General features: G+C 39.0%; 1 protein-coding gene, 1 long non-coding RNA gene and 1 other non-coding gene across 5 annotated transcripts in view; all 3 read left to right on the top strand.

The window, feature by feature from the left end:
- The first annotated feature begins 34,192 nt into the window (after positions 1-34,192).
- LOC125121645 (U6 spliceosomal RNA) lies at positions 34,193-34,299 on the top strand. Its single transcript, XR_007133532.1, has one exon. It is a non-coding gene; the product is annotated as a U6 spliceosomal RNA (small nuclear RNA).
- An 83,777-nt stretch (positions 34,300-118,076) lies between these two features.
- On the top strand, positions 118,077-232,624 carry ATG5 (autophagy related 5). 3 transcript variants are annotated; one of them, XM_047761764.1, is made up of 8 exons: positions 118,077-118,216; positions 122,350-122,514; positions 130,623-130,750; positions 142,365-142,443; positions 160,362-160,524; positions 183,466-183,560; positions 214,695-214,812; positions 231,852-232,624. In XM_047761764.1, exons 2-8 carry the CDS (start codon positions 122,407-122,409, stop codon positions 231,986-231,988), a joined length of 828 nt encoding a protein of 275 aa, XP_047617720.1. In that variant the 5' UTR covers positions 118,077-118,216; positions 122,350-122,406; the 3' UTR covers positions 231,989-232,624. The 3 variants fall into 3 exon arrangements, with proteins under 3 accessions (XP_047617720.1, XP_047617727.1, XP_047617735.1); XM_047761771.1 differs by lacking the exon at positions 231,852-232,624 and adding an exon at positions 231,655-231,829; XM_047761779.1 differs by lacking the exons at positions 118,077-118,216; positions 130,623-130,750.
- A 48,225-nt stretch (positions 232,625-280,849) lies between these two features.
- Positions 280,850-288,358, top strand: part of LOC125121041 (uncharacterized) — an 11,675-nt gene continuing 4,166 nt past the window's right edge. The window contains exon 1 of the long non-coding RNA XR_007133382.1: positions 280,850-280,944. This is a non-coding gene — a long non-coding RNA (uncharacterized LOC125121041). The remainder of the gene's footprint in view (positions 280,945-288,358) is intronic.

Genomic DNA, 288,358 nt, shown 5'->3' with positions numbered 1-288,358 from the left:
TCCATTCTCCATGTGCTTTGGCGGAAGCTGCTTCTGGCCCTGGTAATCAGTCATGACCGGTGACCCATTGTCCTCACCAGTAAGTGACCTAGGCACATGCCTGGTCTTCTCTCTCTTGCTGATGTTACCACACTGATTTAGGTCTCTCCAATCTTCTAAAGTGTTGGTACTTTGCCCTCCTGATGTGATGCAATTCTGGCCACCGAGATATAAGTGACATCTGAAGGAATCAGGAGAAGGTCTTTCCCTTAAAAGACAGTTTACAGAAAGCAATGATTCTTCCCTGCAGGCCAGTGTCATGTTTGCATGTGATGAATGTGACAGCCATCCTGGAATCAGGAGTGGCACTAGCCTAAGGAGAACAGATGAAGGAGAAAGCAGGGCAGAAACATGAGAGCAACTTGAGTCTTCAAGGACACGGTTGAACAGCTGAATTAACCAATCCTAGACCAGCCTTAGCTCTGGAGTTCTTGTTACATTACATCATAAATGTCCTGTTCTTTAAGCCATTTTGGCTGGAGTGTTATCTATTACCTGCAGTTGAGCACCATCACTGATAAAGGGCTGATATATTTCTTAAGTGTATAATTAAGGCTGGGAAAAAGATATTGGAGCAAGATAAGGAAAAGGGCAGGACAAGGAGGAGAACGCTCATGAAGTGGAAAGAGAGCTAGAAAATCTAAGGCTTTATGATTTCACAGAAGAAACAGAAGCTTTTATAGAATGTCTACAAAGTGCCAGGGATAAGAAGATAAGTAGGATAAAATACTAACATTTTAAAGGACAGGGAGATATAAATCAATGCGGTAATGTCAGCAAGGCGGAAACGGATGGAAGTAATTTGAAGAATCTGTCGTGTACATCTTTGTTTCAGAAAACATCATCTTTTGTGTAATAGACACTGTGAAGGCATATTAGCGGCAACAATTTTTTATCTTCTGGTCAATTTTGCATATAGTAAATATAATTCAATCAATACTGAAGGGAACTGAATTTAAAAATGATTTCTTTAGCCCCATCACAATTTCTGTCTGCATAAGTAACTACTCTGAACGATTTCCTTCTTCCAAGATATATAAGATATATAAGCCATATATAAGCACTTGGGGAAATACATTTCTACCCACTGAAAGAAAGCACTTTGAGGCAAATCTCTCCTTAGGAACTAGAGATGGTACACATGAAGGGATAGAAAACCACGCCTAGCTCTGGAGAATTACAGCCCAATTGAGAAGCACCTTATGGTTGAGAAGTTGTTAAAGACTTACCACCACTTGATGTATGTTGGCATCGAGACTTATTTTTACTAATTGGCCCACTGACCCTAACCCACAATCCTTGTCCTTCTACTCACAAATAAGTCAAGAGGAGCAGCAACTGAGTAAAGACCACTAGCACTGTAACAGGGAAAGACAAATCTGACTCCATATTGGAACTGTTTCTTTTAGTTTTTTTTTTTTTTTTTTTGGTCTTTTCGCCATTTCTTGGGCCACTCCCACGGCATGTGGAGGTTCCCAGGCTAGGGGTCTAATCAGAGCTGTAGCCACCAGCCGACGCCACAGTCACAGCAACACAGGATCCGAGCCGCGTCTGCAACCTACACCACAGCTCACGGCAATGCCAGATCGTTAACCCACTGAGCAAGGCCAGGGATCGAACCCTCAACCTCATGGTTCCTAGTCAGATTTGTTAACCACTGTGCCACAATGGGAACTCCTGTTTCTTTTACTTTAACCTTTGTATTCTGTTGCTCTTGCTGCAAGTTAATCATCCCATTGCTGTAGGATGTGACCTACAGCTCAAAGCCTATGTGATGGCTCATCTCTGAGATTCCTGCCTCCCATGTCGAACTTCAAGCTAAAATACCTTTGTTTAGCTCACAGGACACATCCTTACCAGGTTACCTGGGACAAGCTACAGGAAAGAAGAAATTAATACATACCCTCTAGAGTCTGGCCAGAACCAGAAAATACCTGCAACACTTAGCACCTTTTTTTTTGTCTCTTCACCTCCCCCTCTTTGTGCTAGAAAAGAAACGAGCATCTGAATTCAGGCAAGACAGTTCTTTGGGACACTAGTCCACCATCTTCTTAGTCTGCTGGCTTCCTGAATAAAGTCACTATTCCTTGCCCCAACAACCTGTCTCTTGATTTATTAGCCTCTTGGGCGGCAAGCAATAAAAGCTTGGACTTGATAACAGGCCTTTGAAAATGGATTCTAACCACTGCAGTCTTATAAATTATAAAAGTAACAAGAAACATACAGAAAGTCTGGCACTTTTAATATTTTTCGTTTTTGGAGAAAACTCTATGTACCCATTGGATGAATCTAGAGATGCAGTGATAAACTCGACTACGTTTGCTTCCTCAGCTTTATATTGCTGGAGGTGGGTGGAGCTCCAACACAGAGTTCTTCCTTCCTGCTAGACACTTACATATTATGCAATTAAAAGCTAGCCAGGGTGCTGTTGTTATGTATCTTTCTTATGATCCAATCCCTGCGCCTAGTTATAGAATCCTGTTGCCTGCAAGTAACAAATTCCAGCTCACAGAAGTCTAATCAAAAAAGAAATTTATCACTGCACACAAAACAAGAGCAGTGGATTGAGGTGGTTTCATCAGTTTGTTCACATGCTGCTGAATTCAGTGGCTGCTCCAGTGGTGGTGATCACGTGTAGATACGATAATTCCAGGGGAAGAAAAGACCAGCTCTTCCTGAGTATCTCTGAGAAGTAAGGAAGTCTTCCCTAGAAGCCATCCAGCTGACTTCTACACCACACAGTCACTAGACCCACCCCCTTGAGGCTGGGGCCTGAAGGACCCACGTGCAGAATGCACACTGAACACGCTGGGGTTCTCCTAGGAAAGAGGAGTCGGGAGGGAGTAGCCATGAATGTTGGTGTCTCATCTCACCCTGTCTTACATGTTCCCCACACTTACCACACTGTTGGTAGAAGTGGAGGCGATATATATACTCATGACTGAATTTGAGTTATCAAAGCAGAAATGTTCACAATTTTGGCTCCATGGCATGTTGAACCCAGGCAGCCACTTGCCCTCCTGATCTGGGGATAAACTGACAAGACGTAGCCGGCCATCCAGGGGTCAGCTCTGCCCACTTGGGTCCGTGATCTCAGAGGAAGATTAGCTTTTTAGTGGCCAGAGAAAGGGGATAACCCTCACAGCCAGGCCAGGCAAGGTCTTTGCTTCATCTCAGGAACCAGGAACTGCCGAGTGTTGTGCTACAGTCAATAACCTCTGACATCCCTTGGTCACTGCCTGAGTTTCTTTCTTTCCTGACCCAGATCCAGGCAGTGCTCAGCACCTGCTCACAGGGGCCATGACTTTGAAGTTGGCTCCAGGACCCAGTTGGAAGGTAAAGAAAGGCCCTAGGGTGTGTGAGTTGAGACGGCTTCACAAGCCAGACTCAGCTTGAGGACAGCTTCTCACCCATCACTCAGTCCATCCTGCCAGCATTTTCTAGTTCCCCTCTAGCATCAGAGAACTTCTACTCCAGGCAGAAGCATTGCACAAGTTTGCCTTTCTTTTCTTTTCTTTTCTTTCTTTCTTTTGTCTTTTTAGGGCCACACCATGGCATATGGAAGTTCCCAGGCTAGGGGTGGAATCAGAGTTGCAGCTCCTGGCCTACGCCAAGCCACAGCAAGGCAGGATCTGAGCCACATCTGCGACCTACACTACAGCTCACGGCAATGCTGGATCCTTAATCCACTGAGCGAGGCCAGGGATCAAACCCTCATCCTCATGGATACTAGTCAGATTCATATCACTGAGCCACAATGGGAACTCCTGCACAAGTTTGACTCTTGAAGCACAACCGTCACAAAACATTACATGGAAATATACACCTAGAATTGTGCTGGAGGGGCCCCGGGGCCCTATGTTAACTTTTAAATAATATCTAGTTTGCATTCTCTTGGCGAGTACCTTTACATCTCCTACCATGCTTCACACATCAAAGGATACAAAGGTGAAGAAACCCACACCCAGCCCTCAGAATATTAAGGTCTAGAAGTAGGGGCTCATCACATGGGCAGCAATATTTTAATTGTGAATCAGAGTCGAAGATGGAGCCAGACATGGGTGATTCCTCCAGCTTAAAAGGAAACATTAGCCAGTGTTTGCAACGGGAAAGGCCAATTGGAAAGTTCATTTTTTCTTTTCCAAAGGGTAAATTTCAGTTTAACTCCTGATGAGTAGGCTGTAGGTGGCTCTAAGAAAGGCCTGGGACAGCTCCCTGGTGAGAAATGTAAGATTTACAAATGGAAGTGGAATTTCCTTTCTGAATAGTCACTACTGGTCTCTTATTAAGCATAATATCTCTGGGGTTTAAAAAATGAGACAGAATAAAATGAAATCCCCCCAAAACTGTCATACCAGTCTGGAGTTTCAGCAGAGGATAATTTATTAATTTGCTAATTTATAATCTGTACTTTCCTTTTTCAGTACAGGTATTATGCTGCCAGAAGTGAGTTTCAATGTTAAGTACTTAATTTTACTCAAACTCATAAGCAAGTGGAATACTGGCCCGCTCATTCAGTTATTTTCTGATTTCCATTTTATTCAGCTTGCTTTTAAACATCAGACTGCCCTTCTCCTTGGAGATCAAGTTAGTAGAAAATTAACAATGGCAAGACGGTTTACCCTTTCTTGTTTTTAAGAGCCACATGGTACTTCTACAGAAATCCAAACTTTGTGAGGCTTTTGAGGCCCTCTTTGAAAAAACAGAAAACAGAACATCTTACTTTTATAGGTATAGCACTAGGGCCCTTCCCCCCCCGAGGTATTAGAGTTGCCCTTGAAACTTCAGCTTCGTTTCCATCCTATGAACCTCACGCCTCAGGATTCCCTGGTCTGGTCTGCTCCATCAAACTGTTCCTCATGCATTTTAATACGTGTAGTTCAACATAAAGCAATTTCTATGAGTTCTTCTAATTGTTCTTGCTTCAGAGACAATGTACCCGTAAAACAAAGAGACACCAACTGTTAAGTTTAGGCTTTAACTCTAGGGTATAAATTGGTGCTCTACTGCCATCTATTGTCCACTCAAAGAATTGTGTTCTAAGTTGGTGGTGTGACTTGAAAGCGAACAAAAAGCGCCTTCAAGAGAGCTTAAAACACCACATATTAGAACCACTCTTCTGCATGAAGGCAGTGGTCGTAAGGTTACATAAGTTTCCTGGCCACAAAGAAAAAGAGAACCTTTTAATTTACTCACCAACAGCACTGAATAGTATGAGCAGTATTTCCTTGCCACAACCGCTAAATGGTAGGGAGCTATGGTTTACTGAGCAACTTCTATCCTGCTACTATTAGACACTGTATCAAATTATAGACACACCATCAGATAACCCCAGACTGGAAAGGCCCCTGACGATCCCCTCCCTTCAGGTTTGAAGAGACATTGGCTCTGAGAAACCACCAGGCTGCCAGGGCTCTGGGCCTGCCAGTCACCCATGTGCTGGATGTCAGGTTTCTCTGCTGAGGCTCATAAAGAGGCATCTAATGACAGTGTGACAGCAGAGCCATGCAAATCTCTCCTACTGCCAGGATAATGTACTTCCCTCAGAAAACCAAGGATTTTGGATTTTCAGAATGGGTTTTTCCTTTCAGAAGCAATGTTGTATTCAAATTTGTATTTTTCTCACATGAATGAGAGATGAAACATAGCAATGACATACACGTAGATTTCAGAGTCTTACCAGTCTAGCCATCAGGCATGGATCTTGGGCTAAGTCCTTACTCTGCCTCAGTACCCTTATCTGTCAAATGGGGATTATCATCAGATAGGCATGAAGAATTAAATTAGATAATGCTCATAAAACACTTAGCTTAGCATTGCCACATAATAAATGCTCAATAAGCATTGGTTATTTTAATTATGCCATAGACATTTGCTGGATGATAACTTACTAGTCATCATGTGGACGGTATTTTGAGCTAGCTTATTTATCAGGCTCAGTCGTGAAATGATATAGAAATGAGAATACCTGAGTTGGAAGCTACCTCAGAGATAATTTAATGCCCCAACCATCTCATTTTGCAACAAGGTCACTGAGGACCAGAGATATTCATTGTCCTAGGTCATAGGGCTAATTATTGGCAGTTGAGGCTAGAGAACCCACCTGACTCCTAGTTTAGAGATTGATTTCAAATTCTCTGCAGACAGGTTTTACAATCACAAAATCCCCAGTCGGGTGGAAAAGTGAATAAATTCTCTATGCTCATTTGAGTTTTGTAAATCCAAAACAACCTCATAGTTTTAGCCATGAATACTACATCATTAATATGCGTCAACAAATGGTAATAGTTTTTAATACAGACACTCTGCCATCTAGTGGTTGCACAAGAGCATTAACCTAATCATCCTTTTCAGTAGTGTTTTTGTAAAAAGGAACACTCCCTGGTTCAGTTGGTTTCTATTGCTCCTACCTACCTCCACCTTTCTGGACCCCTTGATTTTTATTTTTTAAGAAAAAAAGATTTACTGCTAGGCACTGCCAAGCAAACTGGCAGATGTCGCTAACAAATGGTAAAACATTCTCTGACTCATTATTTCCGTAAAAACAAACTTTTTCAGTTATCATTTCTGAAACAGAATATAAACACAATATAAATGACCCAAAAATACAGTGGCCATCAAAGCCCCGTGCACTCTGTGTCTCTAAGCTTGATATTTTAAACGGCAGCTGGAAGCTGGGAACCATCTCCCAGGGTGCTATGTGGGGCAGAGTTCCCCTCATAGCTGACATCTGGGGATGCAGATCATCTGCTTTCCAACAAAGGCTGGGGACATCTGCCCTAATGATTCCACTTTGTGAAATCTAAGCTTTGGGCACTCCTGAGTCCGTGAAATGTAACCAAGCTATCTCAGGACCTAAATGTTGGTCATGTGGGATCTCTTTCCATGATTAACAAACTAGGAAGCCCCTTCTCCCCCTAGAACCAGACTTGGCTCCACGAGGTTTGGCTTCATTAGTGTTGGTCCCAGAGGAAGGAAGGATCTTGATCTGAGCAAGAGCAAAGAAGACCAGGCGTCACAACCACCTGGGGAATCACTGCTCACAACTTTGGGAGACCTGAGGACCCACAGTCTGTGTCTCGAGGATGGAATTTGGTTTTTCAGGAGTCTTGTGTTTCACACATGACTGTATATGCTCTCACTGAGAGTTGCTGAAGATCCTGGCTTTTTCCACCTAACTTTTCTTTACAATAATCAAGTTGTACAAGTTTAGTTTTTAGTTGTCAAAATATAAAAAAATTTTTCATTGTTTGCTGATATTTTCCTTTTAAGGCTACCTCAAACTCCTATAATCTAATGACAGAGAAAATGTAGTTCTCCTTTGGATGGCATATATTATCCCCACAGAGAGACTAATGACTTTACTATGCTCATAAAAAGCAAATAAATAATGCAAGAGAGAGTATGCTAAATTGCTACCTTTTGCAACACAAAACAAAGCTAATGGTGATGATATAACCATGGATCAGGCAAGGAGCCAGAAGCGTGGAAGAACACAGCTGCATGTACAAGGGTAGAATACCAATCCGAATCCCCAAGGGTGGCTCTAGGGTGTGATCCCTGAGCTCTCCTGTCCCCTCACCCCACCTCCCATCACTGGCCAGGGGCTCTGTGCCATCACCCCTGAGCTTGCTTAGAGAGACACTAAAGATGCAGCCACACAGACCTCTTTGTTGGACATGTTGCAGGGACTCTGAGAAGGGTGTAAACCACCCTTTGAGGGGGGCCACACCCATGCCATGCAGAAGTCCCTGGGCCAGGAATCAAACCCATGCCAGAGCAGAGCCCTAAGCCACAGCAGTGACAATGCTTAATATGCTGAGCTACCAGGGAACTCTGGCCACCATCTTATTTCATATTTTCTCTATAGGGACTGAAAGAATTTTCTGTCGTTCTTAAAGAGGCAAAAAACCTTTTGCTTTTTCTCACCAGCTGTCTTTCAGAGAATGTGGACCTGATCATGAATAAACATTAGTAATTATATAGAACTCTATGAACATATACTCTGTAAAGGAACTGTCTCTCTGGCCTTATCACACCATTATTCCTTTAGTTTTTGGATCTTCACTTACTTACATTGTTAATTGAAGATAAACTACTGTAAAGACTTTGGAGGAGAAAGTGATGGGGCAGCAGTTATAAACACTTAACATGCTTTCCCCTCACCTGTATGACATCCATCTATCCTTATCCATTCTGACCATCAATATCCTAGTTCCTAACTTCATTATCTCTTCAATTTAGAGAGCCCTCCAGCTATTCTCTGCTACCTGGTCTCTCCTGCATCCTCTGACCCATTCTAAATAGACTGATCTTCCTGGTGCATGCTCTAGTTTGAAAACCATTAGATGGTCCAGCACTGTGTACAAAAGAGTCTTCATTTCATCGCCTAGTATCCAAGTTCTTCCCTCTTCTGGACCCAGCTTACCTTTTCAAATATAACTTCCCTACACTCCCAATGTTACAGGCAATTTTGGTATCTTTTAGCTTTACTATAATCATGGGTGGTTCTTTCTCTCATCAGAGAGAGTAAGTTTCTTCGGACTCATGGGTATAATTCTCTCTGTTTCTGCCATGGCATCTGAGCACATCTGTCACATCACAGATGTTCAGTAAGGGTTTCCCGGGTGAGTGACTACAAAGCCCCTTTGCAAAGATGGTTTGACTCATAACTACAGCAGCTGCTTGCAGAGCCTGTTAGTTGATGACTCTTTCAAATAACATCAATATAAAGCTTTGGTCCAAAAGCATCTCTTTCTAACCGTGACTGTTGCATGCTAGGCTGGTCTGCCTGTTGTTATTTTCCAGAAGTCTACGGTAATGTCATACACTTTGAAGTTGACTTTATAGCACCTATAATGGGCATCATCTGCTCCCTTTGTCTATCTTTGCCCAACCTAGCTCACTAGTCCAAAACGACTCTAGTGCCAACAACAATTGGTAAGAGTTCATGAAACTCTGGGGGGTCTCTAAAGAACCTGGCATGAACGTCTCTCCTTAGTTAATCCTTCCAGGCACTCAAGCATTCTCTTCCTTAATCCCCAGCTTTGACAATACTTGCACTGCTATAAACTGTATTACTTTATAGCATTTCTAGAAGCAATAAAGTTTCAAGAGAAATTGTGTAACTTGTTCCTTGTATCAAAAATGTTTAGGACTTCTCTTGTGGTGCAGCAGTTGGGGATCTGGTGTTGTCACTGCAGTGGCTTGGGTGGTTGCTGTGGCATGGGTTCGATCCCTGGCCCGGGAGTTTCCATGTGCTGTGGCCAAAAAGAAAAAAAAAAAGTGTTAGGAGCATTTACTGTATTTCCTGAACTCACAAATATTTTTCTTACAAATCAGATACTCTCAAAATTCTCACCACTATAATTCAGAGATTTAAAGGCCCTAATGAATATATTCTTACTATATGATGGCCTATAAATCTATACACCTAGAAGAGAGAATGGAATCTTTAAATCTTTTTTGTAAGACATTGAAACATTCCCACACACAATCTGGTGCTTGTAGTAAATTCTCTTTGATGATTATATAAAACTAAAACAATCATTTTGAAATATGAGGATGAGTCTCTCTCTCGCTTTTTTTTTTTTTCTTTTTTTAGGGCACCTGCGGCATATGGAAGTTCCCAGGCTAGGGGTCTAATCTGAGCTACAGCTGCCAGCCTACACCACAGCCACAGCAACTTGGGATCCGAGCTGTGTCTTTGACACTACCACTCACAGCAATGCTGGATTCTTAATCCACTGAGTGAGGCTAGGGATCGAACCCGCAACCAACCTCATGGTTCCTAGTCAGATTCGTTTCTGCTATGCCATGTCAAGAACTTTTTTTTTTTTTACTTTTTTCAAGATAGTTTTATGGAGGTTAGTTTTTACATTAATTTTCATAACTGTCAACTTCGTCATGTTCAACTTACTCAATTCCAAATACCTGGTGGTTGTTTGATGATTAATGTAGCATGCACAGTAATTAGTACATAATTGCCTGAATTACACCTTTGGTTTCCCCCATCCACCTGCACCAGGTGGGGAAATGCCACAAGGGCCTCCTAGATACACCCTTTGGTAGCGACTAGGATTGTCATCATTTACTTAATGAATGAGTTCAATTAGTGTCTTTAACTGGTGCTAATGTTACAAAAGAAAACTCTAATTAAAAATCATCTCTAACAAGAAGTAATAATGAGAAACACATGGTCGACACATCAGGAATACAGATTTGCTGACAGAAGATGATGGGAAGCTGGATCTGAGAATAGACTGAAATGCATCACCTTGGCTCTCATGAATAGAAATCTCTTAGGTGTAAGATATAAGAAGAGATGTTCATTGTGTCCTGACCCTCCAGTCGGCTTAATAAAGTTGTCCTTACAGAGATGCTAGTCACAAGCTCCAGATTCTCCACCCTGAGGGAGAACCCACCCAACACCACTCTAAACTCTCCGCCTCTTTCCAAACTCAGCCTTTCAGCTGTGCTCAAGGAAATCTGTTTGCCTTTCCCTTATGTACAATTTGCTTAATTATTTATACGTATTTGTTTGGGCTTCCTACTAATTCTTTCCCCTTTCCTCTTTGCCATCTTTGGCTATCAAATTCTATTAAATCTAATTACAAAAGTCACTTCCCCTGTAATGTCACTGATTGTGATGAATCTTGCGCTTCCTTACTCCTTATTTTCCATTACTTAGAGGAAATACTAATTTACCAAAGGGGTGTGTCCCAAAATTTTTTTAAACAGTAACTGATTTATTATTATGTAAGTTACAATGTTTATAAGCTGTGGTTTGATTCCCAAAGAAGCCCTCAAAGTCATCAGCCTCATGTTGCTGAGATAGTACCTCACAGCAAAGAAAAGAAAAAAAAAAAAAAGGAAAAAAGAATGCCAGTATGAATTACAAGGTTGTTTCAGTATTGGTTTAAGAAAGCAATACAACAACATGAGAAATAGTCTTTTTTTCTTGAGGGCAGATTATTCTCTTCTTGAAATAGGGATTTCTGAGAGAAAGCAAGTTCAACTGAGGAAAGATAATAATTAGGGATTTTTTTTTCAGAGATTATAGAGGGTTTTTGTTATCACCAGATCTAGATTATTATTAACTTAATATCACAACGTGTAGTGTTCCCTCTCCCTCACATGTACCACTAGCTTTACTCCTGGGCTTCGCAGCCATCAACCCTAGGACCATGATTCATAGTAGAACGAAAGGTGACCCAAAGAACGGAAAGAAAGAGAAGGAGAGGAGAGGAGGAGGGAGAAAGGGGAGAGACCTTTCTCTGCCAAGACTAGAAAGGAAGAGGAAGAAAGTATTCAAAATAAGGTGGGGCTATGCTTGGGAGGAAAGAAAATACTCACATGTGGAAATAATAGAGCTGGGGAAAGGTAGGCAAGGGCAGAAGAGGCAGGTCTGGCATGAACACAGTTCTCTGAGGGAAAACCCACCTGCCACACACCCCTTGGGCTGAGCACTGAGTTATGAGGCTCAGGATAGGCTTTTGTGCACAACAGCTCTTTCTACATAAAGGACTAAAGCACCTGCAAAGTCCAGGTGAGTGATAGTAACTGGTTTTGAATTTCTCGGTTGAACATTATGAAGTATCATTTTTGTAGGTCAAAACCCAGTCAAACGTGGAAATTTCCTACGGTTTGTAACTAGTATTATTTAAGTGTTCAATTAGGTCTTCTGTGAACATGTATTATCTCTTATGTCAATTACAGGCTTTTTGGCAGTTAATCATGTCTTCTGTCCCTATAACCTGAACTCAGTAGGTATAATATAAATGCCCCCCCCCCGCCTTTTTAAACTCAGGGATGATAGAAAACAAGTTTTTTCTTGTGGTGCTGAGAAGAGAAGTCAGGTTTCCAACACAGAAAGAGAACTGAGTCACTAAACCACAACAGATTCTGTCCCAAGAAAATATTTATTTTGTTTAATAAGGTTTTAAATTAGGGCGTGTTATCTCGTCAGGTATAATGAAGACTTGTGAGTCAACAAGCTTTACAAGAGAGAGCTTGTACACAAGAGAGCTTTACATTCCACTCAAGATGAAGGGAGGAACTTTCTCACTGTTTGGCTGTGAAATCAGACACGAGCTAACAGAAAGGAAGGACTATCTTCATTTCCTTTACTTAAAAACACGGGATAAACAATGAGATTCTGCTGTATAGCACAGGGAACTATATCTGATCACTTGTGATGGAACTAATGGAGGATTATGTGAAAAAAAAATGTATATGGAGGTATGGTTGGGTCACTTTGCTGTGCAGCAGAAATTGACAGAACACTGTAAATCAACTATAATAAAAAATTTCAAAAATATCTTCAGACTGCTTCTGTAATAAAAATGTTTAAATATTGCTCATACTTTGAAAAGGAAATAAACTTTTTTTATAAACAAGGAAATGGTGGGACAGAAATCAAAATCCTTCATAAAAATGAGCAATTTATAAATTCGAACAGTAGATAGGCAAATTTTATTAAAAATTTTCATTTGGCATATTGTTTTAATGGATGGAAAAGACTATTGGCATTTCCCCAACCTAAGCAATTGCTTTTCACTAATATAATGATAATGATAGTAATAACAATATTAGAAAAAAGTAATTTACAATCTGTTTCCTTTTTTTTTTTTTTTTGTATTTTCTAGGGCCGCACCCTTGGCATATGGAAGTTCCCAGGCTAGGGGTCTAATGGGAGCTGTAGCTCCCAGCCTATGCTACAACCACAGCAACGCCAGATTGGAGCCGCTTCTGTGACCTACAGCACAGCTCACGGCAATGCCAGATCCTTAACCCACTGAGCAAGCCCAGGGATCAAACCCACATCCTCATGTTTCCTAGTCGGATTCATTAACCACTGAGCCATGAAAGGAACTCCAATCTGTAATTCTTTTTTCCCTTTAAAGCAACATAACCTTAGTGTTCCCTCTATTTAGGAAACAGTTGAAGTATTTTTCCCCTTTTACCAAATTTAATAGTTAAAATTCATGTCATTAGACTTCAAATAAGAAAAAACATCAAAGTATTTCAGTTGTTATTAATTTATATAACACATTTTTGAAAACAGAAAAGATTTGACATGAATCTTTTGAATCAATCCTAAGAATTACTCATTTTATTCTTTAATTTTCCCTTCAAATACTTTATGTCTACTCATTAATAGCAAATGAAAATATTCCTCAACCTAACTAAACACTTGGATTGCCCACTTAAAATGAAAGCAAGTTACTGAGAAAGAAAAACACATGTGGGTTTACCATTTACCTGGTTATAGGACCAGCCATGGACAAGGGGTGGAATCTGGTACTGGTCCTGTTTCTCCTCCTCCTCAGCCTCTCTGCATTTTCTCGCTTCCTTTCTTTCTTGCTACAGATCCCACGATTTTCCTGTGCTATTTTTTTTTTTTTTTTAATTTGGTCTTTTGAGGGCTGTACCTGCACCCACGGCATATGGAGTTTCCCAGGCTAGGGGTCGAGTCAGAGCTGTAGCCACCCGCCTACACCACAGCAATACAGGATCCGAGCTGCGTCTGCGACCTACATCACAGCTCATGGCAACGCCGGATCCTTAGTCCACTGAGCAAGGTCAGGGGCAGGGGACCTCATGGTTCTTAGTCGGATTTGTTTCCGATGCGCCCCAATGGGAAATCCTTCCTGTGCTTTCATATCAAGTGTTAAACAGAAAGGAGACCTAATAAAGGTGAATAGTAGGAAAGAACTATTCACTTACTGTGTGCACCGGGATGACTAGGGTTCCTCTGAAATTCATGTTTACGTGGAACCTCAGAACATGACCTCATTTGACACAGGGCCTTTGCAGACATAATTAGTTAAATTAGGATGATGTCATACTGGATTTAGGTAGACCCTAATCCAATGACTGATGACTTTATAAGAAGAAGGAAATTTGGATACAGAGATACAGACTCACATGGAGACAGAGGATCAAAGGCCTTGTGATGCTGGAGGCAGAGACTGGATGATGTAGCTGCTCGCCAAGGAACACCAAGGATGGCTTTGCCATGACCATAACTAGGAGGAGTAAAGGAAGGCTCTTCTCTGCAGAGGCAGGATAGACCTGCCGTCACCTTGGTTTCTTATTTGTAGCCTCCAGAATGGTGAGAAAATAAATTTCTGTTGTTCTAAGGCACCAGGTTTGTGATAATTTGTTATGGCTGCCAGAGGAAACTAAGTCACGGCTACTCTGCTAAGGTGAAGGCGCATTTTTAAAAAGATTTCTGGGAGAGGGCAAGGTTTAATGCAAAGAGATGAAACAACACATGTTTCTGGAATGAATAATAATTCAGAGGAGAAGACATTTTTAGGGAAGTGAGGCTTCTGAGTACCTTTTAAATAAAGCTTGCCATGTAGCAGCCTGCTCCATGGAGCTGTGGGCCTGGACTAGTAGGAGTGGAGCACTTTACTGAGCCTTAGGGAGGAAAGAAAAAGAAATGAAAGGGATGCATGCACTTTTTGCTATCCGGGCCACTCCAAAGACACCAAAAGTCCTGAGATAAAAAATGTTGCCTCGGGTAACCAGAAACCCTGCAAATTAGACCAAGAACAACAGAAGCACTAAGAGCGAATCTCTAATAAACAGCACTGTGTATCTCTATACCGTCTGCTCCTTTAAATCCCAGCAAAATTACAACATATAGCAAGTTAATGCCAGGTGGCTGAAAGAAATTAAATGTAAAAACATCAAATCACAAAGAAGATTAGAAGCTCATAAGAGGGCATGTTAGAAGATAATACAAGATTCAAAGCAGGGAGTTCCCTTGTGGTGTAGCACATTAATTATCTGGCATTGTCACTGCAACTGCCCGGGTTGCTGCTATGACGTGGGTTCAATCCCTGGCCTGGGAACTTCCGCACGCTGTGGGCATGGCCAAAAAAGCAAAGAAGCAAAAAAGAAAAATATTGGTAATTTCACTGTGCAAAATTTAAAATTGTATTTTTTTAAGTGAAAGGCAATAACAAGCCAAGAAAATATTTTCAACACAAACATCCAAAAATTGGTTTAGAGCCATATTATCCAAAAGAAATAAGAAATCATACAAATATATTAGAAAAATATTAACAAATCCAATAAAATGAACAAGGGAAATAAATAATTTTCAAAAGAAGAAATGGTTAATGAATATATTCCCCAAATTCATTAGTAATTAAAATATGAAAGTGAAAGTAACAATAAATACAATTTTAAAAGTAATAATGCTCAATGCTTTTACATACTACTGGGGGTATATTAACTGTCACAGCCATTTATTAAGCAACTTATTAGTACTTATCAAGAGCCTTAGAAATATTAATATACCTGTACTCTGGGATTCTACTTCTAGGAAAGGTTTATAAGGACATAATCAAAGAAGCATCAGGAGTTCCCTGGTTGCCCAGTGGGTTAAGGATCTGGTCTTGTCACTACTATGGCTCAGGTCAATGCTGAGGTGCAGGTCTGACCCCTGGCTTGGGATCTTTTGTATGCTGTAGACGTAGTCAAAGAAAATCGATAAATAAAAAATAAAGGTATTCAAAGCTTTTTTTACCATGATGTTATGGTAGTATTATTTATGATAAAATCTGCAGATACCTCAACCAATTTAGGTAATGATTAAGTTATGGAACATCCATATTATAGAATGCCATTTATCCTTTAAGACATAGATGCAAACTTATGATATAATGTGAGTTGAAAAGTAGAATAAAAAACTGTATATCAGGAGTTTCCTTTGTGGCTCAGCGGTTAACGAATCTGACTAGGAATCATGAGGTTGTGGGTTCGATCTCTGGCCTTGCTCAGTGGGTTAAGGATCTGGCGTTGCTGTGAGCTGCGGTGTAGGTGGCAGGTGCGGCTCAGACTCCCTATTGCTGAGGCTGTGCTGTAGACTGGCGACTGCAGCTCCAATTAGACCCCTAGCCTAGGAGCCTCCATGTACCATAGGTATGGCCCTTAAAAAAAAAAAAAAAATTGTATGTCAACTATGTTAAATATCCAAGAGCTTGTGAAAAGGACATACACTAAACTCTTAAGAGTGGTCATTTCTGGCTAGCCAGCTTATGAGTAATTTATGTTTTTATCTGTGTTTTCCAAAGTATCACATATTCTAATAATAAAAATATTTAATTTAAAAAGTTTTAAAACTCCCACTAGCTCCCCCAGGGAAGTTTAAATAAGGGTTTTGAGTGGCAGCAGCAGAAGGTAAAACCCAGATGATGAGACAGACCTTTTTACATAATCTCATAAAATATTAATGCACAGATTTTACCTGCCAGTCTCAATTTCTATTTCCCAGTTTCTTAGGCTAATAATTCCCAACTAGAATTTGGATACCTCAAGTTATTGTCAATTATCTCAGGTGAGTCACAAATTTTTTCTTGGATAGTTTCCAAGACACCGTTTGTTTTTAAAATTTGCAAGGAAAAAAATGCTTGCAGGGAAACTCACCCTGTTTAAGGTAATCAGCAACTCTTCTGATGTTTGTCAGAGAGTTGAAATATGGCAATGGTGGCAGCTAGACTGAGGTGGGGGACAGGACAGCACAGAAGGTGACAAGAGGATGATTTTATTTCATTTCCTACTGTGCATAATTCCAAAATCATTTGTTGTTCTACTTCCCATAGGGGACATGGTACAAATAACCACACAGTATCCTGATTTCACTGTTTCCTTTTCCAGGGCTCTCTATTTTTTCATTCCTCCTGTAGCTCTTTTTTGTTAGTTACACACATTTTATAGAGCAAATCAGTAAATCCATTAAATGAAACCAGGGGAGACTTTCTTTCACCCTGATCCTGGATGAAATCTTATGATTTAGTATTCTATAGTTTTCCTTCCCATCAGGGGTTGGCGAACTATGCTCTGCAGGCCACATCAGGCCCATGGCCTGTTCCTGTAAATAAAGTTTTATGGAAACAACCACACTATAGTTGTAACCCAGAGGTATCTATGGCTGCTTTAGTGCTACGATGGCAGAACTGAGCAGCTACAACAATAAGGATGGTCAACAGTGTCTAAAACATTCACTATCTGGCCCTTCATTTGTTGGTCATTGCCTAATTTTAATTTTTTTATTGAAATATAGTTGATTTACCATGTGTGTTAGTTTCAGGTATAAAGTGATTCAGTTTTTTCTACATTTTTTTACATATGCTTGTACTATAGGTTATTATAAAACAATGAGTATAGTTCCCTGTGCTATATAGTAGGTCCTTCTTGATCATCAATTTTATATATATAGTACTATAGATATTTTAATCCCAATATCCTAATTTATCCCTCTTTCCCCTTCTCTTTAGTGTCATAAATTTGTTTTCTATGTCTGTGAGTCTATTTCTATTTGTAAATACGTTAGTTTATTTATAACCTTTTTTTTTTAGATTTCATGTATAACTAATAGCATATGTGTGTCTTTCTCTATATAATTTATTTCACTTAGGGTGAGAATCTCCATGTCTACCCAGGTTGCTGCAAATGGCATTATTTCATTCTTTTTTTATGTCTGAGTAATATTCCATTATGTATACTAAATCTTCTTTATTCTTTCATTTATCATTGGACACTTAGGTTGCTTCCGTGTCTTGACTATTGTAAATAATGCTGCAATGAACACTTTTGGAGTACATGTATCTTTTCAAATTATGGTTTTCTCTGGATAGAAGTCCAAGAGTGGGATTGCAGGATCATATGGTAATTCTATTTTTAGTTTTTTTAAGGAACCTCCATACTGTTCTCATCAAAACTATTTTGATGACTATTACTCAGGCATAAGAATGAAATAATCCCATTTGCAGCAACCTGGATGAATATGGAGATTATCATTCTAAGTGAAGTAAGCTAGACAGAGAAAGATATATTCCATTTGATTATGGCCATTCTAACTTGCATGAGGTAATACTTCATTGCAGTTCTGATTTGCATTTCTCTAATAATTAATGATGTTAAGTATCTTTTCATGTGCCTTTGGGCCACTGTTAGTCCCTGTTTAAGGTCATAAACTCCTAATGGCTTCCTTGGTCTTCTTTTTGTACCTTTATAACCTTCACTGAGGAGGAATAAGCTTCTAAAACTCTAATAAATATTATTAGATAATCATAATACAACATGGGCTCAAGTTTACCCAGGTCTGGGTAAATTCAAAGACAGGACAAAATTCACTCACAATCCTAGATGTAGATACAAATAAGCACAATTATTTGATTTACTTAATTTTCTTGATTATGGTTGCAGCTGTTCTCTAAGATGCCCCCGTGACCTTCTCCTGGTATTTGTGCCTTTGGGTTGTTCCTGCTGACACACAAATGATGATGTCTCATTTCTAAGAATCACTTTTCTGTGTGTCTATCTCTTTATCTCTCCCTCCATTTCTCTCTTTCTCTCCCCACCACCAATCTGTCTCTCTTATAACTTACTCCTATTATCCCATGGAGAGGCCCACATGGCAAGAAACTGGGACCTCAAACTAACAGCCAGTGAGGAACTGAGGCCTCCTCATTCCAGCCATATAAGTAATCTTGGAAGGATATCTTTCAGCTCCAGTCTTTCATATGACTGTAGCCCTGGCTGACAGCTGGACTGCCACCTAAGAGAGACCTTGAGATGCAACCACTCAGCTCAGCTGCTCCCAAATCCCTAATCTGCTCAAACTGTGAGATGATAACCATTTGGTTTTTTCAATCGTGAAATTTGGGGGTAATTTCATGATGAATACATAGTAGATGATGAATACACTTTCTCCACTTTCATGTCCCCATTTCTAGCTTTGAGAAGCCATCTGCACAAGACTGCCGGACACAAGACGTGGTCCTTGAAATGGATCATGAATTGGATCTATCTCAGGCCACAATTTAATACCATGGGTTTCAAAGCATTTAGAGAGTTGCCTTTATGCCATTAAAAACTCTAGGTTTACCTCCACCATTAGAGCAGCTCTTCATTATTTCTCTCTACTCTACAATGGCGCTAAAGATTGAAATGACTGAGATAAGGTGTAGGCCCTGGAAACAAGACCATATTCATATCAGGAGGACTGAAACCCCACCGCAACACAACCACCAGGCCCCCTGAGTGTTGGGGAAACCTGAGCTCAAACTTTTCAGACCAAGATTCAAACAGCTGTCAGGTTCCTTTCTACTTTTATCGGGAAAAGGTGAATGGCATCAACAATATTCACATTTGTGTACTATTTTGGCACTTGAAAAGCAGTGATTTTATGTAACATTGCGTCTTTAATCCTGACAGCAACCCTAACTTGTAGGTTTAGAGTAAGAGTTATCTTACTTTAATATTGCACAGCACAGAGAAATATCTTCTGTGCTGTACAATAACTCTAAATGGAGTGCTACCTATAGAAGTATGAAATCACTATGTTGTACACCCGAAACTAATACGATAGTGTAAATTGACTATACTTCAATAAAAAACAATCACGTTACTTTAAGATGAGAGAAAATATTAAAAGAGATTAAGATTTAAGAGAGAGAATATTAGTATCAGAATAGAAAACAGCCCCTGATTATTTCTGCGAAATATTAGGATGCTTTGCAGAGAATGTATAAAGACCAGAAGTAAAATGGAGGGGCCACAGAGGCCAAATCGGGGGTCAAGCAGGGACAGGTTGAGACGTACCTGGTAGCACGCCATTTCCAGGATTCTACCAGAGAACCCCAGTGTCTTCACTGGTTCAATACCCAGGGTACACTCACCAGCATAACTTCTAGGTTTGGATTAGAGAATCACACCCCGTACCCTCCATTGTTCACACCCTCCAAGAACCTATTGGTTACCTTGGAAACATATCTCCCTCCCTGAAGAGCAGGTGCTTATCTTTGTACCCTGGTAGCTTGTGGTACAGTGAGTTCACGTGGAAGGCCCTCAGTAAATGTCTGAGAAAGGAAAGGAGGGAGGAAAAGAGGAAGGAAGTAATGAAAGGATCTGAAGTATAAGACAATGTTCTTGTTTTCTTCAGCCTACAAAACCTCCTGTATTATGAAGTATTTTAAACAAACCTGTATAATTTCTCTCAATGCACTCCCTTTTATTGCAAATTTCCGAAATGGACAAAAAGCAGGCAGAAAACATGAATGGAAATACAAAGGAGGGGGAAAAAGCTCCTCTTTGAATTAATAGTGACTCATCTCCTAAGAAATCTAGGTTATGAGGTACAATTAAGAGGTTATTAGAATATTTCACTCTCAAAGAGCTTCAGGAGACAAGAGGCATAAAGAAGTTAGTGATGGTTTTGTCACGCTGAAATGAACCTTCTGGTCCCTTAAGAACATAATAATTATTTATAGCAATGTTACCCATAAAACAGGGCCCGTCCCACAAGCACCTGTAACCGAATTGATGACTCAGCAGTGTAAAGAAACCCCTCCGTGTCAACACAATCTTGTGGGTGGCACATTCATCATGTCATTTGTACCCACTGATAACATCTGGCTCTGTGAGTCCAGAGTGGCCCCACATCAGCTCTCAGCCCTGACAGACTCCCAGGGACCAGCCAAGCCTGGGTACAGTGGGTGCTGCATGCTACAGAAATGTTCCTTGTGCGCCTGAGCACCTGCACAGAACAAGCTCTGACAAAACCTTTGAAGTGCTCAAAACAAAAATACAACCGACTACAAAGCAATGTGGCCATTTCTGCATAAGTTCCACCCTCCACCCCCACCCTTGTGTAACTGTCCCACTTACGGGGTAGAAAGATCAAGTGAATGAAATAGAACCCAGTGCCCTTTTTGCAGTTTGGTGTGTTTACTTAACCAAAGTAGGCAATTCATTCACCTGGGTCTATAATCCTCTTGTCTTAAATTTCACTTTTGACATAATTATGAAGATGGTTTGGAGTTTCAATGTTTCAATTTAGAAAGAAAATATCTGAGCTGGATGAAATATTAAAGTGTCCACCTACGAATGCATTGATATATCACTTAGGAAGGCTACAGACTCTTTTGAGGAGTTTATTCCAAGGCAGGCGTTAGGAGAGTAAATGGCAGAGAGCTGGATGGGCATTTTTTTAGGAGGCTGTGTAACTCATCTCCAGAGATGGCCCCCACAATTCCCCCCACCTCTCTGTACTTCTTGCTGCTTTTACATTGAGGGGTGCAGTGATTTCTCCCTTTGAGCAGCCAGGTAAGAGATTCAGCAACCCTCGGGAAGAGGCCCATGGAGGGAGGACATGGGGGAGAACCTTGGACTCAACCAATGGCCAGAAGTGAGGACCTGGACATATGGCTCCAGGAGAACAGTCCCTGCCAGAGCCTGGCTGTCTCAGCCGAGTTGTCAGGCGTGTGGCTGAGGGAGCTATCTGAGAAGTCCCAGTCTCAGCAAACATCATAGAGAGCAGAGACAAGCTGACCCCACATTGCCCTGTTCAAATTCCAAACACCAGAAGCAATACAATGATTGTTATTTTAGGTTGCTAAATTTGGGTATAGACACTATGCAGCAACAGATAACCAAAACAGGCTAAGGTCAAATAGCCTTCTGCTAAAACCCCCTTTTTTTTTTTTAATGTACATTTGGTGATTTCTTAGAGAAACCATCCACAGACAACTCAGTTGCACTAAGACTTTATTAGGTGGAAGCTGGAATCCAAATAGAAATACTTTACAAGGGACAGAAAGATTCGGGGAGGGTTTTTTTTTTTTTTTAAGAAAAAATAATATATATACATTTTGTAATTTTTACCTAGAGCATACATAGAATCAACTCAGCAGTACCACACACTTAAGATAATTGTAGTTTAATAGTAATAACCACCTCTCATGGGGTGATTGCTATATCCCAAGCACTGTGCTAAGTGCTTTACATCTATTATTTCATTAAATCCCTACAACAAACCTGTGAGATAGGTGTTATTATATGCATTTTATACAGATGAGGAAACTGAGGCTCAAAGAGATTAAGCAATTTGCCGACAGTCACCCAGCGAGGAAGTTGTGGAGTTGGGGTTTGAATCTGGCCAGCTGGACATGAAAGCCATTTAACTACTTAATGTACCATACAGCCTCCACCTTTAATAGTAAAATGGTCTCATTATTTGGGTACTTTTGTGTTCAGAGAGGAATGTGTCCCATAGTAATAATACTTAAAAATAAAAGCTATAGTTGGTCTTAAAATAAGTATTTTGCATGTAATTGGCATCCTTTCACAACGACGGTATTTGGTTAGATTCATACTATATCATTCTGGTAAAATATAGGAAAATTTCTCATATACACTATGGATATCTGTCCTTTTGCTAGTATCTTACATGTCCTAGAACAGTACTTGTTACATAAAAGGGGAAGTGCAGCCCCGCCATTTGATTCTGATGATGTATCCCAATCGGCCCTTCTCTGAACTGTAAAATTTGATTTGCTCTTTACTTTGGCTGGCCTTGCCCATCCCAACCTATTTTTCCTTTCTTCCAAAAACACACACTCTCTCCCACACAAGTATATGCTTGCCTTTCATTTCCCAGGGGGTGCATACTGAATAACCCTGATTAGCAAGGCCAAAGATGACAGTATATTCCACACAGAGCCAGAAAATAGAAGGAAATTAAAGGAAGTAATTTTGTCAAAGGGCAAGTTTTCTAGATTATCAATTCTGCCAGCCCTAACAAAACAGTTTTCTATTTCAAAGAGTTGAAACCACTTTAAAAATCCCCCCAAAGAGCTATTCTAAAATCAAGTGGATGGTTAGTTTTGGTTGGTTTTAGAACCTCAAGGAACAACTCCCTTTCACAAAAGATCAAGGGAAAGGACATTCTTATTTATCTGATAAAAAGTTGGCAGAAAAGCCACCACACCTCAGAACACCTGATCTGTTACTTCCACAAAGAAACTTCACAGCTCCTCAGCTTTACCAAACTGCACTAGAAGTTAGGATGAGGCTTTCATGTGGAAAAGATAATGGACAGAAGGACTGGTATGCTTGTTTTAGGACAAAGATTTGTATATACTGGTGTCCTCGGAGTAAAAGGAGAATCTGACTTGGTATCAGAGGACCTTGATTAAAATGCCATCTCTGCTACATCTAACTGTATTCCTTTCAGGAAGACAGTCTGGTTTTTAGACTTTTCACCTGTAAAATAAGGATGATGATACTACATGCCACAGTGTTGTTATAAGATTTAAATGAGATGGTACTTGTGAAAACATTTTACAAACTGCAAAGTTCATTACAAATTTTAATTATTGTAAGGTCTCCTACCTTATAGGAACATTTTACTATATATATAAATTACATGAGAGTACTACTTTCAACTTTCCAAAGAAAATATATTATTATGCATTGTATTGGTTGTTTACATCAGGCACCAGAAGAGTAAAGACATTTCTTTTTTTCTTTTTTCTTTTTTTTTTTTAGGGCCGCACCTGTGGGATATGGAGGTTCTCAGGCTAGGGGTCCAATCAGAGCTGTAGCCGCCGGCCTATGCCACAGTCACAGCAGTGTGAGATCTGAGCCATGTCTGTGACCTGCATAGCTCATGGCAATGCCGGATCCTTAACCCACTGAGCAAGACCAGGGATGGAACCTGAGTCCTCATGGATGCTAGTCAGGTTCGTTAACTGCTGAGCCACAATGGAAACTCTGACATTTCTTTTTCAGATCTAATCAATTTATAATATCCTATGTGCCATTCAATAGATACACTCATTAATTCATTCAACAAAAAACTTTTGGAGTTCCCGTTGTGGTGCAGCGGAAACAAATCTGACTAGGAACCATGAGTTTTCAGGTTCAATCCCTGGTATCACTCAGTGGGTTAAGGATCCGGCATTGCTGTGAGCTGTGGTGTAGGTTGCAGATGAGGCTCGGATCCTGCATTGCTGTGGCTGTGGCATAGGCCAGGCAGCTGTAGCTCTGATTAGACCCCTAGCTTGAGAACTTCCATATGCCAGAGGTGCAGCCCTAAAAAAAAACAAAAACAAAAGCAAAACTTTTAAGTGACTTACCACAATGACTAAAATACTCTCAGGGAGCTTACATTTTGAATGAACGAGATATAAAACAAGCACAAAATAATCTGATATCAATTATTATCCCAGTTATTGATAAGTTCTACAGAAAAAAAATGAACTGGAATAGCAGGATAAAGTGATGACATCAGAGCATCAAAATATATTAAGCAAAGACTAATAGATCTAAAGGGAAAATTGAGAACAATACAATAATAGTAGGGAACTACAACACCCTACTTTCAACAGTGGATAGATCATCCTGAAGTAAACACTCAACTGAAACTAGACTTTACACCAAATGAGCCTAACAGACATATACAGAATATTCTACCTGATAATAGCAGAATAACAGCAGATAACCTTCTCAAGTACATACAGAACATTCTCCAGGATAAGGGAAAGATCACGAAATAAGCATTAGCAAGTATAAGAAAACTGAATTCATACTAAGTATCTTTTCCAACCTCAACAGTATGAAACTAGAAATCAACAACAGGATAAAAACTAGAAAATTCACAAACTTGTGGAAATTAAACAACACAATCCTAAACAATCAATGGGTCAAATATAAATTCAAAAGCAGAAATCAAACAATATCAAAACAAACAAAAATGGAAACAGGAGTTAGCCTTTCATAGCTCGGTGGTTAATGAACCTGACTAGCAGCCATGAGGATGTGTGCTTGTTCCCTGGCCTCCTTTAGTGGGTTAAGGATCTGGCGTTGCCATGAGCTGTGTAGGTTGCAGACACAGCTCAGACCTGGCATTTTGGTGGCTGTGGTGAAGGCCAGCAGCTCCAGCTCCAGTTCGACCCCTAGCCTGGGAACCTCCTATGCCACAGTGTGGCCCTAAAAAGACGGAAGGCAAAAAAAAAAAAAAAAAAAAAAAGGGAAAGAAAAGAAAAGAAAGGAAACACAACATAAAGAAGCTTCTAGGATGTAGCAAAAGCAGTTCTAAGAGAAGTTTATAGCAATAAATGCTTATATTAAGAGAAAGGAAAGACCAGAAATAAACAACCTAACTTTACACTTAAGGAACTAAAAGAAGAAGAACGAATTACATCTAAAGTTAGCAGAAGTAAGGTAAAAAATATTAGAGCAGAAATAAATAGAGACAATAGCAAAAAATATCAATGAAATTAAGAGCTTGTTTTCTGAAGATAAAAAAAATTGATAAGTCTTTAGCTAGACTAAGGAAAAGAGGGGAGGCCTCAAATAAATAAAAGCAGAAATGAAACAGAAGGCTTTACAACTGACACCATAGAAATACAAAGGATCATAAGAGATTACTATGAACGATTATATGCCGAAAAATTGAATACTCTAGAAGAAATTGATAAATTCCTAAAAACATGTAACTTATCAAGACTGAATTATAAAGAAATAGAAAATTTGAACAGACCAATAGTAAGTGAGGAAATTAAAACAGTAATCAAAATCTCCCAACAAAGAAAAGCCAATAACCAAATAGTTTCACTAGTGAAACCTACCAAACACTTAAAGGAGGATTACACCAATCCTTTTCAAATTCTTCCCAAAAAATAGAAGAGAAAGGAACACCCTCAAACTCATTTCATAAGACCAGCATTACCTCAATGCCAAAGCCAGATAAGAAGACTACAAGAAAACTACAGGCCAATATCCATGATGAATATTGATGCAAAAGCTCTCAACAAAATGCCAGCAAACTGAATTCAATAGTGCATTAAATGGATCAGATACCATGATCAAATAGGATTTATCCCTGGAATGCAAGGATTGTTCAACATATACAAATCAATATAAATTCGATAGACCACATTAATAGAATGGAAGATAAAAATCATATGATCATCTCAACAAATTCTGAAAAAACATTTGCTAGAATTCAATATCCATTCAATACAAAAACTCTTAACAAATTGGGTATAAAAGGAACACACCTCAACATAATAAAGGCCATAATTGAAAAACCCACAACTAACATTACACTCAACGTGAAAAGTTGAAAGCTTTCCTGATAAGACCTGGAATAAGACAAAGGTGTCCACTCTCACTAGTCCTATTCAAAATAGTAACGGAAGTCCTAGCTAGAGAAATTAGGCAAGAATAAGAAATACGAGGCATCCAAATTGGAAAAGAAGAAGTAAAAGTGTTTGTTTGCAGATGATATGATCTTATAGATAAAAAAATCCTGAAGACCTCATCAAAAAGTTGTCAGAACTAATGAATTCAGTAAAGTTGCAGGATACAAAGTTAACATATAAAAATCAGTTGTGTTTCTATACACTAACAATGGACTACTGGAAAAATAAATGTTTTTCTGAGTTCTGTGAGCTACTCAAACAAATTAATCAAACCCAAGGAAGGGGTAACTGACACCTCCAATCTATAGCTGGTTGGTCAGAAGCACAGGTAACAACCTGGGTTTTCAACTGGCATATAGGGAAGGGCAGTCTTGTAGGACTGAGCCTTTAACTTCTGGGACCTGATGTTATATCCAAGTAGGCAGTGTCAGAATTGAGGTGAATAGCAGGACACCCAGGTGGTAAAGGAAAGTTGCTTGGTGGCATGAGAAAACCCACCACTCCCATCAGAATTGGGTACGGAACTATATACAGCAAACGCACTTTTGGGTATACCTCTGAAAAAAATTGAAATCACTATTTCAAAGACATGCCTGTATCCCCATGTTTGTTGTATTATTATTCATAATAGCCTAGACATGAAAACAACCTAAGTGTCCATCCACAGACAAATGGAAAAAATTAAATATATATGTATTTGTATTTTCATATATATATATATATAAAATAGAATGTTATTCCACCATAAAGAAGCAAGTCCCTTTTTTGCAATGACATGGATGAAATCTGAAAGACTTATGCTAAGTAAAACAAGTCAGAAAGAGAAAGACAAATACTGTGTGTTCTTACTTATATGTGGCATTTTAAAATGTTCAACTCAAAGAATAGAATGGTGGTTGCCAGGGGCTGAGGGGTAGGGGAAATAAAGAGATGTTGTTCAAAGTGTACTCTTCTTTCAGCTATGAATAAGTTCGGGGGAGCTAATGTACAGTATGGTGACTGTACAGACAGTCTCCAACTTATAATGATAGTGTGAAAGCAATATGCATTTAGTAGACACGGTCCTTCGAGTTTTAAATTTTGATCTTTAGTGATAGGTGGTATGATCCTCTCTTCTAAGGCTAGACTGCAGCCACCAGTAAGTCCTGCAGTCATGAGGCTTAACAACTGATATACTTACAACCAGTCTCTACCCACACAACTGTTCTGTCCTTCACTTTCCGTATAGCAATCAATAAATTATGAGTCATTCAATACTTTATTACAAAATAGGCTTTGTGTTAGATGATTTTGCCCAACTGTAGGCTAATATGTTCCTAGCAAACTGAGAATTGAGGCTGGGTCACCTACATGGAAACTGAAATCTCCAAGAGCCATGTTAGGAATGGTGCCAGCCAGAGAGATAGTGATCTCTGTGCTAAAATCTTCACTGAATGAGAGGGGAGTGAGCAGAAGGACTGGCAAGGATGGCGTTTACCTCCAAGGGGCTAAAAAGGGAGGCAAAACAATGGTGTGAAAAGAACAGAGGAGGAAGGAAAACCCCTCCCCCACTGGGTGAGAGGCAGACTGTGAGACATCAATCATCCAATATGGGAGAGGGGTCCAGGAGAGGTAACTGGGGAGGGGGGATGGAGTATTTGCTCCGAAGGGCACCTCGGAGAGAGTTTGGGGGGATTTTCCTGAGGATGCAATCCAAATTGCAGTGGAAAGACTTGGGGAGAAGTTCAGAGAGTCTGGAGAGAAAAGCCCAATGACAAAGCAGACTTCTGGTAACAACTGAAGCTGATAGCATGTAGGCCCCGGCAGGTTTGTCCTGATGGCTCAAGGGCAGGTAGATAATCAGTTCTCACTAGAGCTTCTGTGGGGGCTGGTCCTCTGGGCCACAAGCAGTGGGGATGGGGGATGAGCAGGTGGTGCTGTGAACTGTGGCCCATGAGGAGGACAGGGAGCTCTTTGGGCTTCCACATGCTCCTTACACACGTGGCCAATGAGTAAAGAGAAACAATTCTGGCTTTGCACTGTCGTAAAAAAGTCCTGTGTCATCCTTAGATTGCTATTAAAAGGTACACTGTTAACCACTTTTGTGTTTTTACTTGAAAGCTGAGGAAGAGCCAGCTGGCTGACTAATTATCCTTCAGAGAGAACACCAAGTAGGAGAAAACACACATGATATTGTGCTTCATATTATGTGTTCCTAGGAAAGTTGTTTGGTCATGGAATTTTATAACCCAAATATTAGATATAGCTTGATAGGTAAAGGAAGTTATTTTGCAAAGTGGAGAATCCTTTGACGTGCAAATGGTTCTGGCTCGCTTTGTCTATGTAATTTTGATTTTTGTATATTAGGCTATTTTAAATCTCAACATATGAAGGAGTGAGGTGAAGGAGGATGAGAAAGGAGAAGGATGAGGAGGAAGGCAGAAAAGAAAGCTAAAGTGAATGAAATCTTTCAGTATTTTAAAAACAGTACCCCAGTAGTTCAACCAGAATGTGCTTCAGTATACTTCTTATATTAACATAAATAAGCCTTTATATTATGCTTAATCTATAACACAAATAAAAATGCTTCTGCCTCAGAGTTTTATACGAAAATTGCTTAACAAATGAATTTTTACCCCACAGAATTAATCAAAAAATAGATAAATAAATAAAAGGGGAGTTCCTGTCGTGGCGCAGTGGAAACGAACCTGACTAGGAACTATGAGGTTGCAGGTTCCATCGCTAGCCTTGCTCAGTGGGTTAAGGATCCAGCTTTGCCATGAGCTGTGGTGTAGGTCGCAGACACAGCTCGGATCCCACATTGCTGTGGCTCTGGCATAGGCTGGCAGCAATAGCTCTGATTAGACCCCTAGCCTGGGAACCTCCATGTACCACTGGTGTGGCCCTGAAAGGACAAAAAGACAAAAAAAAAAGAAGAAGCTAAATGACTGAACTGTGGCTAAGAGTTACCTTAGCAAACTGTACCTGCTATGAAAAAGTCTTGCTCGTAGAAACAGTCAACTGTATCACTTACTCTGATGATTCAAGCTTCTTTTAGTCTACAGGTGGTATTAATCCTTTGATTATTTCAACCCAGACTATGATTCTCTAAGATCAAGTCATTATTTTCCACAGTTTCATTAAGAAGTCAATGTGTTCTTTCCATACACCAAGAACACCATCAGGGCAGCAAATGACCCAATGGTGTCCTGGTGGCCCCCAAGTGTCTGTTGAACTTATTTACAGGACAATTCACTTTAGAGTATGCTAGTCACCCTCTACCTCTGAAGGCCTTAAAAAAATACCTGCTCTTCATGTCCTTACCACTGCAACATCACTATTCTAACATGAAGCTGCTGAAAAAAGTGGTAAGGTGAGTCACATTAGTTTTAGGTACCTGATCTCCATGCTAGTTGATGGCATTACCACATTCTTATCTTGCTATTGACTCAGTCCAGTTACTTGCAAAGAACTCCCTGAGGGCAGGGACCATCTTTCAGCAACCCCAGTAGTTTATGGAATAAACAGTATATGAAGACATGTATGAATTGTCCTAAGTTAGAGTGCAGAAGAAGGACTGAAATATATGCTTTTTATTCCTGAAAAGAACAAACAACTACCTACTAGATTCTTGACAATGCTGCCACATTGAGAATTTCATTTGCTAATATTTCCAAATAACATATAATATACTCTCATAACAAGGAATTGGTGCCTCTAAGGGAATTCTAAGTTTCCATATAATTTTTTTGTTTGTTTTTTTGTCTTTTTGCTATTTCTTGGGCCGCTCCAGCGGCATATGGAGCTTCCCAGGCTAGGGGTCTAATCAGAGCTGTAGCCTCTGGCCTACGCCAGAGCCACAGCAATGTGGGATCCGAGCCGCATCTGCAACCTACACCACAGCTCATGGCAACGCCAGATCCTTAACCCACTGAGCAAGGCCAGGGATCGAACCCGCAACCTCATGGTTCCTAGTCGGATTCGTTAACCACTGCGCCACGATGGGAACTCCTCCATATAATTTTTTAAAAAAGGAAAATGGGATGGAGGAGAAGTGGAACAGGTCAGAGTAGCAAGACAAAAGGAGAATGCTTATTTTGGAAAAAAAAATTATTTTTAAAGGGGTACTACAATTTTGAATTTCATAAAAATACAATTGGAAACACTAATAAGAATAATGTTGACAGAATAGCTAATTAAGGGCCAAACCATGAAGATAGTAACATAAAATCTGACTTCTTTAAAATATTAAATATGAGATGTCAATTTTCTTAAGTCATGAAAACAGTGTTACAACATCTGGAAATAGGAAAAATGGGTATTATACTAAAATAAGAAAAATCTTATAGTTTTTTTAAAATTTGGATTTAGTCAAGTTATTATATTTCATAGTCTAGAAGTAGACATAATCTACTCAATCGGGGATGATATTCAAAATATTTAAGACTCAGTCAGATGCCAGCTAATTAAAACAGACACCAAATCAATCCAAATGGAAGCTGACCAGGATATTATACTGGTGGGCATCTACCATATATCAGTTCTGCATATAATGGAATAATTTGTACCTATTAACCTTTTTTTTGAGAAATAAGTAATCACATGGAACATTATCACTATATATATTTTTTTTAATTGTTCAGAAGTTTAATTTGATAAAGTTGCCCATTTGTTAATCTAAGGCATTCATTTGGATGATTGGTTACTTGATTAGTCTAATAATGTTCAATGATATCCCTTAATAAAGTAATTTATGAATGTAAGATATTATTCTAACTTGAATACCTTACATATTCTAACAATTGAGCTAATAGCAGCAAGAAGAAAGCATACTGTTTAATACCAGGGAAACAAAGATTAACTTCTATTCTAAAGTCATCCTTCATGCCCCAAATCAAAAACATCAGACATCTTGGGAAAACATAAGGGGCCTTCTCAAATTTGGTAAATTCATTCTCAAGGAATCATAATATATTTTAAGTGATAAATGAAGGACATTTTAATATACACATATGTATACAAACATATTTACTCTCATATACAGACAGAATAATTCTAATTTTTTTCAAATATAAAAAATACTATGCATAAGGGGGAAAGCAGGTGAAAACCTACCATAATGCTGAAAATAATTCAATGATTATCTCCAAAGAATGAAATTTTTTCACTTTTCTGCATTTATACAACTTAAAAAATAAGTACATACTATGAACAATTGCATGCCAATAAATATGACAACATAGAAGAAATGGATAACTTTCTAGAAACATAAAGCCCATCAAAACTGAATCAAGAAGAAATATATAATTTGAACAGACCAAGCACTAGAAATGAAGTTGAATATATAAGAAAAAAAAAAAAAACTCCCTACAAACAAGAGTCCAGGACCAGATGGCTTCAAAGGTGAATTCCACCAAACATACAAAGAACTTATACTTATCCTTCTTAAACTTTTCCAAAAGATTGAAGAAGAAACACTCCCAAAGACATTCTATGAAGCCACATTCTATGAATACCAAAACCAAAGACACTATGAAAAAAGAAAATTATAAGCCAGTATCTTCAATGAATATAGATGCAAAAATTCTATCAAACCAAATCCAACAACACATAAAAAGGATCATACACCATGTTCAAGTGGGATTCATCCCAAGCTCACAGGATGGTTCAACATATACAAAATCAACATAATACAAAAGTTAAAAACCACACAATCAAAAAGTCAAAAACCACACGATCATCTCAATAGATGTGGAAAAAGCATTTGACAAAATCCAACATCCATTCATGATACAAATGCTTACCAAAGTAGGTATAGGGAACATATCTCAACACAATAAAAGCCTTATATGATAAACCCACAGCCAAATAGTACTCAACAAAGAAATGCTAAAAGCTTTCTTGGTAAAATCTGGAACAAGGATGCCCACTCTTACCACTTTTATTAAACATAGTGTTGGAAGTCCTATACATAGCAATCAGACCAAAACAAAAAAACAAAAAAAACAAAAGCAACAACAAAAAAGCTATCCAAATTGGAAGAGAAGAAGTGGAATTGTTACTATATGTTGATGATATGATACTATATATAGAAAACCCTAAGGACTCTACACAAAAACCACTCTAACTGATCAACAGATTCAGCAAAGTAGCAGGATACAAGATTAACATTCGGGTTGCATTTCTCTATATTAAAAATGAAATATTAGAAAAGGAATATAAAAAAACTTTTAAAATCACACTCGAAAAAATTAAATACCTAGGAATAAACCTAATCAGGGAGGTGAAAGACTTAAACGTTGAGAACTTTACTATAAAACATTAATAATAGAAATTAAAGAGGATTCAAAGAAATGGAAAGATATCCCATGCTCCTGGGTTGGAAGAATTTTAATATTGTTAAAATGGCCATACTACCCAAAGCAATCTACAGATTTAATACAATCTCTATCAAATTACCCAAAACTTTTCTAAAGAACTAGAGCAAATAATCGAAACATTTCTATGGAAACATAAAAGACCCAGAATTGCCAAAGCAATCCCAAGGTGGGGCGGGAGTGAAAGGAAGTAGGAGTCAAAATTCTCCCAGACTTCAGACAATATGACAAAGCCACAGTAATCAAGACAGAGTGGTACTGGTACAAAAACAATCATATGGATCAATGGAACAGAATAGAGAGCCCAGAAATAAACCCAGACATCTATGGTCAATTAATCTTCAACAAAGGAGGCAAGAATATAAAAAGGGGAAAAGATGGTCTCTTCAGCAAGTGGTACTGGCAAAACTGGAGAGCTCCACATAAATCAATGACAGCAGAACACATTCTCACACCATGCAGAAGAATAAACTCAATATGGCTTAAGAGTCTTAAACATAAGACATGACACTATAAAACTTCCAGAAGAAAACATTGGCAAAACATTCTCTGACATAAACTGTACAAATGTTTTCTTACATCAGTCTCCAAAGGCAATGGAAATTAAAACAAAAATAAACCAATGGAAACTAATCAAACTTAAAAGATTTTGCACAGCAAAGGAAACCATAAAAAACAAACAAACTGAAAATACAACCTACAGAATCGAAGAAAATAGTTGCAAATGATGCAAGTGACAAGAGCTTAGCTCCAAAATATACAAACAACTCATACAACTCAACAACAAAAAATAACCCAATTAGAAGACCTAAACAGGCATTTCTCCAAAGACGACATACAGATGGTCAGCAGGCATGAAAAGATGTTCAGCATCACTAATTATTAGAAAAATGCAAGTCAAAACTACAATAAGGTACCACCTCACACCAGTCAGAATGGTCATCATTAATAAGTCTACAAATAAGAAATGCTAGAGGCATTGTGGAGAAAATGGAACCCTCCTTCACTGTTAGAGGGAATGTAAATTGGTACAACCACTATGGAAAACAGTATGGAGGTTCCTTGGAAAACTAAATATAGAACTACCATATGATCCAGCAATCCTACTCCTAGGCATATATCTGGACAAAATTATAATTCAAAAAGATACATGCAACCCTATGTTCATTGCAGCACTTTTCACAATAGACAAGGTAAGGAGACAACCTAAATATCCATCAACAAATGAATGGATAAACAAGATGTGATGTGTGTGTGTGTATAGGAATGCTATATATATATAGCTATATATATATATAAAATGGAATATTATATATATATAATGGAATATTAGCCGTAAAAAAGAATGAAATAATGTCATTTGCAGCAATGTGGATGCAACTATAGATGAAGTGAGGTAGGTCAGAAAGAGAAGGATAAGTATCATATGGTACCAGTTATACGTGGAAACTAAAATATGGCACAAATGAACCTATGTATAAAACAAACAGACTCACAGACATAGAGAACAGACTTGTGATTGCCGAGGGGGAGGGAGTGGGATGGAAGTGAAGTTTGAGGTTAGTAGATGCAAACTATTACATTTAGAATGGATAAGCAAAGAGATCCTACTGTATAGCACAGGAAACGATATCCAATCTTCTGGAATAGACCATGATGGAAGATAACATATGAAAAGGAATATGTGTGTATGTGTGTGTGTATATATATATATATGTAACCTTGCTGTACTGTACAGCAGAATTGGCACAAATCAACTATATTTTAACTTTAAAAATATAAAAAGTAGTGCTCGCTTCAGCAGCACATATACTAAAATTGGAATGATGCAGAAAAGATTAGTATGGCCCCTGCACAAAGCTGACATGCAAATTCGTGAAGACTTCCATATTTTTAGAATCCAGAAATAAACCCAGACAGCTATGGTCAATTAATCTTTGACAAAGGAGGCAAGAACATAAAATGGGAAAAATAGTCTTTTCAGCAAATATTGCTGGGAAACCTGGACAGCTGCATGCAAACCAATGAATCTAGAACATACCCTCACACCATGCAACAAAATAAATTCAAAATGGCTTAAAGACTTAAATATAAGACAAGACACCATCAAACTCCTGGAAGAGAATATAGGCAAAACATTCTCTGACATCAACCTTACAAATGTTTTCTCAGGTCAGTCTCACAAGGCAAGAGAGATAAAAGAAAAAATAAACCAATGGGATGTAATAAATTCATTGAGTAATTAAAAAATAAAATAAAATAAGAAAATAAAAAATAAATAAACCAATGGGAGCTAATCAAACTGACAAGCTTTTGCACTGCAAAGGAAACCATAAAAAAAAACCCAAAAAGATAACTTACAGAATGGGAGAAAATAGTTTCAAATGATGCAATTGACAAGGGCTTAATCTCTAGAATATACAAACAATTTATACAACTCAACAGTAAAAAAGCCAACCCAATCGAAAAATGGGCAAAAGACCTGAATAGACATTTCTCCAAGGAAGATATACAGGTGGCCAGCAAGCACATGAAAAAATGCTCAACATCCCTGATTATTAGAGAACTGCAAGTCAACAATACCAAGAGATACCACCTCACACCAGTCAGAATGGCCATCTTTAATAAGTCCACAAATAACAAGTGCTGGTGAGGGTGTGGAGAAAAGGGGACCCTCCTGCACTGTTGGTGGGAATGTAAGCTGGTACAACCATTATGGAGTACAGTATGGAGGTACATCAGAAAACTAAGTATACAACTACCATATGACCCAGCAATCCCACTCTTGGGCATATCCAGACAAAACTTTCCTTAAAAAAGACACATGCACCTGCATGTTCATGGCAGCTCTATTCATGATAGCCAAGACATAGAAACAACCCAAATGTCCATTGACAGATGATTGGATTAGGAAGATGTGCTATAATATACACAATGGAATACTACTCAGCCATAAAAAAGAATGAAATAATGCCACTTGCGGCAACATGGGTGGAACTAGAGACTCTCACACTGAGTGAAGTAAGTCAGAAAGATATCAAATACCATATGATATCACATATCTGGAATCTAATATATGGCACAAATGAACCTTTCCACAGAAAAGAAAATCATGGACTTGGAGAATAGATGTGTGGTTGTCAAGGGGGAGGAGGAGGGAGTGGGATGGATTGGGAGCTTGGGATTAATAGATGCAGACTATTGGCTTTGGAATGGATCAGCAATGAGATCCTGCTGTGTAACACTGGGAACTATGTCACTAATGATGGAACATGATAATGTGAGAAAAAAGAATGTATGCATGTATGTGTAACTGGGGCACCATTCTGTACAGTGGAAAATTGACAGAACACTGTAAACCAGCTATAATGGAAAAAATAAAATCATTATTATATAAAATAAATAAATAAATAATAGTAGAAAAATGTAAACAGTAATGTCCTGGTGTGGGGGGCAAAATATGCACAGTTATTTTTAACAGGAAAAAAAAAAAGGTTTAAAGAGACTAGAAATAAAAATATCTCAGTCACCAAAGTTGACTACATGCCCCTAGCAAAAATAGGAGAATTTGAAAATTACAATCCAAAGTCCTCCTTGTCTTTTTTTCACCATCAAACACATAAAATGCATCATTTATACTTACTACCTGTATTTCCTCAGCATCTATTCGCAACTTAACTCCTTACTTGCTAGCTTCCAGCCCTAGGACTCTATGGAAACCCAATTCTTATGTGTTTCCAATGATATGCTAATCACTGCATTCAAAGTCTTTGCTCAGTCTTCATTCTTCTAGACATCACTCAACATTTTTTTTTTGTCCTTTTTTTTTTAGGACCGCACCCACAGCAGATGGAGTTTCCCAGGCTATGGGTCTAATCAGAGCTGTAGCTGCCGGCCTACGCCAGAGCCACAGCAACACCAGATCCGAGCCACATCTGCGACATACACTGAACTTGTTTAAGACATGGTAGGTCCTAGTTCTGTAGCCTATTCTGCTGATAAGCTCTGATTTTCAGGATCTCACCCTGCTTCCACTTCCTGCCTCCATACTGCATTTCTCAAGGCTCTCTGGCCTCTTCCTCTTCATCGTCATTCACCTCACCCATGTGTTTAGCCCAGTGCCCATCCTGCATCATCCTGCAGGATCCCATCTAAATGGTGAGTATAGAGGGATGAATAGTGGAAATACGGTATACTCTATAGTCAGACACCACTCAGCCATGTGTCACTCAACAAAATGAGATCCTCCCGTAACAGGAAACAATTAGGGATGAGGGCGTCAAAGCCATGGTTCCTGCCCTAAAGAGTTTACCAAATGCTGAGGCAGTCAAACATGCAAAACGGGTTGTGGGGCCATAAAAGAAGTATGTATGTATAGACTTTAAAACAGCTGTATTTGCTAATCAGGGGATGTTTTTGCCTGCCTTGGGATTTTTTTTGTCATAAATCCAGCTGAGCTGGATGCTGTCTTTTGAGTTACTAGAGTAGCATTTCTGTGTTCAACTTCTCCAGTATGACTACCTTATCATTTTAAACTTGGAAAGGCTAATGTTTTTTTTTGTTTGTTTTTTGTCTTTTTTGTTGTTGTTGCTATTTCTTGGGCCGCTCCCGCGGCATATGGAGGTTCCCAGGCTAGGGGTTGAATCGGAGCTGTAGCCACCGGCCTACGCCAGAGCCACAGCAACGCGGGATCCGAGCCGCGTCTGCAACCTACACCACAGCTCACGGCAACACCGGATCGTTAACCCACTGAGCAAGGGCAGGGACCGAACCCGCAACCTCATGGTTCCTAGTCGGATTCGTTAACCACTGTGCCGCGACGGGAACTCCGGAAAGGCTAATGTTAATTCCTCTATCTCTTTATCTTTCTCATGGTAATATGCCTACTATATACGTAGATTAAATGTCTACTGACTCTGTAATTATGAACTGAAGTCATTGCCAAACTCATATTAAGACGACAGTTAACAGGTTAGAAAATAGCTATAAGCTGATGGTGAGGCTGTTCAGGCTGAATCAAAAGTGGAGTTTGAAAAAGAAATTTAGAATTAAATTTGGGTTGTTGATGGTAAAGAGCTAAGATACCCACTTCACCCCTGCACCAATGATGGAAGATAAAGCAGCAGAGAAAGGTAAGAGCCTGTGGTTATCTTTACAGAAATTAGACTTTGAAGACATACATGCCCTGTGTCTAGGGTGGTGGTCCATGGGTCAAACAGAGCAATACTGTCCACACTCTGCTATTGTAGGTTTCTTTCTGACATACCGGGCTAGGACTAGAGTAAAGCAAGAGGGTCCTCTATGGGGCAAACTGTAGGGAAGTTCTCTCAGGCCACATGCTTGACCCTTAAATTGACCTTAAGGTCAGGCATCTCCTCATCACTCTTCTAGATGCCTCACTTGACTCACCCTAGTCTCAGCTTTGCTGCCATGTTCTCTCCCTCACTCTTCAATATCTCAGTTGCCAATTCGCAGCCCTCTTTAAAAACTCTTCATTTAAAAAAATTAAAAGCAGATTTAAAAAATGTAAATCTCACTATTGCTTTATTCTGTTTAGGTAAAACAGGCTTAAAGTAAAACAATTTAAGAAACATAGTATAACTAGAATCTTACATTAAAAAAAAACTCATAGAAGAAGAGATCAGATTTGTTGCCTCTAGAGGTTGGGGGTATGGGGTGGGGGAACTGAATGAAGGGGGTCGAAGGGTATGAACTTCCAGTTACAAATAAGTCCTGGGGATGGAATAGAGAACGTGAGGATGACAGTTAACATGCTGTATGGCATTTAGGAAAATTGCTAAGAGTAGATCCTAAAAGTTCTCATCAAAAAGAGAGATACATTTTCGTTCTTTTCCTTTTTTTCCATCGAGATGAGATGACGGACATGACCTAAACTTATTGTGGTAATCATTTTGTAACCTAAGTAAGTCGTCATGCTGTGCTGTATGTCAATTATATCTCAATAAAAACTGGAAGAAAAAAACTCCACGGAAACAAATTGGAAATTCAAATCCCCATCATGCCACACCTGGAGATAACCGCTATAAAGATGATTTTCTCAGTGCACATACACACACATCTTTTTCACAAAAAAGAGATTAAACACACCATTCTTATTTTATTTGCTTAAAAGTGTGTCATGAGTATCTTCTACGTCCATAAACATAAACATGTTAACGTGTCCAACGAATACCATTCTTTGTTTACGATGATTGAAGGGCTTTTAAGATGGTTCCAGTTTTTTGTTCTTCTATCTCACTCTGAGATAAACATTCGTTTATTCAGATATTTATAACTTTCTTTTCGTTCTCAAATTTCAGCTGAAGCCCCACTTTTGAGAACAATGGGTAGCACATGCTGGAGAAAGGTAACAGAAAACCCTGTGCCAGACTCAAACACAGCAGAACCAGTCTAGCAACTATCAACCCCCGTTTTTTCCTCAGGCTTAAAGAAAACAAGACTAGAAATGTGAGGGGCATGAAGAGCACCATCCAAGTAGAGTCCACGCCTGGGTGTCCTTCCCTCCCTCATGGGGTAGGGGTGAGGGCGGAGAGAAAGTGCTTCTCTCCCTACTGAGCAAAGCAAGTGAGGGAAGCCCCACGAAAATCAAAAAGGGAAATTAGCAATGACTCCAAGGAAGAAAGACAGTGCTTCCTCCCCATGTCTTTATTACATTATGGAATTTGGGCCCTGAAGCTGCCATGGGTCCAGGTATAGGCATTCTTGGAAGAGTCCGGTCAGAATGGCCTGGAATTCAGGGCACATACAGGGCATAGAGAACAGTGCTGGCTTCTAGCCAAGAACTCTGAAAGCTGAGGGACTGGAGTCACTCTCAACAGTGAGATCAAGGAAGGGCACAGCAGAGGGAAGTCTCCAGTTGGTTTGTAGTTTTCCTTGGAAGAGATGGGCACTGCAAAGTTGCCAGGCTGGTGCTGTCTTGATTGGTCCCCCAAGAGGCCTGCTACTCAGGCAAAGGGAGCCTGACAATTGGAGGCTGTGGGGTGGACTCCAGGAAGAGTTCAGAAAAAGGATGCTAAGAGGAAAGTGACATCATTCCCACATCAAGGAATGTTGCAGGGTCAAAGCACCAGTCGGAGCCTCCAAAGAACCCACAGAAGCACTGCAAGAGAGGAATGCCCAGCATCTGAATACCTGCCATATACAGATGCCAAGAGAGGACAGTATAACCGGACCAGCTCAGTAGACAGTCTTTTGCCCCTCTTCCTCCAACTGCTCCTCCCTGAGCCCAATCTTGAGAGCAGAGCTGGAGAAAGAGCCCTGGGGATTACTCCTATGTAATGACATTTTCAAAATCATTTTTTGAAGTTCCTATTGTGGCTCAATGGTAAAGAACCCAACTAGTATCCATGAGGATGTGGGTTCAATCCCTGGCCTCACTCAGCGGGTTAAGGATCCAGCGTTGCCGTGAGCAGTGGTGTAAGTTGCAGACATGGTTCAGATCCCGCATTACTGTGTCTGTGGCGTAGGCCAGCAGCTGCAGCTTCAATTTGAACCCTAGCCTGGGAACTTCCAAATGCTGTGGGTGAAGCCCTAAAAAGGAAAAAAAAAAATCATTTTTTATGTAGAATTATATCATCTACTAGTTTTATGCAAAAATGGCTATTTTCTGAGAACAATTAAATATATTTAAATATAGAAATAAATATCTGAATGAGATATTTGATGATATTTAACCTGAAAAAGAAACTGAAATAATGAGATGGTCTTTCATATTCTATTAATTTTTTTAATGGCTGCACCGACAGCATATGCAAGTTTCCAGGTCAGGAATTGAATCCCAGCCACAGCTTGGCTGTGGCAACACTGAATCCTTTAACCCACTGCACCAGGCCAGGGATTGAACCCCATACCTCCACAGTGACCTGAGCCAAGGTACTCAGATTTGTAACCCACTGCACCACAGCAGGAATTCTGATATTCTATTAATTTTAACATTGCATATTAAGGGCAATCATAGCTGAAAACCTAGACTCATACAGTTGTAGAAACAAGTAGAATCAGAGCTTTTGTTATATGTTGGTGATATTCCAATGAAACTGGAAAGAAAAACAAAAAAGAGCTCTGATGTCTTGGTTGGCCAAATTAAAGTTAAGTTTATGTGAAAAAAGTTCAGGTTTCTTCAAAATTCTGCCAGTTGAATTCATTTGCATTCTTTCTTTTGACTTCAAGTCTCTGAGGTCATCTTTGGCCAGGTCTGTGTGTTCTGATATTGGTTCTATCAGAAAGGAAGAGAGTCTAAGCCCACTTTTAATTTTTAAGTCCCATGGGCTGAAAAATACCTTTCAAAAGGCTTTGTTAGTGTTTCCGGGTGATCTTTGCCTACAGAGAAAGTGAGGAAGGTGTGCCTCAACACTGCTGCCCGTCCTGAAAAGTCCATGTAATTGTGCGCCTCCAAACTCTTCTTCCAGAAGGCTAGCATAGAGCTTACAGCTTATCTCCTCCTGTTTTCCTCTGCTCTGGTAGCAGCCTCCTTCACTGTGCTTCAGGATTCTGAGTATCGAGGTTCACACGATGGATGGATAAAGCCAGAAGTGTACAAGTTAAGCCAAGACAAACTTTTACTGCTTCCAATCAACTTGCTCTGAGAGTAGGCTTTCCTTATCTGTCAAAACAAAGTGCAGCTTTTGGAAGTTCCTGTTGTGATGCAGCAGAAATCAATCCGACTAGGAACCATGAGGTTGAGGGTTCGATCCCTGGCCTCGCTCAGTGGGTTAAAGATCCAGCGATGCCTTGAGCTGTGGTGTAGGTCATAGATGTGGCTTGGATCCCAAGTTGCTGTGGCTGTGGTGCAGGCCAGCGGCTGTAGCTCTGATTCAACCCCTCATTTGGAAACTTCCATATGCCATGGGTGCAGCCCTAAAAAGCAAAAAATAAAAAAATAAAAAATGAAAAAAGTGGTACTTTTGAAGAAGGTCAATTAAGCCCTTCCAACTTGTCTTCTAGAACTAATGGCCCTCAGTGGAGTAGAGAAAAACATTCTATCTTGCTCCCAGTTCTTGGCAAAATGACTTCTCAAAGGGGAGGAAATTCCATGCTCTGGGTCTGGGGGTGGGATGGGGGCATAGACAGCAGTAGACAAATGCTTCTTTGGCTAGGCCCCAGGTGGTAATCCATACCAACACAGAAACCAATGAGCCAGCATGGTTTGTGGAGTTTCTTCCTCATCAAAGGAGCAAGCCAAGCGTGTTGCTTTGCATCAAAAGACTTCCACTGGAGCACAGAAGGTCAAGATTCACTTCCATTTCAATCATTGTTTTAAAAAGTAACTTCTGAAACTTTGGGGATATTTCCAAGACGATGGACGTCTTTGTAATATCCAAAAGAGGCTCACAAACCAGAAATTCTTATTAGATGAACGAGCACACACAGGATGGAGGAAAACCAGGAGCTGGTTGTACTAAGAGGTGTCACAATTTCATTCAGTTGGATGCTAAAAGAAATGGAAAAGTGCCAATTTCCCCAAAATCTGCTTTAAAAATTAGAAGAAATATTAGCAGTTCTGGAGTTAACATACTATGGTAGAGACTGGTACAATTCTCTTCCTCTGCTACAAGCCCCAAAGCAGCCTATAAATCTTTTGACCACATAGCTTTACCATGAGTGAGTGCGGCTTCTTTTACCAGCAGTGCAATATGAACTTTCACAGCGCTTAAAGACAGAGCTTTTGTGATGAAGTGAATCCACATTCTGGTAAAGTCAAACTCTTTAAAATATACTATCTTCATGAAGAAGATCTGCTTTAGTTTGCAGTGAGCATCTTTTTATTTTTGCTGGCCTAGAATTTCATCTGTTTTTCTTCCACTTGTAGCACATTGATTACTCTTGGCGGAATCACCCTCATCCTACTTTGTGTGCTTCTGCTGGGACTGATCCAATGCCCAGTCCTGGAGATTGGCACAATCACAGTGGCCAGGAGCAGAGAATGTACTGATTTCACAAGCATGGACATGTAGCCCAAACCAGGCCAATGAGACACTACCCCAAATCTTTCGTTGGAACAAGTGGGAAAGAGGAGTTCTCTTTTTGGCAGGAGGTGATGTAAGCCGATAGCCGAGGGGCAACTTTGCAACAGTGAGTGGGAGCATGAAGCTTACCTGATAAAGTTACCCCCACAGAGGAAAGCAGAGTCAGGAGACAATGACATGGCTTGAGCCTCTAGATCCAGCTGTTCCTACAGATAGGACCACCTTGGACTTTTCCTGTGTGTGAACCAGTAAAGTCCTTTTTAAATTTAGAATTTCAGTTGGATTTCTGAAAAAGCCATGAGTGGCACACACAAAAAAGTCCAGACAGATCTAAGGCTTTATATGTCTACTGGTAAGAACAAGAAGCACTGAAATGTGGAGCCTCATTAAATTCAAAGTTGAAGATGAAAATTAGAAATTTTGTCTTGTTTTCTTTGCATTAACATTTCCCAACTTGCGTTAGGTCAATGCAAACAAAGACAGATGCCCCTAATCCTGAGAGGGGGAGAGTGTGTTCTTTAGCTCCTGTCAGCATCAACCTCCTGTAGACATCAAACCCAGCAGCAATCCACAGAGCTTCAGTTAACAACCCACAACAGCCTGTGCCACACTGCACATGTGCAGGATAAAGCAATATTGTAATAACATACTTTTTTGTTCTAATCAAGTCAAACTTTAAAGTAACAGGAAGGACTTTAGGTGGTGTAGTGAGGAAATCCAAGAAGCTACTGTCTTACCATTCCAAACACACAGAAAATCTGGATAGATTATGATATTTAAAATACATATAATCACACATAAAAAGGAAAGATAATTTTACAGTGCCAAAAAGAAGAGGAGACTCAAACCATCAGCAAAGCAGTGTGAAGCTGTCTGGAAGCTGAGAGGAAGAGTACTGGGGCCCAAAATAACATTCCCTAGAGCTGGGTCTCTGAGGTCAGTACCAGCATGGACATGGGGAGGGAGCCTCATGACTTATGGTAAGGAAAGTGAAACTGGGCCTCCCACATAGGTATGAGCGCTGGGAAAGCTGTCGTCTCTGTGAACAAGGACTAGAAGAATTTCACCTTCAGGCCTGGAGACAAGATGCAGAGAGAGGTGTTGCCATCATAGCCGACTAGCAGCCATGAGGACGCAGGTTTGATCCCTGGCCCTCCTTCAGTGGGTTAAGGATCTGGCGTTGCCATGAGTTGTCATATAGGTCACAGACGTGGCTCAGATCCGGTGTTGCTGTGGCTGTGGTGAAGGCCAGTGGCTACAGTTCTGATTCAACCCGTAGCCTGGAAACCTCCATATGTTGTGGATGAGGCCCTTAAAAAAAGACAAGAAAGCAATCAAGCAAAGAGAATTTGGGGTTAAAAAATCACCCCAAAACAATTTATACCCCAAGACCCTAAGCCTAGGTAGACAGAAATATATGGTGACAGAAGCTTTCAGGCAAGAATCTAAACTAATATTAAGACTGCCAAGTCCTAAACAGGAGGATTTGTGGAGGTTCCTAAGAAAACCAAATATAGAACTACCATATGATCTAGCAATCCCACTCCTGGGCATATATCCAGACAAAGCTACAATTCAAAAAGATGCATGCATCCCTATGTTCACAGCAGCACTATTTATAATAGCCAAGACATGGAAATAACTTAAATGCCCATCAACAGATGAATGGATTAAGATGTGGTATATATACACAATGGAATACTACTCAGCCATAAAAAGATTGAAATAATGCTGTTTGCAGCCATATGGGTAGAGAGTCTCATATTAAGTGAAGCAAGTCAGAAAAAGACAAATACCACATGATATCACTTATACGTGGAATCTAAAATATGGCACAGATGAACCTATCTACAGAACAGAAAGACTCATAGACACAGAGAACAAACTTGCGGCTGCCAAGGGAGAGGGGGAGGGAGTGGGGGTGGACTGGGAGTTTGGGGTTAGTAGATGCAAACTATTACATTTAGAAAGGATAAGCAACAAGGTCCCACCATATAGCACAGGGAAATGTATCCAGTATCTTGAGCTAGAGCATGATAGAAGATAGTATGAGAAAAAGAATGTGTGTATATATATATGACTGGGTCACTTTGCTGTACACAACAGAAATTGGCACAACATTGTAAATCAACTACACTTTAATAAAGAAAATAAATTTATCATCCAAAAAAAAAAATGCCAGGTCCTGATGAAAGCAGTAGGCAGATGTTAAGTTGCCTCCTGGGTACCCTCCCGCAGGCCAGGGCATAGGTAGGGCGTCCATGGAAATCAACTCCTGCTACAGACAAGCTCACCTCAGAAACATTTCCCAGTCAAAAGTAAGTCAATATTAAACATTATTTTAGTCAAAAGTAAGTGAATATTAAACATTTTTTTTATTTTCTGTGTACATGATTATACAGTTTCAGGTATATAATGTAATGATTTGATATTTGTATATATTGCTAAATGCTCAGCATAAGAAGTCTAGTTAACATCCATTACCATAAATAGCTACAAAATTTTTTCTCTGGAACATTTTGTTATGGCCCAAAGTACCCTGCGACAGTTCTAAAAGCCAATTTCCTCCAGGAACCCAGCAGAAAACAAATTTCAAACTGATCCTATTACTTCAATATTAAGTCAACATACACCAACACTTTCTAATTTGTAGGCATTACTTATTAACCACATTTTATCTTTCATCTTTTTTACCCAGTTCTCAAGATTAAAAATCAATCTCCCAGGGAATTTCAACAACTAGCATTTTTTAATGATGAATGCATTTCCTGATTTACTCTCCCACCCTTTCAGCCAAGATATCAATAAAGATCTATGTGACTGAAATTCATATGTTCAGATACAATCATTCCTTTTATGAAGTTAACTCTTCTGTTTCTAGATTTCTAAAGAAACAGTTCATCTACCTCAACCTTACTTTTTATTTTTTTATTTTTTATTTTTGGCTTTTTAGGGGCATATCAGCCCAAGCTAGGGGTCAAATTGGAGCTGCAGCTGCTGGCCTATACCACAGCCATGGGAACGCTGGATCTGAGCCTTGTCTTTGACCTACATCACAGCTCAGAGCAACACTGGATCTTTAACCCACTGAGCAAGGCCAGAGCTCGAACCCGCACATTCATGGATACAGTTGGGTTCATTACCGCTGAGCCACAATGGGAACTCCCTCAATCTTAACTTTTAATACCAAATTGATTAAATAGTATTAGCTGCAGAACTCATAGTTTTAGCACAGAAATGTATACCTGTCAAAATGCCAATTCTTAAGCTTAGTTCTCTTTTCACGCATATGCATGAAACAATGTAGTATGATGGAAAGATCACCAGACCAGTGATAAACCCTGCAATCCTCTTAGTAGCAATGTAACCTTGCAGCAAGTCACATGACTTCCCAAGGCTTCAGTCTCCAGGTGTATAAAGCAGAGATAAGGTCAGCAAGCCTCCATACCTCACAGCTTGTTGTGAAAAGCACTGATGGAGGAACTTGAGGGAATCATGGAAAGATCCCAGATGTGGGAGAAATCTGGGCAAGAGTTCCCTCTGATGGTATTCCTCTGTGCCCTGAGGCAAGTTTACAGAGATACTTCCTATCTAGATTCTGTAACCTCTAAAATCCTTCCCACACTCGACATGCCATCATGTGTTACCCTGGAACTACCATCTCTCCAGATTTCTGTTTTGCATATTGTTTTTAAGCTAGCATATTTAACCTTTCCTAGATCACCTAAGTTATTGGGTCCTATAATTTTATGCATAGAGCCTTCATCATCAGAAATTCTATTCCCCACAGAATCAAATCCATTTCAAACTGTACTTATGAACCACACGTCATACTGGTTATGACCACTGCTTTAAAAAAATGCCAAATAGAACAGAAAATATTGGAGCACATCATACTTAGTAAGGATAAGCATTGTTCATAAAAATTCGTTGTATGTGTGTGTTTTCCTAGGTTTTAATGTAAAATGTGTTTCTCACTGTTGATCATGATCAGAGTTGGAAAGCATTAGCTCTACACAGTGGAGAAAATCCTGTCATGTCATCCTCTGGCTTACGACCCTTTATTGGTGTTCTACTGCCAAGGACAAAGCCTCTTATCTTCATTATGTACACGAGGACTTGCACAGCTCTTTCTCTCAGAGTCACTTTATTCCATGCAACTCCTTGCTTTCTGTGTCCCAACTACAAAGGGATCTTTTCAGTTCTTCTGGTTTGGTTTAAAACCTGCCACTTGTCAGACAATATCCTAGGTGCATAAGGTAGCAGAGACCAACTCCCTGCCCCCTTAGCACTTAGGTTCCTTGTCTTGAATGCGGTGTGCTCCTTTCAACACGCTGCCCTCACTCTCTATCCCCACCCTGCACCTTCATCCCACACACCATCAAGTAACTTAATGATCACTCCTTCTTCAGGCCACAGATAAGGGCTCAGGTGTCATTTCCTCAAGGTCGCTTCCCCGACACATCACCCACTATTCATTCATTGAATGATCCTGAGCGACTCTCATAGACTCATTCACAAGAGAAGGATATTACTAGTCATAGAAAATATGATTGAAGAATTCACAGACTCTAACTTCCTATTCAAAGAAAGCAGAAAGGAAGTTCTATCCCATGGTAGATAACACACACCACATACACATAAAATCCAAAGCACTCACCAGTTCTTTCTTAAGAGTCACTTGCTACAAGTGAATCCAACTCTTATTCGCTCTGCAGGTTGAAAAGGGGTTAAGAGGATGTTCGCATTTTAGATTTAATATTAAGGAAAAAATAACTCTTTATACCTCTTACCTGAAAACTCAATTATGACCAGGAGGTCATTAAATAATCTAGGAGCTTGAAGAAGGAAAGGTAGTGTCTGAAGGCACTGCCCGAGTGAGAGCATAGCACTGGGTCACTGACCAACATATCAACTCGCTGACAAGACAGATAGCTCCTCAAAGCACCACACACTTGCCTAATTCTGATCACCTTGCTTTCTTGGCTCTAAAATGCTCTTCTCTCACCTTCCTCAACCTGGTAAAAATCCTGAGATTTAACTCACATGTCTCTTTGTAAAACCTTTGACTTTCCCTCAAAGGACTAATCACCCTCTCCTACATCCCCATAAACACTGTGGGTGGTATAATTTTCATATAGCTTTATGGATGGTTGGTCAGTGTCTGTCTATCCCACTAGATTATGAGTTCTATGTAGGCAGGAATTGTATCACATTCGTTTTTCTGTTTCTATTCTCACTCTGCACAGTGCCTGGAACTCACCAGGGTTTATTCTGTGTTCTATAAATATTCAACAACTATTGGGGAATTTCCTTCGTGGCTCAGCAGTTAATGAATCTGACTAGAATCCATGAGGATGCAGGTTTGACCCCTGGCCTCGCTCAGTGGGTTAAGGATCCAGCGTTGCCGTGAGCTGTGGTGTGGGTGACAGAATCGGCTTGGATCCCACATTGCTGTGGCTGTGGCGTAGTCCGATGGCTGTAGATCCGATTTGACCCCTAGCCTGGGAAGCTCCATGTGCCACAGGTGCAGCCCTAAAAAAAAAAAAAAAAAATCAACAACTATTTATAAGAGTTTACATTAAAGGGTTCTGATAAAGTCATTCAGTTTCTTACAACACCAAGGCAAAACTTTTCATGACTACCTGAAAATATTCTGCCTTACTTGTGATCAAACTTCTGCTCCTGTTGCACCTGTTTCTATTCCTAGCCTTCTGAAATATTTTTTCCATTCATTTCTAGGGTCCAATAAAGTAAAATAAGAGATGTAGAAAACACAAACACAATTACACTAATATAAAATAATGAGGAGTTCTCTTGTGGCATAGTAGGTTAAGGATCTGGTGTTGTCACTGCAGTAGCTTGGGTTGCTGCTGTGGCGCACGTTTGATCCCTGGCCCAGGAACTGTGCACACCACAGGTGCAGTCAAAAAATGTTTTTATTTTAGGAGTTCCCGTCGTGGCGCAGTGGTTAACGAATCCGACTAGGAACCATGAGGTTGCGGGTTCGGCCCCTGCCCTTGCTCAGTGGGTTAATGATCCAGCGTTGCCGTGAGCTGTGGTGTAGGTTGCAGACGCGGCTTGGATCCTGCGTTGCTGTGGCTCTGGCGTAGGCCGGTGGCTACAGCTCCGATTCAACCCCTAGCCTGGGAACCTCCATATGCCGCAGGAGCAGCCCAAGAAATAGCAACAACAACAACAAAAGAAAAAAAATTTTTTATTTTAAAAAATAGAAAAAGGAGTTCTGCTATGGTGCAATGGGATCAGTGGTGTCTTGGGAGCACTGGGAGGCAGGTTTGATTCTTGGCCTGGCACAGTGGTTACGGATCCAGTGTTGCCCCAGCTGTGGCCTAGGTCGTAACTGTGGCTTGGATCTGATCCCTGGCCCAGGAACTCCATATGCTTCAGGGTGGCCGGAAAAAAAAAAAAAAAAAAAGAAAGAAAGAAAGAAAGAAAAGAAAAGAAAAGGAAAAGGGCATTGCCTCAAGATTTGGCAATGTTTGTTTTTATACGTGCAGGCAATATATTTAATTAATGTTGCATCTTAAAGGACAGATCTGGAAAACCCAAACTAATGTTATCACACAGAAAAAATTCTTTTCAAACCATGAGAGAGTAGTTAAAGCCTACATCCCTGGGTCTACATGGTTTTTAAAGACTTTACCATCTCTATATTATACATCCAAAAAGAAGTTCAAATGGATGCTCAAAGGAAGTTCAAGACTGTCTAACAGAAACATAAATGTAACTTTTTAAGTTCTTGATATTTAATGAATGTGATACATCAAGGACACCAAGTTAGTACTAAGGTAGTAGTGAGTTATTTTTTTGATCTAGAAAATTAGAAGAGTAAACTAAAGCACGAGACAAATTGTAATGTAGACAATTAAGGGGTGAAAACTGAAATTCCTTTTAAGCATATTGTGAAAACTGACTACAATGTTTGAGCTACTGACTCATGTCAGGATTTTCTACATACTAAATTATCAAAGTGCTGACCAGAAGATTTTTCTGAGGTGAAGAGGCTTTGACAAGAATTGGCAAGGTGACTCACTTCTTCAGTTATTTTGTTAAATGCATAGACTCCAGCTGGAATTAAATTTAATATTTTAAAGTATTAATATATAGTTCTTGCATGCTTATCCTACAGGAAGTAAACTGGCTCTCTAGGAAAACTTACTGGAAAAGTTTAGAATTATAGTTATTAGAACCTAGGTTCCAAAAAAAAAAAAACCTAAGACTAATCTAGTCTTTATTTACTCAACAAATCTTTATGGGAAATGTTGGATGTATCACATATCATAGGTGCTAAGGAAAAGGGATGGCACTAGCTTTTAAGAAGGTTATGATCTGATGGAGAGAAGCAGACATTTAAACAAATAAATGTAAGAAAGCTTTATAGGAGTTATGACAGAGGGATTTAGAACATATGACAAAAAGAGGATAAATTTTGCTTGGTAGAAACCAAGACTTCATAGAAAAGGTAGCACTCTAAAATAACATTCCAACAACTAAGAAGTAGAAAATGAATAAATAAGAGTTCAGGATGGCTTAGGAGTTCCTGCCGTGGTACAGTGGATTAGGAATCAGACTGCAGCAGTTTGGGTCACTGCAGGGGCATGGGTTCAATCCCTGCCCTGGTGCAGTGGATTAAAAGATCTGATGTTGCTGCAGCTGCAGCACAGGTCTCAGCTGTTACTTGGATTCAGTCCACGGCCCAGGAATTTCCATATGCTATGGGTATAGACATTTAAAAAAAAAGAGTTCAGGATGGCTTTTAAAAAGTCACCCAACAGAAGACTCTGAATATCTAGAGATATTTTAGTGTTCAAAAGAATATACATCCAAAGAAAATAGTAAAGATCAGAGAGGAAATAAATAAAAATAAAAATTAGAGAATAGAAAAATCAAGAGCTGATTTTTCAAAAAGATAAAATCAACAAACCTGTGGCCAGGCTCACCAAGGAGAAAAGAGAGAGGATCCAAATAAATGAAATAAGAAATGAAACAGGATAAATCGCAACTGATACTATAGAAATATAAAAAATCATAAGAGAATACTGTCAACAGTTGTATGCCAACAAATTGGACAACCTAAAAGAAATAGAAAACTTTTCTAGAAATATACAGCCTGCCAAAACTGAGTCAGGAAGAAACATAATTTGAACAGACTGATCACTAGAAGTGAAATAAAATTAGTAATTAGAAAAACAAACTGCCTGTAAAAAAAAGTCCAGCAATGGACGTCTTCACTGGGAAATCCTATCCAACATAACAAAGAAGAACTAATACCTATCAAAATACTCCAAAAGATTGAAGAGGAGGCAGTATTTCCAAAGTCATTCTATCAGGCCACCATCACCAGATACCAAAACCAGAACGATACTACAAAAAAAAAAAAAGAAAGAAAGAAAACTATAATTTTATTTTTATTAGACTATTATCTTTGATAAATACAGATGCAAAAATCATCATCGAAATATTAGCAAATGAAATCTAACAATACATGAAAAGGATCAAATGCCATGATCAAATTGGATTAATTGCAGGGTCACAAGGATGGTTCAACATATGCAAATCAACCAATGTGATACATGACACTAACAGAAAGACAAAACCCCCAAGACCGCCTCAACAGCTGCAGAAAAAGCATTTGACAAAATTCAATATCCATTCATGATAAAAACTCTCACCAAAGTGGGTATAGAGAGAACATATCTCAACATAATAAGGGCTATTTATGACAAACCCACAGCCAACATCATATTCAATAGTAAAAAGCTGAAAGCCTTCCTGCTATATTCAGGAACAAGACAAGGATGCCCACTCTCATCACTTCTATTGGAATTCCTAGCCATAGCAGTCAGACAAAAAAAAAAAAAAAAAAAAAAGGAGAAGAAATAAAAGGTATCCAAAATGTAAGAGAAGAGGTAAAACTTGTCATTATATGCCAATGACATGATACTCTATATACGGAACACTAAAGTTTCCTCCCAAAATGATCATAACTTGGAGTGCAGTGGTGCAGTGGAAATGAATCCAACTAGGAACCATGAGGTTGCGGGTTCAATCCCTGGCCTTGCTAAGTGGGTTAAGGATTTGGCATTGCCATGCGCTGTGGTGTAAGTTGCAGACGCAGCTTGGATCTGGCGTTACTATGGTTCTGGTGTAGGCTGGTGGCAATAGCTCCGATTAGACCCCTAGCTTGGGAATCTCCATATGCCACTGGTGTGGCCCTAAAAAAAGACAAAAGACAACAAACAAACAAACAAACAAAAAACTATCATAACTAATAAATGAATTCAGCAAAGTTGTAGGATACAAAATTAACATAAACTCTTGCATTTCTATACACTAAAAATGAGCTATCAGAAGGAGAAATAAAGAAAACAACCCCATTTACAGCTGCATCAAAAAGAATAAAATACCCAGGAATAAACCGAACTAAGGAGGGAAAAGACCTTAATTCAGAAAACTATAAAACCCTGATGAAGGAAATCAAAGGTGGTTCAGAGAAATGCAATGATATCTCATACTCTTGGATTGGAAGAATTGTTACTAAAGTGGCCATACTACTCAAAGCAATCTGCAAATACAATACAATCCCTATCAAAATACCCATGATATTTTTCACAGAACTAGAACAAATAATACTAAAATATATATGGAATCACAAAAGACCCATAATCTCCAAAACAATCCTAAGGAAAAAGAACAAAGCCAGAGGCATAACCTTACCAGACTTCAGACTATACTACAAAGCTACAGTAATCAAAATGGTGTGATACTGGCACAAAAATAGACATATATCAATGGAACGGGATTGAGGCATTCTCGTTGAGGCTCAGCAGTAACAAACCCAACTAGTATCCATGAGGATGCAGGTTCAATCTCTGGCTTCACTCAGTGGATCAAGGATCTGCTGTTGCTGTGAACTACGGTGTAGGTCGCAGACAGGGCTTGGATCCCAAACTGCTGTGGCTGTGGCATAGGCTGGCAGTTGGAGTTCCAATTCAACCCTTAGCCTGGGAACTTCCATATGCCACAAGTATGGCCCTAAAAAGAAAAAAAAAAAAAGGAACAGAACTGAGAGCCCAGGAAAAAACCCACACACCTATGGTCAATGGTCAATTAGCCTATGACAAAAAAGGTAAGAATATACAATGGAGAAAAGAGTCTCTTTGATAAGCAGTTCTGGGAAAGCTGGATAGCTACATGTAAATCAATAAAATTAGAACATTTCCTCATGCCCTATACAAAAATAAACTCAAAATGGTTTGAAGACATAAATATAAAACACAATGCATAAAAACCCCTAGAAGAGGACAAAGGCAAAACATCCTCAGACATAAATTGTAGCAGTATTTTCTTAGCTTAGTCTCCTAAGGTGAAAGAAATAAAAGTAAAAATATACAAATCAACCTAATAAAACATAAAAGCTTTTTCACAGCAAAAGAAACCATAAACAAGAATGAAAAGACAACCCACAGACTGGTAGAAAATATTTGCAATGTTACAACCAACAAGGGGTTAATACTCACAATAAACAAAAGCTAATACAACCCAATATTGAAAAAACCAAACAACCCAATCAAAAAATGGGCAGAAGATCTAAATAGAATTTTTTCCAAAGAAGACATACAGATGGAGAAAAGGCACATGGAAAGATGATCAGCATTGCTAATTACTAGAGAAATATAAATCAAAACCACAATGAAGTATCATCTCACACCTGTCAGAGTGGCTATCAGCAAGAAGTTTACAAATAATCAAGGCTGGAGAGGGTGTGGAGAAAAGGCAATCCTTGTACACTGTTGGTGGGAATGTAAAGTAATGCAGCCGCTATGGAAAATAGTATGGAAGTTTCTTAAAACAAAACAAAACAAAACAAAAATAGAGCTACCATATTAGCCATCAACCCCACTCGTGGGTATACATCCAGAAAAAAAAAAAAAAGAAAACTCTAATTCGAAAAGATACATGCTCTTCAATGTTAATAGTAGCACTATTCGCTATAGCCAAGACATGGAAGCATCCCAGTGTCCATCAGCAGATGACTGGCTTAAGATAAATATATAATGTGCTATACAGAGTAAATATACATCACATTATATATATAATGAAATATTACATGCATATGATATATAATAGAATATTACTTAGCCATAAGTATGAAATATTATCATTTGTAGCAACATGGATGGGCCTAGAGAACATTATACTTAATGAGTAAGTCAAAGATATATACTACATGATATCATATATATGTAGAATCTGAAAAAATAATACAAATGCATCTATAAACAAAAAGATTCACAGATATAGCATACAAATTTATGGGGGAAAGGCAAATTAGGAGTATGAGATTAACAGACACAAACTATAGTACATAAAATAGATAAGCAGTAAGGATTTACTACATAGCATAAAGAATTACATTCGGTATCTTGTAACAAGATTCCTATAATTCCTATAATGGAATATAATTAGAAAAGAAATAACTGAATCACTAAGCTATACAGCTGAAACCAACACAATACTGTAAATCAGCTGCATTTCAATAAAAAAGAGCATACTTTCTATATATTTTACAGGAGAAGATTTTTGCCATCAATTGCTGAAATGGCTTCTGAATTCACTGGTCGTTGGTTTGTTGAATTTTTGTTGTTATTATTCTGTTTCCTCTGCTTAGTATGTTCATGTCTATTAGGCCAGAGATCCTTGAAAGAAGGCAAGATGGGCAAGGGTTCAATCTATATACTGTACTTTGAAACTCCGTGGGGAAAAAAAATGAAAGCTCACTGATACTTGGTATTTTGGCGCTTACTGATAAACTGTGGTACATCTCACGATGAAACTCATTGCTAGAGAATGTAGGGCCTTATAAATTTGATTTAGAGACAGTAAGTACTCAAAGGCTCCACTGATGCACAGATATAGCAATTCAAATTCCCACATTTATACTAGCAAAGGATAAAAACATAGGATTTCCTGGAACTATACAGGGAGTGGGTGAGTATTGCAATTCATCCCTAGTTAATCCTTGCATAGAAACATTCCAAATGTAGAGATTATCATTCATTGGTCAGGGAGTGGGTGGTGATATGCCCCACTGATTTCATAGAGGCAGGTATGAAAATAACCTCCCACTGACCCCAAACCTTCTCATTCTTGGGCATAATGCCTACTCCTGCACTTTGTGTTCCTTGATCACACCCTCTCCTTTATCAGACATGAGGGGCCTAAAGCTGAGGATTATAGGATTATGTTTCAGGCCATGATCTGAACTGAGCTCATTAAAGTACCTAACCCTTCCAGCTCCTAAACTCTGAACTTGATGTTTGTCTTATATGAAGTAATTCCTGAAACAATGATTTCAAGTCCTTTTTGAATCTATAGTCACATACATATTAAAAGTAATCAGGATAAAAGCCTTTTTGGAAAAATATAGTTCTTAATACCATGACTTCATGTAACACCACAGCAACTTCAGTGTGGATGTCTTTGCATACCATGATGTAATCAATCAAAATTCAGGCAGTGGGTGTTACCCTGAGGTCTTGATTTTCTGGCAGAACAGGGTATCAACAAGTCCATAGTCTGCACATTTAGTGAGAAGAAATATTAAACTTGACCTTTCTACTTATCCATGCTAAGAGTAGCATGCCTGAGATTTTAGGTTCTGGTTTTTCTGACTCTAGTGCTAAAGTTGTCAATGAGAAAAAAATGGGCCCTTCTTGAAATGCTAGAAATGCAATTACATATTCTGGCAAAAGTGGTAGAATTCTCCTTTGCTAGAGGCTGGTAAAGTCACATACACAGATGCTAATACTATAATTACTTGATGTAAAATATGGAAGAACTATGATATGCTCTTTGTTTCCTACTGAATTTATGAATTTATTCACTGTTCACTCTGAATCAGGGCTCATAATTCTGTCTGGAAAGGACACTAAGAAGCTAATAAAAGGTTGACACCCTTTCGCTATAAATATAGAAATGTGAGATGAAATTTACTAAATTAAAATTTATAGCTGAGCTAGAGAGAAAGAGAGGGAGAGAGGGAGAGGGAGAAAGAGAAAGAAGGAAAGAAAGAAATATGCTGGAATCAGAAATAAAGAACTCAAAGCAAAAAGCACTAAGTGTACAAGCTGGCACTAGAGCATCCTGGCAGGGATAGCAGATCCAGAGATAAGTCTAACATCTGGAGATTAGGGTTTTCGTGACTCAGAGGAGATAAGAGACATAGCCCTGGGATTATGGAAAGCGGAAAGATGGAAATAAGAATAAGACATGGTCATCAAACTGAATCCATGGGAGGGATATCTCCTTCACGAAAATGGAAGCAGGAACACCCCGCAATGGCCCAGGGAAATAATAAGGAATTCTGCCATGTGGCCAGGGCTCAGGATAGGGAAAAAGGTCTCCCGCGAAAAACAAAATGCCAAGGGGTTCCCGTTGTGGCTCAGCGGTAATGACCCTGACTAGTACCCATGAGGATGCAGGCCTGACCCCTAGCCTTGCTCAATGAGTTGAGAATCTGGCATTGCCATGAGCCATAATGTAGGTTGCACATGCAGCTTGGATCCTGTATAGCTGTGGCTGTGGCATAGGCTGGCAGCTGCAGTTCCAATTGGCCCCCTTGCCTAGGAATTTTCATATGCCGTAGGTGCGGCCCTAAAAGGAAAAAAAAAACAAAAAAACCCCAAAATGCTAAGGTTTGAATTTATAGTATCTATGTAATGCAGTAATCACAAGCTGAGGAATTAATATAAAAACTAGTCTTGAATAGATGAGAATCCTGCAGGTAGGGCAGAAGCAAAGCCACCATTTAAAGAGAATAAACAAAATCCTGTATCTTTGAAAATGTATCATCTCACATCTAAATTATTCATGGGTCCAAGGAGAAATCATATTTAGAATTATGAAACAGAACTGAACAACAATGAAAATACTATATATCGAATTAAAAGTATTCAGGTAAATCGGTATTTGGAAGATAATTTAGAGCCTATATATCATATATATATATGAAAAAAGACCAAGAATTAATGAGCTAAGTGCTCACCTAACATGTTAGGAAAAGAACAGCACAAACTCACACAAATGAGAAGGGATACAAAGATAAGATCAGAAATTAATGAAACAGGAAACAGTTGAGAGGAAAAGGAAAACTAAAAAACATTAGGAATAATGACAGAAACCTAACTGCAGAAACAGAGATGGTTTTCTAAATCATAAAAATATTATGCCAATATATTTGAAATTTTAAATAGAATGGACACTTTTCTAAAAGTATATAAATTACCAAAATTGATTCAAGATGAAATAAATGAACTGATTAAAGTCCTGTTAAGGAAACTGAAACAGTATTCCAAAATACTGGTCCTGATCCTGAAATTTTTACAGTAAACTTTACTAAAACGTCAGGTAACATTTATCTTATAATCCCTCTTATATAAACTGTTATAGAGAATAGTGAAAGAAGAAAAGCTCACCAGTAATTTTTTGAGGCTCATATATCCTTGATGTTCAAACAGACATGAGTTTTAACTGTGGGCTAATCTCAAGCACAAGCATAGTTGTAAAAATGCCAAATAAAATTTATAATTGAGCAATGGGAAAAATTTACACTATATTTTCACCAAGAAGAGTTTACCCCACAAATTCCAGCCTGATTTAACATTAGACAATTAATGTTATTATTAACATAACAAATGAGAATAACAGATTAAAGGAGAAAAACCGTATAGCTTTTTTAACGTATACGGAAAAACCTCATGATAAAATTCAGTAGCATTTATGTCAAAATCCCCTAGCAAACTAAATACACAAACTCTTGTTCTGAGCATCCTTACATGTCCTTTCTGAGTGCCAAATCTCAAGGCTTTGACCAGCCAGCCCATCGTTGAGCCATTTCTGCAGCTAATCACATGGCCAATTAAATAGATCAAGGCAATCGTAATATGACTACAGGACAACTACTTGTTCTGTGGGGGGCAGGGTGGGGGGAAGACTGGCTTATTTATTGCTTGATATAAAGGTGCCAAGATCTTAGCCCTGGGTTTCCAAGCTGGTATGCTGGGCTATCACATCACACCAAGGTCCTTGGAAGTCAGGAGAACTGGCATTGCCATAGTGAAAGAAAAAAAAAAAAAGCGAATCTGACTAGTATCCATGAGGACGAAGGTTTGATCCCTGGCCTCACTCAGTGGGTTAAGTATCTGGTGTAGCCATGAGCTGTGGTGTAGGTCACAGATGTGGCTTGGATCCTGTGTTGCTGTGGCTGTGGTGTAGGACAGCAGCTACAGCTCCAGTTCAACCCCAAGCCTGGGAAGCTCCACATGCTGTGGGTGTAGTTCTAAAAAGATAGAAAAAAAAAAAGAGAGAGAGAGAGAGAGACAGATATGGCTAATTGTTAAAAATTATAAAATGTGTAAAAAAGAACCCAACAACTTTTTTGGGCATGAAATGCATCTTGAACAATTTAAAACAAAAAAGTTTAAAGACTGGAGTTCCCGTCGTGGCTCAGTGGTTAACGAATCCGACTAAGAACCATGAGGCTGCAGGTTCAATCCCTGGCCTTGCTCAGTGGGTTAAGGATCTGGCATTGCTGTGAGCTGTGGTGTAGGTCGCAGGCGAGGCTTGGATTCCGCATTGCTGTGCCTCTGGCTTAGGCCAGCGGCTATAGCTCCGATTCGACCCCTAGCTTGGGAACCTCCATATGCCGCAGGAGCGGCCCAAGAAAAGACAAAAAGACAAAAAAAAAAGTTTAAAGAAAGACTTAGATGGGTATTAGTACTCTTTGGAATGTCACAATATATGCACAGTTTCAAAGGAGATTCAATAATTAAAGCATTTTTAAAACTATGATATAATAATAATGCATAATATTTTAATATCTGTAGCAAGAATAACACAAGGATTTTTTTTAGGTTTCTGCTTTCAGAAGTTAATATAGGCAATTCTTTTTCCCTTGAATTATCTTTACAAACACCAGGTATATACTGAGCTATATTTAAGGTTCTAGTAATATCTCAAGTATCTCTGTACTTTTTTCCTTTGAAGTCTGAGTATTTTTAGAAAGAGCACTTTAAAATGTGATTAGTATCAATTCCTGCTGTGTGCATTTAATACACTGTTGCTACAACCTCCCTAAGGCATTACATTACCAGTTAAGAAATATTCTTTTTTTCTTCTTTGAAAGATTAAGCTTGTCAAGTTTCTTAAAAATGTTTGCTTTTTAACTTAACATCCATAAGAAGAAATTACATGGTTCATTTAACCTGAATGCACTATTACGAAACAAACTTAACTGACTTGTTTAGAAACTGCTTTTCTTTAGAAAACAAGCTTACATTTTGCAAATAACGTAAAATCACTTTATTTCTTTACCAGACAGGGTGCTTAACAATGCTAGATATGAAAATCAAGGGGTTCTGATGCCCAGCTTTTCTAGAAATTCAGCCACTTAAAACAACCCGTTGATAACAACTTTAGGATAGTCTTATAAGAACTTAAGAGAAGCTTGGAGATTTCTAAGAAAAATGTTTCCCAATATATTCTCAATTATCTGTGATAAGTGGGAATGGACATGAGGCAGAAAATATACATATTTAGTAAACACATAATGAATAACAAACACCTATGAGTGTAAGACGCTATTTTGTGCATGTAAGAAAGGTAGACGACTTGGAACTTTTAGAAAAACATGAGAGTAAAGAGGACAAACAGAAGGGTAAACAATCTTAGACACACTTATTAACAAGCTGTGTTCAGAGATACCAAAGAAATATGAGGTCACGGAAGCTACATCAAGTGTAAAGTGTACAGGTTCCTAGTAAAGGTGCTTCTGGAAAGAGTGGACAAAAAATAGCAGAGAAGAAAAGATGACGTCTGCAGAAGACAACTAAGTATGGGTGCGTGCATGCGGAGATACTGGCTGCTCAATCAGGCAGATGGGGTGATTCATCACTAGTGAAGAAAGAACCACTTGCTTATCTTCAGCTGCACATGACCCTCACCCAGACTTGGCAGCTGTCCTCTAAGTGTTTTCCAACCTTCTCACAGAGGCAGGAGACATTCCCATACAGCAGTGACACAGAGATGGAGGGAAACCACCCATCAGAACTTTGTAGAGCTTAGTTTCTTTCCATGAAATAAGACCGAAGAGAAAATATAAATAATATAGATACACCATGACAAATAGAAGTAATTGGGCTATAAACAGAAATAATTGCACTGTGAAATACTTTATAAAATGTAGAAAACTCGTTCCCACAGCTCATTCATCTATTACTGTAGTTGCCTACCATAGAGTAATAGATGAATGAGCTATGGGAATGAGTCTACTACTATATGGTAGGCAAAGATATTCACAACAGGAAACAAAAGAACTATGAAAGAAAAGATTGATAAATCAATATCATATTTGTATATATGTACACACATTCTTGGTATATATAAAAAAATACAAAAGAATGCCTATAAGTCAATTTTAAAACAGTCCGTTTTCTAAAATGGGTAAAATATTAAACAGTCATTTCACAAAAAAAGGATGTCAAATGGCCAGTAAGCTTATGAAAGGGTGTTCAACATCATTAATCATCAGGGAAAGACAAATTAAAACCACAGTGAGATACACTGTTAACCACCAGCACACACAAAAATGGACAATTAAAGGACTGACAAGCAACCAGAACTCTAACACTCTACTGGTGGGAATGTAAGTAGGTACAAACACCTTGGAAAATAGTTTGGAAGTATCTACTAAATTAGGAATATGTTTGCCTTACATCCCAGCAATTTGAATTTTGAATATACCTAACAGAAATGAGTACAGGAGTTCCCGTCGTGGCGCAGTGGTTAACGAATCCGACTAGGAACCATGAGGTTGCGGGTTCGGTCCCTGCCCTTGCTCAGTGGGTTAATGATCCGGCGTTGCCGTGAGCTGTGGTGTAGGTTGCAGACGCGGCTCGGATCCTGTGTTGCTGTGGCTCTGGCGTAGGCCGGTGGCTACAGCTCTGATTCAGCCCCTAGCCTGGGAACCTCCATATGCCGCGGGAGCAGCCCAAGAAATAGCAACAACAACAACAACAAAAAGACAAAAAAAAAAAAAAAAGAAATGAGTACATACATATGTTCATGAAAAGACACATCTAAGAATGTTCATAGGAGCTTTATTCATAATAGCGAAAAACTAGAAACAACACAAAGGTCCAGTGACAATAGGATATATAGACTATGACACAGTCACATAATAGAATGTTACACAGCAGTAACTATTGCTATACAAAATATGGATGACTCTTATAGACATAATATTGAGTGAAAGAAGCCAAACACATACCATATGATTCCAATGATACAGAGATAAAAACAGTTAAAATTAATTCATGGTGAACAGAAGTCAGAAGAGTAGTAAATTTTTTTCTTGTTGGTGGAGGAAGAGGTGTTATACAAGAAAGCTTTCTGGGTGATTTCTGTATTTTTTTTTTCTTTTTACGGCCATGGCTACAGAATACAGAAGTTCCTGGGCTAGGGGTCCAATTGGAGCTGCAGCTGCCTGCCTACGCCACAGCCACAGCCACACCAGGTTTGAGCTGCATCTGTGACCCATGCCACAGCTTGCAGTAACACCAGATCCTTAATCCACTGAGCGAGGCCAGGGACTGAACTGGCATCCGATGTCGGGTTCTTAACCCGCTGAGCCACAGCAGGAATTCCAGTTCTGTATTTTTAATCTGAATTGTGATTACATGGATGCATAAACTAGGTGTGTTCTTAATGTTTTTTGTACTTTGTTCAGTGTAAGCTATGCCATAACTAGAAATCAAAGAGGGGAAGGACAGGAGAGGAAGTTGAAATCTATTGCATTATGCTATTGCTTCAGACACTGTGATTTAATAAGGAAGTACCAAAGAACCTGCGGCCATTTCTACAATATTTTCTGCTTAGTTACCAAGTCCTTAAAACCCAGGATTTCCAAACAGTAGAACATTTCTCCTTTGAGACGTCCGATCAAAACACAGTTTTCTTTATAGGTCCATCTTACAAATGATTCATCTTAATGCTATTTGTCCTTGAACAATAACGGGCTTCATGGATAAAATTAATTAAGCTATTACTAGACCTAGGAGTCATTTTCAATTAACGTCAATTACAGACATAAAAAATAGGAATGATCCCGCACCACAGCAACAACCTGAATTGCTACAGTGACAATGCCAGATCCTTAACCTTTTGTGCTACAAGGGAACTCCAAAATATTTTTAAGCTATAAGAGAGTTTGCTTTTAAATCACTAATAGAGCTGGAAGGAACCAACTCAAACAATTGCCAACAAGTTTTGAAGAATAGTTGGGCCCTGGGCCAGGATGGAGGGGAAAAGGTAGAAAAAGGCATCAAACCTTCCCTCTCTTCTTCACTTTTAAGTGCAATACAAAAACATACAATGTTCTTGCATTAGTCCCAAGATAGTTCAGAACCCAGAAACACTAGGAAGTGCAAAGACACAGGTAGCAAAAATATCTATACAGTGATTTTTCCAATTTCCTGGGGAAGTTTTTCAACATAAACAGAAAAGAAATGCATGCCATTCACCAGTCTCCTAATAGAACAGCAGGGACTTCAGTTTAAACTTAAAAAAGCAGTTGTAGTGAACAGTCAGGTTAACAGTGGGAGGACCTTAGAACTTATCCAAACAAGGTTATTGTCAGGGCACAAGGGGATGCTAGTAATAGGAGCACCAGGTGGGGTTGACGGGGGGTGGGGTGGGCTGTGAATACAGAGGAAGGGACAGTCTCCCTATGCTCCAGGCCCATCTCTCCTGCACATGAAAGGCAGGTTTTAAATTTACCGTCCTCAGCCTCTTTTTCCTTCCTTACCTCTCTTCCTTGTATTCATAACAAAATGTTTCTTTCCATTTAGAGTTCAAAGCTTTTATGCGTCCAATGATAAGCTTGCTGCTATGGAAATTCTGATAGTTCAACACATTCTTTAAATTCCTACAACTTCATATTGCCCATTTTATTAATTTGAATATCAACTCCTAGACTGTACTGTATTGGCTTCCTGCCAAATGGCTTTAACTAAATTATATTCCAAGTCAACATTAGGGGCCTTTAGAAACACTTCCCAGGAAATTTGTTAGTCTATTTTAAGAAATTGTCAATAACATTGTTCCTTAGAACAGAGAATTCTCTGTATAAGGATGTCCCAGAAAGAATTCTGATCTGAGTACAAAGAAGCATTGTGATTCTCCATGTGGGTCTGTGTTTAAATTAAAGACTGAACTTTGCAATTTAGATTTCTTGTTCTACTGAGAGTGTTAGAAAACCTAGCATCAAATTTGAGACCTAGTCATACTAGTGGATAGGTCATTATGATCAGCAAGTTTAGACTCATTTCTTATTAACTTGGGTCCCACCTTTGTTTTTTCCTTGTTTTATTCTACTTCTAAATCATGCTACTTTGTTCCATTTTAGGTCTCTTGGTAAGTCCTTGAAATCCTTTTTGGATTAAGATACAGTGATAAAAATAAGGAAGGGGAAGAGAGGAGACCAAGTAAAGAAATTGCTTCCAAATTCTATTTTTGCTTTAATTGATGTCAAAAATCAACCCTGGTTCAAAGTCAACCTGTATCAACTCTGTTTCCTTAAAAGAAGAGCATCCAGATGCCTGGCTTCTAGAGGGCCAGATGGTCACAGAGAAGTCTCCACAGCCTTGTTTAAACTCATGCTCTTTCCCATCCTAAACAAAGGGGACACTAACCACCCACCATCAGCAGGAAATGTCCCTCGAGTTGCCTCCTCCCAGAGGTGCCCTCATAAGCTTGCCCTCATAAGCTGCCTGCACAGACAACCAGCCAACAACCTTGTTCACTGCACACCTTCAGGAAGACTTGCCTTGTGACAAATGCAGTTTATGAACAAGGAAGCATTTTTTTCTTAGTGCAAAGCCGATTGGCTACATACAGGGATGAGAACCACAATTATAGCTTCCCAAGTACTAATCATGCTAACTCACCAGCCCAGATAGTCATCAACCACCTGGCTCTAAGCAGTGTATTTACTGGTTGGAACATGTAGGAGATTGAATATGAAAAACGGCAGGAGGAAGTTATTTGCGGCAAACTTGCCAAATATGAACTATAGATGTAGGAATAAAGAAGTGATGAGAGGAAAAATATGTGTGACAAACCATATGATACATTCATATTAGAACCTTGTTAGAAATCCATTCATACCAGAAGTTTTCATCTGTTGTGCTTTGCATTTTTTTAGGATGGAAAGTCTAGCCTTCCAAAACTATTCTTATTATTCTAGTCTACATAAACTCCATTTACATATTTACATATGTAAAAGGATTGAAACTTTACATGTCTGCTGTATTTGATTCTGTAGTCAATGATTAATTGTCATTAATCATACAAAGGATAAGTTTGGGATGTGGGTTCAAATATTTATAAAAATTACAAAGTAATGAACATTAAACTCAAGAGACATGGGTTTGGCCCCAGCTCTGCCACCAGGCAGTTCAGTGCCCTTGGGAGGTCTCTTTTGCTATTCCTACATTCTAATCTCCAGTGGGCTATAAACGTGGTTTCTCAAACATTAATGACATGTCGTTTAAAATGCAGATTCCTAGGCCCTACTCCAAATCACCAAATTTGAATTATTGGAGGCTGGGATAGATAGGAATCTGCTTTTTTTTTAAAGGTGGTTTTGATTTGGATATTTAAGCAGCACATCTGGAGACTAGATGACCTCCTCATATACTTTTTAAAAAATCCATAAAATTCTGGTTTCATGATTAGCTCAAGTTAAATGTCAACACCCGTTCCCCAAAGAGCTACCAAAAGAATCCACATGCCCTCCTGATTTCTTATCTGCCTTTCATGGACAAGGAGGCATAAGTGAATGATTGTAGGATTTCCATTTAGTCCTACCTGGGTATCAATAATTCCGTAGTAAGAAGATTACCTAATAGCAATATACTCATGATGCCTTCATTATCATTTTCTTTTGCAATGTGACTAAATCTAGGACAATCATTCACCAGGGCATAATATTGTTAATAATGTCTTTTTTATAATAATTGTAAGTGTACAGATTATCAAAGGTCTTCTGCTAGCTTCTTCTGCATACCTGCAGTACAGAAATCATTTTGAAACATTTAGCTTTAAATTCTGGCATAAACATTCAAAGTTATCTTATTACAAAAATAGAGAACAAAGATATATTTCTAACACATATATTTTTTCACTTTATAAGAAGCAATACAAGAAAATATTGATTTTTAAGAGCCTAATTCACCTAGAAAGAGTTTTTATGCAACTCTGGGTGATGCTGAAAATGTAATACTCATGCCAAACACTCTATTTTAAATCCAAGATGTTTCCAAATCAGTCAAGGATGCTGCTGACAAGCTGGTTTGATTCTCCATAGAACCTGATAGAAAAAAATTCTGTATCTCTAACATGCTTTTATAACACCTCAGAGAATGTGCTTTTCTCTATCAAAAGGAGAGATTTTCTATAAAGTAAATCATAGTCCCCATGGTGTTTCACCTTTTGCATCACAAAGCCTTCATGGGTGCTACTCCTTTTCAAGTACCATGCCCAGGTGTGGCCAAAAACTAGGCTCTGCAATTTTGACCACATCGACAGTACGTGTACTGTCAATTTGCCCTTTTGCAATGTCCGTGGCCTGCCTCCCAGATCCATGGTTAATTGGCACTCAAGAGCCCGCCCCTCCCTGGCTGCTGCGTGTCATTGTGTTTAGAGGTGGGCAGCAAATCTCTGCAGCTGAGGAGGGCTGCTCGTAGCTCCCTGAGGTACTGCTTCGGTGTCCCTTAGCGGTTTGTCCTTCTAAAAGTGGATGCATATCTAACTTCCTCAGGTGCACCACAGGGCTATATTTGGGGCTGTACTACTCTGGCTGTACTGCTGTAACCACTGTAAGCACCCATAACCCACTTAGGACACTGTGGTGTGGGACCCTGGAAGTGCCAAAGCAGCAGTGTCTTGCTGCTTTGCCCTGCAAGAGCAGCCCTCAACCAGAGACTAGCAGGATCTATGATTCTAATACTAATTCCCCTCCGCCAGGGATGGCACAGCTCTGACTTCTACAGTGAGGTTCAGGAATTCCCAAAGGGCCTTACCTCCATTTACCTATAGTGGAAAGAGGAGTGATCATTCTGTTCCCTTTATTGGCTGGTTTCCCTTTGCTGCTCATTTTCTTACTCCCTATGAGTATTTCCCAAATTCTATCTGTACTGGAATCCTTGTCATAGAGTCTGCTTCTGGAACAACCCGTCTAAGACTCCATGTCCTAGGAACCATCCCTCTGTCAAATCAGCTGCTTTCCGTGGATATGATTTTTCTTTCTTTTTCTTATTAGGGCTATGCCTGCAGCATACATAAGTTCCCAGGCTAGGGGTCAAATTGGGCCTGCAGCTGTTGGCCTGCACCACAGCCACAGCAACACGGGATCCGAGCCATGTCTGTGACCTACACCACAGCTCTCAGCAATGCTGGATCCTTAACCCACTGAGCAAGGCCAGGGAGCAAACCTAAGTCCTCAGGGTTACTAGTTGGGTTCATTACCGCTGAGCCACAATGGGAACTCCTGGATATGGTTTTTAAATATTTGGGATTGGCTGGTGTTTAAGCGCTAGAGATAACACTTGTCTTTGTTAATGTCCTTCGCCCTCCTCAAGAGCAAGTTTGAACCTCTAGACAAATAGAATATAAAATCTGATGCTGCGGGTGCGGCCCTAAAAAGCAAAACAAACAAACAAACAAAAAAGAAAGAATATAAAATCAGAAAAGACACCCATAAAGATCACTTCATCCTTCTACTGGTTCATTTCCCATCTTTGAGGGAACTGAGCTCCAAAGAGGTTAAAAGATTTGCCTAAAGTAACACCATCAGCAGATGGCTGAACCAGGAGTAGAATTTAGATACTTTGGCAGCAAGCTCAGGACTAAAGATACTACCTCAAACCTATAAAGAAAGCAGTAGGCTACTTTTATTAAGTCAAAAGATACTTCGAGTACATAGAAGCCAGACGTAGAATTTTCTACATTGTTGTCCTAAATTTTCATTCTAAGTAAGCCGTCAATAGAGGTCTGCACATTTCTCAATTTGAATTTTATAATCCTATGCTGAATTAGTGAAATGGTGATCAAACATGAAGACATAGATGTATACATCTTAAGAGATTCCTCAAAACGGCGATCCTCCCTTCACATTCTATGTCTAAGTTAAATGCATAACTCTTATTTTCCCTTTTGCAACTGTGCAAGATGTACACGGGGGAGTTCCCCGTCGTGGCTCAGTGGTTAACAAATCTGACTAGGAACCATGAGGTTGCAGGTTCGATCCCTGGCCTTGCTCAGTGGGTTAAGGATCCGAGGTTGCTGTGAGCTGTAGTGTAGGTCGCAGATGTGGCTCGGATCCTGCGTTGCTGTAGCATAGGCCAGAGGCTACAGCTCCAATTGGACCCCCAGCCTGGGAACCTCCATGTGGCACAGGTGCAGCCCCAGAAAAGATAAAAAGACAAAATAGAAAAAAAATGTACACGGTTCCTCCCCAGAAGAGGTACAGAAACTCTAACCTCACTGACCTATCTCGTGACTTTGATTGCTCTCTACATTTCAGCAAGGGACACCCTCACTGAAAAGGGTAGAAATAATTACTTATCGTCAGAACCAATTCAGTTTCTCTATGCATTAAACATTGCTCTTTATTATACTTAAACCTTGATCAACATTCCTGGAAAGTTATAAACTCAAATATATAATTCAGAGGACTTAGACAAGAAAAAAACCTTATGATGGAAAACCAAATTCACTCCTACTACAAATAAGGAATCTAAACCTCAGGAGAGAAAAGTAATTTTACTGAATTAACACAGCCAATAAGTAGAGATCCAAGTCTGCAGATTTCTGCTTTGATTCTTTCCCCAAATTGTTATTAAGCCTCTTCTTTGAATTCATCTGCATGACAAGACAAAAATACAAGGGTTGTGATAGAAACAGCTACACTGCCTTATCACACTCTCCTCTCTGTGCTCACAAACCATCAGACTGATTTAGGTGGCTAGTCCATACCCACTGATCCACCACCAGGCGATGATGCTCAAGGAACTTGATTGCAGCTACTCTGGGTTCCTGTCTATGCCCAAGCCCTGACTGGGGCTCCAGAATCTCTTGAGAATTTGGAGACCTTTTCAAATCACAAGTTCCCAAAGGAAATTACTCTCGGGATATTTTTAATCATTAAATACTTTAATTTCCTAAATACAATGCTACTCAAATTTCCACTTAAGGCAAAACAAAAAATAAACAAACAAAAAACAAAAAAAAAAACCCTGAAGTTGTGTGTTAGGACTTGAACATGAGTAGCTCTAATGGGATAGGTGTCTGGTGGAGTAACAACTTCTGAGATTTTGCTCCACTGAAATTGTGCAAGTCAGGACAATGCCTCTGATTATCAAACTTCAAACACTGGAATGCCTTAGACCCAACTATCTTTTAAAAGAGCATAAAATAGGGGGGAGTCAAACGTGAAGATTCCACAGCCAGCCATTTGTTACTAACAACAATCTATTATTTTCTACACATAGAATTTTATGAAATGCTTTTAGAATTTTAGAAATATTATGTTAAAAATTTAATATTTATAATAGTGTCATCTTTAACTAGAATGTAAAGATCAATACCTTATTCTAATAATCAAATAAGTGTTTTTCAATTTCTTCTTCTACTTCAGTATCATTTTATTCTATTGACTTGACCCACGTTAAATTTAAAAAAGGGGGGGAAAAGCATGTGACAATTAACCAAGAGGCTACAAATGTTTTTTTCTCTATCTTCTCTGCTGGGATATTTGTGAAGCTATAGTGGAAAGAGCATTGACTAAAATTCTCAAGTCCTGGGATATAGTCCTGACTTTCATTAAGTAACTTCATGCTTCAATTGCCTAATCTGCTAAATGGAGACAACCAGACCTAATTACTTCTCAGAATTATCTGGGGAGTTCCCGTCAAGGCTCAGTGGAAATGAATCTGACTAACATTCACGAGGATGCAGGTTCGGTCCTTGGCCTCGCTCAGTGGGTTAAGGACCCAGTGTTGCCATTAGCTGTGGTGTAGGTCACAAACGTGGCTCGGATCCCACGTTGCTGTGGCTGTGGTGCAGGCTAGATTCAACCCCTAGCCTGGGAACCTCCATATGCTGAGGGTGTGGCCCTAAAAAAAAAAAAAAAAAAGGCATCATCTGGGAAGCCCATAGGAGTTCCTCTGTGAAATATATTGTGTCTGCAAGAGAAAGGCAACCTGGTGGCACTGACTGAAGAGGAAACATGGGCATGTCTGTCCAGCTACAACAATTCTCCCAGGCACTTAGGAGGCAGAGACAAAGGGGAGAAAGCTGTGAAGGAGGGGGCTGGGCAGAACAGCTTCAGGATCCACAGAACCCCTGCTTTCACCTTGTCACTTTGCACAGGGATGCGAATGGGAATGCCCTGTACTAGCTTCAGACCAGAATGTCAGAGATGAGGAGGAAAGGGCACAGAGATGAGGAGGAAAGGGCACAGAGATGAGGATGGAGAAAAGACAGGGAAAAGTGAATACTGCCATGTATCCATCCACTTCAGAAAAGACCACAGGAATACGGCACAAATGAATCTTTCCACCGAAAAGAGAATCATGGACTTGGAGAACAGACTTGTGGTTGCCAAGAGGGAGGGGCAGGGAGTGGGATAGACTGGGAAATTGGGGTTAATAGATGCAAACTATTGCCTTTGGAGTGGATAAGCAATGAGATCCTGTTGTATAGCACTGGAAACTATGTATAGCCACTTGTGATGGAGCATGATAATGTGAGAAAAAGGATGTACGTATGAATGTGTGACTGGGTCACCTTGCTGTACAATAGAAAATTGACAGAATACTGTAAAGCAGCTATGATGGAAAAAATAGAAATCATTTAAAATAAATAAAAAATTTTTTAAAAATGAAAAGACCACAGGAAAGGGAAAATAACTCACAACCTTCCAGAAGAGAAGTGGTGAGAACTGTGGGCTGATGGAGTTTGCCTCCCAGGGCTCACCACACTTTCACACACTGTTTCCAAGGAGCCTCTCCACAGCCTGGTGGTTGGTATCATCCCCATTTCATTTATGAATACCCTGAGGCTGCAAGATTTTAGATGATTCGCCCCAAGTTTTCTAATTTATAACTGAGAAATACAGAATTAAAACCCAAGCCCTCTCACTTCTCTGACACTGGGTCTTTTTGCTTTTTTTTAATTTTTCTATCATCACTGGTCATTACTAAATGATAAGAATTTTACATACTGTATTTTAAGTGAATTATCCTTATTTTATACCTATGGTAGAATATATTCATAGCACATTCATATACTCACATTTCTAAGAGCATGAAATATAAGGTGACTATCAGATCAACAAAGACACTTCCTAAAATACATAAAATTAATTTTTTTAAAGGGGCTAGATTTTGAGCAGCCAAGTAAGTCCTTGGATAACCCTCAATATTCCATATCAGTCAGGAACCCTGTCAGTAGCCATAGACACCATTCTCATTCAACTGAAAAGATTTGTGAAGGAGTAAGAGCCTCCAGTGAGTTTGCTGCTCACTTTGGCTTTGGTCTAGAAAATCATGGACTCCAAGATTTGGAAATGAAGCAAAAGCAAATGAAGTTAGCTAGTTGCTACATGCTCTGTTTTTCATTTAAAGACTAAAACAGTTATCACTCATGTATGGAGGAATTCCAAAAGCATGATATCTACTCACCTGACAAAATCCTGAATGTGCTTTATATAAGGAAGAGGTCATAAGCAAACAGGTAGGTGAAGAATATATAAATGGATATAAAGGACATGTTTTGCATATATGAATATGCAAATATATTGCATTATGGATATTCAAATTGCCAAGAGCAGGAAGAAAAACATAAGGGGGTGAGCCACAAAATCCCTGAATGAAAAGAGGAATAAAACAATTGAAGTAATAATATCCAAATGAAACAAGAGAACTGGAAACATCTGGCAGCCAAGGTATCCTTATCTTTTAAGTACAGGTGTCTAACACAATACATGGAAAACTTTATTGCCCCTTTCTCTCCATTCCAGTAGCAGTTTGCCTATATCTCTATGAGAATAATTTAATTCAATCTAGTGCCATTTTTCATTAATATCAGCTTGGTCCTGACCTAATTTAACTCCCCTACCCAGTTCTGAATGGTCTTTTATCATTCTGTGATACAAAGGCTCTAACTTAAAATATAATAAAAAGAACATTCCACTTAGATTTAGATGATGTCAGACAGGATCCCAGCAGAGAACAGATGGCTCACACAGAAGAGATGATTGAAAAGTATTTACAGAACTATTTACAAGATGTGGGCAGGTGAAGGAAAATCAATAAGGAGTGGTGGAGCAGCTCAGGGCTTCCAACAGCAGGAAATCATTCCCACATCTATACAGACAGGCGGGGTGGGGCCGGGGGGGTAGTGAGTACTGACACTGGCAAGGTCTGAGCTATAGCAGAGGTCTGCATGGACAGCAGGTTAAAGATGTGGTGTTGCTGGGGCTGTGATGTAGGTTGCAGCTGTGGCTCAGATTCCACCCCTGGCCCACAACTTCCATGTGCCAAGGTGAGAGCCAAAAAAGATTAAAAAAAAAAAAAAAAAAGCAAAGAAGAGGTCCACCCATCAGAATTTGCAGCCTTAAGAGGAGTAACAAAACCACTCCCACAGTCCACCATGACCTCCCACTCCTGCCCTCCCCACTAAAGCCCCCCAGTGACTGAACCTCACTAGAAACTAGAAGGTAGAAGAGTTTTGTCCACAAAGTCTATAAATAAGTTCTGAGGAGCACAGAGGGAGGTGGAGAGTGGATCTGAAAGGGGGGCAAACAGCGAATAACCAGAGACTGAAGTTTCACACACAGATGTTCATTAACAATATTAATAATAGTGAAAAATTGGAAAGAACCTAAATGCCCAGCAATAGGTGAATGAGAAAGAAAATTATTTTACATGTTTTAGTGACATGAGAAAACGCTTGTGACATAATGCTAAGTGGACAATAAAACAGGATACGAAGGGCATCTAAATTGCTGCCTTTGTAAATTCATCTTTAGTGCTAAATTATATGAACACATGCATAGAAAAAGAATAGGAAGTGTTATCCATGCATAGTGAAATTACTGATTATTACAGCTATATGATAAAGTACCAAAATAGCTAAGGCAAATTTATATCAATAAATAAAATTAGGGCCTCAGTCATAAAGAACAGTCCCTTGGAAGGTTCACTGGACTGACCACTTCCAAAGAACACAGAACATTTTAAAAATGGCATCAACCTATCAAGCCTTTTTAAGGAAGATAAGATACTTTCAGGGCCTGGGATTCAACTCATGTGAAGAACATAAAAATAAACCAGGCACATTTCTCTCCATAGCTCACATCATGCTTTCCTCCTTCCAGGAGTTTTTAAACAAGGTATATAGAGAAGTCTGTATCATAACTACTTTAACCACTAAAAAGATCATGCCTCCCTAACCCCAATATGTCACTCAAAACAAAAACCATTCTAAATCCTAAACAAATGTTTGATATTTTGAAATAACATAAAACTTCTATGCATACTCTGGATCTTTTTCTCTCTCACCTCTCTCTGCTTTGCTGATGTTGTAAGCACATGCTTAATTTACCAAGTACGTAACCTAGCACTGGCACAGATAGAAGTACATATATGTATCTATACACACATGCATACAGACATACACAGAGTATGAACACATACACATTCCAGCACTAAGTACTTTACACATATATATCCATAGAAGAGGTGGATAGAACATTATTAAAGTTTTTTGGAATTCCTAAATTTAGCAGTATCAGCATTGAGAGCTCTCAAAAATTATAAATCCTTCATCTCGCATGAGTCTTAAGTCCTGTATCTCTCAGCCTCTGTCTTGTACATGTTTGAACATTTACTCTACTTCCTTATTATAATGTAAATGTGTCAATTTTTCATTATTTTAAATGGTGAATGTTGCAGCATCTTCAGAAGACAGGAAAATACGATACGTCTTAGTCTCCTACCAATAGAGGATGAATTGGTTTGCCAGCCCACATCCCAGGGCCTCACACACAGCAGGTGTCCATAAATGTTTGTTTACAAAATGAATTACACCAGTGCAGTTTCACTCACATTTGTTTATCTTCCTGAGTGGCAGACATAGTCACCAAAGACCATACGTTGAGACCACTTTTGAGAGAGGTAACACCTGCTCCGTTACTTGAATCACATAAAAGAAGCAATGTTTCAATTACCATTATCATTGGACAACTTTTTTTTTTTTTTTTGGTATTTTTAGGGCTATATCTGCAGTATATGGAGGTTCCCAGGCTAGGGGTCAAATCGAAGCTGTAGCTGCTGGCCTCTGCCACAGCCACAGCAATACTGGATCCGAGCCACATCTGCAACCTACACCCCAGCTCAGGGCCATGCTGGATCCTTAGCCCACTGAGCAAGGCCAGGGATCGAATCTGCATCCTCTTGGATGCTAATCAGATTCATTTTCTCTGAGCCACAACAGGAACTCCTGGATATTTTTATTTTTTTTTTTTTTTGGTGGCCACACCTGTGGCATACAGATGTTCTTGGGCCAGTGATTGAATCCCAGCCACAGGTGCAATCTACATGGCAGCCAGCAGCCAAGTCAATGCTGGATCCTTTAACCCACTGTGCTGGGCTGGGAATCGAACCTGTGCCTCTGCAATGACCCAAGCCACTGCAGTCAGAGTCTTAACCCACTCCACCACAGTGGGAACTCCAGATAATTGTTTTTAAAATTAGAGAAAGGCCATAATAAGCAGAACAGAGCAGAGAGTGTGGTTCAAGATAAATAGCAAATTTCCAGCTGTATTCTAGAAATCAAGCATTACTAACAACTACAGTAATATATGCTTTAAAATAACTATAAGTCTAAATGCCAGAGCATATGTTTTAGCTTAGTATAATGGAAAAAGAAATTTACTCTCTTCCATGACCTACTTTTAGTTTTGTGCATATAATAATACTCTTAGAAATTAATAGGCATTCTTGGAGTTCCCGTCGTGGCTCAGTGGTTAACAAATCCAACTGGAAACTATGAGGTTGAGGGTTTGATCCCTGGCCTTGCTCAGTGGGTTAAGGATCCGGTGTTGCTGTGAGCTGTGGTGTAGGTCAGACTCGGCTTGGATCCAACTTTGCTGTGGCTCTGGCATAGGCTGGCAGCTACAGCTCCGATTAGACCCCTCGCCTGGGAATCTCCATGTGCCTTGAGGACAGCCACAGAAAAGACAAAAAGACAAAAAAAAATTAATGGACATCCTTTTTTAAATTTTTTTTAATTTTGGGGGGCATTCTTAAATGTAATTTCAAAAATACATAAGTCATAATAAAATTCAATTTTCAGACAAATGGGTACTAGAGAGAAACTTACTAGCTCATATAGAAACAAAGATTATTTAAAGAGTTTTCATAATCCTTTTACATCCATCTCTATAGATCTATGTCTTTCAAGCCAATGGTAATTCCTATAAATTTGGAGTTTTGGTCCCAAGGATTTTCTTTTCTCTTTGAGGGCTGTGATTAACTTTTATGTGGGGTGAAAAATCCCCAACATTTTCCACCTTAGGTTCCTTCGCATACTCTGAATCATGCCAGCAACAGGTGGTAGGACTTGGTGGTTTTGAGAGTAAACTGGAAATCAGGTGCAACAAGTTTAGTTAACATTTCAGGGACTGAGTCACTGATTCTCGGCAGTGGTATTTCAAGTTAAAAGTTCCCAGGAAAACAAGGGTTCCTCACAGACTTCCCAACACACATGAATTCCTCGTTCCTGGATATTCCCTTTCTCTAAATGGGACAAGGTAGGATGCAGATAATTTAAAAGGAGAAATGCTTCTTTCCTGATATTTGAAAGGCTAACAGCTCTGAGAGTAAATGGATAACTCCATATCTATTGATTGCATCTGTTCTTAAGCTAAATACCTCCAAGGCACACACACACTCTACCACTCACTCATCCCCCCCAACCAGCTTTCGTTTGCTCATGGTGTGGTGAAAATATGTGCTTTGGAGTCTGAAAGACCTGGGTTCAAATGCTGCTCTGTCCTTTACCAGCTAATTTAGCTTGGGCGAGCCACTTCCCCTCTTACAGGTTCTGTGTTCTCAATTGTAAAAATGGGGATAAAATCATCTACTTAGAGGAAATATTATGAAGACTAAATGAGATACACCGAATATAGAAACAACCATCACATAATGGATAATCAATAATTTTTCATGCCCTTTGTCCTAGAACTCTTGAGAAAATTTTCTAATGTTTACTTAAATGATGTGAGGGGGTGGGAGTTATTGGGCCATAGAGAAGTCTCCTCTTCCATTCCTCCTGCCATGCACATTTTCCTCTGAAAACATGCCCCAACCCAACTGGCTGTCACTTTTTTTCTTTGCTGATTAGTTCTAAGTGGCATGAAGATAAAAACTGGTGCTCCCCTTAGTTTATCAGCTGCTGGCTTCGTAAAGTTGTGGCATTGTAACTGGGGTATGATTACACATAGAGAAAAGGAACCAGGAACCCTGTAACCAGGAAGGAAATCGAGGCGCAAATTCCTGAGGAGATTCTCTACAGGAAACTACATGGTGAAGTAAACACAGCCTCAATGCATCAACAGTTATCACCTAGATCTAGGACTTATTATTTCCATATGGGCATAAAAAAGAACTTTAAATAAAAGTGAAATAAGAAGGCAGGATACAATTAAGTACCAACAATGCACAAGGTACTAAGACTTCTAGGTCAAAGTACTTGAAACTTCTTACAAGTGAGATTAGGACAATCACAACATGCAAAAGTCAAAACTTTCAGCAAATGCCAGACATTCAGTCGTGCTTTGCTTTTATCTTGAAAAAAATCCAAATTCTAGTTTTAGACTAGCGTGTTTAAACACGTTTAGTGAGACACACAGAAATACAAATGCTCTTGTTTCCAGCCAACATAGTCTCCAATGAAGGTCTCCTGATCAATAATTGAATCTATTCCAGACAAATTGTTTGAGGGAGTCAATACTAAAAGAGAACGGTTTTAATCCCATCTTGGAGCAACTACATTTTCTTGTTTTGCAGGTAATAACAGCCCACTTAGTTCATGGGAATGAAGCAGTGGAGAAGCCAGCCAACTTTTGCAAGATAGTAGAGCCGAGAATGGCTGGCAAGACCTAGGGAGCCTCCTCTGCACAGGCTTGTAAAAGACCAGTTCTTGGGTTTTGGACATGGCAGCATGATAAAGGAGCCCCTTTGTTTCAACATAATTGTCAACAGTTTGGTTGGACTATCTTATCTTTTTCAAACAGCTGATGAGAAAACAATCAAGCTGTGCTTTCCTAGGGTATTTATGAAATCTATCAGTATTATCAAAACATTTAAATGACAAATCATAAATAAAATATCATGTTATAGCACCATCTTTATGTCAAGCCCTATAAAGGGAATTCTTGAATGGGTACAGTATAGAAACCATAATTATAAATGCCATTTTGTTATAAAACATGGCTTGTGAAAACTTCAAACATTTTTTTTAAAAAACATGGAGTGTGTGTGTATGTGCTGTTTGAGTTTTGGGTTTTTTTTTTTTTTTTTTTTTTTTTGCTGTTTCTTGGGCCGCTCCTGAGGCATATGGAGGTTCCCAGGCTAGGGGTCCAATCAGAGCTGTAGCCTCTGGCCTATGCCAGAGCCAAAGCAACATGGGATCCGAGCAGCGTCTGCAACCTACACCACAGCTCACGGCAATGCCGGATCGTTAACCCACTGAGCAAGGGCAGGGACTGAACCCGCAACCTCATGGTTCCTAGTCGGATTCGTTAACCACTGCGCCAAGACGGGAACTCCGAGTTTTGGGTTTTTGAGGTTTTTTTTTTTTTTTTTTTTTTTAGGTAGTAGGTGAACTACTAATTATAGCACAAACTCTGAAAGTATTCAATGTCCAGACTGAAGTGTATATATCAGCTGAATAACTAACAACTCAATCTGGGGATCAGACAGTCTCATAGTTGTTGGTTTATGAATCTAGGCATAGTCATCAGGAAGGTAGATGAGTCAGCTGGGCTCCTGTTTTGGAGGTGGAGGCCAGGAATGGAGAGGAACAGTCTATAGCTTAAGAGAACCAAAAACAAACAAACCAAAAACCACTGGCTGAACAGAAATCAAAAATAGCTTTTTTGTCCCACTTCCTCTATCTGCATTGCATTCTTTGAACTTCAGTTTCCTTATCTGAAAAATGAGAGTCTAGGCTTATTGCAGAGAGCCACTGGGAGCCTCAAGTGGGATAAACTATCCGCAATGGTTTATAATCTTTGAAGTGTACGGACAACATAAGGTGAAACTTGTATTCATTGGCAGACAACACTCTATGATAAATCAGGAAATTAAACTAAAGGAGTCCAGAAGCAGGACTTCTAGTGACTAAAGCTAAAGTTACTCCTAGAATTGAGAAATTCTGGAGAGTTCCTGTTGTGGTACAGAGGAAATGAATCCGACTGGGAACCATGAGGTTGTGGGTTTGATCCTTGGCCTCGCTCAGTGGGTTAAGGATCTGGCGTTTCAGTGAGCTGTGGTGTAGGTGGCAGACACGGCTTGGATCTCAAGTTGCTGTGGCTATGGCATAGGCCAGTGGCTGCAGCTCTGATTCCACCCCTAGCCTGGGGACCTCCATATGCTCCAGGTGCAGGCCTAAAAAGCAAGCAAGCAAGAAAGAAAGAAAGAAAGAAAAGGAGGAAAAAAAGAAAATCTGACAACACACTTACCCTGAGCAGCAACTGTGAACTTTGAGGGCCACCTAGCCAGCGACTTACCTCTGACCTTGCATGCTACTGCCTATGCCAAGACTGTGGGGGTGGGAGGAGGGTGTAACAACTACGCCCACTTTTAGGTTATGCTGCTTCCTAACAAAGCGTGGGCAGAAGGCCAGGTCTCAAGACTTAGACGCAATACTTTTGTATATGACATAAAGCTTGGAATGTCTGCTTTAAAATTGTTGTTTTTTTCTAAGATTTGGAACTCCAGCCCCAACCCTTATGAGCTCTGTGACATTAGTAAAACTATATTCTACTCTATGCCTCATTCTTCCCCCAAATAGGAATAATAACAGTTCCTACCTCTCCGGGATGTTATGAATTAACTGTAGTGAGTTAATATTTGTCAAGTGCTTAGAAAAGTGTCTGATACACACAGCGTTGGTTAAATAAACTGCATCTTTCAACAAAATCTTTATGGAAAACAGCGTGTTCACAGACATAGTCTAAAGTTGTTATTATAAGTCAAATGCTTCCTCTACTTTGTCTTATTCACAACACAGGCTATTTTGCCTCTTGATCCCAATTACAAGATAATCCAGAGAACTGGAGTTCCTGTCATGGCTCAGGGGAAATGAATCTGACTAGCATCCATGAGGATGCAGGTTTGATCCCTGGCCTTGCTCAGTGGGTTAAGGATCCAGTGTTGCTGTGACCGTGGCATAGGCTGGCGGCTACAGCTCCAATTCAACCCCTAGCCTGAGAACCTCCATATGCCGCATGTGCAGCCCTACAAAGAAAAAAAAATTCCAAAGAACTATCAGAAACTTCCGCCACTCTTTATTAACTAATTTGAAAAAAAATAAGATATGCGTTATGCATTGTGTCTTTATGTAACTGTTGGCCAAATTTTTTATTTGCATTACTGTATTCAAGATGCTATAACCTAACTTCTAATAAATGAGACTCAGGGTGGCTGGCTTGAAATGGCACACAACAGTATTAGACATAGTTCGGCAGCCAACTTCTTCATCACAAAATATGTTGCCAAGCTTAACACTAACTTACTTTTACTCATTTAACTTCCACACATGGGAAGGTTAAAAAAAAAAAAAGTGCACTTGTTAATTCTGAGTTTTATTTTTCTGTGTTAGCTACAGGTTCAACTTGTCCTCATCTTCTCTTTGTTGATGAGAGAAGCCGGGGATACCATGAGTGAACTTTGGATGCTCTGCCTCATTGTGTGGCTTGAGGTTTCCCGGTATTTTATCAAAATGATCCCTTGTCTTGAAAGATCTGTCATTGCTTCACTTGCACTGAATAGGCTAATCCAAGAGACACACAGTGCTATAAAGACAGCACTAAGGCAGTGCTCATTCTCTAGAATGAAGGATTCTTATAAATTTGAATCCACTGAGGTATTCTGATGAGGCATTTGGGTTAGTCCAATGCAACTGTGTTTTAAAGGAGCACTAGATGAGCTAATGAGACTCAACTGACTGGCTTTTCTTGCCAAACTTTCCACAAGTGTCAGATATTCATATGATTTTATCTTGAAAACTCACTTTGGGGCAAGATATTGAATTCACATTTCAAATCTCTCTTGGGTAAAAGTCCACAATTCATTCTTCTAAAGTGAATATATAAAAATACACCTGTTGGATGTGCCAGGCAATTTCATATGAAAATAAAGATAGGTTGTTTTTAAGGAAGAATACCTTGCTTTTAGAACATGAGCTATGCTGGACTTTTTTTGAAAGAGACTCCAGAATTATCTTGACAGAGACTGAGTAGACACCAAGTTAGCTGTGTACCCTAAATAACAATCCTCTTTGAATCTAAAAAATGTCAAGAACCACTCATTTGCAGCCTATAACTTTAGAGTGTCAATATCACATTTACCTATAACTTCAGCCAAGGTTTTCAAATCCATATGTCACATTCCAAGCCCAATCTTTATTCCTAGATGCCAAAATATGACAGAAGAGCTGAAATAATCTCAAACTCCAGATATTTGAAATGGAAAATTATTTATGCATAATCCTAAATACATGATTCTCTTTGTTTTAAATGCCTCTGAAAAAATAAAAGTTTCCATGATTTTTCTTTTGCTCCAGTACTGGGTATAGTTTAAGATGATCATAACCTTAAGAAGATTTAGAGCCTGCGATGATCTCCATATGAGAATTAGAAAAAAATCTAATTATTCAGTATGAGCAAAACTTCATGAGAGAAAAAAACTTTCTGCTCCTTCAAGATAATCTGCCTGACCTCAACGCTTTTGATTAAATCTTTTATTTCTGCTTTTAATGCATCATATGCTACTTTATTCATTTTTACTCATATGCCCCATCCTCCACTAGACTCTGAGTTTCTTAGGAGCAGAGATAACCTCTAATTTCATTGTTCTATTTCCCAGTGCCTGGAATAGAGTAAGTGCTCAATAACTGTTTGTTGAACATAAGAAACTTCTGTTTAAATTCTGGTTGATAATCATTTCAATAAAATACAGAGGGAATCTGTGCCATAGAATAATCCATCATTAATCCTAGAAAAATGATTCTACAGGCCAGATTGCATTGCTTTTCATGAACAGGATCTCTAAACCTCTTATTCAACAGGTAAAACGTGAAATGGAGATTAAACAATTATTTAATTTTTTTCAAGGTAAACAGAAATGCATACAGTTCAATATTCAATCTCACCAGACTCAATTTTGAAATAAACAAATCGCATTTTTTTCCTACATGGACATTCCTGAAACACAATGACCCTTTAAGTGAACTGAAAGTCTAAGACAGATGTTTTTAATGTTCATTATAAGATGGGCATTTTCAATAAATATTACGAGTTAGAATATAAATTTCAATATTGAATATCTTTGCTACATTGTTTTAATCATGGATGGATAGTAAAGCTGTGATTTGCTGTCTCATCCTTAAAAATAAAATGTATCATGGAAAGCTAAAGAGAAAAAAGAAAGGAAACCGAGCCCAGAAGTGCTACCGGTCTCCACAAATGCTCGTGTCACTTGGATAAGGACTAAGAAGATTATAACTGAAAGAGTAGTAATACAATGACAGAGACGAGTGGCAAAGAATTATGCAGTACCAAACATTGACTCCAAAATCACTCTAGGAAAAACGCCTCTAACTTCAAGTTCAAACTTTATCTTTGGTTTCCTAAATCAGACTTTGAGATTGAATGTACAAAGGGCCACCTTTTACAGCTAGAAAGGTACTTCCAGATCCTCAAAGGTACTTCAAGTCTTAACAGGCCTGGTTACAACTTCTTCCGGGCTTCTAAAGTTGTTTGACTCCATTTACAAAGTACAAATGGATTTATGGATGCTATCACATACTATGCAGACAACAATCACAGCTTCAGTGCCACAATCATGCCTGTTCCCACCACCTTTCATCTGTCCAGCACCTGCTTCAGGTTGGGCCCTGGGCCAGGTGTTTTACATAGATAGTATCTAACCCTCAGAGAGCCCCTGAAGGAAAGTGTTATTGTCCCCACTGAACAGGTGAGGAGGCTGAGGCTTAAAGACTGAGGCTTAGCCAAAAGTATCCAAATGGCAGAGGCAGATTTGGAACTGAGTCTGTGCAACACCACAATCTATGCCTTTTCATTGCAGTGTGCTACAATTTATTGAGCCTCTGTGAACTTCCAGACACTGTGATAATTGTTTTAATATATATTTAGAAGTCTCTAAAATAATGATAGGCGGTAGGTCTCAGATCATGAAAGTGAAATTAGAGCAGTAAAGAAACTTTTCCCAGGAGTTGATTGCTAGTAAGCGATAGGGCTAAAATTTAAATTCCTGCTTTATCAGTGGTAAAAGAACACAAACCTAAAATTTCAAACTCTTGCCTTTGGCATAAGCTAAACATATTGGGATAAACCCAATATATATTAACCAATTTAGAGGCAATATTAGATAAAACAGACTTATCTAGCTATATCGTTTATGTTAGAAATTAAACCTGTTTAGAGTTCTAAACACTAAACCCGCCTCAAGAGGCTGAAAACTAGAATCAAGTCATAAAGACTCACACACTACAGTTCTAGAATGCTTTCCAGTAATGTTTTAAAGGATTATTCTTTTTCTGACAGGATAAAACAACAGTTTAACCTCACAAAATTCTAGTTATATAAATAGGGAGTAGGTTGTTTTCCCTTTGTAGAAGGAACAGGTCAATGCAAGGACAAAAAAACTAAGGGACTATTGACAGTCCTCAAACTTGAGCCTACGAGTCCTGAAATGAGGATGCCCTGCTCTCTGACACCAGCTGCATTTTTCCTCCAAACAAAATGAGGATCTGCTCATCTTCAGAGGATTAGGAGGCCCACCTAGCACCGGAGTTTGGCATCCCCACAGAGAGCATTAATGCCTGCTTCTAGGTTTGGAGCTCAGTTCGAGGGAGATCATCTTTAATTCACTGCATTGACCTTTAGCTAAGAGCCCACTTCTAATCAAAACAACACTGGCCACCTTGATTAGGGAAAATAAAAAGGAAGTATTATTTCCATCATAGAGCAGAAAGTAAACACATCAAATCACTACTCAAAAGGAGGTACAGGCAAGATACTAGTAAGAAAAGGGAGAAACAGCTCCCACTTACTAAGCACTCACAATGTGCCAGTCACTGCTCTGAGCACTTGACATGCAGTCACTTGTTTATGTTTATAACAACTCATATTATGCCCCTCTTATAGATGAGAAAACCAAGACACAAAAAGGTTAGTGACTTGCTTAGGATGACACAGCTGTGTCACAATAAGTAGAAGAGGGATTTAAAGGAAGATGGAGAATCCATACTCTGGACAAACTGTTTACAACAGGAAGTATAATTCAAGACCTAATAAATGGTGTGCCACTAAGGGCTGCTAAGGAAGGTCTGGCCACAGCTCACCAGGCCCTCTCACCCACATCCCTCCGTCCCTCTGATGGCAAGAGAAATATGGACGAGACAGGACATCAGGCTGGCCCTGGAGGGCAATGGCTCTATTTCTATGGGAAATAGCATGTGACCATGTTTACCAAAACCAAGCTGACAAAAACCTTTAAGGGTCAATTTTAGGAAGAGAGGCAGCACATGTACAAATTATTTTATGTAAAGAAAGCAGGCAATGGTCACTGATTCTTAAAACATCTACACCAAAATATTCACAAATATTTGCAGAGTACAGAAATGCGATGTCAATAAACTTTAAACCATCATTGGAATGGTAAGCTCTTTTAGGAAGAGAAGCATTTCCCCCTCCAACCAACCCTATATATATATATTTTTATATTTCTCCCATTAGACCTTTGCATTTCCAATGATGATGATGATGTGATGGTTTTACATTTACTGATTTTCTAGTCTGTGTCCAGAGTGTGATGAGTTTTACATTTGATAACATAAACTATCATTTGATATTCACAACAGCCCTGCAGCATTAGTACAACTATTTTCTCCATTTTCCAAATGAAGAAGCTGAGACTCAGAAAGGTGAAGTAACTTGCCCAAAGTCATGTATCCAGGACATAAACTCATTTTTGTTTGCTCTAAAAGCCCATAATATTAACCATGTATGCCCAGCTGACAAGTGTGGCCACCTGACTGTCCCATCCTTATATAGAGACCAAGGCCATAGAGAGGGCTACACATTCCAGCTGAGGTCCATCACCTCCAAATCCTGGACAGAAATGAACGAAAGTGGGCAGAAGGCTTGAGAGAGTCACACTGGCCAAAGACAGGCCAGAAACCTAAGTGTGCTTTACTGAAAACAGGTACACTTTGAAGGAAACTGAATATTTATAAACAGAATAACTAGAAAAATATTCCAAAGACAGACCAGTAAGTTCAGTTCTCAGAACACTTAGTACAAAGTTCATCCTATTTCTGAAGGAAGGAAGGGAGGGCTTCAAGACTGAACTAAAACACAAGAAGCTCAAGGAGAGAAACAAAAATTCTTATTTTTAGTCTCAAATGTATTTGCATTTGAATAAACTGTCCACAGCTGTGTATTATCTCACTGTGATAGATAGGAAATGATGAGACTAGGTCAGATAAGAACAACCACTATGGAAGTGTTTAAAATCTTTACTGAGGTAGTAGGAAAACTACTATTATGGAGACATTATTAATATATTTTGTTAGAAATTTCAATTTTGGAGTTCCCGTGGTGGCACAGCAGAAACGAATCCAACTAAGAACCATGAGGTTGCTAGTTTGATCCCTGGCCTTGCTCAGTGGGTTAAGGATCTGGTGTTGCCGTGAGCTGTGGTGGAAGTCGCAGACACAGCTCAGATCTGGTATTGCTGTTCCTGCGGCATAGGCCAACAGCTATAGCTCTGATAAGACCCCCTAGCCTGGGAATCTCCATATGCCGCGGGATAGGCCCTAAAAAGATGAAGAGACAAAAAAATAAAAAGAAAAATAAAGAAATTTCAATTTGTAATTAAGCACAGTGTCTTTAAATGGATTTTTTTTGAAGTTCTATTACAACCAATTACTACTGTGAATAATAAATATAAGAAAAAATTAAATGCCTTCTCTTTTAGCAACACCTCTTCCTAGGTCATCACACACACTCAGGCTACTGTGAACCACTTGTTCAGGAAGTACTTCTCAGGAAATACCATGTTCTTCCCAGTGTTGGTGATGCTCACAGTGCAACCTCTGCCTGGAACTTGTACTCCTCCCCTTTTCTAAGTCACTTCAGTCATCCTCTTCCAGGAAGCCTCCCTGGGTCCCCTCCTCTACACAACATCTATCATAGCACTTATCCCACTGTTTACTTTTTGGTCTTCTCAAGAGACTAAGAATTCTTTGAGGACGGAGACCACTCTCATTTTTGATATCCCAGCACTTAGTTAATAAAATTTTTGCCAAATGAATGAAAATATATTGCAAAATTAAGACTTTTTTTTAGAAACAAAAGGAAAAAAATACGTCTAAAATGTAAATCTTGTACATTATTCTGGACCTCATTGTCCATGAAGGCGTGTTTTAAAAACACATCCAAGAGGATTTACTGTATATTGCCATCCGTCCTTCATTTAAAATATTTTACTCCCCTGAACCTCATAAATACAGTTACTTTAAACTTATCATTGTTCAATGAATACATCAATTCAGATAGTATAATAATTATGCATATAGGACAAAATCATCACAAAATCATGATTAAAATTTTAAAAGCATAATGGCTGTTACACTTTGAGTAACTAGATGCTGCCTGGTTCTGCCACTGATTTCAACGGAGACAAGCCATCCACCCTTCCGCCTCAGGTTCCCTACCCATTAAATGTGGGTCAACATCCCTGCCACGTCCCGCCTCCGTTCAGACCTTGTGAGGGCAATGGAGATACAATACTTCCAGAGTGCGAATCTTCACAATTAAGGCACCATTATAAAAACTATGATAGAATCCCAGGGTGGAGTTCCCATCATCATTCCTTACAGTAATGACCCTTCACAACCCTCCTGCTCTCCTTAGCAGGTTGACAGCATAGATTCTGGCGTTAAGTCCTTACGCATCAAAATAAAGGCCACATGGGTGGGCAGAAGTTCCTCTCCTCTGGTGCTTGGTCTGAGCCAGAAGCCGAGAGGAACCTGTCCACTCGAGGCGGCCACCACAGCCCCTTTCTGGACCCAGTTAAGCTCTTGAGGGGCTGGGGGAGAACCGACCGTGCACCTTTCCCCGCCACCGAGAGGGGTCGAACGACACCAAGGCTGAAGAGGACTCAAGAATCAGCACAGCAGGAGTAGAAAGGGGGGAGGAAGACCAGGGGCGACTTCCCTTGGGGGACTTGGGCCAGGGGCTTACCTGGCCTCACCGACGGACGCGCGTGGCGGGTGCGGAATGAACACCCCACAGTCAGATCTCGGAGACTGCTGCTTCTTTTTGGACCGCCAGATATGGAAAGAGGTGTGCTTCTTGAGAGTCTTGGACGGGCTGGACTCCCCATGGTCGCCCTGAGGTGGCGACGACAGCGGCATCTTCTCTTCTGCCTCCTCCTGACCGCTCGGCCTTACTAAAACAACTCACCTGGGCTCCCGCTTGCCCGCCTCTCCTGGCGCGCAGTCCGACCCCGCCCCCTCGTCGCCCGTGCAGGGGAGGGCAGATGCTTAGAGGACCAGGGCCCAGCAGAGAGCGAGCAGCAGGGCAGCCCAAGCCCTCTGGGCGGAGGCGACAGCCCGGCCGCAGCATAGCACCGCCACGCGGCGCGGGAGGCAAGAGGCGCGGGCCAGGTGAGGCGCGCGCGCCCGGGGCCCCAGGTTGGGAGGACACGCCCCCCACCCCAGTCCGTGGCCTGGTGGAGACCGGCGGCCTCGGGGCAGCGACACCTACTGGACACACTGGGAGCCGCGTCTTCTGACACTGCATCTCCTCCTGGGGATTGGGAGCTAGAGCTGTATCGGGTTTTGATAGCGCCTCAGTGCCAGTGCCATCAGTCGCCTGCGGAGTAGTTGGTCACCCTTGGCCCATGCTAGGCTGGCACGAAGAGTTGCTTAGCCATGAACACCGCCTGAAAAAGGATGAGAGAGGCGCATCCCATGGCTGTGCCACCCAGCAATTAAGGCTAGGCTATAGGCTACACTGGCCTTTAGATTTTTTGGACAATGTCGTGTGCTGGGTGGCTTCTGTTCCTGTTTGTAAACACGGGTGCCAAAAAAATTAATTTGGATTTGTACTTCATAAAGCACAAAAGGATAAAAGTCAGAAGGGAGGAGTTCCTGTTGTGTGGGTTAAGTTGTCTCTGAAGATGCGAGTTCCATGGCTCAGCGGGTTAAGGATCCGGAGGTGTGGTAAGCAGATGCAGTTGTGGGATTAGGTGTTGCTGTGTCTGTGGCATAGGCCCCAGCTGCAGCTCCCATTGGACCCTGGCCTGGGAACTTCTATATGCTGCAGGTGTGGCTGTAAAAACAAAAAACAAACAAGCAAATAAAAACATAAGGGAATGAGACCTTTTCTCCAGTTCCCAAGGGCTTAAATAGACCCCCTCAATGTGAATTAAATGCCGGTCCCACAGTCTCTGTCATCTGCTTTACTGGTAATGACTTCCTTTTTTTAACCTCACAACCATGTTTAAATAGCAAAGGGAACTAATATTTAAGCAAAGGAAGTCCATGAGTAATTATTTTGGGCATTATTAGAGTATAAAAAGTTCAAGAACCATGTACCACTTACAGTACAAGTCCCACTTACACTGTAATATTTTCTTCTTTTCTCTTTGAAGACCCAGCTTATTCATTCACTCAGTCATTCAATGAACATCCATTTTTATTTAATTATTTTTATATTTACATTTTGATCAATGCAATCCTACCTACAATTAAAAACACAAATCATTAACTTAAATTTTTACGTATTTAAAATGTTTACATAAATGTTTAAATATGTAAACTATTTACGTAAAATGTTTTTAATAAAAGACAGCTGACGTTGTCTAGAAAGTCCTTCTGTATGTGGCTTTTAAATATACCATTATAAAAATATAGAACATTTCCCAAACTTCCTTAGTCTCTCTCCCACCCCCTTCTAGTGCCTTACCCCTCCCTTCTGTAAAAGCTAACCATTATTTCAGTTTTTATCAATAGAGATTAATTTTGCCTCCTCTGGAACTTCATTGAAGTGGGATCACAATATGTACTTTTTGTATCTGTTTTCTTTTGCTCAATATTAGTCTATAAGAATCATCCATACTGCTGTATGTAGCAGCTCTTCATTTTTAAAAAGAAAAATTATCGTGTACTAGTCCATGAGAAAAATATACCACAATTCACTTGTCCCTTGTACTGTGCATGGACATTTAGGTGTTTCCAATTTGGGGTTATCATGAATAAAGCTGATATGAACCTTTTTCGACTTAAGCTCCCATTTCGTTTAGATATGTACACAGGAGCTCAGCCTGTGGGTAAGAGGATGAACATATATTCAGCTTTAGTACATTGTGCCAAACAATTTTCCAAAATGGTTGTATCAATTTATTCTCCTTTCAGAAATTCATAAATTTCCAGTTTTTCTACACTTTCACCAACATTTGATATTACCGATTGTTTTTTAATTTAGTCATTCGAATGGAGGTGTACTGTTATCTCATTGTGGTTTTAATTTATATTCCCTCAAGAAACATTTGTTGAATTTACTGGGTACTAATTATATGCCAGGTTCTGACTTAGGGAGCAGGTGGTGGTGACTGAGAGACACATGATGATATACAACAAAGGCTAAGAAAATTAGTAGAGGTATGTACCAGGCATTACAAGAATATGGGAGCATCACTAATCCAGCCTGGGAGTTTGGGAGCGGGGAAGAGGAATGGTCAGTAAAGGTTTATTTTCTAAAAGTAGCCCTTAAGTTTATTTATTTTTTTCTTTTTATGGCCACACATTTTTTTTTTTCTTTTTACGCACCTGCCATGCAGTGGCAATTCTAGATCCTTAACCGATTGAGTGAGGCCAGAGGGTCAAACCTGTATCCTCATAGAGACCATGAGGTGTCCTTAACTTCTGAGCCACAATGAGAATTCCCCTTAAGTTGAATCTTAAAGTGCAAAAAGATTAGCGAGAAAAAGGGGAAGAGTTCCTGTTGTGGCTCAGCAGTAATGAACCTGACTAGTATTCCATGAGGATGCCGGTTCAATTCCTGGCCTCATTCAGTGGGTTAAGGATCCGGCATTGCCCTGAGTTGTGGTGGAGGTCGTAGGTCGTAGATGAAACTTGGATCCCGAGTTGCTGTGACTGTGGCATGGGCAGGCAGCTGCAGCTCTGATTCGAGGAACTTCCACATGCCACAAATGCAGCCCTAAAAAGCAAAGAAAAAAAAAAAGAGGGGGCGGGGGGAGAAGGAAAGAGGAAAAGAGAAGCAAAAAGGGTAAAAGGAAGAGGAAAAAAAGAGGATATTTCATGCATATTTGCTCAAATATTTACAAGTTCAGTAATTCAGTCTTTCCTCCAAGCAGAATTCTTCATGCTACCCCTTCTCTGTGACATTAGAGGATCTGGAACATATTTCATTTATCACACTGTCCATATTGCATGGACAATATTTGTTTACATATGTGTCTCCTATTAGCCTGAGAGATACTTAAGAACATTTCTCACTTATTTTTATATTTTCAAAATGTAAATATCCATTCATTGAAATAATTAATCAAATCAATTGGTATATTAACCTAGTTGAATACCTAGAATATTTCAGGCATAGATCTTTCAGACGATTTGCAAGGGCAAAAGTCACATGTGTCTTTTTCACTACTATATCCCCAATTACTAGCACAGAGCATGGCACAGAGTTGGCACCCAATAGATATATTTTATCTGAATGACATAAGAAATTAGAACTTAGCATAGAAGCATAAGAAGCATAAGAAGCCTTGTGATTGATCTAGTGAGGGAAACACATCTAAATACAACTTGATAAAAACTTGTACAGGAGTTCCTATACAAGACTCAGTGGGTTATGAACCCGACTAGTATCCCTGAGGACGTGGGTTCAATCCCTGGCCTTGTTCAGTGGCTAAAGGATTCAGCATTGCCATGAGGGGTGGTGTAGTTTGCAGATGCAGCTTGGATCCCGAGTTGCTGTGGCTGTAGTGTTGGTGGGCAGCTGCAGCTCCAGTTCGACCCCTCACCCGGAAACTTCCATATGCCCTAAAAAGCAAAAACAAAAACAAACAAAAAAACCCCCAACCCTCCCAAAAAAACAAAAAAAACCCAACTTGTACAATAAAATGATGTGTTCTAAACTGTTTAACCGTTTTTCAGTCATTGCAAAACCAGATCCACTTGGCTTAAGTAATAACTTAATTATCATAGCATGTTAGATGGCCTTCAAAGCTGGAGAGCCAGACTCTGAAGCCCAAATGTGTCCAGTCACCCCAACAGCTGGTCTAGCAGACACCAGCCTCTCAGCAACAGGGGCTATATACTGGCAGCTCTGCTTCTACTACCCCAAGAATCTAAGGCCTGTTCTGATTATTATTTTTTTTTTTTTGGTCTTTTTATCTTTTCTAGGGCTGCACCAGTGACATATGGAGGTTCCCAGGCTAGGGGTCTAATCGGAGCTATAGCCACCAGCCTATGCCAGAGCCACAGCAACGCCAGATCCGAGCCGCATCTATAACCTACATCACAGCTCAAGGCAATACTGGATCCTTAACCCACTGAGTGAGGCCAAGGATTGAACCTGCAACCTCATGGCTCCTAGTCAGATTCGTTAACCACCACGCCACGATGGGAACTCTTGATTACTCTTGGTGAAAGGTCAGCCCCCCCACCTTCCACCCCTCACACACTAATCCTCACTCCTAAAAAAAAAGTTCCACGTAGGGACATCTGATTGGAGGGAGCCCAGATCATTTAATGGCTATCTAGCTGCAAGGGAAATTTGTGTTTTCCAGGTTCTACTTCAGAGAGATGGGAATCATGTGGGCTAAATGCTTGTCAAACATAACACAGGTACCCAAAAGAATCTAGGCAGCCAAAAGTACAAAAGATGGTTACTGCCGAAGGAAAGGGCAAAAGGCTATGTATGGGAACACAGAAGTGACTAACTCTGGATGGCTCAGGGAACTAACTCATCAGCAGGGAGGTGACAGGTTTCTGGGTTGTGCTGATGAATAAGAATTTATCAGGTGGAGAAGAGAGGGCTGGAAATCCAGAAAGAGTAAACAACACGTGCCAAGGCCCAGGGTTGTGAAAGGGCATGCGTTGTTGGGGAAGAGCGAGAAGTTCGGTGAGGTTGGATAGATGGGTATGGGGTGGGGCAGAGTGGCAGGATGTGATGTTGGTAAAATTAGGTGGGGCCAGATTGCTAAGCACTTGGTAAGCCATGTTTTTAAGGCTTTGGGACTTAGCTTTGTAGACAACAGGGACTCAGCTTACATTTTTAAAGTAGAGGAGCGACATGAACAAACTTGGGTTTTACAAAGTGTACTCCGAATGGAATGGAATAGGGAGAAACTAGCGAAGTTAATGTACTTGAGGAAGACCAGCTAAGAGGTTGCTGCGAGAGGTCAGGGGAGAGGTGATGGGAGCAGCAGGAAATGGAGAGGAGAGGATGAGTACAAAATCATGTAGGAGATGGAATCACAGTGAATAAAGACGTAATCAATGATGACAATGAGGTTAGATTTCCAGCTTAAGAAAATGAATGGCGGTGAAACCATTAACTAAAAACAGGAAACCAGGAGAAAGATCAAGGTCTCTGGGCACAAAAATAAATTTGTGTTTGAACATATTGAGACTAAAGTGCTTAGAAGCTACATAGGCAGAGATGCTTAAGAATTCACTGAAAGATATGGTTCTGGAGGGCACAGGTCAGGGCTATATACCTATATTTGCACATCATCACTGAATAGGTGGGAGTTGATGTCATGAAATCAGATAAATTCCCTAGGACGAATGTGTAGAATAAGGATAAAGGAGGAGCCAAGGACACAAGCTGAGTAACACTAACATTTAAGTGCTTTACAGGGAACGGGGAGCCTACACACACAGAGCCCAGAGAGAGCAACTAAACAGGTAGGAGCATGTCTGGGGCAGAGTGCATCCCTTTCCAAAGTCATGTGATATCTATCTCCAAGTTTTTGTCCTTTTTGGCCACCCCGCAGCATACAGAGTTCTTAGGCTAGGGATCAGATCAGAGCCACGGTTGCAACCTACGCCATATCTGTGGCATCTAGATCCTTAACCCACTGTGCCGGGCCAGGGATTGAACCTGTTGTGTCCCAGCACTGCAGAAATGCCACTGATCACCCTGTACCACAGTGGGAACTCCGTCTTCAAGATTTAATAGACAGAGAGACTGGGACCTTTGCACTCCTCTCCATTTATCCAAAAATCTGAAGTCCATTTTAAATTTCCTCTCATCCTCCAAGAGGCCAACTCCCTCCAACCTACAGTGATTTTTTTTTCTTTCTCTAGCCTTCTGTTTTATTTTCTATCTGATTTAGATTGACATTGTGGTAAGTTGTAAAAATGCCTATAGTTCTCACCCTTCCCAAAAAGAAGTAGAATCCATTTTCTCACTCCTTAAGTCTGAGTAAGCCATGTAACTTATTTTAGCAAATGAAATACTAGCACATTTGATGCAAGTAGTAATTGTAAAGAGCTTGCACTTTGGGGCTTATCGCCTTGTTTCTGTTAGAATCTTGTTGCTGTATAAATATACCTAAAATAGCCTGCTAGATGATCAGAGATGCTTACCCAAGTCACCTCCATCACCTCTAGCCAACAGACAGCCAACCATCAGAAATATGAGTGAACCATCTGGGACCAACCAGCCTCCAGTCAAGCCACCAACTGAACCCATGAGAGATCAGCTGATCCTGTTCCAGATCAGAACTGCCCAGCAGAATCATCAGCTAAATAAATAGCGCAGTTTTAAGTCACTACAATTTTTTCTAAAAACATTTGTTTAAAAAAAAAAAAAAAAGCAATGACCTGGCACAAGGGCAATAAACAACCAACTCAGCTGTGAATACCTTTTGTATCTTAATTTCAGAAATACACAATGAATGTAAGCAATGGAAAATCTTGAACTACCACATAAAAATTCAATTATGTCCAAACTGCTTAATGAGAAAATATATCTTGGCCTAAATCAGTTGTAAAGTATTTAACTAAATTAGTTAAATTAAAACTCTACTTAAAATAATTTTAATAGCTGGAACAAGGAATCCTCAAAATGACCTTACTATAATAAACATTTAGTACCTGTACTACATTAGAAAGATAGTGTTCAATTAAATTACTAAATGTGGGGGTGGTGAGTCATGCAGCAATAGACAACAGAAAACTGATGCAGACACTAGAGGATGAAAATCTGTTCTATTCAAGTATTATGAAGATCAAGTCATATTTTTAAAGTCTCCAAAAATACATATTAGCTGCATTTTATCAGTTGATTATTTGAAATTCAGAATATATTTTCTCATAGAAACAGATTTATTTAAGGGCCCACTTCATAGACGAGTGCACGGGAGTCAATTGAACATATAATGGAGCCCAAACACCCTATTTACAATGAAAAGCCATGGAATATAATTATTCTCTTATTAAAAATTGCTGACTCTGTGGGCTTTCCTGAGGACCTGGCACCATTTGTAAAATCATTTGATGAAATAATACACTGTGTAGTGAAAAAAGGAAAGCAGGAATCAATTCTCCTTGCCCTTTCCCCATCACTCAGGACAAGAAAGACTGAGGTTACTGGAAAAATTGGGACCCTGGAGGACATGAGTTCACATTCAGTCCCTTTTTCCTTAACTCTAGGGTCTCTTCTTGTGACCTGGAACCTTCCAACATAGGGCCCAGCCAAGTTCTAGATCCTAAGACCACTGCACTTAAAATTTCAGTTGTTTGGATCCTCTATCCTTGGCTATATATTTTTCCTCCCTAAGTGCTTCATTTTGAAAATTTTCAAATATACAGAAAACTTTCTAGAATTGAACAATGAAGGGAATTCTTCTTTTGGCCATAATGGATTAAATGCAACAGGAATGACCCTTCAGCATAAACAACTAGTAACTAAAAAAAAAATAAATTGGGGAGAAACCTGTTTTCAGATACTGTGGCAATGGGCAGCACAGGACTATGCTCCCTAAAAAGAACAGAACAAACAAGCTAAACACTACAATTGGCTTTGCCTTCTGTTTGCAGGAAATTTATGGAATACATGAGAAAATGAATGATCCTAAGAAGAGTAAAGCAACCTTGCTTAGTAAAGGGAACAGAGGTTGGGTTTTGAAGAGGCTGAAGTTGCTGGATTTTGTGGGACAGAGAATTATAGTAGAAGCTACTGCACAGAAAAAAAAAATCAAGAAATACACATGATGATCCCTTGAATCTACCACTGAATACCGATTTGTGCATATTTAGGTGAAATTCCATAAGGGAGGGAAAAAGCAAATAGCAACCAGAGCTCACGCAAGACTGAGAGTTGTTCGAATTCTGACCTGCCAGAGTAATGTCTTTGTTGGAAACTTAGGTATTCATTTACTAGAAATCACGGAAGGGTCGCACCTTAGTAGAAGGGCTAACCTAGCCCAGAGAAAAGGCTATCAAAAATCCAGTTAAAGCAGGGGCGGGGGGGGGGGGCTTAAAAACAAGCCTAAAAACATCACATTGATCTACATGTAATTTAACAAGACAAAGACCAATACTCTTTATAAGAAGACTGATCCATAAGCAAATTAGTCATGCCCCAGGAAACACACCTAACTCTTTGGAGAAAGACAGCAAATTCAGTACTCAACAAAGTACAATTTACAATGCCTCATATTAATCAGACATTACTAGACAGGTAAAGAAGCAGAAAAATATGACACATAAGCAGGGGAGAGAAATCAGTGAATAGCAAATTTGTCAGAAATGACAAAGATACCCATGACATTTTTCACAGAACTAGAACAAACAATCCAAAAATTTATATGGAACCACAAAAGACCCAGAATTGCCAAAGCAATTCTGAGGAGCAAAAACCAAGCAGGAGGCATCTCTCCCAGACTTCAAGCAATATTACAAAGCCACAGTCATCAAGACAGTGTGGTACTGGTGCCAAAACAGACATACAGACCAATGGAATAGAATAGAGAACCCAGAAATAAACCCAGACACCCATGGTCAATTAATCTTTGACAAAGGAGGCAAGAACATAAAATGGGAAAAAGAGCTTTTTGGCAAATATTGCTGGGAAACCTGGACAGCTGCATGCAAACCAATGAATCTAGAACACACCCTCACACCATGCACAAAAATAAACTCAAAATGGCTTAAAGACTTAAATATAAGACAAGACACCATCTAACTCCTGGAAGAGAACGTAGGCAAAACATTCTCTGACATCAACTTTAATGAATATTTTCTCAGGTCAGTCTCCCAAAGCAACAGAAATAAAAGCAAAAATAAACCAATGGGAGCTAATCAAACTGACAAGCTTTTGCACTGCAAAGGAAACCAAAAAGAAAACAAAAAGGCAACTTACAGAATGGGAGAAAATAGTTTCAAATGATGCAATGGACAAGGACTTAACCTCTAGAATATACAAACAATTTATACAACTCAACAGTAAAAAAGCCAACAACCCACTTGAAAAATGGGCAAAAGACCTGAATAGACATTTCTCCAAGGAAGATGTACAGATGGCCAACAAGCGCATGAAAAAATGCTCAACATCACTGACCGTTAGAAAAATGCAAATCAAAATTACCATGAGATACCACCTCACACCAGTCAGATTGGCCATCATTAATAAGTCCACAAATGACAAATGCTGGTGAGGGTGTGGAGAAAAGGGAACCCTCCTGCACTGTTGGTGGGAATGTAAGCTGGTACAACCACTATGGAAAACAATATGGAGGTACCTCGGAAATCTATACACAGAACTGACCCAGCAATTCCACTCTTGGGCATATATCCAGACAAAACTCTATTTAAAAAAGACACATGTACCCGCATGTTCATTGCAGCTCTATTCACAATAGTCAAGAGCTGGAAACAACCCAAATGTCCATTGATAGATGATTGGTTTAGGAAGAAGTGGTATATATACACAATGGAATACTACTCAGCCATAAAAAAGAACAAAATAATGCCATTTGCAGCTACATGGATGGAACTAGAGACTCATACTGAGTGAAGTAAGTCAGAAAGAGAAAGACAAATACCATATGATGTCACTTATATCTGGAATCTAATATAAGGCACAAATGAACCTTTCCAGAGAGGAGAAAATCATGGACTTTCAGAACAGATTTGTGGTTGCCAAGAGGGAGGGGGAGGGGAAGGGAGTGGGGTGGTTGCGGAACATGGGGTTAATAGATACAAACTATTGCCTTTGGAATGGATTAGCAATGAGATCCTGCTGTGTAGCACTGGGAAATATGTCTAGTCACTTATGATGGAGCATGATAATGTGCAAAAATAGAATGTGTACATGTATGTGTAATTGGGTCACCATGCTGTACAGTAGAAACAAAATTGTATTGGGGAAATAACTATTAAAAATTTTTTTTTAAATAAAAAAAATGACAAAGATGATGGAAAAAAACAGACAAGGACTAGACATAATTATTATAAATATGCCTAAGGACATAAAGGAAAACATGAACAAAATGAGTAAAAGATATAAACGGGATTCAAATAAAATGTCTAAATATATAAATATAATATATAAGCTGAAAATAAATCACTGTATGGAATTAACAACATTATTATTCATTTCAAAAGAAATAATCAGTGAACCCAAAGAGAGAGCAATAAGTAGAAATTCTCCAGAAAGCTTCTGGATTAAAAAAAAAAAAAAAGAAAGAAAGAAAGAAGGAAGGAAAAAAGAGAAAGAGAGGACAGGAGTAGGGAAGGAATTTTAGAGAATTGTGGGATAATATCAAATGGTCTACAAAGGTATAATTGGAGTTCCAGAAGGAGGAAGAAATAAAGATAGATTTTCAAAAAACAATGGCAACATTTTCCCAGATTTGATAAACACTATAAATCACAGATCCAGGAAGTTCAGTTAACTCCAAGTAGAAAAATACAACAAAGAAAACCACATCTTAATAAATTTTCTGAAAACCAGTGATAAATAGGAAATTTTAAAAGCAGTCAGGAAAAAGAAAAACACATTGTGCATGGGGAATAGAGATAAGAGTGAATACAACATTTTGTCAGTAACTAGGTAAGCCAGAAAAAATGGAACAACATCTTTAAAGTGCAGAATGAAATAAAAAGTCAACCTAGGTTCTTTACCAGTGAAAATATTTTTTGAAAATGAAGATGAAAATAAAGATATACCTGAACAAACAAAATCTGAGATAATATTTCACCAGTAGCCCTGCACTTTAAGAAAAAAATGTTTTAAAAAAACCAGCTCTTCAACTGAAGGAAAATTTTATCAGACAAAAACTTAGATCTATATGAAATAATGAAAAATGCAAGAAATGCTAAATATATGGGTTACTACAAAAGACTTTTACTTACTTTTTCAATTTTTGAAAAATTGATTATTGAAAAAATAGCAATATACTGAGAGGTTTATAACATATTTTAACATCAAATTTATAACGATAGCACAAAGGGAGGGAGATGGGAAATGGAAGGAAAGAGCAATGAACAACCACACTCTTCATTCTGATTCACCAACTTATAAAAAATTTGTCACTTTTATATCTCTCACCTTTTTTTTTTCTTTTTTTCTTTTTTTCTTTTAAGGGCTGCACCCACGGCACATGGAGATTCCCAGGCGAGGTGTCTAATTGGAGCTACAGCTTCGGGCCTACGCGCCACAGTCACAGCAACACCAGATCCAAGCCATGTCTGCAACCTACACCACAGCTCATGGCAATGCTGGATCCTTAACCCACTTAGAGAGGCCAAGGATTGAATCCACAACCTTATGGTTCCTAGTCGGATTCGTTTCTGCTGCGCCATGATGGGAACGCCTTACCTTTTTTTAATTCATTGAATTTTTACTGTATTTATAGTGGACAACCATCATCACAACCTAATTTTAGAACATTTCCATTCCCAAACCCCAGTCCATTCCTCCCCCTTCAACCTCTCCCTTTGGTAACCATAGTTTTTCAAAGACTGTGAGTCTGTTTCTGTTCTACAAATAAGTTCATTTCTATCTTTTTTTTTTAATCATCTTTATTCGGCATTATTTTTGTTGAGTTATTTGAAAATAGCATGTGGACATCAAGATATTTCATCTATAAATACTTCAATATGTGTGCTACTAAGTACAAGGATAATTTCCCACATAACCACAATGTAACTACCACAACTCAGAAAATTCACCATTGAGACAGTACTATCATCTCATATAAACCCATACAAATATCCCCAACTGTACACAGACTACATGCTTTCAATACAAAACTGAGAATCCCTCCCAGAAAGACATCCTCTGCCATAAGGATTGTACCTCTCACTTTTTTTATTTGCCACATTCCTTGTACCATTAAAAAGAAAACTCTTGGTTTGTTTTCATCTCTGCTGAATTTCAGGTCAGCTATTCTTTGGTGTGAATGCTTCTAAGCCAGGGGTCCATTCGTATATCTATTTTTGAGACTTTAATATTTATTTGGGTAATTATTGGGTTAAAGTTCATTTCTCCCACGAGACTGTTTCACAAGGATAGTGATTGTTTCCCCTCCTCCCAGCCCCAAACGCATTTTCAGGATGTAGCAGGTGCTTGACACATAATAGCTGTTCAATAAATATTTTTGGAATAAATGAATGAATAAAGTATTTAAGTTGGAAGAATGCCTGTATCATCCTTATACCACTCTGCATTCCATAGAATGGACCTTCAGTGGAGTTTAATAATCTTTGTAAAGTGAAAATAATCAGTACCACAGGTGAACACAGGCTTTGACTGTCTTTTGCACTTTTCTTTGACATTTAAAGAGCAGAAGAGGTATTCCAGGAATATTGAATTTGATCTCCAATTCAGTGCACCAAGATGTAGAAATTTCACAACTTTGCGCAGAATTATTGCTGTGACAATGGAAGAATTAATTTTTCATAATTTTGAAATAGCCCCATAGAACAATCATTTATTATATACTTAGTGTCGAACACTGTGTAATGCTTAACATGCATTTTAAATTTTTATTATTCTATTTTTCTAAGTCAGGTTTACTGAGGTATACTTGACATTCAGTAAATTTCATACCTTTTGGTGTACAGTTCTAGGAATTCTGACAAATGCCATAGTCATGTAACTACCATTATAATTATGATATAGAATATGAACATTTCTATCACCTCCCCCCAAATCCTCTTATGTCTCCTTTTACATGCATTATTTACTCCTCCTAACTGCTTTAGCAGGTATTCACATTTATTATTCCCATTTTTGGGAGACAAAAACTGAGGCTAAGAGCCACTGAGGAATTTATTCAGAGCTACACATTAGTAAGCGGCAGAGTTTGGCTCCAGCTAAGGTCTGTCTGACTCTAAATCCCACGACTTAAGTACACCTACCATTATTATTTTGTCGTATTCCATTTGTACAGCATTGTATTTCCATTCTGTTACACCATGAAATAGCCATAGAGCTGTGACAACAGATTAAATGAAAATGAACCTTTCAAAGATACAAAGAATAGGGTAAATGAATTACAAGATATATTTAATGTCAAAGTAGGGGTATATACTTTATTACACAAGGTTAAAAGCAAGTGAACTTTTGGTTCATTGATATGGTAGTAAATATTTCAGTAAGTTGTGAATTTTAACTTTATTTCAGAATTGAGGGCTTCATTAGTCAGTTGAATCTAGGGATATCCTAAGACAAAATTTGGGAGTTCATGGATGCCTGACATATCAGACCCAGGAAGTCTCATCCTCAGGTAGCTTACCACTGAATTTCACAGATAAAATAATTATCTGCATTATGGTTTTATTTAGAGCTTCTGACATGATGGTAGCCATAGTTAGACGCTGGATCTGCTCTGGTCTCCTTGATTTCCAAAAATCTCTCTACCAATCATTGCTGACTGAAGCAACAGAAGACACGGGATGTCAGCTTTAACACCCTTGCATGAAGTCAGCTTCAAGTTGTAGAAACAAACAGTTAATTAGTTAACAGCTAAAATCTAGTTTATTTTAGAAATATGTAATTTAACAATCTTAAAACATATTTTTATCAAGGAAACTTTTAACACTAGGAAAAGACAAACAATTTCCATTGCATAGTCTAAAGCCAAATATGCTGCTTTGAGCTAAATATAAATCCATATCCAACACATATCTTTGTACCTAGATGTTTGCTTATAGCCAGAAAATTTAGTTGATCTCTTAACTGCTTTCAATCAGATCTCTGTGGGGCCTGGTGATGCTAATATTACAAACATAATTGCCACTAACTAACTTCGATTCCCAAGAGATGCATAGTAAAAATTCTCCCCTTTATTAGAGTATTATATGTATTAATGCTTAAGTAAACTTAAGAATGCCTAGAGAGAGTGGTTCATGGGTTAATTATAGTTTAAGCCTGTGTACATGTTTTAAGATTTCTCAATAGGGAGATTTAAGGTATTGCAATGATACTATGTCATGCTTATTTCAGTTTGTTTAATGACTACAAATTTATACTTCAAGGATATTTAAAAAAAAAAAAAAACAGCCAAGAGTTATTTAAAGCCAAATGGAATTAATAAAGTAAATGATTCAAATATGTACCTTTTTCCAATGGGAGGGGTAATAGAGATTAGCTTTACTTATAAAGTGATGTAAATAAGTCTTCTATTTTTCTTTATTATTATTATTATTTTGTCTTTTTAGGGCTGCATCGTGGCATATGGAGATTCCCAGGCTAGGGGTCAAATTGGAACTGTAGCTGCCGGCCTATGCCACAGCCACAACAACGTGGGATCCCACCTGCACCTGCAACCTACACCACAGCACATGGCAACGCTGGATACTTAACCCACTGAGCAAGGCCAGGGACCAAACCTGTGTCCGGATGGAGGCACTGGAATTTTTTTTAGAGCTTTAAAATACATATTATTTACTTTTATTGAAGCATAGTTGATTTACAATATTGTATTAGTTTCAAGTATACAGTACAGTGATTTGGGGTTTGAGTTTTTGTTTTTTGTTTGTTTTTGTTTATGTGTGTATATGTGTGTGGTGTCTGACAGACTATATTCCATTATAGGTTATTGTGAGACATTGGATATAATTCCCTGTGCTGTACAGTAAATCTTTGATGGTTATCTGTTTTATATAGAGTAGTCTGTATCTGCTAATCCCATAGTTCTAATTTGTCCATCCCCCTACCTCCTCTTTGGTTAACATAAATTTGTTTTCCATATGGTTTTTTTCTATTTTGTATATAGATTCATTTGTATTATTTTTTAGATTCCACACATAAGTGATACCATAGAGTGTTTTTCTTTGTCTGACTTATTTCACTAATCATATATCTCTAGGTCCATCCAAGTTTATGCAAATGGCAATATTTCATTCTTTTTTATGGCTGAGTAGTATTCTATTATATATATTATATATATACACATATATATTTCATTATGTGTGTGTATATACATACATGTATATATATCTTCTTAAGTCAATTATCTATTGATGGGAAACACTGGAATTTTTAATAACTACTTCCCTCATTCAATCACTAAGCATGGCTCAGAGCACTGTTAAGTGCTATGTGGCACCTGACACATTTTTTAGGAGCTTAACATCTAGTTTAACACATAAGACAAATAAATATTAAATGACTGGGCTCAAAACTTAATAGTTGCTGCTTTAATGTGAGCCTATAGTCATTATTTTATTATTACCTTACTAATCTAATGCATATAAACACACATATTATTTTTGTCTCATTCCTTGGCTGCACCTTGGTCAACTAATACTCCTCCACTGAGCTAATTCTGAATCTCAGCCTAAATAACTAATCAGGACAACACCCATACCTGATTTACATTCAAATTGTTTGGATGAGAATCTGTCCTGCAACTAAGATATGATGATCTACATAACACCCAGGTTAAACATTGCCCATCCAGAGTAAATTGAGAACATTATATAATTCTTCCAGATGCATGAGGGCTTTGCAGGAGAAAACATAATTATTACATGGAGAAGCAAAATAATAATATTTATCGCCATATGCAATGCTTATAAACTTGTACGAGTTATATATTACCGGATTTTTTTTCCTCTTGTCTCATTCCAAAAAAGGATTTGAGATTGGTGAGTAAAATAGAGATAATTCATAAGCAATGGGCTATGTAGGTTGGTTTTCCTACTCAAAAGCATAGAGTATCAATTTACATACCATAGTGATAGCATAATAAAGTAGCTTAAATGTTTAAGCAACCAGATTTAAACACTACTTAACTTACTAGTTATGGATAATTTATACATGGGACCATCTACCTCACTAGTTACTATATTTAGCACCCGGAGCAATTCATGTCAGTGTGGACTAATTATCCTTTTCAATTCAAAAGTTAGTATAATTGATTTTCCTCCTATTGGACTGACCTTGGTTTTGATGTACGCATTACCTAAATAATGGCATTCTAGATCAAGCCCATGGTATCAGATGTTAAACCTCAACTCTCCTCACACACACCCTCCATCCAATCAGTCACCATTTCTCCTTCCCACCCCCCTCCTTCCCATTATCTTTCTTGTCATTTTTCAGTTGACCGTAGGAGCTTTTTAGTTACTCCTATAGTCTCCATCACTGGTCAAAATACCCTTCATGCTGTGGTCTGAGGAATTTCCCAAACCACAAATCTGATCATATCACATCATTAATTGAGACCCTTCAAAATGGCTCCCTTGTGGTTACAGCAGAAGCTTTAGAACTTTCTTAACCTACAAGAAGAAATAATCACAACTCAATCACATATACATGCAGGATGTTCATGTATATGCATAATATGCATAACTGAAGTAAAAGTTTTATGAAACAAACTTAACCCTTGCTGCTTGTGATGCACTGATATTTTCTATTCTATTCTACTCTGCTCTCTACTCTTCTGTGCTATGAAATTGTATTTCACACCAAAAAATTATTGCAAACCCCTAAACTGATCTTACAATCCACTAACAGATCATAAGGTTCAGTTTGGAAAACCCTAGTTTAGAGGATAAAGTTCAAACCGCTTTCCTTGGTTTCCAAGCCTTATCCTAATAGAGCCCTAGATGACAATTCTTGTTTCATTCATTTATTCATCTCACCAGTAAACAGCTGTCAAATGCCCACTACCTGTTAGGCTCTATGTGGCAAATTAAATAGTGAGGAAAGGCTCAGTGCTGAACGGAGAAGAGGGTGCAGTATTTTTTCATGGAACACAGACCAGTAAAAAGTCTATAACCACTCAGTGATAAAATAAAGGGAAATCCAGGCTATTAAGGTAACACATAGGAGATGTACTTAGGTCATTCTTTGGGGGAGCAGAAGGACTTCTCAGAGGAAGACACCTAACAGATAATTAGGGATAACTAAGAAAAATGAGTGATGAGAAGTAGTGTCCCAGGCAGAAAAAAAAGAAAATAGCTTGTAGAGCCCCTGATAGAGGGCAGGACCTCTTTTCAGTGTGAAAAGCATTTTTGTGAGGCTGGAGGACCATGCTCATACTGTGGGAGACGAGGGTGGAGAGGTAGTGAGTGCCCCGTGGAGGGTACTGAAAGCCACACTTGCTCTTTTCAGAAGGGATCTGTCCTAGGGATCCCAAGTGCTCACAGAGGTGCCTTGGGGACTGCAGGGGAGAGGCAAGATCAAGGCCAAGCAGGTCGGGCTTTCCTTATCCCCTTCAACCTGAATAGCAGTAACACAATACCAGCACTGGGAACATGGATTCCCAAAAGAAGGAAGTGTGGGAAATGGACTGGAGGAGGGCCAGGTGGACAGGGTGTCCCAAACTGGGAAGTGGCAGAAAGAGGAATGATAAGAATTTAGAGGCAAGGGAATGAAAAGACAGCACTGATGACTGAATTCTTGAACAAGTCTTCATCTTTTACACTTGCTGTAATCTTCTGTTCTCTTTGCCTGGAACGGGGGTTCTTAACCTTATTTATTTATTCTTTTTTTTGCAATGAACCTCTTAGTCTATGGAGCTTTTCTCAGAATAATATATTTAAATGCATAATCAGACATATTATTACAAAGAGACATACATATTACACAGACATACATATTATTACAAAGTGATAACTGTATATTCCTATTCAGTTATCAAAATATTAGGAAAACAAGTTTGTGTTATACAGTGTTTCTTTATTAATGCAGAAATACTAAGGTCTTGCACTGGGTCTAATTCATTGTATAATTAAGTAGTGATGGGTATAAAATAATATTTCAAGAATCCGAGACAACTGCAAGATGAGTTGAATATATCTATGTTTCTGTTGGTGACAAGTTTACAATACTACTCCAGTTTGTGACCTATATTGACAATGGAAGAAAATGCTAAATTTCAAACTGGAGGTTAATGAAAATAAAGATGTACTCATTTTCCCATCCAAGTTCTTCAAGCCCCTTAATTTTAACCATGGACTCTTTGGTTAAGAGCTTCTGGCTTCAAAGCCCTTCTTTTTTTGTCCATCTGTTGTATCTATTTATCCCTTAAGATTGATTTTATACATTGCTACTAGTTGTTCTTGAAGCTAGGTTCCTGTAACAGTTGTGTATAGTTCTATTACAGCCTGTTAGGGACTGTTGCAATCACTTGTTTACTTATCAGATCTGTGCCAAATTGGAAGGTGAGTTCCTTGAGGGAAGAAATTATTATTTCTGATGCATCTTAGCATCCTGAGTACTTAATTCAGCCTTGTACATAAATGCCTATTAAGTGAATGAACACACTGTTCTGTGAGAACACTAATCATTTTATAAATTGCTAGGAAAGTGTGGTGGGGGGGAGGAAATGATTACTTGTATCTGTCTTTCAGGAATACAGAAATTTCATGTTATGGTTAGAAGATGAAAAGGATGTTAGAAAACCCATCTAGAATAAGGCAGTGAATAAAATCAGGGCGCATGAATAGTGGACAGAAATGTGTGGCAAGCAGAACAGGAAAACTTCTTGTTTAATTTTTCCCTTAACTCTAATGGCAATATAACTGAGATGAACTGTTCTTCTAGGGAAAAATTTAGATCATGGGACAGGAAGCAGCCCTGGATACATAAGAGAAGTGAAGAATGGGGCTACCTGAGCCTCACTTCTTAACTTCAGTTTCTCAGTCCTTAGAAATGGAGGTGAGTTTACTGTGAAGCTAAAACTTCAGGACCCTTCACTTACATAGGCTCTTTCCAAAGTCACTTAACTCTGTATTTATGATTTCTTTATGAATGTGTGCGCTTTCCAAAGAGGAACTCCCACATGGCATGAGCACTGGGAATCTGGTTAGAATATTAGAAAAAATGTTATAGAAGTTTGCCTGGCACATAGTCTATGCTCCATAAATGTTAATTAACTAACTAGTGTGTATGTGATGAATTGCCTAACCTCCTGACATAGAGTATCTTACATTTGCAGAACAAAATACACTCACAGCACCCAGGCACGAATGCGATTGTTTCATTCCTGCTTTTGATCCTTTTTCATTCCTTTCCTGAAATACCTATACCTTTTCCTTCTCTTGTATTCTCTTAAATCATGACCATAGTATAAAGCCCAAGGTAATAAAACACAATGATGGTTATAGACCTTTTCAGTGGTAGCAGTTAGAAAACATGAACAGTAAACTATGGCATGTGTGTGGTAGTGACACCACTAGTGGAGAAAGATACAGGCTGACTGTGCTGTCATACTGGGAGGGGAATGCGAAAAGGTCGTGATTATAAAATGGGCTTTTCAAAAATTCAGCAGGATTTATTTTTAGGTAAACTGAATACTTTAATTTAAAAAAGTCAGTGTTTTAAGCCATACCACTCATCCCTAAAATAGAGAGTCTTTAAGAATATAAGAATATACCATCACTAGGGTGACAATTCAGGTAATTCATGTATATGGGCAAATTATCCCACAGAAAGGTCCCCAACACAAGAGTTGATAAACGTCTGTATTAAATTTCAATTAGTATATTTTAAGTAAAAAAGAGAATCATCTAAATATTCTACTTGGTGTAATTAAACGTGACTTTCACTTAAAACTTTAAAATTTCATTTAAAAAGACATTACACCCTGAAAAGACATAAAGGAAATTTCAGTGCATATCACTAACTGAGAAAAGACATTCTAAAAAGCCTTCATACTTTACAATTTCAACTATACAACATTCTCAAAAACTCAAATCTATGTAGATGGAAAAGAATTAGTGGTTGCCAGGGGTTTAGAGGAAGGGAGGGATAATCAGGCAGAATGCAAGATTTTCAGGGCAGTGAAACACCTCTGTATGATACTATAATGGTGAATAGTTGTCCCTTAAATGTGACTAAACTCATGTTTAGCCCCTTTGTCTAAACCAAGAGTGAAGCATAATGTAAATAGGGACTCTAGGAGAAAATGATGGGTCAGTATGGGTTCATTGACTATAACAAATATGCCATTGCAGGATGTGATAATGGAAGAAAGTATTTGGAGACAGGGTATACGGGAACTCTCTGGACTTTCTGCTTAGTTTTGCGTAAATCTAAAACTGCTCTAAAAATTATTTAAAAGTACCTATTTCCCCTGCTTTTAAGTGTAGCATTTAATAACTTAAGGATATGAATTATATGTTTGAAAAAGAATACACGGGGCCATGAGCTTTGATACATATTACATATATAATCTATGCACAATAGAGTAACCATTAGTAAACCGTGAAACAAAATGCTTTAGAAAGCGCCATTACAGTCATGACTTCTACTTCTGAACTTTTCAGACTTTTTCCCCTTGACCATTCTTCTCTCTCTGTCTTGCATTCTTCCTGAATCTCTGTGTAATATTCTGTTTGCCAGTCTAGATTATAAATGGCTCTAATGACTGTGATTCCTGTGTTTTCCTACAGTCCTGGGGAGAGGGCATTTCTAGCAGAAGACACAGGGTCAGCAAAGGCACAGGATGTGAGACAGAGGTCAGAGATAGACCAGGGAGCCAGACAGGTGATGAGTGATGAAGTTGGATTAGGTTAGCCCAAGAAATTTAGATATTATTCTGTAGGTAGTAAGGATTTGGTTTTTGTAAAAACCTAACACCAAAAAACAAACAAACAAAAAAACCCCAAAACAAATCCCCAAAACCAAAAGCCAAAAACCAAAAACACAAAACCAGGGCAGTGGCATAACTGTAACTGCGCTAAAGAAGATCACTCTGACAGCAGATTGAAAAATGGATTGGTGCAGGGGAGGGGTGGCACAGAGTCTAATGACAAATATGAAAAAGAACAGCTCCCATTTACTAAGAGCTCACTATGTACCAAGCACTATGATAAATGTTTTATGTGTATTACCCTACTTAATCTTCACAATGAGTCTATGAAGCAGGTGCTTTCATTATCTTCATTTAACCATGAGGAAAATGGAGAAGTGGAGGTTTGGAGAAGTTACATAAGAACTAAGCTCTTGGGCGTGTAACCTGTTGGACCACATGGAACTTGATTTAATGTCCTGCTGTCATCATCTTGAAATTCTTTTTCTTAAAGAACCCTCCTACACTGCTGATGGGAATGTATGTTGGTATGGCCAGTATGGGGAATGGTATGGAGGTTCCTTAAAAAACTAAAAATAGAGTTACCATATGATACTGCAATCCCACTCCTGGGCATATATCTGGATAAAACCATAATTTTAAAAGATATATACACCCCAGTGTTCTTTGCAGCACTATTTACAATAGCCAAGACATGGAAGGAACCTAATTGTCCATCAGCAGAGGAATGGATAACATACAATGGAATACTACTCAGCCATAAAAAATAATGAAATAATACTATTTGCAACAACATGGATGGACCTAGAGAATATCACACTAAATGAAGTCAGTCAGACAGAAAAAGATCAATATCATATGATATTGCTTATATGTGGAATCTAAAAAAAGATACAAAAGCACTTATTTACAAAACAAAAATAAAGCAAACTTAAGGTAACCAAAGGGGAAAGGGGGGAGGAATAAATTATGAGTTTGGGATTAAAAATATACACACCACTATATATAAAACATAACCAACAAGGACCTACCATACAGCACAAGGAACTATACTTAATATTTTGTAATAACCTATAAGAGAAAAAAACCTGAAAAAGAATATATATATATATATATATATATATATATATATATATATACACATACATACATATATATGTATGTATGTGTTCGTGTGTATGTGTAACTGAATCACTGTGCTGTATACCTGAAACTCACATAACATTGTAAATCAACTACATTCCAATTTAAATAATAAGTTTACATATCAAGCATCTTTTCTGGCCACAATGCTATAAGATTAGAAATCAAATACAAGAAAAAAAACTGCAAAAAACACAAACATGTGTAGACTAAACAATGTGCTACTAAACAACCAATGGATCACTAAAGAAATGAAAGAGGAAAAAAAATACCTAGAGACAACTGAAAATGAAAACACAATGATCCAAAATTTATGGGATGCAGCAAAAGCAGTTCTAAGAGGGAAGTTTATAGCAATACAAGTTTACCTCAGGAAACAAGAAAAATCTCAAATAAATAACCTCTCCTTACACCTAAAGCAACTAGAGAAAGAAGAACAAACAAAACCCAAATTAGTAGAAGGAAAGAAATTATAAAGATCAGAGCAGAAATAAATCAAATTGAGATAAAGAAAACAATAGAAAAGATCAATGAAACTAAAAGTTGGTTCTTTGAAAAGATCAACAAAATGGATAAACCTTTAGCCAGACTCATCAAGAAAAAAAAAGGGACATGACTCAAACCAATAAAATTAGAAATGAAAAAGAAGTTACAATGGACACCATGGAAATACAAAAGATCATAAGAGACTACTACAAGCAAATATGTGCCAATAAAATGGGCAACCTAGAAGAAATGGATAAATTCTTAGAAAAGTACACTCTTCCAAGACTGACCAAGGAAGAAATAAAAAAAAATATGAATAGACCAATCACGAGAACTAAAATTGAAACTGTGATTAAAAACCTTCCAACAAACAAAAGTCCAGACGGCTTCACAGGTGAATTCTATCAAACATTCAGAGAGGAGTTAACACCTAGCCTTCTGAAACTGTTTCAAAAAATAGCAGGGAAAGGAACACTCCCAAACTCATTCTATAAGGCCATCATCACCTTGATATCAAAAACAAAGATACCACAAAAAAGAAAATTTTACAGGACAATATCACTGATGACCATAGATGCAAAAATCCTCAACAAAATACTAGCAAACTGAATCTAGCAATACTTTAAAAGGATCATATACCAGGATCAAGTGGAATTTATCCCACTATGCAAGGATTTTTCAACATCCACAGATCAATCAGTATGATACACCACATTAACAAACTGAAGAATAAAACCAGTTATGATCATCTGAATGGATGCTGAAAAAGCTTTTGACAAATCCAACATCCATTTATGATACCCCCGCCCCAGAAAGTGGGCATAGGAAATCTACCTCAACATAATAAAGGCCGTATATGACAAATCCACAGCTAACATCATTCTCAACAGTGAGAAGCTGAAAGAATTTCTGCTAAGATTAAGAACAAGATAAAGATACCCACTTTTATTCAACATAGTTTTGGAAAGGTCTAGCCATGGCAATCAGAGAAGAAAAAGAAATAAAAGCAATCTAAATTGGAAAAAAAGTAAAACTGTCACTCTTTGCAGATGACATAATACTATACATAGAAAACCTAAAGACACTATCAGAAAACTACTAGAACTCATCAAAGAATTTGGTAAAGTTTCAGGATATAAAATTAATACACAGAAGTCTCTCACATTTTTATACACTAAGAATAAAAGATCAGAAAGAGAAATTAAGGAAACAATCCCATTCACCATCACACCAAAAAGAATAAAATACCTAGGAATAAACCTACCTAAAGAGTCAAAAGACTCCTACTCTGAAAACTGTAAGATGCTGATGAAAGAAATCAAAGATGATACAAACAGATGGAAATATATACTATGTTCTTGGGTTGGAAGGATAAATACTGTCAAAATGACTATACTACCCAGGGCAATCTACACATTCAGTGCAACCCTTATCAAATCACGATTGCATTTTTTATAGAACTAAACAAAAAATGTTTCAATTTGTATGAAAACACAAAAGATTCCAAATAGCCTAAGCAACCCTGAGAAAGGAAAATGAAACTGGAGGATGGCTGATGGCTCCTTGACTTCAGACTATACTACAAAGCTAGAGTAATTAGGACAGTATGGTACTGGCACAAAAACAGAAATAGAGATCAATGGAATAGGATAGATAGCCTAGAAATAAACCCACACACCTATTGTAAACCAATCTACAACAAAGGAGGCAAGAATATACAATAGAGAAAAGACAATCTCTTCAATAGTGGTGCTGAGAAAACTGTACAGCTACACATAAAAAGGTGAAATCAGAAAATCCTCTAACACCAAACAAAAATAAACTCAAAATGGATTAAAGACTTAAATGTAAGATAGATACTATAAAATTCTTAGAAGAAAACATAGTTCGACATAAACTACAGCAATATTTTTTTCAGACCCACCTCCTAGAGTAATGAAAATAAAAAATAAACAAATGGGACGTAATCATACTAAGTGAAGTAAGTAAGACAAAGAAAGACAAATATCATATGATATCACTTATATCTGGAATCTTAAAAAAGATACAAACAAACTTATTTCCAAACAGAAACAGACTCAGAGACTTCAAAAGCAAACCTATGGTTACTGAAGGGGACAGGTTGTGGAGGAGGGGTGAATTGGGGATTTGGGATTGGCATATGCACACTATAGTAAATGGAATGGATGGTCAATGGGGACCTGCTATATAGCACAGGGAACACTACCCAATATTCTTTAATAAACTATATGGGAAAAGAATCTGAAAAAAATGAATATGTGCATATGTATAAATGAATCACTTTATTGTACAGCAGAAATAACCAAAACATTGTAAATCAAGTATAATTAAATAAAACATATTAAATTTTTTAAAATTCTCTTTCTTAACAAAGGGCCCTCATTTTCATTTTGCACTGTCTGTGTGGAATTATGCAGCCAGTATTTTAAATATTTTTGTACACAGCCACACAGGTAATGGACACCGGATATTGAATTTAAGAGCCCATGCCCTCAGCTATACTACTGCACTGGCTTATGATCCAAAGCCAAGCATGGTGTGAAGCAAAGGGAATGGATCTGAAGGAAATATTGTCAGTACTAAGTCAAGGTTTAGAAAGTGGGTCTTTTTTTTTCAAATTAAAATAATCTTGTGAAAATTAGGAATTTTTTTTAGGATTTTACCAAGTCTTTCACTCAAGAGAGATAACCAGAAGTTGAGAAACATGGTCTTTTACATTATTGAGGGTGCTGTTGACTGGCCTTGCTTGCTGGGAGCTCTGGGCTTTATATCAGGTTGATTGTGTCACCTAGTGACAACAACATGTTACTGCAAGGATTTGTTTTTGTTTTGTTTGACTTCCTCCTCAATTTTACACTTTGCAGACTATTTTTCTTCTGAAAAAACAGACTGAAAAACTGCCTGGCTGGATTTTCCCAGCTTTTTAAAATCTTTTATTTTATTTTTCTTTTTAGGGCCGCACCTGCGGCATATGGAAGTTCCCAGGCTAAGGGCTGAATCAGATCTGCAGTTGTAAGCCTACAGCATGGCAACGCCAGATCCAAGCCACATCTGTGACCTATGCTGCAGCTTGAAGCAACACCAGATCCTTAACCCGCTGAGCAAGGCCAGGGATTGAACCTGCATCTGCATGGATACTAGTCAGGTTCTTAACCCGCTGAGCCACAATGAGAACTCCTTCCCCAGCTTTTTATAGAAAAACACTCATATGAGAAAAACCAAATAATCTAAATCAACAATTATTTAAGAATAATATTAATTCTGGAGATCAAAATTTTTTTAAATGCACAGAAGTTATAAATGCATATTTTTTCCAGAGAACATTTGCATATTGCTTTAATTCATCCCTACAGAATCTGTGTAGGCAAGCAGGTAGAGAGTGTTGGGTAACTGGAATCATAGAGTCTTAAAACACAATATTTTCAACAGAAATCCACATTTTATCTGTAGTGGTGTTAGAATTACATATGGTACTATGTAGTTGACATGGTAGTCATAGGAAAACTGCTCTATATTGTGATTTTTTTTTTTTTTGTCTTATCTTGAGCCGCTCCTGTGGCATGTGGAGGTTCCCAGGCTAGGGGTCTAATCAGAGCTGTAGCCGCCAGCCTACACCACAGCCACAGCCACACGGGATCCGAGCCTTGTCTGAGACCCACACCACAGCTCACAGCAACGCTGGATCCTTAACCCACTGAGCAAGGCCAGGGATCGAACTCGCAACCTCATGGTTCCTAGTTGGATTTGTTAACCACTGTGCCACGACGGGAACTCCATATATTGTGATTTTTTAACATATATATACACATGTATTGAAATTTTGGGATTCTTTTGCTGTTGCTTAAGAGCTATTTTTATTTTACCAAGCACATAATTATATGAACTCAAGAAATACTTAAATGACTGAATAAAGACTTGACATAATGAATGAAAGGCTATCATTAAAGCTAGAAGAGTGGCTCTATCCGGCTCCTGGATTGATTTTAGAATGCCATTTAAACAGATAACAAAGGGAATGCCTATGATTGTTGAGGACTGAAAGTCTCAAAATATTATCTGGATCCTCCAAATGTTCTCTCACCTCATAGGAGAGAATATCATATAATGATATTTTCCCAACTTTCAAGCATATGTCCTTAGAATTGCCTAAAAGTAAAATCTCAGAGCCGTAGGAGTTCCCATTGTGGCTCAGCGGTAACGAACCTGACTAGCATGAGGATGCAGGTTTGATCCTTGGCTTCACTTTAAGAATTCAGCATTGCTATGAGCTGTGGTGTAGGCCACAGAGGCGTCTCGGATCTGGTGTTGCTGTGGCTGTGGCATAGGCCTGTGGCTACAGCTCCGATTCAACCTCTAGCCTGGGAACTTCCACATGCCATAGGTGTAGCCCTACAAAAATTAAAAATAGAAAAATCTTAGAGCCATAAATCTGATTACAAGCACAATCAAATGTGTCTTAAATTATTCAGTATAAACCCATTCTGGCCTAATTGTTTCGGTTTTGTTCAACATGAATATCTGCAAAAACTGGGGTAGGTAGTGCCTCAGAAACATGAAGAGCTATAAAGGAGTGTTAAGCTCCAATGTCTCTAGCATCCAGGTAGATAATCTAATGTCTAAACAACTAATGGTGTGGGGACAGTGGGAAAGTGGAGAGGGCATTTTGAGACTAAAAGGTTCACTCCAGCACGCAGTTGCCACGTGGGATTGTGGGCCCAAGGTTGTCCAAGTCCAGGATAAGTCATTAATCCAAATTTTTGAAATCTACTGCCATTTAAATTTTTTTTTTTAATTTAAGAAACTTTTTTTTTTTTTTTTTGCTTTTTAGGGCCGCACCTGTGGCATATGGAGGTTCCCAGGCTGGGGATCAAATCGGAGCTATAGCTGCCAGCCTACACCACAGCCACAGTTACGCAGGATCTGAGTCGTGTCTGTGACCTACACCACAGTTCACCACAATGCCGGATCCTTAACCCACTGAGCAAGGCCAGGGATGGAACCTGTGTCCTAATGGATGCTAGTGAGATTTGTTAACTGCTGAACCATGATGGGAACACCCGGGAATTTAAGAAACATTTTAAGAGACAAAAAGAACATACCTGACACTCTTGCTAAGTGACCAAGACTAATTTGATCACTTATAACTCAAGTTCTTTTCCATAGATAAGCATAGATACCAAAGAAGTTGAGGTTGGTGAGGATTAATTATTTCCCAAAATCTGGATCTGAGATTATAATGGAAGTCAACCTTAGATCAAATTCAAATGCATATGCAGTTATTTATTAAACAAAACACTACTTCATACACCTGCTGTATAAATTGGATAAGAACACAGCTCTGTGCCCTTTAAGGTACTCTCAGAATTTCCTTCCAAGAAAGGTTGTCTTAAGGTAGTTTTAACATCATTTTTGAGTCTGAATTCTATCATCTTTATAGAAGACATAAGGAAATTTAGGGATCAAGCTGCAGCCTTCATGGATTCCTATACTCACTTCATTCAAGGGTGGCAGGAACCTCTAAAATGTTTTAGTCAATCCACATACATTGAAAATTGCTAATTTCATAAGTGGGATCCCATTTCTAATATTTTTCATACTTTTGAGCAAGCCAAAAATAAAAACCCATCTCTGACATTTACCATGCTAATTAGCAAACCATGTGATCTGGATCAGGATGGTGATAGCTACTTTTGGAGTATGGTCCTCTGCTGTGTTTTTGCCTGGCCCCTTCTGGAGCATGGAATTCTCAGTCTGGGCAACTAGAAATGAAGCTTAAACTAGCACATGCATAATATCACAGCTTGTATACCAAAGCAGTTTAGAGTACACTGCAATGTCAAACTGAACTAGTGGTCCACTTTCTACCAGTGGAACTCCAGTTTTCCAGCTTTTCATAGATAGGAATTCATCACTGTTCTCTAGGAGTTTCTAGTCTAGCATCAGTAGAGAAGTATTGTTTAAGTAAGGATAAAGAATAGAACAGAAATGTGACTGTGTTCTTACACAGAATGCAAGGCCAAATGGACGAAGCAACCATGCCTTCGCCCACCCCAGCCAGCCACAAAACTGGCCTGGAGATGGGAGGTAGCAGTGGTGGCGACCTTGACCTCCAGGCCACTGTGGGACCCCAGCTCCGCTAACAGCAGAATATGTCAGTTACCTTCAACTTCCCTTGCTGATAATTTTGAAACTCATGAGATAGTAAAGCCACTACTTCCTACTTAAACTCTAGGCTACGAGAAGGTAATTTTGTTCCCAAGGGGAATGTGATGGGAATCACCGAACAAAGTTCATGTCAGGGAGTTCCTGTTGTGGTGCAGCAGAAACGAATCCGACTAGTATCCAAGAGGATGAGAGTTCGATCCCTGGCCTTGTTCAGTAGGTCAGGGATCTGACGATGCTGTGGCTGTGGTGTATGCTGGCAGCTGTAGCTCTGATTCAACTCCTAGCCTGGGAACTTTCATAGGCCACAGGTTTGGCCCTAAAAGGCAAATTAAAAAAAAAAAGTTCATGCTCAGCTTAGTTTATTTCCACAAACATTTACACAAGGCATTGTGCTGGCATCAGGGATTCAAAACAAAAAACAAAAAACAAAAAAAACCACACTTTGAAGAGCACCTAAGCCAGACTGGATGGATCAGGGAATACTTTCTAACACCTGAACTGAGTCTTGCGGAGTGAGTGGTGTAAGCCAAATGGTGAAGAAGGGATGTAGGGATGGGTCTGGTGGAGATAGCATTTTGGGCAACAGAGAGAGTGGGAACAGCATCATGTTACAGAGAGAGATGCCAAATGGAATTTGGCATGCAAGGCAGAGAGCACCAGGAAACGAGGCTTAAAAAAGGGAAGGAACCAGTCATAGAGGGCTTGGTTGATTATGCTGAGAAAAAAGAAATTTGCCCAGAAGGAATCACTAGAACATGTTAAGTAGCAGAGTGATATGGTAAGAATACATTATAGATAATTTAATCTGGTTGAAATCTAAATCAAATAGAGTTGACTCCTGTGGCAAGTGGAGCAAGATTGGAGGCACGGAGGTCAGTTAGGAGGCTATCCTATTAATCTAGGAAAGAAGTGATGAAGTTTGAAAGAAGGATTTTAATAGGATGGGAGAACACTTGAGCATATTTATAGGCTGAAGGAGGAAACCAGTAGTGAGGGAAGTAGAGAGGTTAATTGGCTGGAGCACAGTCAGCGGAGTTAGAATTGAATGAGAATTAAATTTGGCTTAACTAACTACATGACACAAGTAAGCTGGAGATGAGAACAGATGGGACCTAGGGGTCAATGTAATGGCATGTTAGAGTTCATGGGGGGAGCAGAGACACCTGAGAGGTTAGGAAGGAAGGCAGATTTAAGAAAATTAGAGCAAAGAAAGTTGGGATCTCATAGTTTTGAGTTTTACACGTTATAAGCACGCAAAAATAAAAGTCAGACTTGACAACTGCGAACCGTTACAGTGAGAAGAAAATAAATTGTATCATTAACAGAGATTTCTCTGGGTCTCTCCTTTGAATCTAGACTTTTGAAGGATGTGTGCATTTGCTTTTGGTGAAAGGAAGACTTCATAAGCAAATTCACGCAAAACAAATGGCTGCTTGAGAGTCACCCAGAAGGAGCTGAGGCTTGGAGGGCAAGGTAAGGAGAACCAAAAAGAACTCCTTAAAAGTTATTTTCATTGAAAAAAAAAAATCACAAAGATGCAATCCCACTGATTGAAAGAGAAGACCTAACAAATGGAAATGACAACAAATACAGATTTCCTCTTTTTTCTAAAACTTTACTTAAGGGGCATAATCATGAGCTGGGGAAGACTATTTAATAGGGACACTAGCAACTGGATCATATCCAGAGGAGAGGTATGTCAGGCTCAAAGAACTGACAGTGTTCTCCTGAGTGGGTTATGGAGCATGAGAGCTTTTTCTTGGGGGGAGGGGTTGTCCAAGGCATGTAGAAGTTCCCTGCGCCAGGGATCAAACCCACACCAACCTGAGCTGCTGGGGTGGCAATGCCAGATCCTTAACCTACTGCACCACAAGGGAACTCCACAAGAGCTCTTTTCATAGCTGAAGTACTATCTATTAGAACAAGGGTTAGCTATCTCTACTGTAGGTTGGTGAGGGAGTGGGGTAGAGGAGGGCCAAGGGGAGGAAGGAATTAGACTCAATTCTTTTTTTTTTTTTTGTCTTTTTAGGCCTGCATCTGTGGCATATGGAGGTTCCCAGGCTAGGGGTCTAATTGCAGCTATAGCTGCTGGCTTACCCCACAGTCACAGCAACACCAGATCTGAGCTGCATCTGTGACCTACACCACAGCTCACAGCAACACTGGATCCTTAACCCACTGATCGAGGCCAGGGATTGAACCTGCAACCTCATGGTTCCTAGTTGGATTTGTTTCCGCTGAGCCAAGACAGGAATTCCCTAGACTCAATTCTTAAAGGTTACAGGAAGCTGGATTTTAGCTCTGTGTAATCACTTTCTACCTATTAGGATTATCTCCATACATAGTTTTCAAACATAATAGCAAAGCTGAAAGAATTTCAGTGAACATCCATAGGCTTACCACCTAGATTCTACTATTAACATTTTACTGTACTTGCATTATCACATATTTATCCATCCCTCTACCCATTCATCGATCCATCTAATTTTTTTCCATACATTTCAGAGTAAATTCCACTTAGTTTTGCTTGCTATCATTGCGAAGGTGGAGCAACTTTATGCCAAGAGCTTTTTTTACAGAGGCTAATGGCTGTCTGGTGGGGATGCTGTAGAGATTTCTGTACTGAGTAGGTGCTGTGGACTGGTTTGTGGCTTTTAAAGTTTTTTGACTGCCTCACATGCCAAAAAAAATGTATTTCACATTTCTATCCAATGTATGTCACATACGTATTAATGAATTTCAGGAAAGAATATTTATCCTTAGCATATGTAAAGCATACCAGTATTTCCCTTATTTTTTTTTTTCCACTTAACAAATGCTACTCATGACCCACCAACTTGATTTGATGACCCACCAATGAGTTGTGATTCACCATTGGAAAAATCACTGGGCTAGATAATCTAGAAGATCCTTCTTTTAAAAAGAATCCTATGGCTACTACTAGGATTTCCCTAATCCTCCCAATTATCAGGAACCTATCATGAGTCTCAACACAGTAGTGTTTACTTGGCATGCATGGCATTATGTTGAATGGCATGTGTAATTAAGAGAAAAATGTTAAAGACCTGGTAGGACTTTTGGATAGATCCAATTCAAACACTCTAGAAGTGAGTTTATTAATTGCTTGTTATTTTCACCAACAGGAAGACATGGATACGCACAGTTGTATGGATGGAAGGGCTTTAATATTCAGATAATTTAGTCTTCTGTTAAATGTGGCTATTAACCCTTGCTGTGGCTCTGACAACATGGGAAAGATAAAATGAGAAGATAGATATGAAAATGAAACAGGAAAGAAGTGGACAGGGCAGAACCTTTAGAAGAATGACGTAGCCCTTGAAGACACAACAAAAACTGATCAGAACCTACTAGGCCCAAGATGGAGGGACATTTGACTTCCAGTAGACCTTGAACCTCATTATATGCTCACTGTCCTATATCAGCATGCTAAATGACACACCCACAGGCACCTTGACAGTTCTGTGGCAGATCATAAAAGGCCAAAAAAGTGGGCAGTAGCCCATTTTCCAGTAGCCCTGGAAATCCCTGCCCTTTCTCCAAAATAGCTGGAATAACTCTCCCACTTTTTAGCCTATGACATCACCTAGCCCATAAAAACTATCCACTCCACATTTTGAGGCCACTCTCTGGCCTTTTAAGGTGCGCCATATCCTGTCTATGGAATGTGTATCTTCCAGGCTGCTCTTGCCTTCTGAGCGGCCCATACTCTATCAATAAATCTACTTCTTACTTTGACTCTTTGACTCCCTGAACTCCTTCTGTGCTTAAACACTGAGCTTGAACTTACCAGTAAGTCCTGAGACCAGGTGTGTGGTTTTAAGTAAAACACAGTGGGTTCAAATCACACCCTGAGTCTTGACTGGGTCTGAGTCCCAGCCAGTGGGTTCAAGTCCCATTCTGAGGTGGACGGCTTCAAAAATATTCTGAAAACCAACCTTTTACTACTATCACTCTGTGAAGCCAGGAGAGGGATGCCGCGCTCAAGCTCTAGCGAGACGATGTCTCAGCATTTGTAAAACTCTTTGCTCTTAAGCTCTCTAAACACCAACGACCATGCCAAACGCACAGTACTCTGGAAACTGCCGAAGCTCTGAACTTGCCAGAGGTTTAGTCTCACATTCACGCTCTCCGCTCAGTCTGCGCATGCTCAAGCGCTGCCCTCCTTGCGGGGTTGGGCCCAACTCAGAGGGCGGAGTGCCGGGCCACGTGGGTTTCGTGACGTCATCTCCGGGCGCCGAGAGTGACTGGACTTGCGGTGGGCTTCCCGGCTGCAGGTTGTCTTGGCTGGATACCGGAGGGCGGAAGTGCCGCAGGGCTTGGCTCCGACCTCCGCGCGGGTGCCTCCTGCGGCTGTGCCGGCCCTGGGGGCTACCAGCTGGGGAGCCGCTGCGGGACAGTGTGTCGGGTGCTCTGCGCCGCCGCCCCGCCAGTGCCCGGGACCCGAGCGTCCTTACCAGTGCGGGAAGCCGGAGGAGAAGCCGGCGCTTCTGGTAGGGTATATGTGTGTCTGTCACCCCAGAGTGAGGAAGTGGGTTGGGGAGGTGCCGGGTAGGTGTGGTAAGAAGGAGGGGCGTGTGGCTGGTGAGAGGAGCGCTCCTCCGGGCGGTGGTGGCGCCTGAAGGTGTTCCTCCGAGGGAGATGGCGTTGGCCAGGCGCCGCCCCCGAGCCCTAGTGCAGGCTGCAGGGTGTAGTCTGTGCGGTCTCTTGGGGAATAGGTCTGCTTCTTACTAACGTAGGAAGCCAGGGTCTCATTGCGGGCTCTAGAGTTTTGTTGAGGACCTGCGTTTTTCGTGGGATAGTAATTTAGATCATAGTTATTTTACAGCCCTTGGATTCTATCCGAAATCGATGGGTATTTCTCCCAATTTATCTTCTCAACGGCACTCATTAAGTCTCATTTTAATAGTAACATTTAGTCCCAGCAAAGCCATTTTCTGTTGGCAAAACACTTTGACATACTTTAATTATACTTTGGATTAGTTTCAAGTCACACCTGAACTTGAGGAACCTAGGGAAACTGGATTGTTTCTAGATTTTTCTGAGGGGTGGGGAGACACAGCCTGTTTTCAGCAAGAATCAGAACCCAGAGACTATTAAGCAGCATTGAAACTTCCAAGGCCTTCTAGAATTTGCTTGATAAATTTCAGAGCCTTTGGGAGTATGGGTACTTGAATCTTAACCGAATTATGTTGTGATTTCCATAAAGGGAGTTATTGGTTGAATTTGAAAGTAAAGATGTTGGGCTGAGAGTAGAAGTTGAGGGAAATTATAGAATTTTACACTGAGTTTAAACGTGTGCTTTAATCCTCGAAGGTATGCTGATTAAAATGGGAAAAGTGAGCAGAATGGTACTATATGGATATAAATTTTTAGAATAAAAATTTCAGGTGTAGGTTTGCTTTATTAATTTAACAGATATCAAGTGCCCATTATGTTCCAGGCACTGAATAAAAAGTAAACAAAACAATAGACAGTGAACAAGACAATAAAAATCCCTGCCATCATGAAGTTCACTTTGAGGGTGTGGGGGAGACATTAATATAAAAATTATTTAAGGGAGGAAATGGGATGGACAGGGAGTTTGGGGTTGGTAGATGCAAACTATTACATTTAGTATGGAAAATCAATGAGGTCCTACTGTACAGAACAGGGAAGTATATCCAGTCTCTTGGGATAGAACATGATGGAAGACAGTGCGAGAAAAAGAATATATATGTATGTATGACTGGGTCACTATGCTGTATAGCTGAAATTGACACTACACCTTAAATCAACTATACTTTAATAAAAATAAAATAATTAAAATGCGTGTCAGGTGGTGAAAAGTCCTTTGGAGGAGAAATAAAACAGTGAAGGGGAATGGGTAGTGCTGGTGCCATGCATAAGAAATTGTGGTGGTGGACTTAGAAAAGATGACATTTGAGCAGAAACCTAGTATGAATAAATAAGGGTGTCATGTGAATGTAGTGGAAAGGGCCATCAGAGCACCCACAAGGTCCTTGAGGCAGGAGCACATAAGCTAGTTTGGCTGGAAATGGGGGAGCAAGGCAGGGAGAGAAGTGGATAATTCAGTCAGAGTGGGGGCCAGGTCATACAGGGCTGGTGGGACTTTGTAAGAACTTTAGATTTTACTTTGAATGAGACGGTCATGTTGCAGGAAAACGGGGTGCAAGAGGATGACATGTCCCAGGTCTTGGGTGAGTTCCTGGGATGCGCCACCAAGTGAGGGTCCTTGGCTTCATTCAGGGAAGAATTCAAGAATGAGTCATAGTAAAGTGAACGCAGGTTTATTTAGAGAGCTACATACACATTCAATAGAATGTGGTCAGTCTCAGATGGAGAGAGTGACCCTGAGTTTTTTTGGACTGGGTAATTTCATTGGCTAACAAGTGGGAAGATTATTCCAACTATTTTGGGGAAGGGGTGTGAATGTCCAGGAATTGGGCCACTGCCCACTTTTTGGCCTTTTACAGTTGGCCTTGGAACTATCATGGTGCCTGTGGGTGTGTCATTTAGCATGCTGATGTATTATAGCGAGCTATATTGAGGCTTAAGGTCCACAGGAAGTCAAATCTTTCACCTTCTTGGGTGTAGTAGGTTCTAAGCAGTTTTTGTTGTGTGTCTCCAGTGGCTGTGTCATTCTTTTAATGGTGTACTGCCCCCTTCCGTCCTGTCTCAATAGGGTTGTTTTTTGTTTGTTTGTTTTGTCTTCTTAGGGCTGCAACCATGGCATATGGAAGTTCCTAGGCTAGGGATCAAATCAGAAGTGTAGCCACTGGCTTACACTACAGCCACAGCCATGCAGGATCCAAGCAACCTACACCACAGCTCACGGCAATGCCGGATTCTTAACCCACTGAGAGAGGCCAGGGATAGAACCTTCATCCTCATTCTAGTTGGGCTCATTACCACTGAGCCACGACAGGAACTCCCTCACTAGAGTTTTGAAAGTTGAGACCTCTGTTGGCAGGTCATTGTATTTATCAGGGTTAAAGGTCAGGGTGACTTGGATCAGTGTGTTAATTATAGCGATGGTAAGAAATGGCCAGATTCTAGATTTGTGTCTAAGCTAGCGCCAGCTGGTGTGAAGAGGGGTCATGGATGCCTCCTGGGTTTATGGCCTGAGCAGCTGAAGAATGGAGTTACAATATAGTGATTTAGGGAAGACCACAGAGTAATAAAGGAAAGAGGAAGGCCTGAAGTCATTTTCAGTTTTGCACCCGCTAAATTTTCCAATGAATTGTCAGTGTACAATAGTGTATATGAAACTGTAGTTTAGAAGAGAAACTTAGTGAAGTAAAGTGACTTTCCTAGGATTATGTGTGATCTTAAAACATGCAGCAATGTCAGCTCTTACATTTTGTACTCCTCCCAACACAAAGTTTCCTAAAAGCTGACACATACTATTCTTACCCACTTCTTGCTTTTGCTGATGCTTTGCCCTGCTTGGAATACTTGTCATCTTTTTGCTTGTACATATGCTACCCATTCTTCAAGTTTCATATCTTTTAAAATTCTCCCCTGAAAACACTATAGGTTCTATTAATATTAAACTTCTTCCCCTCCTCTCTTATGAAAGCTCTCACAAAGTAACTTTTAATTATAACCATGAGCTTTTTTGAGTTGGAAGGAACTTTGGCAGTTGTTGTGGTATGATGGAAACAATATGAGATTGGAAAGCAGAGATTAAAAAGGTGCAATGAGGAAACAGGTTCTGCTTGCTTCATGCATAGAAGAAAGGCTGTTTTGAGCAGGGTCCTGAAGAATGTCTGAGTTGGAAGATGAGGTGGGGAATGCTACGTTAGAGTAGGAAACCACCAGCATGAGCAAAGCCACGGAAAGGAGCTGAAAGTGCCCGATGTGTTCAGCAGATTTGTAAATAATGCCTTCTAGGCAATGCCTGAGGTTTTAAAAAAAGTTATCACCATCATCATCATCATTGTCTTGTATGCCCTTGGCACTTGCCACAGAGCTGGGCCTGTTACTTGATGTAATGCTTATTGATTCTGTATCAAGTGTTATTGGCAATGTTCAAAACAATTTTTTAGTTATTTTCCTCAACTGTTATAATTTCTGTTTATGTCATATAATACTTTTAATGATTCTAAGTTCTTAAAGTCTTTGACTTTTAAACATTTTTTGAGACATGTTCTTGTTGGTTCTGTAAATTGGGATAGATATACTTTATAGTAATATAGTCATAGTTCTAAGTGGCCTGCATGTATTAATTTTCATATCTATCTTATGTGGTCAGGGCCATTATTCCCATTTTACAGATAAGACTAAGAGATAGGAGTTAAAGGTGAAGAGTTCACTTTAGATAAGCCTTAGACTCTTTGGGGCCTCGAGAGAATGATGCCAGTATTGTTTACCTTTGGCTGTGGTTCATCAGTTGTGTATGTAATTTTTAAATAGTTACTTTGATGATCCCTTTAAATAAACAGCTCCACATTTAGAATTTGTTGTACTGATCTTTGCATTCATGCTAAAGAATGCCCATCACATAGTTTTTTGATACGAATGGTCTTTATGGCATTCATTTTTTCCTATAATCTTTCTTGGTTTGGAGCAGGTTCATTTATTTTTACAAGGATCTGACTGACAGTCTTCATTTTATTTTCAGTTTGGAGTTGGTTGAAAAGGAATTTAGCCTATATGTACTGCTTTAAACACTGGAAGAATGACAGATGACAAAGATGTGCTTCGAGATGTGTGGTTTGGACGAATTCCAACTTGCTTCACCCTGTATCAGGATGAGATAACTGAACGGGAGGCAGAACCGTATTATGTAAGTATGTTGCTGGTGGCACATGGGTTATCTTTGTTTTTGTAAATAAAGCTCTAAGAACCTGGAGGCTATTTATAACTCTTTATATGCAATTAATAAGACTCATTTGGGAAAAATATTAGAAGACACAGATCAGCAAAAAGAAGAAATTAAGAATAACTTCTTACCCTACCATTCAGAGGAAAAAAGCCACTGTTGACTTGTTGATATGGGACCTTCTTGACTTTCTTTTTTTTATGCATATATATGATATATGTTAATCATAAAGTTATGTGCTGTTTTTTAACAGGAAGGTATTTTGTATATAGTAGGTTCAGATTTGATTCTTTTGTATTTAGGTGGTTTGAAGCAATAATTTAAATTTTTTATAGCTCAGTGTACATAGGATGTATGTGTTTTCATATATTCATGAACTAATATATATTATATATAAAATATATTATTTAGTAACAAAACAGGCTATATATAGAGTTGTAGGTTTGAGTTAGTGTATTATCTGTTCTAAAAAAAGAGTATTGGAGTTCCCATCGTGGCGCAGTAGCAAACGAATCCAGCTAGGAACCATGAGATTGTGGGTTTGATCCCTGGCCTTGCTCACTGGATCTGGCGTTGCCGTGAGCTGTGGTGTAGGTCGCAGACCTGGCTCAGATCCCGCGTTGCTGTGGCTCTGGTGTAGGCCAGCGTCTACAGCTCTGATTAGACCCCTAGCCTGGGAACCTCCATATGCCGCAGGAAGCAGCCCTAGAAAAGGCAAAAAGACAAATAAATAAATAAATAAATAAAGAGTATTGAATGTCTTCTGATTTTAGCCTGCTTTTTTTTTTTCTTTTCTACTTGCATATATGATCCATAGTTAGGCATCTGTCAGTCAGAGGTAATAGTCTCTTGCCTTCTTACTGAATTGCTCTCAGTAGGCCAAGACACTCAGTTATCTTAGTTTTTTATTTTGTCTCAGGTACACATAATAGTGTTTACCCAGGAGGATTTGGGAAAGTGGAAATGTATTGTGGTGCTGGACTGTTTCTTGTTTCACTTTAGTGAAGCTTGCCCTTTGCTTTTTCCCTCGTCTGTTGGAGAGGCAGGAGCACTCCTCCTCAGCCTATTGCAGCTGTGGGAGGTCAGGCTTTTGGAGGAAGCTTCTTAAAAACCCAGGCACTAAGTTTTTATGTACAGGAGCTGTTTAATTTTTCTTAGTGCATCTTGAATCTGACATAGGTAATGCACATGGTGGATACTCAGTGCATGAAAGCCTCCCTATATTCATGTTGGGTGTTTGTTTTAAATTGTCTTTTTGGGTTTTTTTTACTGAATAATAATTTCAGAGAAATCAGGTAGTCTTTTGTGCTAGTATTCACATAATCATAACTAAATTTGAGTCATTTTAACGTTGGAAAACTCAACAGTTTCCTGCATTTAGAGAAACTTCAATAGTTAAAAACAAAGTGTGGTCATAGTTTATTTTTAAAGACATTTCATGTGTTAGATGTGTTGTTCGTCTTCTTCTTCTGTAATATGGATTAGGATATCATTTATGTTTGTTCCCAAACTAGCTTTTGCTATTTTAATTAAAAAATTTTAACTTTGGATGGCTTTCTGTTGTATAACAAAGGAGTGTATGTGTCCAAAACTAAGAAGTATGTAATTTTAGTCTGTTAACTTTTAAATAAGAATATAATGTTTGACACACTTCCTACGGTTTTAAAAAAAGAAACCAAGTAAATGGTACAACATTTTCCCTTCTTTATATATAAATCTATTTAAATATGAAAACACCATTGCGAGAGCTAGAGGGTAAGTTGTTTTGTTTCTAATTGAATTAAAAATGGCAAAAAGTATTGGGGGTAACTGTTGGAGAAATTATTTTGGGGGGAGGGGAAGAGGATTGTTTTGTCTAATAGTAACTGGGTTTTTTTTTTCTTGAATTCTTTCTAATTCTTCATCCAACAGAAACTCATATAGTCATTATGTTTTGGAAGAATATTAAGAATAAATCCTAAAGAATTGGGCTCTAAAACCATGTTAGGAGCATATTCCAGATTTTGCTTAAATACATATTTAATATATATAGGAAAAAATACACAAACTACCAGAAGTGGTTACTCTTAGAATTATTATAGCTAAGCATTTTAGTGCCATCATGCTTTTAGTTCACTTGTGTCTTGGTTATAAATTAAGCTTGAAAGTACTTTTAATTGCCTTGAGTTATAATATAGATAATGTTTTAAAGATTCTGGATGAAATGAGGTAAAAATATCATAGCCTTAGCGCTAGTAGACCTCTTTCCCAGACATTCTCAAAGTTCAAGTGAGGAGACATAGCAGGTTGTCACCATGGCCTGAAGAGTCCATTCATGTTCAGATGGAGGTGAAGTCAGGATGGGTGAATGAGAATGTAGTTTATTTTAATTAATGTTTGTAGCTTATTTCTTAGAAAATAGATTTGAAAATATTTACTGATACCAAATAACATTATTAATTTAATAATAATTATTAAATTAAATAATTATCATTGAGAGTCTTCTGGAATTTTTTTCTGTTTGGAAAAGCATATTAATATTAAATACATTCTTGTATATTTCTGCATTTTGATTTGTTGCCTCTGCATAAATCTTTCAGCCAACATCCTATATCATTGAGAATTATATCATTTTACAGGGAATATTAGGAAGGAAATTTATTAGAAACTAAGCAACTTTACAGTTTTTGTTATTTCTGTTATATTCATTTGAACTGTTGCTCTTCCTTTAGGTTATCTGATATGAAATATATATGCTAAATTGCATTCATATTTTTTGACTTGTTAAGCAGAGGAATCACGTAGACACATGGTCATTAATCTGAGTGGACCCTAAACATTAACCCAGCAGTCCTTTTATGTTTCCTTAGTCACCTATCTCCCTCGTTGTTCTCCACTATTAGTATTTCTCTGAGCTCTCACCTCATCTTTCTTGACAGGTGACCTTACTTCCTTCTTCACAAAGAAAATTAACCACATGATAAGACCTTCCTTAACCTTCTACCACCAAGCCTGCAAAACATATCTGCACTCACACACATTTACTTCTTCCTCTTTCTTATTTTCCTGGAAGAGGCATCCTTCTTCCTAGACCAGGCCCAGCCTTCCATCTGTGTTCTGGATCCCATCTCCTGCCTTCTCAGGAAGCTGGTGATTTCTGATATTCTCCCACCCTCCACCCCTGCCTTCTCTATTTATTTTATTTTTAACTTTGTCTATCTGCTCTTTCTTTGCAGCATTTATATTGTCTCAAGTCCTTCCTATCCTAATACAACCCACTGTTGGCCCCATCCCCCTTTCAGCCTCTCACTTTTCCTTCACAATTAGACTTATTAACAAGGATGGTCTATACTCTTTGTCTCCCCACCTCCCACAACTTCACTGTGATCACATTTGCAAATAGGACTTTCTTGTCAAAGTCACCAGTGACATCTTTGCCAGAGCTAGAGTCTGTTTTTGAACTTTCATTTGCTTGATCTTTCAGCCCTATTTAATGTTATTGGTTTTCTCCATCTTGTGGCACTTTCTCTTAATCTGCAGTGCCTCATTCCTGATTTGGCTTCTATCTTTCTGGGGTTTTGTGTTCTCCTTTGGTAGATCTCCCTCCTTTGCTTGTTTCTCAGTGTTGGCACTCCTTGGTGCTTTGTCTCTCCCCTGCCCCCTTCACTTTTTTCCTCCTAGAGCTCTCATCCATTTTTATTCTTTGTTAAGCATTTTTATCTCAACAGCTCCCCAAGATTTTTCCCCTAAGTTTCAGAACTCTATGTCTTTCTGCTGGATATCCTCACTTAGATGTCTTGAAGGAACCCAAACTGAGTCTGAAGTTGGACTCATCATCTTTACTTCAGAAGACCTGGTAATCTATCATGTTCCTTTCCTGTTTTATTATCCAGATAATTGAGCACTCTTACAACTAATTAACATGGGACTCATCCTTTGATGCTTCCTTCTCATGTATACCTGACATTCAGTTATAACTTAGTTCATCTGATTTTATATCTCAGCTATTTCATACTTTTCCAGTTCCTTTTATACCTGTTACTAACTGAGCCTAGCTCAGACCACCATTTAAAAACTGAGGATTGTATGGTATTAACTAATTACTCTGATTTCAGTCTTGCCCTCTTTTCCAGTCCACAGTTGGAATAATCTTTCCAAAACACATATCTGATCTTGTCACCTGCCCATTTGAAACTTTAGTGGCTTTTCATTGTCTTCAGGATCCTTAATGCAGTTTACAAGGTTCCTCATGATCTGGTCCCTTGCTTCTTCGGTACTATTCTGTCCCAAGCCTCCATAGTCCTGTCACTTCTTAGGATTCCTCATGTCCCTGTCTTTGACTTTCTGTATTCACTCCACACCTTCTTGCAGTTTCCTCTGTCTGGAATGAGCAACAGTTATCTCCCACCACTATTCATATCCAGACACCCACACCCACCCATGTCTGGTTCATTCCTCTTTCCCTTTTGACTCTGTCACAGCCTTCCTGAGTCCCTAAATTAGGTAAAATTCTTTATTATCTGCTCTTACAACATTCTTTACTTCCTCTTTGCATTCATCATATTTGTAATTTTGTCCTTATTGTCTTACTCTCTAGCCTGTAAGCTCCATGAGAGGAAGAACTCTTTCTTTCTGTCTCATTGAATGCTGTAACCTCATCACCTAGTGTGATGCCTCACTTATTAAAATGGAACACAATTCTAGTGTTTTATTTCTGTTTTTATTCTAGACACGTGAATCTTTTAATTTTATAATTGAAAACTGTTGGACAAAATAGGATTTGGTGTAAGCAAATAATATTATAGGCACTTTTCCCCCCCAGAAATATAACTAATCTATACAACTGTGTTAAACATGTATTCCTTATAAGTTTTACAGAAAAAAAAAGAATCGCTTATGTCATATGCACTGAGTACTTGACAGTGCTAAATGAAGAATGAGAGAATGATAGAATCCATGCAGTGGACAGTTTCCCTGGAGGGTTTAATCCTTTTTGTATTAAAAGAACTTAAAGAACCTTGAAGACATTACCTGAAGGGAAATAAGCCCAACACAAAAGGACAAACATTTTATGATTCCATTTAGATCAGGTACCTAGAATAGCCTAACCCAAAGCAACAAAGTAGAAAAGTCATTACGAAGAGTGAGAGGAAGAGAAGAATGGGGAAGTTCCTGTTAAATAGGTACAGAATTTGAGTTCAGGATGATGAAAAACACTGCAGATTGATAGTGGTGATGGTTGCACAATAACAAGGTGAATGTATTTAATGCCACTGAACTATACGTTTAAAATGGTTAACGTGATAAATTTTATGCTAGGTATATCTTACCACAGTTTCAAAAAATGAACTTGAAATAAACCAATGAGATAAACCTAGGAAAAACCTTGTGTGATACAGTCTGGATGTTGAAGGCAGGGCAGTGTTTTTTGCTCTTGTTTCCTTTTCATTTTTACCTATTTGAATATCTACTAGATAAATTGTATCTATACCTACTCTCCTATATTTTTTCTTTAATCTTAGAGTTATTTCTTAATGCTACTGTAGATATTTATATTAGTTACAGATTACTCCGGCAGGCCAATTTGGAACAGAAGATTCCAACTGCATCTCAGTGTAGATTCTACCTTAAATATAGGCATTCTTTCAAATTTATCACTTTGGGCTGCTCTTGCCTTCTGAGATGGACCACTTTCTGTCTGTGGAATGTGTATTTCTGTAAATAAACATTCTTTCACTTAAATAAAGTAATCACATTTGACTTCTTGTCCCACTTGACCTTTGGCATCTCTGATTCATTAGGTGAATGTTTATTGTATGCCTACTATAAAGCAGGCAGTATTTTGTGTATTGGGAGTGTAGCAGTGAACAAAACAGATGAAAATCCCTGTCTTAATGGAGCTCACCTCCTGTTCCTCATTTCTTATTGTAAAAAGTAATTTTTGTCTCATGAAAGTCATTTGTGAATTTTTCAGCAACTTTGGTTGAACCTTGTGCATGAAGTGCAACCTTCTCGTAAATCAGGAGCGGATATCCATACTCATTAGTCCTGATACATCTTCCTTCTTATGATCTCCATGGGTTGATATCATTCTCTACAGAATAGGTTACTGTGTAATGTCCAACAGACATTTTAAAGTAAAGCCCTAAACTTACTAACATGGAACTATTGGACTAGTAGGTTGTACTTTTTTTTTTTTTTAAATGACTACTTTACCATGCTGTTTTAATTTCTTGTAGAGACTATCCATGTTACATCTATATTTGATTCTGTCATTTTAATTAATTCCTTTTTGACATTTATTTAATAGAATATGAGTTTGGCAAATTATTTAAGCTGTATGTAAAATGCAGGTGATAATAATATTTCCTATAAAACAACTAGTATTTTCTCTTATGGATAGTAAGTATTAGTTTCCTTTTTCATTTCTTTCCTAATCACATTCTACTTGTTTCATTATGAAAGAGGAACTTACGTTCTGTTGAATCCACAATGCTATATAGCAGCTTGTTCCTAGTATTACTACCTTTTTTTTAATCTCTAGTGCAGCATGCCAGCTCCCTCCCACTCCCCTGTATCCTGGATCCCCTAGGACCACTGTCATATCCTCTTAGCTAATTGGGGCCTGAGAAGGATTTTTGGTGATTAAGTATCAGTCCCTTTAACCAGAGTATTTTTCTTGGTATATTTTCCCCTATCCAGAATGTAATTCTACTTGATTTAGTGATCAAAAGACGTTAACCTGGAATAAGCAGTATGAAAAATGATGCAGGGTTAGGCTCACAAAAGTAGCTAAAAGAGAGTAACAAACAATTTTACCAGCAAGCAGAAGTTTAGGAAAGCAAGAAGTGGCTAGAGCGTCTGCTGCAAAGAAAGAAAATAAATTAATTTTTGCCAGTTTGCTCCTTTTATCTCCTTGTAAGTTCTTAACCAGTTTTCCAAAATGCTGTCTTATGTTTTCTTTCTGGGTGCCTTTCCTGGGGGAGAACACTGATGGTCTTCATACCATCTAGTTGAGGCTTTACCAACCTCAATGTTCCTTCCCAGACTTTTCCCTCTCCAAAATCCAGAAAGGTCCAGCCTCTCTAAGGGCAGGATTGAGGCAGTTGATGGATAGTAACAGGACCACCAGCCCACCAGCATTATACCCCAAGCTTGTGCTTTACCGCATTTAAAGATTTAAATGTGTAGCTCAGAACTCCGCCATCTAACTTATCTCTCTCCTTTAGTTTTCTTCAACATTAGTAATCACCATTATCTGTTCTGATTGATTTCCAGACCTCTTCTGCTTTTTTCCTTCATTCCAGTCTCATAGTATTTCCTTAACAGATTTCCTTGTTTGGAATCTTTTATCTCCTTGCAGTCTTTTATATACAACAGCTAGAATATTCCTCAAGTACTGTTCCTCTCATCATACCATCGTTTTATTCATGGTATCATAGTGGCTCCTATTGTTTTTCAAATGAAAATTTCTGTTTGACCTTTAAAGGCCTTTCTTTTGGCACCATGAAGTATTTTTATAAGTACTTTTTATGAGGGTTTTTTTTTTTTTTTTTGAACCTCCACTTTATTTTAGCTTCATAGAAGAGGATAGATTATCTTGCTGTCCTTCATTGCAACTAAGACAGTACACAGTAGATTATCAAAACATGATGTTCCAGTTGAGAAGTTCCAGTTGATAAGTCAAGGTGTACATTAGATTGAGTTGATGATTGTCTTAAACGTCGAATTAACTCAGGTGAATCAAACAGATGTTTAAGTTAAATGTGATAGAACTAATAAGTATCCTAAATAGCATGACATCTGGTTGCACTGTATTTTTATTTGGAAAAAAGTATTACAGAAAGAGTATGCATAGACTTGTTTTACTCTAGGCATTTATTCTAGAAGCTGTAATAAAGTAATGGCATAAGAAATTTTAAAACATCAGCCTTTAGCTTTTGATTTTCTATAAAAAGTAGTTGACTTTGTGTGGAATGTTCAAAGTAGTGCAAAGAACATGGCTGTTTTTCCTTAATATTCAAAAACCTATTTAGTATATTTCTTTTTGAAAAAATAGTAAATAAATGTGGTTTTACAAATTTTCATTTCAGTTGCTTTTGCCAAGAGTAAGTTATTTGACGTTGGTAACTGACAAAGTGAAAAAGCACTTTCAGAAGGTTATGAGACAAGAAGACATTAGTGAGATATGGTTTGAATATGAAGGCACACCACTGAAATGGTGAGTGAAATTTTCTGCATTATTAAGCGTTGAGTATGTGCTAGCTCTAAGAAGATATAGCTCCCGGGAGTTGCTGTTGTGGCTCAGCAGGTTACAAACCCAACTAAAATTTCCATGAGGATGTGGGTTCAATCCCTGGCCTCACTCAGTCGATTAAGGATCGGCGTTTGTGGTGTAAGTTGCACATGCGGCTCGTATCCCACATAGCTGTGGCTGTGGTGTAGGCCAGCAGCCACATCTCTGATTCGACCCCTAGCCTGGGAACTTCTGTATGCCTCAGCCCTAAAAAGTCATATGTGTAGCCCTAAAAAGCCAAAAAAAAAAAGAGAGTGAGAAGAAGATATGGTGCCTGGAAGCAGGTTTTTGGAAGTTCTGTATAAGAACTCACTGGTCTAGCTCTGTAATACAATGAATTTTAAACCAATACTAGATTATTTTATTGGAAATATTCCTGGCTTCTATTTGGATGCATGGGAGACTGGACAGATATGTATATTTTCATCAATGGATTTTTTTAATATGGCATAATAATAGCGTATTGGTTATGGGGTTTGTTTGTTTTTTAAAAATGCCCTTATGAATAAGTCACTCTGTGACACTTTTCAGGTTTGTTTCTGTTTCTAAAATCTGTATAAAAAGATCTTTATATACAGCTGATTACCTAAAGGGTCATCTTTCAAACTGATTGCCGCATGTAGTCCACATATAGTTAATCATGTGCTATAAGCACATCTTGTTTAGCCTTGGTTTAGTATTTAAAATATATTGATTTCCTTTTTTGTGTGTGAAAAGTAATCTGGATAGTATATCAAAATGCCATTTTTTTCCAAAAACATTAAAAATATATATATATATCCTTTTTTAAAAAACATATTGAAAGTAAATCCTAACTGGGTTTATCCATGTACAGAAGATGTTATTTTTGTCCTACCTGTGTTACTGGGAGCTTTGATCATTGTTTCAAAAATATTGAGTGGAATTAAAGAAATTACAGAGAGAAAAATATTTAAAAATGGCTCAGGATATGCTGGGATAGTTCTTCAAATGCTGCTATGTTGATGTAGTTGAGTAAAAAAAAAGATACAAACTGGGTCAAGCTTTAAATGAAATATGAAATATAAATAGTTTAATAGTGAACCTGCTCTCTGAATCTGAGAATAGTAAAAAACGAAGAGTTTTAAAAGAGACTTAAAGCAAATGAAAGGAAACTAGTAGGTATGTAATGAGTGCAGCTGACTTAAGTAAGGATTACTTAGAAGGAATAAACTTTTGGAACTCACGGTGTGCTGATGAATTTGCAAGAGTAAGTTGATTTCTCCTAATGGTTTAGAGATATGTGAGGTGATACCTTGTATTGTTATGGGTAACATCACTAATCTCCCCCCCCTTTTTGTATTGTGTTCTTTTTTTTAGTATAGTGTTCATTTTGTTTTGTTTTGTTTTTTTGTCTTTTTAGGGCTGCACCTACAGCATATGGAAGTTCCTAGACTTGGAGTCCAGTCAGAGCTATAGCTGCTGGCTTACACCATAGTCATAGCAATGTCAGATCCAACCTACACCACAGCTCACAGCAATGCTGGATCCTTAACCCATTGAGCGAGGCCAGGGATCAAGATGCCTGTGTCCTCATGGATGCTAGTCAGATTTGTTTCTGCTGAGCCATGACGGGAACTCCTGTATAGTATTCATTTTTTAATCAAAACAATATTGAGCTTCATCATCACATTATCAGGGGCATTATGACTCTTAAATAGTTCTAGGCCTTGGGCAGCATAGATAAGTCAATGCTTTCTGTTTCTTTTTATTTCTCAGAAGAATTGGAGGTTTTGGAATGGGAAGGAGGCTTAAAAGAAGTGTAAGAGAAGCAAGGATCAGGAGAGTAGAGGGAAAGGAAGGAGGGGGAATGATTGTGGGTGAGTAGCAATAGGCTATATCTCTGTTCTTGACAGTTCTGTGTTATACTTAGATATTGAAATTGTATTGCTTTATATGTATTAGTTACGGATTACCTTAAGAATTCATGGGACTGACAGTGGACTTTTCAGTTTTATCGTTGTAATGCAGGGGTTCTCAACCAGGGCCCTATTGACATTTTGACCCGGGTAATTCTTTATTGTGGGAGGGCAACTCTGTACATTATAGTGTTTTTAGCAGCAACCCTGGCCTGTACCCACTAGTGCCAGTTGTACTCCCTTCATTTGTGGTAAAAATGTTGCTAAATGTCTTGGGGTAAGGGGTGCAATAGCACCCCCAATTGAGAAACTCTGGAAACAATGGGAAAACTAAGTTATTAACTTTTATAGTAGGAGTTCCCATCGTGGCGCAGTGGTTAGCGAATCTGACTAGGAACCATGAGTTTGCGGGTTCGATCCCTGGCCTTGCTTAGTGGGTTAAGGATCCGGCGTTGCCTTGAGCTGTGGTGTAGGTTGCAGATGCAGCTCAGATCCCTTGTTGAACCAGAGGCACACTCTGGTGTAGGCTGGTGGCAACAGCTCCGATTAGACCCCTAGCCTGGGAACCTCCATATGCCACGGGAGCAGCCCTAAAAAAGGCAAAAAGACAAAAAACAAAAACAAAACAAAAAAACTTTTATAGTAAATGGTTGTTAAGTCATCTTTCAACTGTGTAATGATTATCTGTGTGGTGATTATTTTTGTATTCAATATGAATTGTATTTGATAGGTTTGTATTTTACATATATGCTATCAATAAACAATGTTTGGACCCATTTCTCTCTTAACTACAGAGTAATGATTTTGGCCTCAAAAAATTATGTTCCTACTTTGGCAGTATTTATCTCTTCTGAATATCTTTTATTAAAGTGTGAAATTATTTTTCCTTTCAGAGAGCTTATGTGAAAGCAGTTGTGTTGATGTATCTTCACTTAAGTTTTTGGGTTGTTAACTTTTTATGCGTGGTACTACTTTCATAGTTGTCTTGGTATACACTTATTATATTTAATGGCTTTTGTTTATTTGTTTTTTGGGGCCACACCTGCAGCATATAAAAGTTCCCAGGCTAGGGGTCAAATCGGAGCTGCAGCTGCTGGCCACAGCCTCAGCCACAGCCACACAGTATCCAAGCCATCTGTGACTCACACCACACCTACGGCAACGCCAGATCCTTAACCCACTGAGCAAGGCCAGGGGTCGAACCCATGTCCTCATGGATACTAGTCGGGTTCTTTACTGCTGAGCCACAATGGGAACTCCTTTAATGTCTTTTGATACAACTTTTCCTTTGGTATTGTCAGGTACTCCAGATATTTGAGGAATGAATAACTTAGAGAGGCATGAGTGTAACCTAGGGCCTCTGTTTTGATCTTTTCTCTCTTTGCTTCCAACAATAGCCATTTTCACTTATGTGAAAATAATTATTTTCCTAGAGATAGGCTATCAATTTCTACCTGGCATTTAAGCAGTGAGCTTCATAGGATAGGATAATCATTATAGGGAAGTAGCTACCACTAAAGCTTTGCAGGACTTGGATTTTTGTGACCATGAAGGTGTCTTAAGAGTAGAGGAGCAATTTTTTGAATAGGATGATAACATCTGTTTTATACATGATTCTTTGGCGTTTTAAATAAATTCAAGTGAGAATGGAAATCAAACACCAGTTTTAGACAGTTCATAAAAGAAGAAAGCATAAATTGACATTCCTTCTCTCTATATAACCCTTTCTCCTATTTATTTATTTATTTTTTGGTCTTTTTGCCTTTTCTAGGGCCACTTCTCATGGCATATGGAGGTTCCCAGGCTAGGGGTCTAATTGGACCCGTAGCCACCGGCCTACGCCAGAGCCACAGTAACACGGGATCCGAGCCAAGTCTGTGACCTACCCCATAGCTCACGGCAACGCCAGATCCTTAACCCACTGAGCAAGGCCAGGGATCGAATCCGCAACTTCATGGTTCCTAGTCGGATTCGTTAACCACTGCGCCACGACGGGACCTCCTATATTTATTCTTATTACAAATATTTAATCTGTGTGAGATGCTTGAGTAGGTCTTTTGTACCATTAGCACTTCATAAGCAGTGCTGAGTAAATGTTAAATGAATAAATGAATCTAAGTATCTTCTTTTTATTGAGAAAACTGAGGCTCAAATAAATAAAATAACTTGCTCAAATGAACAAGCAGGACCATATTTAGAGGCTCTCAGTTCAGGGCTCCTTCTGCTGTATATGCTGAACTCTTAGTTGTTTTCTCCAATTCTATATGATGTCTCTAATTGCTTGTGTCATTTGTCCATATTAGAATAGAAAAATATTTAAAAACAATAATAATGAATGCTTACTATAGTGTTGATTTACAGAGATGCCAAGGAGGTTTTAATCCTCTACATCCTTTATTATCTTGAACTTTAAAAAACTACATGGGAAATGGAAAGTGCTGATCTTAATTCAAATTAAGGGTCTCTTTTTAAAACAGTGATTTGAGTTGATTAGTCAGCAGAGGGTGCTCTAACATAGCATTTTAGGGGCAAAGTTTCTTGTTACCATAACTCAGGTGTTCAAAATTTGTATTTGTTACTTTATATTAGACTTATTTTAAGAGGAAATTTCTTGGTTCTTTTGAAGAATAGTTTGTTAGTATACCCTAATGCTGGCTAGATCTTGGGCCTCTGGGTATAAAATTCAGAAAAAAGTTCTCTGTCAACTTTAAAGCAGGCATCTAATGGGATATTATTATTTTGTGTAAATTAATTTACTTTCAGGATTGCTTGTTGTAAGAAGTTGTTGAAAGACCCTTTTGAATTAAAAAAGCAGTAAATCCTGAGGTTGATCTTAAACATAGACTTAATTGAATGACCCAGAATTTAATAATGTACCTATGTGATTTCAAAAGTTAATTTTAACAAAATAACTTTAATCTCTTAATGGTCAAATACTATGTAGGCTTCTGCCTCGTCATTTTTCTAAGGTTGTAAACTTCTAGGTTAATAATTTCATAAATTATTCTGTAAACTTTATTTTTGAAATGTTGTTTACTTAGCATTTTATGCATTTAGTATCCCTTTGTTAATTTTTGTACTATTCATAGGTAAGAATAGGCTTAGAAAAGTGTGAAACATGGTGCTAGCCTATAATTGTGTTTGTATCATAGGCAGAGTAGGCAAAATAGATAGTAATCTTTAAATTTCTTTGATTTACATTTGAGTTAAACTCTTTTTTTACTCATTGAAGTATAATCCTGATTTCAGTGAATCAGCATTGTAACAAACTTATGAATAGAATGCATTTATTTCAATAAAATAGAGTGGGACAATAGTTCTGTAGTGTATGGGGAAGACTCCTTTCAATGCTCATCTTAAAATACTGGTGTGCTGTCTAACTGCAGATGTTCAGACAGAATGAGCACCCATGGCTGACCTCAGAGTGTATCTGTTATTGTTAGACTATGTGACAGTTATGTATATGTGTATTTTAGCAGTAGTGAGAGGGTAAAGAAGAAACAACTTAGGCAAAAAAAAAAAAAAAGGAAAGAAAGAAAATAGTATTCATTTTGAGAATTAAATTTAGAAAAAAAAAGAGCAATTTAAGAAAAAGAAAGAAAACAAACAAAATGTGAAAATGGACCTAACACTAAATATTCTGGTGCAGTCAATTATCATAGGGCAATAAGTTGACCTCTTATTAGTTGGGTTTATCTTCCGGGATAAATTTAGGTTAGACTGGCAGGAGTAGCAGTGTAACAGCCAAATGGTTGATAGATTAAACCGTTTATTTATGCTGATGGCTTATGTGGTTTCTGTGTTATGGATTAGGAGCTTCCTAACAAAACTATATAGAATATCTGTTTAGAGGAGTTATGCAAACTAGTAGTTTTAAATCTTTACTAAATTGGATTAATATGTAAGTCAGTGCTTTTCATTTTTGCCAGCTCTGTTTTATAGATTTTTCTTGCATAGTAATAGATTCCTCAGAAATTAGTAATCTTGGAACCAGTTAATTCAGGCCATGTATTTGTTTGGTGTTTTTATCCTTGCCTTGAAATCATTCTGACATAGGGGTTCCTTTTGTGGTGCAACAGGCTTAGGGGCATCTCTGCGGTGCCAGGATGCAGGTTTGATCCCTGTTCTGGTGCAGTGGGTTAAAGGATCCAGCATTGCCACAGCTACAGTATAGGTCGCCACTTATCCCTGACCTGGAAACTCCATATGCCCTAGGGCAGCAAAAAAAAAAAAAAAAAAGATTAAAAGGATGGAGTTCCCGTCGTGGCTCAGTGGTTAACGAATCTGACTATGAACCATGGGGTTGCAGGTTCGATCCCTGACCTTGCTTAGTGGGTTAAGGATACAGCGTTGCCACGAGCTGTGGTGTAGGTTGCAGACGCGGCTCAGATCCGGGGTTGCTGTGGCTCTGGTGTAGGCCAGCGGCTACAGCTCCGATTAGACCCCTAGCCTGGGAACCTCCATATGCCTCGGGAGCGGCCCTAAAAATGTCAAAAAGACCAAAAAAAAAGGGAAAGAAAAAAAAATCATTCTGACATAAACATCTGCATTGAGCCACGTATGATCTATATACTTTGACAATAGATATAAGTAGAATAGTTATTTTACTCCTCAATTTTTCTGGCTTAGTTTTATTTTTATAGATTGTTAGAGGATATCTTTTAGCTATTATTTAGAATGCTTTTATGTTAATGTTTTAAGTGTTTGTAAATTTAAATATACCTTTTAGAAATCCTAACTTTTTTGCAGATTATTTATGTTATTAATTTTCTATTTTAGTGTGTTTAAAACTGTTACCCATTGTCAGAGCTTTTTTTTTTTTGTCTTTGTCTTTTGTCTTTTTAGGGCCGCACCCACAGCCTGTGGAGGTTCCCAGGCTAGGGGTCAAATTGGAGCTACACCACGGCTCAGCAACTCCAGATCCTTAACCCACTGAGCGGGGCCAGGGATCGAACCCACATCCCCATGGATACTAGTCGAGTTTGTTAACCACCGAGCCACAATGGGAACTCCTGTCAGAGCTTTATACTGTAATATAGTATATTCACATGTATACACACATACAGATGTAAACTGAAACAAAAATTTCCCAAAGTAACGTCTGTAATGTGTGATGTGTACTGAGATGTTTTCTGATCTAGTCAATTTTATATTATTGAATGCTAGTCTACAGGCCACAAAATGGATTTCAGGGCTCGCTAATGGGTCAACTATAGTTTTTTTTGTTTTTGTCTTTTTTGCCTTTTCTGGTGCCGCTCCCGCGGCCTATGAAAGTTCCTAGGCTAGGGGTCTAATCAGAGCTGTAGCCACCGGCCTATGCCAGAGCCACAGCAACACGGATCCAAGCTGAGTCTGCAACCTACACCACAGCTCACAGCATTGCCGAATCCTTAACCCACTGAGCAAGGCCAGGGATCGAACCCGCAACCTCATGGCTCCTAGTTGGATTCGTTAACCACTTAGCCATGACGGGAACTCTAAGGGTCAACTATAGTTTTAAAAATACTATTTTACTGGGTTATTTTTCTTATTTTTATATTTTATTTTGGATACTAAACCTAGAAATCATAACATTTAAATTTCCCTCCTAGTCTTTAGTATATCAGGAGAAAGAGTCATCATCATTTACTATCTGAGACCAGTGAACTTTAGAGTATATGTATTTAGGACACTTTATAATTAACTGAGAAATAAGAATAAAAGAATGGCTTATAACAACTTTATTAGAAATTTTAGTAAGCATTTAAATACAGAAATTCACAAGAGTTCCCCTTGTGGCTTAGTGGTAATGAATCCAGCTAGCATCCATAAGGACCCAGGTTGGATCCCTGGCCTCACTCAGTGGGGATCCGACGTTGCCATGAGCTGTGGTATAAATCACAGATGTGGCTCAGACTTTGAGTGGCTGTGGCTGTGGTGGAGGCCGGCAGCTACAGCTTCAGTCAGACCCCTAGCCTGGGAACTTCCATATGCCTCAGGTGCAGCCTCCAAAAGATAATAAATAGATAAATAAATTCAAAAGTTCAGATTTTCACTCCATGTTTTCCTGATTTGGAAGTTATATATACTGGAAATGAGCAATATTCTCAGTGCAAGTAATTGTTCACTAGTTATTAAACATTCAAGTAAACCTCTAAGAGTTTCTAGCCTATTACTCTGACTCTTCTTGCACTTACAGCAATGCTTTAAGAAATTTTAAAAGCCTTTGACAGATTGCTATTTCGTTTTGAAATGTTTTATTTTTTACTGAAGTAAACATCAATTTGGATGAGCAGTCCAATTTTTGAAAATTTCTACATCATCTAATTCCTTTCAGGCATCTTTCTATATAAATCTGCCTTTCACATTTGCCCACCTATTGTCAAGTAAATTGCAATGTACAGATGGCATTGAAGAAGAGAGAATACAGACACCCTTTTAGCACAATGGAATGGTCTAGGTTCTAGTGTAAAATATGGTATGATGATATCCTTTCTGTTAAATGGCTAAATGGGTAAGAATGCCATGTATCCTTGGAAATATATTAGTTATTCATTAGTTCTTTGAGTTTTATAAAATTTTATATTATCATCTAAAGACTCACAGTTTTGAGATTACATATGATCAATTTTCCATTATCATTAAAGTCCAAAGTACTACTACCTCTCTCTGCAAAAATCTTCTGATTTATCTAATTATGTAACATCTTCCTCTGTCAGTTTTCTTCTCTTTCCCACTATAGGTGGAAAATAAGACATTTTGAATTTTCAACTATATTAATGATATCTAAAAGTAGACTCCAAAGATGGGTCTTACTTTATGCTTTATTGAAATATGATTTAAGGAGTTCCTCTTGTGGCTCAGTGGGTTAAGAACCTGACTAGTATCCATGAGGATGCAGGTTCAATCCTTAGCCTCGCTCAGTGGGTTAAGGTTCTGGTGCTGCGCCAGCTGCAGCATAGGTTACAGATGCGGCTTGGATCCCACATTGCTGTGGTGCAGGCCAGCAGCTGCAACTCCATTTTGACTCTTAGCCTGGGAACTTCCATATGCCATGGGTGCAGCCAAGAAAAAAAAAGGGAAGTATGATTTAACATTTTAGGCAACACAGTAAGAAAATAGAAGAAGGATACATTATTGTGTCACCCTTCTAGGCATGCCATTACTCTTCCAAATTTTTCTTATTTTAATTTTTTTTAGTTAGGAATAGTTGATAAGTAATGATGAAATAATTCCTAGAATGATGAAATAGCAAAATATTTCAAGGTAGAGGAAAAAAAAAAGAATCCAATGATATATCTTAGATTTATAAAAAAGACCCAGTGAATTGTTATGGTGGCTACTACATACGATAAGATTTATTCTTTTTTAGGGCTGCACCTACAGCATTTGGAGGTTCCCAGGCTAGGGGTCGAATTTGAGCTGTAGCTATAGGCCTACACCACAGCCACAGCAACACAGGGTTCTTGACCTACACCACAGCTCACGGTAATGCTGGATACTTAACCTACTAAGTGAGGCCAGGGATCGAACCTGTGTCCTCATGGATACTAGTCAGATTGGTTTCCGCTGAGCCATGATGGGAACTCCAAGCTTTATTCTTTTTTTTAAAGTGAGTTATTTGGAAGACCTTTAAGAAAGAATAAAAGTTATGAAGTATTAAACTTAAAATAGCTGCCTAGAAAAGAAATTCAGAACCTAAAATTGGGCCCATTGGACCTTTATGGCATACTGAGGGTTAACTGTTCTGTGGATCTTTGATTTATTTATTCAACACTTATCTACTTTGTTCAAAATTCTGTGCAATTACAGTATTTTTTTTATATTGAGGGTAAAATTGATTATATGAGTCTTATTATGTTTAATTTGTATTCTGACCCATATACTTAATATTTATTTTAAAAATTGTATTTGATTTTACATGGCAGTATAGATTGCTTTAATATTTGATTGCACTTTAGAATTTGTATGTAGTTGCATTTGTGATTGGTTGAGAGTGTGTACAACACCGAATTGCTAGTCATTTTATGCGGTCACTGGTGAATCCATGCAGTAGGTCAACTATATAATTTGCTAAAGGGATTCTATAATTATACCTGCAGTGCTGCTTAGAGTTGGGAAAGCAGTATACTCTGTTAGTTTACATTCATTCTTAATCTATTTGCAGATACCTCAGAGGGACATTATTTAAAAAAAAAAAAAAGGAATTAAGACTAAAGAAGGTCTTATTTTGTAAAAGTGCATGGCATTACATAATTACCTAATTATGTAGAACTTGTACAATTTTAAAGAGTTCAGAGAGAAGGACTAGAATAGGATAAAATCTGTAGCTTTTCTGTAGTGCAGTATGTCTTTTATTACTTTTTTAAAAAAATTTTTAACTGAGGCTAGAGTTTTTTCCCTGATTTCAGAATCTCCTGAGGGAAACATTCTGTAATTTAGTTAATCCAAAATTTTCTTCATACGCGTTTCTATTTATGAAAGACTTGTGTTAGATGCTGACTTTGAATTAGAGGAAAGTTTGAGGGTTTTATTAAGAGATTCAACACATAAATGACTAAAACTACCCACTGTTTTACTTCATTCTGAATAAATACATGATTTCTAATGACTGATGACTTTTGCACAATTATGTAGATGCAAGAAACATGAATAGTGTTAGCTAATATTTGAATCTTGGTCACATTCAGTGTACCTAAAGTTTTTGGTTACTCATTTGGAAGAAAACTAGATCTATTTTCAAATTTTTAAGTTCTTAAATCTTGGGGTAATTCACTAGAATATTATACAGGAAGACTACATAACACCAGATAATCGTTTTTGCCTTTGTTGCAAGTAAGTATTATTTAATTCTGATTCACTTATTATTTAATTCTGATTCACTAATTAAGGTACTATCTTACTATTCTTTAAAAGACGTAAAAACAAATAAGATTTGGCCATTAAAATCTGTGAGGTTCGTATTATTAACTTTTGTTTGTTACTAAATTTTGCTTCAGTGTGAATAAGGTTATATTAGGAAATGTTCTCTTATTTAGGAAGTTCCCAATTTTTTTTTTTAACTTTAGGATTAGGTTGCAGAAGAATATTCAGTAACCTTGGAAAATGTTGACATATTGTTATGAAAAAAGCAGGTTATAGCAGTTTGTAGAGGATAAATCTAATCTATACTTAGATCCATATGCATAAATAAAAAACTGGATACTTATATGCTATAATGTTAACAGTAATACCTACAAAATAGGCAGTTGCATACTCTTTTAGGTACTCTTCTCAGTTCTTAACATTATCTAAAATTTTAAGTTGTTTTTTTAAAAAATTTTTAAATGTATTTAAATAAACTTTAAAAAACTGGTTGCCCAATATGATACTGTGATGATAATTAGGCGTCGCAGTACCGTGACATAACAGTGCTCTTGGCTAATGAGAGGTACCTTAGTACAGTTTCATTGTGTGTATTGAGGATTCCCTGGGGAATGAAATGGTTAGGGAAAAAACACCTGATGCCTAAAAACTATACCATACTAGCCCAGGCAAGAAACTGTTTAAAATACTACCTTCCTGTAATTTGTGGTTAAAGCACCCTGATATTTGATGTTAAAACATGATGGAAATTTATTTTGGAGTTGTACTTATAACTTTAAATATTTATTTTTTCTTAAAATGTACTCTTTCGTTTTTAGGCATTATCCGATTGGTTTGCTATTTGATCTTCTTGCCTCAAGTTCAGCTCTTCCTTGGAACATCACAGTGCATTTTAAGGTATAGTTTAAATATCATTTCCCATTTGTCCCACTTATACTACTTAGCAAGTAAAGTTAGAGTAGAATTTTTTAAGTTGTTTCTTGCTTTTACCATGACAATTTTTATTTGCCAAGCTGCCATTCATGTTTATCTATAAAATGCATTTCAATTTCTTCTTTAACTTTTGTCAGAACAATTTAAACATTTAATGTGTAAATGTCTTTTTTGTTGGAGGTGGATACCCTATGATTAAAATTTATAATATTTTGGAATATTTATATTCATTTTTTAAAGTCTCTAATAGAAAGGACAAAATCCTGAGTACATGAGGGCTTGGGAGTGGGGAAGGAGGCAGTCTAACACTGAGTAACTCTATTTTGACTGAATGAAGAGAAGGGTTAGTTCAAAGACTTGATCTAAATATGTTTTGAGAAATACTAATTTCTGTTTTTAAGGATTCAGGCTAGATTTATTGTAATCTAATTTTGTCTCAATATTTTATAAAAATCTCGTCCCTCTTTCTCCCTCACTACCCTGATTTTCCATCCCCATCCCATAAGCAGTTCACAGGTACCACTCACTGAAGGACTGAACCACCTCTATTAATTGATTAGTAGGCATTCCTTCTCAAATGGCGAGCTGTTGTGGGAGGGAGACATGTTGAGAGTTTGAAAAGTCATTTAGATGTCCAATTTGCTTTCCCATTAGGGACACTCATTCAAAGTCATTGCCCAAAGATTCATCCAATATCACTGAGGTGCTTTCCTTCCCATTTTACTGAAATTGAATTTGTAGCTCATTGGCATTTATTTTGCTCTAACGTGCTTTGCGCATTACCATGTTACCACAGATATTAGTTACCATGGGACTGTGCAGCGTACGTGGTTCTGATATGCAGGGGTTTTGGTTAACCATGAAAAGCAAGGAGTGCTTTTGTGTATAATAATTTAAATTTAGAACACCATGAAGGTAATAAAACTACTCCAAGTATGGTAAATGTAGAGGTTCCATATTGCCTGAAAGGTCTTTTCCAGTATGTTGAAAAGTAATTCTAGTAATTAGATTGTGTGTGTGTGTATGATGCACTCTAGAAGACTTGGAAATCTAGGTTAAAATATACTGTAGCTACCCTTTTATTTATTCATTCAACAAATGTTGAGAGCCTTCTGTTTGCCAGCCAGGCATACATGAGTAAACGACACAAAGGATACTCAAACACTTAAACATTTTATGGTACTTAGCTGGTTTGCGTACTAAGCCTTCTGGAATTATTGATTGAATTAGTTAATGGATTATAATATTGATAGAAAAGACTAAGAATTCTTATGATTGGTATAGTGTTAAGTTTCTCAAAGTACTTGATGGACCCAGATCCTGGGGTTTCCTAAAACCCTCTTAAGGGATCCATGCGGTAAATCTATTTGCATAGTAACATTAAGATGCTTTTAGCCCTTTCCACAATGGGTTTACATTTATACTAATCTGCAAAAGCAAAGGTGGCAAAACTGTTGGCACCTTAGACTGAATTGTTCATTGTATTCTTCATCACCACACACTAAGCCTGTTGTGGATGAAGCAGCACAAATTATTAATCATTATTAATCTTGACTCTTAAGTACATGTCTTTGTAATCTCCTGTGTGATAAAATAGGAAATACGTATAAAGCACTTTTGCTGTGTGGCAAGTATGATGGTTGTCTTAAGCAAAGGAACTTGTGCTCTTGTGCACTTGTTTGCTTTGTGAGCTAAATGACCACTTTTCTCATGAAATATCATTTTTAATTTGAAAGAGTAATTGACAGACAAACTGTGCTTTATTTAGACTTGGGTATTTGTCAGTTTCTTGAAAATAAAGTGAACCTCTAGTTGCAAGAAAAACAACTTAGAATGTTTATTGCCAGTGGTAAGTTTTGGACTTTTAAGTGAAAATTAGCATTTTGGAAAACACCTATCTGCCACCATGAGCTTGACAGCTTTATTATTCTTACAGAATTTTCTGATAAGATTTGTGGTCATTATAACAAATCTGATTTTAAAAAATTTTATATGTAATGAAATGTGAAAACATTTGGAAAAGACCTACCTTAACTCAGTAAACAAGTATTTTCTAATTGACCAATAAATGATGTTGCATAATCATGCACGTGTATAAAGTTCTGTTTAAAGTGCAAGGTTAGCATCAGGAATTTTATTTTTTTTTAATTTATTTTTTTTTTGCTATTTCTTTGGGCCGCTTCTGCGGCATATGGAGGTTCCCAGGCTAGGGGTCGAATCGGAGCTGTAGCCGCCGGCCTACGCCAGAGCCACAGCAACGCGCGCGATCCGAACTGCGTCTGCAACCTACACCACAGCTCAGGGCAACGCCGGATCGTTAACCCGCTGAGCAAGGGCAGGGACCGAACCCTCAATCTCATGGTTCCTAGTCGGATTCGTTAACCACTGTGCCACGACGGGAACTCCAGCATCAGGAATTTTAATGTAACACATGTCAAACTGTTTATTAATGTGGTTGCAGATTCCACATTAACGTTGTCATAAACTGTACTTATTGAATTGGAAGTAATATCAAAAGAGTATCATCCACAAATATGAAAAATCTCTTAAAAATATTAGTCCTTTTTCCAACTACATATTTCTATAAACCTGTATATTTATGTACTTAAACCAAAACAAATTCATAATGTTGAATGTGAAAGCAGATAATTCATCTATTTTATATTAAGCCAGACATTAAAGATATTTGCAAAACAGTGCCAGTCTTCTTAATTTTTGTTGTTGTTCTGGAAAATAAATTATTTTTCATGAAAATAGGATTTTTGTGTTAATGTGTGGTGGGTTGATATTTTTTAATGAATTGCTCTTTGAAATCCTTAGTAGGATATATATTTTCTTCCCAGATGGAAAATTTATTAGAGAAATTAAATAGAAAGCAGAATTTTAGAGAATGTTTTAAATTTGCTTAAACTACCAGTGTGTTTCTATCAACTGCTTTTGCTCTTTAGGATCGTGGCCTGTGTTGGAGGAAAATTATTGCTCATATTTTTTTCTCTATACTAAGTTCCTTTTTTCTAGAGTTGTAAGATGTAGTTTACTGCAAAGGTTGTCCTCAGGTATTTAATTAATAGCTTATATGGATTGACACAGGCCCACATCCCAATGTACTGCCTATGGCTTTCAATAGATTATAATGAAACTCTGTAAGCATTAAATTTGCAGGTAGAAAAGCAGTGCCTTTAGACTAGAGGGTTTTTTTTTTTTAACTTTTTTAACTTTCTAAAAAATAATTTCTCATAAACAGATTAAATTTATGGAGTAACAACTTTCTATCAGTTGATGTATCAGTATTTATTTTATCTTTCATGATTTTGTATTGAGTGTGTCAAATGATGTCTATTCTGCTTTACCCAGACTACTTGGAATCTATTTCTTTTACATTTGCTTTCAAGGATACTAATTGATTTTAATTAATTGTGCAACACTAACGTCTCCAAGAGGACACCCCATACACACACACTCCCACACACACACACACACACACACAAACCTCCTGCCACCTCCACCACACACATTTTGGTCAGTTTGTGGTTCATACTGAATTCTTGGGGGGGAAACCTGTTAAAATTTTTTCAAAAGGACATTTTCCCTAGCTTTTAGATGATTTTGATGCTTGTCCTTTGATTAGATTTATAATTTTTATAGTAGAAGAATTTTTTTTTTTTGTCTTTTTGGGGCTGCACCACAGCATATGGAGGTTCCCAGGCTAGGGTCAAATCAGAGCTACAGCTGCCAGCCTACACCACAGCCACAGCAATGCAGGATCCTTAACCCACTGAGCAGGGTCAGGGGTCAAACCTACAACCTCATGGTTCCTAGTCGGATTTGTTTCCACTGAGCCACCACAGGAACTCCCAATATAGTAAATGAATTTTAATGTCTAGAGCAGTGCTTTTCAAAATTTAGAGTACATAAAAATCACCTGTGTGTCTTGTTAAAGTGCAGTTTTTTATCTGATTCTGTAGGTGTGTGTTGAGAGTGGAGGTTCTGAATTTTTTTTTTTTTTTTCGTCTTTTTGCCATCTCTTGGGCCGCTCCCAGGGCAAGGGGTCCCAGGCTAGGGGTCCAATCGGAGCTGTAGCCACCAGCCTACGCCAGAGCCACAGCAACGAGGTATCTGAGCCGCGTCTGCAAACCACACCACAGCTCATGGCAACGCCAGATCCTTAACCCACTGAGCAAGGCCAGGGATTGAACCCACAAGGAGGCTCTGCATTTTTAATAAGTTCACAGGTAATGCAGTGCTGTTTCCACCAGACTCTTGAATAATAAGAGTTTAGAGAATAATGCAGATTTAAAAGTTAGCATTGTGAATAAAACTAAGACATTGTAAGGATGATTCAGAAAATTAATGTTTTTGTAGGAATTTTTATACTTTTTGAATTCTGAGAGAGAAAGATATGTAATTGTAAAGTGTTAACTGCCTTAAAATCTGGAAATTTGCTTTCTTTCTCTGTTTACCAAAACAGAAGTGAAAATGGTATCTTCTTTAGGACTTTCTAATTAGCTTCAGGGACATTTTTGATTCCTAAATTTGATTAGCCTAATGAGAAAATTATCTTCTCTTTCCTCAATTTTTTATTTAAAAAAATTTAAACCTAAATTAGAAAAATTAAGATAACCGCATACCTTTCACCTGGATTTGTCAGTTTACCAGCATTTCACCTAGATTTTGCTACCTTTGTTTTATTTCTCTGTCTCTGGATTTTTTTCTCTGATATTTTCATTATTCTTATATGCCTGCTATTTTCAAAGCTACTTTGTAATCAAAAGGTCGCTTACAGTGTGTTCAGTTTTTAAAAAGGGAAGTTAGTAGTATGATTTAGAAATTTAGTAGCATCAGATAAATTTACTGGCTTTTTAAAATGGCCAGTTCTCTTGTATATCCTAAAAAAAGTTAATGGAGGAGTTCCCGTCGTGGCACAGTGGTTAACGAATCCGACTAGGAACCATGAGGTTGTCCCTGGCCTTGCTCAGTGGGTTAACGATCTGGCGTTGCTGTGAGCTGTGGTATAGGTTGCAGACGCAGCTCAGATCCCGCGTTGCTCTGGCTCTGGCGTAGGCTGGCGGCTACAGCTCCCATTCGACCCCCAGCCTGGGAACTTCCATATGCCACGGGAGCGGCCCAAAGAAATAGCAAAAAGACAAAAAAAAAAAAAAGTTAATGGAGTAAACAAAACCAACAATAACTTTGTTGTTTTTCTTTCTCTCTTAATAACATGGTGCTCATTTGGTTTATTTTGGTTTTGATAAGAACAGAAATTTTAATTTTGAATTTTAACCGTGATTCTTAGGGGTCAGAGCTCACATTTGCTAGGCACAATAGGGTCAGCATTAAGGTAAGTATTTCTCTGCAAAACACTGCTGAATGATTGTGACCGAAGTTAGGTTTTTGGACCAAGGCATTCTGTCTTTCCTGTGGTGCTTGAGAATGCACTCCTCCTGGTCCTGACTGTATACTTGTAGGACTACTGGCCACACCCTTTCTCTGATGGACAAGTTCTTTCTTGTTAGGCTGAGAGCCACTGTGTCTCTCTAAGGTAATTTAAAATGTCTCTGCATCTTCCACTAGGTCTGAGGTAGTAGCTTTCCTTGTTCTCGAGTGTACTTCATGGTCTCTCCCATGTCTCTGCCTGTACTTCTCAGCTCTAAATATCGATGGCTATTTTGTAGTATTTTATTAATAGTGTATTATGTAAGTCATCTGTCACCGTGGTACAGATCACCACAAATGTAGCAGCTTAAACAACATGCATTCATTATCTCACAGTGTCTGTGGGTCAGGCCTACCTAGATCACAAGGCTATAGTCAGTGTTTTATCTAAGCTAAGTCTCTTGCCTGTAGACTTGAGAATCTGTTTCCAAGCTCACTCAGGGTGCTGACAGAGTTCATTTCCTAGTGATTGTGGGACTAAGGGCCCTATGTTATTGACTATTGACTACAGGCTGTCCTCTGTACCTAAAAGCTGCTTGAAGTTCTTTGCCATATGGATTTTCCTAACAGGGTAGCTTACTTCATGGAGTCAACAAAAAGAGCCTCTAGAGCTGGTCTGTTAGCAAGACTGCAGTTATGTAACATAGCTTAATAACAGGAGTAACCATAACCTCTGCCATATTCTTTTGATTAAATACAGATTGCAAGTCCTACCCACACTCTAGGGGAAGGGATTATGGAAAGGTGTTAGGCAGTGGAGATCATGGGGCAAGGGATCATGCTTACATAAAACTTTATGAAATACTGTTTTTTAGTCATTAAATTATCAAATATTTATTGAGGTTAACATCTGCTTTTAGCTATGACAGAATAAATGGATTGGATTTTTCCCTCTAGTCATAAGCGGTTATAAAGCTCGTCACAGTATATGGTAGAGCTGTTTTTAGGCACTAGACATTAGAGAGAAAGAGAACAAATAAGGTGAGCCCCACATTCAGCCGATCTTTGTGCTTCAGGACAGTTTCTTAACTGCGTCATGAGGAGTGGCACTTGACACTCAAGTAGGGCAAGGAAGTTCTATTGAGCTGAGGTTGAAGAGATTGGAGTGTTGGGCTGCTGAGGCAGCTGGAACTTCTTAATCAGGGAATTGGAGAAGAGGGAACAGAAGTATAAGTGAGTTGGCTGGAGCCCCGGCTACACACACATAGGAGATATTCCTCAAGGCCTAGTAGAGAGTGCATGTCAGGGTGGTTAAAAGTGGGACAGATCCTGTGATGCCTGGAGATGTTGGATTTCAGCCCATCCAGAGTGGAAAAATATTTTGCATACTGGGAATTAATCTTAGTTTCTTGAAAGACTATACTTTAGGAATAAGGATTGTATCTCAGGAAACATTTAGCAAAATGTGGCCTGTGTGTCCAGACTGGTTCACTGACTGTTTTTATAGGGCCTACTGTAAGGATGGTTTTTATATTTGTTAGTGGCTGAAAAAAAATCAAAAGAATAATATTTCATGACATGAAAATTATGTGGAATGTAAATTCTGGTGACCATAAATAATGGATAGATGCAGCCAGCCATGCTAATTCATTTATAAACCGCTTTTGGGTTACGGCAGTAGAGTTGAGTGCTTGTTGTAGACATTGTATGGCCTACAAATCTAATACATTTATTGTCTAGCGTTTTACATAAAAAGTTTAAACTCCTATTATAGAGTAAGGATTGCTCTGAATCTGCCCTAATAAAGCCTAAAAATTGAGCCTTTTTAAGATCAAAGAGGCACTAGGCAGAACAAAACTCAGCAAGGAATACAGTATAGTCTAGAATCCTTACACCATATTTACAATGTCCAGCATACAATCAACTGTTACTAGACATACAAATAAACAGGAAAGGGAATATCAAGGGGGAAAATGCTGTCAATAGAAATTTACCTTGAGATAACCCACATTTGGAGTTGGCAAAAAATGAATTGAAACAACTATCGAAAACTCAGTGCTTTAAGATACCAAAATTGTAGAACTGAGAAGAATAATATCTGAAATGAAAAAACTCACTGGATAGACTTAACAGTGGATTGGATATGGCCTAAGAAAGGTTCTGTGAACTTGAAGGCACAGTCATAGAAATTATCCAGTATGAAGAACTGAGAGAAGAAAATTGGAGGGAGGTGGGACAGAGTCCCAGTGACCTCTAGGATGATATCAAGCAATCTAACGTACATATAATTGGAGTCCTAGAACGAAAGGAAAGAGGGAGTGGGACAGAAGGAAAATTTTAAGAAATGATTTGACTCACATTTCTTGGTTTCAAAGCAAGAGTAAACAAAATTGCTTGGTACCAGCATAAGGATAAACATAGAGATCAATGGAGTGATAGAAGTAAGAGTTGAGATATAAATACATATATTTATGGATAGTTGATTTTCTTTATGAGTGTCAAGATCATTCAGTGAGGGGAAGAATCCTTGTCCATGAGGTAGTGCTGGGACAACCAGATATCCAGATGCAAAAGAATGAAATTGAACCCAGTAAAAAAAATAAGTAGGAATAGGTCAGAGGCCTAAATGTAAGAGCTAAAAGTATGAAACTCATAAGAGTAAATTTTATGACCTTGGATTAAGCAGTGATTTTCTAAGTATGACACTTAAGTAGATAAATTGGACTTCATCAGAATGAAATACTTTTGTGTTTCAAAGGAATTGAGAAGACAACCGAATAGGTGGATGTATTTGCAAAATTATATACTGAATATGGTCTATCATCCAAATATATGAGGAACTCTTAGAATTTGGTAATAAAAAGGTAAATAACCCAATTAAAAATGGGCAAAGAATTTGAATGGACATTTCTCCAAAGAAAATACGTAAATGGCTAGTAAGCACATGGAAAGAAACTCAGCATAATTACTTACAATTACCAACACATGGAAACAACCTAAGTGTCCATCAGCAGATAAATGGGGAAAGAAGATGTGGTATATATGTTTGTGTGTGTGTGTGCGCGCGTGTGCGCTTGCACAGGCATGCACACATGCACACACAATGGAATACTCAGCCATAAAAAAGAATGAAATTTTGCCATTTACAGTGATATAGATGCTTAGAGGGCATTATGCTAAGTGAAGTAAGTCAGACAGAGAAAGATAAATACTGTTGTATGATAATCATTTCTGTGTGGAATCTAAAAAATACAGCAGACTAGTGACTAACATAAATCAATCACTCACAGAGAATAAACCAGTAGTTACCGGTCAGGAGAGGGACAGAATAGGGTGGGGAATTGGGAGGTACAAACTAATGGGTGCAAGATAGGTCCAAGGATGCATTATACAATATGGAGAGTATAGCCAATCTTTTGTAGCAACTCTAAATGGAAAGTAACTTTTAAAAATTGTATAAAAATTTTAAAAAATTATAAAGAAACTCGGTATAATTAATAGGGAACTACAAAGGCCTCAGTGAGTTACCTCTTATATACCTACTAAGATAGCTATATAATCAAAATGTTGGACAATAAAAAGTGTTGGAGAGAGTGGACTAATTGGTACTTTTCATGTTACATGTTACTATTGGGAGTGTAAAACAATGCACCTACTTTGGAAAACAATTTAGCAGTTCCTCAAATGATTAAATATAGACTTGGAGTAAGACCCATCAACTCCATTCATGGTTATATTCCCGGGGGAGTTCAAAATATGTCCACACATCAACTTGTACATGTATGTTTATAGCAGCTTTAGTCATAAGAGCAAAAAGTGGAAGCAGTCCAGATGATTATCAACTGATGAATGAATATACAAAATGTTTATCCATACAAAGGAATATATAGCCGTCTATACAATGACCATGAGAAGGAATGGAGTACTGATACATGCCACAGCACAGAAGAACCTTGAACAGTCATACTGAGCAAAAGGAGGCAGACACAAAAGGCTGCATATTATATAATTCATTTATGTGAAACGTCCAGAATAGGCAAATTACTACAGAGACAGAAAGTAAAAAGTAGTGGTTTTCAAGTGTTGGAGGGAGGGCAGAATGGGGAGTGACTGCTTATAGATATGAGATTTCTTTCTGTGTGATGAAAGTATTATGTTACTGGGTGATGAAAATAATATATAACTTACATAACCAGTATTATGTAATGGTTCTACAATTTGTGAATATAGTTTTCCCTCAGTATCTGCAAGGTTTACTTTCATGACACCCCCAATACAAAAATCTGCCAAATGCTTAAGTCCTTTATATAAAATGGTATAGTACAGTCAGCGCTCCATATCCACAAATAAAACCATCTGCACTTTGATTTACAGTTGGTTGAATTCACAAATGCAGAACCTGAAGATATGGAGGACAGATTGCATACTAAAAACTACTGAGTTGTAGTCTTAAAAATGGCCAATTTTAAGTGACTTGTATATGAATTATATCTTTTTTTTTTTTGTCTTTGCTATTTCTTTGGGCCGCTCCCGCGGCATATGGAGGTTCCCAGGCTAGGGGTTGAATCGGAGCTGTAGCCACTGGCCTACGCCAGAGCCATAGCAACGTGGGATACGAGCCGCGTCTGCAACCTACACCACAGCTCACGGCAACGCCGGATCCTTAACCCACTGAGCAAGGGCAGGGACCGAACCCACAACCTCATGGTTCCTAGTTGGATTCGTTAACCACTGCGCCACGATGGGGACTCCTGAATTATATCTTAAGTATAAAAAATAGTTAATAATTTTCCAAATTTGGAGAAGAAAGCACAATCTGTATGTCACAGAAGCTCAGCAGATCCAAAACGAGTAAATATATAGAAAACTATACCCAGGCACGTCAGAATCACATTACTGAAAACCAGTTATAAACAGAAAATCTTAAAAGTGGCCAACGGAAAATGACACATAAAAGAACAGTACAGGAGTTCCTGCTATGGCACAGTGGGTTAAGAATCCTACTGCAGCGGCTCAGGTCGCGATATGGGGGTACTGGTCCATCTCCAGCTTGATGCAGTGTGTTAAGGGATCCAGCATTGCTGCAACTGTGGCTCAGATGGCAGCCGCAGCTTGAATTCAGTCCCTGGCCCAGGAACTTCTGTATGTGGGTTGCAGCCATTAAAAAGAGAGAACAGTACAGTGAATGATGATCACTGGCTTCTCATCAGATAGTGGAAATCAAAAGACAATGGAATGGCATCTTAAAGCAGTGAAAGAAGCTACAGGCAGGAATGAAGAGCACTAGAAATAGTAAATAAATGATGACTATAAAAGATTATAAAATGACAGTTTAAAGCAAGAATAATATAATTTTAAGCAAGGATTAATAGTGTCTGTAAGTAAAAATGCCACAGAGTTCCCCTCATGGCTCAGTGGTAAAGTACTCATCTGGTATCCATGAGGATGTCAGTTCAGTCCCTGGCCTCGCTCAGTGGGTTAAGGATCAGGCATTGCCATGAGCTGTGGCATAGGTCGTAGACATGGCTTAGATCCTCCTTTGCTGTGGCTCTGTCCTAGGCCGACAGCTGCAGCTCCCATTCAACCCCTAGCCTGTGAACTTCCATATGCCACAGGTGCAGCCCTAAAAAGACCAAAAAAAAAAAAAGTCCCACTTGTCTAAAAGATAAAGCTACTAAATCCCCTAAATTAGCTAGGGGTCAAAGGAGCAGTCGTAAGGGAAATTTTAAAATATTTCAAACTGAATGGTAATGGAAACAAAACATATTAAAGTTTGTGGGAGTCATTTAAAGCAGTGCCTAGAAGGAATTAAAAACTTTCTGTAGTAGGAAAACAATTTCTGGTATCAGGAATGAAAAATGGTATAGTTTTACAGATTGTGTAACTGTTAATAGGAGTAGGAAATATTACAAATAACTTCATGCCAGCATTTTGACAAATGGACAAATTCAATAAAAAGAAGTAGCAGATATATGAATAGCCTCTTAGTTTATAAAGAAGTTAGATTTGTAATTTTTAAAAATGCTCACAAAGTAAAAGTCCTTGCCGAGTTTCACTGGTGAATTCTGTCAAATATTTAAGGGATAAATAATATCAATCTTTAGACTTTTCCAGAAAATAGAAAGGAAGGGAATATTTCCCAGTTTTTTTACAGGCCAAAATAACTGATTCCAAAACTTACTGAAGATATTAAAGGGGGAGTTCCCTGGTGTCTCAGTGGGTTAAGAATCCAGCATTGTCACTACCATGGCTTGAGTCACTGCTGTGGCGTGAGTTTGATCCCTGGCCCAAGAACTTCCACATGCTGTGGGTGTGGAAAAAATAAAAAAAGAAAAAGAAATTGCAGATTAGTGTTTCTCATGAACTTAGATGCAAACACTCTCAAGAAAATACAATCAAATCAAATCCAGCAACATGTCAAAAGGACACTACACCATGACCATGTTGAGATTGTCCCAGAAATACAAGGATGACTCAACTTTTCAGATGTCGATGTAATTCAGCACATTAGCGGAAAAACTAGGAAAGTCATGATTTGATGAATAGATGCAAAAATGTTTTTGACAGGAGTTCCAGTCATGGTGCAGTGGAAATGAATCCAACTAGGAACCATGAGGTTGCGGGTTTGATCCCTGGCCTCGCTCAGTGGGTTAAGAATCTGGTGTTGCTGTGAGCTTGGTGTAGGTCGCAGACACGGCTCGGATCTGGCGTTGCTGCGGCTCTGGTGTAGGCTGGCAGCAACAGTTCCAATTAGACCCCTAGCCTGGGAACCTCCATATGCAGCTAGTGTGGCCCTAAAAGGACAAAAGAAAAAGAAAGTTTTTGACAAAATTTGATACCCTTTTTTCATCAAAACTCTTAGTAAGCCTAGGAATAGAAGGAAATTATCTCAATTTGACAGAGACTAAATATGAAAAACTGATAGCTAAAATCATGCTAAGTGGTGGTTTATTGAATGTTTTTCCTTCATATTTGGAAAAAAGCAAGAAGCTCTGCTTCCACCACTTCTACAGGTAGTTTTGCTCTAATGCAAAGTACATATTCCAAAAAAGCACTGTACTGTTAAAAGTCAGGAAACCCAACAACTTCCTTAGTGAAAAATGAAAAAGGAACCTAATAAAAGCAGTTTTATGTATGTTAAATGAGATACATGAATACCATAATAAATACAGCAGTTTATGTTGAAAAAGACTGAAAATTTGCTTGTAGAAATGAGCATTGAAAGGGTTTGCAGCCCAGTAGTTATTGTGAAGTGGTGGAAGGAAGGTAATTTGAAATCAGACAAAATTGTAACATGGGATGTGGATGACTGTAGCTTATAGGGTGAATTGAAGTAGTGGATCCATTTCTGAGGTGTATTTTGTGTATTCTAGTGTGGTTTGGTTTAGTTGGGTGCATTTTTTGTGTTCATCCATTTCTTGTGGATGATACTTAATTGCTCAAATTGTTCCCTAATGTATCATTCACTTTGGAACAAATCCAAAAGACCTGAAGAGACAGTTCATATGTATATACATGAACATATATTAATATATGTATATTGCATGTATGTATGTTCATGTGGGAATATCCATTTAGCACCTGAAAAGGTACTCACCGTTGTTAGTCATCAAGGAAATATGTATTAAAAGCCAAAATGAGATACTGCTTCACACTCACTAGAATGGCTAAAATTGAAAATACTGACAGAACCAAGTTTGAGAACACAAAGGAACCAGAACTTTCTTAACACTGCTGGAGGATAGTCTGGCAGTCTTTAAAGTATATATAAAGGTAGATATAAACTTACTGTATGACAGGATTTCTGTTTCAAAGTATATTCCCAAGGAAGATGAAAACATGTTCTTAGAAGACTTCTACACTAATGTTCGTAGCAGCTTTTTTAATAATAGCCAAATCTGCATATAATGTTAATGTTTACTAACAGGTTTTTTTTTTTTTTAAATGACCACACCTGCAGCATATTGAAGTTCGGAGCCATAGTCGTGACCTACACTGCACCTGTGCAACTGCGCAACTGCAGCAACATGAGATCTTTTAACCCACTACACTGGGCTGGGAATTGAATCTGTGCCTCCGTAGCAATTCTAGCCACTTCTATCTGGTTTTTAACACACTCTGCCACATTGGGAACTCCTGCTAACAGGCTTTTGGATTAATAGATGGTGGTATATCCATTCAGTTGTACACTGCTCCTTGATAAAAAGGAACTAACTACTGATATATGTGCAGTAACAAAAACGAATCTCAAAAACATGTTAAGTGAAAGAGGCTAGAGTACACAAATACTGCGTATTGGATGATTCTATTGAAATGTGATTATACTGCAGGCCGAATTAATCTCCGGTGATACAGATTAGATCAGTGATTAGCTGAGGCTAAAAGTGGAAGAACTGATTGCAGAGGGCACCATGGAATTTTTTGGAAAGTGATAGTAATACTCTGTACTTGGTTTGGGCTGACATTATTCATTATCAAAATTCATCTAACAATATATGTAAAATTTCTGTATTTTACTATATGTGAATCATATCTCAAGTTGATTCATTTTTAAAAGCTCATTGAGAGGACATAGAGGTGAGAACAGTCATGGTCTGTCTGGGAGCTTTAAGAAGACTGTGACATAATATAAATGATATTATAGAGTCAAGTATAAGGACTTTGTGAACATAAGCTAGACTTGGGGAGTAAGGGAAATTTCCTGGAGGAAGTGATATCAAAACTGTACCTAGGAGTTCCCGTCGTGGCGCAGTGGTTAACGAATCCGACTAGGAACCATGAGGTTGCGGGTTCAGTCCCTGCCCTTGCTCAGTGGGTTAAGGATCCACTGTTGCCGTGAGCTGTGGTGTAGGTTGCAGACGCGGCTCGGATCCCGAGTTGCTGTGGCTCTGGCGTAGGCCGGTGGCTACAGCTCCGATTCAACCCCTAGCCTGGGAACCTCCATATGCCGTGGGAGTGGCCCAAGAAATAGCAACAACAACAACAACAACAACAAAAGACAAACAAAAAACAAAAAAAACTGTACCTAAATTTTGAGGAGAATTTGGGGGATGGGGGTAGCATATAGGTGGTCGAGAGATAGGCAAGGAGAGTGTTCCAGGCGGAAGGTATAGTTTGTGTAAAGGAAGAGAAATGAGAGTATGGCTGAAAGGATGAGCAGATGACAGATATTCAAGATCGTTGGAGCAAAGAATGTATATGGGGGAGAAGGGAAAGAGAATGGAGTGTGTGAAATCAGAGTAAGAGATTGTACTGAAGAGGTTAGCAAAGACAGAAATCATTTAGAATATTGAAGATGTTAGATGTAGTTTGACTTTATCCTAAAAGTAGAGCAGAGCAGCAGAGCGAGATCAGATATGCATTTTAGAAAGATCATTGTTACTCCAAATATGGGAAATGAATTAAAGGGGGTAAGATTGTGGACATGGGACCCAGTTATGAAGTTTTTCAGAAATGTCAGATAGTTGTTAATTTGTACTAGGAAAGTGAAATTGGGACTGTTGAAAGAGAATGGATTCAAATCTATTTAGGATGTAGATTCAGTAGAACTTGATTGGATATGGGAGATGGGTAGGAGGAGTCAGAAGTACATGGAAAATTTTTTCGTTTTCCTTTTTTGTCGTAATAGAGTTTATTATGTTATTATTAATAAACTGAAAAGGCTCCTCCCACCTTACTTTATAAGTAATTTTAGTTTAGTGTTTTGTTTAGTGTTATTTGGTTATCTCTAATGTGTCTGGACATATTCCAGATCTTGGATTAATATTTTAATTAAAGGACAGGCGTAATAATATCTAAGTAAATGGAATCTTTCAGGGAAAAAGGTGAAATCAGATTTAGTTTATCAGGTTTCTGACTTGGAAGATGAATGAAAATAAATAAATGTGGTATTAAAGTCACTGCCTTTATATGCAAGAACTTGGGACTGAAAAGATAAGCATGTATACACAACTGCTAATTATGTTAGAAGAGATTAGAAATATAATGTAGCAAATCAAGACTCTGCTTGCAATTTTGTTGTGAAGCTTTAAAAAACAACAACAAAATATATCCCACCCCAGCCCAAGCTAGTCTGGAAAGAAGCATTTCATGAGTAGGAACTGAGGGGCCTTTGGCGTCTGTCACTTTATTCGTTGCCACAGTTAATTCAGCTACTGTGTCTGCCTAAGCAGTTAGCTCCTTTTTTCTGTTACTGCTCTCATGTTTCCCCTGAGTTTACTTCATTGAAGAAATCACCTCCTGGAAGGATAGGACATTCTCTGTAGAAGTAGGTATACAGATATGCACTCTCCTGATGGACACCCTCATTTGCTATAAAGACTGATCATTTGCAATTGTCAGCTGTCAATTATAGGTGTCAACATTGGTTAAGAAACCCACATAGCAATGGAAATCTGGGGAAAGCAAAATCAGTACTTTCTCTGGTTCTAAAAGCCATTGAAGGAATTAGCAGCCTGGGCTGAAGAAACATGAAAAAATAGTGGGATTTCCCCCCCGCCCTGATTTCTCCAACCTAGAATCCTAACTCCTTTTTTTCATAATCAGCTTGTATGAAATTTTAAGAAATTCTAATAGTACTTAAATAGGTCATAAATCAAACTACATAAAAATATTGTTTTCTTTGGAATATGACCTTTTATATTTTCTACCACTTTCTTAGCCAAAGTGGATAATTAGCATAGAGAACTGTACAATATTGGAAAAAGCCCTTCTGATTTTATAGATCAAATATAACAAAGTGGAAATTTCTTAAATAAAAATAACTGTCATAATACTAATCCATTTGACTAATAGAATTGACATGATACACACTTAATTCTTTGTTCTGGTCAGGAAGCCAGCACAGATCCCCTCAGTCTAGCTGAATCAAAGCAAAGTCTGCAATTGTAAAGCTGATTAAGGCAGGGGCTGTTTTCTCTGCTGCCTTGTCATCTCACCTTTGTTGCTATCCTTCATACTCTCTTTTTGCCTTTTCATTTTTATGAAATGTTTTATTTCTTCTCTTCTTTGCTTTTGTGTGCCTTGTTTGAAAGTATCCATCTTAATTTTTTATGACTTCTAGTTCAAGAGCATCATGAGTCTGGGATCCCTTTGTACCTAGAGAGACAATTTGTCTCAGCTGTTTCCTTCTGCTCTAGGGAACTGTGACCAATGGGTAGTTATATGGTGGCTGCTGACCTTTTACTCAGCAGAAACTGAGACCAAGAAAAGAAGGAGGTATGACTGATCATTTACATTTTAAAAATAAGCTTTAGGTAATAGCCAAAGGTAATCAAGTGCCTTTTCCTTTGGTAATAGGGCATTACAGTGAATTTCCCAGTCATTCAGGAACCTTCCATGACTTGGATAATTGGACGTTGTCCATTTATACCATAACATGAGAAGGCTATGTAAGTGAATGCTATTTTCTACCATTATTATGTGACTAAGTTTTTATTAAAGAACTTAATAGAACAGTGTCTTTTTTTGTAAGGTAATGTTTGAATATAATCATTAAGTACATACTTGGGTCTTAGGGAGGAAGTGGTATTGCATAGTGGTTAAGAGCTGGGACTCTTTTTTGAGTCAGACTAATTCTTGCAAGCTTTACAATTCTGTCCATTCCCTGAGCTTTATTTATTTTTATTTTTTTTAACCTGTAAAATAGCAGTAACAACAGTGTTTACCTCAAGGGTAGTTGTGAAGATTAAGTTATATGATACATATTAAAAGTTTTAGTATAGTGTCACATACTAAGTGTTCAATTAGAGTTTTCTATTTATTATTAACTTTTCCCCTTTTTTGGTGAAAAGTGCATTAGTTATATCATTTACATAATTGCTTATTTGTCCAATGATCATCACCTCAACTGCTTAAAAGATTCAGTGGTAGTATAGGATGTAAATATAGCTATTTGACCTTGCATTTTAACAGCTTTTTTATGCTGTAATTGACCTACAGCAAATTATACATGTTAAAAGTGTACACTTTGATGAGTTTATACCGCAATTTATTTATGTTTACCTTTTGACATTTAGATTGTTTCCTGTGTTTTTACTGCTGCAAATAAAGCTGCCATGAACATTCATGTGTGGACATATGCTTTTATTTCTTTTAAGTAAATATCTAATTGTAGAATGACAGGATCAGATGGTAGATTTCATTTGCTCTTTTAAACTACCAAACTGTTTGCCACAGTGGTTGCACCATTTTATCTTTCCATCTACATTCTTGCCAATACTAGGTATGGTCAGTTGAAAGCCATCCTTTAATTTCTCTTTTTTCATCTTGTGTAAACACATACCATATCACATAAAGATCTGGATAAAGTACAAAATATGCCAGATAGCTAAAGATTTTTAAGTTAATTTTTTAAAGTATTGGGAGTTACGCTGAAATCTCATTATTATGAAGGTAAGATGTGGTTTACTTAAAATATTGCAAAAGTGAAGAAGATAACAGTTCTTTAAGAAGCTAATTTTGTAACCTAGGTACCTGTTTCATGTGTATTTTTTTTTTCTCTTTGATAGAGTTTTCCAGAAAAGGACCTTCTGCACTGTCCATCAAAGGATGTAATTGAAGCTCATTTCATGTCTTGTGTGAAAGAAGCTGATGCTTTAAAGCACAAAAGTCAAGTAATCAATGAAATGCAGAAAAAAGATCACAAGCAACTCTGGATGGGTTTACAAAATGGTAAATATAGCAGTGTTTAATTTCATAGTGCCGCTTTATGAAGTATGAAGTAGCTATAATCCTGTGAATGTGTACATCTTAGAATTGGTGGTGCAAGTTTAAATTTCAGCCTCTATGCACAGAATTTCACAGAGCAGCTACCTCTGGTCAGCCCTTGTATTGTACCCTTCCAGCATCCCTCTCTTCCTGGATTCCCTAGCATTAGACCAGATTCTTTGCTCATCACATAGGATAGTATAAACATTCTGTATTTAGCTTCTGGAAAAAGTGCCCTCACTCCTAGTCATTGTCCTTCTGGAATTGCAACTGAATACCCTCTGTGTGAATCAAAATACCTCTGCCTGGGTGGGATACAACTCCAGTCTGTTTTCTCAGAACTGTGAGCCTTGCTCTGTGCTCAGATTCTCCCTTTCCTGGCTGAGAGTTAGAAAATACATTCAAGGAAGAAGCCGAGGGGAATCTGCAGCCTACGTCTGTATTCTCCATCTCTTAGGGCTTAATCTTAATCTCCATCTCATCATAGCTCCTTAATCTTACCTACATTGATTGCCCTCCAGCACCTTCAAACATTCCTGTGTCCAGGCAGTCCTCACTGCCTGGGTCAAATATGTATGAATTTCACTTAACATACTTAGTTGCATAATGCCAGTTCCCCAACAGTGTAGCTAAAATTTCATTTGCCACGCTATATTAACTGTGAATAATTACATAAAGTACAAATTTTATTGTTAGCTCCTCAGTCCAGTCATTATGTAACAGCAGATATGTATCATGATCAGTGACCAGTTACATTACTTCTTTCAGTGTCTGTCAATGAGTGAATTGTCATTATGCAGCTGTTATTTACTTACAGCAAAGCATGCAGTTGTGTTGCCTCCTTATAGCCATTGATAAGCCAATGTAACATTTGTAAAATTGGATAATTGAAAGGGAATTGGCCAAGAAAGATGAAAGTGTAGCAAAGAAACAAAAAGTGATAACGCTGGAAGTGAAAATTGAATAGAATATAATGGAATTATAGAAGACATAGCCAACTCTGGAAATCTTGGCAGTACCACCTTTTGAAAGACTTTAGATTTGTAGCTATGGGAACTTAGGGCAAACTCTTCCACACAAATGAGGAAGGTGGTTGTGATGAAAAGGATGAAGTTATCTCAGAGGGAGTAATGCTAGCAGAAAATATTGCATTAAAGGAACAGAACTATTTCATGACATTTGAAGTATAAACAACATGTTGGAAGTTGATCCAAACTTAGAAAGGAGTATGACGATTTGCCAAGGTTTAGAAAAGATGCTTGCTTGTAAGATAAATGTCAAGAAAGCAAGCACAATTCAAACTATGCTTATTATTTTAACAAATAAAACACTTTAATGCTCCATGTTTCTAATGATTTAGTGTAATATTAAATACAATGTACTGGGTAAATATTATTTTTCTTCATTTTCCTATTCATTCATAGACATTAGAGAGAGTTTTTAATGTTTTGACAATTTTTTTAAAAGATCACAGCACAATCATCCTTTTCTGCATTAACTACTGAGATCACTTTGCATGACTTCGTCTTACATGGTCACTTTTCCAGTCCTGCACTACTATGCAAAGCAAGGACTGCCTATATTTCGTCCATTTTTGTTAGCTGTTTTTGGACCAGAAGCTAGTATGATATAATTTGTTCTTTCATGGCAGCAGCTTGAATAAAAGAGAAAACCCCTCTTCCCTCTTGAAAAAAAGCCGTAATTTTTAAAAAATGTGATACAGTTTTATCTTTCGGAATATATTATTACTACATCAAAGAGGTATTTGTAATCATTTGGTATTTATTAAACTTTCATTATGCAAACTATAGGGCATTATATTTGACTTCATTAGTACATAAGGTACATATTTTATGACAATGTGTCCTACAAATTAAAATTTTTTATTTCTTTTAAGTTTCTTAGATTTCATCTGAGTTACATGGAGTTGCTCCTTAGTTTCATATTTGTACCTCTTTTATTTCTCAACTAGATTGCAAGCTTTGCAAAGGCAGACACCAGACCTTTTGTCTCATTTATGTTACTGAGTACACAGATTCTCATTAAGTGATTAAAAGAGTTTACAAACCCTTAAGAAGATGTACCTTTTCCTTTTCCTTGCTGGCTGTTTGTAGGTGAAGTGACATTTTAGGCTTGTGAACAAGAAGGATAGCTTTGAAGAAGATAGAATTCCTTTAAAGAGAGAAGGGATCTGAAAATAATTTAGCTTCATAATTTAAGTTAATAATTTAGATGGACTTTTAAGTAGATGTTCTTGAAATCTCTTCTGAGTGTAGTGAGTCAGCTATAGAGAGCTCAGGGATACAGCAGAAGATTCTATAAATGATTGCATTGTTTCAGTTGGGGCATTGGAAGATTAGATAGGGAGGGTGATGGTTAAGAGTTGTGAAAACAAGCAAAGGCCTGGTTTTTAGTCTTTGCTCTTTTCATAGCTTCTTAGGGCAACTCAGTCCCTTTTAGCTTCAGTGTTAATACCTGCAAAACAAGAGAATATCTGCTATGTTTTCTTATAGATTTCTTTAGAAGCTTTAATGAAACACTAATACAGTTTATGTGAAAGTATCTGAAAGGAAGTAAAGCTATCTCGATAAAAAGAATATTGAGAAGTTAAAGTGAAACTCTAGAACAAGAGTTGGCAAACTATGGTCATGGGCCAGTCACCTGTTTTTGTTTGTTTGTTTGTTTATTTATTTATTTATTGGATTTTTAGGGCCGCACCTGGAAGTTCCCAGGCTAGGGGTTGAATCGGAGCTTCAGCTACCAGCCTACATCCAGCCACAGCAGTGTGGGATCCGAGCTGCATCTGCAACCTACACCACAGGTCGCAGCAACGCTGGATCCTTAACCCACTGAGCGAGGCCAGGGATCAAACCTGCGTCCTCATGGGTGCTACTCAGATTCGTTTCTGCTGAGCCACGACGGGAACTCCTAAATTTTATTTATCTATTTATTTATTTTGTTTTGTAGTTAAAGATTTATTAGAACCCTGCCACAGTCATTCATTTATGTATTACCGATGGTACTTTCATGCTGTAATAGCTGAGTTAAATGGTTGTGAAAGAGAGCATGGAGTCCACAGCTTAAAATATTGATCTCTGACCCTTTTAGAAAACATTTGCCAACCTGTCTATAGAAGGTTGATTAAACCAACAGCTTGTATTTATCATAGGTCTAATAAAGTATGACTCACAATGTCACACATTCAGAACTTGGTATAGCTTAAATGTATCAAATTTAGTCTAATAACTGCCTTCATTGCAACTCTTTGGTGTAAAATTCCTTTTTTCCTATTAAGTTAATTTTATTAAATTACTTTTCAAATTGTTTCATTAAATCCAACTTAAAATAGTATGTAGTTCAAATAGACTATTCAATTTTCATTTTTAGCTGTAAATTATTTTTGTAGCTGTTATGTTTTGTTTTATTTGTACTGGTGATGATTGAGTTCACACATTCAAAATCCTACATGTGTCCTGTGAAGACCTTGATAGTATATTTTCTACCTTTTAAAATTGAAGTGTTCATTTAGGAAATCTTTAGCTGGGTGAAGATTTTGGTAGAAAATATGGTTTGGGGCAAAATATTGAATGTCACCTACATTAAGAAAATTTGTGTTACCTACAGAAAGGTAGTTGTGGTCGTTCATTCTGTTCCTTCTGCCTAGAATAACCTTTTCCTCCTTTTTTGTCTCTTTAACTCTTACTTATGTTTCAATGCTCATCTCTGTTGCTACCCTCTAAGTTAATCTTTCCCTCTTTCTTTCTTCCTTTTTTTTTTTTTAGCTAACGAAATATTGATTGAACATCTAACATGTGCCTGTCTGGCACTGTGCTAGGAGCTAGTGATCGTACAGCAGTGATAGACCAAACGTGGATTCTATTTTCATGAAGCTTACAGCCAGGTGGAGGCAGGACTGTTTATGTTTTCATGCTGCCATGATTCCTTGCCCATTCATATGCATTTTTACTCTCATGTTTCACACTCTGGTATAGTTTATGTAGTTTATGTATTCTGCTAGAATATAAATTTCTCTTGGTTAGAGTATATCTTGCATTTTCTGTATCCCGGCACCTAGTATAGTCTTAGGCATAGAGTGGACAAAGTAAATATTGACTGAATGACTCCTTTATTTTAACCCTTTCTAATACAACAAGGAAATAATATTAATAGCTTTTTATAAATAGTTTAATATTAGTATAAATAGGGGAAGTGCCTTTTAAAATTTTAATTATGAAAGTGGATTTTATGTTTAAGAATTTTTCCATCCAAAAGAAAGTCTTATTAATTTGTGAGAGCAAAGATTTTTCGCCTCTTGGTTAGTATAATTGTAAATTGGTCAGAATTGAGACAAAACAGATGATAAACTTATTTCATTCAGTACTGCACCTGTACAGCCTAACAAGTACATGATTTAAACAACTTTTGAATACTTTCAAATGCTAATTTTAATTTTTCAGGTCTCTGTGAAAGAGGAATAAGAAAAGCTTTTGAAACCAAGAAAACTCATTTAAGACATACTGTGCCTTTCAGTATTTTTTATGGGTTTTCATTTTAGATATAAAAGTTTTTAACCTCTCTGTAAAATAGAGTTAATGACCACAAAAAAAGAAAAGAAAGTAGCATTTTTATTATTTAGGAGGCGCTCGTCACTATATCTGCAGTCTATTTTCTATTAAATGTCAGGCCTTTTTTCTTATAAGCTAGGGATTTGAGGAAATCTGTAAAAAACATTCCAACATGACTTAGTTTTCTGCTTTGGTTTTTGGGGTTTGCTAGAAAACAAAAGATGGCATCAAATGAATTCCATATGCAAGTTTTGACTCCTAAATATGTTGAAATTTTGCTTTGTTTCTAAGTATGGTTAATCCTTTTGAGCTAAGTAAATTTTAAACTTAAAACTAGTTTTTAAAAGGAAATAGCGATTAGCTAAAGGTGATTTTTATAGTAAGTCATAATACTTTGAAAATACTTTTGTTTGCCAGGTGACGTAAAAGAAACTCAGTGGTTCTTGGAGACTTGTATGATAGAGGCAGTTGAGTTGTGATTGCATTGCTTTGTTTTTCTCAGTTGCATCTAGCAGTGTAAGTATTGGACTGAAAATCTGTTGATCTGAGATGGAGCATTGGACCTGATTTTTACTTTGCTTATCCCCTATTGGTTGTGTGGCATGTCAGATCACTTTTCTCTCTAAGCCAGAGTTTCATTATAAATGTGAAAGTGGTGATACCTCACAAGACTCCAATTCAAGGACTGTGCAGTCAGTGATAACCACTTAACACCTGAATCCTGATGATCAGCTATTCCTAAATGATTCCAGACGATTTCTTGGAAGAATCATTATTTTCTCTTTTTCGTCCTCTCTCCCTCTTTTCTTTCCCTCCCTTTCTGGACCTTTTAAGCAACACTTAGGTAGAAGATAACTTTCCAGAAATAAGTATGATGTCATAGAAAAACTATTAAAACAGAAAAACCAGAGCTTTTGGGGCTTAACTCTGTATCTTGAAGCTTCCATTTCTGTGATGTTCTCACAGAGTTCTTATGTGGAGGTGGAGTAGAAGGAGATTCCTAAGTACAACTGTTATTAGGACATGTAAGTACTTTTCTTGAACCTTTTGTCTCAGTGAAAGGTCACTATTTGGTAACCTTCCTGTTTTTCTTTAGAAAAATTTGGATTCCTCTCAGTCATGAGAACGCTGGGGTCACATTTATAAATAAGAGGAGAGAAAATAGTGTTAATGACCCTCCATGTACCTATCACCCAGCCTCAACACTTGTCAGTACATGGTCAGTCTTGGTTCATCTGTTCTCACCCCCCTTCACTTTGAGTCTATGGATATTCTTTAATCCAGTGCCACAAATACTGCTCATAGGTTTATGTTCTTCACAGATTTTATTACTCTGATATTTAATCAAGTCTTAGAAACAGCATTATTATAGGAGAGTCATGCCCAGATCCTGATAGTATGGATGAGCCAATCACAGGAACCTGACAAATGCAAGGCACTGTGCTAGGCATAGGGGATGCTGGGGTGAGGTTGACGGCTGTGATTCCTTCCCTCAGAGTTTACAGAGGCAGACATTAAACAGATTGCCTTTAAGCAATTTATAACAATTTATAACTTGAGTAGAGGAAGAGACAGAGAGCAGTGTGGTTGTGATAAAAGTATTTCAGGCATCGGGGATGATCATTAGGCTAAGAAGCAGAAAAGAGCTTAATGAACCCTGGGAGCTTTAAGAAGGCTCTTTTTAATAGAGCATGGTGATCAAGACTGAGTGGCAAGTAGATAACACTCCAAGTCAGGCAGAGCACCCTGTCTATTCAGAGTCTATCTAATAGGACATTTTAATATTGAACTTAATTTCCAGGGAGTGAGATGGAGTACATAGGGGACCACTGAAAGACTATAAGCAGGAATATAACAGAATTAGATTTTCTTTTTTAAGACGTCTCTTTTACTGCTGTATGGTTAATGAATTTTACAGGGAACAGATATGGAATCAAAAGACCAAGTTTGGTAGATGAATTTTTCAGACTGCGGGGCAGTCTTGAGAGTAGAGAGAAGTGGACAGCTTTGAGAAATATTTGAAATGTGGACTTGCTGGGACTTAGTATTTGTTTGAATATTATGGGTAATAGAATGAGAACTGTCATGGTTGGTTCCCATATGTTCCAGAAACAATTGATTGTGCCTAACTATACTGATTTAGCTTATACATATCCAGAAGGAGATCTTTTTTATATTGTAACATAAAATATAAATCAATTTTTTGATACTCAGGCCCTTAATATTATCATAAAAGGAAATATAGGTCACTTTGATACCATACATACTTAAAAATTTATGCTGATTTCTACTAATTACTATTTGACTTTCTGAATGCTCAAAAACATTTTAAAACTTTGACATCAGGCTTACTGGTTGATAAAATCCATTCATATTTTTAGGTTGAAACATTTGCCTGTCTGTTGACCTCAGGCACCTCTTTCATTTTCCATTGTTTCGTAAGATTATTGGCATTGGTTTTGTAATGCCCTTTAAGTTCTTTTAATGCCCTCTGAAGTTATTTTTCTTTATCTGAAGGTTTACATTAATTTAAAGCAGAGTTCTCGCTGTCATGTCTGAGCCTATTGATGCATCATTTTTATTTTAGCTGTTTTCACATTACTTTGAAAAATCATTTGTTGGAGAAAACGAAAGCTAAATAGAAGTTGAATAGTTGAGTTTTCTCTCTGTCATCTCTTAATGTAATGATACCATCTTTCCCAATAATGTTCTCCATGTGTTCCTTCTTCCTTTGCCAAACATGGTTTATAAAGCTTGTCTTGTTTTGCCCTTTTTAAAAGATAAGCATCGTCTTGTGCTTGATGTTGACCTTCCTGCCAGTCTTCTTACCTGTCCCTTTTACTGGTCAGGACTCTCCAGAGAAATAGAATCAATATATGTATACATAAGGAGATTTATTAAGTGAAATTTGCTCATGTGCTTTTGGAGGCTTAGAAGTCCCACAATCTGCCCTCTGCAAACTGAAGACTCAAGAAAGTCAGTGGTATAATTCAGCCCAAGTCCCAAGGCCTGAGAACCAAGAGAGCTGCTGGTGTACATCCAGTCCAGTGGTAGGAAAAGATGAAATGTCTCAGCTCAAGCAACAGAGCAGGGGAAGAGGTGGCAGATTGGTATTTGCTCCACCTTTTGTTTTCTTCTCTTCAGGTTCTCAACTGATTGGATGATGCCTCTTCACGTTGTGGTGGGCAGTCTCTCTCTCAGTTCCACATATTCAAATGCTAATCTCATTCCAAAACACCCTCACAGGCACACGCAGAAATCTAGGCATCCATGGCGAGTCAAGTTGACACCTAAAATTAACCATCACATTGCTGTTATAACCTGGTTCAACTTTTATGGTTGTCCTTTTGATATTAATTCATTGAACTGGTAGTTATTGAGTACATACTAGAGATAAAGTAGTGAACAAAATAGACTGAATTTCCCGCCCTTGTGCAGCTTAAATTATAATAAGGAAGATAGATGGTAAGTATATATGTAAGAGTAAACTACCTGATGTGCCATATGGTGATGAATGCAATGAGAGAAAAGGCAGGGAAAGATGAGAAAGGGCTGGGTTGGGGGAGGGCATCGCTGTTTTTAATCAGGTGGTCACAGAAGGCCTCACTGATTGGGTGACATTAAATGAAGACCTGAAGCAGGACCATGCATTTATCTGTGATTAATAATACATCCCTAGGCAGAGGGAACAGCAAGGGCAAAGGCTCTCAGGTGGGGGGAAACATCCTATTTGTAACTTTCACCGAAAGTTCTAGGTAACATAAGCTTTCCCCCCTAGGATACCCTCTCCTCTAGTGTGCTTGTCATATTTCCCCTCTATCTGTGAGACCAGAATCTGTAGTTTAGTCTCACTGCTTACAAAACAGTCTTAGCAAAAGTGTCACTTTTCTGTTATCTTGTTCTTTTTCTAAGTCTTGTGTGACAGAAAGCATCTTTTTGGCAGTAATCTTACACTATATTTTGAAAGGAATAAATAAAGTGCTTAGACTAGAGATCATCAAGGAACTGAGCTGTTTTATTAAGGTAGTGATGGAATACCGGTTTGAGAAGATGGTATTTAAGTTGAAATCTTAAAGATGAGGGGGAATTAGTAACATTAGGGAATGGCATGTTTAAAGAACATGAAGCAAAAAGGAGTTTGTACGTTTTAAGAAACAAAAAGTATAGTGTGTGTCTTGTCCACTGATCCAGGAGGAAGAGTGACATGAGACAAGGTTAGAAAGATGGGCGGGAGATGGGTGATACAGGGCCTTTAAGTCGAGGAAAACAATCTTGGGACTCTCAAGTGCAGTGGGAAGCCTTAAAAGGATTTTTAAGCAAGAGAGTGATGAGATGCAGAATATAATGGAAGACTATTCTAGTTGCCGAATGGAGAATGGTATAGAGGGAGTCGAGAGTGGGATTGGAGCGTGTGTAGTAATAGATCCGTTTGGGTGGCAGTGGTAGAGATGGAAAAAAGTCAGCAAGTCTGAGATTTATTTTGGAAGTTGAATTGACAGATTCTATTGTTAGATTATATTTAAGATTAGGGTAAAACAAAGAATCATTCCTGGGTTCTGACTTGGGTAGCTAGGTGGGTGGTGGTGCTTTATACTGTGATATGAAATAACTAAAATGTCCCTAAGACATTCACGTGGAGATGCATTGAGCTAGATGTTGGTAGAATTAAGTATTGTGAGTGTGTGTCAATAGATGAAAAAGGCTTAACAGATTTGAATCAAATGCTGCAGGTTCTAATTTCATACGCATTTACTTTTTTAGTAAGTGCCCTCTATTATTTCATCTTGAAGGATATGAGAGTTAATGTCCCAGTGATACAAGACAGTGAATATGGAGCAATCCTATATATTCCAGATGTTTGACAATTCTTTATATCCACTCAACTGTGGTGTGCATTTTTTCTGCGTACGACTGCTGAGTTAGTCATTTCTGTTATTATTTTGTCTGCAATACAGTAAGGTAATGAGTTCAGTCTGAAGCTGTGTGTGTGTGGCATTCAAGAATCTACAACTTTGTGAGAAATTTGCTTACAGCAAATTTGTAAGCTGCTTAAGCATTCAATAATGTTTCACTGTGGAGCAAACAAGCATTTTATTATATATTACATGTTTTAAAATCAGTCTCTTGGTATTCTGCTTTCTGTAATTAGAAGTAAGAATGGAAATATAAAAAGTTTATGTATTTGTGTTTTAATATAAAGCCATAAAGATACTTAGTTTGGCTTCTGGAGAAAGATTGCTCTTTGAAATTACGTGATTTGAATGAATAAATAAATTTGGTAATAATTTACAGTGCTTTGGGTATACTTGGCATTGAACATTATAGATAATAAAACTTGATGAAAACATTTAGACAGTTATTTCATAATACACTACAAATTATACTAACATAAGTTTTTTGAAAAGAGTCCATTAGTAAGAGTGAATGGTCATACGTCCCAGAGGTAATCAGTGGTAGAGAATACATTTTTATATATGAGATTCAGTTGATAAATACATAAATCTATAAGACTAGATTTATACTTAAGTCTAAACTCTGATCAGTACTTGAAAATACTTCTAGTGAACTCCAGTGTTGCAGGAATACAAAGGTTTAGTTTGTAATGTCATTTTAAATAAAATTTCAAATCATCTACAATAAAAAAGACTATCTGACTTATCTTTTATGTATTTTTGGTACCTTTAAAAGACTTTAAAAAAATTTATGCTTCCTAGCCTACTATCACTTTTGTGTAAGCCATATTTTTAAAGAAATTTATTGGAGTATCGTTGCTTACAATGTTGTATTAGTTTCAGGTGTACAGCAAAGGGAATTAGCCATACATAAACTTATATCCTTTCATTTTTCCTGTATGAGTTACTACAGATCTTTTGAGTAGATTCTCCTGTACTAAACAGTAGCTTCTCATTTATCATCTCTTTTATACAGTAGTGTGGATATGTTAGTCCCACCTTCCCAATTCTTCACTTCTGCTAATGGTTTCACCTGTGGTAACCATAGATTGGTTTTGAAATCTGTGAATTTCTGTTTTATAGATAAGTTCTGTATCATTTTTATTAGATTCACATATAAGTGATATCATATGATATTTGTCTTTCTCTGTCTGACTTACCTCATTCAGTATGATAATCTCTAGGTCCATCCATGTTTGCCGCAAATAGCATTTCATTCTTTTTATGGCTGATAATTTAGGTATAATTGACATAGAGCATGATAGAGGTGTACAGCATAATGATTTAATATTCATATATATAGCAAAGTGATCACCACCGCAGTAAGTCTAGTTAACATCTGTCATTTTACATAGTTACTAAAAATTGCTTTTTCTTGTGAAGAGAACTTTTAAGATCTGCTCTTTTAGCAACTTTCACATATGCAGTACATTATTATGAAGCATAGTCACCCTGGTATATACTCTATATACTTCCAGTCATAAAATAACTAAAAATAACTAAAATAGTGGCTGTACCTGTTTATATTCCACAGTACACAGGGTTTCCTTCTCTCCACATCCTTGCCACACTTATTATCTTGTCGTTTTGATAACAGCCATTGTAACAAGTATAAGGTGGTACTTCATTGTAGTTTGGTTTGCTTTTCCCTGATTATTAGTGATGTTGAGCACTTTTTGTCTCCCTGTTGGCCGTCTTCTTCAAAAATGTCTATTTAGATCTTCTGCCCATTTTTTAAATTGGATTATTTGAGGGATTTTTTGTTATTGGGTTGTATGAGTGCTTTGTATATTTTGGATATTAACCCCTTATCAGATACATGATTTGTAAATATTTTCTTTCATTCAGTAAGTTCCTTTTCATGTTGCTGATTTCTTTTGCTGTACAGAAGCTTTTAGTTCAGTGTAATTCTACTTGTTTACTTCTGCTTTTGTTGCTTTTGTTTTTGATGTCAGATTGAAAAAAAATCATTGCCAAGACCATGATAAGGTATATATGCATATATAGTTTAATATTTTGGGTTTTTTTTTGTTTTTTTTGTCTTTTTTTTTGCTATTTCTTTGGGCCGCTCCCGCGGCATATGGAGGTTCCCAGGCTAGGGGTCTAATCGGAGCTGTAGCCGCCAGTCTGCACCAGAGCCACAGCAACGCGGGATCCGAGCCGCGTCTGCAACCTACACCACAGCTCACGGCAACGCCGGATCGTTAACCCACTGAGCAAGGGCAGGGACCGAACCCGCAACCTCATGGTTCCTACTCAGGTTCGTTAACCACTGCGCCACGACGGGAACTCCAATATTTTGTTTTTAAGTGAATCTTCTGTTTTGAAACCAGTATCGTAATTCTTCTTAAGAGGACGGAAAACTCCAAGTATACTTACTTTCCCTAAGATTTGTTTTGTCAATTAGCTCCTCATCATTTTTCTCTCAATCAGTCTTTCTCAAAGTGTAGACAAATGGGACAGAACCATCAGCATTACCTAGGAACTGATTAGAAATGCATCAGAAACCAAGTATATTAGAAACTCTGAGGTAGATCCCAGCAAACTGTGGCTCAGCACCCCTCCAGATGATTGATGCACCAGGGTTTGAGAACCACTGCTCTGGTGTAAACTTTCTCAACCTTGGCACTGTTAGAAATTTTGGACGGGTAATTCTTTGATGTTGGGGTGGTGGCGGGGAGGGACTCTTCTCTGCACTGTAGGATGTTTGGCAGCATTCCTGGCCTCTGACCACTCACTAGATGCCAGCATCACACTACTCCTCATTCTCAATCAGGACTTAAAAAATGTCATCAGACATTGCCACATAGCCCCTCGGCAGCAAATCAGCACATTTGGGAACCACGGCTCTGAGAGAGGTGATGGAGAATTCTTGGATAAAATGGCTTCTCTGTTAGAGTAGCAACTGACCATTATTGAAGCCGCAAGTTCTGTCCTTGGTACTTTGCATGAATTATCACGGTCATCACAACAGCCTTGCAAGATACGTTTGAAAGCTTAAAGCCTAGGCCAGTTTATTAATGAAATTTCTCATCTGTTCCACCAGCTCAGCCTTTGAGAACTAGTGTGTTCAGTTTTTACAGTGACTCATTTAGGCTGTGTGTTGGAACTGTATTCTTTAAACAAAAGGAATTTGAAATATAAACAAATTAAACAGTTATTTTAATCAGTTAGCTCTTCTTGTATGTAAACTTAACCATGTGAACTTCTTATTGTAAACTTAGCCAGCTATAATTGTTTCTGGATGATGGGGATTATTTTATTTTTGTTGAGTTAAGTATTAAATGACGAATCAATAGTATGCTGTCATTTCGGTAAGACTGTTTACAGTAACACATATCTTCTATATTTTTCCTTTTCCTTCTTTTGCCACCTTTCATCTCCCTTTCCAGCCTTTTGTGTGGCACTTGATCTAGTTCTGAATATGTTTATAACCTTCAGATTACCAGGGAGTCTGAAATAACTCGTCTGTGGGTTCCTGATACTAATTTTTTTAAAAAGCTTCTCAGGTGATCCAAGTGGGCAGCTAAAAGTGAGAAATGGTGCATTGTATCCTGCATCTCCAGTGACCACTGGCTTCTCCCCACCCCCGCCTTTTTTAAGCTTTTTGGTTTTTGTGTATTTTTGCTTTTTAGGGCCACATCTGTGGCATATGGAAGTTCCCGGGCTACGGGTCAAATCGGAGCTACAGCTGCTGGCGTACGCCACAGCCACAGCAACAGCAATACGGGATCTGAGGCACGTCTGCAACTTAGACCACAGCTCACAGCAACGCTGGATACCCAACCCACTAACTGAGTCCAGGGATCAAACCCACATCCTCATCAAACCCTCTAGTTGGACTCATTTCCGCTGCGCCATGAAGGGAACTCCAAGCTTTTGTTGTTTGTGAGTAATTATTAATAGAATTTTTTTGTTTACAGTTTCTCATCAGAAGCATGAGGGGTTTGTATTAGAATGAAGACAGAATATCCTGCATAAACATTGTAGATGTGTAGTAATATGGTGGACGTCTTTCTCTTTGCTGGTCTTTCAAAAATTAAAACAGATTTTTATTTTTGTCCTATGACTTTGGAGTGCTCTCAATTAAGTGAAAATGGGCTTGATTACATGTTAAATTTATTTCTGGCCCTCTGTATTTAGGAAAGTCATAAACCGTAATTTAACCTGAGAGCAAAGATGTTTTCTTAATTTTCAGTAGTTTTAAAAGGTAACATCAGGTAATCTGGTTAAAAATCTATAGATGATTTACACAGAATACATTTAGTTAATTAGTCTTCACCTATCACTGTGCAGCAGCTCTGTAAACCTCTATTTGGCAAACTTTAAAAATTGTCGTTTAAAGTTTGTGGAGACTTGAATATAATTGAGGGTTATTCTTACTTTTTTTAAAATTTTGACATGAGCACATAGAATAAGTTGGGGGTTTTTTATGTTATAAAATTTTTGAATTTTGAATCCTTTTATATTGTTATTGGTCCAGTTTGAAAATAAATTAGATGTAGACTCTTAATTGGTTGGAATATAGTAATTGAATTCTATTTAAAAATAAAGTCAGTTACTGGGATTGACTCTTGGAATTCATTAAAGGTATTGTAACTAACAGTTACTGTTTGTTAACTGGTGGTGTTGAAATTAAAATTTACAGTCTGCTTTTTTACAATATTTAGTAAAACTAGTTTTCTTTAAGTTTCCAGCAATATATTTTTTTTAATTGTGAACCTCTTGTCCACCTAGATTAACAGGAAAACCTCATTTTTTCCCCACCATGCTTATTCCCTCTCCCCACTATTTTAAGAGATGTCAGGAGCGAGAGAGATTGAGAAGGAATATTTTAGATCTTAATGTTAGTAGAGGTGGAACTCAGACTAGCCTGACAAAACTGGAGGACTGCTCAGTGCTTTTGGACCTTTCCTGCTCCCTCCACCATTTCATGGTGTACTTGGAGATGAACACATTGGAAATTGATGGAAGGTAAATGGCAACTAAATTGTTCCCCCAGAGTGAGACGATAGGGCCTTACAGGGTAGTTGAAAGCATTGGAGGAAGCAGAAGGGGGTGCAGAGGGAGTTTGGTGTTGTAAAATGTTACAGCTGGATTGTGTTATGGCTCTTGTTCACCCCACTGTGGCTAGCAAAGGCCAGTCAATTGCATAACTTCAGGAGGCAGCTTTCACGTCGAATTTCTTGTGAGTGTTGCGAACTCCTTGGTGATGAGCCAGGCTGAACACTCCAACAATCTTATGATGATGGGGTTTTGGCAGAACCACTTTCCCACACTACTTTAACCCTTCACTTACTTTGTTTCTCAGTTCAGAAGCTTTGTGTCTTTTCTTATTGAATCTGAGGCAGCCTAAGAGACAAAACCTTTATGTAGCACTGACTTTGTGCCAAGTACTCTTCCGAGTATTTTGTATATATTAACTCCTTTATTCTTTCCAATTACTTTATGAATACTATTAATATCTTGATTTTACAAATGAGGAAATTGATACAGAAGTTTAAAAATATGTTGCTCAACTCTCCTAGCTATTAAATGGCAGGGTCTGGAAGCAAACCCAGGCAGTGTGGTTCCAGAGTGTCTGCTCTTTCTTCTGTGCTCTGCTACATTCGAGATTCTTTTTTGTTGCTCCCCATTTGTCTGAATCAGTCATTTGCTTATTTAGTCACTTAACAAACATGCATTGAGCCTGTACTTTGTGCCATGAACTTTCTAGTGTTGAAGACAAAGGCCTTGCTCTCATGAAACTTATATTTTAGTTGGGAGAGAGAGACAGTAATAATTAAGCACATAAATAGGGTAATTTCCAAGAATGGTAAGTGTAACAATGGTAAAGAAAATAGAACAATGCTTTAGCTAGAATTGTGAGGAAAATCTTCCCTGAGGTGGTGGCCCTTTTGTTGAGACTTGAATGATGAGAAAGAAGCAGCTCTGTGAAGATGAGAAAAGTGGGGATTCTGGGCTACTGAAGCTGTGATATGGGAACAAGCTTGGTGTTTTCTAGGGACAGAAAAGAAAACTAGTGTAACTTAGAGCTTTAGTAAGTAAGCAGACTAGTAGGCAGTGAAATCTCAGAGGGATGCCAGGGGTCTGTGCAAGGGGGTGGAGTGGGGCCCAAAAGGAACCTGCTTCCTGGGAAGAAGGTATTTTATTATTGACATGATAGTTGCTTTGATGCACAATTTGGGTTTCATGCAGTCTGCCCCATTTGCAGCCAGTAAGGATTTTTTTTTTTCTTTTTAATGATTTTTTTTCTTTTTAATGATTCAGGTACTTCAGATAATCATTGTTAAAGTATGTCATAAAGCCTTAGTCATTCTGGCCCATTAGAAAAATGTTTGGAAATTTATTCATTAATGGTATGATTCAGTTTATGCTTTTTTTTTTTTTTTTGTCTTTTTGCTATTTCTTTGGGCCGCTCCCGCGGCATATGGAGGTTCCCAGGCTAGGGGTCAAATCGGAGCTGTAGCCACTGGCCTACGCCAGAGCCACAGCAACGCGGGATCCGAGCCGCGTCTGCAACCTACACCACAGCTCACGGCAACGCCGGATCGTTAACCCACTGAGCAAGGGCAGGGACCGAACCCACAACCTCATGGTTCCTAGTCGGATTCGTTAACCACTGCGCCATGACGGGAACTCCCAGTTTATGTTTTAAAAGAGCATTCAGGATGCTGTATATTGGGGATACAAGTGGAAGGGCAGAGACCAACTAGGAGGATGTCACAGTGGTTCAGATACAGAGATAATAGTGGTTTAGATGAAAGTAGTAGCAGTGAATACAGAGAGAATTGCACCCTAAAATGTATATATATATATATTTATATATTCCTCTCCTTGAAGTCAGTTATCCAGACTGCAGCACTTATTTTTTTTTAAGGACAGAGGAGTATGGTAGTCCCTTCTTAGCCGTGGTTTCATTTTCTACTGTTTCAGTTACCTGTGGATGCATGTGGTCTGAAAATATTAAATGAAAAATTCCAGAAATAAACAATTCGTAAGTTTTAAATTGTGCACAGTTCTGAGTAGCATGATGAAAGCTAGCTCTGTCTCACCTTGGTATGCAAATTATAAGAGGTGATTCCAGCCTGTCCACACTGTGTATGCTACTCTCCCATTAGCCACAGGGTAGCCGAGTTATCACGTCAAGGGTTGTGGTATCCCAGTGCTGGTGTTCAGGTAACCCTTATTTTACTTAAGAATTGTCCCAAAGCATCAGTGCTGCTGACAGGCAGTATATTCTCTTCCTGTTTCTAGTTTGTAAATTAAACTTTTTTATAGGTGTTCAGGTATGGGAAACACACACACACACACACACACACAGGTTTCAGCACTAGCCACAGTTTCAGGCATCAACTGGAGGTCTTGGAATGTATCTCCATGGCTTAAAGGAAGACTATGTAAATGTCTTCTCTCACTTCATTATGAAGACAGGGATGGTCCAGGCCCAAATTTCCCTCAGACCCAGGTTTTATTGCTCTTCTGAGTCACTCAAACAACAAATTTCCCCAGGGTACAAGCCTCCTGCTATGAAGAGTGTTTATGTACAGGGTTAAGGATTGGCCTTCTCCTGGATTGGTTCTCTCCTCAACCTTAATGCAGGGGCCAGCTTGCTAGTCCTGCCTACTTCTGTCTTCATGAAGGATTTGTAGGGGTCTTGAAGCCTTTGCAAAGCTTCTTTGCTTTGGTTAGAGCCTCCCCACCAGATATATCTCAGCAACTTGAAACCTCAAACAGAAGAACACATAGAAACATGTGGGTGTAGCTGTGTGATGAGTAGCATCCAAGCACCAGGGGATGTGCTGTTGTACAGAGGATGCCCCCTGCCCCGGTTCAGCCTAACTGTCCTGTTAACATATGACTCAGAGGACAATGAGTTTGACGATACGGGTCACTTATTTAACACACCTGTGTTTGGCACCTACCAGTAATTACTGGTCTTTTCCCCTATTTGCTTTACAAAGATTTTTAATATATTACGTATGAAGAAATTAATTCAAATATGCCTATACTTAGATATGCTTTCTGTTACAAATTTTGAAAGCCTCTGGTCAAAATACTGCATATATTACATGGCCACTTATAGTACTAATTTGAATAATACTGTTGATAAATGCAAAATGTTGTGAAGAGTGAGTTCCCTTCAGTAGTGATTTTCAACCATTTTGTCCTTACACTCTTCAAAGAAAAGCTTAAAGTCGGGCCAAAAGGATCTGACACTTAGAGTGCGGTAAATCTGTTCTTTTTGACATCACTGATGCAACTGAGCAGAGGGGGATGATGTGGATGTGGAGGCTGTATCACCCCTTTCCTTTGTTTTTTTTCCCCAGGCATCAGTGCCACATTATGGAACTGAGGCTTTATGGAATTCAAGCTGAGTTGCAGTCCCTTAGGTGTCTTTCACGTCTCCTGTGGGATCTTGTAGACAAATACATTACTTGTTACATTCGAATGTTCAAAAATTTGCCTTGAGCTCAAATATGCCTTGAGCTCTTAATAAAAGTTTAAGTGAAAGAACAGATACATCCTTTAAAATTGCCACTTTTTTCTGCAATTTTTTCCATGTGAGGAACAAAAAAATACAAATTAATCAGTTTATTTCTCATGTTTCTTTGGAAGATCTCTGATTTAAAAAAAAAAAAAAATCTGGATTTTTTTAAATTTGCAAGACCAATATAAAAGGTTGATTCAGAGTTCCCATTGTGGCTCAGCAGGCTAAGAACCCAGTATATTCTTCATGAAGATACACGTTTGATCCCCGGCCTCTCTCAGTGGGTTAAGCATCCAGTGTTGCCTCATTCTGCAGAATAGGTAGCAGATCTGATGTCGCTGTGGCCTCAGCTGCAGCTGCAATTCGACCCCTAGCCCAGAAACTTCCATCTGCCACTGGTATGACTGTAAAAAAAAAAAAAAAAAGTTTAATGCAGCAGAGAATGAGAAAAAGATTGGTACCTACCAGGATTTTGAGGAATTCTATTTTTAATATCTTTTTTTTTTTTAATAAAATTGCCTTTCTGTACACAGCCCTTCAATTTTGTGACCCCCGATTGAATAGCCTTCCTAAGTGAATGTTAAACAGAAACCAACATATCATATTCTTAATAGCTCTGGCAAGAAGTGTATAAGTTACCTTCTTTTCTCTCATTCTTTTTAAGCTGCTAGTTTTAATTTTCTTCTACTTAGTTACTTGTTTTGTTTTAGAATTAGAACTAAATTAATTTGAGAGCTCTTGAAATAGATGAACATTTACCTAAATTTACAGTTTAAAAAATGAGCAGCTAAAGACCATTGAGCTTCTTCTACTTCTAAGTACTGTTTTCATGGCCAATAACACAACTAAATGTACAACTTAATATAATAACTAATAACATAGTTCCAGTATTCAAAATATTGCTTGGTAACAGGTTGGTATGTACTTAATTCATCAATATGTAGGAAGTTAGCAGTACATGTTTATTCCAACTTTAATTATTGACTAAGGAATAAAAGAGATACTAGTTGTTACAAAACCCAGTGTGAAAGACATTTGGTTATAAACTTCTCAGCACAGATTTTCTTTTAATTCCTTCTTTTGTGTCTTATTTGTTAATAAATATGACACATAAAAGGTAGATTATTCTTGGTTGGAATGCTTTTAGTGTTTTGTGGAAATGCCTACTTTATATAAGAACATGACATTTTGATTAAAAGATTAAAGAAATATTAATACAGATCTCTTATTATGTCTTAATTCCTTTTAAACATAGTTGTATCAGACCAGGTATAGTCAGGAGATAGAAATCACACAGAGGGTTAACCAGGTTAAGTTTTATATATATATAGCTTTATTTATTAAACTCTGATAAAAAAAAATAACTGAAGACATAAGAAAACTGTATCTGTTACCAGAGGGCTAAAGAGGAAGGTCACACTTACAAGGAGTTCCTTCCCAAGGCTGGATTTAGAACCTTTGAGAAGGTATATTCCAGCCCACTGGATTAATAGAGGAGTTCATTATTTTGCCTGGATTGGAGCTGGTCTGCAGTTGCTGGGAAATCAGGAAAATCTGGGCTGCAGGCCACCAGCAGCAGCAAGTGGCATAGGCATGCAGAGGGAATGGCAGCTCCCTCAGAAACTGTAGGCCAGCCACTCACTCATATGGGCCTGCAGAGGAAGTCAGGGTGCTGATAAGGGCGAAGTCCTTCCCTGTCCCCATGCAGGCAGGAGCCCCTTTTTCCTGCAGTATTCTTTCACTGCTTTCTACTGAGAAAGCTTCATGTGGTTGTCAGAGCAGAGATACTTGAAGAAACCGTGTTCTTTATGGCAGTGCACATGCTAAAGGGTGAACATGGAGCTGAGAGTCAGTAAATTGTTACTGTGCACAATACTGTTTCTACTTTCCATTTACTTTCTTTGCAGTATAGATATGTGAAAGCTTTTTACTAAGCACCTTTCTATACTTCATTTATTTAGTTATTGTATTCGTTTTCCTTCCTTTAGCCCTATTGGCATTTTAGGTCAGATAATTCCTGGTTGTGGGGAGCTCTCTGTTTAGTGCATTGTAGTATGTTTAGCAGCATCCTGTCCTTTACCCACTGATGCTAATAACACACACATATATTGATGGCATCCAGAAATGTCTCCAGACCCACACAGGAGCAAAATCTTCCCTAGTTAAGAATCATTGCTTTAACCTACTTTTTCCCCTCTCTGTTAGAAACAGTGTAAATCTTTCCTTTTATAAAGGTTTGCTTATGGTTTTTAATGTTATATTTTAATAAAGAGGGTATCTTAAATAATTACAAAACTTTATTTTTAGAAGGTCTAACTGAACTGTTTAACTCCTTTATCTCATCTGTAAGTGAATTAGGGTAGAATTTTTAGCTGATTTGTTTCTAGTCGTATAGCTATTTAGTTGTAGACTTAGGATTAGAATCCCAAAATTTTTAATGAAAAGTTATACACCCTGTACTCTGTTATTCATTCTTTGATTCAAGAGCATATGTTATGCATACACTATGCATATGTTATGTACTGTGGTAGGTCCTAGAGATTTAATGATGAGACAGTGGGTTAAACTTCAGCTATGCATGAAGAATAATTTTATTTAGCTATTCTTGCTTGATACTTGAGAGAGAAAGATATCTTTTTAAAAGCATTAAATGAAGAATTGATTTATATATGAACGGACTGTGGTTAAATGAGCTACTCAGCATTAAGACAGTTTGATGGTTACAACTGCTGAAATGGTTGTGGACTTCTGTGGTCTTGGTTCTTAACTAAACTCATAATAACCTGGAATTAGTTTTCATCTGTGAAATTGCCCTGGACTGACTGGGCTCTTAATTCCCTATCCTACCAGTTCTAATGTTGTATGAGTCTTTTCCCAGATTGGAGTTGAAGATGAGAGTAAAGAAGGCCTAGAGCCTATCATAGTCATATAGGACAACTAACTAAACTTGTTTTTTATATATATAATTGTGGTACTTAAGCAGTATGAATAGATTGCCAGTTAGTTGGGTTGAGTCTAGTAGTGGAGAATAAGCTTTAACACCAGGGCCGATGTGAGATTCTGGAGCATTCATGTGCTTTACAAAAGTTTAATTCAGAGATGAAATTCTGTGTGTAAAAATATTTTAAGGAAAAATTCTGAGTGAGTTAACACAAAACCCAGAATGAAGGAAAAAATAGTATATTATTTATCAGATAAGGGGTTTGTACACAGACTACATAGAGAACTTTTATAATACTCAGTAACAGAAAGACAAAAAAACCAATTAAAAGGGGGGCAAAGGATTTAATTGACATTTTTCCAAAGAAAATATGTAAATAACCAGTAAACAAATGAAAAGATACTCAGCATAACTAGTCTTTAGGGAAATGAAAATCAAAACCATAAAGAGATACGACTTCACACCCACTGGGATGACTATAATAAGGAAGACAGACAATAACACACCCACTAGATGACTGTAATAAGAAAGACAAACAATAACATGTTGGCAAGGATGTGGACAAATCAGAACCCTCACATATTATTTGTAGGAATGGAAAGTGGTACAGCCACTTTAGAAATAGTTTGGCAGTTCCTCAAAATATAGTTAGCATATGGCAGTTAAATAGTTACCACGTTAACTCAGCAATTCCATTCCTTCGTAATATGCTCAAGAAAATTGAAAATATACATCCACACAAAAACTTGTATGTGAATGTTCATGAATAGCCGAAAACTCAAATGTCCATAAATTGATAAATGGGTAAACAATGTGGTGTCTCCATATAATTTGGTCATAAAAACTAATGAGGTTCTCATACATGCTACAACCTGAATGAACCTTGAAAAGATAGTTTAAAAAAAAATGCAAAAGACTACATTATATAATTCCTGTATGAAATGTCTGGAATAGAATAGAGATTAGTGATTTCCAGAGGATCGAGGAGGGGACAGGGAGTAACTATTCATTGGTATAGGTCTCTTGGGGATAATGAAAATGCTCTGAAATTAGGTATTTGCAGTGGTTGCTCAACTCCAGATATACTGAAAACCATTCAGTAATATACTTCAGAAGGGTGGTTTTATGGTATGTGAATTATATATCCATAAAGTAGTTTTTTTTTAATCAAGTCTGTAATTTTTATTTTTATTTATTTTTCCTTTTTATGGACACATCTGTGGCATAAGCTGCTGGCCTTTGCCACAGCCATAGCAACACTGGATCCAAGCCACATCTGTGATCTGTGCTGCAACTTGCAGCAACGCCAGATCCTTAACCCAGTGATCAAAGCCAGAGATCAAACCCTCATCCTCATGGGTACTAGCTGGGTTCTAAACCCACTGAGCCAACAATGGGAACTCCAAGCCTGAAGTTTTTAAAAAAGGAGTTGCTTAATCAATCTAAGATTAAGCTGCAACTGACGATTATTTGTCAGTTTAACATTTCTTTCAAAGCCTGTCCTATAATTTTATCTTTTTGCTGTTCAGTGTGTACTGTTTGTTATTTTAACTTTGTTTCTTTAAACAAGCTCTGATTAAAATTAAGGTCACTTGAAGCTGTGCCTTTATAGTTTAGACAGACAGTAGGAGTAGGGACAAGGGAATCAAGACATTCATCTCTACCTGTTTTTTTTGTCTTGATAATGTAAATAATTATAATCTGTGTAGGGTTTCTCTTATGAGGAAAAAAAAAGTCTATGGAAATATCTAGGAAGAGGAAGCAACAATGTAGGAAAAAATTAATTTTATATCTTGCTTCATGTTTAGTTATGGAAAGTTAAGTTTAAGAAGAAATAATATATAAATAATGCCCTTTCGGAAACTTCTCTGAGGATGGATGTTTAGTAACTTTCATCTCTTCATGTGAAGTATTAAATTATAATGTTCATTTTTGATAAATAATTTATCATTACAGACAGATTTGACCAGTTTTGGGCCATCAATCGGAAACTCATGGAATATCCTGCAGAAGAAAATGGATTTCGTTACATCCCTTTTAGAATATACCAGGTAGGAAGTAACCTTTTTTAACAATACCAACTTATGAAAACCTCGGACATCTTATTACTTCTTGAAGCACTCTAGTCCAGACAGCAACTCATTAGTATTTACTAGGGCTTTCCAGATCTCTTTCTTTTGGTGGCAATTAAATCAGAGACTACACTGAAATATGTGACTCATATAGTCGATCTTCTTAATTTGCAGATTTTTTTTTTGGTCTTTTCTAGGGCCACTCCCACAGCATATGGAGGTTCCCAGGCTAGGGGTCCAATTGGAGCTGTAGCCACCGGCCTACGCCAGAGCCACCGTGGCGTGGGATCCAAGCCTCGTCTGCGACCTACACCACAGCTTACGGTAATGGTTTCTAGTCAGATTCGTTAACCACTGTGCCATGACAGGAACTCCTGTGTTTGCAGATGTGCCTGCTTGCTAAAATTTATTTGCAGCCTCACAGTGAATACTCAGTGGCACTATCCTAGACATTTGCAGCGTGATGAAAAATTTGATTTGCCCCATGTACACATTTTCAGTGATGCTGTGCCTTCTTTTTCTGCTTTCATCCTATAAATACGTAACTTCTCCCAGTTTGTTTAGTGCCACATTCTTCATGTTTTTGTGCTTTTTGTTGGTAATTGCGATATTAAAAATGACTCCCAAGCATAGTGCTGAAGCGCTTGTCTTTAGACAGAAACATACATAAAATGAGGTTATATATTTTTGATGAGTTGAAGAACATGGGACCAGAGGTTTGCAGTAATCCTTGTACTCCCCCTAAGAATAGTGGTATTCAGTATTAGTAAATTCAGTGTTTTCAGTGACATAATGGAACATAACTTACCACAAATAGGGAGAATGCGCTGTATTTGTTTTAGATGATGGGTCTTCATTGTTGTACAACAAAAGTAGTAGCTTCTCATTACCATACATTCTAACTGGGTAAAGAAACTCCGTGTTTCTGTAGAGTACTTTAAAATTGCCATGTGTTTCCTATACAGCACATACTGGGTAAATTTTTATTAAATGATATGAATAGGTATCCAGAAAGGTGCCTATTATCATGAAAAGGAATTAGAAACACAGTATCACAGACATGGACTCTCATCCACCAGGATTTCCATTCAAACTCAAAGAGATGTGTCATAACTTCCCTTTGTAGCCATTTTTACTATCTCAGTCTTTACTCCTTGTTACTTCTACAGTTACTTTTTAATAGAACCATCAGATAAATGTGTGTTCAAAGAGGAAAACAAACTGTCCAATTGAAAATTAGCAAAAAACAAAAATCTCAATATACTCAAAGAATGAAAAGTATTTCTGACTTAAACAAGGTTATTTCTCATTTATTTCATTAATTTAATGGCAAATAGACCATGTTTAGATCATGGATTCATTATATGTATAATAGGAGTAAAATGAGACAAATGCCTGCTAAATTAGACCAGATGATCTAATAAGCTATATTCCTCTGCTTCCTTTTTTCAATAGAAAAATAAAATTTTAATTGCACAGGTCTTTGTTAAGCATAGATATTATTCAGTGGGTTTAGAAATGCCATAGCTTATTTTATTTATACTTTATCTTGTATTATGAAGAATCAGAGGCAATTTAAAAGGATATATTTTGTATATTCACCAAACAGAAAGAAATTTAAGATTTAAAATTAGAGCCACCAGAAATATAAAATGAAAACCCAGCATGAAATTACTTAAGCCTTGAATATGTGAAGATCTTCAAATTTATTAAAACTCATCTATAAAATCTGACCCCAGGTTTCTTTGTAGCCAGAACCAGGGGAAAAGAAATATGACAAGACATAATTTTTTTTTATTCTCTATAAGATGAAAACTTACTAGATCATTAGGGAAAGCTAAGTTTTCTTGGACACTACATAGAAAAGAAATTTCTCATGTGGCCTTATTTAGAGGGGGTCGGGCAATATCCTTTATACCTTACCTACAGTAAAAAACATAGTTATAGTGTCAGTAAAGCTGCTTCCTAAAGTGTCACTCGGTGTATCATAAGCCATGGATCATCAACAGTATAATAAAGATTTAGTGAAGTAATGGGAAGGCTAAGACAGAAAAGAAATTGTTATTTTATGAAAGAATATCAGATAAGAAGGAGAATAATTGATGGAACAAGGCAATTGAGGCTTAGGATTAACCAGTGGAGATTAACCCAGCAGAGGAGAGGTGTGCAGAGAACACTGTTAAGGAAAAGAAGGGGAGAGCAGCCAGCAAAGAAGAGAGGTTGAACAGTTTTGGCAACTGCTCAATAGTGGGTATATAGAACAGTCCCTATATTTGCATATAATAACATGAGAAAGACAGCAGGAAGCCTAACTGCTTGTATTGAGAAAAGAAATATTTCACCTTACATGAATGGGTACTGACCACCTTTGTATTCACTAAGAGAAACCTCAGGAGTAACTGTACAGACCTAGATTCAGTAGTGATATGCTTTAGTTATTCCACAGAGAAAAGCCAAACTGAGTCAGGTTTTACAGATAAAGTATAGTGTCCACAGTGGATAGGATCCTTTGTGTGGTCTGTAAATTTCATAGGGAGAGGCTCGGTCTTCACCATCATTGACATAGCTACCAGTGATTAAAATACAGATTAAAAAACAATAACAGACTATCACAGAATTTTAGAGTGGTCCTTAAGTTTTCTGAGTGTATTTCAATGTTTTTTCACACAGCACCCACTTTGGGGTTGCGCTTGGAAAGGGTAGGTGGATAGGACAAGTGGAAGTGACTCAGGCGGCTTGACTCTGTCCCCCTAGGGCCAGTGGTTGTAGCATCACATTTATAGAAATTCTGAAGCATAATTTGAAAATCTCTTTTTTATCTAGACCTAGATAAGGTTGGTGCTGTGCCCAAGTTAGGCAGTTCTAGCTAGCACTCAGAATGCACTAATAGCCTCACCATGTCAGTGCTGTATTTGAAGGCAAGGTTAGATTTTTTTTTTTTTTTCCTTTTCAAATCTATGTAGTAGGATTTAGCAGTGTTAGGTAGACTGTAAGTGCTTCAAAAGTACTTAATTGATTGAATCTTAGAGTATTAAAAGCACCAAAAATCACTAATTTTAAAGCTGAAAAAGGAATGTATAGTTAAGATAATGCAAAACTGAAAAAGCTAGCTGTTTCCTTGATTTTAGGTTCCAAGAATACTGCTCTTGTAATAGTTCAAGAAAACAAAGCTTTATTTATTTATTTATTTATGGATCACAACTGAGGGATATGGAAGTTCCCAGGCAAGGGACTGAATTGGAGCTGCACCTGCCAGCCTACACCATAGCCACAGCAACATGGGATCTGAGTTGTGTCTGTGACTTACACCACAGCTCATGGCAACACTGGACCCTTAACTCACTTAGCAATGCATCCTCATGAATATAGTCAGGTTCGTTATTGCTGAGCCACAACAGGAACTCTGCAGTTTTAAAATTAATTAAAATGTTGGAGAATAGTAGGAGCAAGTAGAAAAGAGCTGTTGGAAGGGTTGCATGAAAAAACAAAACAAAACAAAAAAACCAGTGCATGGTATAGATCAAGATCCCAGTTTTGCTTTATTCAACTATTCTAATAGTTTGTGGCTTGATGTAAACCTCTCTGAGCTCAGAAAGTTGTCAGATGTTTGAGATGTAAAGGCTAATAAAGCACCTCCCCTTGAAAAAAAGTTGTGTTTCCTACACAGAGTGCTAAAGGGAGGCTTCTAATCTAAGCCTCTGGGAGGTGTGATGCTGACTGTGTGCTGTGTGTCAGTAGGAGCTTATTCAGTCCTGTTGGACCTTTATTTCCATATCCACAAAATGAAAAGGGTGAATTTTGTACCTCTGGTTGGAATTGTTCTTTAAAGAGGATGTATTACAGACTCACCTAATTATATCAGTCACTTTCTTATTTTTTAAAACATTTTAGACTCCTGGTTTCAGAGCAAATTTGTTATTTTTATGGTAAACACAGTTCTTTCCTTTATGGTGCTGTTTGTGTGACTTGCAATCATTTCTAAAAATGATTCATCCTGAAAATCTGTAAATGTTTGTTAATTCATTAAAACACTCATCAGTCGTTAATAGTTGGTTTGGGGCTATTCTGTTGTACCATGAACTACATAGTAATGTATGGTAACGCATACCCAGAGCCTAGCAAAGAATCTTATTTGTGGAATTTAGTTGAATAAAATGTATCACAGACTCTGATGACTCCCCAAAAAAGAGTTCCAAAATCAATCTGAGATATATACCTCAATACTTATTTGGATGGTTAGATTCTAGCATATATATTTAACCATATACTGTAGTTTCTAGATTGTAAATGCTTTAAGCTCTTTTAGGGAAAGTGTGTTATAATGTTACTTAATGTAGGGCTTATGGGATTATTGTTTTTAGAATAATAGCACATATGTACAGAATGGAGATTTTCGAATTTACCATTCTTTTCTGGGGAAGATTGTCAGATGTATCCATACCTCTTACTTCTGTATCATAACACTAAAGGATTTAAAAGAGAGACACAGAAAGAGAGGAAAAGAGAAAGAGAATGTGTATGTGTGAGAGAGAATGGTTTTCATAAAGTTCTATAATTAGATAGAAAGTGGGAAGCTAGAGAATTCTCAAAATTTGCTTGAAAAACCTGGCTGCCAGGTGGGGACTCTGTTAGGGCAGAGCTTGCTGCCTGATCTTTCCTTTATCAAGACATTGGCAGTTTTTCCTCAAAACTGGAGGCAAAACCTAGGGGCTTTATTCTCTTTATTGACCTAGTAACTTTGTTGTTGGCTTACTCCTCTATGGTTTGGTTCTTTCTTAAATTTGAGTAAAATTTTAGATGTGAGATACTTAAATGAATATAAAAATTTTGGAATCTTAGTTTTGCCCATTGTTCATTTACTGGCTTTTTCCCTTTCCCTGTTTTGTATTTTTGAATCTTCATTCATACCTTGACCAAAGGAAGATGAGATCTGATTTCTGCTTACCTTAATTATATGATCTAAAGATAATATCAGATTTCTGCTGTTGACTCCTTTACAGCTGATTGGTTTATATGGTTGGGATATCCCATTGATTAAGTGTAGTTTTTACTTATGTGGCATTTTAGTTAATCTGTACTCTTCATTTCTATAATATCCTAGTGATAAATCTCTGTATTATTTGAGACTTTAAAGTAGTAAGTAAATTTAAATAAAGCCTAAAAATTCAGGTTTATTAATAAGGCAAATAAAGGGCATAATTTTGCCAAACTTTTTCTTTTTCTTTGCAGAGTCCTAATAGAATTCCTGAATAGGAAGGGGTAAAAAGGAAGGGGACACTGAGCATGCTTGAGTGAGGCCCATTTATCGTTGGAAGCCTCAAAACAAACTTATGATATAGGGAGCATTATCTGTGAGAAAACTGAAGCTGAGGAATTTTAAATCACTTGCTCTGGGGCACACACATGAAAAATGGAAGAGCTAGAATCCAGACCAAGGTGAGATTTACAAACAAAATATAGTTTTATTTGTAAAAATTAAGTTTATAGCATTTTCAAGACATAATTGTCTCATAAAGTGAAGTCCACCTTGACCAGATAAGTTGATAGAAACCTAGAAAATCTCAAACTGGTGATAACCTTCAAAGGTTGGCCTTTGTACAGATTATTGGAAAACTTTAGCCCTTTTTTTATCTGTAATTCAGTTATCATGGGCTCAAAATGACTATAATCCAGTGACAGCATTTTAGTCGTAAAAGTAAAAAAGTCCAAAAGTAGTTTAGAGATCCATTACAGACCAAAATGTGTCATTTCTGTCATTTACATAACAGTTTAGTTTGGTGTGTTGGTTTCAGGTCTGTGTTCCTGAAATCCAGGTGCTTCATATTAGCCAGTATTCTAGAGATGAGGTTAATGGCAGGAAGTGTTTCAAAAATGTAACTAAAATGTTATTTAGAAGAGCACAGGTAAACAGATGTGATTAATGAAGATATATATAAAAAGATTTGTAAAATGACTGTGAGGTCTTCAGGCATTGGTATTTAGACTGTAGAGTAGAAATTAGGCACATAATTTCTGTTTTTCAAGAAGCAATGGATTTGTAAATGTTATCCTGCCAGTATGCTTTGTGTAAGAAAAGTTTTTCTCATTCATTCAATAAGTTCATTTGCTCACAAATATTTGCATGTCATGCCTTGTAGGAGGCACAGGGGGTACAAGTGGTGATTAATATTGTACGTCACTCTTTATAGAGTTTATAATCTAGAGAGGGAAAGAAATTGACCAAATAAATGTAAAAACATTTTAAATCACAACTGTGACTGATGCTGTGAAGGAGAGGTACAATAGTACAGTGAAGCTTAATTTCTGTAATGAGAATTTGATCTAGTTTCACTAAGCAAGATGGATAAGGCAGGCCATTTCAGTTTATCCCTCTTGAGTTTTTTTACTTTTCAGAAACACACATGCTTCCACAGCCATCTGACACTTCTTCCCATGCTTTCGTGTGTAAACCTGAATCCTGTTTTGAGTACCCCAGGTTTCATTTAAGGACAGTGCTTTAACAAGAAAGAAAATGTGCTGCATCTTCCTCCTGTTACCTGAAAACATGCTGGGTGTGCATGTGTTAAATACATTCTTACATATGTCCAGGTCATGTTTACCAGCTGGAATTATCTTCTCGTGTGTGTATTTTGCATCTTGATATTTAATCAAGATATCAACATGAGTAGAAGGTTGTTGATTTAAGACAGGTTTGAGATCCACTAAAATTAATTGTTGTATGTTTGTCCTTCTGGTGGCTCTGGAAGCTTCATATTTTCTTTAGACATCATTAGGCGTCTTAGCTCTTGATGTACAACTTTAATGCTTTATGAATTTTGCCTTTTTGCCAACACTGGTATGCTCCATGCACCCACCTATGGAGACCACCATCTTCTCCTGCAGCTTGATGCACTGCCTTCCTGTTTTAGTGTGCTAAAATATTTAAGAACCTAGATCCTTAGAATTTGAGTGAAGAAGAAGGACATTTTGAAAAATGGAAACCAGCATGTCATAGGTTAACTTGGCACTCCTTATGGCAGTTCCTCAAAAACTTAAAAATACAGTTAGCCTATGATCCAGCAGAATGGACGCTCACTTCTCACAATAACTCCAATTCTGATTCAAGTGAAGATAACAGTTATAAAATGATAAATAACTTGTAAGTTGAAGCCATATCATTCATTTTCACCTTTTTGTATAGATATTAATCTGAGGTCAGCTTATGAAATTATTTTCATTTCTTTCCAGAGTATTTTAAACACTGATTAAACAGGTAAAGAGAATTCCTTCTTCAGTAGGTCCAGAGGAGAAGCTGAACCTCTGTATTGTGCTTAAATCTTTGTGCTCCTCAAAATGCCATACACATAATTGGTGCTCAGTAAGTACACAAACTATATGAACAAACTTAAGAAGTTCTCATCACCTACAAAGGTGTGGGTCATTCTGGGCTCGTCGTAAGACTCTTAACATTTATACCACATATTTTTACTCTAGAATTCTGGACCAGATTTTCTGTTGAGAAAACTGTCGTTCTGAAGTAGAAGAGACCTATATGGGATATATATATAATGATTTAAAAAAAATCACTTTATATTTGTGTTGCACTTTATATTTTATAAAATACCTTCATGCCATCTCATTTAATCTTCACAACACCTTTGTTTGGACAGAATAAATATTATTGTCTTTTATAAGGTGAAAGTTAATGAGTAGATAAAGGACACAGCTAGTGAGCAATGGAGGAGAGATTAGAGTACAAATCTATCTCTATGTGTTGTGCACATATTATAAAGTATCGTGTTTTTTGTAAGAAGATGGATGTTTATTGAGACTTGAGATTAATGTTTTATGAGCATAGGTTGGGTCAGATAATAAAGAATTTGGAGTGTTTGAGTTTTAAAGGGTTAAAGAAATAGAGGATTGAAGACATTCTTTTCTTTTTGATTTTGTTGCCTTTGCTTTTAGAGTCAGAGTTTAAAAATTACTGCCAAAACCATAACAAAGAGCTTATCACTTTTCTTACCATTTACTGGTATCTATGAGCACATACTGTTTTCTTCTCAGTTTTATGGTTTCACGTCTTACATTCAAGTCTTTAATCCATTTTGAGTTAATTTTTGTAAAAAAAATGTAAAAGGTGTAAGATAGTGGTTCAGTTTCATTCTTTTGCATGTGGATATTCAGTTTTCCCAGCATATTGAAGAGACTGTCTTTTTCCTCTTGTATATTCTTGGTTCCTTAGGTATAAATTAATTGATCATGTACACATTTGTGCACTTATTTCTGGGCTCTCTGTTCTTTTCCATCGTTCTATATGTCTGTTTTTATGCCAATGTCATACTATTTTGATTACACTAGATTTTTTTTCTTTTTAGGGCCGCACCTCTCGTATGTGGAAATTCTCAGGCTAGGGCTCGAATATAGGTTTGTAATATAGTTTGAAGTCAGGTAGTGTGATATCTCCAGCTTCGCTCTTCTAGGATCAGATATTCTAATGGGTTATTTTTTGGGGTATAATTCACATACCATAAAATTCACCCCTTTAAAATGTACAGTTTTAGTACTTTCACAGAATTGTGCAGCCATCACTACTATCTAATTGTAGAACATTTTCATCACCATACAAAGAAACTCCATATCCATTAGCAGGCACTTTTCCCTCCTCCCACTGGCCACTACTAATGTACTTTCTATCTCTGTGGATGTGCTAGAGGGCATATAAGTGGAATCATATCATATGTATCTTTTTGCATCTGCTTTTTTTTTTTTTCATGTGGCATAGTGTTTTCAAGGGTCATCTATCTTGTAGCCTATAAGCACCTCATTCTTTTTTATGACAAAGTAACATTTCATTATATGGATAAGCCACATATTATTTATCCATTCATCAGATGATAAATATTTGGGTGGTTTCCACTTTAGGGCTGTTATGAATAATGCTCTGATGAACATTCATGTACACCTTTTTGGGGTGGGCATATGTTTTCAGTTTTCCTGAATATACACCTACAGTGGGGCTGGTAAGTCATCTGATTGATAACTCTGTGTTGAACCTTTTGAGGAACTGCCATATTGTTCTCCAAATTGGTTGTACTATTTATTTTACATTCCCATCAGTAATGGGTGAGGATTTTAGTTTTTCCATATCCTTGCCAACACGTGTGCATCTTTTTGTTTAGTCATCCTAAGTGAGTATGAAGAGGTATTTCATTGTGATTTGGGTTTGCATTTCTCTAATGACTGATTGTGCTGATCATCTGTTCAGGTGCTTACTGACAATTTGCGTATCTTCTTAGAAATGTCTTTTTTGCTTATTTTTAAATTGGATTGTCTTTTCATTTTTGAGTTGTAGAAGTTCTTTATGTGTTCTGGATACTTAACCTTTATTAGATACATGCTTTATAAATATTTACTTACATTTTGTGGGCTGTTTTTTTTTTTTTTCCTTTCTTGGTCATGATCTTTGAAACACAGAAGTTTTTACTTCCGATGAAGTCCAGTTGTTGTTGTTGTTGTTGTTGTTGTTACTTATGCTTTTATGTTGTCATATTTAAGAAAACCTTGCTGAATACAAAGTGATAAAGATTTCTTCTTATGTTTTCTTCTGAAATTTTATAGTTTTAGTTCTTTCATTTAGGTCTTTGATCTATTTTGAGTTAATTTTTTTTTGTCTTTTTTGCTATTTCTTGGGCCGCTCCCGCGGCATATGGAAATTCCCAGGCTAGGGGTCCAATCGGAGCTGTAGCCACCGGCCTACGCCAGAGCCACAGCAACGCGGGATCCGAGCCGCGTCTGCAACCTACACCACAGCTCACGGCAACGCCGGATCGTTAACTCACTGAGCAAGGGCAGGGATCGAACCCTCAACCTCATGGTTCCTAGTCGGATTCGTTAACCACTGCGCCATGACGGGAACTCTTTTTTTTTTTTGTCTTTGAGTTAATTTTTGTGTATAGTTCAAGGTAAGGGATCCAACTTCATTCTTTTGTATGTGGATATTCCAGTTCTCCCAGCATGATTTGTTGAAAAGAATTCAATTATCTTAGTGTTCTTATTGAAAATCAGTTGTCCACAAAGTATAGGTTTATATCTATACTCTCAGGTCTGTTCCATTGATAGATCTGTTCTTGAATTCTGTAGTTTTTTATGTAGAAAATCAAGAGATATCAACCCTCTACCTTTGATCTCTTTTGCAAGATTATTTTGGCATTCTGGTTCTTCGGCATTCCTTGTTATCTCTAGAATCAGCATTTCCATATTAATTCTAGAATATCTGCAAGAAAAAGAAAAAACGGCAACTGGGATTTTTATAGGAATTATATTGAATATGTAGATCAATTTGTGGAGTATTATTACCTTAACAAACAATATTAAGTCTTCCAATCTGTAAACACAGGATTTCTTCCCATATATTTATGTCTTTGGTTTGTTTCAATGATGTTTTGTAGTTTTCAGTGTACAGTTTGCACTGAACACTGTTAAATTTATTTCTATATAATTTTTGTTAAATTATAACAAAAATTCATTTCTATATAATTTTGTTAAATTTATTTCTATATACTAAATATAGAAATATTGTTAAATTTATTTCTATATAATTTTTTCCTCTTTTATCTGGTTGTTTTTATTATTATTTTCAGAAGTGGCAAAAGCAGACATCCTTGTCTTATTCCTTACCTCAGGAGGGGAAGCTTACAATCTTTCATTACTGAGTGTGATATTAGCATGTAAGTTTCTCCTAGATTCCCTTTATAAGATTGAGTTCTCTGCTATTCCTATTTTGTTGAGTATTTTTATAATGAAAAGGTCTTCCATTTTGTCAGGGACTTTTTCTGTGTCTATTCAGGTTCTTACGTGGGTTGTTTCCCTTATTCTATTAACATGATGTATTGCACTGCTGGTTTTCTTTGTTGAACCAACCTCATATATCTGGACTATTTATTCAGTCAGAGTATATAATATATGTAGCTAGGTGTGGTTTGCTGGTTTCTTGTTGAGGATTTTGTGTCTACATTCATAAGGATTGTTGGTCTTCAGTATTCTTTTTGTTTTTGTTTTTTGTTTTTTGCTTTGCTTTTTAGAGCTGCACCCATGGCATATAGAAGTTCCCAGGCTAAAAGCTGCAGCTGCTGGCCTATGCCATAGCCGTAGCAACATGGGAGCCAAGTCACATCTGCGACCTACAACACCGGATCCTTAACCCACTGAGCAAGCCATGGATCAAACTTACATCCTTATGGATACTAGTCAGGTTCATTACTACTGAGCCATGACAGGATCTCCAATCTCCAGTATTCTTGTGATGTCTTTGTTTTTGATATCAGGGTAATACTGCCCTTATAGAATAAATTGGAAAGTGTTGCCTCTTCTAGTTTTTGGAAGATTTTATGAAGGATTAGTGATAAATCTTGAGATAATTCATAGAATTCTCCCGGGAAGCCATCTGGGCCTGGGTGTTTCTTTGTGGGAAGTTTTAAAACTACTGATTCAGTGTCTCATTTGTTATAGGTCTGTTCAGATTTTTGACAGTTTTTGCCATTTGTTCTCATTGCTCTTATGAAACAGGAAATTGGAAGTTTTTTTTTTAACTTAGTATATTACTTAAGAACTGTAATTTATTAGGTTCTCCAGTAAAGAACTTTGAAAAATTTATAAGAATTTAAGCTGTAGTGTTCATTAGTATAGCAAGTGATTAAGATGGTGAAGTTTCATTTAGGCAATTTTAAGTTTATGTACAATCTAGATGTGTTTTGGAACATTCACCTTGCATCTCTGGACCTCAATTTTGTCATCTGTAGAATAGGGAAAATAATGTTTCATAGGATTGTTATGAAAATTAAATGTAATACTAAAAAATATAGTTGATTTATAATGTTGTGCCAATTTCTGCTATATAGCAATAGATGTAATACTTCAGATATGGTATTGTGCCTGGTACATAGTAAGTAATTTCAAAATATTTGCTGTAGTTATTAGATGTTATTGACTTAAATCATTATAATTTTGCTCTGAATTATTTTATCAGTGATGATGATGGATTTCCATACCCTCTTATATTCTTTTATTTTTATGATTAGTGTAATATATGTGACAAATAGTTCACTTCATTTATCAATATATTTCTGGTCTTATTATCGTTGTCTTCTCTTTGAGGCTCAGTCTGGTCCCCCAAATCTATTTCTCATTACTACCAAATACATAACATACTCTGTTTTAGTTCCCTATTTTTTTACCACTTCAAGTTTTAGACTCAATACCTTGGAGTCTCTTTTGATCAGTTTCTTAGATTTATATAGTACCAGAAACATTTGCATTTATCACCTTCTTGCCATTTGCACTAATTTAGTTGCTGTTAGTTTGATTTTCATGAAACATAGCTGGACTCCCACCAAATAACATCACTTATTGTCCACCAAAACATGCTTAATATTTTATTTTCTTATTCTGTTCACTTCTTTTAGGAGTAGCACCCACTCCCAGAATGCTTCTTTTTTTTTTTTCCAGAATACTTCTTAACTCAGATGTCATTTCTTCCAAAAGTCTTTATTGATTTCTCCATATGTGCCCCACCCCGGCATACCATGTAGAAATTATTTCTAATTTCTCTGAACTTCATTTTAAAACATTTCCTTCTGCTTTTTAGTATGGCCAATGTAATTTTATGTATTAGGGGAAAACCTTTTGAAGAGTCATCTAATTCAGCCCCCTAACTTTAGAAATAAGACAGCTTGTACAAAATTACTGCCCAAATGTTCAACTGGATATTTAATGGCAGAGATAGAAGTAGAACTTGAGTCTTGGATTTCCAGCCTGGATCTTTTTCTATGTGCAGCACTGTAATATAGACATTTCTTAAGCCAGTTTGCAATATTTCACCATGAATCTTAAGTCTATGTAATTTCTCTGTAAGAGGTATAACCTGTGAATTCCTGGATGTCAAAAAATTGTTTAATTTCTCTCTGTATCTTTATAGATGTTTCTCAGAGGCTATTTCTTGCTAGAATGAATAAATGAATGATATACTTTGCTTTAGTGTTAATATCATTCTTAATGTAATATTTGAATGATAGTCCCTACTTAGACGGGACCTGTAGGGGGCAGCCCAACACAGCAAGTTTTGATTGCCCTTGCTAAATAAGCTAACTACTACTCTGAGATTGTTTTGGACTTAAACAATAATTAATTGTAAGCTGATTTGGTGAGTGTATTTTTTAACAATTGTCTTGTATAGGGATGGGAACTTTCTGATGAAGATGATTTACCATTTTGTTTTTAAAGCACTGGATGAGAGCAAATGATAATGTATTAGAGCTTCTTAAAAATTTGCTTTGTTTATTAATTCTGAAATAACATGCATAGACTAATGGCAAATGTGGTCTCTAATTTATTGTTAGAGAGTATGCAGACTACCAAATTTATTATTAAATGGTGTCAACATTTTCTTATTACTAATTTGTTACCCTAAGGTAGGTCATTGTTTCATTCAATATTTTCAAGAAGAAAAAACATTGCTAGAGAAAAAAAAAAGATATTCCCTTGTGGCTCAATAGGCTAAGTATCCAGTGTTGTCATTGCAGCAGACTGGGTCACTGCTGGGGCAAGGATGCGATCCCTGGCCTGGGAACTTCATGTGCCACAAGTGCGGCCAAAAAAAAACAAACAAAAACCAAAAAAAACTGGTAAACTGTAGACACATAGTAATAGTTAACATTCATTGAGTACTTAGTGTTCCAGGTACTATTAAATACTATTTTACATGTATTCATTTAATTCTTTAATTCTTACTAGAGTCCTCTAGGACATGTGCTGGTACTGTCACATTGTATGCATAAAGTAATTGACTGATTTTTGAATATTGCCCAGGGTCACTCAGTAAGTAGAAGAGCTAGGATTTGAACCCAGGCAGTCTGGCTCCAGAGCTCTCACTCTTAATCAGTATTCTTTTGATACACTGTTGAGTTCATTACTTTTATTTTCTTACTCCTTTCTATCACAACTTTCCATTTGAGACTGTTTTCCAGTTTTTACACATATCAGGCTTCTTATTACTCCACCCTTTCTGTTGCTTCCTGCCTTCAGTCCTTTTTTTTTTTTCTTCTAATAGAGAAAATGCATGGACAGAAAGTAAAAACATAACATCCTCCCTTTAGTGTGAAGAGATTGAAACAGATAGCTAAAGTTGTGTGGTTTTCTTTCTCTTTTATTTACAGAGTGTTCTTTTTCCAATTACCAATTAAGCAATTTTTAGTGATCACATTAAACCCATGAACTCTCAAATTTAGGAGAAGAATGAACTTCACTCCCTATGCTTGAGCATGTAGTACTGAGGGGTAATTTTAAGAGCTGAGCTATTAATAACTCATTTTTTAAAAGCAGACAAATTGTAATAAGATGGTCTTAATTATTTCACTGAAAATGACTTTTTTAGATCCCTCCACTAAAAAAAAATCTTAGTTGTAATGAAGTGCTTATATTTTATTATGGTATTCTAATATATATAAAAATTAACCTTACTTTCATTAACCTTACTCTCATTAACCTTTCTCTCATTCTTTTGATAATTTTAACTCTCCTTAAATACTCTTGAGGATACAAGTAGATTTGCTAAAAGTAAGTTTGACTCCACTGGTCAGTTTGAAATTTGAAAAAAGCTTAAGTTAACTGTGAGATGATTTAAAAAGTTATAACTTGGCTAAAATGAAAATAGAATTGTTTCATACCTAAAGTATCAGTTAGTATTTATATCATAAAATAAGATCATAGTGTATTACTCTTTTAAGAAGATATTTTCAAAGAAACTCCTTGGTTTACTATTATTACTTATCAAGGCAACTCAAGTTACAGTTAATATTTGAGTTTCTTAGAGGAATTGTCAACCCTATGCCCTAGAGTTGCTTAGAGGAATTGTCAGCCCTATGTCCTACATACCTGCACTTCAGGATGGTTTGCTGCTACTTTAATGGTTGATTTACAGCCTTCCTATCTTTTTCTTACTGACACGTGTTTTAGTTTCCAGATTGACCGCTGGCCTAATGAGGTCTTGGCAGTTGCAAGCCTAAGCTCAGTCCCTGTCTAAAGAATGTTTATTCCTTCAACCTTACTATTCACAAAGATCTCTAACACCCATATCATTTAGGTGTGTATGTGTGTGATTATCACATTTTTCTTCCAGTCCTTTTCCATCTCAGAGAATGTTAACATCCAAAAATGTGTGTGTGCATGTACACGTGCATGTGTTTGAGAGAGAGTGATTATCACATTTTTCTTTTAGCCTTTTTCTTTCTCAGAGAATGCCAATATCCAGAAGTGATGCCTTACAGGGTGATCATCTAATCTATTGGCAATTTCATGGTGTAAGAAAATTTGCTTAATCACTTATCTATTCCAATAGTGAAAACTACCTTCTGATTTTTTTTTTCTGTTCTTCTCATAAATGATTTTCATATAACATGCCAGACACACAACACCTGTCTGTTAAGAACAGAATTACTAGGCTTTGATTCTTAGTAGTGGTTCCTTCTTTTGGGTAAATATGAGAATTGCTTTTGGTCTAATTACTCATACTTTTAAAATAACTACTTACTGATAATTTCAAGTAGGTAATACATATGTGATTATTTAGGAATATTAGAAGGAAAAATCAATTTAAAAATACAAAGGCTAGTATCCTTTATTTCTGGCCTGAACCTAGAAAATTTTGTTTGACATTTTATATTCTGGCATCATACTCTTTGATGAAGTATGTGTCTTAGTTGTTGGGTCATACTCATTTAAAAAAAAAATTTTTTTTTTAATTTTCAGATTTTGGAGAGTTTATGTATTTGCTTTATGAGCCATGCAGGTTGTTTATAATAATAAGACAGATGCTAAGGAGATGATATAAATGCAGATATATGTATAGATATATTGATGTGTGCATCAGTTACATTGACACTACATACTGATGAAGATCTTCATGTATACATATTTGAAATTTCTTCAGTCTTTAGTTAGGCAAGTTGTTCCTTTTGCAGATTGATTGTGATATATTAAAATGTTCTCAGTTAAGAAATATAGTCTAGTATAAACGGTCAATTGTATTATTTTTGGATGCTTTGGGAGTATTTTACAGAATATATGTTGTCTCAAACAGGATGTATCTCTCAAAGGTCTGCTTAAAAAACCCCTATAAATGTAAAGAAATGAGTATGTTGCTTAGAGGGGGTAGGGGAGCTCTCTATTGATGGAATGATGAGCCTTGATTTAAGTTCAACAAAATTGGATCTACATTTGGAAACCATATTTGAGTAAAATATATATCTAACTTGGGTATCCTCTTTTCATGAAAGTCAGGCATGCTATGTTGTGACACAGTTATGCAATGAATAAATTAATTAAATATATACTGTTGTGAAATTGTATGAATTAGTAAGGTAAGGATTTCAAATGATTGTTGAGTTCACTGGTGAGTGATTTGTATATTAAATATGTGGCTGAGTTAATGTTCACAAAACCGAGAAGTCAAACTAAAAGATATTACTTATTACTGAACTTCATCAGCCATGTTTTATACCATATTAAATTTATCTTCAGAATATCACTGTAAATGGAAATTATATTTGAAATGTAGAAAATTAACATATTGAGAAAGAACATACCTTCAAAAATAAAGACTCGAAAATCTAGTGTAGTATGTATTCTTAACATTTTATTTGTCTAGATTTTTCAAAGCATGATAACAGGAACATTGGTTATTTCATATATATGAAAGGAAAGGATTTCTCCAGCTAGTTTAAAATTTGAAACAAAATAATGTATTTCTATAGGCACTTCTGTCCTTTTAGTCTTTCCTTCCATTTTCTCTTTTCTTTTCCTCTGTTTTTCGTTTTCATCTTCCTGTCCCACCTTCTTCTTTTACAGAGTCCTTCCTTTTCTCTGCCTCACTAACCTGAAAAGTTTTTACTAGGCAATAAAGCATTTCCTTTTTTAATTAAAGTTTTGAAGTTTACTTTTAAAAGGAGAGCTTTACTAAAGGAAAAAATACCTCTATTAGCTTACATTTAAAATCCGTTTCATCATGATGAAGGTAATTATCTGTTACTTCTAAGAAGTAAGCCATAGCTAATTTCTGACTCTGCATACATGTTTAAAGTAACTTAGAATCAGCTTGGGACAGTTCTGACGTCTGCTTATGTAATGCAGCATCCGTACTCTTCACTAGGTGTTCATTTTAGCTACAGATGCTTCATATAAAACAGGGTAGAGTAGCTTTCAAAAGGATCTACACATCAAAGTGTAACTTGAACTCTGGTTTTTACATTGCTTAAGGAATCCTTAATGGAGTAGAACTAACAAATTTGCTTTTCCCTCTAACACATTATCGTTTTAAAAACTTCACTTCTATGCCTTCCTAAGCCATACCACATATCATTGAATAGTTTTATAACTTTGGACTGTTTTAACAACATCTGCACTAAATATCATCATAATTCATGTTCTGTGTTAAAAAAAAAGTTTCCTTTAACAGTAATTAATTCTGGGCCATATGATCTACTTTTGGAACAATAAAATTCCTTAAATAAAGAATTACATTTAAAGTTGAAATACTACAGTCTTTCACTCGTTTTGTAGTTCAGCTGATAACTATTCATGAAGCCAAGTTTATCATCTTTTAAGACCTGGTTCCCCAACAAGTGCAGTGATAATAGCTTTTAACCACAATGTAACCTCTTTGGCCTCATCACAGTCTTCCATTTCTCAGATGGGTAAACTGTCACTTAAGTTACACAAGAATTCATCTTTGATGTCTATGGTCCTGGTAGAACCCTCTTTTTTAAAAAAATCGCTACTTCAGTCTACTAAATAACAAAATGTTTATGCTGTTGTAAAATTTAGAAAGAAAACCTGTAATTTTGACCTACTGAATTGGTAGTATTAGATTATCTTGAACTAAAATTCTGTTGGGATACATCAGCCTACTTTGTATTTTGTAGTCATTCCACTCTTCATATACTGTGTTCCAAAACTCTGAATTTGTAAAGGAAATAGAGACTTGTATCTTAAGTAAAAAAAAAAAAAAAAAGAAAAGAAAAAAGAAAATTCCAAGAATAGGTCATATGTTAATAATTAAATTATATGATATCAGTACTGTAAACCCTGACCTACATTTAGAGTATCATTCCTTTATCATCCCAGAATCTTAATCAGGAATCTATAAGAAGAGCCCCTTGTCTCCATTCAGGTTGCAGCAGTGTAGGTTGGAATCAGAGGTTCCAAGCTATTAGGAATGAAGTAGGTAGATGAAGAGTTCCTTTGCTCGTCTGACTGGTGCTGAAGGTTCTCGGAAAGCTCAGAAAGAGTAGGCATAAGTCTGTAAGATGGGGAGCAGTTTATCAGTTAATCATTTTTTATGATCCAGGCACTGTATTTGGTAAGATAGATTAATTTTATTTTACATAACCTCTTATTAAATTCTGAGTCTATTTTAGTAAACCTTCACACACACCCCTTTAAACTAGATTTTATAATTTCAGAACTTTTGGGCTTCGCTTTAAGTATCAGAACATGAATTTTAAATGAGTTAAACAATTAAGGAAAAGTTATTTAAATTCCTACAGACAACTGTAAAATTTACATGATGTTATACAACTTTTTAAAGAAAAATCTGTAATTTTTCTGAATTGATAAGGTCAGGGATATTTCTCTGATCCATATTGTTTGGGGGCTCTTGACCGTTAACATTCTTAAATTGGGGGAATGAAATTATTTTTTAAAAACTAATGAAATGAACATGGTGTGATGAATAGTTATAAATCAAACTATGGTGAATCTGGGTTATCACCCTGGAAGGACCCCCCCACACACTACCTACCCATTTGAGGACTTTTTAAATTGTTTTTTTTTTAATAATAGCTTTTTTTTTTTTTTCTTTTTGCCATTTCTTGGGCCGCTCCCGCGGCATATGGAGGTTCCCAGGCTAGGGGTCAAAATCGGAGCTGTGGCTGCCGGCCTACGCCAGAGCCACAACAACACGGGATTCGAGCCACGTCTGCAACCTACACCACAGCTCACGGCAGCACCGGATCCTTAACCCATTGAGCAAGGGCAGGGATCGAACCCACAACCTCATGGTTCCTAGTCGGATTCGTTAACCACTGTGCCACAATGGGAACCCCATAACAGCTTTATTGAAATATAAAGTTTACCCTTTTAAAGTATGCTATTCATTGATTTTTTTTTAGAATATTCACAAAGTTGGTACAACCATTACTAATATGTAATTTCAAAACATGTTTATCACCCCATAAAGACCTCATACACCATTAGCAGTCACTCCTCTTTCCTTCCAGCCCATGGCAACCACTTCCCTCCAGTTCATGGCAACCACTAATCTCTCTCTCGCTCTCTCTCCCCACCTTTCCCCCCACCCTGGATTTGCCTATTCTGAACTTTTGTGTAAATGGGAATCTCAAAATACATGACCTTTGTGTCTGGCTTCTTTCACTTTCATTGTATTTCCATTGTTCATCAATATTATAGCATGTTTCAGTACGTTCCTTTTTATAGCCAAGTAACATTCCACTGTTTGGAGGTATAACATTTTGTTCCTCTCTTCACCAGTTGCTGGATATTTGGATTGTTTCTGCCTTTTGGCTATAATGAATAAATGCTGCTGTGAACATTAGCATGCAAGTTTTTTGTACATATACTTTCAGTTCTTCTGGGTAGATACTTAGGAGTGAAATTGCTGGGTTCTGTAGTAATTACATTTGGTCTTTTGAGGATCTGCCAGACTCTTTTCCAAAGCAACTATACCATTTTGCATTTCACCAGCAGTGTGTGGGATTTGATGTTAAACATCTTTTCATATGTTTACTGGCCATTCATGTATCATCTTAGGAGAAGTATCTTCAAATCCTTTGCTCTTTTTTAATTGGGTTGCTTTTTATTATAGAGTTGTAAGAGCTCTTTATATCTTCTGGACAATAATCCCCAATCAGATATATGATTTGCAGATATTTTCTACCATCCTATAGTTTTCTTTTCATTTTCTAGATAGTGCCCTTTGACGAACAGAGATTTTTATTTTATTTTTTTGGCCATGCCTGCAGCATGCATAGGTTCCTGGGCCAGAGATCAAATCCATGCCACAGTTATAACCAGAGCCATAGCAGTGACAACACTGGATCTTTAATCCACTGAGCCACAAAGGAACTCTTAGAGATTTTTCATTTTGATTAAATTCTGCTTATTTTTTCTTTGGTTGCTTGTGCTTTTGGATTGTCTTGCTAAATCTGAGATTTCCTTAAATATTTTCCATAAAGATTTCCTTCTAAGAGTTTTATAGTTTTACTATATGGGTTTTTCTTCACATAGTCTTTAGAGTAGTCAACAGTGAGACCTGAAAAATATTTATTACTTGTTTTTATTTGCTATGTGTATAAACTTCACAAAACTTTATGAAATCTGCTTTTGATGATACTTCAGTGGGATCAATTTTTTAAATTATTTGTGTCAGAAACAAAGATATCAACATGCCCATATTATAAGCTTTATTTAGCATTCACTGTAAAACCTACGAATCTTGCTCAAAGGTCTGAGAGTCTGGTAGAGCTTCACTAGCTCCTGGTCCAAGTTTAGAAACACTTTTCTGGTGGATAAGACATTTGACTGGACATCAAGAGAACAGAATTTCAATTCTGAAGTCAGCACAACCTCTTTTACTCAGATATTTCTTCTTGTAGCTTTGATTTCTATGTTTGTCCAAATTAAAAGTGCTGCAGTTATTTTATGTAAATATACTGCAAAGATAGATATAAGCCTTATATAAAAGTGTACTTTGATTCTTCAGTCAAAAACAGTATATTAATTACTCTTGTAGTAGCCTGCATTTTTAGTATGGTTTTGGATAAAACTAGCAAAAATATTTTAAAGGTCATAATTTAACTGTGATTCCCTGGGTATGGTTTTGAGGTCTTTCAGGAGAAACCATAGAAGTAAGATAATTATTATTACTAAACACATCAGGCCTAGCACTCTTACAGGAAGCGTCTCATTTGCACTGTACTAATTATTTAAAATAAAAAAAATTTAAAGCAATATAATTTATTTTATAAATTGCTCATAAACAGTATCAAATTGACCTCAATCTTGAGTAAGAGGGAATTCCATAGTACTTCCTTATAACGCATTTTATTCAGTGAAAGGATATGAGAAAAACACCTGTATTTGAAATAAATTTGCCTTAACTGTTTATGCGGTAAAATACATTTGACATTGTCTAGACAGAATTATTATAAATATAACATTTTAAATAAGACAAAACATAAACTTCAAACCACATGTGTGGATATAATTCTGATGGGTGCTTTCATTTAATCATAGTCTCAATTAAGACACTGCTGCTTTGAGGATTAAGTGTCCCTGACTATAATAATGACAGCTTTTCAAATGTTAATTATTATTTTTTGGAGTTGTTGGGAATATTAAAAGTGGCCTCTGGTAGCATAACTACAGAAAGTGCTTATTTTCAAGTCTTCTATTTCCCTACATAAAGGATAAAAGTAGTCTGATTAAGTGGCACAGACTCCCCCCTCCTGCCGGCCTCTCTGTCCCCCCACTTCCTACCACCAAAAAGACTGTTTACTGTAAAGGTCTAAAAGCATTCATTTGAAAATGGTCTGTTCTTTTTACTTAATGAGGTATTGTAATTGTGTATATTCTTAAGCTAATTTTAACATGAGGCTTCTTTTGAAAAGCATGTGATGCAAAATTTGACATGCATGAATATATCTTAGGCCAAATATGCATGTGACAATTTGAAGCACATATCATGTGTCATTGTTGGTAAGGTCTGGCAGCATATCCTGTGTAAACCCCTATTTTCTTTTTCTTTGTACCACATATTTATTCTAATTAAGAAAACTTCAAAGAGAACTGATGGTTGAAGACCAATTATTTTTTATTCTCTACATTCTTGGCTCTATAAAGACTAAATAGTGTTACCTTTCTTTGGCTTCACATTTAACCGTGCTTTTAAAGGGAGGAATGAAAAGAACTAATCCTTGTTAAGCACCTGTTGTATTAGGTGTTCTATGTATTTCATTTTATTTAACTGTTACAGCAGTGATTCAAAAGTATATATTATTTCCATTTTTTAGATTTAGACACAGACTCCCGAAGATTGATATAATTTGCCACGGGAACATAATCAGTTGTGTTGGGAGTTGCAATTCCAACCAAGCTTTGGCTAATTCCACTACATTTGATATTCCAAGCTTTATATGCTAAATTCATAGCTCATTTTTCTCCCTTTATTCACTAATCTCAAAGATACTGTTTTATTCCATCTGCCTCTGAATACTTTAGTGGGAAGGGGCATATATGAAAGGGAAGAATTGGTGCTGTACTCTGCCTGAAATGGCCTTATCTCTTTCTGTATTCAAAAAAAAAAAAATATATATATATATATAATGTATTTCAAGTTTGAAGCTTGACCTATATTCTCTTCTTTGTTTTCATCTTTGAAAATTCTGTTCAATTTTATTTTAATACATTGTACCTATTGGTATAATTTCCACACTTATAAAATGAAATTATGTAACCAGTTATAGGGTTTGTTTACTTGTTTACTCTAGCTGCCAGAAAATCCAGAGTTAAAGTTTGTGCTTGGGGGTTTAAATTTTTTCACAGTGCTTTGTGCATATTTCTGTTACCACTTAACAGGGTCTTAAAATTATTTGTTTATGCATATGTTGTTCATTTTTGTATCCATCGGCACAAGTAATACCTTGGTAAGTGCTCAATAAATGTTTAATGAATGAAGATTTCTGATAAATTTGCCCCTGCCCACTGGTTGCTAGAGATCCTAGACCTGGGTACAGCTATTGGGATAATTCTTTTTAATTTGTTTGGTTTTGTTATGGCTGGACTCTTGACTGTCAGGATCTGGATTGTTTGGTGGCGGGGGTGGCACGCCAGCATAAGGACTGTGCCTAGTTGCCAAGACCATAGGAATTTACCCAAAGCACATGAAATCAGCCTAACTCTCAAAATAGGAAGAAGGAAGTGAATCTAAGAAGTGAGGCCAGAAATGAGAGCTGCCAGTGGGGTGAGGTGGAATCATAGTCAGGAAGAGAAGATGTGATCAGAAACTGGGAACAGGCTAGGAAGCAGAATTTGAAAGGATTGGGGTGAGTGGTTCTGGAAGGAGGCTGAGCGCACTCTTAGAGGGCAGGTTTTACTAGATTAAAGAAGCTACTCAGGACTGATCAGAGAGCTTTGTGAAGGCAGAAACTGCTCATTTTTTTTTGCTGAATACCTTCAGCAACTGCCTAATACAATAAAAGAGATGAATTAAAGTAAGAATAAACAAATGAATTAATGAAACAAATCTATTTGCAGATCACACAGTTTATCCATATCCCTCATATCCACTCTCTTCATTTTCTTTGGCACAAATCAAGCTCATATCCTCATTATTTCTCATGCAAACAAACACTTCTCTAATCTCTTCCAATTTTTATTTATATTATAGATTGCAGCAAGATTAGTCTTCCCACCCCTCATTCAGTTTACATAAATCAGAAGCAAAAATAGTTCACCCATTTCTTCCACACTCTACTCCCAAAGTCTGGCAACCAGCAGATGCTCTGTATCAGTGAGCTTGGTTTGCTTGATTTGTTGGTTGGTTGGGTTTTGTTTTGTTTTGTTTTTCAGATTCCACATATAAGAGATGGGATAATTCTATCCAAGAAAAAGATGTGTTAATAGTTTTTGTTGTTACTATATACATGCTTTTGTTATAAGCAACCTCAAATCTTTTTCTTTTAACATAGGCGGGAAATAAATGTAATATTCTTCGTTGCAATTTATTTATCTTTAAATCCTTGTAATGCCTGTCACCTGAAATATCACTGGCCACGTGATACTCAAAAGTGAAATATTACATTGTGGTTTTTTACTAAAGACGTTAAGGAAAGTTTTATTGGTGTTCATCATTGTTACCATTTGGTTATAATGAAGCCTTTACTACTTACTATGTAAAGCTTTTAAAATATATAAATTTAGTTATTTTTAAGTTGAATCAAGTGAAAGTACACTGATTTTGATGGCCACAGTAATTGTTAGTGAGATTTTTAATATTGGAAATAGCTTTACAGTTATTTGTGTTTTATTAGACTTGTGTATTATAAAATCTAGTTTTTCTGATGCCTTCAGTTCAATTTATGTTAGCTATGAATAATAACAAATAAAAATGAGAGCTTTTTTATTTCTTGATTTTTTTTATAATTTATCCCTTTTCCAGATTTAATTCTCCCAAAACACATCATACTACCTATATAGCTAATGAAATAAATCTAATTACATTCTATATTAATAAATAGACATTGCTAATTCCAGTTATAGTTCAGTATAGCCGATTTAAAAAAAAAAATCTATAAACCTAACAAGTGAAATCCTTTGCTATACTTAAGGAACTCTTGTAAATCTAATTTTATTTACAAATATAGTAAACCAATCATCTAACTTTTTTTTTGGTAGGACTTAAAGTAAAGCACACACACACACACAAAGTAGCTGATGATATCAAAGTCTGTTGCTGTACCTGGAGAAATACAACATATCTAATGTGTCAACATAGTATTGTTTCTTTAGTCCAACCAAGGAGAACAGAGTACTAGTCTGAGGCTCACTGGACCAAGTATGGATTTGATTTAGGATGAGTCAGATCAGAGACCCCAAGCCTGGGTACTTGTATTCAGATGATTCTGTCCAAGCTATTGGACCAAATCAAAGAGGCCCCTTGTCATCTTCAGGTACTTCCTGCTGTGACAGTAAAAGATCCACCTCATCCCTCAACTCCCTACCCCTAGCCTTTTAAGTAAGGGCATCTGTAAGTTTCACAAACAAGTGTCATTGTGCATCTGCTGTACATCTTTTAGGCTGTATCCTTTCTGAATTTGGGGGGGGGGTGTTCCATAACTTTTTAATTAAATTTATTTATTTATTTATTTATTTATTTGCTTTTTAGGGTTGCACCTGTACCATATGGAAGTTCCCAGGCTCAAGGTCTAAAAATGAGAGCTACAGCTGCTGGCCTACTCCATAGCCACAGAAACACCAGATCCAAGCAGTGTCTGTGATCTACACTGCAGCTCACAGCAACTTGGGATCCTCAATCCACTGAGCCGGGCCAGGGATCAAGCCTGCATCCTCTTAGTCAGCTGAGCCACAACAGAAACTCCATTTTGGTTTTTTTGTTTGTTTGTTTTTTCTTTTTATAACTTTTTTTTTTATAACTTTTAATCGGTTTCAGTGAATAAAATTTCCCTTTCCTATTTATTGGATGTGATTCTTCCTCCTCTTTACAGTCATTGTCTCCATGGTCAATGAGCCAGATGTATACCTTTCTAGCTGTAATTTGTCCTTTTTAACAAACCAACTATTACATTCATACAACACATATGACCAAAACAGCAGAGTTATTACTAATGATGTGTAGTAACAAGGCAACAACATTGGTATATCTTATCGTCTGTATTTTGTATTACAACTCAATACAAAATACATATTAGTATTTAATAATTTTCTATTGAATGTCAAGTCACATTTAATAAGAATAGAAACTGCACTTACTGAGCAGTTACCATTGCACTAGGCATTGTTCTAAATGCTTTACATGAATTAACATTCATAATCTTCACACAGTTGTAACAAATGATACAGGAAGACCTTTATATCCTTCACACAGTTGTAACAAATGATACAGGAAGACCTTTATATCCTTCACCCAGTTTTCCCCATTGGTGGCATCTTCTGTACCATTAGTACAATATATAACCAGAAAAGTGACATACAACCCAGAAACCGTATTCATATTTCATTAGTGTTGTTTTAACACAAAGGCTACTGTATTATAGCTCAGCCACTTACCTCACTTCCCCCTTTTCCTGACTTCTGACAACTGCTAATTTGTTCTTCATTTCTAAAATGTTGTCATTTTATGAATGTTATGTAACTAAAAGGAGCTCATAGTAGGTAACCTTTTAAGATTGGCCTTTTTCATGAAATGTAATTCCCTTGAGCTCCATGCAATTCGTTGCATATATTAATAAGTTTTTTGTTGTTGTTGTTTGTCTTTGGGGGCTGCACCTGTAGCATATGGAGGTTCCCAGGCTAGGTAGGGGTTGAATTGGAGCTGTAGCCACTGGCCTATGTCACAGCCACAGCAACTCAGGATCCAAGCCGCGTCTGAGACCTGCACCACAGCTCACAGCAGCACGGGATCCTTAACCCACTGAGCAAGGACAGGGATGGAATCTGCATCTTCATGGTCTTCATGGATGTCAGTCGGTTCGTTAACCACTGAGCCACGATGGGAACTCCTAATAAGTTTTTAAATTACTGAGTAGTATTCTGAGGTATAGATATACCACAGTTTAACCATCAGGATTGTTTTTGCTTTGAATATTTGTGTATAGTTTTTTTTTGAGAACATAAGTTTGCATTTCTTTGAGAACTCAAGAATACAGTTGCTGGGTCATATGGTAAATGTATGTTTAGTTTTGTAGGAAACTACCTTACTCTTTTTCCAGAAGAGCTGAACAATTTTACGTTTGCACCAGCAATGTCTGAGTGATCTAGTTTCTCCATATCCTCACCAGCGTATTTTTTATCTTAGACATTCTAGTAGGCATGTAGTGATGTTGTATTATGATTTTAATTTGCATTTCGTTAATTTCTAATGATGTGTCAAGCATCTTTTCATGTGCTTATTTGCCATGTGTATATCCTCTTTGGCGAAATGTCTTTTGGTGTCTTTTGCTTATTTTCTAATTGAATTCTTGGCATTTTTCAATTGTTGGGTTTTTAGAGTTCTTTTGTATTGTGGATACAAGACCTTTGTGGAATATGTAGTCTTACAGATACTCTCTTTCAGTCTTGTCTTTTCATCTTCTTCACAGAATCTTTTGCAGAGCAAAAGTTTTATTTTGATGAGGGTCCAGTTTATCAATACTTCCTTTTATGGAGCTTGGTTTTGGTATTAAGTTCTAGATTAGTTTTGAATTTAGTCCTAACGTGATTTTGATTTCTTTACCTTGCTATGTAAATAAACATTACAACATAAGCTGAATTTTGTAATTCCGGGCCTTTTAAGCATCTAGACAAGGGAGCTTAAAGAAAATGATTGAAAAATGAAAGGAAATAAAAAACCTTACTAAATTGGGATAATGTTAAGTTAAAATATTCATGAACAGTGCTCCAAAACTGTTGATCATGGTGGTGGTGGAGGTGATGGTGTGTATTTTAGTGCATGTTTAGGTGGTTGTGTGTACAGTGATTGTACTGAGCATGTATTTTATTTTCTCAGAAAGTCTGCAGTATAGATGTTACCTCCATTTATACTCAAGCATACATGTGCAAACTTGATACACTAAAATTTTACAAATTTAACTTAAATTTTTTTTACAAATGTGGTTCCTCTGCTTCTGTTCAGTGTATCTCCAAGGTGAATCAACAGCAAAACTTTTCCACATAGGAAAAAATTATTGTTACAGTGGTGAGAGTGCATATAGAACGAATGGGGAACAGCCACCCAGAAGCACCTTAATTTTATATTCCATTTGCTGTGTTTAAGAAATGAGTAACATATATAGATAGCTTAAACACTAACAAGAACAGTTTCAAAGATGACTTTACCAAGTCATATTATTTCTCATGATAAAGTAATACACTTTCTTGGAAGTCCCTGAAATAGTTTGCATATTTAGAACTATATGGCTAGATTAAGTGTTGTGGGTAGTCCTGTAATAGTGGCTTCCTTGTCTGTCAGGCTAAGATTCAGATCACCATGGATATTGTTAGCATTATCTGGTTTCATGTACACTAAATCAGAGTTTAAAAGAACTAATGTTCATGGAGTTTTTGTATTTTTAAAATTCTCACTGTATTCTAAAGGAAGATAACTTTTAGATACTTCTAGCATAATTTAGTCTTCCCTGCTGAACTCCAATTTAGGTGTAATGAGAGATGTTAAGAAATGTGCATAAATTTACCCTTCATTCCCATTGACTTTGAGAACCTCTGTACAGTACTTGAATTCATGTTCTGTCTGTTGGGGGACTTTTGTTTTAAAATAAGTAACTCGCAGAGTTAAGTATTTCCCATAATCTTTGATATGACTTACTCGAGCATTTAATAGCTATTTTCTAGCATAATAAATTGTGAAGAATGAGAATATAAGTTTTTAAAAGCACTCAAATGTTAGAAAATATTTCTTAAATTTTTGATCGGAGTATTTTGAGTCTTTGTTTTTTAATTAAGGTTTTTGTTATATGAGAAAGTACAGTTTACTTTGATGAGCATTTTCTTGGTTGCCATTCTATAGAATTTACTTAGAACTTGTTAATAGTATGTGGCTTTCCCCTTCCCAAGCAAATAACATTATAAAGGTTGCTGAAGTTACACCTTTATTTTAACTGCTCTGAATTGGGGGAGAGTTGAAAAAAGAGAAATTACATACCATTTTTCCTAGAGGAGAATTTCTCATTTTTAATATGTAGTTAAGACTACTTGGCCTTTCCTGTTTAGCATATTATTTTCAAGTTATTATATTACATATTATTATAGCTAAGCCACTTCACAATTCTGTCACTAAATAGGAGGCAAAATGGATCTTGAGAAGATTTATTTAACTTTGCTGAAAACCTTAGTGTTTTCAGATCAGAATATGGATGGTAACATTTTAACATTTTGTAATTGGGAGTACAGTCTTGCACCTCCCTTTCTACTGACAGGGTCCCAGTTGTCATCACCATAGGTTTGCATTATTCAGACAGCCCCTCACTGGTCATCCTGGTGTAAAGTCTTAACCAAGTCATTGTACACAGTGCAGCTTCCCATTAGCTTTCAAAAAAGCCTCTTTCATCACGTCACTTCCTTTGCTAAAAGTCTTAAAAGCCTTTTCATTGCCTGGAATATAGAAAGCCCTAAGTGGTTGGTGGCTATTTTAAATTATTACCGCAGTTCCCTATTCATTTCTTTTTACTCTGAACTCCTCTAACCTTTATTATCTTTAATTCTTTTTTTTTGTCTTTTGTCTTTTGTCTTTTTTTGTTGTTGTTGTTGTTGCTATTTCTTGGGCCGCTTCCGCGGCATATGGAGGTTCCCAGGCCAGGGGTTGAAGCGGAGCTGTAGCCACCAGCCTACGCCAGAGCCACAGCAACGTGGGATCCGAGCCGCGTCTGCAACCTACACCACAGCTCACAGCAACGCCGGATCGTTAACCCACTGAGCAAGGGCAGGGACCGAACCCGCAACCTCATGGTTCCTAGTCGGATTCATTAACCACTGCGCCACGACGGAAACTCCTATCTTTAATTCTTGATTGTGCATGAAATAGTTCTCATTTTCATCTTGTGGGGAAAGTATGAGCTTCATAAGTTGAAGGATATTAGTCATACTTTAAAAAAAGTTCAGTTAGTACGGCGAATTGCATTATAGTCAGCACATATTAATTAGCAAAACTTAACGGTTTTTTATACTTTTCACATACTCTCAACTGTGTTATCATAATACCATTTTTTTTTCGTAATACCATTTTTAACATTTATTATGTATTCACTGAATGCACAGTATAAAGCCAGGAAGGGTACTCACATGCTTTACCACATCTGTCTTTTCTTAGATTTTAATTTATGTCTGCACTTAAAAATCAGATTATTTTTTACCAAATCTGTTAAAAGTTATGTTGAAGAAGTTGAGGTATATATACCTCTGTGACTTAAAAACAAAAAACTTGTCCTTAATGATTATTAGCAGTAAATTATGACATAGTGCTAATAACAATTGTCAGAAGAAATGCTGTACCTATTTTGAAATTTATTGAACCTATAGGAAAGTTGAAATAATGAAACTACCAAGACCATATAATACCCTTCATCTGGATTCACCAAGTGAATTAACATTTTTCCACATTCGCATCTCTCTTTGTACACATACACACTGTCCCTCCTGCCACTATCCTATCTTTCTCCCCCATCCACCTCCCAACCATTTAAAGGTAAGTTTCAGACATGGTGGTACCTTATTCCTAAATACCTGATCATGAATTTTTTAACAGTAAGGATATTGTCCTTACAAACATTATCACACCTAAGAAATTTGACATTAATTTAATAATATTTGTCTAATATTGATTTCATATTTTCCCACCTATTCCAAAAGTGTCTTTAATCTTTTTAAATCTCTCCAATCCAGTATTCAGTCAGAGTTTATGATTTGTATTTAATTGTTGTATCTGGTCAGCCTCTTTTAATCTTTTTGGGGTTTTTTTGTTTGTTTGTTTGTTTGCTTGCTTTTTAGGGCCACACCCACAGCATGCAGAAATTCCCAGGCTAGGGATCGAATCAGAGCTGCAATTGCCTGCCTATGCCACTGCCACAGCCACAGCCACGCCAGATCCAAGCTGCATCTGCGACCTACACCACAGCTCATGGCAATGCTGGATCCTTAACCCACTGAATGAGACCAGGGATCGAACTCCATCATCATGGATCCTAATCAGGATCATTAATCACTGAGCCACAAAGGAAACTCCTGATATTATTTTTATTTTTTTTTAATGCCTTCCACTTTTTTTTTTTTTTTTGGTCTTTTCTAGGGCCGCCCCCGTGGCACATGAAAGTTCCCAGGCTGGGGGTCTAATCGGGGCTGTAGCTGACAGCCTACGCCACAGCGATGTGGGATCGGAGCTACGTCTTCGACCTACACCACAGCTCATGGCAACTCCACATTCTTAACCCATTGGGCGAGGCCAGGATTGAACCTGCAACCTCATGGTTCCTAGTCAGATTCGTTAACCACTGAGCCACAGCAGGAACTCCTGCCTTGGACTTTTTTGAAGTGTTTGGGCCATTTGTCTTTAGAATGCCACATGTTCTGAATTTGTCTTATTGCTTCCTGTGATTATATTTATTTGAGTTTATGTTAAGCATATCTGGCCATAACACCACATTTGTGATGTTATATCCTTCTAATTGCACTGTATCAGAAAGCATCAGTTGCCACTTTAAATTTCTGATCTATTAATTTGTAATTTACGCAACAAAGACATGTTTGAAATGTTTTTTTTTTTTTTCATTTTTCAAATAGACAACAACTGAACGGCCTTTCATTCAGAAGCTCTTTCGTCCTGTGGCTTCAGATGGACAATTGCATACACTAGGAGATCTCCTTAAAGAAGTCTGTCCTTCTGCAGTTGCTCCTGAAGGTAATGTAATCAGCAACATTAAAATAATTCTTTTGTTTCTCTTTGTTACTGAAGTAATATAAGCATTCTGTATTTATAAATAACATTTACTGGTTACTTCAGGAAGATATTTTCATTTTCTTGTAAGGAAAAATCTTTTGAAACAGAAGCACTTAATATATAATTTATTACTTTATAAATTATTGGAGTTCCTGATACGGCACAGCAGAAACGAATCCCACTAATAACCATACGGTTGTGGGTTCAATCCCTGATCTTGCTCACTGGGTTAAGGATCCGTTGTTGCCATGAGCTGTTGTGTAAGTCGCAGATGTGGCTCGGCTCCTGCAGTGCTGTGGCTGTGGTATAAGCTGGCAGCTGCAGCTCCGATTCATCCCCTATGCCCCGGGTGTGGCCCTAAAAAGCAAAAAAAAATAAAAATGTAAAATATAAATTACTGACACTAACAAAATAAGAAATTCACTCTCTTTGGCAAACTAAAATACACTTCTAAAATTATTCTCTTTATTTCTGGGGCCTTGAGTCTTTCATTTGTGAATTCAGTCTTGTAAACATTGTTTTTAATTTTGCATTGTGTTCCTTCATTCTAAAAGGATAAGTGATAGTTAAAAAAAAAAGAAGAAAATCTTACCTATGGTTGATATTTTACAGTTTAAAATATTGAATAGTTGATACATGTTTTGTTTGAATATTTGGCTACTCTCTAATGTTTTACTCAAATTGTTCTCCTAGGCTTTGAGATTTCTTAAGTCCAGTCAAGAACTTGTCCTGTTTCATAGTCCTCATTTTGTAACTTAGGTTAAAATCATTTTTCTGTAAGCAAAGAACAAATGCTAAAATTGCTTAATTCTCTTTTCTTAATTGCAACATAAGGAACACTTAAAAAAATGCAGAAAACTAGAGGGAAAATTCTGTAGAGACCACTCTTGACACACACATGCAGGTGCACATTTGAATATTTTGAGAGGCGTGTGTGTGTGTGTATAAAATTATACGTCCTGGTGCTTTCTTCACCTAACATAAGATGAGCATAGTTTTAGTCATTAAAAAAAAATTTTTTTTAAATAGGAACACCACAGTCCTTTATATCAGTGTACTATAATTTGGTCATCACCCTATTACTGAATGACTTGTCTTATTATTGGTTATTAAGCTAGAGGGGAAATTTCAGTGGTATGTTACTGTTTGTTAATATAATAAATAGACTTGTATTTCTTATATAGAAAAAAACTTGAAACTTGCCATCGTTTATGGGAAGATGTAAGGCATTAATAAATATAAAGTTAATACTTCAATAGATAGTGCTGTGTTTTATATTAACATATCCTAAGTTGGGGTAACGGCAGTATTATTTACATGGCTTGTTACTATATCACATATTTCAAGAAGCATGTAGTTAACGATGGAAATGGTTTGCCTATTAAGTAGCATTAGAAACAGTAGGGTTGGGAAGAAGGTTAATATTCCAGCCATAAAGACTGAACAAAGAATATGGAGCTTGAAATGTGTATCTTTCAGCCAGTGAATACAACTGTTTTTCTTAATCAAAGATAGTTGTCTTTCCCGGCATTCCTATGTGTATCTAGCAGTTCGAAAATACACAGAAGCTCAATAGGAAGGGAGGAAAGGGTATCTAAAATACCCAGAAGGAGAGTTCCTGTTGTGGCGCAGTTGTTAACAAATCCACTAGGAACCATGAGGTTTTGGGTTCAATCCCTGGCCTTGCTCAGTGAGTTAAAGATCTGGTGTTGCCATGAGCTGTGGTGTAGGTCGTAGACATGGCTTGGATCTGGCGTTGCTGTGACTGTGGCATAGGTCAGCAGCTGTAGCTCCAATTAGACCCCTAGCCTGGGAACCTCCATATGCCATGGGTGCGGCCCTAAAAAGACAAAAGACAAAGAAAAGAAAAGAAAATACCCGGAAGGGATCGGAAAAAAAATCATTGACCACTACTCAAAATTTATAAGGTCTCACTGTGTCATTTGTCATCATTCTGCTCAGCTGTGCTAGTCAGAACTTTTGATGCTGTCTTACACATTCTCGTATCTATAATGATAGGATAAATGTTCACTCACTATTTCCGTTACTGAATTTTTTGTGTCATTATCTGAAACATTATTTATGATCTTTGAATCACGGTGTAATTAACAGTAAGTTGATTAGAATCTGAATCTATCTTTATTGTTAATTTTCAAGAGTTGAGTTAAATAATTTTTTTATAATTCAGTGGTTTTTATTTTTATTAAATTTAGAAAATTGTGCAGCCATCACCACAATCTAGTTTTAGAATATTTCCATCACCTCAGAAGTTCCCATGTGCTTGTTTGTAACTAGTTGGCTCCTACTGCCAATTGTAGACACCTACTGGTCTACTTTCTGTCTCTGTAATTTACTTTTCTTTTTTTTTTTGGATATTTCACATAAAGGGATTATTACACAAAATTGCAACTGATTTTTTTTTCCACTTAATGTTTTTGGGTTTCAGTCATATTGTAGTGTAAATTAGTAGTTTGTTCCTTTTTATTGCTGAATAGTATTCCATTGTGTGTTTATATCACATTTTGTTTATTCACCAATTGATGGATATTTGGGTTATTTCCACCTTTTCACTTTTATGAATAACACAGCTATGAACAATCACAGGGCATATATTTCCATTTTTCTTGGATAGATTCCTAGGAATGAAATGGCTAGGTTATATGCTAAGTTTGTGTTTAATTTTTTAAGAAGCTACTAAACTTTTCTAAGTGGCTACACCATTTTACAGTTCTACCAGCGGTGTATGGGGGTTCCAGTTTCTTCATATCCTTCCCAGTGTGTATGTTTTGTCTTCTTAGAGCCATCCTAGTGGTTATGGAGTGGTATCTCATGGTGGATTTCTCTCATGGCTAATGGTGTTGAGTATTTTCATATGCTTATTATTATTCATGGGTATATTTGATGAGATGTCTATGTAAATAAATCTTTATTTTTAATGGATTGTCTTATTACTGAGTTTTGGGAGAAATTATATATTCTTGATCAAATCCTTTATCAGACATGATTTGTAATTATTTTCTTCTAGTCTGGGACTTTTCAATTTCTTTTAAAGAGTAAAAAATATTTAACTTTGATGAAGTCCTGTTTATCAAGGTTTTTTATATATTATGTTTACTTAAATAATTAATTTTTCCCCAATAGACAACACATTTATAGAGTTCCAAAATCCAAGAGTATATAAAGGAACTTGGTGGAAAGTCTCTATTCAGCTCCTACACACAAAACCCTAACTCAGTTTCCCTCTACAAAGGCAGTCAGTATTGCCATTTCCATTATCCTTACAGAGATAATTAAGTAAACTTTTTATTTTTGAACTCAAGTTATAGAAATTTGTACTGGGATATTCCCAATAATTTTTATTGATTCAGGAATAATTTTACTGTTCCAGGTCATTTTCTCCATGCTGTAAGGGGTTTTTGTTTGGTTGGTTTTTAATCTATTTAATGTCTGTTTTGCTATGTTCTTGAAGATTTGGGGATGTAGGCTAGTTTTTCCATTTGAAGTATTATTAAGGGATTAATCTTTTTTATTGCTGACAGAGATGGGACCAGTAAGCCTCATACCTTCCCCTGCTGCAGCACTGGCCTTCAGTTTTTTGTTTCTCTGCACTGTACCTTTCTCTCCTTTTGAGTACATTGTAATATTTTTTAAATTAAGAACATCAAAGAAATGCTTTTATCAATTGAGTAAATTGAAACTTAAGCTAAAGTTTAATATTGAAATGACTCTTTTACTGTACATTTCTTAGATGTTTTTGACATCTAATGTTTTTCATTCCAAAACATTGTCATTCAAAATGTACCTCTTTATAAGATCCTTGACTCTTGAGTAAGATCATCACAATGAGACTCTAAACCTTAATAAAACTGTTCTGCTAGAAGAATCTATCTCCCAATTGGCAGCACAATTGTCAACAAAAGCACAGAATGATGAGGGGAAAACTTACTGGAGGGAGAGCAGGAAGAAACTGGTTGGGTGTTAATTTTGTATTTGACATCCTTAAATATTCATATACCTGTTGGACCTCAGGGTTATTTTAGTCAGTCCCTTAGTTTTTAGATGATTTGCTAAAGGTCTCTTAGGTGCTTAATTGCAGAGCTAGCTTTAGAATTCAAGTCTCTGTCTCCTGATCCGTTTGTTTTTCCACTTTATGCTACCATTTATTTTCATTTTCACCTTTTCAACCTGTTGTTTTTGTTTAGTTTAAAGTAACATCCTGAAATGTTTACTTTCTTCTAACTCTGTCCTGTGGTTTGTGTTTAGTACCTAATCTCACGTACATGCAAGACCTACACTCTTAGAGTATTCCCTAGCATGACTTTAGGAAGGTGAAATTGATCTGTTGTTATTTGAGTGTTCCTGTATAATTCTGGCCGCTTTTCTTGTTGAATTTATGAAAATGGTGGCTGTGACATTCTGGTGTATAATTGAAAGGTAGTCACGTGCTTTGAGCTGACATGTTCTGGCAGAAGGAACTTTTGTGCTTTTTTGCCATTCCTACACCCAGATCACAATACATTCAAGTTTAATGTAGCTCTGCACAGGAATGGCACACAAATTTGTGAGGCTTTTTCTTCTCTCCTAAATTTTTAATTGCGCTACCTGCCCATCCATTCCTAAAGAATATACAAGGTGACTTCTACTCACAACTTTAATCCACAAACCTGCCCCTTAGGTGATTTCAAATGCTGTAAGTGGGTATCTTTGTGTGACAGGCTTCTTCCCACCCAAAGTGTCACGTGCTTGTATTGATCAAGAAGCACATGCATACCGTACACACACTTCCTTGAAATGATATAACTAACTCCTATACTTATGAGATACTTTTGATGGTACCTTTCATACCAGGCGGAGGCTGCATTTCTAACGCCAATATCTTATCTTTGGAAAAACTTTTATTTGCCTCTTCTTTTTTCACTTCATATTGGAAAATAACTCATTTCAGGATCTATGGGGCGTATTCAAAACATCAAGTCACTCTTTCAGTGAAGAACTGTTTACTCTCTGGTTCAGCACACCTGTGGTATTGTCAGTCATGAAGCATTTTGAAACACCTGCACCCAAGTTAAGTTGAAAGCGAAAGACTTTAAGATTGGGTGTGTATGGATAAGAACTGGCTGTCATCACATGATTAAAAGAGAAAGTGCTTCATAAAAGTTATGTGGCACCATTGTCTACTACTCCCTACAACAAGTGATTCATGCATGAAGGAATTTTGCCTTATTTCATCATATGAAGGTAGAATGTACTTATATTGATGAAGACGTGCTTTAGGTCATTGTTCTCAAGGAGTAACTAATGATGAGCTGCTTTATGTGTTTTTTTTTTTTGCTGTTGTTTTGTAAGTGGCTAGAGGAGTTAGCCAAGGTAACAGGAAGTAACCAAAGGTGAACTCAGGTAAATTTTTTCTGTGGTGTCAGCTATAGTTAAAATGACTCAGAGAGCTAAGCTTCTGTACCAGACCTGGTGTGAAATATTTCTCTTTGTTCATTAGAAACTGTGTACAAAAACAAAAAACCGGAGTTCCCGTCGTGGCGCAGTGGTTAACGAATCCGACTAGGAACCATGAGGTTGCGGGTTCGGTCCCTGCCCTTGCTCAGTGGGTTAACGATCCGGCGTTGCCTTGAGCTGTAGTGTAGGTTGCAGACGCGGCTTGGATCCTGCGTTGCTGTGGCTCTGGTGTAGGCCGGTGGCTACAGCTCCAATTCGACGCCTAGCCTGGGAATCTCCATATGCCGCGGGAGCGGCCCAAAGAAATAGCAAAAAAAAGAAAACAAAAAACCAAAAAAAAACAAAAAACCATTAAACTAAAAACCATAGCTTTTATTCTTTTACTTTGGAGAATACAAAGTACTATATAAGCTTTGTCCAATCATATTTCATTTCCTGGTTTTTTAATGTATAAAAACCAACTAGAATTCTAAAAATAGCAATGTCGAGTCTCACTTTTATAAGTTTATTTCAAAGGTCCAGTTGATCAGTTCTCTGTGACAGTTGGGCTATTGTAATCCTGAATCTATACTTGATCTTGTTCAGATGAAGTGTATGAATGGGGAAAGGTTTATATTCGATGGCAAATTAGTTAGAGTTGCCTGAATTTCTCTTCCCAGCAAGTGCAGTCCTCTGGCCACTTTCCTTTATGCATTTCTGCCTTGCTCCCTGGGAGTTTATTTACTCCTTGAGGCCCTTACCAACTACTGTTTAACTTTGGGGTTCCATTTGATTATTTACAGTTTCCATTATTCATCAGTCAATTTTTTCACATTATAGTGTCTTCTGGCGCTGGGGTTACTAAGATGTATAAGGCATAGTCCTTGCTTCTGACTTCAGTCCAGTTAGAGAGGACAGAAAGCTGCACAGTTGTGGTATGTGTAGGAAGGAAGATATGCAAAGAATATTCAGAAGAATTATTGTCTTAACCCTTCTGGAGTAGGTAGTAAAGACTGAGCTAAGTCTTAAAAGATGAACAGAAGTGAGTTGCAAAAGAGGACCGAGGTCACACATACCGCACACCACTGTAGTAGAATCCTTAACTAGTTACCCAGAGGCTGGTAGCTGAGGGATAATGTCTTATCTGAAATGCTGATCTAAAATGGCCCTACTCCATTTACTGAAGGACTAGCATTATTTTTCTACCTTTCTCCCATAAATGTGCAGATATTTCCATGAGATCAGAGATGCAGGTGAAAGCACTAAGAATTTAAGTGACTAAGATTGGTCTTTTATTTGCTTGGTTAGTACATTTGAAAATAATTTTAACAGCTGGGGCTAGAGTCATAATAAGGTAGCCTAAATTCAAAATTATATTGCTTTATTTTTGACGTGCTTTATGAGAAACCATAGAATAGTCTCTACAAAAAGTAAGAAAAAATGTTGTATTCACGTTTTTTCTCCTTAGCGCTATAGCATATGATTAGATTGTTTTATAAAGTAAATCCACTGTTTGATGTTGTAATAATTTTTTAAGACATAAAACAATTACAGAAAAGAAATCCGTATGTACCACAACATTCTTAATCCATTCATTTGTCAATGGACAATTAGGTTGTTTCCATGTCTTGGCTATTGTATACACAGTAGAATACTACTCAGCTGTAAAAAAAAAAAAAAAAGAATGAAATAATGCCCTTTGCAGCAACATGGATGCAACCATAGATTCTCATACTAAGTAAAATAAGTCAGAAAGACAAATACAATATGGTATCACTTATATGTGGAATCTAAAATGTGGTGCAAATGAACCTGTCTGCAAAAACAGAAACAGACTCACAGACATAGAGGCAGACTTATAGCTGCCTAAGGGGAGGGGGAGGGAGTGGCATGGACTGGGAGTTTGGGGTTAATAGATGGAAACTATGACATTTAGAATGGACAAGCAGTGAGGTCCTGTTGTACAACATGGGGAACTATATTCAATCACTTGTGATAGAACATGATGGAAGATAATATGGGAAAAAGAATGTGTGTATATGTGTGTGTGTGTGTGTGTGTGTGTATGACTGAGTCACTTTGCTATACAGCAGAAATTGACACAACATGGTAAATCAACTCTAAAGAAAAAAAATTCTTAAGAAATCTAAATCTTACATTATTTGTCTGAGGCAGAGCCCTCAATTTGAAGTTTGAACTTCAAATTGGTACTTTTGTCAGCATGATGACACTGAACCCCTAAAGAGGTGGCATTTCACTTTGCTAATTCATGCCACAGAAGCATCAAACCTTCAAATCCCAAACTTCATTAGAATGAGGATTTGTTTAGAAGTAAGAATAATAATCATTTTACAATTTCAAGAATTCTTTTTCATTGGTTTGAAATTTGTTCATTCTGGTGTCCTTTTATTCCTTTACACTGTTTGATTTAGAAGATCATTTGGTAGTTGCTTTTTTTTTTTTTAATGGTTCTTACTCTATAAAATAAGAATGTTACCTGCCACCCACCTGAAAGGATAGTTGGAGGGTTTACATGAACAAAAGGTTTAAATGAGATATTATGACCTCTCTCTCTCTTTTTTTAGGACCGCACCTGTGGCATATGGAAGTTCCCAGACTAGAGGTCAAATCAGAGCTGCAGATGCTGGCCTTTGCCACAGCCACAACAACACAGGATCCGAGCTGCATCTGTGACCTATGCCGCAAGCTGCACACCAGATCCTTAACCCACTGAGCGAGGCCAGGGATCGAACCCACATCTTCATGGATACTAGCCGGATTCTTTAACCTGCTGAGCCACAACAGGAACTTCTATAATCTCATGGTTTTCAAGATTCTACAGTGAACATTTTTTTTGTTTTCTTACAGTTCTATTAGTATTTTTTCACAAATAACCATACTCATAAGGAATTTACCAAGTGGATTTAGCAAGAAGCAGTTCTGTTTTTTTTTTTTTCCTTGTTTGTTGATAATCCCATTCATTCTGCAAAGGCAAATACTTATTGATGCTCAGCCTCTGCGCAGAAGACACAGATGGAGGGTGCACTCTGGTTGTAAGCTGATGTTGTAACTGCTTATACCTCACATGATGGCAAGAGTTCCATACTCTTGAGTTTTTTACTTTTTTAGAAATGATTTGGAATGCCAAAAGCGTGGTTCTGGCAAGAAATAAGTAAGCTTAATCTACTAAGGCATCTCCATAGTCGCTGCAGCCAGCTGGATTATCATATACTTGTTAAAATATATTAAAAAGAAAAATCTTAAGGCACAAGGTCCAGAGGTGTTGCTGCCAGTGAAAGTTTTTCACTGAAGACATATAAGCAACAAATCACACATTTACTTAAAGTTTCAGCTGTTCACAAGTAACCCTGGAAGACCCATTTGTAACTTTCCCGAGATCCCTGCTGAGCCTGACACATGGGACTGGGTCACTGAACTGTAGGTTTATCCTAACCCTGCTCTGCTCCTCATTGTGGGCTCTCCCTGGATGCATATTTTATACACACACACACACACACACATTTTGTTGTTGTTGTCTTTTTTTTTTTTTTTTTTGCCATTTCTTGAGCCGCTCCCGCAGCATATGGAGGTTCCCGGTCCAATTGGAGCTGTAGCCACCGGCCTACGCCAGAGCCACAGCAACACGGGATCTGAGCCGCGTCTGCAACCCACACCATAGCTCACAGCAACACTGGATCCTTAACCCACTGAGCAAGGTCAGGGATCAAACCCACAACCTCATGGTTCCTAGTCAGATTCGTTAACCACTGAGCCACGATGGGAACTCCACTGGATGCATATTTTATATTTTAAAAAAAAATTGTCATTCACAAGCGTTGATGCTAGAAGTTCTTCAAATGTAGTCCTCATAAAGTTATACTGTACTCAAGTTTGGACAAAAGCAATTAATGAGGCTTATTTTAACTTTTAGTTATAATGTATTTTCTTAAATTTGTCATTATGCCATCAGATTCTAAACTGAATCAAACTCTTTGTCTTGATTATTTCATTCTCCTTCCATCTCTGTGCTTTGTTCCTAACACACTTGTAACATGGACTAGTCCTGGTATACAGAATCTGTTAATGACTTTATCCATTGGCATATGTCTTTTAAATAATAAACTGATTATTTTTATTATTCTCCATTAGTGAAGATGAGATTACTGGGCCTGTCAGGAGATGCCTCTGATTTCCTTTACCTAAAACTCAAGAAGTTAAATGAATTAACTTGACTTTTTTAATGATGGGAACAGATAACTTGCACAATTAATATTTCATCTTTAGCACTAGAAAACAAAATTCTTTTAGCAAAATAATACCACATGCAGGCAATTAAAAGCAACTCATCTCTTCATTAAAACTAATCCTGTGAGACCTCAGTCTGCCCATATATAAACAGTGTAATTATTGCCTATGTTTTAAATAAAACAACTAGTTCTGAGCACTTCTGTAATTCATACTTGACAAATATTAATGGGCCCTATTACACCCAGCTAGAATTACTGGATCATTTTATGAAAGCAGATAAAAACATTCAAGCCTATATTTTCAGAGTTTTATTTTGTTTTGGGGGGGCTTCTTGAACAAGTATTAATTTCTGTCTTGTACATTTTTATCTTTTCAGGAGACATTTAATCACTTTATTTAAATGGTCTTAATCACTTAATACAATGTTCTTTTTATAATTATAGCTAATTTAAGTTTAATTTTTGATTTATTACCTCATTTAAAAATATAAAAGTTATAAGCAAAAGTCAATGAAAGAATTAACATAGACATGTTTTGAAATTTTTATATAAAATGTTAAGAGTCAAGGTTCTGGAAATGTTTTGTACAGAAATAATAAAACTATAAATACAAAATTTACACATGGAAAAAGATATGTGGTATATATAAACTGTGCTCTTATATGTTCATTAAAACCTATATTACTAAGTGAGTATAGATCCGGAAGAAGTTAATGTAAGTATTTTTTAATGGGTTTGTATTTCTCTGATAAACAGCACTCTCCTTCTGTTTGTGATCATAGGATAAAAGCTCTGTAAGCTTGTATATGTTCATTTTTACTGCTACATCATGTAGTGTGCTCTTAAGATTGAGATCTCGTTCCCCAGGAAGCATTTCTGTCTAAGATTAATTGCCCTTTTAAAATCAGCGTTTGATGTATTCCTTTGGCTATATCCTGGCTTGGTTTAACCCTCTTTGACCTGACCTCACTGACTATTACTGCTGAGGCTGAGTCAAAATCCTTCAGCATGATGTATGCACTTCAGATTTCAGCCTGTGGTTTTTCATGTCAATGGATTCAATTAGTTGGTGTTTTACTAATGAACACATCAGAGGTTAAAGAATTTGTCAGACAGAACAAAATTCTTCAGAATAGTGGCAATAAAAAAGCTCATCCCTTTGTTTTTCAAAACCATCAAGTATTTTTCAGAAGTTTTACCTTTAGCATCCCACAATACAAGATAGCAAATCAAGGCATTCTCTATTAAATTATCAAATATAAATGTGATGTCACAAAGCTAACTACAGTAGTTACAACCTTCGGCCTTAGATTTCTGTTATTCCATATTCACAAGTGTGAACTAAAAAGCAAGTTATTAATCTGAAATTTTCTAATTAAAAGCACTTTCCCTTAAAGATGTATCATCCATTTCTTTAGTTTCCTTTAAATTCAAAGAGGTTTCAGGTATTTAGTTACACATATTAACAGTAAGAATGAAACTCATGCATCTCTCTAGACTCTCAAGTAACCCGTTCTCAGAGACATTTAGGTCATATTCCTAGTTGATAATTGGCTGAAAAGTAATGGCTGAAATGCAGATTGGGATGGGGATGGCTATGAGCCATTGCTAACAGAAATCTCTAAAAGGCAGATTAGCGCATTCGCTTAAGTTCTCAAATAATAATATATTTTAAAATAGAGTACAATGATTTGGGATGGGGTTCCCCCCCCCACTGAATTTTTCATCTTAAAAACAAAAAACACCTATGTCTAAATCTATTAAGCCACATAACTGCAGTACAGTAGGGCTTATTTGACTTATCCAGGATATGCTCTACTGAATACGCAGGTTGAGAGCACTACTAGATTAATCCAGAGGGTTTACACTGCTTACACTGAATTTTTTTTTTAATGTCATTCATTTCGTTGTTTGCATAATGATTGAGTTTTGAGGATTTTGTTGTTGTCATCTTTTTTTTTTCTTAACACATTCATAAAATCCCTGTGCCACACTGTATATTAATAGTGCTGAGTGATGCAGAGTATATATTAACATGAGGTCAGATTCTCACAGCCCTTTGCATGACATATATGAATCCATGATTTGCATGTATCTTTTGATATACCATTCACTTTATTAAATACCTGCTATGTCCAAGCCCTGTGCTTTATGTAGATATCCCCTTTGATCCTCTTTGCAATTATTTACCCACACTGTAGGAGGAGGAAGGAACTGAGACTCAGATGGTTAAGTGATTTCCCTAAGAATTCAAAACTTAGTGTATTTTGCTGGTTAAACTCGAAAGAACTATTTTGCGTTTTAGACATGAAAGACTTGTATCCTAGAACTGGAAGACATGTTACCAATCCTCTGTTTTAGACCAGTGGCTTACAGACCTACCCAGGGAGTTATATCAGAAACTACCATGGTCATAAGCCAGCACGCAGCAGGCTTTGGGATACAGGCTCACTCCCACATGAGCCAAAGCTACCTTCACTTGTGTTATGTATTGTGTTTCTCCATAAGATTTTGTTTGAGGAAAAATTCTATACCCATATTGTTATAAGATTTATATAAGGGAACATTTGAAAACAGACTTTACCCCAGAGATTCATTCATGTTCGAGGGGCCCAGCTTGTGTATTTTTAAAAATCTTCCAAATGATTCTGTTGATCAGCCAGATCTGCAAACCATAGATCTAGACAGACACCTAGAAAAGGTTAATACTGCAAAAGAGATATGAGGTCTGCCAAGAGGCCTTCATTACCAGAATTAGAACTCAAGTTGCCTACCTCCGTCCCAGTTCATGTCTTTTTTAAGTTCATAATTTTCATTAATGACTTGTGTGGCTAATATGAATTTTCCTTTTTTTTTTCTTTTTGTTTCTATATGTAACTCATACCATTTTAATCATACAATCAAAATCTATCTAAATATATTTTCTTAAAATGTCACACAAGTCTAAAAATGTTCACTTTGGGAGTTCCCATTGTGGCTCAGTGGAAATGAATCCGACTAGTATCCATGAGGTTGCAAGTTTGATCCCTGGCCTTGCTCAGTGGGTTAAAGGATCTGGAATTGCCATGAACTGTGGTGTAGGTTGCAGATGCAGCTGAGATCTGGCATGGCTATAGCTGTGGTATAGACCAGGAGCTGCAACTCCAGTTTAACCCTTAGCCTAGGAAGTTCACATTGCTGCAAATGTGGTCCTAAAAAGGAAAAAACAAAACAACAACAACAACAAAAAACTCACTTTAAAGTAGATGTTAGTTAAGAATTAAGTTTATTTTTATTAGGCTGTTGATGAAAATACAACATTATATGATACACATATTTTTTTCTTTCATAATGCCTGAGTTTAAAAATAAATGAAATTTTACTCTCATATTCTCTGTATTGATATAAGATCACTTTAGATTTAACATCAAATTTAAAATGAATTTAATTTCTTCTCTACCTAAAGAAAATGCATGTCTCTGCATTTGTTTCCATCCTTTTCCTTAGTTCACAAACCCAAAGTATATATGAATGACTATCCTTGTATTTACAAAATGAATTAAAGAATTGGTTTTTTTAATTGCTATATGGACATTCTACAAAACAATGACATGTATTCTTCAAAATTGTCAAGTTTAAGTAATGCAAAGAAAGGCTAAAAACTCACCAGGTTAAAGGAGAGTATAGAGACCTGAAAATGCAATGTGTGATTCCTGGACTGGGTCCTAGACTAGAGGACAAAAAAAAATTAGGATAGTTGTTAAATTTGAAATTATTACATAATAGTTTTATACCTGTGTTAATTTTTTTTATTTTGATAACTGTGCTGTGGTCATCTAAAAGAAGATATTTATTAAAAAGTGTACACTGACATATTACGAGTAAAAGTCTTGGTATTTCTAATTTACTCTCAAATGATTCAAAAATAGTTATATACACACAGAATGGTAAAGCAAATGGGGCAAAATGTAAACAACTGATGAATCTACCTAAAGTGGAATTCTTTGTGCTATCTTGCAACTTTTCCCTAAGTTTGAAATTAGATCAAAATCAAAAGTTACCCCCCAAAAATGCCCTGTATAAGAGAATTTCATGTAGAACTAGTTCACTTGATTACTGTCTCAAACATTTGCCTACTTTCAAGCATCTAACTAACGTTTTTAAAAATCTGAGTGGGTGTGATGTGGAGTAACATTTTTCTCCTGAGTCATTTACTTTGTAGTGACATATTTCTTATTCCCAAGTATTAAATTCTAGATTCCCATTTTGAAACACAAAGATATATTTACCAAAAATATGATTGACTTGAGTAGCAGTATCATCAGTCGTTTCCTTTCTAACTGGGTTGGTGTGGGGGAGACATCTGCTGTTTTTTACTGCTCCATTTTGCTAGTTCTGATATTGCCAAAACGTCCAGTCATACTTTGTTGTTATTTATGGTTGCATGGATTTTGGTGTTGGCATATATCCTTCTTGGCTCATTTGGAAACATTTTGACTTTTTGTTTTGATAACCAGAACAGTCTTTATTGGTAGAGCTCTTCTACAAAGTAGTGGTAGCCATCAGAAACTATTTTCACAACGTTAATTTTGACAGTGTGTTTTACCAGCATCAAAATGACCCAGGCTCTGAAAACATTCAGTCAGACACCATGCTAGGCACTGGGATACAGTGATGAATTAGAGAGAAGTTCCACGGGGTCTGCTGCCCCTTTGTAAGAATCCTAGTGACTGCTGTGTCATCAGGGGAAGTCAGGAAACCAAAAAGATAAATATATACAGGTGAAATACTTGGACAAGTGTGGGCAGTGATGAAATAACATATTTAAAATCTTAAACTGTTGTGTTGAAGGACGTGGCAGTCCTATATCACTCCCTTAGTTGTCTAAGTTTAGTGACATTATTACAGTACAGATTGAAAGTGTCCCCAATTTAAACCAGAGAATCAGTGCTACCTATTCAGAGTTCTAATAATGCGATGTATTGGGTTTGTTATACCAAGCCTTTGAATAGTGCTTCTGTTCTCTAGCTTCTTCTGCTGTGCAATTCTCGAACTCCATCTATCCCCTTGTGTAACAGGGTTGGTCTTTTGTCTTTCAGATGTACTGTGCATGGATGTGCCATATTGTCTTTGCTCTCACATTTACACACTGCTTCAGGCACAGTATTTTGGGTATTCTACTCTATTTTGTAGTATCTGGAGGTGACTCTGCTTAAGGAGGAACTTTACAGGGAAGGAACTTTTACTCTTATACCACTGCTCTTTCATTTTTTTGACTCATTGCTAAGTAGGAGGAAGATTCTGAGAATGCTGAAATATTTCAAAGAAATATATAATAAGACTATAAGGAAAACTATAGAACTACACCAGAAATGTTTTTAAATATTCTAAGAAAGATTTAATACAGTAAAACCTTGGCAATTAGAACTTACAAAGAATGAATCATTCCAGATAGCTGAAGGTTTATCCACTGGAATATCAACATTTTAAAATCTCCTCAAAGTACTAATACCTCACTTTCTGTAGTATTCGGTGTATAGCTTAACCTTGTAGTTATAGATGATTCACATCATTGTGAAAACTGGTCATTGGATTTACACTGTGATCACAGCTGTGTCAAAGGTATGTACAACTGCAGCAAAGATTGGCAGACAAATCATAACAATGAGAACGTTTTTTAAGGTTAGTAGTATTATGAGGTGATAGCTTTTTTCAAAACAGTTTTAAACTATGACACAGTGATTCAGGGGGTGTTTTTTTAGGACTTCTATTTGGTTATTTTAAGAGTTGATAGTATGTTTGTTAGGTCTCTATTTGGGGCATTCTTTGAGCAATTCTCTGTAGTGTTTTTGTGTATCCTCTCATTGTCAGTCTCTTGACTGTCACCTCCTAGGACTGTGTGGCCTCCAACAGAAAGTTTAAATATTTCTTTGAAAGGGTCTCTTGGAGTTCCCATTGTGGCTCAGTGGTTAAGGAATCTGACTAGGAACCATGAGGTTGCAGGTTCAATCCCTGGCCTTGCTCAGTGGGTTAAGGATCCAGCGTTGCCGTGAGCTGTGGTGTAGGTTGCAGACGCGGCTCGGATCCCGCATTGCTGTGGCTCTAGCGTAGGCCGGCAGCTACAGCTCTGATTAGACCCCTAGCCTGGGAACCTCCATATGCCGTGAGAGTAGCCCAAGAAAATGGCAAAAAGACAAAAATAAATAAATTAATTAATTAAAAAAAAAGGGGTCTCTTGTTTCAGGTGCCAGCCAAGCCATTATCACCATACATCATCAGACCATGATGCCTAGATTTTAGAACAGTAGGGATGCAAAAATCATTGTGAACAGAGCAGAAAAAGAAAAGCAGGGTATTTCCCCCTTATATAGTTCTATGAATTCCCAGTTTCCTTGTTGTCTTCTGTGTCCAGGAAGCTGAGCGATTTAGATGTTGTATATTGAAGAGAGACAAACTAAGAATTACGCTATAGGAGTGACACAAAGTTTTTTGAAGGTTCTGTGTTTTATTTATTTATTTGTTTTTAAAAAGGGTTTGGTTTTTCTTTCTTTGTTTTTCTGTAACAACCAAGGGTGCTTCTGTTTACTTGAAAGGTGTCATATATCATACCAAAATTAAAAGACAATTGAATTTGTAATAAAATTTGGTAAGAAAAAAGTGAGAATTGCAGCAACTGTTTAATTAGCGAATGGGTGGTAACAAAGTCATTCAGGTTTCATGACTCTCAGACAGAAATCCCTGAGTCAGACTCTTAGTTCCTTCTCATTAAAACTTTAACTCTTATCCTAATAGTGTCTCTAAAATTTTGATGCAGAGTTGAACAACTTTACTGAAAATTAACTCACAGCTTCCATCTGTTAAACATCTTCCTAAGCACTATCTTATTCTTAATGAATCCTGGTCACGTTTCTATTTTGTATGTTTTAAATATGTATTGACCTACTTCATACACTTGTCATTTTTAATAGCCATACACTACAGTTTTTAATGTGTAACTAAAATAAATTTTGGTCAGTGGGTACAATGGGCTGTTTTCTCCACTATGGTTTCATTAACGTCAATCTTAGGTAAGCACAGTAATTAAGAAAGAATGAATACTTTCACATATAGCAACAGAATTTTTATCAGAATTCATTGTAACCCTCAGGTTTCTGTTTTGGGTGATACATATTGCAACATTTCAACTTTCTCCATGTCCACATTTCCTGCTCAGGAAACAGACCAGGTTTAACCAGTTAAAGCTATAAAGTCCAGTTAATTCACGAAGGATTCTCAAAGGCAGCAGATTTTTTTCTTCAGCTGTCTTGACTCATCGATTATTGTTGGATTTCTTTCTTGGAATAGATGGGGAAAGAAAGAATCAAGTGATGATTCATGGAATTGAGCCAATGTTGGAAACACCTTTGCAGTGGCTGAGTGAACATCTGAGCTACCCGGATAATTTTCTTCATATTAGTATCATCCCGCAACCAACAGATTGAAGGATCAACCATTTGCTTGAACGGAATCACCCTTAAACAGGATTTACCAGAGCATGTCACCCTTCTGCTTCAGTCAGGTTTGGTGGAGGCACCCTGACCGGAAACACTGCTGCAAGCCTAACAGGAAAGAGATTCCATGTCAGATAAGGGTACTTGGGCTGGTCTTACTCTGCATTACCACTGCTTTCCTCCACTGCCGTCATTCAACTTCAGCTGCGACATGAAAGACTTTACAGGACTACTGCAAGTCTTCTGTTTTCTTGTAAAATATAATGAAGCCCAAACCTTTGGCCTAAGAAGAAAATGGAAATATGTGCCACTCGATTTGTATTTCTGATTAACAAATAAACAGGGGTATTTCCTGAGGTGACCATGGTTGAACTTTAGCTCAAGGGAGTGGAAACATTGGTTTAATTTTCAAGAGAATTAGACTTAAGAAAGTAAAAGAGAAATTCTGTTATCAATAACTTCAGTAATTTTTTGTAAAAGATCAAATTACAGTAAACCCATCTTTCCTTAATGAAAATTTCCTATGTTTACAGTCTGTCTATTGGTATGCAATCTTGTAACTTTGATAATGAACAGTGAGAGATTTTTAAATAAAGCCTCTAAATACGTTTGTCATTTAATAACATACACTTTTGTCACTTTTCCGGTACTTTCTGACTCACATACAGTAGTTCACTGTTTTTACTCTGTGTTACCCTTCAGACTGGTCATCGTTGGCATGGAATGGATGTAGGGCATAGGATAACTTGTCTCAGGAGCTGCCATAGAATTTCTTGCTGCCGATTTTTAAATGTTTCCTTTAAACTAAAAGTAAAAATAATGTTACCATTTCACTTTACTGTTTTATCACTGTAAATCTGTCAGATCATAGTCTCTTAAGCATCTGTATAATTTTGCATTTTTGGAAAAGCCCATTCCTTTTCAAGCTAGTGTTTTCCATTGGCCTCAGGTCTCATATTTCACCGTGGTCCCTGGTAGCCAGTCTTTGACATCTAAAGATGACCCATCTCCAGACTGCAGTAGCTTTTCCTTAACTTTACCAAAAATATTCAGTGGTTACTGGAGTTCTTATTCAAATGAGGAAATTTTTGCTGCACTTTATTACCACATTGCTGGGATTCTACCAGCTGAACATGCTTGTGCATTACACTTTGTCTCTTGTGAGCTAGCTTGCTGTCTATATCCCTACTGAATGTCGTCCCATTTGAATATGCTGAAAGACAGTATCATACAATAGTGGTTTTAGATTCCAAAATAAAAATGAATGTTTTCCTCATAAAAAAATTGTATGAATGTTGAAGTGAGATCCCACTAGTGCTTACTGCTTCCTTTTTCCTTTTGCGATTTTCACTAATTAGTAGCAGACTTATTCACAGAATGAGATAAAAGTAGTCAAAGATCAAATATTCTGGAATGGAAAGTATAAGTCTCAATCAAAAAGAAAAACATAGGGTACCAATGTGATCAGAGAAAAAAGTAATATTTGAGTTACTCAAGGATTAAAAAAAAACCCACTGACTTGTATTTTTTCAAAAGAGGTTGTTCTGAATATGATTGTTCACATTAAAAGTGTTTATTCATCTATTCAGTTTGGGGATTTTCCCCCTTGATGTTTTGACAGACTGAAGTGAGCTTCAGTGAGCAAAAAGGATCAAAATGCCAGGAGTACTAAGCTGTGATGAAGATAAGCATGGTAAGAGCAGTAAGCCATAGTTGTTTTCCACAGACAAGGCCAATATAAGGTGTCTAAAGTGGGCTCAAGGGAGCTACTGATCTACACTTCCAGATTTGAAAGTAGATTTTACCAAGCCATTGCCCATTTTTACTTGTTCATTATTACACCAGCATCATAACTGTATTACTCTACTCTAGTCCCAGGTAAGTCAACCCTCCAATACCCAGAGAAAGAATAAAAACAGAAATTAAATGCTGGCTTAAATATCTATTTTTGTTTCTTTTTATTTGAATATTTAAATTTTATGGTTTATTAAAAAATTAAATTAATTTTGTGTCTGTCTTTATTTCTGGACGTTAGAAATGAAATTTATATAAAGTTACCTGTTGGAGAAATCATTACAGTTTCCTTTTTCTAATACATGTCATTTATAAAAGTTTCTCAAAGAAATAAGTGATAGGAGGAATAAAGGAGACTATATGAAAGAAACCTAGAGAGGGCCGCAAATCTCAATATGCCTGTTTAACTCATCCTCAGTAGCGACCCTCCTAAAAAAATATGTTCTGAAGTTATTGACGTTGTTTGACTAGGAAGAAATAAATTCAGGCTAAATAAAGTAAATCATTGTTTGTCCTTCATAATGTTGGTTTTCATTCGAATGACCTAAGTTCTGACCATGGGTAGAGTGTATTGATAAGGACCTTATGTATCTGGAGACCCAGAATGCCTGTTCATAGTTCAGATTGACCTACCAATCTTTATAGCATGGTGATGTTTAGAACATATTCCAATTTTCAGAAATTTGGTTTATGTGGGTCATGTGAAAGAATGACAGTCTCACGTATTATTTATCATACTGCTGATATTTACGTCTGAGGTAAGTTGAGTTTCATTTTAGATGTGCCAGCACAGTTGAAATAGGATTTTGGGGTATGGTAGGAAAAAATCAAGTATGACAATTCCATCCATAGTCAATCACTAGGATGGAATCAGTCAAAATACTTACCTGACTTCATCCGCTTAAGTGTTTTCTAAATATAATCATCTCTTGGTCTGGAAGTATTAAAAGTTACCCACAGGGTAATTGGAGAGAAGAGAGTCATACCTCTTTTCCAGTAATTTGAGATTAAATGATACTTTGTAATAATAAACATTCCTTTATCATGTTGACAAAAGAATCTTTTAAATTCTCTCAAACGCGAATTACAGATTTGATTCTTCATACTTATCAGCAAATGTAACACTACTGTGGAATCTAGTAGTCATGACTTAGGAAGCATAGAGTGAAAAAGGACTCAATTTTTAGATCCTTTGGGGGTTTCTTAAGTATTACAACTTCTGTTACCTGACAATGTGTTGGAATGATCACCAGTGACTTAAAGACAAATCTGAAGATTTGGAAATGTCAGGATGTTTTGACATAGCAGTTGATTCTTCTGAAAGTGATTAATTTAGCTTTCCCTCTATAGCTTCCCTACCCCCACACCACAAGGATAAATAAAGCACAGCCAGGCTTTTTCCTCTTTGCTTTCCATGGTTCTTAGTGGAATGTCTTGCACATTAGTTGGTGCTTTGCAGCAATGTGTAAAAAAAAAAAGGAAAAAGAAAAAACTAACAGGATTGTTTAATGACACCTTAAAATCAGTGTTCTATTTTCCTGTTAAAAATACCAACTGTAAAAATAGGAAGGTACTTGTGTTTAGAAATCAGTAGACAAAGTGCATTTGGCTCAGGTTTGCAGTACTGCTGAAGTCTTGCTTACTCAAATCGGCTACTTTCAGTAGGAACCACTGTGGATCAGATCCTTGCGTCAGTCCACATTCATTTGAGTTGTAGCATAGACCACAGCACAGATCCGTTTCAACATCACTCTAATTTAAGCAGCCCCCAAGTTGGAGCTATTCTCATCAAGCATCTGGAGGCATTTATTAATTCTGGCCTTTTCATAAATGAGTAGTTTGTGTCTTGCTTTTGCCTCTAGACTTTGCTTCTGAAAATGTAATACATTTTTAGCAAAGGAAATGTGTCAGATCTGTGAGCAAGGTTATTCACACTGGAGAAGACTTTTAGAACTATGTTCATGAAAAGCTTTAAGAGAAGTATTTGGCTTTCAGTCTTTTATGTTGAGGGGAAGAGGTATCTGCTTCACATATTACTTAGAAAACACCGATTCACTTTTCCTTCACAGCATGTACTGTGGTTTTTAAAAATACTTGTATGGTATTTGTTTCCCACACTGGAAACACTCCATAAAAGCAGAGAGCAGGTCTGTTTGGCTCAGGATTGTATTCTTGGGAACAAGCCCTGTGCCTGGAACATAGTGAACTGTACTACATACTTGCTGAATAAAAGGTTGGAAAAACCTGGGCTGTGTAGGAGATCTCCCTCTTAGAGTCCAAAGTACATTAATGTATTAAAGGCTTTGAGACGTTCTAAGGTTAAGGAACCTATTCGATCCAGCATTTCCCAAACTTTCTTGATTATAGGGTTTTCCCCTCAAGTCCTATGTCATATTGAACTCTAGTTTGGGACAGGCTACATTATATATTCTAATGACCTAGAGTTTAGAGTATAAGTTATGCCCCTCCTTCTCTGACAGCTCCAACTGTTTGAAAGTAGCCATTACGCTTCTCACTCCAACAAAGCATCTTGAGCCTGATCATTCCACCCTCTAGCTATGTCCCTTTTTTGTTAGTGTTATTCTTGAAACTCATTCACCAAGTGTATGGTGATTATCTAATACATGCCAGCCTATGTGCAAGAAATGCAATAGATTAGAATTTGTCATGCTGATACTGGTAGGTGGTCTGGCAGCTCAGCAGTGCTGTAATTTGACAGCATATTCAGAGTAAGATTAGTAAAAGGGCTGGGAACCACAAGATCTCTTTACAAAATTTTCATCCAGATATAAAAACTAAGGCAAATGGTTAATCCTTGGATATGAGAGTAAGCAGGAATTGGATGAATAATTGCTCTCAGGGAGCCACTATAAATGTAGCTCAAAGAGCCATGGAGCTATATAACATGGCATTCTAGGAAAATGATCACTAGAGCCCCAAATGGAGAGGCCAAGCAGAGAGGCTGGCTTCACAGATGGGTAGTTTTTTCCTGGCATTGGCCTACGTGGCAGGCATTTCTGACCTCTAGGGGGATACTGTACTTGTTTGGAATGGGGCGACCTTGTCTTGTGTTGCCTAGTGCACATCTTCCAAATAGCAAGTCATGTTGCTGAAAGCTTAAGTCTGTAACTTAGGTGTTGATAGTCTTGTTACTCAGAACTGTTGGGTCTTAGCTTTTCTTTAACAGAGACAGTGAGGTGTTCCTGTTGTGGCTCAGTGGTTAACAAATCTGACTAGCATCCATGAGGACGCAGGTTCGATCCCTGGCCTATGCTCAATGGGTTGAGGATCTGGCATTGCCGTGAGCTACGGTGTAGGTTGCAGATGCGGCTCAGATCCCGCTTTGCTGTGGCAAAGGCCAGCAGCTGCAGCTCCGATTCGACCCCTATCCTGGGAACGGGAACCTCCATATACTTCAGGAGTGGGCCTAAAAAGCCAAAAACAAAAACAAAGAAAAAGCAGTAACTCAGTGGCCTATTACCTGTATCTGTTTCATTGTGTGCAAGCCTAGGAGAAATTGCATGCCCTGACTACTATCCTTTTTCTGGGTGGGCCATCTCCACCATGCCTTCCTTAAGAATATTGTCATTCCTGGAGTTCCCATCGTGGCTCAGTGGTTAACGAATCCGACTAGGAACCATGAGGTTGCGGGTTCCGTCCCTGCCCTTGCTCAGTGGGTTAACGATCCGGCATTGCCGTGAGCTGTGGTGTGGGTTGCAGACGTGGCTCGGATCCCGCGTTGCTGTGGCTGTGGGTAGGCTGGTGACTACAGCTCCGATTCGGCCCCTAGCCTGGGAACTTCCATATGCCGTGGGAAGCGGCCCTCGAAAAGGCAAAAAGACAAAAAAAAAAAAAAAAGAATATTGTCATTCCTAGTGCCCATATTTCTGTAGATCGTTTTGTTGTGGTTTTGAAGTTAATTATCATGTAATATGAAATGTCAACTTATCCTGGAATCTCTGATGCTAATATTCGAGTGTGACAGAGAATGTTCCTGGTGATTCTGATGATGTGTGAAGACAGCAACTGAAGCCAGCTTTAAATAAGGGAGAACCAGGTTGGGGCAGGGCTTGGGGAGGAATATATCTAAGCAAATCAGGTAAAAAGCTAAGTTACTTTTGAGTTATACCATGCATGAAACATTCAAGTAAAAAAAAAAGAAAGAAATTCCTGATAAGTTGTGATTAGCTAGAGTTCAACTCAAACTCAAATATGTGATGGACATCTTTCATTCTAGGCAGAACAAGGACCATGCATTAGTCTTGGAGCAGCGCTTAGGACACCTTAGGAAAAGCAACTCAATTTGCTAATTCCGTGTTTGGCATATTCTCCTAGATTTTATAGAAGTCTACATGATTTATCTATTCAAACATTTGTTGAGTAAGTAGAGCGAGTAGCGGATGTTTAGAGAGGAAGAATATATAATATGGTCTCTGGCCTTAAGGAACCTCTGTAATTGGAGTGAGGACAGAAGTAACTACAACTTAATTGTTGGATATTGCAACAAGAAGGGTACGATAAACTACTATGAGAAAATGGAGCCAAAAAATGATTTACTTTGAGCTAACTAGATGGTATCTTGCTTGACCTCTCAGAAGCATTTGACAGTTGATCACACCTTCATTCTTGAAACACTTTCTTCACTGGACACCACACCCTCTTGGTTTTCCTCCTACCCCAGCCCCTTTCTCGGTTTTCTTTGATGATTCTTTCTTTTCTTCTTGACTCCTCTTCCTGCAGTGCCTCAGGGCTCAGGCTTTGGTCGGCTTCTCTAGTTACACTCAAGATGTGAGCTCATCCTCTGGCTTTTAACACTGTACGTTTTCTCCAATATTAACTTCTATCAGTCCCAGACTCATACCCAACCACCTACTTGACATCTATCTTAGATGTCTAATAGTTAGAATTTTATTTAGTTAAAGAACTCTTGATTTTCTGCTCCCACCTGCACCTCTCTCACTTTTTCCGTCTTAATAAATGCTACCCAGCCCCAAAGCCTAGTATCTTTTATTCCTAACCTACTCATCCTTAATTCTTCCTTCACATCCACATCTAATCCATCAGCAAATCCTAATGAATCTAACCTTAAAATATATCCTGAATATATTTTTAACACTTCCACTGCTACCACCAAAGTCTAAGCATCCATCATCTCACCTGAACTTCTTAACAGTAGCCTCTCATCTGGGCTCTCCTTCTTAAAACATGACATCAAGGCAGTTATTTGTTTGAAACATTCTAGTGTCTTCCCATGTCTTCCCATGCCACCCAAAATAGATATAAAATTCTTTTTTTTTTTTTTTTGGTCTTTTTGCCTTTTCTTGGGCCGCTCCCGGGGCATATGGAGGTTCCCAGGCTAGGGGTCTAATCGGAGCTGTAGCTTTCAGCCTATGCCAGAGAAACAGCAACACAGGATCCGAGCCGTGTCTGCAACCTACACCACAGCTCATGGCAACGCCGGATCATTAACCCACTGAGCAAGGGCAGGGATTGAACCCACAACCTCATGGTTCCTAGTCGGATTCGTTAACCACTGCGCCACGATGGGAACTCTGATCTAAAATTCTTACCAAGTTCTGCTTGATGTGGTACCTGCTTCTGACCTCATCACTCTGCCTCGTCCACCTTATTGTGTCCACACTGGCCTCCTTCTCCACCTTGACCTTGAACACTACTAGATCATTCATTCTCCCTCCAGGGACTCTGCACTATACTTGGCTCTATAGCCAACATTTATTGAGTGTTTACTACAATATCCTAGGCACTCTTCTAAGTGCTTTTCAAGTATTAACTCATTTGATTTCAGAGCTCTATGATATAGTTACTAATATTATCCCCATTGAGAAACTGAAGCATGGGACAATTAAGTAACTCTACTGGTATTGTGAGGTAGGTGATAGAGCGGGGATTTAAGCCTAGGCAGAACCGGCCAAGTACACATTCTCGCCCACTTCCTGCAGTTGCCTTGCTTACTTTTGGTTGCACAACAGAATGTAAAGGCAGAGACCTTCCTCTCTTCAGCCTCAAACCTCCAACAGTGCCTGACACATTGCAGTTTCTATAACTTACAACTTCTGTGTGTAGGTTAGGAAAAGCTCCATTGCAGAAAGCTTTAGGCTGGAGCTTCAAGAGGGGGCAATTCTTCCAAGAAGTTGGGAAGAGAGGGAAGGAAAGCAAGTGACAACCAGATAGAACTGTAAGAGAAAAGGTTGTCCGGTTGGACTGGAACCTAAGTCACTTACCAGAGAGGAAAAAATAAGACAGGAAAGATATATTCTGTTCTGACAAGATTATAAAAAGCCTGAGTACCAGGCTAAGGAGATGAGATTTTATTTGCTGTGCAATAAGAGCCACTGAATATTTTTAGTAGTTAGGTCATATGTTCAGAGCAACCTTTTGAGATGATGACTCTGGTAGCATCTTGCAGCAATGGAATTCCATCCATGTCTGCCCCTTTGGTTCCTTGCTCCATCTGGCAGCCAGAAAGATCACTGAAAGCTTCAGCTTAGGTCCTGTGATACTGTGATTTATAATAAGAAATATATGTTTGGTCTTTGTCCTTTTTCTGACCCAGAGCTTCTAAAACTGGGCATACCCTAGTGCTAAGAGCAATCAAATATCTTCTAAGTTATTGATGACTTTTGCACCACACCTAATGATGGGGGCTAGTTGCCAGGAGAACCAACCATGTGATTAGAGATTCCAAACTTTCAGTCCTGCCCCCCTGACCTCCAGGGATGGGGGAGAGGCTGGAGGTTGAATCATTCACCATGACCAGTGGCTTAATCAGTCATGCCCAGGTAATGAAGCCTCCATAAACCCCCCAAAAGACAGGGTTCCAAGAGCCTCCTGGTGGGTAAATTAATGGACAGTTAGGAAGAGTGGCATCCTTTCTCACATACCTTACCCTGCGCACCCCTTTTATCTGGCTTCTCCTTTTATGATAAACTGGTACTCTAGAAAAGAAAATATTCCTATGAGTTTTGTGAGCTGTTGTAGCAAAGTGAATGAAAAGAAGAGGGATTCATGGGAACCCCTGATCTACAGCTGGCAGGTCAGAAGCACAGGCAGTGATCTGGGCTTGCAGTGGGCATCCGAAGTGTGGCAGGGGAGAAGGAGACCGATGCCATCGCCAGGTGGAGAATGTCAGGATGGAATTGTAGGACACTCACTGGTATCCAGGAAACTGCTTATTGGGGGTGTGAGGAACACCCTTCCCCCCAAGGCTGACCTTGGTATGGAACCATTTTAGGTTCATTTTCTCCTTTGCTTGAAATCTTTAAATGGCTTCCGGTTGTCTTTATGGTACTCCAAAATTCTTACCACGTACAGGCTTTCTAAGATCTGGCTTTACCCTCACTAGATTTATTCCCCTAAACTCTTCCTCTTCTCAGTGATCCCAACCATATTAACCCCTCTCAGATTCTCAAAAGCATGAAGCTCCCTCCTATTACAAACTCTTGCCTCGATGGTTCCTTCTCCCTGGAATGTCCTCTGCTGCCATCCCCTTTTGCTTGCTAGTTCCTACTCGTCCTTACTCTCAGCTCCTCAGGACTTTCCTCTCCAGCTGCCCAATCCCTCCCTGATAGGGTTGCCAGAGGTAGCAAATTAAAATACAAGGTCCCCAGTTAAAGTTGAATTTCAGATAATTTCAAACAAGAATTTTTTTTTTTTAGTATAAGTATATCCCATGCAATATTTGGGGCATACTTATACTTTTTTAAATTTCACCTTTTATCCGAAATTCAACTTTTTCTTTTTAATGGTCGCATCTGCAGCATATGGAAGTTCCCAGGCCAGAGGCTGAATTCAAGCCACAGGTGTGACTCATGCTGCAGCTGTGGCAGCACCGGATCCTTTAACCACTATGCCAGGCCAAGAATCAAACCCACACTTCCCAAGCGACCTGGGCGCTGCAGTTGGATTCTTAAGCTATGCACCACAGCAGGAACTCCTGAAATTCAACTTTAACTGGACATCTTGAATTTTATCTGGAAATCCTACTTCCCAACTAGTTTTGGTTATTCCTTCCCCTAGCTCACTCTTTGCTTTTCTTCAGTATTTATCTCACTTGTATTAATTAATTGCTCCATATCTGTGGTACCTGATAGGCCATAAGGTCCATGAGAGCAGGGGTAGGTCTTTGTTTACTAATGCCTAGCACAGTGCAATAGCATGTCATAGGCCCTCAAATATTGAATGAAAACAATTTAAGGCTATTGGGGTTCTAGAGAGATGCCAGGGCTGATGACGCTGTCTGGAAAGTTTTTTTCACAGAGGAAATCTTTGAAGCAGGAGGGTTTGGAGGGAATAACACAGCAAAGGTATAGAGTAGAAAAAGAGAAGACCTTGGGCTAAGTGGAGGGGAAGGCCCGTGCTTGGGTGGCACAAAGAGGAAGAAGAGCAGATGCCAGAAACAGTGGTGCTAGAGAAAGATTCATAAACTGCAGAGGGATCCAGGGAAGTAACAGGGACCAGGCCTTCAGATTTGGCAATTTAATACTTGGGATGTTCGAGAGAACTGATTCGGATCTGATAGTTGGCAGGCTGCATGCAGACTACTCTTGAGAAATTTAGTGAAGGGGAAAAAAAGGTTATAGCCGAGCTGTTGTCTTGGTAGAAAGAATGTGTGTGTGTTTTCTGCATAAGGAAGGCCTCAGTGTGTTCACTGGTGAAAGGGTGAAGGAGAGGGTGGTCCTCCTGCAGGAGGGGGTGATGGATGGTCTAGGAACTAGTGGAGGGGATAGACTTTCACAAGTAAGAGGAGGAGGATGGGAACAGTGATTATTAATTATAGTCATTTCTGATAAGTGCGACTCTGGTCTCAAAAAAAAGTCACACTGTCCTTATTACTAAAGATTATATCCAGTGTTCATGAAAGGGTATAACCTTAATATGAACATCATTAAGATTTCTTAACCCAACGGCTTCTCAAACTTTAACAAGCATGGGAATCACTCCCTGTTTAAATGCAGATTTTGAAGGGTAGGTGGGTCAGGGCCTGCAAGTCTTCATTTCCAGCAAACACCCACGGGATGCTGTTGTTCCTTTCTTAGACACTCCGTCCTTGCTTCCCTGAGGGTGGTTGTGGTTTGTAATGGCAGCTGAATGTAAAATTTTTTGTCTTTTTTTTTTTAGGGCTGCACCTGTGGTATATCGTATGGGAGTTCCAGGCTAGGGGTCGAATCTGAGCTGCAGCTGCTGGCCTACGCCACAGCCACAGCCACAGCAATGCCAAATCTGAGCTGTGCGTGACCCACACCACAGCTCACAGCAACGCCAGATCCTTAACCCACTGAGTGAGGCCAGGGATTGAAGCCTCATCCTCATGGATACTAGCTGGGTTCATTACTGCTGAGCCACGATGGGAACTTCTGAATGTAAATGATTTACATTGGCTTAACCTTATAATGAAATTTATGCAAGAAATATTCAACATCCTTTCTTCTGGCTAGCTGAAATAAGATTGAAATACATCTTCTCACAGATGTGTTCTAGTTTTAAATAACTCGAAATGCCTATGTGTACCTCAAACATTCATTTCCTCAGTACTAAGAAAAGGGTTACCTTCTGAATTTGAAATCATGTTGCTTTGGAATGTGAGAAAACAGAAAATTGCTTAAAAACAGAATGTGATCTTCATAAAATATTTACTATAGTGAATTGTTGAGCAGTTATTTTTTTGAGGGATCTATTGTTTGTTGATTCAAAGGGATTCTTAAATCTTTCCTGCAAATGTTTTTAGGATATTAGTATGATTTATCATTAATACTCTAGACATACATTTTAAATGTTTACATTTAACAAAGTAATGCTTTTTAATAGAAAACTACAATAAGCACAAATGTGCTATTGTCAAAAATAACTATAGGACAACTTTTTAATTAATTCCTAGTTTTGAACCTATAAACTATGATGAATGTCTTCCTTTTTAATCCCATCAGCATGCTTCTATCACTTCATGTAAAAATTTGAGATGATGTTAATATAATTATTTGAAATTACAGACTATGTGTTCATCACCTGCCATGTGACAGATCCTGCAGAAAGCAGAGGCTCAAAGATAATGATCAGAAAAAGATTATAGTAACCTGCAGGCAAAACTCAAAATTTTCTTCTATGATCATTTTTAAAAGGTTTTTTGGTGGGTTCCTGTTGTGGCTCAACAGGTTATGAACCCAACTAGTATCAGTGAGGATGCGTGTTCAATCCCTGGTCTCACTCAGTGGGTTAAGGATCCCACGTTGCTGTAGCTGTGGGGTAGGCCAGCAGCTGCAGCTCTGATTCAGCCCCTAGCCTGGGAACTTTCATATGATATGCCACAGGTGTGGCCCAAAAAAAAAAGTTTTTATTCATTTGAAATACTTTAGGAGTTCCTCCTGTGGTGCAGTAGGTTAAGATCTGGCGTTGTCTCTGTGGCAGTGTGGGTTTGATCCTTGGCCTGGCACCTTTGGTTAAGGATCCAGCATTGCTGCAGTTGTGGCATAGGTCACAGCTGTGGCTTGGATTTGATCCCTGGCCTGGGAACTTCCATATGCTGCAGGTGTGGTCAAAAAGAAAAAAAAAATAGAAATACTTTGTACATATGCAAAATTCAAAAGTTTCCAAGAGTGTACAGTGGAAATTTCTCTCTCCCCCTGTGCCAACTCCATAGAACCCCCTCTGTTGATCAGTGTCTTGCGTCTATTTCAGACAGCAGCTTTACTTATGTTTTGGAGACTATTTCATGTTAATATATATATAGTCTGCCCAATTTATTTATTTATTTATTTATTTATATTTATTTTTTGCTTCCTAGGGCTGCACCCACGGCATATGGAAGTTCCTAGGCTATGGGTCGAATGGGAGCTACAGCCGCTGGCCTATGCCACAGCCACAGCAACTCGGGATCCAAGCCCCGGCTGCGACCTACAGCACAGCTTACAGTAATGCCAGGTCCCCAACCCGCTGAGCAAGACCAGGGATCAAATCCACATCCTCCTGGATCCTAGTTGGGTTTGTTAACTGCTGAGCCATGAATGGAACTCCCAGTCTGCTCTATTCTTAATAGCTACATAACTCAGTATGATTTTTCCATAATTTTCTCCAAATTTGAATTTTTCTTCATAAGCAAAGTTTTGCATAAGTGAATACATTGAGCATTTAGGACCATTAAGGAAGAATGTCAGTAAATGCCTACAAGAAAATTCAACATCCCTCTAAATTGTTTCCTTATATTGTAGAGGCTGTATCAAAAGGCTGAAGCCCCTGCTAATTCTATGCATTCTTACAGTGTTAGAAGACCCTGCTGGGTATAACAGGCCCCTAGAATAAAGAGGAGATTGCATTCATTCCTGGGTATCAGCAGTACTACCCATTAATATCATCAATGGGTTAAGAACCTGACATAGTATTCGTGATAAATAGGTTCACAATCCCTGGCCTTGCTCAGTGGGTTAAGGATCTGATGTTGCTGCAAGCTGTGGCATAGGTCACAAATTGGCTCAGATCCGGTGTCGCCATGGCTGTGGCATGCCAGCAGCTGCAGCTCCAGTTCAACCCCTAGCCTGGGAACTTCAATATGCTGTGAGTATAGACGCGAAAAGACAAAAAAAAAAAAAAAATGCTTGCCGGCGCTTCTGTGCCTGTGGGTAAACATGAAGGCCATCCCAAACTGATGCAAATATCTACATGCCTCCCAAAAGACCTCTGATGATGCAAACACAGTCATCACCATGTACAAAAATGCAAATCCAATAGGCACCTGGGAGACCTCACATGACAGTAGGGCTTCTGCAGTTCAAGAGGAGTTCCAGCAGGACTTTATTTATCTAGTCTTTCATCAACTCAATATATATATCTTTGAATGTTTGCTGTGTTCCAGGCACAGTTTTAACAATAGGGATATAATGATGAGAAGACAGACAAGGTTCCTGCCTTCAGGGAGCTTACATTCCAGTGCAAAGTAGTTGGCTCCACCTCACCAAAGCCAACCAGTCCTTGTCTTCCTTCCTCATTCTGGTCATGGCTTTCTCTCATTTCCACCCCAACCCCACCCACCACCCCTCCCCTCTCTAGTCAACCTGCAGACCTGCATGCTTTGCTCAAGGTTTCACCACCCAGAATGCCTTGCCTTGTTTATGCATCTACTCATCTTCCATGTGTTTTAAGTGCCTAGCAGGATTTGAAGTACTTTGTGGGTGCTCCATAAAACCAAGCGAGTAAAGGCTGGCTCTCGGCATTAAGGCTGAACTTTTTTTAAAATAAACTTTTAATTTTAGAACAGTTTTTCATTCAAAGAAAAGTTGCAGAAATAATGTATAGCATTTCCATAACCCCTCACCCATTTCCTCCTGTCCTTAGTACCTGACAATACAATGGTATATTTGTCACAATTAATGAGCTAATACTGCTACATAAGTATGAACTAAAGACCCCATTTTATCCAGATTTCCTTAGATTTTCGACTAATTTCCTTTTTTCTGTCCCAGGGTCTCATCTGAGAAGCCACACTGCCATGTCTCTTTAATCCCTCTGGTCTTTGACGGTTTCTGGTCTTGTTTTTTATGAAGTTTTGACAGATGTGAGGAGTTCTAGTTAGCTATTTTGTAGAATGTCCCTCTAGTTGGGTTTATCTGATGCTGTTGTCATGGTTACACCAGAGGGGGGATCATGGGTTATTAGAGGAAGCCCTCAGGGGTGAAGTGCTCTTCTCACATCATACCAGGGACACTCATATGAATGGACAGTGAAATCAGTCATGAACACCTGGCCAAGGTACCATTTGCTAGGTTTCCCCATGAAAGTTACCCCGTTCCCCTTTTACCTACCCTGCTGTTTGGAAGCAAGTACTTAGTGCAGGTGAGGGGTGAGGGGAGAATTAAGCCCCACCTCCTGGAGGGTAGTAGTTATAGATATCATTTAAATTCTTCTATAAGGAAGAATTTATCTCTTCTCCCCCATTTATTTATTTAATCAACCACTTCAATCATTCTGGAACACAGCAGACCTTCAATGTCTGTGTGTTAAATGAATAAATTATACAGTGGTAGTAAAGATAGAGAGAAATGCAAGAGTCAAGACATATTTGAAAAAGGCACATCGTAGTCATGGCTTGGGTCTGTGGGTGTGGACAGGGAGAGGGTGAGGGCCCTCCTTCCAGCCAGTGTGCCCCACGCCAGTGCTCACAAATGCTTTCTTCCTCTGCTGTTGAGCCACATTGGGTAGTTGCAGGATTCTTTTAACTGTGTAGACTGTATTTCTACCCCTGTGCTTAGTCATATTGGTCAGAAGTGGAAATAACAGAATTTTTCAAGAGAAACTGAGATTGAGTAGAATCACAAAAACCAGTTCTTATCACATATTTTCAGACCCACAGGACTTTATCATCTTGGATGCCAAATCTCTGAAACTCTGTGAGCATCAGTCACTAGCAAATAAAAGGTCCTCAGAGGGTGCCAGAATTCCTTGGAATTTCACATTGTGACGGGGAACAGAGGTAACCATGTGTTCCAAAGAGCTAATTGTGTTCCAAAGAACTTTCTCTCACCTGATTGGATGTTAGCTTAACAATAGCTTGACACTGCTTTTCTTGACAGCGCCGATGCCTGAGGTCTGCAGCTGGGTGCCTACTTGGCTGCTGGCTCCTTTCGCAGAGTGCAGCCACCTCCCGTCACTATGGAGGGACTAGGAAGAGCACAGGCCTAGAACAAGCCAACACAGAGCAGAAAACAGAAGGAGCCAGACCCCAGGAACAGAAAAATGTGAGTCCTCTCTGAAAAGTCTGGTATCAGAGATGGTCGTGCTCCAGAAATGCTGATTAATGTTGAAGGCTTGGTCCTTTCGGTCAAATGGGTTTTATGCTCTTGACTGAGAAACCAAAGCAACACTCAGATGTTACTGGGAGGGATGCCAGTGGTGTTTGCATTGGTTAAGAATTTTCATATGACAGAATAACAAACTCAAACTGGCTTAAGCAAACAAAGAGATTGCGTTAGCTTATGGCCTGAAAACTCCAGCACACAGTCGAGAATTTACATCCTCCTCATGACACTGGCTCTGGGACTGTTTTGTTTGTCTCACTGCTTCTTCTGTGTGTCGGTTTCTCTTGGTGACACAAACAGCTGAGGGAATTTTGCACCTTATATTCTCCAAGACACCATCTGGGAGAAGAGGGATTGTCCCCTCTGGTAACCCCACAGAGGACTGAAGAAGCCTTTCCCCAGAAGCCTTAGCAAACATTGTCCCCAGTCCCATTGTCCCAAATCAGCCATATGCCCACCCCTGGCCAGGCATGGGTACTCTGGCTTCAGCATGTCAGGGCCACCCCTGGGAGCTGGAGGCATCCAGCTGTTGGGGGGGGGGTGCAGTTGTTCTTCAAGGCAAACTGCAGGTGCTGTGGCAGGAAAAGTGGGGAAGGGACACTAGGAAGGCAACCTAGGTATGTTAACGACATCAACATCATTATTATTGTGATCAAGGCCAGATTGTAGGTAATGCAGCTATGGATAAGAAAACCTTTGTTCAGAACCCAAGCTCTGCCTGCTTCTAGGCAAGTGACTTAACCTCTTCAGGTCACAAGTTGCTTTATCTGAAAAGATGTGGATGCCAGTACCTCTGGGAAGGTCAAATTCATACATCTAAATATGTCATATATACATATCAAAATATATACGGTTACTTATTTGAAAAAATAAAAATAAAATATGAGGTGCTTTTTGTATTTCCTCAAAGTGCCAAATACAGTCAGTCCCATAGAAGCCAAGATTGAACCCAGGTTTCCGCCTGGCAGGATGGCAGATGGGAGGAAGGCTTCCCTGGCCACCAGGCGCCGGGCAAGTCCGGGCCCATCTCCTCTCTTCATCGCGAGAAAGAAGTTTCACTGGTTCAGAACCAAACTTAAGCAGCAGGTGTTCAGGGCTGGGGTGTTGAAGTTTCAGCTTTGATTTTTCTATGAAATCGTTCAGGTTATTAAAATGTCGGCCCTATTCTCTTGTTTAAGAACTGGTTTCATTTCTAATGACACAGCACCATCATGCCATTCCTTGATTTAGTCACAAGAACCAAAACTAATGTGTGGCTAGTTTCATGTCATTTTTATAGCAGTTAGTACAGAGAACAACAGGCTCTTGTAAAAACAGATGTATTTACTATCTGTTTCTCTATCTGCTACCTCCCAGGCTCAGAACCCAATTTCTGAGATGGCGTGCTCCTCTGGTTTGGGCCTGTGGTGGAGGCTCTGGCAAGGACAAAAACCTGGCTCTTATTCTCAGTGGGAAACTTTTTCAAAAGAAAGAAGAATCCCATCTTCCAAACATTACAAGAATTGTAAAGAGACCATTCACTTCCTGAAGAAGAGTCCCTTGGCATTATTGACTATTGTGAACACAGAGGAGGGTTTTGGGTTTTTTTAATTTATTGAAGTATAGTTTATTTGCATTGTTGTGTTAATTCCAGCTGTAAGCTAAGTGATTCAGTTATACATATATGTATGTGTATATACACACACACATACACACTTTTAATACATATGTATGAATGTATATATACACATATATTTGAATTTATATATATAAATATGTGTATAAATATAGAGACATTGAATTTATACACACACACACACACACACACACACACTTTTTAAAAGGTATTATTTTCTGTTACGGTTTATCACAGGATGTTGAATACCATTCCTCGTGCTATACAACAGAGGAGGGTATTTTACTTGATGAGCCTCTGTAGACTTCTTCAAGGCCTTGTGGTATTAACATGAGAAAGTGACCATATATTTAGCATTTCTGGGAAAAGCATGGCCTTCATAATAATGCTAACACTCTCATAATGAGTCCACAACCAGTCTCCTCATGGAGGTTTGATCATCTCCAATGTCTCCATAAACAGGTTAGATAACAAATGTTTACAGATGAGGAACAGAGACCTTGAATTTTCCATGGCTTCAGAGAGTGTTATGGAATTCATTTAGAATCCGGGGCTAACTTCTGCCGGGTAATTGCTCGGTCTCTCCATGTCTGAGTTTCCTCACATATAAAATGTGAATAATAATAATAATAATAATACTGAATGCCTCACGAGTGGTGGTGAGGATTATGTAAACTAATGCGTGTAAGGTGTTTAGAACAGCTCGTGGCACACAGTTTGCACTCAGTAGATGTTAGTCGTGTATTTATCACCACCTTCGCTATCCTTTTCTCTCAGTTGCAAGTTGAATGCCCTTGCCTCTTTGACTCACGCCCACCCACCGGGTCTCCAACCTCAGTTACTTATTTCCTCTTGATCTCCAGTTGTCTCCCAACATCTGTCTCAGACTAAGGCAAGTCTTGCTTCCATGCTAGAAAGCTGGCCTCCCTAGGGCCATCTCAGCAACCTTTCCTTGTTGCTTTTTAATGCCGAATGTGACTCCTAGGGTACCAATATTTATTAAATGTTGAATATTGAATTGAATTATCATGTCAAGTAGATCCAACTCACCTAGAAGCACTGGATTGGTCAGTTATACCTCCTCTTTACTCTGATTTGGAGCCTGGGCTATGCTGTAGTCAAGCCCAGGTAACCTTCTTGGCCCAGTTTAAAACATTACATCCAGTTCCACCAACATCGTTTCACTTAATCTCTGAATTTAAAAAAAAAAAAAATCCACAAGGGAACATTGTCAAGAAAGTTTTTCTGTAGTTCATTTCTTTGGTTATCTTATTCCTTCTTTCTTTCAACCGATATTGCTGTGTTCACCTAAGCAATCCTAATAGTACTGCTGCTTTTTATTGCTTTGTGTATGTACATCTTTGGCCCTTCTCTCAGGTTGTGAATTTCCGGAGGCCTAAAGCCATTGCTTCTCTTTCCTTGCATCACCTGCAAGAACACAGGCAGATCTTGCAGGTGATGCAAGAGTTAATTCACAGAAGGGCTGTGACTGCATCTGTGGATCTCGTTTGTGTCCTCCCTCAGCTGATGCCCTCTTTCTTTTCTCCTGAGTGTCTCACAGCCCCTTTCTACCTGCATAGAGTCAGGCCTTGAGCAAGCAGAGACATAGATTTTGTTGTTAGGGCTGCTTTGAAGGTGTCATACCTGGGGCATCCTTGGACCAGGCCTCTGGCATCTTCTGTTGGTGTATGTGTTAGCAGATTACCTGCCATTTTCTCAAACAAATGATCACGTGTTTTCTCCACATCCCATTGTGTTTTCCTTGGTCTAATTTCTCTCCCGCTCCCCACAGTCTCATCCTGCCTTTCCCTGATTCTTTTCCAGGCCTGTCCCATTTCCCGGCCTCTGCTCATGCTTCGGCCGTTACTCTTGCTCAATCCTTCTGCATGCCTCACTTTGGTTTCTGTTCCCCCTGTTCTTTTTCTTTCACTTTCCCCCGCCCACCAGTCCTTTTTAACAGTGTCATCATGACTTACAGTGTGGGAACATGGCACTCTCTGTCTCCCACATTACACAGCCGCCCCTGGCTTTCCTATGGCCAGCATTCCTTCCCTGAACCAATCCAGCAGGACAGAGGTTCCACCGTGGCCAGATGCCAGAGCCTAGCTCTCACCGTGACTCCTCTTCCTGCCCACCTCCGGAAGTCAGGGCAGGGCCGAAGAGGGAGGCCACCCAGAAGGACCCCGAACCTCTTCTTGACTTCTGTTGGGATGTGTGAGCTGGGTGTGACCCCAAGACTCAGAGCAGCTTCGCTCTGTGAAAGCTCGAAACAGGGAGGGTTCTCTTAGAGGAATGGTCTGAGCTGCGGGAAGAGGTGGGGTAGCACGTATGACTGAGACCAGAGAGGTTTCTGGTGCTGACATGACTTGGCCTCCTAATCCACAGAACTCAGCTGAAACACCGAAGCTAGTGAATAACAGGTTCCCAGTCATAAGCAGAAAACACTCTTCCCTTTTCCTTCCCTCAGGCTTCTATGTGCAGCCTTGTGCCATCTGTCCTCATATGAAGTTTGCAAAATTGTTCAAGTGGAGGATGGGTCTGGCATTTCTCGGCCATGCCTCCCTCCCAGAGGGTCGGCTGGGACAGCTGGAGCAAGCCGGTCTTCAAGAAGGCTGGTAGGGCTGCTAGGAAGGGGGCCTTCGAGGACTCAGTTTCAGAGATCGAGAAACAGTCTTCTTATTTCAAAGATGCAAACTGAATTTGGTCAAACACTCTCCCTGTGCGGCAGCTGCGCTTTGAAGCTGTAGACCAGGGTGGAAATAGAGGCTCTTGTCTGAGAAAGGATAGGTTTCCAACTTACACTCTCTGCTGACCGTTCTGTTTCCTGCTGCTTTGCTGCCTGGACCCTCTGCATGGGGGCGGGGGGCTACAGTGGCAGCCCAGTGAAAGTGAGTAACACCCTGAGCTGCACAGGCCTCTGCAGCACCTTTCTCCAGCCTGACCTCCACTTGCTGCCTTGCTGCCTTGCTACCTTGCTGCTGCTGCTGCTGCTGCTGTATAAGCCAGGCTCTAGAGCGGGGCTGAACAGGCTGGTGGAAGAAAGGAGCGAGCCAAGTCTTAAGCCCAGAAAGGCCATGCAGACCTAATCCTTGTGCCCACAGTTACAACCCACCATGGGTACATCTCACCCACGACACAGGCAGGAAAGCAGACACAGCTAAACTCAAGATGAACGTTAGTATTCAAAGATGTTTTAGGTTCACCCACATTACCTGGCATAGTGCTGAGAATGCATTTAATATTTATGGATCCTCTCGACATTTAAATAAGGCCTGACCAAGGGAAAGGGAAAAGGTAATAGGAATTTTGCCAAACAGCACCAAGGAATGCAATTTTTTCTTTGTCTTTTTGTCTTTTCTAGGGCCTCACCCGTGGCATATGGAGGTTCCCAGGCTAGGGGTCCAATTGGAGCTGTAAACGCCAGCCTATGCCAGAGCCACAGCAATGCTGGATCTGAGCCACGTCTGTGACCTACACCACAGCTCACGGCAACGCTGGATCTTTAACCCACTGAACAAGGCCAGGGATTGAACCCTAAACCTCATGGTGCATAGTCAGGTTCATTAACCACTGAGCCACGACGAGAACTCCAAGGAATACAATTTTTTAACTCTATTTTTTCTTCTTTTCCATTATAGTTTATGACAGGATATTGAATAGGGTTCCCTGTGCTATACAGTAGGACCTTGTTTTTATCTATTTTATATAGAGTAGTGTGTATCTGTTAATCCCCAAATCCTAATTTATCCCTCAGGCACCCCCTTTTCCTTTGGGGAGCCATAAATTTGTTTTCTGTGTCTGTGAGTCTGTTTCTGTCTCAAAAGTAAGTTCATTTGTGTCATATTTTAGATTCTGCATATAAGTGATATCATGATATTGGTCTTCTACTTACTTCACTTACTATGATAATCTCTTGATCCATCCATGTTGCTGCAAATGTCATTATTTCATTCTTTTTATGGCTGAGTAGTATTCCATTGTATATAAGTACCACATCTTCTTTATCCATTCCTCCACTGATGAACATTTAGGTTGCTTGCATGTCTTGGCCATTGTAAATAGTGCTGCAGTGAACTTTGGGGTGCATGTATCTTTTTGAATTAGAATTTTCTCCAGATATATGTTCAGGAATGGGATTGCTGGGTCATATAACTCTATTTTTAAAGAATTATTTTTATATAATCTTAGCTTTAGTTACTATCAGCCAGAGTGTGTCCAATCTCCTATTTCTATTTTATTTTAGAACTAAATATACAATGCTACCCATATTGGGTCTCTTGGATATCTTTTTCTTTTCTTTTTTTTTTAATGATTTTTATTTTTTCCGATATAGTTGGTTTACAGTGTTCTGTCACTTTTCTACTATACAGCAAAGTGACCCAGTCACACATACATATAAACATTCTTTTTATCATATCTTCCATCATACTCCATCATAAGTGACTAGATATAGTTCCCAGTGCTATACAGCAGGATCTCATTGCTTATTAGGTATCTTTTTCAATCAATCTTGAAAATTCACAGAGCTGGACTTCTGAGGCTGTCTATTCTTGAGCCAATGAAGTGCAAGAAGAAAATATTTTAACTTCTATTTACATCTATGTTTTAATGTAAAAATGAAGAAAGGAATTAAGCTTTACTATTACTACTAGTAACAGTAATAATATGACTAATATTTGCATATCTGCAAGTATATGTATATAACATTTACAAATAAATGTAAACATGATAGGGATACAGGTTCCAATTTTTGGTGGAGGGGATTGGATTCTAAGATGAAACATGTCTGGTGGGTCTTCTGCTTCTGACCAATATGGAATAAGAGAGACCAAATTTACCCTCCAGTCTGAAACAGCCCCCACAAAAGAAAAAAACAAAACAAAACAGGCAAATATCTGAAATTACAGTTTTCAAGACACTGGATGTCAAGTTATGAAGAGATCCCCGAGAGCTGGGAAACTCATGAGGTGAGCCCTTGAATGAGCTCAGCTACAACACTGAGGGCACATTGCTCATAAACAGTTATATAAAAAGTTTGGTGACTTTTTTCCTAGACTGTAGACTCCTTGAGGACAGCAATCTTGTCTTGTTCACAGTGTACCCCCGGGACCTGGCACAGAAGTTGTCACATGACAGTCGCTGAATGAATATGACTTGAGTTGAATGATTACCTGAAGCTCCCTAGGGAGGCCCCAGAATGGTTAGATCACAGATGCCGGGGCCTCAGGGCCTGGTGCACCTTAGCACTGATCCAGTCCACTTTCTTCACTATCTAGATGAGGAAATTGAGGTCCAAAGCCACGCTGTGACTTGTCCAAAGTCCCTCAGCCCCTCGTGGTTGAAGCTAACTGGGGATACTCTTACCTATAAACCAACCCTTGAGTCAGGCAAATCCATAAACCAGAGCCATGGGCTGCAGCAAGTCCTTTCCTAAAAGGCTGATTCCTGCTGCTCACAGAGCAGGGGCAGGATGGAGTTTGAGGTGTTAAAGATGGTGTTTTCAGAAACAAAAACAGGCACCAAGGATTATTGTAGACAAAGCCACTTGGAACTGAAGAAATGGCTAGACGTTGCTCAATTCTAGAAAAATGCAGAAAGAAACTTCCAGGTTGGGCAGAGAATCCAGAGGAAGATCATGTCTAACATAAACTCTGGTTGTCACCAGAGATTCCTCAGGACTCTAGAGGAGACCTTGGGCTACCTACCTGGACACTCCAGAAGATTCTGGACCTGATCCACCACACCAACCAGTACTTTCCAGGATAGTCCGCAAGACTTGGGTCTACCTGGGGGTTGGGGATGGGTGGGCCCACAGAAGGCAGCCCCAAGTTGGGACCCCACTGCCCAACTGCTTGGCTCAGCTGTGCTCGGACCCCACACAGAGAACACAGTTCTGAGGGACACATGCCAGCCAGTGGGAATCTTCAGGCCACAGGACAAGTCTGTCACAAGAGGATCTTCCCGCTCTGGACTGAAGGAGCCCCTGATGTTGCACTCACAGGCAGGAGCGAACCCCTGGGCAGGTTTTTCCTGCTCTTTGTGGGTGGTGTGCCGTATGGCCGGCTCAATGGCCTCCCTTCTCTGCCTGCGTTTGTCCTGGCTTCTCCTGGGAAGTGGCAGTTGTGGCCGAACCCTTTCACTTTGGGTTTCTCCTCAGTTCAAATTCCTCCTCAGTTCAAATACCAAAGTCCTTGAGAAGGCAGCCCAGCTCTTTCTAAGCACTTTGTTGGGGCCGAAAAATTCTAGGAGGTAGAAATCTGTTCCTACACTGGCCAGGTCAAGTCTTAAAACGCTCAAGGTGCAGTTCCCATCGTAGCTCAGCAGGTTAAGAACCGAACATAGTATCCACGAGGATGCAGGCTCGTGGTTGAAGGATCCAGCGTTGCTGCAAGCTGCGGCATAGGTCACAGATGTGGCTCAGATCCGGCATTGCTGTGGCTGTGGTGTAAGCTGACAGCTGCAGCTCCAGTTCAACACCTAGCCCAGGAACTTCCATTTGCTGCAGGTGTGGCAGTAAAAAGGAAAAAAACAAAAACAAAAAAACGATCAAGATAATGATTGCTGGCTATTGTCTTGAGCATGTTAAGGCTTGATCTGGGACGGTGTAGGAACAGATTTCTACCTGCTCCCAGATGCTTCCTGCCTCCCCGGCAACCCAGAGCACGTCCTCAGAGGACATGGGTGGAGGCTAATGCTTGGCTCCTATTTCAAAGACTTTCTGGTAGCCTCACAGTTGGACACAGTTTTTAACAGTGACATGGGCTTCACCTGACAGAATGAAAGTGAATGGTGACTTGGATGCGATTCATGGAGACTTCTCTGCCCTGGGATCCCCCGAAAGTTCCTCAGGAAAGGAAGCTAACAGGACGTCATTGTACAGCTTAAAGTGAGTCTCCTGAGTAAGACATCATCTGATTTACACCAGATTTGGAGGTGAATCTCCTTGGGCCCAGCGCCCGTGTAGGAGGATGCCTAAACCAGCCTGACCCTGGGCAGGGGAAACATAGCCGGCTAGGCTGCACCTGGGCTGTGCTCCCCTCCACACCAAACTGTCCATTCAACTTGCTAGCAGAGGCCTAGGGCAGAGCCTGGAGCTGGAAAAGGTGTGTTCCTGGCCACCAGTGACAGGGAAGTGATCTCTAAGCACTAATTAGACTGAGCAGCCGGCAGGCCTTTGTGAGTCTCCACTTTATAGGTCAGGGAACAAAGGCATTGAAAGCTCAGGTAAGGTGCCCACTGCTGTGGGGTGAATCAGCAGTAAACTGGGCCCAAGACGCAAACTTTGTGCCTCCTGGGCCAGTATTTGGCTCTGCTCTTGCCTTGGTCTCAGAGAAAACATTTCCCACTTTATCCGCAGCAAGAGTTCTTTGCGACACTCGTTCCATGAATCTTGCCCCAACGTCGCCTGTCCTCCTCTGGTTTGCTCAGCAGCCCAAGGTCCTGCCTTCCTCAGTCTCCCTTCACACCTTCCCTTGGCCATCTGGCGGGCTGTCCGGCTCCAACTGGCCTCTTAGATGCTCGTCCCAGTTGGCTTCCCCACTCGCTCCAACACATCCACCAGGTGGTCCCCATGCCCTCAGCCTTGGCCAGGTCAGCAGCCTCCCCACACAGTGTGGCTCAGAAACAGCCCTGACCGGGGGCCCCCAGACTTGTTTCCTTCTTTACGGATTCTGCCGCCCACACTGGTCTCCCTGGTTCCTTCAGCCCTGCATCCTCATCCTCATCTCCATTCTCTACGTGAAAGCCCTCTTTTCCTGTGTAATCAAGGCACTTTCAGTAATTCCAGGCCCTTCCCAACTTTTTAAGAACTCCTGTTTTCCCTTTTCTGCAGTGTTTCCCTATACTCCATGGTGTTTTCTCCAACCTCCCCAATTTTTTTTTTATGTTTTTATTTTTTAGGGCCACATCTGTGGCATATGAAGATTCCCAGGCTAGGGGGTTGAATCAGAGCTACAGCTGCTGCCCTTTGCCACAGCCACAACAAGGTGGGATCCAAGCCACGTCTATGACCTACACCATGGCTCATAGCAACTCTGGATCCTTAACCCACTGAGCAAGGTGAGGGATAGAATCCACATCCTCATGGATACTATTCAGGTACATAATCCACTGAGCCATTACAGAAACTCCTTCAACCCTCAAATTTGATTTGTCTTCAACTCTCTCCATAATACCTCAAATTCATATTTAAGGTGATGTGATTGGCAGAATTAAAATAAACCCAAGATTTCCTGTTTCCCCCTTGTGTGCAAACCCTGTGAATATGATGGATTTTATTCATGTGATTAGGCTATGTTTTATAGCATAGTTGACCTTAAGGGGGATTATCCCAGTGACTCTAACAGGGACCTCAGTCCTGTGACCATAAGAGACTAAATTCTGGGAGTTCCCGTTGTGGCTCAGCGGTTAACGAATCCAACTAGAGGCTATAGCTCCTATTAGACCCCTAGCCTGGGAACCTCCATATGCCACAGGAGCGGCCCTAGAAAAAGGCAAAAAGACTTAAAAAAAAAAAAGAGAGAGAGACTAAATTCTGCCACCAACAGGAAAGAGGTAAAAGTAGACTATTTCCCCAGAGCTTCCAGAAAAGAGCTCAGCAAGATCAACCCCTTGATTTCAGCACTGTGTTGCCCTCTGAAGCTAGCCCAGGCATGCTGTGCCAGCCTTCTGATTTACAGAACTGTGAACTAGTCAACGGGCATTGTTTTAAGCTAGTAAGTTGGTGGTAATCTGTTATGCAGCCATAGAAAGCTAATATAGGGAGTTCTTTTCATGGCTCAGTGGTAATGAACCTGACTACATCCATAAGGACATGGGTTCATTCCTGGCTTCACTCAGTGGGTCAGGGATCTGGCATTGCTGGGAGCTGTGGCATAGGTCATAGACATGGCTTGGATCCTGAGTTGCTGTGGCTGTGGTGTAGGCTGGCAGCTGTAACTCCTATTCAATTCCTAGCCAGGAAACTTCCACATGCCACCAGTTCGGCCCTAAAAATGACCCCCCCCCCCAAAAAAAAGGAATACTAATATAGGTGAATATTTAATTGCATTGGAGTTGTGAACTTTTCACATTTATCCTGGCACTAGAGTCTCAGATGAGCGGCTGTGGCCACACTTCCATGACTGTCAGCCTGTCTCCCAGCAGGAGATCCTGGCCCCCTGGTTCCCTCTGAACATAATCCAGCATCAAGGGAGATGCCTGTTCCCAGCTTGCTGCCAGCTCTCAGGCAAAGATGAACTTGGCCTTCCTGCCCTCAGGGGCTTCTGATCTAGTAATTAGGCAATCACACGAAGAGTCTAAGACAAAGGAGATGAAGACAAGGGGTATCACATCCAAACTGTGAAATCAGAAACTGCATGGAGGAAGCGGCATTGGACCTGAGCCCTGAAGGCTGAGTGAGGTTTTGCTTTAGAGATGGAGGTAGGAAATTGAGTGAATGTTTAGAGAAATAGTGTGTTGGACACTTGCCACATCAGGGGTAGTATGAGTTAGGAGGGAAATGGTACTCTGGGTCCACAGTGTAAGGCTCTTGATCATTAGGAGCAGTGTATTTGCATTACTTGGGGGAGGGATCAGACTCTTCAAGTAAGAACAACATGGAGTCACTGTTTAACTTGTAAGTGGCACATTTAAACGGAGGGGGGTCTTCGCATTTCTCCACTGAACCACCAATGAAACTTCACACACACACACACACACACACACACACACTCAGCTGGAGTCTGCTGACTCAATGCCTATATGACTCTTACAATGACAAACACAGAGTAACAGTTACTCCTGCAAGTGCTCAGTTGGGTTGTTCTAGGAGACAATGGGGTAGCCCTTTGGGCCATTCCTTGGGCCCTGGCTTCCCCCACCCAAGCTTCAGTGTTATCCTGACTGTACAGGGAAAGACATACAAGGTCGTTTTTGTTCAGCCTTCACCAGAGCAGCCAGGGGCAGACCAGGCCAGCAGGGCCCTTCCTCCTTCCCCTTCGATTCTGGGTAAGCACACATCTTCCACCCTTACTTTAAAGGCAGACAATTTGTTTTTATCATTTGCCAACACAGCTGAGGATGATTATTAATTAATCAAAAACACTGACTTTCAACTTCCCACGCTCTCTCCAGAGACGCTCCAGTGACAGCGTGCATCTGGGCTTCAGAGCTGTTTAGATAGAAGTGGGCACCATGCAGCAAAGATTGGGCTTTTTCTGGTTTGTTCTTTTTAAAACACAACTCTAGCTTAATCCCATCTAGCCAGTAAACTTGATTTTAAGGTGGTCTCATTTTGTGGGGTTTTCTGTTGGTCTTTTTTATACAGCTTCCTTTGAAACCAGAAATGCTGTGTCAGGATTTCACAAAAAGGAAAATAAGTTCAGAGCACATTTTCTGTTCATCAAAAGCTCAAACTGACACACACGAGCAGCCTGTTTCCATGAATAATGAAACGCCATTGTCCTCCTCTGCTGGCAATTTTATGTGCCGGTAGTGGCCGCCACATTCAAGCAAGGTCTTCTCTGCAAAGAATACCTAACGGCCCCTGAGAGCAAGTTTGAGATGTGACAGTTGAAACATGACAGCAAAGAATGATCTGATTCAGAGGGTTGAGGTTTAAGCAACTGAGTCTTTTCCCCCTGTTCTAAGATGGCACTGCTGGGAGCATCCTCCCCTCAGCTCTGTGGCTGTACAGTGGTTTTCAGTGACAAAAGAAAGGGGTGGCAGAAGATAGCTTGCCTCAAATTACACATCAAAGCCCACTGGCTACCTCTAAAGTGAGACAGGGTATGCCCTGGCTTCACCACTTGGCAGAGGTTAGAGTGAAAAATCTGATGCCTTTTTAGGGGCTTACCGACTAAGCAAAACCAAACTTAGAAGTCAAGCATGCTTCCCTTCCATTTAGTGAGAGCCACGTCTTCAGAATCTCAAATGTCTGCAAAGTGTGTGTTGTCTTGTAAATGCAAACTTGGGGAAGAGGTTTTGTGAACCAGGGAGTGAGATGCCCCCGCCCCCACCCCCACCCCAGGTGATTGAGCTCCTCTTCCGCTGCTTCTCTTCCCCATCCTCAGTGACCTAGGTTCCCGAAGCCCCCAGCTCCTTTAAGACAACTCCTGGGAGCTGTCTTGCTAGTGCTCTAACCATCCAAGTTTTGTTTCTTCTCTTTGCCCTCCTGCCACCTGTCTTTTCATCCTTGTCATTGTTCCTTAGCAGCGCCACTGGAGGTGTGTGCGGGAAGTAAAAGGAGATAAAAACCCCAGTTTGTCACAGTCCATTTGCTTCTTGTCAACAGCTCTGCTAAAAGGCAGAAGAGGAAGCTATTGGCCAAGATAAGAGTTTAGATAAGGTTTGGGGATTATCTGTAAAATTCACTTATTCAGGGTTACCCTCCAATCCCCTGAGGATGGTGGGGGTGGGGCAGGAGAGCTTTATCAAGCACTTGTTTTTAGGAAGTTAAGAGCAAAATTCTTCAGTCATTTCTAAGAGCCAGTCAAAATAACTCGAGATAAAACTAGTACAGCTACTTTATACCTTGTTGACATAAACCTAGCAAGCAGCTAAATATCCATTTCATTAACTCTGCGAAGCCAACTGACTCTGGAAATGGAGAACTTGCTATCTCTTGCTAGGTGGAGAAAGAATTTAACTCATTCTCGGGTTAATAGGGGTCCCTGACAGCCCTGCAGTTCTTTTGAATGGTTGGGAAGAAGCAAATTGAAAAGATAAGTTAGGGTCTTTGATTGCAAGTAATAGGAAACAACTGAAACTAATTTAGGCCCCAAAAGGTCGGGCCTCTGCAAAGAGCTGGGGCTGAGGCCTGGAAAACTTTAGGACTCTTGGTCCACCTCTCACCCCTCCTTAAAAAAATTTCTATCCATCCTCTTTAATCATCTCATTTATACCCTAACCCACTGCCTGTTCCTCTCCACCCTGCTCCATGAACAGGGTGAGGAAAACAGAGCTGGCCTGGGTTCCCAAATGTCCACTTTCACCAGGCCAGCCTGCAAGGAAGCAAAGACCACTGTCTTTTGGTCCAGTTTAAAATTCTCAGGAAAGAGCATCTGATTGGCTCAGCTTAAGAGAAGTATCTGCCTGTGGCCCAACCAGCTCTAATGGGAGGGTACGGCCATGGGAATAAATACGGCTGTGGGGTCAGAGAGAGCCAGCGGTCTGAAAAATTGTGTAGGCGATGGGGTAGGGCCACTCATTGTTTATTAAACAAGGAAAAGGGCCATGGAACCCAGTCCCCTCATACACACAATTTGGAGAAAAACCTACACACGTAGGAAGAGAGACAATTAAAATCATTTAGTGCTAATGACTGTGAAGATAAAAACCCTGATTGGAACAAACTCTTAGGAAATAACCAAAGTGGCCCATCTTCAGTTGAATAGATACATACATGAGGGCTGGGCATAAAATGGAACCACAACACGGTGGTGAGAATTAATGAGCTACAGCTATGCAGTTCATCATGGATGAGTCTTGAAAATATAATGATGCATGAAAAAAGCGTCACAGCAAAATACATCCAGATGTTTTTACTTGTGTGAGGTTCAGAAACATGCAAAATTGGGTGGTATATTATAAGCTTATAATGTGTATGGTAAACTATAAAGAAAAAAAGCAGAGAATGGTAGACTAAATTCAGGATAGTGGTCACCTCTGAGGTAGAGCATGAACGTGTGCTCAGGAAGAGATAAATATGGAGCTTCACGTGGGTTGGGAATGTTTTATTAAGCTGAGTGGTAGATTTGATGGCATTAATTTTTATTATTATTTAATCTATAATTATGTACTCTTCTTGTTCATATATTTTATAATTAAATATATATGTAAATGAATGCCATTATGCATTGAGAATCCTAAAGAAGCCATTTCCCTGCCCTGGGTGATGGCCAGCAATACTGTGCTCACCTGATCAGGGGATACTAGCAAGTAACTCAGTTTGTCAAATGGTTTTCTGGATTCTATCCATGTGACAACCACCCTGACAAGGAGTGTCTGGGGTGGCCCAGCAGCACTGAGGCCTGAGAGTGCCTGAGATACAGCCATGCTTTTCTTTCTTTCCATCTTTCTTTCTTTCTTTCTTTCTTTCTTTCTTTCTTTGGGGTCTTTTTTTTAGGGCTGCACCCCAGGCATATGGAGGTTCCCAGGCTAGGGGTCCAATTACAGCTGTAGCCGCTGGCCTACCCCAGCCACAGCAATGCCAGATCTGAGCTGCATCTGTGACATACACCACAGCTCTCAGCAAAGCCAGATCCTTAACCCACTGATCAAGGCCAGGGATTGAACCTGTGTCCTCATGGATACTAGTCAGATTCGTTTCCAATGATCCGTGATGGGAACTCCCCAGCCATGCTTTTCTCAGGTCCTTGGTCCTGATGTCAAAGTAATTTTCCATCTGTTCCCAGCTCAATATCCCAACCATCTCTACCCAAGAAAGCTACCTACCTGTGAGCATTTCCATCAAAACACAATTAAAAACTGGTGTTTTCTTAAAAAGGTGGACATCGAACTACCCTATGGCTTGGCAAGTCTATTCCTAGTATATACTCGAGAGAATTGAAAGCAGAGACTTGAACAGATACTTATACACCCATGTTCACAACACCATTGTTCACAGTGGCCCAAAGGTGGAAACAACCCAAGTGTCCATTAACAGTTGAGTGGATAAAATGTGGCAGTTCCATCCAATGGAATATTATTCACCCATGAAAAACGATGAAGTTCTGACAAGGCTGCACATGGATGAACACTGAAAACATTATGCTTAGTGACATAAGTTAAACATAGAAGGATAAATATTGTATGATGGTACTTATACTAGATACCTGGCATAGGCAAATTCATAGAGACGAAAAGTAGAATGGCAGTTACCTAGGGCTTGGAGGAGGGGGAAAAGGGAGTTATTTTTCAATGGGTACAGGGTTTTTGTTGGAGATGATGGAAAAGTTTGGGTGTAGATAGCGTGTTGGTTACACCAATTATTGTGAATATTTTTAATACCACTGAATGGTACACTTACAAATGGTTAAAATGATAAATATTATGTGTATTTAACCCCCTTTTTTAAAAAACCACAATTACAGACTATTGGGAAGGACATACCTCTGGTTAGAGGAAAATGATACTGGGGGAAGGTAGACAAGTGCCCAACATTCTTTTTCCCTTCTGAGATTCTTTCCTAAATTATCCTTGCTAATTCCCAGAGAGTACCTAACCATCATTTTATTTCCAGTCCAGTCCTGCTCTCTAGAACTGTCATTTCCAACAATACTCTCAGTACAGAAAAATGAGAATATATGTGTGTCTCAGGAAGTATGATATCACGTGGTCCCCTCTGTGGCGAAACAAGTCCAGGGGTACAGAGCTAAGCCCCCAACTTCCTCCTGTCTAGACCTTAGTGAGGGGTCAGGGAGGTGGGGTGGGAGGCCCAAGGGGGGAACCTACTTCAGAGGTGTGACCAGCAGCTGCAGGTCTGTGTCCCCAACTCACCAACACTGCGTTTGGTGGCTGGTTGCTGTTTGGTGTTTTGGAGGAAGAGATGGAGAAGGGAAGATGTGTGTGGTCAAGCCCATCTTGTTTTCTTTTAGTTTGTCTCTGACATGGAGAATGTCCTTGTTTCAACAGGCAAAGATCGCCCCCAGATCCACAGCATGGCGGGTAGGTGAGGACTTGGGCTGTAACCAACAAGGTACAGCTGGAGCTGGCCTTTGCCAGATAGGACCCCTGGAGGGAGCCGGGGCCTTCCACAGGGGCCCAGGCCATGTTGTGCCTCTGAGAGCCCTGGGCACTGGTGCCTTTCTGGGCCCCTCCCATCATAATATCAATATAAAAATATTTAAAATTGGAGTTCAGTGGTAACAAACCTGATTGTATTCATGAGGATGTGGATTCGATCCCTGGCCTCTCTCAGTGGGTTAAGGATCAAGCATTGTTGTGAGCTGTGGTGTAGGTCGCAGATGCAACTTGGATTCCGAGTTGCTGTGGCTTTGCTGTCGGCCCGCAGCTGCAGTGCCAACTCCCCCCCGACCTGGGAACTTCCATATGCTGCAGGTGCAGCCCTAAAAAAGAAAAAAAAAATTTTTTTTAAATATAACTTTACTTCAACATTTTTTCCTCTTTTAGGCAAAATTTAATTTTTTTGTGGGACCTAAAAATTTCGTTTTTTCTAATGTGTGACAAAAAAATATAGTTTCATAGTCCTCCACAGGTCTCTCTGCCCTAGTGCTGTTCCTCCTGCATGTAACTTGTAATGGGGAGGGCCTGGGACACACCTCCTTATCTTTCTTCTCTAGGGCTTTTTCTTCTGGGGTAGGAAAATGACTTTGAGTTCATCTGTGCCACTTCCCACGCAGGCAGTAATCTCCCTAAGGCATCCTCCAGTGGGATCACGCAGTCTCTACCTCCAGCATGGAATAGAAGCAGTCCCTCTAAGTCTAAGCAGGTTCTCTATGTTGAGCCCTGGAACAAAGCTTGTATCCCTGTGACTTTCACCAGCTGCTCCTAATTCCACTCAATTGGGCCAACACAGAGCCAGCGTTAAATCCTTTTAAATATTTGAGGACAGCTCTGCTGTGCCATCTCTACATAGCCCTCAGCCCACATTCTCTGCTCCAGGCTAAGCACCCTGAGATCTTGTGTAGTGGGAGCTGTACACCTGTCATCTGCTAGCACCCTCCCCTCGACAAGGACCCAGGCCTCCAGATGTGGTCCGATGTGACCACACCTGGTCCCTCAGCTACATCAGCCTCCTACTAGGGTGGCTCACTAGTATTCGATGACACGCTTGGCATACACTAACCCTGTGATCATTACACCCCATGGTTCTTTGTTTCCCCCTCAAGGTGAAGTCAAGCCAGTTTCCCCCAATATCTACTTGAGCCCTTGACCTGGAGACATTGTGCATCCTTGCTGACTTGGTTCATGATGATCTGTCAGGGTCCTTATTCTGTCATCCAGGACAGAGGCTGTCCTTTCCATGTTTGGCTCTGTACAGATTTGACAAGCATGCTTTCTTGTCTTCATCCTCGTAATGGCAGAGACCAAAGATCCTGTTTTCAAATTTGCCAGTTGTTCCCTCTTACCAAAGGTTCAACTAAGAAATTTCCATTTTGGGGTTGAAACTAAGGAATTTCCATTTTGGGGTTCCCATCGTGGCTCAGTGGTTAACGAATCTGACTAGGAACCATGAGGTTGCGGGTTCAATCCCTGGCCTTGCTCAGTGGGTTAAGGATCCTGCGTTGCTGTGGCTCTGGCGTAGGCTGGCCTGGGAACCTCCTTATGCCGCAGGAGTGGCCCTAGAAATGGCAAAAGAACAAAAAAAAAAAAAAAGAAAGAAAATTTCCATTTTGGATTTGTGAGTGGTTTTTTCTAGGGAAGAAGGAAATTTGCTCTTGGAGTTAACTTGTCCTTTCGTTCTGGAAGGTATGCTTTGATGAGAATTGTGGGTTGTTTTTTTGTCTTTTGGGTTGTAGGGCTAGATGTTAGGCGACAGGCTTCCAGAAGAGATGATCTGTTCTGCTCGCATATGATGCACCTGTGCTTTAATGCAAGGTGGCTGGGAAAAGGTAGTGGTGATGGGGACGGCCAAGCAGCGTGTGGGCAACTGATAGCTACTTGAAATTTCTTTTTCTACTCTGTAATTCTCTCATGTTATATTAGAGTCCCCTGCAGATGCTTTTAAACTGTTGCTGTTTTTACTGTGCTTTGGAGAAACCCCAGGGGTCCCTGGGGGATTCAAGGGGCAGCTGGTGCTGACCAGGAGGAGCAGGAGTGAGAGACAATAAGAAATAACCAGGATCAGAGTTCCCGTCGTGGTGCAGTGGTTAACGAATCCGACTAGGAACCATGAGATTGTGGGTTCGATCCCTGGCCTTGCTCAGTGGGTTAAGGATCCGCCGTTACCGTGAGCTGTGGTGTAGGTTGCAGACGCGGCTCAGATCCCGTGTTTCTGTGGCTCTGGCGTAGGCTGGTGGCTATAGCTCCAATTTGACCCCTAGCCTGGGAACCTCCACATATGCTGTGGGAGCGCTCAAGAAAAGGCAAAAAGACAAAAAAAAAAAAAGAAAAAGAAAAAGAAAGAACCAGGATGAATTTGGGAACAACGACATCTAGGGCATCCCCAGAAGGTGAGAGGTGGAATGGGGACACAGCTGGACTTTCTGACATGGGTTACTCAGGAGAGGGTGGTCTGCAAGAGCTGGAGAACGTGGGATGTCCAAGTTACAGGAGCTCAACCACAATAGGATGTCCTTCAGACACAGTCACTTTAACATTTCATATTAGCATTTAAGTAACATGTTTGGGTACAGACTCATACCTGGGGTATTCACCTTGCCCAGTACCCCTCCAGCTATATTGTTATCATCCTACCCACTTGTCTTCATCTCTATTTTTTGCAGATTTGTGGGGGGTTCTTTTTAGTTACTAAAGTCATCTATAGTCCTCATGAAAATCCAAATGGTGCAGAACTCTACTGGAAAACACTTTGTCAAATGTTATATTCAAATCAAGATGCACCAGGCCTGTGGCATTTGCCAGATCTCTCTGGCAGGAAGGAACTTGTTGGCTTGGCATGCTCTCTGCCTTCTTGCCTGCCCTGGCTCTCTCTTCCAGCTCTAGAGTGTGGTCCCGAGGTCCATGACCATCAGCATCCTGAATAAACAGGATGTGTGCAGACACTTGAACTAGTAGGAGAATCACATTTGCTTTTAAGTTCCTCAAGGTGGTGTTGTCCCTTAGCAATAATATTTGAGGGCCTAGCTAGGGTTTTATGAGCAGAATGGAAATAGCACTTATAAGAAGATTCTGTTACTAAATATGGTAAAATATAAACTTTTAAATTTCTACATATGAGATGGTAGAGATCTGTTTGGTTTTTTGTTTTTTTTTTAACTGTTTTACATCCTTTCCCTCTTCTTTTGCAAAGAGCACCTCGATTTCCTTTTGGGGAACCACTCCTCCCCCATACTTGACCCTAGTGGTCCATGAGGGTCCATCCCTACACCCTTGCTGTTTGGATGAGCATGTGACTTAGACCTAGACAAGACGACATGTCCTCCCATCACAGTGACCTCAGAGAGGGTCGAGGGGAACAGGGGTCCTGCAGCCGTGGTCAGTCCCAGGCCTGTGGTGTCAGTAAAGGAGGGCTCTCCACCTGCAGGGCTGCTTCACCAGAGGAAGTCAGCTTGAATGCAAGTGGCCACCTTTGCCCCCCGACAGGAGCCCTGTGCTATGCTGAGGGATGGAGAAACTCAATCGTTTGCTCATAGGAGTCTAGCTGTACCTGAAACCACCCCTGGAATTCTCCATCTAAGCCAGCTGGAATGGAGTTTCTGTCACTGACACCTCAGAAGCCAGAGTAAGGCTGTCCTTTTGACAGCTGCACTAAAAATTGTCTTCCCTGGAAAAAGTAATTGGCTTGGTAGTTGTGCTTTGTTTATTCTATGTTGAATTGATCAATTATTAGATATATGAATTATGAGTGGGATAGATCAAGTGAGGCTGTTTTGAATTATTGTACATGCACTGTCAGAGGTTTTAAGTTCATGCAAGTGTTATAATATGCAAGCAACAATTGGGCGAGGTAAACATAAGGAAAAGTAATTCCCAGGCTGTGTCCAGATCATTAGAAAAACAACTTCAGTTCTTTAGTTTATAACAAGTTAAGGCAATTAACTATCCCTAGCAACTCCTTGGTGCAAATTGCAGAAATGAAGGAGGCAAAGAAAGGAGGTCTAACACACTGAGAGCATGACACTGAATGGCAGGTGCCAGGAACACTGCCTTTCCTCACCAGCAATGTGGACCCAGCAATGCCCTCTGCCGCCTGATTTAGATGCTGTCGACTCACAACAAGTGACTGGGAAGGCCAGTGCCCACTACACCTATCCTGTTTTCCTGAACTTCTGGGGAAATGCCTTTTTTGGGGTGTGTGTGTGTGTGTGTGTGTGATTTTCTTGTCTTTTTTGACAGACAGATATGATGCAGACCTCAGGCTAGGAAACAGGGAAGCCCAAATTTTAATTTTGGTATGCCACCAAGTCTCCGTGTGGCCTTGGAAAAGCCACTTAACTTCCTGGCCTCAGTTTCCCTGTCTGCACAATAAGACTCACCGTCCAAACTTAGACGCCTCACTGGGCTGCCGTGTGCATTAATTACTGTTTATTATGTGAGTGGAAGTTGAGCTGTGTTAATTATTATTATCATTTCTGGGTCTTCCAGCCAAGTCGAAGCCAAGCCCTTGTCTTGCTTTTAGTTCCTGAGATCTGACAAGGTACAGCCCCAGGCGATATGAAGGGCCATAAATCAAGGCTGATCAGCAGATTTATGCATATCTCACCACAAGGGACTGGCCCCAGGAGGTTCTGCCAGCCACAGAGCTTCGTCCTGGGATTCCAGGGCAGCCTAGAGGCCCACAGGCTTTATTAGAACCTCATTCTAACAGAGCAAGTGTTGTGAGGCCGCTGCCACACTCCTGTCCCTGCTTTTTTGTTTACCTGCCATTTAATTTACTAAGGAGTCTGGAGATCAATAAGAGATGCTCACCCTGTCATTAGACAAGGCCCTAAATTGCAAGTTACAGGTGGAGAAGCTTCAGAAGTATTGTGATCGCTCATGAAGAAAGATGACTAATCGCTTTCTTCTGGTCACTTATTTGGCTTGTGACTTGGGTTTCTACTCCCTAAGTACAACAGTTATCAGATTTCCATGTAAGTAGATAGCCTACAGTTGGTATGTCCAGCTTCGCTGACTACACCCTGGGGTTCTGCTCCTTAGCCTAGTCCCAAATGCTTCGTTGTGCTTTCCCCCGCCATCATTTAAGTTTCAGGGGATGGGCAAAGGAGAGAAAGCTCCCCACACCTCCCCCGTTGCCATCACCATCTCCATCAGCATCCGGATCACCTCTGAGGGTCCTGGAGACACAGTGGGTTTAACCCTTTGCAGGGAAGTTGATCTCCTCATATCCGATGCAAGATGGATAAACAGTTCTAGCAGGTTTGGGCCTTGCCATGGGCAGAAGCCTGAAGTTTCGAAAGTGATGCTCTAACCCATGAGCTTTCTGAAGAGCAGGGGACTTGTTCTGAAGAGCAGAAGGGTTGAAGCTGACTGTCCAGGGCATAGATGCAGCCTGCTTCCTGTATTATCTCACTTGGCAGGGTTGGAACCATCTGAGTTTAAGGAAATCCTCAGCCCCCCGGTGAAGCACATGCTTACCCAGCAAGGACTGCAGCTCATTGTCCAAGTGCAGATCACATCCCTGCCTGTATACTTGACATCCTTGTCAGGGAATATGCCCACATCCACTTGCACTGACTTGTAACTGTCATCTTGCACTTTTAGTCCTTGATGTTGATAAGTGCCCTCCCCCCCATATACACACACTTCACCCCACATGCCCTGGCCCTCACTTTCCCCTGCTTTGCAATCCCCTGGCAAACAGGCAGGTCCAGCCTGGCTCTTTTGTCTGCTCAGCACAGCAGGCAGACGGCAGGGGTATTGGTGAGTGCTAGTTAACTAATTAATGATTGTAAAGCACTTTGAAAACATAAAGAACTAGATAAATGCCAAGTATTATTGTTATTAATGATGAGGAGGCTGTTTAGTCATCCTTTGCCTTGAACTCAGCTTACTGCCCCCACTGTGGCCGCAGGCTGATCTGTGAACTAGGATGAGAACCTCCTCCTCCCTGCAGGCGCTGTTTCACACTGAGTCAGTGACCAAGGTGAAGGGCAGGGGCCAGGAAACCTCTCCCCGTCTCCCACCTGCTCTCGAAGCACGGCCTGCTTTGCGGCTGTCATGCTAACATTTACCGAAAGCCTAGCTCTGAAACTGCCTCTCTGTTTCCCATTCACCTGTTTGGTAAGTTCGCTGGTGTTTGAGTTCTTGATTACAGTGATTAGAACGTCTCTCTGTGAGCCCAGATGGAGCCCACAGTGAAGCCCCACTTTCCATTTAGCCGAGGGACTCACTTGCTCACATGATCGTTATCTCCTTTACTTATTTTTAGGGCTGCAGTCTTTTCTGGATGCTCTTATGTACATGTGCTCATTTGACAGAGTATCTCTGTGTGCTGGGGAGGCAGGCATGGTTCTCCCTGCTGCACAGACATAAGGCCCCAGGGTATCAAGAGCCTGTTGACAGGGCCAGGGTGCACCCCAGCTCTCCCCAGACTCAGCAGTGCCCTCTGACACGGGAGGCAACTGCCACAGACTGCAGACACCTGGCCAGATGTGCCAGGAGGAGATGTTGAAGGGCCTCCACATTACATTCTCAAGAGCACCTGGTCTCTGTGCCACTGAAGCCCCAGCACGTTCTGGTCCTGCAGAGGCTCGTGATGCCAGAACAACCTCAACATCTATCCCTGCAACTCCCTCCCTGCACAGACACTGCCAGTCAGGTCCAGAGAAGTCAAACTACTGGTCTAAGATGACAGAGCTGGTTGAAGAGTGAGGCTGAAGCCAGCCTTCCCACTCTGTGGCCAGGCCTCTTCCACAACCATTAATAATCCAGGACAGTGAGGTTTCAGGTAGTTTCAATTCCTTGTACTTTTCTGTATTTTCCAAATTTTTCTTCTGAAATGACAGAAATACTCTGAAGATGAATACATGAGTGTGGCACGCATTTCTCTTCCTGGGCACAGGACTCTTCTTGGATCAGCAGATGTCCTTTCAGCAGGGGCTCAGTGGGCTCAGGCAGTGCCGCTTATCTCAGCCCTTTAAGCCGCTCTGGCAGAACACAGCCGTCCACATGGCTCATAAACACCAGGAAGGTGTGGCTCCAAGTTCTGGAGGCCGGAAGTCTGAGATCAGGTGCTCACTGGGTCAGGTGAGGCCCCTCCCAGTTCACAGACCCCACAGTTCACAGACCTCCCCCCTAGGCGGGGGGCCTGGGGGCTCAGTGGGGCTCTTTATTGAGAGCACTGATCCCATTCATGAGGGTGGAGCCTTCATGACCAGAGCACCTCCCACTACCCATCCTAACGCATCACTTTGGGCATGAGGATTTTAATATATGAATCTGGGGGCACAAATCATAGTGCCCCCGGCTTCTCCCATTTTAGTTCTCCAGAGGAGCATCACACCAGACCTACTTGGTTCTGGGTCCTAGCCCTCAAATACAGGGCCGGGTGGCCTGGGGTGGGAGAGACCACTGATCTGAACCTCAGTGGGAGGTGCAGCCTCTCCTGGTGGGGCCACGGGCACTGTGACACCAGCCTCAGAAACCATTTGAAGGGCCCTTCAGTGACTCTGAGATCCAACTAACACCACACACTGTGCACGCTTCTGACCAAGATCTGTGGCCTAGTGCTGTGGCCTGCAGTGCTGTGGGATTTCTTTTTTTAAGTAGTGAGTTTATTATGTAGCTCCATTTTTAAAAATTGCAGCTTCAAAATGCATCGAAGATCAAGCAAGAATGCAGGCCTGGCTTGGAGTGGAGTTAGAAAGCAGACAGCCGGCAAAGCCTCGAGTTCCATCTTCCCCTGACCCCTCTCAGGTCAGAGCAGCCCCTTGGGTGGGGCCATGGCCCTGCTCACAGGGGCAGGCAATGGGGGACACTGCTAGCAGATTCAATGTTTTTCATAGGCTTTTGAGCAGAGGCTTTATCCTGAAAATTTCAGGAGCGTCTAGAGAAAGCAGAGGAGAGCTGGCATCCAGAGCAGAAACACCATCAGAGAGGCTGATTCAGGCGAGGGCATCAGACCCGCTGGTCAAGTGGAAAGTAAGGCAAGCCCGTCCCAGGAACATCAGCCCCTACCCCTTGCAGTTTTCTGACATGGGCTACAGCCTAATTCACATGGCTCAGTGATACAAAAGAAAATTAGTTTTTCTTAGTAAGGAAACTAAGGCACAGAGAGGTTAGGAGGCCCACCCAGGGACAAACAGCTAGTATGTGGTAGAACTGGTATTTGAACTGTATCGTTCTGTCTCCAAAGCATAGGCTTTTCATCTCTTTGGTATTTAGAGACCACAGTTCTATCAATGTCTCTCTAATCAGAGCAGCCCTCTCGGCTGAGGGTTCAATGGCAATAGAAAATATTTGGGGATCTCTTATAATCCTGAAAGAATGGCCCAAGAGATGTTAAGAAGGCCTGATAGGGGCTTTCTTACGAGGGACAGTACTCTTGGTGAGGGACGGACACTCACAGAGGACATTTGCTGCTGAAGAGCAGAGTCTGGGTGTGTGTGTGTGGAGCCCCCACACTCAGGACACAGAAAGCCAGCCTCACTCAGCACAGAGAGACACTAGTGTAGCATGGCAGCAGTTGCTCATAATTTGAACACCTCAACACCATTTCCACTTCCATCAAAATCCACTTAGAGACACTGCTTTACCCAGTTGGATTTTACAAGTATAAACGCACAGATGCTGGAAAGAAAAGGGATTTCTGAGACACTCCCCACATGTCTGAAAGCTTTCATACCTGACCTGGCTGTTCCTGGTTTCATAGTCTGACCTGGCTGTGCCTCCCCTGGCCGACTCCCACCCAGCAACGTTCGACATGCCCATTCTATCAGCAGAAAATGCTGCTCTGTCTAAGAATTTTGGCCTCTGCCTTGAATATTAGTCCTATTTCATATGTACCACACCAACAGGATAACAGCCCTTTCCCCTGACGAGTGATGTTGGTGGAGTGTGACTAGCAGGGAAACTCAGAGAAGAGGAGAAGAATCGAGCTCGTCACAGGGGCTACCCACAGACAGCCTTTCATCCAAAGGCCCCAAGCGTCGCTGGACACAGCAGTGAATCCTCACAACCCCTGTGCTCTGTAGCTAAGTGTCATGACCCTGTTTTTATAGATTGGGATGAGGAGGCACATGGTGCTATTATAGGACTTTTTTCAGGCAGCATCTCCCTGGAGAAGCTGGCCCGGGACCATCAGGCAGTCCTACCTCTGTAGAGGGGGAAAGGCAGAGAGAGTGATGCTGGGCTCAGTGAGTTGAAGTCAGGCCCTTGTCACCGGGCTATCGTTCCCTCCCATGACACTCATTCCCCAGTACTCAGTGTGGCTGCGAGTGGGGGGCGGGGAGGGGGTTTCAAGAAGAGTCTCAAAGATTCAAGAAACCAAAGGCGGAGTGAAGAGTAGAAGAGAAAGAGAATGAAAAGCAAAAAATAGAGCAGGAGGAGGTTAGAGGTTCTCTCTGACTTCCTGTAAGTATAATCCGACCGGCCACATGTGAGGGAAACCAAATGTCATGTGAAGCAGTGAAATTGTCACCCTCAGGAGGTGGGCCTTGTTAGGCAAAAGGTCAGAATAATCCCTCCTCTAGCAAAGCAGAAGTCCCAGTGCTATTTTTAGAAACTCCTAGAATTTGCCACCTATTTTTAGAAACTCCTAGAATTTGCCACCTAGCATGCTATGAGAAGAGCCAGAGTTACAGCTCACCGCCCTGGAGTGCCGGCTCACACCTCTCCACCGTGCTGATGGGCTTCTGAGAAGTGAGCAGAGCAGATGTTAGTCAAGTACCTCATCCCCCACCCCAGCACAGGCTGGGGCTCTTGGTGGTTCAAGGGCTTCGGGGGAGAATCAGGGCAAACAAGGCATGACCCCCCTGTGCAGTGGTTAGGAATGTGGGGTTTTTTAAATTCCTGCTGGGCTGAGCTCGGCTCCCAGCCCCGCCTCCTGCTGTAGCTGGGTCACTGGGTAGGCAGCTTGCTCTCTTTGAGCCTCCGTTTCCTCATATGTTACTTGGGACTAGTCATGCCCTCCTGGAATGGTTGTAAGAGTTAGCTTCAGTAATACTTGTTCCTAATAAGTATTCAATGCATGGCAGCTGCTATATGTTGTGAAGTTTTACACGTTGGTTTTTCTTTACTAAAAGGATATCTCTTATAGAAGACAGGAGCAAATCAGAGCACTGTTTCCTTAGGATTCTAAAACATACCATCCTCCAAGCTGGTTCAGAGTGCCTTTAGATCCAAGCCTTGGTACCACGACTGATTATGCTTGGCCTAGAACCCTCTTGCTTTTCATCCCCTTGGGATGCGCACAGACCAAAATGGCAGCTAGTGCCATCTGAGGGCTGATCCACCCAGTCACTTAAAAACTCTTATAGTTTTTCAAGAAGACAAGCATCATTTTGCTTCTAGTAGAGGGTCTGAAGCAATGACTAAGGCTTTTTCAGTGCCCCCTTGGGGATTTGATAAAAGCCATAGTCCCCTTCCTTTCAAAAAATGCATATGCACACGAAAGTTTATACAGTCCATTCTCATTACTCGCAGACGTTCCGTTCTATAAAGTCATCATTGCCCCCTAGGGAAGGTATAGAGTTAGGGCCCCGCCAGCCTCTGGTCACAACATTTTTATCAACTGATCAATACATGACTTTGTGTTACGCATGTCTCTTGGTTCAAGACATCTGATTTAATGTATATTGATTCATTCACATTGAACTCACAACCAACCACACTGTAATTCCTGCCTGAATGAAGCTCTGTAACACACACATTTTCTCTAAGGAACATCACAGCCTTCTTGCACTTAGGAACACTAGGCAGCTCTTCAGCACCGGGGCCATTTGAAACAGTGAAATCACTAATGAAAAGCACAAAGATGCCCATAACATGGAATTAAGTAGACTGAGAAAGGTCACTTGTCTACAGCATGAGAGCTGAAGCAAGGGGACAGCATTGGCTTGTTCCACTTCAGCTGAAATGTGCATTTCAGATGACTCACAGTTTCTTCTGCCCCATACATGTGTGTCCGCGAGTGACTACAAAAGCCCCATGAGTATCGATCCTGGGATTACAAATAAATCTCCAACAAGTAGATGTATTTGCAAATACAGAATCTTGACATAAGGAAAAGAAAAAAGGAAAATAGTTGTCGGGGTGGCAGAATATGAAAAACATTTTTTCTTCATAATGTGCTCTTCAGTGTTGATGTTATGTGATTTCAGACATAAATAAACTGAAGAACAAACTTCAATTAAAACAGTATGTCTGGGAGTAGAAAAATGACCAATGAAAACATATTCAAACTCAGGGGACTTAATAATCTTTCATCATTTCTCCTTTGGAAGTTTGCCCACATTGACAAAAAAAGATTGAGCATTCCATGTTACCCATCATTTCTGTTCTGTAGCATTCTCTGAGGGCCACATTCGTCCTCTGCAGGATGGATTTTATTTTCTGTTTTTTTTTTTTTACTGTGCCCGCAGCATATGGAAATTTCCAGGCCAGGGATCGAACCTGTGCCCCAGCAGTGACTGGAGCCACAGAAGTGACAACGCCGGATCCGCAACCCACTGAGCCACCAGAGAACTCCTGCAGGATGGACTTTAACTTCTAGGCCCTTTAGATGTTTTCATTCCTGCAGACACATTTTGCTGCTAAGACAGAAAGTAGAAAACCAGAATAGTCAAGATGTAATTGGTACAGGTAATCAGCACATTATCAAGTGTCTCTGGGACACAGGAAACTCAGCATTGAGTGATTCTGTGAAAACTACCAAGGAGAAGGTCCAGAGAGAAACTGCTAGTGGGCAAAGTGGCCTGTATAAGGCAGATTGGACACAGGTGCAACCTACAGCCTCTGTGCACAAAATCTGATGCAGTTCATGGGCCCACATGCTTTAGTAAAATTACCCCTTGAAGGCCATAGCAATCAGCCAACCCAGGATTTATTGAGCACATTTTATATGCCAGGTTGAACTACAAAAACTCGAACTACAGGTTGAAAAAAAAAAAAAAATCAGACTCAGTCCTTGACCTCAAGTCAAGTCTGCTTGGGAAGATAGGATTCCATCATCAAGGAAGCACACAGCACTGAGCTCCCACTGGCACCAGGCCATGGTCTAGGCTTTCAAGACACACTGTGAATAAGATAAAGTCCCTGCCTTCAGATGCTCAGATTTTCACAGGGGAGACATACAATAAACAGGAAAACAAATAAATAAACAGGACCACAGAGATGAAGTGCCACAAAGAAAACCAAGGCCCATGTTATAAAGAGCGCTTGGCCTCTTTGGGGAGATAGGCAGTGAGCTCAGGTGATGGGAAGTCAGCCAGCTGCAAGATCTGGGGGGTTACCACTGGCAGAGGATCTACGGTATGTGTGGCAGATCAGGAGACCAGTCCAGATGGAGGAAAGACACCTGGAAGGATCGACTCCTCCAGGGGCAGATTGGACAGAGAGGACATGAAGTAATGCTGGATTTTACTCTATAGGTCCAGATTTTACTTCCTGCCTCTGCTCTCAGAGCAGACATTGCTAAGCTAACCTGGCGTGCTCTCCCTCCAGGCCCAGGGCAACCTCACAAGCAGATATTACCAATCAACAAAAGCTGAGGTGTGGGTTAAAGACTGTTTGCCACCCGTACAGTGGGAAGCTTTTTAAAGGTTGTGACCAAGAAATTTTTATCAAAATAAAATAAGTGTTTTAAGAAAGATTAATCTAACCTTGGTATGCAGGCTAACTGGGAGTAAAATGAAATGGGTGCTCTTTTTTTTTAAAGGCCATACCTGCAGCATAAGGAAGTTCCCAGACTAGGAGTCAAATCAGAGCTACAGCTGCCAGCCTACAGTTCATGGCAATGCCAGACAGATCCTTAACACACTGAGCAAGGCCAGGGATTGAACCCAATTCTCATGGATACTAGTTGGGTTCATAACCACTGAGCCAAGATGGGAACTCCCTAAAACAGGTGTTCTTAAGGGCACTTAGAAGAGAATATTAATTGTGGACATTTATTCAGTACCTACTGTGTCATAGCACTTTACAACTATTCATTTTCGTCAGCCTCCACAGATAGGTATTATTATCCCCCCTGAACAGACAAGGAAAGTGAGACTCAAAGAAGGTCTAAGTCATTTGCTCAAGTGGAGAGACCAAGACCTAAGTTAAGTTATTTGGTTTCAAAGCCCTCTCTCACTTTACCATGGAACATTGATATTCTAAGTGTAAGGCAATAGGAATTTAGGTGGAAAGCCTGGACAAATGTGAGACATCTAAAGGAAAAATTAGTGGGAGTTGATAACTAATGGGTGTTAGAAGAGGCAAGGGTAGGGTCAAAGATAATAACCACAACAAAAGGAAGTATTCCTTGGTTGCACAAAACAGAGGTCAAATGATACACACCAATACTTGGGAGAAGAAGGATGGCGAGCCGGGTTTGGGGAGCACATTTTTAGTCATTAGTTTATAACCTGTATTTTTTTGCAATAAGCATATAACCTTATAATTTAAAAATTAGACCATTTAAATATATTTCTAAGTACTTTTCTTCTGGGCACCTTGGAGATGCCACTGTCAGAATTCAGTAGATGCAAAGTTTTGGCACAGGGATAAGATAATACATCTGATTTAGACCCATTGAGTGAGGCACTGGTGGGACATGCAGGTGACAATGGCTCAGAGTGTGTTAGTTCCAATTCAGGATTCAGGCACATCTGTGGTTCCAAGTTCTAACTTGTCATTTTGGAATGCTGCCAATTTTGGCCATCCTGTCAGCCACTGGGCAGGTCACTCAAACCAAAAGCACCAGGGGCCCATGGAAAAAACGCTAGCACCAGTTTGGCCCAGTGCAGGGGACCAGGTGGACCCAGAAGTAAGAAGGACTGACACTGCTTTGGGGATATTTTTCATTTGTTCACAGTTCCTAAGACTAGTTCTGGCAGGGCAGTTGGGGACAAGAGGAAAGGGATACCGCTGGCACTCTAGCCCCTGGCGAAAGGCTGGCACTCTAGCCTAAGAGGTGGGTCCTCACCAGGAGAGAACGTTCTGGGGTGCTTGACCTCTCCATGCCCTGTGTGGGCACCAGTCTACATCTGTTTACCTAAAAGCAATGGGGTTGTGAGCAATGGCTAATAAAAAGAGCCCTTTTGACAACTAGCAGTTTACATAATCACAACCATAACAAGTACAATCATAATAATATGTCCAGGAAAAACAACAGTCCACTGAAAATTTGAGAGTAGATTCCTGAGGCGGGAGTAAGATGCCCCCATAATCATCTTACTCAAGATGCTTTCTAATAGAATGTAATAACCAAAAATGAAACCATCAACATAATGTACTCCACGTCATAAAAAATAATTGTTGGGTCGGCCCTGGAGCAAGCCTTCCTCTGCCCCGCTCCTTCCTTCCAGCCGCAGAACTCATTCTTCCCCAGCACTTGGCAGGCAGGCTTTCAGAATCGGGGCAGAGAGGGTGCAGGAAGACCAGGCACTTGGTCCCAGCTTCCGAGCAGCCAGGAAGCTTTGTGCTCTGGGAGTGGCCATTTCCTCTGTGGGGAGAAATGAGTGTGGCCGCCCCAGGGTGAACACATTTTCCTCCTGTTTGTTTCCCAGATGCGTGGCTCCCAAGCAAGCCGGCCCAGGATGGGTAATTGCCAGCATGGCCAGGTGGGGCTCTGGGTGAGACCCACCAGCCTGCAAGTCTGTAGCATCTCCCTTGAGCTCTCCAGAAGTCATTCACATGGTCATTTTCCAACCCCAAAGCCTAAAAATACATCATTTCCTTAGAAATTGGCCTGAAACCTGGCAGCTACCTATATGTACCAGCTGATGTGCTGATGGTCCCCCTGGTCCTGGAGGAGCTCAGTGAGTCACGCCCTGCCAGGCCCACACTGTTTATAGGCTGACATTTGACCCCAAATCTCTCTGTCCCTGTGGTCAATGTCCCAGGCCCTAGAACCCTGCTTTCATTTTAAAAGCCCTAATTCTAAAGCATTACTTCACACTTGTGGCCTTTCACAGGAAAATTCCTCCCAAACAGCAGAAAGCAAATCTTGTGGTTGCAGGGCATGAGGCAGCGCTTTTACCTGTGAGAGGATCCTCTGGCTGAACCTGTAAAATTTGGGAAAGAGCCCAGTCCTCTTCAGGAAGCAGCAGCCCGAGTGCGGCGGCCCTGCCCTGCATTACTCAGACTCGAGGTTGATTCATTTCAGTGCTACAGGCAGTAGGGGAACCAGGCGGCCACTGTCTGTTCCGCACCTCTCTCTTTCCATCACATGTAATCACTTAGAATCACCTGACATAATCTCTATCACTTTACAGTGGGTTCTTGCCAGTCCTATTTGGGAAAGCTGGAGGGGACACTGGACACCCCCAGCACCCCCAAGGCCTCATTGGCGACGGACAGGGTCTGGGAGTTCTAGCCCCTGGCCCTCTGGCTTCACCTGAGCTTTGTGTTGAAGGAAGCGCCCGGGTCCACTCTTCCTCTTGGGTGGCTGGGTGACATTCCTTTTATCCCTCGGATGAATCTCCCTGCTGCAGTTGGTGGCTCCTTCCTTCCTTGGCAAGCTCTCCAGCCCAAGGTAGACAGGATCATCTCTAAGGAAGCCCGGAAGTTGGTAATCCTGCCCCATCATATTCAGGTGCAGCAAAGCCCCCTCGCTGCCGCATTTCCTCTTGCTCTCTTGGTTCTGCCTGGGCCTGTCATCCTCTTCCCTGACCACCCAAAGTCCTGAGAATGTGACTTAGATTCAGAAAACCTCAGAATCTCGTTCATCTTTCTCCACTCCAACTCTTCTTTCATTGCTAACCCTGCTGTATCAGAATAGCATTTATTCTGCTCAGCTGGCACTGGGAGGGGCAAGCCTTGGGCATTTCCCCTTACTTTGCTGCCCAGAGAAACGCCTGTGGTTAGTGCCTGAGAGGGGCCTCCTCAGGCAGCTGAGTGACTGCCAGCATCTTCCCAGAGGGGCTGGATGTGTGCTGTCCACCACGGCAGCTGGTAGCTACCCTGGCAATGTGGCTAGTTTGGAGAGAAACATGCCGTAAGGGTAAAAGAGACACCAGACTTCTAAGACTTAGAGTAACAACAGCAAAAGAATCTCGAGTATCTCATTAATATTTATTTATTTATTTATTTGGTCTTTTTAGGCTGCACCCAAGGCATATGGAGGTTCCCAGACTCAGGGTCAAATTGAAGCTATAGCTGCTGCAGTCTACACCACAGCCACAGCAACACAGGATCCAAGCCGTGCGACCCACACCACAGCTCACGGCAATGCCAGATCCTTAACACACTGAGCGAGGCCAGGGATCGAACCTGCATCCTCATGAATACTAGTCAGATTCATTTCAATTGAGCCACAATGGGAACACCTTGTTAATAATTTTTATACTGATTATATGTTGAAATGATATTTTGGATAGATTTGGTTAAAGAAAATACTAAAATTCCTTAGCCTGTTTCCTTTTACTTTTTTTTTTTTTTTTTTTTTGAGCTGGCTACTAAAAAATTTAAAATTACATGTGTGGCTTGCATTGCATTTCTGTTGGACAGCCCTGGTCTGGACTGAGGCAACAGCCATGACTTCCCAGGTCTCCTGGGACCACAAGGCCACCCCTTAGCCTTTTTGAAATAGTTCCAGAATATTGCCTTGAGGCTAATCCCTCAAGGGGTGATATCTACCCACATAATGAAGATGGGATTAAGGGGAAAGTTTTTTAAAAATAATAAAAATCCTCCCTAACTGCCTGATTAGTGTGGATTGTAGGTCCCTGGGGACTATGTTCTTTTAGGCTTTAATTGCTATCCATGTGGTGGCCCCCGAGAAACTTGTTTATCATTGTGACTATTATTAGACTCATTAATAATAGCAATAATAATCATCTGTTAAGCTGGATTGAGTAAAATATTCCACGAGAGTGAGATGTGTGCCCATTAACTCAGGTGTGTTTGGAAAATGATCTCTTCTAGGAACTAAAAGCTACCTTGAAGTCCTGACAGAGTTCATGAAGAAGGAGTGTGTGGCCAGGCTGTGCTTCCTTAACTCCAGCTGGACGTGTGTAGACACACAGGTATGGATATCAAAATCGCTATAGATGAGTCCATGCAACCTCATTTCTTTGGTGTATCAAAAACAGCCAAGGCAGGAGTTCTCTGGGGGTCTAGTGGTTGAGATTTAGAGCTTTCACCTCTGCAGCCCCCAGGTTCAATCCCTGGTCTGGGAACCGAGATCCCACATCAAGCCACTGCACACCATGGCAAAAGAACAAAACCAAACTGAACAAAAACAACTTCAGTGGTATTATCTCTTCTAAAGCAGATGTGGTTGAAAACTCACCTATGGGATTCACGATTCTGTGTCCGTTGCTGGGGGGGGGGACGGCAGGAGGTCTAGGGTGGGCGGTCTTCTTGGGGTACCCTCCTGCAGACCCTCCCTCCCCTATCCCTCAGCCTCACCCCATGTTCATCTTCCTGAACTGTGGAAGGCTCCACATGACCCCTTCTCAGAAACTGTCAGTGAGCTTCTGTTGTGAAAGTTCCCACTCTGGCCCCTGGCTCAGCCTCTGACTTTCCTTCCCAGCACACTGCACACGGGGTGGGTCATTCATTCCTTCCTCAGCCATGCCTTGAAGACCAAGGACGTGCCTTGTGCTCTATTAGGCTTTGGAGATGCAGACAGACTCCATTCCTACCCATCCCCCACCCCCCAGTCTACTGTCTAGGGGGAATAATTATACAAATCTTAGAAACCATGAAGGCAGAGTACAGGAGCAGAGTACATGTCTCAGCTCTCCTTAAGCCTTTGTCTCCACCTCCAGTGGACACTTCAGGAGGACAGTCTCGTGGTTATCTCCCCAGTGTGCCTGAGGAGGAGTAGGAATCCCAGGCAGAGCTTATTGGTGACACAACATCAGGAGCAGGCAGCAATTTCCAGGTGGTTTTCTGTGTTTGTGCTCAGTGGTTCACAATTCAGAAAGAGTTGGGGGACCCCTGCCAGACTTTCTACCCAATATTGTAGAGATGATTGTACTCTGCAGAACCCTTTGAGGAGCAACATGGTCTAAAATAAATAAATAAATAAATAAATACATTTTAAACCTTCCAGCAAATCCTGACTCAAAGGAGAGGGTGATGTTCACTGAAGGGGAAGTGATGGCTCCTCCCCTTTGTGTGGCTTAGACCCCACCCAGAAGGCGCAGGGAAAGGGCACGTAGCACCAGGGGAGTTTGGTGGGTGATGTTCATCAAAGTCACCATGTCCCGCCCTCGGGTTGTCAATCAAGAGCGTGTGGAGCAGGAAGCAGCGTGATGCCGTCGTCATCACTGCATTACATCATCCACGTCCACGAGGGGTTTCTGTGGAACCAGAACCAGTGAGTTGCTTGCTTGCTGCTGGGAGGCGGTTCCAGAGTTAAAAGGAGCACAATCTTGCGAAATCCCAATGCGTTTTCTCACCCGGCCCTTGCTGGAATTTTTAAAGAGAGGCCCTCAGGCTACTTTCGGGCCAGAATCATCCGGGGATTCCTGGGCCTCACCCCAAATCTTGTAAACCAGATCTAAAGTGAGACCCGGAAATCTGCACTCTGCCTGAGTGGCCGGGGATGCGTGCAAACGCACCCACCTTTGCCAACGGCTGTGGAGAGTGACCTCCCGAACCCTTCCCTCAACCACCACTGGCTTCCCAGGCTGTCGTCTTTCCCCCCGATCTGCCCTGGAGATGGCGTTTTGCTTTCCCTATTTTCTAGAGTTTATTGTCTGCTATCAAAACTGTCCATCCTGCTGTCCCCCAGAACTTTCTAGAGTTGTTGGTAGTTAAGTGCCCACCCTGTAGAGGGGGCAAAATCTATTATTTCATTTAGTTCATAATTGACAGGTTCATTTTCAATATGGGGAATTAAGTCAAATCATTGCACAAAAATATGTCACAAGTCCAGTTCCTTTCTCTTTAGTAAAATAATATTTTTGTAATTCAGGAAGTAAAGCACTATTATGTAAAAAGGAAGGGATCTTTGGACACAGTCCAGGCCCTTCAAAGAGATGACCAGACTTTTCATGTATGCAAAATAACCACAGTCCCAGGCTGACTCTAGCTCTTGCCAGAATCCTTCATGAAAACTGTACTAGCAGAAATACAGGGTCTCTTTAATTAGTCATCCATGCTTTAGAGACTCATGGTGTTAAGGCTAATTATTGTTTCATAACCTGAGAACTTGTCACTTGATGATATGAAATTATGGTCATTAGAAACTTATTTAAGAGTGACAGTGTGGGAGTTCCCTTCGTGGAGCAGCGTAAATGAATCTGACTAGGAACCATGAGGTTTTGGGTTCGATTCCAGCCTTGCTCAGTGGGTTAAGGATTCAGCATTGCCGTGAGCTGTGGTGTAGGTCACAGACTCGGCTCGGATCTGGTGCCGCTCGGATCTGGCATTGCTGTGGCTGTGGCGTAGGCCGGCAGCAGTAGTAGCTCTGATTAGACCCCTAGCCTGAGAACCTTCGTGTGGCCCTAAAAAGCAAAAAAAAAAAGGGACAGTGTGGCTTATCTTCAGGATAACTTGCATGTAAATACACAAAGTAAAACTTGGCCAACCAGAAATCTTGAGGAATGAGTCATTTTTGCTATCTTGGTGTTACTGATAATCCTTCAGGCAACAGGCAATAAAAATTTAACCATTACGTATAGGGATTCCTTGAAAAAATGGTGAACCTCTTCATCATATCTGGCTGATCATGAGCTGTCCTTGTCCAGGGATATGATGATGAGCACAGGGACTGTTTGTCAATGTCAGGGTGGCTGTGGATAGCCTATCACCTCCTCCCCTGAGTGGTCTTAGATTTGCTCCTCTGTAAAGCTCCTCTCCTCCTGTGCAGGTAGCAGTTACCTCTCCCACCCACTCCAGAATGCAGGTTTCTAGCATCTCTCCCTCTGGCTTTGCCTTTTGATGTGTGGTCTCTAGTCCTCTATGGACTGAAAAGAAGATCCCTGGCCCCTTTAGACTTGTGTAGAAAGTAAGAGTGTGTAGAGTCTAAACGACTCTAAATGAGGGGCTCAACTAATAAGCCAAGGACTGGATTTTTACATTTAACTTTTATGAAACTCTTTCTGGTGGATCAGAGGCCAGTATTGGATACGGTCTTACCATCAAAATAACTTATGTGGTTTTAGTAAATAAAACATTTCTGTGTTATATTTTGAGCTTTATGTTGCTCCCCACCCCCATCCAATCAACATTTTAGCGATTTCCACTCCAGACTTAAGCCCAGTTGACAATGCCCAGGCTCGGAGATGTTAGCTTATTGAAGGGAGTTGATATCCATGGACCCAAGTTACATTAGATGAATTATTTTTAAATTTCAAGGGGTGTGTGTGTGTGTGTGTGTGTGTGTGTGTGTGTGCGTGTGCATGTATATTTTAATTGTCCAAGAGGTGATGGGGCAGCACATAGGTGGTGAAAGGCAGATAGCACAGTGTTAAGAGCCAGCCCACCATGGTGGTAAAATGGGGACAAGCATACAGTTGTGGGGTGTTAATGAGTTGTAAAGCATTTGGTAAGCACAAACTCTTCTTTTTAGGCAGAAAGAAGCATGAGCCAGGGCTGAGGGCTGGTGCTAGATCAAAACAAGAGTAAATTTCCCCTCCCCATCTTCCTGCTTCAGGCAAAGGGCAAACAAGAGAAGGTGGGATGGTGAACATGGAGGAGGAGGAGAGAGGCCCATGGAGGTACTTTGTGACTACTTGTGTCTCTTTGTAGAATGACCATTACCTAAAACAGCTATAGGGTAAATACTGATGGCAGCAGCAGGATCCTCCAGCATCTGGGAAATAAAAATGTAGAGAAGACAAAGGAAGAGCAAGAGAGAGCATGGGAAGAGTCTTAGGAACAGAGCGGACCGGGAAAGTGTTCCAGAGGTGACACCTGCAGCAGTGAGGGCTCCCTGCCCCATTCGGGAGACTTTCCTAGTTAGACAGGGAAGTCCTAGAGAGGAGTCAGAATTGAAAGTGGTCAGGGTCAGGCCAGGGACAAAGACCAATGAGCAGTGAACGTGGCAGACCTTTTCTTTAATTTTATGATCTCATGAAAAGCAAACTCACCTGCAAGGAAGTGCAGTCTTGAGTTGTTAATTAAACACCGATTCAAGTAAATGAAAGGACAGAGCCTGAAGATGTGGTATAATTAATTCAGTGGTTCAGTTTCCCCCCCATCCGTGAGTTGAGTCATTTCCAAAGACAGACACCAAAAACCCTTGAGCTGTGGCTGGAAATGAAGAATGAAGATTAACTTAGATGATGACACGTTTTTATTCATCGAGACCTGGGACACTGGTCATCCGGTAGAACTTTCAAAGCTTTCGACAAAAGCCCAAAAGCCAAGAAACCAGAAGATCCTTTTCTAAACCAGAATGGAGAGGCCCTCTTTCTGGGGCTCAGCTTCTGGGCTGTCACAACATGAAAAAACAAGATGGTTGGTGGTTTTCGTTGTAAACATTCAGCTCCAAATAAACACCTCCATTCGTTAAGCAGTCCGATGATCCGTTTTGACTCATGCTGCCTAGGTGGCGGAAGTCCCACTGAAAACAGCAGGAGGAATTAGATGAGACTAAATTAACTCAGGTGTCTCTGGAACTGGGTGGGAAGAGGCGGTGATTCACGGCCAGGATGGAGATAAGCTGGTTCTTGTACTTATAAACTCCAAGTTCAGAGTCCATTTTCTGAAGTCATCATAAAAGAGGAAATTTATTTCAGTAAATAGAAAGTAAAAGCCATCAGGGCTACACAGGTGAGACTCAGCAGGGTTAGAGGTCAGGGCCCAGGAGTGATGAAGTATTTACAAACCCAAGCCAGTGGGCTCTGATGCCCAGAGACTTCGCTTGACCCCATAGACAAAGGGGACTCACGGGAACAGCACAAAGAGAAAGGGTATCAAACAGAGGAGGACATTTGGCCCTTGTTATATTTTAAAAAATTAGTCCAAGTACTGAGGTTTCATTATTTTTTTTTTCTTTCAGAAAAAAGGGACAAGTTTGTCTATTTTCCTTACTGCCTTACTTTTGTAGGAGGTTTTATATAACCCATCACTGATAAAAAATTAATATGTTACATCAGGATGAAGATTTTTGATGCTGCAACTTGTTTGATCCACGAGGGGAGGGGGTTGGGTACCCTGAGGATGACCCATCCTGACTGTTTGCTGGGTGCCTGTGTGATCACTCACATTTTCTCCAACAGGAAGAGGAAATCCCTTGGTCCCCTCACTCCCACTCTGAAATCTGCCTCAGGAGTCTGGCAGATTCCCTCCAGGGAAGCTCTGAGTCTGATTTGAAGAGTTTGCCCTCACTGTGTTCAATCCGTATTAGAGGAAGAGCTGTCATGGCCTTAGAGCTGCCCCTCCTGAAAATCTAAGGGGACCATGACTGTATGTGGTGTCACAAAAAGAGCACCAGACTCAGAAGAGAAGGGCATAGCCCCAGCTCTGCACCTGATGCCTGATATGTCCTGAGCGGGTCACGCTTCCCCATGGCCTGACTGTAAGATGAGGAAGGTAGGAATAGTTTTCAGAGTCCCTTCTACCTCTGAGATCCTAGTAGTCCATGGGATGCTGTCATCACTGGTAACAAAGGTCTGATAAGCTGCCACACCCTCTGGGAATGTGCCAGGAAGAACTTAGAACCGGGAAGATGTGACCCTCCTATGCGAGGAGCCAGGGCTGCCAGTCTCCTTTTTGTCCACAGGTATCCGAGTAATAGAGGACAGCCATGAGTGTGACAGAGTCAGCAGGGAAGGAAGAACCTTCTGCTCAGAGCGCTTGCAGCCTGCTCTCATTTGTTCCCCAAATCCCTTTCCTCGACCCTGTCCCACATCCTTTTGAATCACCATATTAGAAACAGTTCCTAAAATTCCATGTTTAATGGAGTGTTAAGTTATTGAAACCCCTTCTGTCCTGTTCTATATTTGAGAAGCATCAGATGGGAACTGATTTGAAGGGAATGGAGCAGTAAATCTTCCAGTTAGGATTAGGGCACATTTAAAATTTTCCTTTTAATTTAAAAATTTGATAACATATATACCTGGTTGGAAAATCCACAAATGACAAGAAGAAATGAAAGGTTCAGGGACTCTTCCTCCTTCCCCTCTCCTTAGCCTCCCATCTCTTTCCAAGAGCCATTTGCTTTCTCCAGATTCCTGTATATCTAATCAAAGATATTCAATGCATCATAAGACTTTGCATCGTATTCCCAGTTTTTCTTTTCACAAAGGGCAGCACAGTACACACTATTACAAAACGCTTTTTTCTCTTAAAGCTGTGTTTTGGGGCACTTCCATTTTAGTACATGTAGAGCCAGTCTATTCATTTTTAATAGCTGCATACTATTCCATTGTATAGATGATTCCACTGTGTTTCGCCTTCTGTCAGTGGACATTTAGGTGGTCCCCCAGATGTTGTTATAACAGTGTTTCAGTGAATATCCTTGTACATACAATGTGGTCTGTTTGGACATAATCACATATGGCCTTGCTCTGTTTGTTTTATTTTTATATGTAAATGTCCATCTCTTCAATTAGATTGTAAATTCTAGGGAACAGCACCAGACATTGTGCTATCCCGTGACTCCAGAAACACAAAATGCAGTGGCATGTACTAAGTTTGGGTTTCATAAATATTGGATGAATAAATAAAAGCTCCTCCTTTGTACCAGTGAAACTTCAGAGATAAGTAAATGGTAAACCAAAGTTTCAAGGACTTGCCTAAAATCACAGAGAACAGGCATAGGACATACCAATATAAAATTTTAAAAATTAGATGGAAATGAAAGCAGATATTTTGAATATATTCCAAAAGTGGAACGTTTTTACAGATTTACTTGCACACATGGAAGAGTTCGCTCCATCGTCTATCTCTGCAAGATGAGTGAACAGCTCCTCTGGGAAAACTGGCCATCTTGGGAGGAAGGCCCATGTCTCCAGCTGTTGGAATTTCACTTGGTAAATGCTGACTCCAGTTCACCCAACGGTGTCCCAGTGACCTGGAAAAGTCAAGCGTTGCCCAAAGTGCCTGACTGGTCAGTAGGGAGACATGTCCTCACATAAAGAAATTTAGTTCAGCCAAGAGGAAGGTAAAAAAAAAAAAGAGAGAGAGAGAAATGAAGAGGAAGGAGAAAAAAAAAATCAGGGGAGGAAAAATGTTCTCTGACCATCTGACAGCTCTGGAAAAAATCAGGAAAAAGGAGATGAGTAGATGCCTTTAATTGTGCCACATCACCTGTCATCAGTGATCCATGAAGAGAATGCCCCTTTGTTAGCAAACAAGGAGGGTGTTGTTATCATGATGCTTAATGAACACTCATTATAACCTAGCAGCACAAAATGTGTGGTCTGATTGGTTGATCTCAAAACAATTATGTCGACATCTCATAGCTTAAAGATTATACAGCCTTGTAGTTTCACAACTTATTATCCCCTTAAAAATAGTTTTCCATACAAATAGGGT

This window comes from Phacochoerus africanus, chromosome 2 (assembly GCF_016906955.1).
Source record: "Phacochoerus africanus isolate WHEZ1 chromosome 2, ROS_Pafr_v1, whole genome shotgun sequence".
NCBI lineage: Eukaryota > Metazoa > Chordata > Mammalia > Artiodactyla > Suidae > Phacochoerus > Phacochoerus africanus.
The sequence above is the reverse complement of the archived record's forward strand: the minus strand, read 5'-3'. Positions and strand labels throughout refer to the sequence as shown.

Coding starts and splice junctions, on each gene's coding strand:
- ATG5 (XM_047761764.1), top strand. CDS start 122,407: ATGACAGATGACAAAGATGTGCTTCGAGATGTGTGGTTTGGACGAATT. Junction 142,444..160,361: donor ACATCACAGTGCATTTTAAG/GTATAGTTTAAA, acceptor TCTCTTTGATAG/AGTTTTCCAGAAAAGGACCT. Junction 160,525..183,465: donor CTGGATGGGTTTACAAAATG/GTAAATATAGCA, acceptor TTATCATTACAG/ACAGATTTGACCAGTTTTGG.